General features: G+C 41.6%; 4 protein-coding genes across 8 annotated transcripts in view; 1 reads left to right on the forward strand and 3 right to left on the reverse strand.

The window, feature by feature from the left end:
- Nucleotides 1-28127: 28127 nt before the first annotated feature.
- LOC117507239 (paxillin-like) lies at nucleotides 28128-195327 on the reverse strand. 2 transcript variants are annotated; one of them, XM_034167063.1, is made up of 13 exons: nucleotides 195085-195327; nucleotides 60779-60960; nucleotides 60623-60708; nucleotides 60351-60490; nucleotides 59962-60157; nucleotides 58973-59120; nucleotides 53438-54913; nucleotides 50251-50520; nucleotides 43948-44106; nucleotides 43281-43454; nucleotides 41335-41416; nucleotides 38991-39139; nucleotides 28128-30668 (listed from the first exon to the last, which is right to left on the reverse strand). In XM_034167063.1, exons 1-13 carry the CDS (start codon nucleotides 195095-195097, stop codon nucleotides 30402-30404), a joined length of 3342 nt encoding a protein of 1113 aa, XP_034022954.1. In that variant the 5' UTR covers nucleotides 195098-195327; the 3' UTR covers nucleotides 28128-30401. The 2 variants fall into 2 exon arrangements, with proteins under 2 accessions (XP_034022954.1, XP_034022955.1); XM_034167064.1 differs by lacking the exons at nucleotides 50251-50520; nucleotides 53438-54913; nucleotides 195085-195327 and adding an exon at nucleotides 68411-68533 and having other exon boundaries at nucleotides 28393-30668.
- A 16352-nt stretch (nucleotides 195328-211679) lies between these two features.
- On the forward strand, nucleotides 211680-214706 carry LOC117507242. Of its 3 annotated transcripts, XM_034167068.1 has the most exons (4): nucleotides 211680-211876; nucleotides 212934-213128; nucleotides 213582-213658; nucleotides 213735-214706. In XM_034167068.1, exons 1-4 carry the CDS (start codon nucleotides 211775-211777, stop codon nucleotides 214549-214551), a joined length of 1191 nt encoding a protein of 396 aa, XP_034022959.1. In that variant the 5' UTR covers nucleotides 211680-211774; the 3' UTR covers nucleotides 214552-214706. The 3 variants fall into 3 exon arrangements, with proteins under 3 accessions (XP_034022959.1, XP_034022960.1, XP_034022958.1); XM_034167069.1 differs by lacking the exon at nucleotides 212934-213128 and having other exon boundaries at nucleotides 213735-214704; XM_034167067.1 differs by having other exon boundaries at nucleotides 211680-213128; nucleotides 213735-214701.
- Nucleotides 214707-214885: 179 nt separating this feature from the next.
- LOC117507240 lies at nucleotides 214886-218212 on the reverse strand. Of its 2 annotated transcripts, XM_034167066.1 has the most exons (4): nucleotides 217505-218212; nucleotides 216855-216984; nucleotides 215675-215776; nucleotides 214886-215388 (listed from the first exon to the last, which is right to left on the reverse strand). In XM_034167066.1, exons 1-4 carry the CDS (start codon nucleotides 218104-218106, stop codon nucleotides 215362-215364), a joined length of 861 nt encoding a protein of 286 aa, XP_034022957.1. In that variant the 5' UTR covers nucleotides 218107-218212; the 3' UTR covers nucleotides 214886-215361. The 2 variants fall into 2 exon arrangements, with proteins under 2 accessions (XP_034022957.1, XP_034022956.1); XM_034167065.1 differs by having other exon boundaries at nucleotides 214886-215776.
- A 69073-nt stretch (nucleotides 218213-287285) lies between these two features.
- Nucleotides 287286-288358, reverse strand: part of LOC117507243 (zinc finger protein 3 homolog) — a 15443-nt gene continuing 14370 nt past the window's right edge. Inside the window, exon 2 of the mRNA XM_034167070.1 lies at nucleotides 287286-288358. This exon is cut by the window's right edge and continues 204 nt beyond it. Within this exon, the coding sequence (XP_034022961.1) occupies nucleotides 287751-288358 (608 nt within the window). The 3' untranslated portion in view covers nucleotides 287286-287750.

Genomic DNA, 288358 nt, shown 5'->3' on the forward strand with positions numbered 1-288358 from the left:
AATAGCTTAAGGTAATTTTTTTTTTTTTTTTTTTTTAATGACATCCTCTGGAACACTGGGATTGGCTCCAACACATCATTAACCTTGAACTGGAACATGCGGTTTAGAAAACAGATGGAAGGCATCCTCTGTCCTGCATTCTTCAAACTGATATTTAGTTAATGAAGGGTTTTTAATTGAGTGTAATTTTGTTTGCTTGTTTTGAATTCAACCAGCAAAACATTTGAATTCAAAGCTTCAAAGCACACTTCAAGATTCCAAAGAGTGCTTTGTGCTAATCTTTGCTTCGAATGATGTCATGGGATGACATCTTTCAACAAATTCCTGGGACGAAATATTCTTTTGCAGTCGCAAAAGAATATTTTGTCTTAAAGTTGCAAATGTTAAGTGTTGACTAAAAGGATGTTTCATCATAAACTAAACACACGGACACTAAAATGTATTGTATTGTGGAATTCATTGAATTTAAGATGTGTTTTCATGAAAGCCGTTTGTCTGTGTAGATCCTGGCCTGGAAGGTGGTGAGCACTCAGAAGATGAGTGAATTTGAAGAGGAGATGCTCATCCAGGAAATCAACCTCCTGGGGGAGCTCCAGCACCCGAACATTGTGAAGTACTACGATCATTTCATAGACCACCACAACAAAACAGTCTATATAGTGATGGAGTACTGTGAGGGTGGCAGTCTGGACAGTGTCATCAAAGCCTGCACTAAGTAAAAGTCAAAACATCAAACGTTCTTTTCTCTTGGCTTTGCATCATTTCAGAAAGTCTTGACTTCTGTGCTCTGTAGCAGTGTCTGCAGTATTAACTGGCTCACTCTTCATCCCAACAGGTGTTTCCTCTCCGAGGACTTCAATGTCAAGCTGGGTGACTTTGGGCTGGCACACATCCTCTCCAGCAGGAACGACTACATCAAGACACAAGATGGGACGTTGTGTACATGTGTCCAGTGAGTCATTTTTCTTGTCTGTTTGTTTTTGAACTTCCTTCTTGTCAGGAGAAATTCTCAGAGATTTCGAGGTTCGGGTCAATACAGAGCACAAAGGGATCTTCCTCAGTAACAGTGGTCCTGTCTACACTCGTGGATGAAGTAGCACAGACAACCCAGTGTCACACTTTTTTTTCGTGATATCATCATGAAATGTAGTACTTTTTCATGACATGGTCACCATTAGTTTACTCATTTTAACCCTGACCCCAACCATAACCCCAAAATTCCCCAAAACCCCAGAATCAAACGGAAAACCATCACTTCATGAACACCAGAAATATTTTTTTGCCCCCCCTTTAACATCAATGACAGCTTGGAGTCTTTTGTGGTAGTTGTATCACCAGTTCTACAGCTTCATGATGAAGTGGTATAGAGGAGGACTTTCTTAAAAAAGAAGACCTGAAAGTTTAGCTACAAATTGCCAGAAGGTACATCTGAGATGCAAGCCGAGATTTGATCTGTTTTGGTTAAATATCCTTATACAAATACATATACAACGCTGAACATTTATGTCGTCCTGATCAGGTGGAACAGCGGTTAGAGACGTTCTCCTACAGAGCCGTCGACTCGGGTTCGGTTCTCGCTGTGTCAGACACCTGATGCGGGCGATCAGCTCCATGTTGAGCCAATTGTAGCTTACAATTGGGCGGAACGAAAACAATTAGTTTTTTTTCTGCTGATTTTAAGTGTCTGCCCTTACCAAAAAGTAGTACATGCAAGTATGTTTCAAGTATACTTCCAGTTTACTTTTTATATACTTATCAGTACTATTTTTTGGTAAGGGTGGACTGGCACGGTGTGGACGGACTGTTTTAAAATAGACAAACGGTTCTGTTTGACTGCTGAAACTTGCAAACGTTTGTGATGGAAGACTGACACATTTAGCACAGTGAAGTTTGAAATAGTTTTTGTTAATGAGTTGTACAGAATGTAGACTCAACTACATAACTGTGAGACTGCTAAAATGTATTTATGTTTGTCTTTAAAGGGGTCACATTGTCGAAAATTACTTTTTGTCTGACTTTTACAGTTCCATATACTTAGGAGTTACATTTTAAACAACTTCAAACTGTCACAATTCTACGTGTACCGTGCATGTGGAAAGTATTCACAGCGCTGCACTTTTTCCACTTTTTTTTTTATGTTGCAGCCTTATTACAAAATGGTTGCAATTTTTTTCCCTCAAAATTGTACACACAATACCCCACCCATAATGACAATGTGAAAAAAGTTCCCATGATGTTTTTGCAAATTTATTAAAATAAAGAAGGAAAACTCATTCACAGCCTTTGTCTGCAGTATTAACTGTCTCTCTCTTCATCCCAAGAGGAGTTTCCTGTCTGAGGAATACAATCCTCTGGTTTTGGTGCAGCTTACGTCAGCCCTGAAGCTCTGCCACAGATGCCCTGATGGCAGCATTGTTCTTCTCCAGGACCTTAAACCAGCTAATGTTTTCTTGGACAAGGACTTCATTGTCAAGCTGGGTGACTTTGGGCTGGCACACATCCTCCCCAGCAGGAACGACTACATCAAGGCACAAGATGGGACCGTTGTGTACATGTGTCCAGTGAATCATTTTTCTTGTGTTTCTTTTTGAACTTCCTTCTTGTCTATCTTCTTAAGCGTCTTTGAGTTTGTCACATTAGTGACAAACATCAAGAACCTCCTCCCAATAAAGAAAACCTTGTCTAAGGTATATACGTAAGTTAATACCATGTGTGGACACTGCTTTACATTTACCCAGTTTCAAGGGGGGACTTCCTCCTCATCTCTGACCCTGACCACTGGACACAGATCTATAAAAACACATTTTCAATGACAAAAAATACCAACTTACAACTCATCCAATACAAAATTCTTCATAGAACACACATTACACAATGTAAGATGTATAAAATGGGCTTCTCAGAATCTGATGTTTGCTCACAGTGTGAACAAAACACCACTGGTACCTATTTTCATGCCCTTTGGCTCTGCTCACCTGTCCAGTGTTTTTGGTCCAAAGTCACTGAAAAAATGTCCTCCATCTCGGGAAACAGAATTCCCTTATCTCCTAATTTATGTTTACTTGGAGACACTACAATTATTGAACTGCCAACTAAACAATCTAAAACTATACTTGTAGCACTGACTATTGCCAAAAAAAAACAATTTTGCTGAATTGGAAAAATAAACAATCAATCAGTATAACCACTGGTCAAACTTCCTCTTCAAATATATATATCAATGGAAAGAATATCCGCTTTATTAAGAAACCAATTACCACAATTGAATAAAACATGGTCTTTATTTATCAACTCATTAAATTTGAATTGGAATTTGGAGGTCTAAATTTATTTATTCAATTATTTTTTGCCTGTTAGGGAATGCCACTCTTGCACCTCTACTATATTACTATTACATTATGACTTGTTCCTATTATTGCTGACCTACTGACTTTTCTCTCTTGTGCTGCAGATCCAGGTTGCAGCTCTTACGGGTACTCTCGCTGTCAGAGATTGATACTTTGCATTTTTTCTTTTTTCTTTCTCTCTCTTGAAAATGTTTGAATCGGTGCAGGAGAGAGCTTGTGTCTTCTCGTGTGGGCGGTTCCTCGGGTATGGCGGGGCTGTGTGGCCAGTGCTTGTGGGGATGGTTTGGTGTCCGGGTGCGGGGTCCTGGGCTTGCCTGGGGATTGGGGGTTGGGGTGGGGCATCAGGGATCTGGGGGGGGTTTGCATTCAGGTGCTGCCTGGTGGCTCTGTGGACTTCTGTGGGGATGGGTTGGGTGCTGGCCCACACTCCCTTCCCTTGCGGGACGCAGGTGCACCCCTGGCCTGAGGAGGACTGGGCGACTGGCCGGCCGGCCTGCCTGCGCGTGACCCCGGTGCCGCGCCACTGGGCTTCTAGTCCTATTGGGGGGTGGGGTGGTGGTGGATGGGGGATAACTGGGCGGCCATCATTCCTATCCACGTTGGGCCTGTCCATTGGTGGGCTGGGGTCCGGTGCCTGGGAGGGGGGTGCCTCTCCCCGTGGCCAGATCACATGTGGCCCTCCTTGCCCCTGATTCTCCCCACGGATTTGTGGGGCCCACCTGTCTCCCTCTGGCTCGTTGGCTGCCCCTGTCTCTCCTGGGTCTCATCTTGCACCTTCCCTGGCTTGGGGGCCACCGGGCAGGGTGGCTCATCCATCTCTGGCTGCCTTGCCCCCTGTCCCCCCTGTTGGTTTGTTCTTTCCCTGTGTTTCCGGTGCTCCTCCGGAGCTGCCTCCCCCCGTCTCGTGGTCTCTCTGGTGCCTCCGCGGGTCTGGAGGTGGCCCGCGGTGCCCGGTGGGGCCGGTGTGTGTGGCCCGCTCCCTGCACCGCGCCTCTCCTTCCACTGGCTGCTTGTGGTTGGGCCTCACATGTCACACCTTTTTAATTAATGCACTTCACCAGCACAGTACACGCACGCACATCATACTGGGGTTTAAGTAGCACATTATAGAGCTCACTCCCCCCTCCCTCTGTGACTGCCTTCTCAACTTCCTGACTGGTAGGCCACAGTCTGTCAGGATCAGGAGAAGGACGTCAGCTACCATCACTATCAACATGGGGACCCCACAGGTCTGTGTCCTGAGCCCCATCCTCCACACCCTGTTCACCCATGACTGTGTCACTTCCCACCCCAACAACACCATCATCAAATTTGCCGACGACACCGCCGTGATTGGACGCATCACTGGCGGAGATGAGGCAGCCTGCAGGAGGGAGGTGGACAGTCTGGTGACATGGTGTGGAGACAACAACCTCACCCTCAACACAGAGAAGACCAAGGAGATGATAATGGACATGAGGAAGGAGAGGAGGCCTCACCAGCCGCTATTCATCTGGGGTCTTGGGGTTGGAGAGGGTGAGGAACTTCAAGTACTTGATGGACCACATCAGCGATGACCTCACCTGGACATTCAACACCACACAGGTGGTGAAGAAGGCTCAGCAGCGGCTGTATTTCCTGAGGAGGCTGAGGAAATTTGGGATGGCACCCAATATCCTCAACAACTTCTACAGCTGCATCACTGAGTCAGTCCTGACCACCTGCATCACTGTGTGGTATGGCAGCTCTACTGTGTGGGACCGCAAACGCCTGCAGAGAGTGATAAGCACTGCATTTAAGATCACCAGGACCCCACAGCCCTCTCTGCAGAGCATCTACCACCCTAGAATTCACAGGAGAGCTGTGTCCATCATCAAAGACCCCACTCACCCCCAACATGGACGATTCACACTCCTCCCCTCAGGCTGCAGATTCAAGACTGTGAGATGCAGAACCACCAAGTTCAAGCACTTATTTCCCACAGCCATTACACTGTTAAACAGCTGAACACCCCCCCCCCCCCTTAAGGACAGAGCCCCCCATCAATGGTCACTTTATCTTCTATTGGACACTTTACTATATTACAGACACTTTATTCTATTGCACTACAACACCTCTTAACTTGAATCCATTGGCTCAATTGCACTAAATTGCACGAAACCATTTACTGCTGAATGTTGCACAAAACAGTGAATGTTGCACACTGATGCACTATCATGTACATATCATATAGGCCATTACACAGGCATTACATTATTACATTTTTATTACATTGCTTGTTACGAGGTCTGTTAGAAAAGTATTGGACCTTTTTATTTTTTGCAAAAACCTGATGGATTTGAATCACGTGTGCTTGCATGAGCAAACCTCGAACCTTCTTGCACATGCGTGAACTTTTTCATGGCTGTCGATTGCATCATTTGCTGGTAAGCAGCCTTTGTGTGGGACGTGTGCTGTGCGCTCGGCGGATTTTCATTGCAAGGAAAATGACGGAACGATTGGAGCAGTGCCGCATCAAATTTTGCCAGAAACTGGGCGACAGCCAGGTGGAAACCATTCGGATGATTCAGACGTGGAAGAGGTGGGCATGTCACGGCATGTCCTGTAAGACTTCAACACGGAGGCGCTTTTGCGCCGCCGTCACTTTCAGCATGAATTTCATCGCCACTCTTTTCATGGCCAAATCTTCTGTCACAGTGGAATGTACCGAAAAAGTGCTGATGCCCACCTCTTCTGCAATTTCTCAGACAGTCACATGACGGTCCCGCATCACCACAGCGTTCACTTTGGAAATGATCTAGTCATTTCAGCATGTTGATGGTGGCTCGCTCTCCACCTTTGTGCGGCCGTCTTTAAACCGGTTGTACCGCTCATTAATCTGTGTGATGCCCATAGGATCGTCACCGAAAGCCGTCTTAATAATCCGAAGGGTTTCCACCTGGCGGTCGCCCAGTTTCTGGCTTAAAATTTGATGCAGTCGCACTGCTCCAGTCGTTCCGCCATTTTCCTTGAAAAGAAAATCAGACGAGAGACTACACCCATCCTCACACAAAGGCTGCTTACCAGCAAATGACGCAATCGACAGGCGTGAAAAAATTCACGCATGCGCACGAAGGTTCAAGGTTGGCTCATGCAAGCACACGTGATTCAAATCCATCAGGTTTTTGCAAAAAATAAAAGGTCGGATACTTTTCTAACAGACCTCGTCGAGATGTAATCTGTACTTCTAGATAGAAAAGGCGTAATTATTTGCACTTCTGCAGAGTATGACTTGAATTATTTGCCTTTTTTACGATGACATCTCAAAAATGATGCAATCAATACCGCAGCCCGATTCTACGAAGCAATTGGTCTCAGACTTGCTCCAAAACTGCATCAGAAAACTGTTGTGTGGGCCGCCAGAAGAGGAGGTACTGCTGGCCCACCACCAGAGGGCGCCCTGCCTGAAGTGCGGGCTTCAGGCACGAGAGGGCGCTGCCGCCACGGACACAGCCGGGGGTGACAGCTGTCACTCATTATCTCTTGACAGATGTCACCCATCTACTCTACATCATCTCACTCCATAAAGACCAGACGTCATCTCCACCTCGGTGCCGAGATATCGTACTTCTATGGAGGTAACATTCTCTGCCTATATTGATTGATTCCAAGTGCTATTGTGTTGCAGCTGTCAACCAGAGGACCGGCGTGGGTCGCGACTGTTTCGTCCTACGTCAGATAAGTGGTTACACAGACGCTGCACGAGTGTGTGTTAGAGGTGGCATTCCCACCGTTGTTGTTACGGCACTTGACACTTGACTGTCTTTTGCTCTTCGCCAGCAGTACCAGATCCGACAGTCGGGGACGGTGATCACCTGGGAATTCGGGACTTGGCGGCTCCAGTATTCACCAGGTTCGGTGACGGCGGAAATCGTGTGGTTCCGGCTCTTCTCAGGACAGACGTCTTCTATCCTCGAGCCTGCCCACACGTCACCATTGTGGATTGACTGTTATCAGATACTGAGATTGTTTGTATATTCGTTGTGCACCTTCACAACATTAAATTGTTACTTTTTGGCTCATCTATTGACCGTTCATTTGCGCCCCCTGTTGTGGGTCCGTGTCACTACACTTTCACAACAAAAAGAGTTTCAACTTTTTAAATCTGTCAAATCAGCCCCCCTACATGTTGAAAGCAGCCCCCTACAACCCCCTAAGCTGAAAGCAGTTAGAGGCAACAGGTCAATGCATTTTTCATACCCTCAGCAGACTTTAATTAGACAACGATCGGGATCACCAGCTTAGTCATCAGTGTCCTTTGCCTCCTCCTCACCTTCCAGTTGTGGCACATTTTGACAGTCTTTACATTCACAAAGCTCAATACAGTTGAGCCCAGCAAGAAGACATGGACATTTCTGCCCAGTTGCACAGTCTTTATGCAGAATAGATGTGTTAGGTCCCTCACTTCTGCTGGTACCGATTTCTGCTTATACATGATTGGCTGTAAACATCTGTTTTCATCCTGGGACCATCCATTTCCCACTGGGTCCTTGGCAGGCTTTGCATGGTGACTCTGGCACCATACATAGTTTGGTTCCTTGCTCTCAGGACATGTTGCTGAAAGGCATCCTCAGTGGGAGGAAGCATTGAAGATGCTTTGTCTGTCATCATGGCAAATCTAATGTGGAAGCGATTTTTCCTTTCTGACCATAAAGAAGAAAATGCTCTTAACCAAGGTGGAATAGGCCATACGCTTGCCAATATTAAATAAAGCCCTTGTGCTGTCACACCTAGTCAATGCATGCATTGCTGGGAGGCACAAACAAACCCTCTGCCCTGGCTCTGTAGCCAACAGGTGTACTGGTATGTAGCACTCATTTGTAGTCCGTTTTCCTGTATGTCTTGCATGCATATACACCTCACCAAACAGTTGTCCTGCAGAATGGTAGTACAAAAGTAATACCAAAACATCGCTTTCATCACACCTAACAACAACACGTTTGTGGCCTTGGGATAGGTCGATGGCATGCAGAATCAACCTTGTGTCAGCCTCCTTTTGAGGACAAAGCAAGTCTTCCATTTGGGAAACACCTGACTCACTGACACACTTCAACACCTCTCCCTCTTTGAGTCCTCCTGCTATGATGATATAGCAGTCCTTGCATAACTGTTCCTGGGCATTTTGCAGCACATACTGTATGATGAAGTCAGCAAGAGCAGCTTTGTTGCCACCTCCTTTCAAATACTGGCGGTTAGGCACTAGGCAGTTCCCCATGATCTTGTGAATAGACGACAGTTCTCAGTTTGCTCCTCTTTGCTGTTGTTCACCCAGTTTAATGAAGTCGAAGTCATATCTGTCAAACACAAGTGCTCACCAGTCTTTTCAGGTTGATCTCTGCCAAGTCATTGTATGTTTTGAAATAAGTCTCATTTAGAGCTTGTACCATGGACATTCCATCAATGACATATGCAGTATCCCTGCAGAGCACTTTGGTAATTTTCTCACAGTACGATCGTAGTTTCTTTGCAAGGTCTGACGTAGTTGACTTTCTCATGCTTCACAGAGTTCCATCTTGCAGCTGAAAGGAAAAAGTACAGATTGCATCTCTACAAAAGCAGAAACACAACTATTCTACCCATTCTGCAACCACAGAAATGAAACAAAAATGTTTGAACATAATATAACAATTGTGCAAAATTATAGGAACAAAGGGTTAAGATTATCACAGGATCATACTTTTTCCACAGAAGTGACTGAAAATATCATGCTGATGTGTATTTTCTACAAATATCATGGATTCGATATCCATTTTGTTTATACAAGCTCAGAAAATAATAGAATAGGGCTTCTGTATTGATTTCACAATTTTCAGATGTAGCTGCAACGAAGCAGTTAATTCACCATGTTGTGCACATTTAAAAATCATACAACCATGACTTTCTATTAGTAGGTATAGAAATGCATCAAACAAAACTGGTTTCATATAGTTATAAGATGGGGAGGGGTAGACCCCTTTTTTTCACCCTCTGGCCACAGCTCTAATGATATTGGATACACTGTGGTGACCCAGGCTGCTGCCTTGTTTTCACTCAGGGTCGCCAGAGACCCTGAGTACTTTTAATCGAGAGTATTTTTAAGATTTCATTACGTATAATTTTGTAATATCTTCTTCAAGGTGACAGTTTAATGTCTGCATTGATCATCACATTTATTTGAGGCAACATGATTGAAAGCTTTTATATATCAGGAAAAAAAAAACTTTTTTGTAAATTGAAGATGAGAAACAACAAGAAATACATTGAATTTTACCAGAATCATTTTTAATTTACAGAAAACAGAAACAAGTTTGAGAAACTCGAGCAGTGAGTGAAGGTTGATGGGGTCACCTCAGACCAGAGACAGGGTCACACCAACTCAAGTCACACAACCCTGTGGAAGACAAGGACAAAATGTGACTCAGACATTCATCAAGTCCTCTGTTTGTCTGTTTTAAGTATCTGCATTGTGAATGTACTCCCAAAATACCCCCCAAATTTTAGCCATTTCCCACTCAAATAGTGTAATTTGACTTATATTATTATCCCTAATTGGTGAAACTAATTTGCTACAATTAGTTATTTTGGGGCAGCATGGTGGCTTAGTGGTTAGCACTGCTGCCTCACAGCGAGAAGGTCATGGGTTCAATTTCCACCTGTGGCCTTTCTGTGCGGAGTTTGCGTGTTCTCCCCGTGTTTGTGTGGGTTCTCTCTGGGTGCTCCGGCTTCCTCCCACATCCAAACACATGCAGATTAGGTGGATTGGAGACTTTAAATTTTCCGTAGGTGTGTGTGTGGGTGTGAATGTGTTCATTTGTCTATATGTGGCCCTGTATACAATACATTACAGTATCACATTTCTGTCAAACCTAAAACTTAGATTAGTTTATGCTAAGTATTTACACATTTAACCTAATATTTACACACGTCAAGTTACATATTTAGCTAAATGTGGCCCTGTATATAATACAATACAGTACCACATTTCTGTCAAACCTAAAACTAGTGGTGGGCACAGATAACCAAAAAATTAACTTCGATAACAGATAATCAGATAACTGAAAAGTTATCTTTGATAAAGATAAACCGATAAACCACCCAAAAATGTATCAGAAGTTACAGATAATCGATAAATTCCAGTATTGGCTCTGGTACATTTGCAATTACTAAGAAGCTGAAATTGACTTTTAACACGATCGCTTTTGAAAGCATCAAAAGACCAAAAGAACAGTGTTGTAACGTTCGCGAACGAGCCGATTCTTTTGAACGGCTCTTTAATATGAACGAAGGGAGCCGAGTCGCGGCTGCGCAGGAGCCGTTCTTTTTTTTCATGCGTGTTTGTTTCACACAGATCCCCGAACATCCAGTTGCGGTTGCGGCTGTGCCCCCCCCCACATAGAAAGAGAGCAGCTACGGGAGGAGGGGCACAGGCTGCATGTGCCTTCACATGAGTAGGGCAGTCACAAATAATTATTACAATCTTCGCCAATCGCGATTATTTTTCATATTCGCGATTACCGCGAATTACTTATTTTATTCACAAAGCATAAAACGACTCAGAATCTGACGTCATTGTGCTGCAGCCTCGCTCACTGTTTCGTTCTCGTCTTAAGGCAGGACAATAACATGTAGGCTGAGGAGCGATCCGTTTGGATAAGACGACCGATTAAAACCGTCTTCTTCAAAGCTGTTTAAAATGCGGAGTTTACAGAAGGTGCTGTCGGTGTGTGTGTGTCTGTGTGTGTGCGTGCGCGGAGTCAACAGGCTGCAGACTGCGAGGGAGGGGTGGGTGAGGGAGATTCCTGAATGGAAGCGCGACACGTTACAGTCTGAGAACCATCAGTGCACACAGCGAGCGCAGAGCAGAGAGAGGATTTTAACCCGAGTAAACATGTTAAAAAAACAAAACCGTGGAGCTGCCTTTACTTCTCTCTGAACTTTCTCTCCCGGTGTGATTCTGCCGTTACCGCCCTGTTCACACCATGTGCACGTTGTATACTGAATTTATGAGATCATGGGATGAAATAAACGGTCAAATATCTTTAAAAACATATTTAAAAAAAGAGAATATATGAATGAACTGAGCAAAAAAAACAAACAAACAAAAAAAAAACCTGAAGCTGCAGTGATGTTCAGAAGCACAGATCACAAAAAGCAGATGAGAACTCTGAACTTTAACAGCTGTTATTTGCCAAAGGTATTTATTTGTTCAGTCTAGAGCTTAATGTAGAGTTTAAGCACAAAACGTGACTGATGAGGAGAAACAATTTTAGATTTGTGGTGAAATTTCAATTTCACCACAAATCAGAAGATGATAAAAATAAATGTTGCACTATTTCCAGTTTCTCCACTCACAGAAGCCAAACGTTCTTACAGAGTTGTGTTGCCTTGTACTACGATAGTAGAATATAAAGAAGGGAAAAAAGGAAAAAAAAAATAGACAATATATTCGTCAATTGCAATTATTTGTCTGACAATTAATCATCTCCAGAAATTCCTAATTGTGACAGCCCTACACATGAGTACTCCTGCAGGGGGGAGGGGGGTTCTTGTGGCGCGAAAATAAGCGGCGCCATGCCAACACGCGCACACGGTGAGGAAAAAAAGTCACCCAGTCTCAGAAAATTATTTTCAACATATTATAATGGGGTTATAATCAGTATTTCCAAATAATTCAAACTCAGATAAAGAGTGATAATGGCTGTGATATCAGATTTAAAGTGAATAGAAAAAAGAACATGTGCAATACAAAAACTTTCAAAATCAAAAAATATCAAATCAAATATCAAATATCAAAAAATATTTTTAGGCTTAATTATCAGTTTATGTCACAAATGGCGCTAGGAATTTCTAACCAGAATGCATTGTAATGACGAATGCACACATGGCGGAAATTGATAATTAAGCCTAAAATACCTTTTAAAAAAAAGAGCCACATGAGCCAGTCTTCTGAACAGCTCTTTGAAAGGAACGAGCCATAAAGATCCGGATCCCCCCAAAGGCCCATAAAATCCATCTCTAGTCCCAAGAGACCACTTGTTTCCATCTCACCCTGTCCTCTGTATCTTCCTCTGTCACACCAACCACCTGCATGTCCTCCCTCAGCACATCCATAAACCTCCTCATTGGCCTCCCTCTTTTCCTCCTGCCTGGTGGCTCCATCCTCAGCATCCTTCTCCCTATATAGCTGGGTCCCTCCTCTGCACATGTCCAAACCATCTCAATCTCACTTCTAACTTTGTCTTCAAACCATCACACCTGAGATGTCCCTCTGATATGTTTATTCCTAATCTTGTCCATTCTCATCACAACCAAAGAGAATCGCAACATCTTCAGCTCTGCAACCTGCAGCTCTGCCTCCTGTCTTTGTGTTAGTGCCATCTTCTCTAAGCTGTACAACATAGCTTGTCTCACTACTGTCTTGTAAACTTTCCCCTTCACTCTTGCAGATATCCTTTGGTCACAAATCACTCCTGCCACCTTTCTCCACCCACTCCACCCTGCCTGCACTCTCTTCTTCACTGCTCTATCACACTCTCCATTACTTTGAACAGCTGACCCCAAGTATTTAAACTCATCTATTTTCACCACTCCTACTTCTTGTAACCGCACTATTCCACTGGGCTCCCTCTCATTCACACACACGTATTCAGTTTTGCTCTTACTGACTTTCATTCCCCTTCTCTCCAGAGCACATCTCCACCTTTCCAGGCTAGACTCAACCTGCATTCTACTCTCACTACAGATCACAATGTCATCTGCAAACATCATAGTCCATGGAGACTCCTGTTTGATCTTGTCCATCAATCTGTCCATCACCACTGCAAAACAAGAAAGGACAGAGCTGATCCGTGGTGTAATCCCACCTCCACCTTGAATGAGTCTATAATTCCTACTGTGCATCTCACCGTATGCCACCAACAGAAGATGGTGGCATATGAAGATAGATTTTGTCCAGCTTGTAAAGCCTTGGTTAAACAGCTGCCTCCATCCTCCCTATCTCTCCTTTCCTCACACTCTCAAACACAGACTATCACACAAACACTTTCTAATGTTCTCACACTCACTTTATACTTATCCACTAACTAACCTATTAATCTTTCTCTGTATGTGTTCTTAATATGTGTAAGTAAGTAAGTGTGTAAATCAGTATGTATTTGCCCTATTGAGGTTTCAAATCCTGCAAAATCTTGAAAAACTTCAGAGTTCGCCACTCTTCGAGATGTCATTAACACTGAAGAAATGCATTGAGAGGACAACAGCATTAACATTGCAAAGTAAAACTCTTTGTATATTGTGCCTAAAACTCTCATGAATGTATTATCTATATTTTTAGGTGTTATTGTGTTTGTTTTATGTAAACATGACAGAAGCTCAGGTTGCTTCTCCGTTATTTTCAATGGGGATCGCTTCCTGTTCATGTCATTCTGGGGGAAAGTGAAGTTTGATCTTTATCGCCCTGCTCATTTTCCTTTACAACACTGTTTGTCCTGTTTCTTCCAGAATAATATGTATAAGATGTCTGAAATCCAGTTTGCGTTTATTAAATTCCATGCAGGTTGAAGGTTGCAGACACGGAATATTTGGAATATTCCTTTTAGCAAGTTTTCAGGGGTCTCATGCATGCAGCCTGTTATAAATGTTATGAAAGGGATAAAAAAAAATCTATTTGGTAGTATAATGTTCATTTGAAATTGTGGTCATGTGGTTCCTCCATGTTGTTTAGACTGCAGCGACTCTGGTGCACAAGGTATTATAGGATATCTCAATATGGCAAATAGTGTCTGAATGTTTATGTGCCAATGTGAGCGTATAAATGTATGATGGTCTGTCTGATCTAATGCTAATCTGACCTCAGCCTCTCTCTCTGGTTCTCAATTGATGAAGCTATACTAATAACACACGCCAAAACTCTCCTCAAAAACCCATGAAGCACAGAGGGATTGTGCCCATTTATAAGCACTATGAGAGTTTGATAACTCCCTCCCTGAATTTAAATCGGTGTGACACATCGTCGATATGTGTGTGACGTAATGAAGCTTCATTTGGGGTGTCACGTCATTTTTCGCTGGGTAAAGCAAGGCATTGATATATATTGCAGCGACACTTCTGCTTTGAAAGATCAACACTGTGTCGAGCTGTCTGCTTCGAGCATAACATCACTAGTTTGACCACAGATTGTGGGTCTTAAAACAGTCCTATACTCTCACGTGCGCCACTAGCTCAGGCAGTGGATGCTCCAGTTTTGGCCGAACAACGATATACAGTTTTTATATATTCTGTGTTACTACGTGCCCGCGGCCGACGTGTTTGATGAATTCCTGAGCAAAAACTAGTTCCCAGACCTGCGATGACAGTGTGTTTTCATGGGTAACGCACAAGAAAGTCAATACTCATACTCATATTCTCATGTTGGCAAATTCAGCATTGGGTCAGGCGAAGGTAGTCCAGCGAGCTATCCCACAATGCCAAAATAGCAGAGGTGTTGCTCCAACGAGAGTGCCACGCTGAGCAAGGTGCCACTGGAGAATCTGTTGGTATGGGGCGTTCTACTGAGTGTAGCCTCTTGGTACTACATTCTCTTTGCATTCAGTTAGCAGCCTATAAGCCTTTTCACACTCTCGCGCTCTTCCAGGTCTGATGCATGAGGTCAAAGAGCAAGAGGTGTAAACTGCCGTCTCGAGGCATCATGACTGACTGTGTGGGCAGCAAGAATGACAGAGACTTTGACTATTTTTTCACCTTGATTCACCTTGATCCACCTGAGTCATGTCTGTCCCCCAGTGGCTCTGGTTACTGGGGCAGTGAGCCCTCACTGACTTGTATACAGCCCCCCACAGTTCCTAAGGATAGTTTCAATGTGGCCTTTGAATTCAGTTACTGTAGCACTGCTTACAGCCTCTTCAGACAAGTTATTCCATTCATTGATGACTCTTCTTGAAAATGAGTATTTCCTAATGTTTAGTCTTACAGGGCTCTTCTTAAGTGTTTTCGAATGTCCTCTAAGGTTCCTGTCTGATTCCCTGAATTCGAAGAATTTCCCTGGTTCGATGTTGTCTACACTATTAATAATTCTGTATATAGTACAAGGTCTGTTAGAAAAGTATCTGACCTTTTTATTTTTTTCAAAAACCATATTGCATCAGCCAAGCTTGAACCTTTGTGCGCATGCGTGAGTTTTTTCACGCCTGTCGGTTGCGTCATTCACCTGTGAGCAGGCTTTGTGTGAGCAGTGGTCCACCCCTCTCGTCGGATTTTTATTGCGAAAAAATGTCTGAACGATTTGGAGCTTTGCTGCATCAATTTTTTTGGTTTCTGGTTTTTCAGTCGTGTGACTATCCGAGAAATTGTGGATGAGCCTGGACATGCCAGAACATGTCCTGTGAGGCTTCATCACGGTGTTGCTTTGCGCCATGCGGCACTGCCGCGACGCGCGGAAATCCCCATAAAATCGTCCCTGAAAGCCATCTGAATTTTCTGAATGGTGTCCACCTGGAGGTCTCTCACAGTTTCTGGAAAAAATCGATGCAGCAAAGCTCCAAATCGTTCAGACATTTATTCGCAATAAAAATCCGACGAGAGGGGTGGACCACTGCTCACACAAAGCCTGCTCACAGGCGAATGACGCAACCGACAGGCGTGAAAAAACTCACGCATGCACACGAAGGTTCAAGCTTGGCTGATGCAATCACGTGATTCAAATCCATATGGTTTTTGAAAAAAATAAAAAGGTCGGATACTTTTCTAACAGACCTCGTAATTAAATCAGCTCTAAGTCTCCTCATTTCTAGTGTTGTCAGTCTAGTCATTTTCAATATTTGTTCGTAAGGTAAATGTTCGTATCCACTTATCATCCGCAGAGCTCTTTTTTGTACATTCTCTAAATTATTTACATCTTGTTGCAGATATGGCCTCCAGACTTGCATGCAGTATTCAAGATGTGGTCTCACTAGTGATTTGTATAGCTGAATTATGTTGTACCTTGTTTTGTTGCTAATTGTTCTCCGTATGGTACCTCATATTCTGTTTGCTGTGCTGACCGCTTTACCCACTTGTTTGCTGACACTAAGAGAGTTCTGTATTATTACACCTAAGTCCTTTTCCTTTGTTGTTGCCTCAATTTCTACATTGTTCATAGTGTAGTTTTGTCTTCTATTGGATACTCCAAAATGCATCGCTTGCATTTTGACACATTGTACAACATTTACCAATCGTTCGACCAAGTGGCCAGGTTCTTTAAGTCATCTTGCAATCTATGTCCTCCTGGGAGGCTGCCTTACTGATTATTTTAGTGTCATCAGTGAATTTCAAAACTGAGGAACATAGATCACAGTCAATGTCATTAATATACACCAAGAACAAGATTGGGCCCAACACGGGCTGCTGAGGTACTCCGCTAGTAACTGGTAACCATTCATATGATTTACCACCACATTTTTGCCGCTGGAGTGTTGATTCCTTGAAAGATGTTTTGTGAAAACATGGTATTGGTGTCCAAGGAAGAAAAACTGAAACTTATGCTGCACAAGAACTGAAAAGTCAGGTTTTGTCTGACTCAACCCACTGCCAACCCAGGCAGTGTCTATTCGTAAACATAGAATCAGCTGATCACTATTTCGCTTTGCAGACCTCTATAAATCTTGTGCACTACGTTTGTATTTCTGAGTGTGTGAAATAAATTATTTGTGAAGAATAAAATAAAATTAATCATGGATCTGGTTGGTGAATGGCAGCTGAATGGTGTAGTAAATAATCATGAAGTAACTGCTTGGTCCGTATCTCTGCATGTTTTGTGTCATTTATTAGTCTTATAGGCACATGTGTCTGTGATTTGGATCAATGAATAATGAACACAGGTGGGATAAAACATACTGATTTGTATCACAACAGAGCATGGTGACAGATTACGCTGCCCTTTTAAAAGATGACGATGGCAAATCATTCCCCAACCCGATATCCGAACTCGAGTCCGGCTGACTGGATAAGTGCGGCATGACTCGATGGCACTTGGGCGCATTTAACTTGCGCACTGCCGCACAATTCACCGGGCCAATGTGACCCGCTGTGTGCCGCTGAACGCTGCGTTATATAAACTAATCATTTCATAGTGGAGTAATCATTTGCTCTCAGAGACTGGCTGATAAAACCATCTCTAATCTCTCCTGAAGCACAGAGGAATTTTCTCCAGCAGCTTGTCTTGTGCTCTTCATGGGGTGGAGAAAGAGTTTGGGAGGTTCTCAACAAGAGTGAAATTGGTTACCAGTTACTAGTTACTTATTCAGAATTCAGCAATTTTTTTCATTGTTTTTTATTATATCTGTCTGAATATCTGTCCAGACACTCATTCAGTTACTAGTTACATATTCAGACACTTATTGACATTTTTTTAAATTATTTTTGGTATGACTGACATCCACAGTTGCATAACATAGGAAATCGGCATTAAATTGCGAATATCTATCTGAATATCTGTCCAGTCCAGTCCAGACACTTACTCGGCTGAAAAAATTTTTGTTTATTTTTTGGTCAGAATGGCATTCATTAGGTCCAAGGAGATAATTAATATAGATTTTCAATGAAAAAAATTGGGTTACAACTGCAAATTGGGCTGAAATTGCGAATATCTGTCTGAATATCTGCCCAGACACTTATTCAGTTACCAGTTAGTTATCCAGACACTTATTCTACAATTTTTTATTTTTGGTATGAATGACATCCAGTAGATCCAGAGAGATGCATAATACAGGAAATCGGCCTCAAATTGCGAATAACTGTCTAAATATCTGTGCATTCCAGTCCAGACACTTATTTGGATGAGAAAAAAATTATTATTTTTTTTGGTCAGAATGGCATTCTTTTGGTCCAAGGAGATGATTAATATAGGTTTTGATTGAAAAATTGGGTTACAACTGCAAATTGGGCTGAGCTATATAATATTTGTCTGAATATCTGTCCAGACACTAATTCAGTTACCAGTTACTTATTCAACAATTTTTTTTTATTTATTTTTTTGGTATGAATGACATCCAGTGGATCCACAAAGATGCACAATATAGTTAATTGGCCTGAAATTGTGAATATTTGTCTAGTCAAGTTCAGACACTTATTTGGCCAAACAAAAATTTCCCTTTATTTTTTGGTCAGAATGGCATTAATTTGGTCCAAGGAGATAATTAATATAGGTTTTGACTGAAAAAATTGGGTTACAACTGTAAATCGGGCTGAAATTGCGAATATCTGTCCAGACACATTCAGTTACTAGTTACTTATTCAGACACTTATTCAACTTTTTTTTTTTTTTTTTTTTTGTTATGAATGACATCTAATGGATCCTCAGCATCTCTGTGGATCTACTGGATGTCATTCGTACCAATGATAATAATTCGTACCTGAATAAGTGTCTGGACAGATAGTCAGACACATATTCGCAATTTTAGGCCAATCTGCTATATTATGCATCTCTATGGATCTACTGGATGTCATTCATGCCAAAAAATAAATAAATAAAATTGCTGAATAATTGTCTGAATAAGTAATTGGTAACCAAATTCACTCTGGTATAATCTCAAAGGTAATTATTTATAATTTATAATATAACAGTTGCATTTTCTGAGTCTGCATAGTTGGGTTGGCTTGTTTTACGCCGGATGCCCTTCCTGACGCAACCCTCCTCATTTATCCGGGCTTGGGACTGGCACTCAGAATGTACTGGCTGCACACCCCATGTGGCTGGGCGAAGACGACGAAGAAGAGGAGGAAAACGTTGCCACGAACAGCGGGAGAAGAAGAAAACTAGAAGGGTGGAAATGAGAGTGGGGACTTTGAATGTTGGTAGTATGACTGGTAAAGGGAGAGAGCTGGCTGATATGATGGAGAGGAGAAAGGCAGACATATTGTGTGTGCAAGAGACCAAGTGGAAGGGAAGTAAGAGCAGGAGCATCGGCGGTGGGTACAAGTTGTTGTACCATGGTGAGGACAGGAAGAGAAATGGTGTTGGGGTCATTTTAAAGGAAGAGTATGTTAAAAGTGTGTTGGAGGTTAAGCGAGTGTCTGACAGGGTGATGAGTGTGAAGTTGGAAATTGAAGGGGTGATGATGAATATCATCAGTGCATATGCCCCACAGGTAGGTTGTGAGATGAAGGAGAAAGAAGATTTCTGGAGTGTGTTAGATGAGGTGGTGGAGAGTGTGCCCAAGCATGAAAGAGTGGTGATAGGAGCAGACTTCAATGGGCATGTTGGTGAAGGGAACAGAGGTGATGAGGAAGTAATGGGTAGATATGGTATCAAGGATAGGAATGGGGAAGGACAGATGGTAGTTGATTTTGCAAAAAGGATGGAAATGGCTGTGGTGAATACCTACTTTAAGAAAAGGGAGGAGCACAGGGTAACATATAAGAGTGGAGGAAGGTGCACACAGGTGGACTACATTCTTTATAGGAGATGCAAGCTAAAAGAAATCACAGACTGTAAGGTGGTAGCAGGAGAGAGTGTCACTAGACAGCATAGCATGGTTGTTTGTAGGATGACTTTAGAGGTAAAGAAGAAGAAGAGAGTGAGAGCTCAACAAAGGATCAGATGGTGGAAGCTGAAGGAGGAAGACTGTTGTGTGAAATTTAGCGAGCAGGTGAGAGAAGCACTAGTTGGAGGGGAAGCAATTTTGGACAACTGGAAAAGTACTGCAGATGTGGTGAGGGAGACAGCTAGGGCAGTACTGGGTATGACATCTGGACAGTGGAAGGAAGACAAGGAGACTTGGTGGTGGAATGAAGAGGTCCAGGAAAGCATAAGGAGAAAGAGGTTGGCGAAAAAGTTTTGGGATAGTCGGAGAGATGAAAAAAATAGACAGGAGTACAAGGAGATGCGGTGTAAGGCGAGAAGAGAAGTGGCAAAAGCAAAGGAAAAGGCATATTGCGAGCTGTACAAGAAGTTGAATAGTAAGGAAGGAGAAAAGGACTTGTACCGATTGGCCAGACAAAGGGACAGAGCTGGAAAGGATGTGCAGCAGGTTAGGGTGGTAAAAGATGCACATGGTAATGTGCTGACAAGTGAGGAGTGTGTGCTGAGAAGGTGGACGGAATATTTTGAAGAATAAAGAAAATGAGCGAGAGAAAAGGCTGGATGATGTGGTGAGAGTAAATCAGGAAGTAAAAGAGATTAGCAAGGAAGAAGTGAGGGCTGCTATGAAGAGGATGAAGAGTAGAAAGGCAGTTGGTCCAGATGACATTCCAGTGGAGGCCTGGAAATGTCTAGGAGAGATGGCAGTAGAGTTTCTAACCAGATTGTTTAATAAAATCTTGGAAAGTGAGAGGATGCCTGAGGAGTGGAGACGAAGTGTGCTGGTTCCTATTTTCAAGAACAAGGGTGATGTGCAGAGCTGCAGTAACTACAGAGGCATAAAGCTGATCAGCCACAGCATGAAGTTATGGGAAAGAGTAGTAGAAGCTAAGCTTAGAAAACAGGTGAAGATCTGTGAGCAGCAATATGGTTTCATGCCAAGAAAGAGCACTACAGATGCAACGTTTGCTCTGAGAATACTGATGGAAAAGTACAGAGAAGGACAGAAAGAGTTACATTGTGTGTTTGTGGACTTAGAAAAAAGCTTATGATAGGGTGCCAAGAGAAGAGTTGTGGCATTGTATGAGGAAGTCTGGAGTGGCAGAGAAGTATGTTAGGGTAGTGCAGGACATGTACAAGAATAGTGTGACAGCGGTGAGATGCGCAGTCGGAATGACAGACTCATTCAAGGTGGAGGTGGGATTACACCAAGGATCAGCTCTGAGTCCTTTCTTGTTTGCAGTGGTGATGGACAGGTTGACAGATGAGATCAGACAGGAGTTCCCATGGACTATGATGTTTGCAGATGACATTGTGATCTGTAGTGAGAGTAGAGAGCAAGTTGACTCTAGTCTGGAGAAGTGAGATATGCTTGGAGAGAAGGGGAATGAAAGTCAGTAGAAGCAAGACTGGGTACATGTGTGTGAACGGGAGGGAGCCCAGTGGAATAGTGCAGTTACAAGGAGTAGAAGTGGTGAAAGTAGATGAGTTTAAATATTTGGGGTCAAACTGTTCAAAGTAATGGAGAGTGTGGTAGAGAGGTGAAGAAGAGAGTGCAGGCAGGGTGGAGTGGGTGGAGAAAGGTGGCAGGAGTGATTTGTGACCGAAGAATATCAGCAAGAGTGAAGGGGAAAGTTTACAAAACAGTAGTGAGACCAGCTATGTTGTATGGTTTAGAGTGGCACTAACAAAGAGACAGGAGGCAGAGCTGGAGGTGGCAGAGCTGAAGATGTTGAGATTCTCTTTGGGAGTGACAAGAATGGACAAGATTAGGAATGAACATATCAGAGGGACAGCTCAGGTGGGACGATTTGGAGACAAAGTCAGAGAGGCAAGATTGAGATGGTTTGGACATGTGCAGAGGAGGGACCCAGGGTATATAGGGAGAAGGATGCTGAGGATGGAGCCACCAGGCAGGAGGAGAAGAGGGAGGCCAAAGAGGAGGTTCATGGATGTGCTGAGGGAGGACATGCAGGTGGTTGGTGTGACAGAGGAAGATACAGAGGACAGGGTGAGATGGAAACGATTGATCTGCTGTGGCGACCCCTAACAGGAACAGCCGAAAGACAAAGAAGAAGAAGAACAGTTGCATTTTCACTCCTTCTTATAAGCATCTGTAAAATTATGTTTACTATGATTTAGACAGTTGTTTCACTGACCGACTGAGCGTCTGTTTACGTTTTTACACCTCTGGACCCTTGAACCATCCTTGTCACGCATGCGCATTCCCAGACTGTGAAAAGGACTTTTATTTGTCATGTGCGCAGTGACACACAGTGAAACAGGCAGTGACATAAAGTAGGTGGTCTCTTCCGATTTTGTGCATATGAAGGGAAAAATGTAGAAATTTAAAAATCGACATTGGATCCTGTGTAGCTCAAAGCGTTTTACATCAGAAAAAACTAAACGGGTAAAATAAGAAGCACATAGGATTATACAACCCCTGGCAATAATTATGGAATCACCGGCCTCGGAGGATGTTCATTCAGTTGTTTAATTTTGTAGAAAAAAAGCAGATCACAGACATGACACAAAACTAAAGTTATTTCAAATGGCAACTTTCTGGCTTTAAGAAACACTATAAGAAATCAGGAAAAAAAATTATGGCAGTCAGTAACGGTTACTTTTTTAGACCAAGCAGAGGGAAAAAAATATGGACTCACTCAATTCTGAGGAATAAATTATGGAATCACCCTGTAAATTTTCATCCCCAAAACTAACACCTGCATCAAATCAGATCTGCTCGTTAGTCTGCATCTAAAAAGGAGTGATCACACCTTGGAGAGCTGTTGCACCAAGTGGACTGACATGAATCATGGCTCCACACGAGAGATGTCAATTGAAACAAAGGAGAGGATTATCAAACTCTTAAAAGAGGGTAAATCATCACACAATATTGCAAAAGATGTTGGTTGTTCACAGTCAGCTGTGTCTAAACTCTGGAACAAATACAACAACATGGGAAGGTTGTTAAAGGCAAACATACTGGTAGACCAAGGAAGACATCAAAGCATCAAGACAGAAAACTTAAAGCAATATGTCTCAAAAATCGAAAATGCACACAAAACAAATGAGGAACGAATGGGAGGAAACTGGAGTCAACGTCTGTGACCGAACTGTAAGAAACCGCCTAAGGAAATGGATTTACATACAGAAAAGCTAAATGAAAGCCATCATTAACACCTAAACAGAAAAAACAAGGTTACAATGGGCTAAGGAAAAGCAATCGTGGACTGTGGATGACTGGATGAAAGTCATATTCAGTGATGAATCTCGAATCTGCATTGGGCAAGGTGATGATGCTGGAACTTTTGTTTGGTGCCGTTCCAATGAGATTTATAAAGATGACTGCCTGAAGAGAACATGTAAATTTCCACAGTCATTGATGATATGGGGCTGCATGTCAGGTAAAGGCACTGGGGAGATGGCTGTCATTACATCATCAATAAATGCACAAGTTTACATTGATATTTTGGATACTTTTATTATCCCATCAATTGAAAGGATGTTTGGGGATGATGAAATCATTTTTCAAGATGATAATGCATCTTGCCATAGAGCAAAAACTGTGAAAACATTCTTTGCAAAAAGACACATAGGGTCAATGTCATGGCCTGCAAATAGTCTGGATCTTAATCCAATTGAAAATCTTTGGTGGAAGTTGAAGAAAATGGTCCATGACAAAGCTCCAACCTGCAAAGCTGATCTGGCAACAGCAATCAGAGAAAGTTGGAGCCAGATTGATGAAGAGTACTGTTTGTCACTCATTAAGTCCATGCCTCAGAGACTGCAAGCTGTTATAAAAGCCAGAGGTGGTGCAACAAAATACTAGTGATGTGTTGGAGCGTTCTTTTGTTTTTCATGATTCCATAATTTTTTCCTCAGAATTGAGTGAGTCCATATTTTTTTTCCCTCTGCTTGATCTAAAAAAGTAACCGTTACTGACTGCCACAATTTTTTTTTTTTCCTGATTTCTTATAGTGTTTCTTAAAGCCAGAAAGTTGCCATTTGAAATGACTTTAGTTTTGGGTTTTTTTTATTTTTTGATCCAAGCAGTTAGACCCCCCTATCAGTAGGTGGCGATAATACACAATTTCGATTTCTGGTACAGAAGCGCCATAGCGACTGCGTCACTTAGAACTTAAGTTGGTTCGAACTTGCATTTGTTTTCACTGGCTTGTAAGCTTGTTTGGCAGCATTTTAAGTGTTGACTCGGCCGGCAGATTGTGAAGGATGTCACGGCCGCCTGCAGCGCTCCCGACAGAGGTGTGGATCCACGTGTTTGGGTATCTGTCAGCCGCAGACAGGTTCAGCGTCCGCGGCTGCTGCAAGTATTTCAAAAAACTTGTCGACCACAGTTCTCTGTGGGCAGACTGGCCGGTGTACCTGTCATTCCGGGGCGGTCCTTACAGCAGCGGGTTGTGGCTCAGTCTGCGCCGCAAGAGGGTCAGTCAGGCGGTGGTCAGCAGCTCCAGACAGAAGGAACTGGAAGCAGCTGGCTACGTCACTTCCGCTCTCGGCACGCTGGTGTTGGAGCGCGCCTCTGAGGAAAGCCTCCTTCACTTGCACAGCTTCACGCGTCTGAAACGGCTGGCCGTTAGAGGCCGTGGATCTCTCACCGTGGACGGTTTGAGGTTGTCTCAACCCGAGCAGCTGACTCACCTCAGCTTGTGTGACGTGAAATTCTCCACTCCCCCTCTAGATGGCGTCATCTCTGCCGTGTCAGCCTGACAGGAATCTTACATCTTGGTCTGCCCTCTGAAGGGAGGCTATGCAGAGCCTGTGCAGATGTTTGACCTCCATTATTGCACATCTGCCTAAGCTGACGCACCTGTCGTGGTCTTTTAATGCCGGTCCTGGTTTTCACTGTCTTCAGCTCCTCCGGAAGGATGTGTGGAAGAAATGGTCCTTCAGCCCTGTCTAGTTTGGAACTGGTTGACTATGTGGATCCATCATTACCAATAGATGCAATGAGGCTGATGCCCGGCCTCAGGAGTCTTGCTGTTTTCTACAAACATCAGATACGTAGAACAGTGATGCATGATGGGTGCCACCTGAAATGTGGCTGAATGACCTCCGTCACCTGTCGACCCTGGTCATCGTCAAGGGTCCAGCCGTTCGTGACTATGTAAACTCCATTCCAGTCACAGTCACGAAGCTCACACTGTGCGTGGAACGAATAACATCAGACGAGATGGCAGCAGTGGCCGTGCAGGTTCCACACCTCCTCCACCTCCATGTAGACCCATGGCCCTCGTATATCGGATTTAACACGAGTCAAATCCCGCAAGTCTTCCCAAGGCTGAAAAGTCTCAAACTTCGCCATGAACATGCAGTGGAGGAGGATTTATTGCAGCTTCACCGGTTGAAGGATTTAAGACTGTTAGAGTTTCTGGATGGACGACTGTTCTTCCCTGAGATTATTAACAAGCTGCAAGCTCTCACCAACTACAGGGTCCAGGTCACGACCTCTCACCCCCACAGAGACATCCTAGCTTGTCCCTGTGTCTGTCCTTTCAGCTAAATTACTGTAATTCACTCAAGCATAAATAAATAAGAAAAAAAGGCATGTTGATGAATGGATCAGCATCAAATCAAAGGTGAAAAATTTTTAATGTGAAAGTTTTTGTACCTAAACTGGCATTATGTTGAACTTTTGTGCCATACTCAACCAATCTGTTTCCTATAGACTGTATATATGATAAAGGTTTCTTTCTTTTTTTTAATTAGAAATGGTAAAGCAGCGATCTTTACCCCCCCGGTGTGCAGAGAATGTGCTGTGACTTCATTCAAAAATGTCAGTTTTACAGCTGTGTTCAAAACCCTCGGATTCTGACCTCTAGTTTGTGGGAAAATGCCTTCAATGCTCCATTGGAAACTCTGGAGGAAATTGATTGACCCAAGTTATCAGAGCTGACGTGGCAGCTGTGTTTGCGACTAGTGAGACAACAATGTTAGTCATGTTGAAAATGCATCTTTAAAAATTAATGTTTAACAGTATTGTACTGCTATATGTAATATTATATTCACATTCTGTATACAATTAAAGTTTCCAGGACCAACACATCAACAGAAGCATCTTTTATTTCATTTTGCCCAAAAGATACGTAGCTGAGCTGATTCATGTTTGTCTCTGAACTGTCTCATGAACGCACTTTTTCCAGAAGTAAGGTTTTTTTTTTTTTTGGTCTGGCCTTCCCAACCTTCTTAGGGACTGAATGCAGCATACAAGTCTTTAAAATCTCCCCCAACCCCCTGTTTTAAATTTTTTTATAATATAATGAGAAATATTAAAAAGCCATTGGACAGAAATTGCTATTCAGTTATATATATATAAAATATCTCAGGCAATTGTTTGGTAGCTTGTGAGAATATGCATTATTTTTTGTGTGGACCTGCTGAATGTTGCGCTACATAAGTTCAAACAATATGTGCCAAAGATTTCGATGGATGGAAAATGAGTTAAAGTACGACAAGAGCATTTTAAAAAAATCACTTAAATCGATGAAACATTGTTAGAAATAAAAGTTATTTTATTCACAGCAGTATATTTAAAATCAGTCAGTAATTAGGACCCACATTGCGGCTAAAAGCCCACCCATACAAAACACCAGAGTGGATTCATGGTTTAGGTTAAAGTTCACAAGCGTGTCTCCACTTACAAACCAAAGGTAACTTAATCTCATTAACAATAAAAGACTCTGATTTCTTTCACGATTGACACAAGCCGGAAACAGGAGGCAAAACACAGAACATGAAGCACATGAGCAAATACAAAAAACAATACTATTTAATATTAACAGCCATCTTTGCACATGAACTCTACAGGCCCACTGGCTAACATACTGACTACTAACTGGATAACTAATGGGCTGCAGTACACTACTACAGATTTGTTTTTGGTGGTGGCTGGGGGAGGTGGGGTGATGAGGGAAAAAAACTGCATCAGGTGAGCTCAGCCTAACACGTCACAGACTGAGAACATTACAGTGTATATGACCTTACTGTAAGAACACATCTGGCACCAGAAGGAGAGGGCACTGTGGGTACATACCTTTACCAAGCCTCAACAAACTGTCAGCACAAAATATCTGTGATGTCACAAATTGTATGGAGATGGTCATTTTCTCAGACAAGAGCCAAGGACCAGCTCCAGATGATGATTTGCTCTTAATCCACTCTTTTAAAACATCTTGTCCACAAACGGGGGGGTATAGCCTCTCTACCCTCCAGTGTCATTTGGTGGAAGTGAATGTTCTTTACAAGTAATATGAACATTAAGCTAACTTTTTACACATAAAGTGATTCAAATTAGGAGGCACAGAAGCTACTGAAAATACAGTAAAAAAAAAAAAAAAAAAAATCATTCAAGAAACCACTATGAAAATAAAGAATACCACAAGTCTTAACGCAAAGCCTCAACACCAACTCAGTGTCATATTCTGATTCCTGACCAGCTAATACCAGCACCCAGCTGTCATGTGTGAGAATTGCACAGATATGATCAGACAGCAGGACAAAATGCTGGCAGTTGTCACTGGAATCCAAATGTGTGTGAGAAAGAGAGCAGGTTCAACTACTGTGTGTACCTGCCCGTAGAGCCAGCTCTTTGCACTTCAAAAATATATAATTTCATCAAAGCAGTGACAAAACACAGTTCTGTCATCAAGCTGAGCATATTACAGATATATAAATTTAGATTCTGATTGTAACAGCAATTACTGACGAGTGCTAATGTAATTTCACAATAAAGAAAAGTACACTGTAAAACCTGAGAAGTTGAACTCAATTTTATTTTCTCTGAAGGCTCTCAGTTGTCCAGGTGGTTTCCATAGTAGAGAAGCTTGAATCTTAGACTGGACTGGGTTGCTTGACGCGAGGACGTTTCAGGACGACTTGTCAGGAGAGCCGTCAGGAGAACAGTCAGTCCCATTGTTAGGAGGGACAGCTACCCTGTCATTAGGAGGGTGCTAACTAGAGCACAATAGGTGCTAATTAAAACAATTGTTTAGTCACTAGCCAGTAGCAGTCTGCCTCTCACTAGGAGGGGTCTGGTAAGGTTTAAAACTCAGCTTTTGTGGCTTCTGTTTGTTCTTCTCTACAAGGGTCAAGACAGAAGTCAGACTACCAGAGCAAGAATTTTAGCTGAGGAAGCTTCTGCGATTTCAAGCGAAATGTCCTCGCATCAAGCAACCCAGTCCAGTTGAAGATTCAAGCTTCCCTACTATCAATTTTTTTTTTTTTTTTTTTTTTTTTTAAAGAAACTAACAACCTCAACTTTGGCCTCTCCCTTGTTATTCACGCCACAGCAGATCTGAGGTGAATCTGCATGATGATTTGGCACAAGTTTTATACCAGACTGTCTCCCTGACACAACTCCATATTACATGGATAATGGGCAGGGGTGGCCTTGAACTGGGAACCTTCCGTAGTGTAAATGGCAAATAAATAGACTGTATTCATATAGCGCTTTTCCATCTGCATCAGACGCTTCACTTGGCCACCTCCCTTGCCCCCACAACCTTAAATCACTTAACTTTTTTTTTTTTTTACCCACGTTAAATAAGAACTTCTTCTTCAACCTGTCACTAAGCCACAGTTAGCAGTGCTCATCTCTAAAAAAGATTTCTTCCATTGCCTTTTCTCCTATAATACAACTCACCTGATAAAGAACTCTTACTGTGTGAATATACCTCCCAAGTTAGGAGGTATACTCACACAGTAAGAAGGTTGTGGGTTTGTGTCCCACCTGGGGCTTTTCTGTGTGGCGTTTGCATGTTCTCCCTGTGTTTACGTGGGTTCCCTAAGGTTTTCTGGCTTCCTCCCACTTCCAAAGAGAAAGGAGTATCACATGAGGAAATATCACTCAACAATCTGTCCACGTGGGGCATTTCTTTGGGTCTGAGCCATTGTGCAGGTGCCTCAGTGTTGACAGCCCCAGTAATTGAAAGATCCCAAAGGGACGCCCACATTTCACCTGGCTGCTGCAGATACATGCTTAGTTTGGAGATGAGCAGATGGACCAGTGATTTCCTTGGGTGGTTGCCAATCGGTATTTCTATAGTATAGTTGATGTGGCAATGTGAGGCACAAACATTAAGCACATTCCATACTAATCACTAAGTATATTTCACTTAAAATGATTATTGATGCCTCAGATTACTCAAACTTTTCGAGTTTGACTTCTTAGGTTTCACAGTGTAGTATGTGTCTACTTTACATGTTGGCATATAACATATGACGTTAAAGGGCTTTTATTTCATTTATAGCTAAAATAAAATCCTGATTCAGCTGACATGAGGGAAAATGATCCTACTCTATTTATACAGTGATACTTTTGCAACAGTAGTAAAATATGGAAAAATGTAAAATGCACCACAACTCATTCTCAACAGAATTTCTCTGAGTTAGTTCTGTGTTGTGAATGTGCGTGGATACAGCAGTATAAAATCTCTTTCAAACGGGGCTGAAGAGAATTGTTTTGGCATGTTTTGAAAAACAAACAAACCACCTGAAATAATTCTTATGTTAGTGCATATATTATTCTCAGTGGCCTACTTTCTGTTATCAGTTGCAGTTTTTTGTTTAATTGAATATTTATGCAAATGACACTACGTAGTAGGAATAAAGGAAACGAGGTGCTGCACGGGTAAGTGAGATCTGTGTGTATTGTTTCTTCCCTGTTTGAAAGCAGGATCTGTGGTATAAAAGTGATGACCAGCTGTGAAAGTACTGCTGGAGAAATCAGAGTAATGTTTCAATATCAATACAGTAACTGATGGAGCGCATTCACCTCTGGACATATTCACATAAGAAAATAGTAGAAAAATAGGAACTAAAAATATCTTGACCACACTAGCCTGTAAAATGCACCTTAGATGGTCTCACTGAGAAATGTGTGCAAACTGTTTGACATAGCACTGTAAAGAAGTGACAAATTCACTGTGTCTGAATGCATGATTTGTTTTGTTTTTTTTTTGTTGGTGGTGTTCTTTTCGATGGCACCTCAGTAATATCCAAATCTACAAAAATACATCTATTTTTATTGATTATCAGACAAGCACTAAATATCTAACACTCAACATTTTTCAAAACAGCTTAAACGGAGCTTCCACAGTCCATGCAATTAAAGCAGCAATCACTCAAGAATCTTATTTAAACCTCGGCTGGTCACAGGGTGCAAGTTCTTAACCTGCAGTTTGGTTGGGAGTTAACACTGCCCACACACAAAGGATCAAAGCAACTTTACTTTGCTACACATGAGAAGAAAAAAAAATCTCTTTGGGCTTTGTTAATATCATCTTAAGCGAAAGTGTAAAAGACAAGCCTGAGAGGTTGTCCAGCCAGAAAAGTCCCTTCAGTGTCAAAAGTCGAAAGGCAGAGAAACCATCACCAATAGGGACTCTCAGTCTCACGTCATAAAACACATGCATACCGGACAGGTGAGAAAACACGTGTCCGCATGCACATTGTGACTCATGAACCCATGCGTACGCTCGCGGCATCTAACTGAAGAGTTTCACGAAGCAGCCGTGGCAGTAGGGCTTGTCGTTCTGCTCCTTGAAGGTTCCCTTGTTCAGCTGTTTGAGGCAGAAGGCACACACAAAGTGCTCTGGGTGGAACTTCTTGCCCATGGCTGTGATGCAGCGGCCTGTGATTGGCTTCTGGCAGCCGGAGCACAGGGAGCCGCGGCGCTCGTGGTAGTGTGATTCGCAGTATGGCTGGCCGTCATGCTCAAAGAAGCTGCCGTTTATGAAAGGTGTGAAGCACTCCTGGAAATTACACATGCTTGTAAAATTGTACTTCAAGAAACACTACAGACCAAAAAAAGGAGTTGGGGTGGGCGGCATGACCTAAAATTAATACCACGGTGTTTTACACTTTTTGGATGGTGAAGGCATTATATCACTGGTTTAGTATATATGACCCCTTTAATAAACAGTCTTATTTTTGTAAGAGGTTAACATGGACTATTTTAATTTTCAAATCTGCTCTTTCAAAGTTAGAATCTGGATGAAAAATCTGCTGAATGAATCAAAGATTTTTACAGATTTACATTGAACATATCCATGGATGTTTAATTAATGTTCGTTAAGGACATAAATGCGGGTGCACAAGGTGCAAAGGTCAGCTGGGTCACACAACTGGAGCCTTACAATATGGATTTTTTTTCAAGGAAGATACAATACTGGCTGTATTTCTGTGTAGGCTCTCAGTTGTCCAGGTGGTTTCCATAGTAGAGAAGCTTGAATCTTCGACCTTCAACCTTCAATCTTCAACCCAGTCCAGTCGAAGATTCAAGCTTCTCTACCAATACTGGCTGTAAACAATGTTGTCAGAGCCCCCTCTGCTGGACAAACTATGTAATGAGAACAGAGTGTTTTTCTGCTTTATTTGGTAAAATAAAAATTTACCCATTGGCAAAAGTAATGTAGATAGGTATGCTTGTGAAAGGCCTATACTGCACCACAACTGGCTTCTTGCTTGCCTCTACTGGTGGTTGGCTCTCACTGCGGTACTGTATCACTTCCTGTTCCGGAGCACAGCGGTGTTTTGCGGTATCTGTTAGCTGTTTAATCTGCGCAGTTAGATTGATCTAGATAACGATTTGTTTCACAGTGTAATCTTCACGTGCCTTAACTAAAGCACTCCCTCTGCTGAATCACCTCTAAATTATTTACACATTATTCACTTTGTGTGTTTTTAGGAATCCGCTAGCTTAGCGCAGCTACTAGCTCTTAGCCGGTTTAGCATGGCGGCTTCTCTCCTGTCTCTCCCCGCACTTTTCTGCTCTGGGTGTGAAATGTTTAGTTATTCCTTGGCCTCCTTTAGCAGTAATGGTACTTGTAATAAGTGTAGCTTATTCGTAGCTTTGGAGGCCAGGCTGGGCGAATTGGAGACTCGGCTCCGCACCGTGGAAAATTCTACAGCTAGCCAGGCCCCTGTAGTCGGTGCGGACCAAGGTAGCTTAGCCGCTGTTAGTTCCCTTCCAGCAGATCCCGAGCAGCCGGGAAAGCAGGCTGACTGGGTGACTGTGAGGATGAAGCGTAGCCCTAAACAGAAGCCCCGTGTACACCGCCAACCCGTTCACATTTCTAACGTTTTTCCCCACTCGCGACACACCCGCCGAGGATCAAACTCTAGTTATTGGCGACTCTGTTTTGAGAAATGTGAAGTTAGCGACACCAGCAACCATAGTCAATTGTCTTCCGGGGGCCAGAGCAGGCCACATTGAAGGAAATTTGAAACTGCTGGCTAAGGCTAAGCGTAAATTTGGTAAGATTGTAATTCACGTCGGCAGTAATGACACCCGGTTACGCCAATCGGAGGTCACTAAAATTAACATTGAATCGGTGTGTAACTTTGCAAAAGCAATGTCAGACTCTGTAGTTTTCTCTGGGCCCCTCCCCAATTGGACCAGGAGTGACATGTTTAGCCGCATGTTCTCCCTGAATTGCTGGCTGTCTGAGTGGTGTCCAAAAAATGAGGTGGGCTTCATAGATAATTGGCAAAGCTTCTGGGGAAAACCTGGTCTTGTTAGGAGAGACGGCATCCATCTTAAATCCTCCAAACCGTGACTATCCAGGGTTGGGACCAGGAAGCAGAGTTGTAGTCTTACACACCTCTCTGCAGCTTCTCTCCCCCTGCCATCCCCTCATTACCCCATCCCCGTAGAGACGGTGCCTGCTCCCAGACCACCAATAACCAGCAAAAATCTATTTAAGCATAAAAATTCAAAAAGAAAAAATAATATAGCACCTTCAACTGCACCACAGACTAAAACAGTTAAATGTGGTCTATTAAACATTAGGTCTCTCTCTTCTAAGTCCCTGTTAGTAAATGATATAATAATTGATCAACATATTGATTTATTCTGCCTTACAGAAACCTGGTTACAGCAGGATGAATATGTTAGTTTAAATGAGTCAACACCCCCGAGTCACACTAACTACCAGAACGCTCGTAGCACGGGTCGAGGCGGAGGATTAGCAACAATCTTCCATTCCAGCTTATTAATTAATCCAAACCCAGACAGAGCTTTAATTCATTTGAAAGCTTGACTCTTAGTCTTGTCCATCCAAATTGGAAGTCCCAAAAAACAGTTTTATTTGTTATTATCTATAGTCCTCCTGGTCGTTACTGTGAGTTTCTCTGTGAATTTTCAGACCTTTTGTCTGACTTAGTGCTTAGCGCAGATAAGATAATTACAGTGGGCAATTTTAACATCCACACAGATGCTGAGAATGACAGCCTCAACACTGCATTTAATCTATTATTAGACTCAACTGACTTTGCTCAAAATGTAAATGAGTCCCCCCACCACTTTAATCATATCTTAGATCTTGTTCTGACTTATGGTATGGAAATTGAAGACTTAACAGTATTCCCTGAAAACTCCCTTCTGTCTGATCATTTCTTAATAACATTTACATTTACTCTGATGGACTACCCAGCAGTGGGGAATAAGTTTCATTACACTAGAAGTCTTTCAGAAAGCACTGTAACTAGGTTTAAGGATATGATTCCTTCTTTATGTTCTCTAATGCCATATACCAACACAGTGCAGAGTAGCTACCTAAACTCTGTGAGTGCGATAGAGTATCTCGTCAATAGTTTTACATCCTCATTGACGACATCTTTGGATGCTGTAGCTCCTCTGAAAAAGAGAGCCTTAAATCAGAAGTGCCTGACTCCGTGGTATAACTCACAAAACTGCGCAGCTTAAGCAGATAATCCGTAAGTTGGAGAGGAAATGGCGTCTCACGAATTTAGAAGATCTTCACTTAGCCTGGAAAAAGAATCTGTTGCTCGTATAAAAAAAGCCCTCCGTAAAGCTAGACATCTTACTACTCATCACATAATTGAAGAAAATAGAACATCCCCAGGTTCTTTTTCAGCACTGTAGCCAGGCTGACAAAGAGTCAGAGCTCTATTGAGCCGAGTATTCCTTTAACTTTAACTAGTAATGACTTTCATGACTTTCTTTGCTAATAAAAATTCTAACTATTAGAGAAAAAAATTACTCATAACCATCCCAAAGACATAATCGTTATCTTTGGCTGCTTTCAGTGATGCCGGTATTGGTTAGACCTCTTTCTCTCCGATTGTTCTGTCTGAGTTATTTTCATTAGTTACTTCCTCCAAACCATCAACATGTCTATTAGACCCCATTCCTACCAGGCTGCTCAAGGAAGCCCTACCATTAATTAATGCTTCGATCTTAAATATGATCAATCTATCTTTATTAGTTGGCTATGTACCACAGGCTTTTAAGGTGGCAGTAATTAAACCATTACTTAAAAAGCCATCACTTGACCCAGCTATCTTAGCTAATTATAGGCCAATCTCCAACCTTCCTTTCTCTCAAAAATTCTTGAAAGGGTAGTTGTAAAACAGCTAACTGATCATCTGCAGAGGAACGGTCTATTTGAAGAGTTTCAGTCAGGTTTTAGAATTCATCATAGTACAGAAACAGCATTAGTGAAGGTTACAAATGATCTTCTTATGGCCTCAGACAGTGGACTCATCTCTGTGCTTGTTCTGTTAGACCTCAGTGCTGCTTTTGATACTGTTGACCATAAAATTTTATTACAGAGATTAGAGCATGCCATAGGTATTAAAGGCACTGCGCTGCAGTGGTTTGAATCATATTTATCTAATAGATTACAATTTGTTCATGTAAATGGGGAATCTTCTTCACAGACTAAGGTTAATTACGGCGTTCCACAAGGTTCTGTGCTAGGACCAATTTTATTCACTTTATACATGTTTCCCTTAGGCAGTATTATTAGACAGCATTGCTTAAATATTCATTGTTACGCAGATGATACCCAGCTTTATCTATCCATGAAGCCAGAGGACACACACCAATTAGCTAAACTGCAGGATTGTCTTACAGACATAAAGACATGGGTGACCTCTAATTTCCTGCTTTTAAACTCAGATAAAACTGAAGTTATTGTACTTGGCCCCACAAATCTTAGAAACATGGTGTCTAACCAGATCCTTACTCTGGATGGCACTACCCTGACCTCTAGTAATACTGTGAGAAATCTTGGAGTCATTTTTGATCAGGATATGTCATTCAATGCGCATATTAAACAAATATGTAGGACTGCTTTTTGCATTTGCGCAATATCTCTAAAATTAGAAAGGTCTTGTCTCAGAGTGATGCTGAAAAACTAATTCAAGCATTTATTTCTTCTAGGCTGGACTATTGTAATTCATTATTATCAGGTTGTCCTAAAAGTTCCCTGAAAAGCCTTCAGTTAATTCAAAATGCTGCAGCTAGAGTACTGACGGGGACTAGAAGGAGAGAGCATATCTCACCCATATTGGCCTCTCTTCATTGGCTTCCTGTTAATTCTAGAATAGAATTTAAAATTCTTCTTCTTACTTATAAGGTTTTGAATAATCAGGTCCCATCTTATCTTAGGGACCTCATAGTACCATATCACCCCAATAGAGCGCTTCGCTCTCAGACTGCAGGCTTACTTGTAGTTCCTAGAGTTTGTAAGAGTAGAATGGGAGGCAGAGCCTTCAGCTTTCAGGCTCCTCTCCTGTGGAACCAGTTCCCAATTCAGATCAGGGAGACAGACACCCTCTCTACTTTTAAGATTAGGCTTAAAACTTTCCTTTTTGCTAAAGCTTATAGTTAGGACTGGATCAGGTGACCCTGAACCATCCCTTAGTTATGCTGCTATAAACTTAGACTGCTGGGGGGGTTCCCATGATGCACTGAGTGTTTCTTTCTCTTTTTGGCTCTGTATGCACCATTCTGCAGTTAATCATTAGTGATCAGAGGTGTCAAGTAACGAGTACAAATACTTTGTTACTGGACTTAAGTACACTTTTTAGGTATCTATACTTTACCTCCTTTACCGTATTTTTCTGCCTACTCTGACTTCTACTTATTACATTTTCACACAAGTATCTGTACTTTCTATCCTTACATTTTTAAAACAAAGCCTCGTTACTCTTGGCTTCAGTTTAATGTTTATATATATATATATATATATATATATATTTCACGTCATGTGCGCCTGTATTCAACTTTCTGCAGCACGGCTTGCTTTGAACCTTGAACCAATCCAAGCAGTGGTTCGCAGATTGAAGCAATGCTTCGACCTATTGCTTCGTTTACTCCTTCTTTCTTTCGCTTAATTTTCCCCCGCTAAAACCCTAAAGAGCATACGTCTGTGAGTATTATTTACCTTATCTATGTTAAACCGACCTGTTATGGTCCTTCTGAAACAGTTGATAGATGTATTTTATAACTTCAAACGGGAGCGACGCTAACGCGTTAGCATGTCTATGGCATTTTCATGTTAAAAGTTAGCATTAAGCAATTGCAGCTGTCATCACGTTCGGGTGCATTTGTTTTCAATTGTAATATTTCTTAAATTTATTTTTGTTTATATATTAATAATCTAATGATTATTATATACAATTTTAGAGAAAGAGGCAAAAGAACCTGAATAGAAACACAACAGAAAATATAAAAGCAACTAATGATCATACATAAAGCGCCTTGGGGCAACTGTTTGTTGTGATTTGGCGCTATATAAAAAAATTGATTGATTGATTGATAAATAAATACATACATACATACAGAAAATAAATAAGTGTTTCTTGTGAACACCTAGTGACTTTTACACCTCCACTTCCATCCCTGTCTTATTTAATGACAATTTGTTTCGGTCAAACCATATTTTCATTGGGTTCATTTCTTCAGTGATTTCCTCCAGAACTATCTGCCAAACTAGAAAACTGCTGCGTCCTGTAAGAGCAGAATACACTGGAATGAATTTGAATAAGGAAGTTGTTTTTTTTTTTCTCACTAATGGATGCTGCACTCACTGCAGTTTATCTTCTGGAATAGTCCCAGATTGCATTTCAGAGCTTCTAGAATTGAAACGTTTTCGTGCAGGTGGTGTTTGGGGGGTAATTTTGGGTTTTGGGTCTTGGGCCACATGTAGAACAATCAGTTTTTTAATTAAGCTTTCAATTCATATAGTGCATCTACCTTTTTTTTTTTTTTTTAAAGGTTACTTTATACTTTTATACTTAAGTAGGTTTTGGAGCACATACGTTTTCACTTTTACTTGAGTAAAGAGGTCAAGTTGATACTTCAACTTTACCAGAGTGTTTTTAAAACTGCAGTATACTGTACTTCTACTTAAGTAACAAATGTGTGTACTTTTGACACCTCTGTTAGTGATTCATCTCTGCTCTCTTCCACTGCATGGTCTTTTTCCTGTTCTCTCCCTCAGCCCCAACCAGTCCCAGCAGAAGACTGCCCCTCCCTGAGCCTGGTTTCTGCTGGAGGTTTCTTCCTGTTAAAAGGGAGTTTTCCTTCCCACTGTCGCCAAGTGCTTGCTCACAGGGGGTCGTTTGACCGTTGGGGTTTTTCTCCGTAATTATTGTATGGCCTTGCCTTACAATATAAAGCGCCTTGGGGCAGCTGTTTGTTGTGATTTGGCGCTATATAAATAAAGTTGATTTGATTTGATATTACTGACCAACCAATGTATCAGTCAGGCTTTATACACAATAGTTACATTTTAACCATTTCCATGACTGCTGTTGTGAAAGTGACGTTCTAGTGAGTTACATCTATAGTAAATGTATGTAACAGGGGTTTTGACTAGGCTTGGGGCAACTAATGAAAATCATTAGTCGACTAGTTGGGTACCATTAGTCACTGACTAGATGGCAGCTAAATTTGATATTGAATGAATTAAGCCAATTTACAGCAGAATCTTCATGGTGAAACTCAAATGTAACATTTATTTGATCAAAATATAAGCATATATCACAAAAACAAAATCAGCATTAGCATGAGACAAAACCTGCATTCATTTACTAGGCACAGACTAGCAAATGAATGTAGACGAGCCGTTTGAGCTGACTAATTCACCTGCCAAGGTTCAAACACTTTCTTCACTGAGTGATAGGAGTGGTGGCAGCTCCAGCAGGTCTATTCTTTTAAGGGTTAAATGAACTTAATAAATGGCTTTTGACTAGCTGACTAATAAAAAATAGGCGACTATCACAGCCTTACAACTGCAGTGCTAATCAGAGCTGTGCTGAAATAATGATCACTTTAAAATAAATGTTTGGCATTATTTTTCATTATTTTGTCTTTGTTATTACCTCCGCCAAGGAGGTTATGTTTTCGGTCGCATTTATTTGTTTTGTCTGTCTGTTTGTAAGCAGGATAACTCAAAAAGGTTTGAACGGATTTTGATGAAATTTTGTGGAGTGGTTGGAAATGACAAGAGGAACAAGTGATTACATTTTAGAGGTGATCCGGATCACGATCTGGATCCCGATGCTAATGCGTTAGCATGTCTATGGCATTTTCAATGTTAAAAGTTAGCATTAAGCAGTTGGCAGCTGTCATCACGTTCGGGGTGCATTTGTTTTCAAATTGTAATATTTCTTAAATTTATTTTTGTTTAATAATCTAATGATTATTATATACAATTTTAGAGAAAGAGACAAAAAGAAATAGATCACTGTGCCAAGGAGGGAATCTCTTTAGGGTCAGTGACCCTATGGCCTTTAGAGAAGTGTTTCATAAATGTTAAAAAATTCATATATTTGCAATTTAGTTGAATAATAAATTGAATTTTGTCTCTTATTTGTTTTTGTCTATAAGCACATGCAATATCAATATCAGTGCTCAGATGACAGTAGCTTCTGGGAAAGGTGCAAGTTGCAATAAACTGTGATGCCAAGCGCTAAGGATACATGCTATCCAGTCACAGTAGATGAAACTTTTTTTACTACTGAGCAAACATCATTGTTAGACTTTTTTAGGTTCAATAATTCCACGGCGTGTAGATGTTATGGTCTCAGTGACCCCATGGTCTTGGTGGAGGTTTGCACTCTCTGAGTGCTTCTAGTTTTTCATAGGCAGCTTTAAAAATATTTCTGGCCTATACTATTATAGGGGGAAAACTGATTTCTCGAGGTGTTGACAGTATTGTGCAATCCATATCGTGGCAAACTGTCACACCAATGTTGACTTTGACATCAATGTACCACCCACCCCTCAATGTACCGTCCAAAAGATGTGTGTGTGTTACCCTGCAGACGAAGCATTCTGGGTGCCAAAGAGAGTTGAGAGCCGAGATGTAGTTCTCCAGGATGGCGCGAGCACAGCCGCCACATTTAGGGGCAAACATGTCAAAGTAGTCCTTTCTGCAGTATGCTTTACCATCTTTTTCATGGAAACCTAGAGGGCAGAAAAGACACAGTAACTCTCCAAATGAGTTCTAGTAGGAGTCAGAGTAGAAAAATAAATCTGTGGTCTCAAATGACTTAATTTGTGTGCTTAATTGCACAGACAGCCTGGTCTGCACAATTTACCAGGTTGAAAATATGATCTTCCATCTATTCGCCCACTTTACCACCTATGTTTCAGTAACTCTGTCACTCTGTCTTCCACACACACACACACACACACACACACACACACACACACACACACACACACACACACACACACACACACACACACACACACACACACACACACACACACACACACACACACACACACACACACACACACGGACAGTTACAGCAATTACTTTTGTGTACTGGGAATATTTCACATAATTTTTTACATAAAAACTTTACACCCTCCCAAAAAAAAGGACTGCTTTAACTTTAAGAAGTCAGTGTTTCCGTTTGAGTCATGTTGTGTTTTAATCCTAACTTCTAAACGGGGTTGACTAGTATGAATGGGTTAGCAGGACTAAGCTCTCCCTAGAAATAAAAAATAATAATCAAATTTTATGTTTTTCTATATTTTTAATATTGTTAAACATCTTAGACCACAGTGTTTTAAACTTTGGTGTGACCAAGAACAGCAACAGCACCAAACAGAAGAAAAACACAAGTTTTTGCAAAATAGTCTTATTTTTGACAGCTTGGGCTGTCAGAAGCATCAGTTTCCATTCATCTTCATCCTGTAGTGAGTTAACACGTCTCATGGCACTCTCCCTTGGTCTGCTGCTTATCTGGGCTAAACTCATCCAACCCAGAGGCCTGAATTTCAGCAAACAACGGCTGAGATTCAGAGTTTTGTAAGTGTGTAACGATGGCAGCAGCGGACATTAGTGTGGGGTTGTTAATTTATTCCAGCCACTCAATAAATGACAGTGGACATGAACAAGGGTGATTAATCAGTTTGCATCCCAGACTGCGATGTGAGCTTCTCTTCAAATAAAGTAAGACTGACATCTCCCTCCCTCCCCTCTGTGTCTAAAAGTGTGTGAAGCTTTCCTGCTGTCTGTCTGATGCGGGTTTCAGGGTTTTTTGCTTTTTTAAACCAGCACCCACCAGTCTGTTGAGAGTCAATCTACACTGTAAAATTATGCTGTGATTAACAACATAAACCAGACCCTTTTTTGGGGGGGAGGGGGGGTCTATGTTGTGATGGATCCATACCATTGAAGCGGAATAATTTTGTGATGATTTCTGTTAAATGGAACCCAAAATCTACATAATCAACCATACAGGAAGTGACGAAATAATAATGGGAGAATAATGTGAAAAAAACATTGTAGACAGGAAGGAATTAACCAAACAACTAAGTCAGAACTGTTAGAACAGTTTAGACAACCTGTAATCTGTAAATTATTAAATACTTAGTGGGAACTCTGTCACGTTTTGACCCACCCCATCTTCACCTGCAATATTTTCTGAACAAGCGTATCTGTAACCGCCTGACGTGTGGGTGCCCACAGGTTACGGGCTGATTCACCTATCAGAGTGTCTCACTTCTGTAATGACCATTATTTTTGCTGTAGACACCAAACTGTTTCATTCAGGACATGATGTCTGACTCAATATGTTGTAAAATGGTTGCGTATCTATTATCTATTGCAGTATCTATTAACAATTGTTACAGTTGGAACCTCTTTTGTTTTGCATCCCTAGCTGCAGCCAGACAACTTGAATAGATTTTTTCTGGCGTAACATTCTGATTCAGATCATTTAGTCTATCATTCCATCATTCTCACACATTTTTTGTATTTGTTAAAAAAATCCATGTGCTAAAATGTAAAGAAAGAAGTAGTCAAATGGTGAGTGACAGTCTTTTTTTTTAGCAACAGATCATTCTGGGTACTTCTCCATATTGTTGAGTACTTGCTATGAGAAAGTGTTGTTGCTATAACTTGGTATCTCGGATGTGATGATGCTGCAGCATTGATCGCTGTAATTGTTTACGTTCCGTTTTTCCAGTGTGCATTGCCAGGTTGGCAAAACATCTCTGGTAGCAGCATGCAGGAACAGATATTCATTTTGTCAGTTGTTAGTGTAATTCAGCATGTTTTGCAGTGTGGTGAGTAAGGATTAAATAACGAGAAGCCATGCATTATACGGTTTGAATGCACGACGCGGAGTCTAAAACGCTGGTACCTTCTGGTCCAAAGAAGGCTCCACACTGGGCACAGAAGAAGTGCTCTGGATGCCAAGTCTTGTCTAAAGCAGTCACAACTTTCTGTGAGACAAAGAAGCATCAGTCATTAGTGATTCCTAAAGGTGCCACCTGCCAATATCTGGAAAAAAATCACTTTACTACATTCTGAAACACTATGACAGCCCTGGAAAAGTATGCTCACTGTTGTCTATATGTCGTGTTGATTGTTGTTCTGTTACTGATATTATTTGCATTTTATGTCCTAGTGATGTCTCATGTCCAGTCTATATTTAGTTGCACAGTGGTCCCTCGTTTATCGTGGCAGTTACATTCCAAAAATAGCCCGCAATACGCGAAATCCGCGAAGTAGACAGCGTTATTTTTTACAATTATTATAGACATTTTAAGGCTGTAAAACCCCTCACTACACATTTTATACACTTTTCTCAAACAGGCATTAACATTTTCTCACTTTTCTCTCATGTGTAAACATTCTCAAAGTTCAAACCTTAGCAGAAAAATAAGACCAACCTGTTTTCAGGCCCAAACATTTGTTTGAGAAATAAAAATAGAACGTTTTCCTATAAATAATTGTGATGTCTTTTAGAACTAATGAATTTAATTTTAACAATCAACCTACGAGGTTGGACACGTAAGAAATTATTAATAGTGACTGACCAGTATTTCACAGTTCCTCTGATCACACCTCTTCGTCGTGGCGCTGCTGCGCTGTCACGCCTTTTTCCACTGAGTCAAACCTTGCTGCAGGTGTCTTTTTCCGAGTGAAAAACACAGTTATGGGTAGCTGTTGGCGCTCTTTTTTCTTCTGGGCAAGAAGATTCTTATAAACAGACACGCAGAACACAATGCGCATGCTCTCCCTTTGCTGTGCCGCGACCGGCCTGCTTGATGAGGACACAGAACACAATGCACTGTAAAAAAAAACAAAAAAAAAAACATGCAAAATTGGACTAAAAAAATCCGCAAAACTGCGAGGCCGTGAAAGGTGAACTGCGTTATAGCGAGGGACCACTGTATGTCTAATTTAGCCTGTGTTACTGCACATTTGGAGTCTGGGGAAATGCAATTTCAGTCTTCCGTGTAATGTACTGTTGCATGGCTTGATTGACAATCAAGTTCACTTTGACTTTGACTTTACGTTTTGCTTGTCACTGCTAACTGTAGCTCGTAGTTATATGGCCACTTTTCATGAGCTCCGGATCTCTTTGTTATTGTTTCAGTGTAAAAGGTCTTACCAGATTTTTTTTTTTATTAGATACCTACAGTTACAAAACTATACAAACATTTCACTACAAAAAAGCAACATTTAGAATCAAAATTGGAAAACTAATTACGGCTAGAATTAGTTTTATGGCATTTCCTACCCTTGCAATTATCTTGCAGTACCTGACCCCAGCAGGCTGTGGAACAAAGAAAGATTGCTACAAGAAAACTGATACAATCTAAGTTTGAGCCCCCCACGTGTCTTCTGACAAAACTGATGAAATTTCTTTCTTTCTTTTTTAATGAAATCCTTCACTTCTTCCTTCACTAATAATAATCTCAATGTGTAAAAGCCCAAGGGTGGAACTATGTTTTCATGCCACGGTATGGTGTCTTACTTAATTGTCAACATCTGTTTATACTAAAGATGCTTGACAGAGTTTGATGGCAGCTAGCAGTGAAATTTCAGATTGCAACCAATGGAACCCAATGGCCGGAAAATTACAAAAATAAAAAAGAGAAATAAAAAATTAAAAAAAAGGGTCCTCTGTGTTAAATTTCACTAGGAATTTCCTTATAGTTGCATTAAGTGAGTAGCAGCAAATTTCTGAAATATAAAGATGGTTCTGGGAAGGCACAAATCAATGAAGTTATGAATATATAAATACCGCTGTGGTGTGCATTTTTTTTGCATGTGTGTGTTTATTTATGCATTACTAACATCCAGTATGGGTCCATTACAGTAGTGGCATCGTGGGGAAAACAGGCTGTGGTAGTCTTTCTCACAGTAAGGCAGTCCCTCACGCTCAAAGAAATTCCTGGAGCCGATCTCCTCCTGGCAATGAGTGCACACAAAGTGCTCAGGGTGCCACGTCCTTCCCATGGCTGTTACCACCTAGTTTCAATGAGACAAGTTTGATATGAGATGCACAAATACAGCCTTGGGTCTGCAGTGAAAAGTGATGCAGCTCTGCTAACAACGATGTAAAGACACGTATATTATGGCCAACACAAGCACATGAATAAGACAGTTTGAGGTGGGAAAAAAATATTTATGAAACAGTTAAAACTGCATATTAACAGTCAAACCAAACTGTATTTCAGTGGAAATTTCAATCTGAAAAAAAGGGCTTCACACTTTCTCACTACTGATTAAGTCCAACTGATGGGATATATTTAACAAATATATGAAAATATCCATGTAAGACATACACATGGGTAAAATCCTGACTTTTTCATTTTCAAAACAAAAAGCTTCAAATCATTTGCTCCATTTCCTGGTTAATACTGCCCAAGAACATGAGCCTCCACTGTACATTACAACCACTGTGGTACTGGTTTATTAGAACCTGTCAGGCTTATGTCAGTATGATTCAGTATTTGGTCACCTGTCCGACGATGGGTTTCTTACAGGCACCACAGACTCCCTTCGCCAGAGTCTGGACTCCGAGCCTGTTGAGGTCTGACTGCAGGCTTCCCAGCATGTTGTCCAGTTTGTTGGCTGGTTTTGGGGGGCTGATGGGAGAAGTCTTTCCCTGGGACTGGATCTGACAGAGGTGGAATTACAAAATCATTGATGATCTGGTTGGACGGAGAATGATTTTGTCGAAAGCTAGATAATACACAGTATTCCCCTGAAGTGCTCAGTATGAACAAACACCTTATACTAATAAACAGATCTGCAATATATAATCATTTAGAGAAGCTAGTAATATGAAGTGTATTAGGGTTGAGCTGGATACTCGTTTCAGACGAGTATCCGGTATGGATAAAGCATTTTTGACAAGCACAAGCATGATACAAGTAAAACTCGTCAATATCTGTGCTCGTGCTGAAGGAAAATCCTGGTTGGGTAACTGACTGTCTTCACGCTCTGTGATTGGCCAGTCACACACAGCGCCTGCCCCTCCCTACACACACACGTCTCTGGACCCAGACCTCACTCTCGCTCGCACACACACACACACACACACACACACACACACACACACACACACACACACACACACACACACACACACACACACCACACACACACACACCACACACACACACACACACACAGGAACAGATCTCTCTCTCTCTCTCTGTGTTTGGCTTGACTCTACATCACGTTGCTCTCTCAGTACTCAAGTTTTCTTCAATTTGCCCCTTTTTTTGTTTGTACGGTATTTAAAGTTACTTGGTGAACTTGTTTCGTAATGTACATGGTGCATTTGACAAGAGAGAGCTGAAAATGGCTCGTGTTTTGTCGGTCACCGCCTCCACTACGGTCGGGTTTTTTTTTAACTGTTTGTTTGCTCTTAGTTTGGCTGGTGATTTAAAGTCAGTTGGAAAACTTTGGACTTACTGAATGCGGTGCTTTTGAGAAGAATACAGTGAACAAGGCTAACATATTATTTCAATTCTAAGGCTGTTCTGTAAATATTCATTTATACACTTAAGAATATTCATGTTCTGAGTTCATAAAAAAACTTGTTCTGTAAATAATTCTCTTACTTTTGTGATCAAAATCATCTATTTGAATCTCAATTTTGAGGCTGTTCTGTAAATAGTTAAAAAAACCAATAAATATAGCAACTTCTGATCAATCCATATCAATTTCAGGCTTAAAATAAAGTACAGATTTAAGCCCCACCCATTTCTGGTTAAACCACACCCACATCTGGTTTAGACCCTGCCCACCCCGAGTACAGATACAGATAATTTAGATGGTTGGAGAGATACAGATAGTGGTGTACTCTCTCATCCCTAAAGTGTATTACCTAACGCTGTCGGGATGCTTGTTCTGCTCTGACATCTTAGTTTAATGTGTTATTTAGGAATCCTACTATCAGATACTTTTTAGTCTTTCCTAGAGGGACGATGAGCTTATGGACTAATGATGTCAGTGGACAGAGGTGCTGGGTGATGACAATATCACTTCAGAAGAATAAAGATCCAAGTCTTTACCGTCCTGGTGCTTCCTGTATGTTTGTAATACTTTGACACTAACCAGTAACCAAAGGGAACGACTAGATGTCTTTGGTAGTAGGTCTTGGGTGCTTCCTGGGTGCCACTGGAATGACTGTGTCAAAGGAACAATTACTTATGGCGATGAGGCTGATGGGGAGGCAAATATCAACTATGAAATTCTGGTAATTTAACATGCTACCCTGAGAATACTCCAATGCACAAGTGTGTCAGTGCTGATGACTGCAGTAACTGGAAAAGGCAGAGGGGACACCAACAGACCAGCTGGCTGTGACAGAGTTGGCTGCTTTCAGGCAGGTGGGGATGGACTAGTTGTCTGCCTGGGTAGTTGTCATTCATGAACCAGCGCAGTTTGGTAATGTGGATGTGGTCATGTGGATCATCAGCACATGCTCCCAGACCTGATCTCAACTGCAAAAAGTCTAATAAAACTCTCTACCTGTGTTGAGTGTCCTCTTGACACAAATATCCTTATGTCCCATATTACACAATTTTGTAAACACAAAATGCCTGGTTTTGTAAACTTTTCTACATTAGTCTCCATCTGAATTGCTGGTAAGAATTCCAAGTGCAGCATTTTCCCCACAATGGTAACAGCACCAGGCTTGTAACAACTAAAATGTAGATGAGGGGGAAGGTGACTGAGTTAGTTGATCTCAGCCAGTTTATGTAGGCAATAACTCAAAGACAATGTTATCTTCATGTAACTCTCCAAATTCTAAAAAGAGAATATCACTAGGATGGAGGGCAGTATGGTGGATTAGTGGTTAGCACTGTTGCCTCACAGTGAGAAAGTCATGGGACTGCTTCCCACCTGGGACCTTTCTATGCAGAGATTGCATTCGGGTGCTTTGGCTTCGTCCCACATACCAAGGACATGTGGTGTAGCTGAATTGGAAACTTTAAATTGACTGTGTGTGAGTGTTTTTATCAGTCTATATATGGCCCTGCGATAGACATGCATCCTGTCCAGGGTGTACCCCACCTCACACCCTATGACTGCTGGGCTAGGCTCCAGCCCAGTGACCCTTAAAGGACACATTGCATGTTATTTAACGTCCCAACACAACATCAAAGTATTCATGAATGTAAAGCTATCCACGCACATGTAGTAATAATTAGTGGTTGTTGATGTATTTTGTTGATAATTATTCCTCTCGCTCAGAGAGTTAGCAGGTGTATTTCCGGAAAACATCTTACTTGGCATTTCTCTGCATTTGACATATATTTTAGGAAAACCAGAATCATCCCGATGGCCGACAGACAGAGTGAAACTTGCGCTGCTATATCCGATAACAAAGCTTCTGAGCCTTCATTCGAAAGTGATGGCTCGGATTTATATGAACACACAGGAGACGACACACTTCATCCCGAAACTCTTAACCTTTTCAGAGTCTGTCAGATTTTGGAACCTAATGTGTGCCAACTCTGCTGTCTGTGTTGCAGGATGCTGTTTTACTGCCACCATGAACATGGATATGGAATGTCTCCATGGCAGTGTTTTTACAGGCTGTCTGAACACGCAGATGTATTTCTTACATTGGAAAAAGTCAGAATAAAATATTTTCAGGAGATAATGGACTCTCTATCTAATGTGCCAGAATTGTGAGAGAACTTGAGGAGCTGACAGCAGAGCTGTAGTTGGAAATTATTCTCTGGCCGGCAATTGCGTGCATGATCCGTGCATGAAGACTTATAGTGGACCTGGAGATTGTTCTCCAGTTGGCGATCGCGCGTGATCTGTGAGTCTCCAGCTGGTGCTTGCACGCGCATGTGTGAGGACTTCTTTGGTGGAGTGGACTTGACATATTTAATCTTGGAAATCATTCTACAAGTGGGTGAGTGCCCTATTCAGTTTTTTCCCCCTTTTGTATTTTGTTCTCCTCAGTGGAGTTGATAGGCTTTAATTTTATTTTACTTTGAGAGAGTCTGTCGGATTTTGGATCTCGATGTGTGTGGAGCAACACACTGTTTTAACGTGCACGTGTGGAGCAGCACACTGTTTTAACATGCACGTGGACCTCTCAGCTGTCTGATCACACAGATGCAATAGATTTTTCAATTACATAGATGCCAACACTTATAAGCATGCACAAAGCTGAGCATCTGTTTTTAACAGGCTGCGTTAATGACTAATAGCATGCAAGGGTGGTCCCAAAAAACAAACAACTTTTTCAAGGTGCATCTTCATTTTTTGTTCCTTTGGGGGTAAAAATAAATTGGTTAAAATTTAATGAGATTTGAAAAATATTAACCACTGCTGCCGGGCCCCTGTTTTTTTGTGACATGTGACTGACATTTTGAGTCATAGACTGGATACATTAATTCATTATTGGCATTAGTCACAGATTTTGTTACATCTGCCTCAGGTCGCGTTTTTGAGGCATTCAATGTCAATACGGACTTCCTCATCAAGGACAACTCAGAGTGGGAGGATGACCCATCATTCCAGTTGTCACAGCAGGTCCTGGATAACTTTGATGCTGTCAATGATTTTGCTATGCGAGGAGTTGCACTTATCCAGGATTACAATCAGATCCTAACGACGGACGAACAGTAGCACCAATACCTGCTGTAAGTTGCTGAGTGGCATTGACGTCTGTTCCCGGAGGTGAAGAAAATCGGAACCAAACACCACTCCCCATGGCAGTTTGTTTTCACCAAATGAGTGAACAGTGACATGTAATACTTTTTTATTTCTCCTGTTTGGTCAGTTAAAGCAGAAAGGACTGTTGTTTCAATTTGTATTTCATTTGTGAACAGGTACCTTACTATTGCTGGTTTGCGCTAATATGCTCCACCATTGCAATTTCCACCCCACGTGTGGCAGTGGTTAAAATAGTCATATCAAAATAAAATTTTGCACAAAACATGTTCTCATCAAGATGAACAATTTTGTCAGGAAGTACTTTAAGAAAGTCACATTTTTATTTTTTGGCATAGGACCACCCTAGTGTACGCGCACCAAGTCTCACAGTGGAGAGCGGCTACTCCTTTATCTGTAACTGCATCAAAATTAACAGTTATCACTTAAAAGCGAGTCATCATAACATGATACACTTATGTAAACTTTTGAATTAATCTGTGGCTCCGTTCTTAACTTTAGCAGCTACATTACATTTAAGCATGCACTAGGATGTTTCCTTCAAAGCTACGTAAATGCTGTGGGAAACACTTGGATAAATGAGTACTCACGAGTACTTTGTTTTCAGCAGTCTCCGTAGCTGTTTGTTGTCGTGAAAGCAGTATACTTTGAGACCGGTCATGGAAGTGCACAAAATAATCATTGGGTGGTCACTAACAGTCTAAATCTAAATTGTTATGATTTTGGTGTGACACGTCCTTTAATTCTAGTAAGTGGAGATAGAAAATTAATGAGGATAAAGTCATTAGACTATGGTTAATTTTTATACACCATATAAATTGTAAAGCAACTTTTTTTGCCTGTGTAATATTGTCAGAATTGAAAAGAAATGAAATATGTTGGGTGCAGCTGCTTCCCTGTTGAACTGTCAGGATTAGGGGTTGTCTGATTTTGACAATCCGAATAGTGTCTGATGAAGTATGTTTCCAGGTTTTTACATTCCACAGAGAAAACAGCATAAGCCCCTCCCAGTGACCTGGATGCATATAAATTTCTATTCATTTAATTCATCTCTATTAGAACAAGCTGACAGACGTCCTGTGGGAGGTACTATACTTGTTGTGAAAACGGTGCTGTTGTGTTACAGATTAGGTTTCAGTTCAGAGGGTTTCAGTTGCACTGCAAACATAACATTCCTACGCACGGCTGCGCAGTTAACACGCCCCTCGCCTCAAAGATCTGAAAGTCTCCCCTCCACAATGAACACACAATGCTGAGTGTGATTAGCTGTCAGGGTTGAACAAAAGGGATTTGTTGTGTCGCCTGAATGTCATCCCTCATAACTGACTGAACAGCCAACAAAGTCTTGGATTTGGAATTTATCATCAGCAAACAGGCACAAAGAAGACATCAATTCAAAAAAGTCACTGCAAAGCCATAAAAGAGATGCAAATGGATAAACTGAGCAGAGAGAATTTAAAAAGTACAAGGTCTATGTGAAAAAGAAGGACAGATGAAAAAGACCCATGCCTGCATTGGTGGGAAAATGGGATTGTACTCAGTCTGACAACTCACTGACACAAAGACCTTAGGAGGTGGAGGTTGTGTGATGGGTTTGGGAGGGGGCTGCACTGGTGGAAATGTGGTCTTCCTAGGGGGAGAAGTAGGCTCCTTTGGGGGTGGTGGCATAGTTGGTTGTGGAGGAGGAGGGGTTGGAAGGGGAGGAGGTACTGGCAGAGGAGTCTGCTTGATTGGGGGTAGCTTTTTGGGTACTGAGGGAGACTGTGGAGGAGGGAGAGCTTTTTTCTGAGGGGCAGGTGATTCAGGTGGAATGATGATCTGGGGGGATAGAAAGAAAGCAGCAAAGAGAGGAGAACAAGATAATAAAACATACAGATAGAATAAAAAAGGAAGTAATAATGGAAATAAAAATGTCACCACAAACAGAACTACTGCAACTATCAAAACAAACAGAATTTTTAGGAGACTGCAATAAAACATAATATATGTTAAATATTTTAGCACTTAATTTGTAGCCTGAGTAAACAGAAGCTAACAAAGGGACAATTTGTATTAGTTTAAAATGATCCCAGAACAGTGCTGCCAATTCCCTCAGGGCTTCTCTAATCTCTACCTTATCCACAGATGGTGGTGCACCTTCTTCACGTGACCGCTGTGGATTGGACATGACGATAACTCCTTCTGTTAGCCAGTCACCTGGCTGCTGTTTACGCCGGCGCTCAACTTGCCCAATTCCCAGTTTCCCCTGCAATTCCTCGATGAGTCGATCTTGTGAGTTGCTCTTATTGACAATGATCGGCCCCATTTTACGACGCAACAGGCCCTCTCTGTACATTGGGTGCACATTGGAGGTTTCTTTGGTGCGCCGAATAACCGACTTGAGCTGGACAGCACATAATAAAGAGGGTTGGTGTTGTGTCATCAAACAGTCTGTGATGGGTTGCAAACACATGCAGAGCACATCAGAACACTGCCTTCAAGCTCAGAGCCCACAATATGCCTTTGCAAGTTTTGTCAAACATTTGTTGACTTACATGTGATTGTAAAAGCACAGCACAGCCTTCCATTCCATTCCAATAAATCCTCTTCCAACACATTTACATTGAACTATTCAGGTTTTGTCACAAAGACATGCTGGATAGGTGAGAAAACAAGTCAGGTCTGTGACATAAAAAAAAAAAAAATATATATATATATATATATATATATATATATATATATATATATATATATATATATATATACGAGGGCTGTCCATAAAGTATAGGTCCTTTTTATTTTTTCAAAAACTATATGGCTTTCATTCATATGTTTTTACGTCAGTCATGCTTGAACCCTCGTGCGCATGCGTGAGTTTTTCCATGCCTGTCGGTGACGTCATTCGCCTGTGAGCACTCCTTGTGGGAGGAGTCGTCCAGCCCCTCGTCGGAATTCCTTTGTCTGAGAAGTTGCTGAGAGACTGGCGCTTTGTTTGATCAAATTTTTTTCTAAACCTGTGAGACACATCGAAGTGGACACGGTTCGAAAAATTAAGCTGGTTTTCAGTGAAAATTTTAACGGCTGATGAGAGATTTTGAGGTGATACTGTCGCTTTAAGGACTTCCCACGGTGCGAGACGTCGCTCAGCGCTCTCAGGCGGCGTCATCAGCCTGTTTCAAGCTGAAAACCTCCACATTTCAGGCTCTATTGATCCAGGACGTGGTGAGAGAACAGAGAAGTTTCAGAAGAAGTTGGTTTCAGCATTTTATCCGGATATTCCACTGTTAAAGGAGATTTTTTTTAATGAAAGACGTGCGGACGGGTCCGCGCGTCGGGACGCAGCTGGCGCGGTGCGGCGGCACAGGAAAAACACCTCCGTGTTGATAACCATTTGTAAAATCCAGGCGGCTTCTGATGGCTTTCAGTGGAGTGAGTATATGAGAAATTGTTTAACAGCTGGACATGTTCCAACTTGTCCTTAAGGCTTCCAACAGAGGTGTTTTTCCTGTGGCGGAGCGTCGCGTCGGCTCGCAGCCGCCGCGCGGACCCGTCCGCACGTCTTTCATTAAAAAATCTCCTTTAACAGTGGAATATCCGGATAAAATGCTGAAACCGACTTCTTCTGAAACTTCTCTGTTCTCCCACGATGTCCTGGATCAATAGAGCCTGAAATGTGGAGGTTTTCAACTTGAAACAGGCTGATGACGCCGCCTGAGAGCGCTGCGCGACGTCTCGCACCGTGGGAAGTCCTTAAAGCGACAGTATCACCTCAAAATCTCTCATCAGCCGTTAAAATTTTGACTGAAAACCAGCTTAATTTTTCGAACCATGTCCACTTCGATGTGTCTCACAGGTTTAGAAAAAATTTTGATCAAACAAAGCGCCAGTCTCTCAGCAACTTCTCAGACAAAGGAATTCCGACGAGGGGCTGGACGACTCCTCCCACAAGGAGTGCTCACAGGCGAATGACGTCACCGACAGGCGTGGAAAAACTCACGCATGCGCACGAGGGTTCAAGCATGTCTGACGTAAAAACATATGAATGAAATCCATATAGTTTTTGAAAAAAATAAAAAGGACCTATACTTTATGGACAGACCTCGTATATATATATATATATATATATATATATATATATATATATATATATATATATAGTATACACGGTCTGTCTGTCCTAAAGCGAGGCAGCAGAAAATCCAAGTATAATTGTGATGCTGGTCAAAACCTGCTTAATATAAGCACTGTAATTACTCTGTTTGCCAGCAGAGCAGCAAGTGATGGTAACTCGTGTCTGTCTGTTACAATGTAACTTGCAAGAGTGTGAACAGGTTTTCACTAAAATGGGTAGGAATATATTTTGGCTGAGTTTCCGGAGCCAATTAACCTTTTGGAACAGAATTGAACATCAAGGTCATAAAAATACAGTCCAACCACCCCCCACATTTTTCAGGATATCTCCAGAATCAACAGAGCTACATCTAGAGAGGTGATCCAGAGATTATATCAATCAGTTAATCTTTGACATTACATAGTGTGAGTGAGTCGTGACATCACTAAAATGTCAAATTTAATTGCTACAATATGTAAAACACATTTCTTGGATGTGTGCAACCAATAGGCTGCTAGATCAACAATGTCGGTGTATTGGCTTCATTATTGCCGCTCCTCCTCCAGCTTCAAATGGCTACATACTCATACAGCACACTATTAGATTATGTGCACATGCACAGGGTATGCAACGCAGCATTTCTAAATGCACATCCGGCAGCATGCTGTGAAGTTAAATTTTTTTGCATTGATGCAAGTGATTCAAAGAGCACTGTGTGCATCATCCTTTGGTTGCGTAAACCCGACAGACCAGGCCCTGTGAATAACAACACAGCAACATCAAGTGGTACAAGTAGTGGCATGCACAGCATAGCTTTCGACATCAGCCAGAAGGAGTCAAAACTGTCTACAGGGAGACTTCTCCCTCAAGCCACAATTTTTCAGTGTCTATGTAATGACACCACATGCAAAACACCACAAGGATGGAAGAATGTCTCTTCACAACACACTGTTTTTGTACTTTTGCACAGCACCTTGAGTAAACTCTCCCAAAATAAGTACGTTTCAAAAACTGGCAAAGCTATACTGACATTAATATGAATAACTTATATCATGTGAAAGTGACATTACTGATGCCCCTGTTGGATGGTACATTACATATAAGGCCAAAGGGCCAATTAACTGACAAACTTAAGCCACAGATAAACACTGGAGCCTATCCAGCTTTCTGCCAGCATCTTATGTTGGGAGAGTCAAGTTGGGCTTCCTACTTGGCCACAGGCAGATAGCCGCTCGACAGCAGAGGGCTGCTGAATGGGTAGATCCAGCGTTGCATCTGGGGTCCCAGGGCAGGTGGAAGGAGTGAGACACTCGTCCATCCAGCTGGACTCAGTCATCGGTGTCAAGCTTCTCTCTTGGCTTAGCTCGGGGTAAATTCCATCCTCCTCCTGCCAAGATCTCTCCTCATATCCAGACATAATGGAAGCAGGTAGCTGCTGTTCTCCAGCGTGCTGCCCTACATGCAATGGTTGAGTATAGTATAAAAGTTTGCTTAAGGCTTCATCCAATAAAGGCTCCCGGCATGGCCAGGTTAAATCCAGAACTTCCCCTCCCTGCTTTTCCTGAGGAGGAGTGGGTCTATGTGTTGATGCAAGAGCAAGATTAACTGGTGAAGCTGTGGGACTAGTTGAGTTTGTTTTTCTCATGACTGCAGCAGGACTCTGAAGAACTGATGTTTCACCATTTAAAATCATTGCTGGTATTGCAAGTATTACTGGGCAAGCATCCTTTTGGGCCATTTCTGGACTAGAATTCTTACAGACAGTTGAAGAACTAGACGTATTTGGCATTGTGACAGGGCTCTGGATCATTGGCACTGTACTTGAAAGTCTTGTAACTGTCACAGGACTAGCACACTTTGGAACAATTTGAGTAGAAGCACTTTCAGGGATGGAAATAGCTTGGATTGTCACAGGCCTTGAACTCTTTGAAACCGGGCTTGAAAGCATACAACTTGTTCGTGCAGTCCCAGGTGCTGGTGCCTTTTCTCTAGTTGTTTGAATGGCACTATTAGTATTTGTAGTTGCTTCTGGAGCATGACCAATCGCTACTGGATTGTAGCTTTTTGGGACTGGGCTTGCATTCGTATGAGTCTGGCTTAGACTTGAGCATTTAATGTAAGATGGAGTAGAATATTTAGCTGTCAGAACTGGACTGGTGGTTTTGCATAGAGAATCAGGACTAGGGCTCTTGGAAACCACCCCTTGACTTGGGCTTCTGGTTACAGATACTGGGCTGGAACCTCTGTCATTTGTAATTGTACCTAAGCTACTTATAAATGGACTTGATACTTTTGTGACTGTCATATGTGTGGGAATATTGACTTTTGTTTGATTAAGGGGCTTCAAGGTGGCAGACACACTGATGCTCTCAACATGATAGATCTCAAAAGCAACACTGCCACCATCAATCTTTGGTTGGTTCTCAGAGTACTGAGGACTTTTCGATGATGTGATCACTACAGCTGAAGATGTAGGAATGGTGTTAAGACCAGAATAATCATTTTCATCTATGTGGAGTTCAAGTGGAAGAGAAGTGCAGGGTGGTGTAGAACAATGAGAGGGCAGAAGAACATCAACTGGACTAACAAGATTTGTGGAAGTGGCAGTTTCTTGTTGGATGAATGAAGAGCCATCTATTAATGAAGGGTCTCTTGCCTCCTGATTTATAGACAACTGAGACCCAGGCTGAATTAGTTTCCACAATGTTGTGATTAGAACGCAGACAACACATACACAGTGGTACAGACAAAGAGAAAAAGAGGGTGGAAAATACATTGAGGGTAAATTAAATTAACAAACACAACTTATCAAGCACAAAGGGAGAAATGACTCATGCCCCTTATCTTGAAAGTTAGCACTTGTGAAATACTATGCAAATAAATTTTAAATTAAATACAAGTTCTAATAACATAATTACATTGATCAATTTGTTTACTTTTAACCAAATACAGGAAGTATTGGTCATTGCTCTAAGATATACAGGGGTAAACACAATTACCTTACATCTCAAAAATCACTAGGGAGTAAAATTAATATTTCTCTCACAGCGTCAACAGTTACAGAACATTTTATTCTTCATAAGAACAGCATTTGTTCGGTCATGTCAAATTTCTGTGTCATTCATCAATGTCAAATGATGGACGCGATGTGATACAGCAGAACAGTGCAACTGATCTGGAAATCTCTAACTATTTCTAAGAGGGAGGGGGAACTGTTTCAGATATTGCAGCCATGCTTCACAACAGAGTTTGTCATAATCCCTGCCATTTTGTTTTAACCATGCTGAATATTTACTGTCCAAAGTAAAGGTCAAACAATGTCAACATCCACTGGATGTGGCATATGACATGTTACCCTATAACATAACTAAGCACGGCAAACTATTATTTTTAAAAACCGTATTAACTCAACCAATTTACATCACTTTTTACCAAAATTGGAGCAACATTAACTTTTAACCCCTGAACAAACTGAAACTGACCTTTGTCATCATTTTTGCTGTTTTTACCCCATAACTCCATAACATACAGTCATAGAAACTTTCAACTATAGCGTTTTTTTGTTTTTGTTTTTGGAATCCTTAGGATCAGACAAATAATGCCACAATAACAATACAATAATCTAATCCTTAATGCAACCAAAACCAAATAACTCATAGTTGACTATAGGAAAAAGGCAGGCCAGCACATTCCCATCTCCATTAACGGCCAAGAAGTGGAATGGGTCCCTTCCTTCCGCTTCTTAGGCACCACCATCCATCAGTCTCTATCATGGAATTTGAAGACCAGTCTCATTATTTCCAAAGCCCATCAGAGACTAGACTTCCTCCGTCAGCTGAGGAAATTTGGGGTCAGTCACACAGGCATGACCCACTTCTACCATGCTACCATCGAAAACGTGCTCACCTTCTCTATCCTGGTCTGGTATGGTAGTGCTACCAGCCAGGACACACAACAGCTTGAGAGGGTAGTACGCAGGGCCTCTAAAATCATTGGCTGTAGTCTATCTTCCACAGCCTCATACTATAACATCAGGATTTCTAGGAAAGCTAATAACATCACCTCTGACCCCTCCCATCCAACACACTATCTATTCACCCTCTTACCATCAGGGAAGAGGTACAGAAGCATCGCATGTAAAACATCACGCTTTAGGGATAGTGCCTATCCACAAGCTATTCGCCACCTAAACATGTACTAAGCACTTTATTGTTTTACCTCATAACAATGGTCCATTTCTCTTTGCACTTTTTGCACCAGTGAACCTTACTGCTGCTATTTTCTGTAACCATGCACTTGCCTATGTGTATTAGTGTTAATGGTATAGTGGTAATACTTTCCAATATGATTGGAACATCTTTCAATTTTGACCCCTACCTGGACGCATATTGGATTTTAAAGTGGCTAGCACTTTTTTCACTGGTTTATGAAGAACATTCATGCCAAATCTGATGCTTAAATCACCAAGTGAATGATTCTAGCCAAAAATCATACACATCTGCTCCACTATACAGTTTTTGGTGCATGTAAGTAAAATAATAAAATGCTGCTAAATATCTAATATTTATTAAAAATATAAATATTTAAAATGTGTCCACTTTTCATCTTTAAAAAAGTTTTTTGGTGATAAAACTAGATTATTTCTTTCAAGTACTCATACAAACACAATGGATTAATAAACATTTTGTGACATATTAGCTGTGTTCACTTGTTGTTCTGTGTTTTATCTTGACAAACAAATTTGTCCTTAGACCCGTGTGAGTCTTTCCTCTACTCTGTTGACCACACCACATGCGGGATTGCTCAGATGCTTTGTATTTTTGTGGTAAACATCATCCAAGTCTCACAATTCTATGAAGAAACTACCCCACTCTTAACAATGTTTAAGACTGTAATAACTTGTTCTAGATTATGATGTTTGCAAGGGGTGCAGCAAACAGCATCCCTTTTCCATTAAAATTTTAAAGCAACAGGTGTATATATATATATATATATATATATATATATATATATATATATATATATATATATGGATGGTATGTAAAATACACAAGCACACCCACACACACACAGGCAAGGAATGATTGATAAATTTACTTTAATTTTATTTCATTGTATATGCTATGAAACAAAGATATTTCATGTTTTTTTCTGCTCAACTTCATTTCATTTGTTAATAAACATACATTCCTGAATTTAAGGCCTCCAACACATTCCGAAAAAAGTTGAAACAAAAGCATTTATCACTTTGAAATCTTAAAAAAAAAAAAATTTGGCAATGAGGACACCAAGCAGTGAAACAATACAGGTGTTATTTAGTTATTTTGTTGCATTTTTCATTTCAAAATTCTCCACACATTTACTATTGTGCAGACAGGTCAGGAAAGCAGGCAGGCCAGTCCAGTGCCCGTATCCTCTCCTTCTGCAGCCATGACTTTGTAATGTGTGCAGAATGTGGTTTTGCATTGCCTTCTTGAAAAATGGGTAAGATGGAAAAGATTTCATCTTGAAAGCACCATATGTTGCGCTAAAATGTCAGTGTACTTTTTCTGCATTAATGCTGCCATCACAGAAGTGTAAACTGCCTTTGCCAAAGGCACTGACACAACCCCATACATCTGGCTTTTGGACCTGTTGCTGATAACAGTCTGGACGGTCCTTTTCCTCTTTGTCCCAGAGCACACAGCATCCTGATTCCTCTGACCACATACACATTTCCAAAGTGTGATGGTCCAACCCAGATACCTCAGAGCACAGAGACGTCAATGCTGCTTCTAGACAAGGTTAATACAAGGCTTCTTTGGTGCACATTATAGTTTTGAGTGGCATTTGTGAATGGAGCGCAGTACTGTCACGCTTGACAAAGGATTCCCAAAGTAACCTCTCGCCCATATGATTAAATCAGCTACTGGTGAATGACAGTTACTGAAGCAGTGCTGTCTGAGAGATCAGAGATCTTGAGTGCTCAGCTTCAATTTGTGTCTTGCTCTTGACCGACTGAAATTCTTCCAGATTCCTTGCATCTTTAATAATATTATGTACTGCTGAAGAAGAAATATGCAAATCCTTTCCATTATTTCTTTGAGGAACATTATTTTTAAACATCTCAATAATTTTTCCCTGCATTTGTTGACAAACTGGAGATCCTCTGCCCATCTTTGCTCCTCAAAGCCTTTCATTCATAAATACTGCTTTTGCACCACATCGTGATTACAATCAGCTGTTGACATCACCTGTTTAAAATTATTTTTAATTGCTTCATTGTTTGCACTAAACTGCCTAAACTCTGTGCCAGCTATTTATTTTGTTTTAAATGTGTTGCGGCCTGAAATGCAGGAATGGATGCATATTAACAAATGAAAAAAGCAGACCACACAGAAAATGAAATATCTTATGTTCACACTGTCTGCAATAAAAGGTGAAGTCAAAGTAAATGAAACAATCACTGCAGGATTTCCGCATTTTCCATACTGTCTCAAATTTTTCTGATTTGGGGTTGTATAATATGATATCTTTAAATAAAGCACTATGAAACAATGTCTGTCGTATCATTTCATAAACAGTCATACAGTATAGCGAGAAATATGGAAAAGCAGAAAATACCAAATACAAATTGTTCCACTGCCTTTTTTTACAAGGATTAAACAAGTTTGAAATCCTCTGATGATAAATGGTGGTGCAGACGCCAAAGATGAGCGTCATGTGTAAATTTAAAAAGTTTAACCCCCATAAGAACTTTACTCACATTGCTTTGGACTTTGAAGTCAGACAGGGAGGCCATGAGCTCATCTAGCTCCCGTGTAGCCGAGGAAGCAGACATTCTGGCATGCTGTGGTGCTAGGGCTTCCACTTGTCCTTCAGTTTGATCATCTGTCACCAATAAAGGTGTCGGTCTACAGAAAAGAACATCATAATAATGTTCATGACCAATCACAGTGATTGCCTTTTTTTATTTCTTAAACTACTTTTCTGTTAAAACCGATGTTACATTATTTACACAATTTACATACAGTAATTTCCCGACTATAGAGCGTACCTGAATATTAACCACACCCACCAATTTTAAAAAGAAAAAAGAAATTGTACATAAATAATCTGCACTTGTCTATAAGCTGCGGGTCTCCACATTGCAATATGAGATATTTACACAGCAAGATGTTAGACAAAAAAGGTTTTTTAACTTTTAAATAAATACGTACCGTAAATGCTTTTTTCCCTAAAGTGTTACACGTAAATATTGACACGCACGTCATCCAGTCTCTGCTCCACATGGAGAACTGTATAATTTTAACTTTTTCTTTTTCTAACTTTCATCTCGTGCAGCCACGATTGGATGGAGTCTGTTGTAAATGTGACGTTAATGAGGCGCTGTGACTATTTCAACTTGTTGCGCCAAGACAGAGAACCGGTGTGGAGAGAAGGCTCCACTCTGCTTACTGATCTCACAGCGCAACTCGGGCGCAAAGTGCCGAAGAGTTCACTAAAACGAACAGGTAAGACCTTATATTTACACTGTGTGTGAATTTACACTGCATGAGTAGCGCAGCTTTCAGGAAATCGACAGCATCAATTGACCTATTTCAACTTATAAAAAAGCCTGTAAAAATCCACAAATTAGCTGCATCATTCTAAAAGCCGCAGTGTTGAAAGCATGTGAAAAAAGTAGCGTCTTACAGTCCGGAAATTATGGTAATCTACAAACACCCCAATTTCTCTGTTATGATAACATCTTACATGGGTGTTGGCACAGAACTTTCCAGCTCATCCAGCAGGCTCTCCACACTCGGTCGTACATCTTCTATTCCTCGAGGTGTTGCACTGCGTTTTGGCTTCTCCAACACAGGTGGAGCCACTTTGTTTGTAGTAGAGAATCCATTCTCCTGGACACCATGGATGATGCTGCTGGCAGGCAGGGGTGGAGGCGCCTCTTCTATTAAAGGGACCCAAAAAAAAAAAAAAACACCCCAAAGAACAGGAAACCAAAGTGTCCCACATTTAATACACTTAGTTTATCTCAATGTAAACTGGTACATAACAAATGTCATAGCTTCAAGTTAAGTTGTGCTGCTGATGATCCATCACACAGGATTTTTTAAAAAAGGGAATGTAATCTCTGTGAATACCCTCTGTGAAGAAAGTAGGAGTGCTTTGCTGAACAGCATTGAGCTCCAACAGAAGACGGTCCAGCTCTGACAGGTTGCTGCCCAAGGATGAATTCATCGCACCATCAGCTGACTCGCTGCCCTTCTGCTTATTGGGGAAACTACAAAGAAAAAGAGAGGCGCAAATCTCATCAAAATACATGGAATAACCTTGGAGCGAAAACAATGCCAGGACAGTGTACTGTACCCACAAAAACACTCATTTTGGGAGTACAGAACATTTTGAGTTCGACCTGTAAACGTGGTCCTCTTCCCCTTGAGGCTGTTGTGCACTGCTGCTATCTGCAGACCAAGGGCTTCTCTGAGCACAGTCTGTGGACTGAGTGGAGAAGGTGAACATTTAATGAAGGAAAACATTTGAATGAATTTAAACTGAGAACTGCATTTACTTCTGTTTCTTCTAGACCATTCTGGGTTTGCTCAGTGGCAGTGGGGAGGACAGGAGGTGGAGAGCAGATGTCTGGCTGGATCTGACTGTCTACAGGGAGGGAGTAAGCTGTGTCTTCAGACAGGAACAGTGGAAGCTTGGAAATGTGGGACGTTGTGGACTCAAGGTCCGCCAACAGCGCATCTACACAAACACAAAACAGGGATTGCATCATCATAAGTGTGACACTTATTTCACTCACAAGCAGAGTTTTGACTACATCAGAGTGAGGGAATAACCAGTGTCACATATTCAAATCGGACTCTGCCTCGTGTAACTGTACTGGAGATACAGTCATGAATCTCTGTGTGGATGGGTTTTAAATATATTAAACAAATGATGACAATAAAGGAAAGCAGGTTAGAAGGTTTGCTTTGCAAAATTGTTAAGAGGTGCAGTAAAAAGTAGGACAAACTCAAGCTTTCTTTGGCTCTTTTGAGGAGTTAACCTAAAACTGTGATTCCTGCTGTCAGTGTGGGGCTGTTGGAAGTTTCTGATCAAGATAAAGGCACTTTTCTGATGTGGGAGAAAAAAATACCCTCTCTCTGTGTGTGTGTGTGTGTGTGTGTGTGTGAGTGAGTGAGTGAGTGAGATGGAAACTACGAGGTCTGTCCATAAAGTAACGGTCCTTTTTATTTTTATCAAAAACTATATGGCTTTCATTCATGTTTTTACGTCAGACATGCTTGAACCCTCGTGCGCATGCGTGAGTTTTTCCACGCCTGTCGGTGACGTCATTCGCCTGTGAGCACGCCTTGTGGAAGGAGTGGTCCCGCCCCCTCGTCAGATTTTCATTGTCTGGAAATGGCGGAATGAAAAGGACTTTTTTTCCATCAGAATTTTTTCAGAAGCTGTTAGAGACTGGCACCTGGAAACCATTCGAAAAATTTATCTGGCTTTCGGTGAAAATTTTACGGGCTTCACAGAGAATAAGGACTATTTCTACAGGTTTAAGGACCCCTTTAAGGACGCTCGGCGCGCCGCGCTCCGAGCTGCGACGACGCGGCACAAGCCACTGGATCATTTCTAAACGGATGGCTCTGTGGATACGAGACCGTCGTGTGCTCTTTCTCTGGTTATCACAAGAGCTGGACATCAGCCATTTTCCGGCAGATTTCACTTTTAACAAGAGATTTTGTCATGGAAAGCCCCGCAGAGGCTTCGCGCGTCACGACCAATTCGCTGATGAAGCGAGACAAAGGAACACCTCCGTTTCGGAGTGTTAGAGGACAAGTTGGGACATGTCCAGCTCTCCACAATTTCTCTTATACTCACTCGACTGGTAAGCACTGAAAGCCGAGATAGGCATGTCCCAACTTGTCCTCTAACACTCCGAAACGGAGGTGTTCCTTTGTCTCGCTTCCAAAGCGAATCGGTCGTGACGTGCGAAGCCTCCGCGCAGCTTTCCATGACAAAATCTCTTGTTAAAAGTGAAATCTGCCGGAAAATGGCTGATGTCCAGCTCTTGTGATAACCAGAGAAAGAGCACACGATGGTCTCGTATCCACAGAGCCATCTGTTTAGAAATGATCCAGTGGTTTGTGCCTCGTCATCGCAGCTTGGAGCGTGGCGCACCAACCGTCCTTAAAGGGGTCCTTAAAGCTGTAGTTAAAGTCCTTATTCTCTGTGAAGCCCGTAAAATTTTCACCGAAAGCCAGATAAATTTTTCGATTGGTTTCCAGGTGCCAGTCTCAGCTTCTGAAAAAATTCTGATGGAAAAAAAAGTCCTTTTCATTCCGCCATTTCCAGACAATGAAAATCCGACGAGGGGGCGGGACCACTCCTTCCCAAGGCGTGGTCACAGGCAAATGACGTCACCGACAGGCGTGGAAAAACTCATGCATGCGCATGAGGGTTCAAGCATGTCTGACGTAAAAACATATGAATGAAATCCATATAGTTTTTGAAAAAAATAAAAAGGGCCGTTACTTTATGGACAGACCTCGTAAACTTTATATTCTTCAGCAAATATCTGAATAAAATTCAAATTCAGGGCATGTTATGTTAACAGGGCAGCGCAGTCTCGTTTGAACCCTGCATGTTATCGCGGGATGTGACCACCTATTGGGACAGCCGCTGCCGTTGTGCAATATATACACAGCATAACTTCACATGGAAAAATGGTGTACTGTTTTTGTTTTGTTGCAATCACTGAAGCAGTCGCGAAAAGTGTTTTTTTTTTCGGTTCCCAGTGGAGAAGGGAAGACAAAGCGAGTGGGAGACGTCGTGTCACTCAGTGCTAACCTACACAGCTAACCAGAGTAGCTGCGTTCTCTCGCGTGCAAAACCGCCTCGACATGTTTGTGCTCCGGGTCATAAAGAAACCGTAAGACATGTCCACTTTCCACCGCACTGTCACTTTTTGTTTGCATTTTCACTTTGTCTGCGTGTAATTCGCCCAAAAACTCAGGGAAAATGCTGTGTTTTTATACCCGGATGTAGAGAAATTAAACTCAAATGAGACTGCGCTGCCCAATTGTAATTTCTGGAGATAAACTAGATTCCTCAAAGTGCTCTGGTAAACAAAATGTGAAATGAGCTGACTATTCAAAATAAATAAAGAATCATGAAAATTTTGATATATTGTGCTTTATTTTTGGTGCCATGTGCCCTGAGAAATTAAGTCATCAGCATGGAGAATTCTTTAGCCTGATTTCCTCTGCCGCTAATAAACGCTCAGAAATGTGAAGCTGTGACTCCCCCTTAGTCATATTATTTAAACAAAGGAGAAAAACAGAAATTTTTTTGCAGCTCAAAATCTGTGTTTCTTGTAGACTTTGACAGTGAAAACATCAAAATGGTAAGCAGGTGTGTTTTTTGAGGAGCCATCATAAACAGTAATGGTGTTTATTAGTTGGGCAATTTTCCCACTGATAATTTTTGGAGGGAGAAATGGAAATATTTTGTACACACCTCCCATAAAGAGTGGACACATGCACTTCAAAAACTACTTGGAGCTGGAGTCGCAGAGAAAGAAGGATTTTATCTGTGTTTAAAAGACTTTGGCTCTTGTCATTTTAATATGTGTGCTGTGGACACCGGACCCGCCCCCAGCCATTTAACAGCATTATCTGCTTACTGGATCAGTGATTGTGAACGGACAAATGCAGATGAAAGCAACACAAATGCGATAATCGGCGACTGGATTTTTCTTGACCCTCATGTGTTCCTATAATTTTAGATTTTTTTGCAAGGAGATAACGGCCTTGGAACCAGAACAGTAGCAATATTCTGCATAGCTCCTGTATGCGAACACACAGGTGAACTCAGCAGGATGCATCTCTCAAGGTATGTATTTATTAACACCGTGTGCTTTTCAATCTTATTTAGGCGTATTGGATGGGGTGAGGGGTCCTGAATACAAAAAGCAACCTGGGATTGACGTGCTGTCATAAGACTGGGCATGTAAATGAGTGGCCGCAGACGGAGCGGAGTGACCATCAGCTAGCTAAAAGTCAGCCCCCACGGTTATGTAATGATTATGGATAAAAAAAAATGGTTATTAATCTGTCGAGAATTTTTCTGACACACTCTGGTTGTTTACTTTTGTCAGCTTTATCAGTCCCCACACAAGTTAAAGACTTGGACTTTAGAATCTGGTACATAATTTCAAACCAAGGCCAAAATATGGCCATCGGGTATTGTGAAGACTTTGCGTCCCTTCATCCGTGCTCCAGCGTAAGTCCAGTCCTATTACTGCCAGGGTCTTCAAATTCACAGGGAACATTCTTGTTCAAAGATGGTTAAAGTAGACCTGCATTGAAATAAATGTGGTCAGATCTCAGAAAGAAATAGCTGATATGTATTTGTAAGACCCTTTATGAATGCAGTAAAGTAAATCTGCAAGCCCAAATTTGTAATTCAGCGGAGAAATCTTCATTTAAAAATGACAAATTTGCAGCTAAAATTTGGCCCTCAGCGAAAACTGTTTGTACATCCGGGACATTGCAGTGACGTCCGGCAGAAGACGGAGCGCTCCCGCCTTTAGTCCGATCCCGCATTGAAATTGATTTTATCTGTTAGTAATGTTACTGTTATACACGTCCTGGTTTCAGCATCCAAAAGTAAGCTGCAATGAATGTGAGATACAGCTCTGCATGCAGATCAGCGGCGACATCGACAGCGGGCGACGTTCTTCCCCGACGCCTCTCTCTCTGCCTCCACTGCGCTTACCAGTCGTGCTCGGTAACCGCCGAAGCGGGCCACTCACATCGCCCCCGTGTCTGCTGTGCAGCCGGCATCACGTTCCTGTCTACTGAATGGAGGTGCAGCCAACTTGGCAAAAGTCCAGAGACTACGCTCGCTGTTTTGATGCGGAGCGGCCGGTGACACCTGCTGCTGCAAGGACAGACTTTCCGCAGCGCCGCACGTCTCGGTAATCGGAGCCGCAGAGCTCCATGGCTGCTGAGAGAGGTTTATATCTTTTTAATGACTTGGATTCTTTGCAGGTCCCGCCTCCGTACCCCGCGACGGTAACATCGGAGGCGAAAGACAGTAGATTTTCAATGTGACACCACTCAATCAAATGGGTGTATGAAAAAGTCCCCCAAAATAATTTTTAAGCACAAATAAAAGAAATGTGTACTCACCAAATGTGCCGCAAGACAATATGAAGTTTTAAAAAAAGTAGATCCTTCCGTATAAGACAAGAAAAAGGTGCAGATGCAAACTGACGTAAATCCACAAATTACAGTTGGCGCGCACAATGCATGCTGGGATAGTCTTTTCCCTGACGTCTCGGCAGCGTCCCGGATGCGATGACAGTTTTGCAGAGGGCTAAATTTTAGCTGTAAATTTGTCATTTTTAAATGAAGATTTCTCCGTTGAATGACAGATCTGGGCTTGCAGATTTACTTTACTACATTCAGAAGGATCTTATGTGTAAATATAAGTCATTTTTTGGTCCAAAGACCTGACTGCATTTATTTCAATGCAGGTCTACTTTAACCTTATTTTAAGAGGTAAAAAAGTCACATTCTGTTTCCTATTTTTATGCTCATATGGCCGAGGGTATTTTAGCATTGCGTTATTTTTTTAAGATAGCATTGACTGAAGTGTGATAGGCACTTTAATATTGCTACTCACTGAATGAAATCAGCGTGTTTACTAACAGCAGCGGCTGGTGGAGTTGCCATACATGACATGTAAAGCCACCAGATATTATATAAAAAAACAAACAAACAAACAAAGCAAACTTGTGCTAATTTTGTCTTGTGTGTGTGTGTTTGTACAGCAGCCTCTCTCTCGCTCTCTCTCTCTCTCCATCTCTGTGACTGCACACTCTGATGGCCGATGTTGCCCCCTTTTGGCCATAATGCCCTGAATGAAATTTTGTACACCTGTGTTCCAGTTAGGTTTGTCTTATTTTGTCTCTGTGCACTTTTGCAAATATCACATAATACGAAGTAAAAGATTGTGAAGTGCTTTAATCCTCAAAGCTTTGAATCAATGCTTTACAGACAAACTAAGCGATGACAGCTAGTTATCAATTGTTAACACTAGATATGAAGGTAACGTGAGGTAATTCACTGTGTTAGCAGACACACTAAATTTTGCAGAGTCTTATATACAACCCCTGGCAAAAATTATGGAATCACCGGCCTCGGAGGATGCTGTAGGGGATGGGCCGTACGGATCACTGATCACCTATAATCCATTACACTGCTATGGTAAAAGGACGACTGGCTTCTATTTTCCATCAGATCATCAATCTGCCAAAAAAAAACTCCAGTCATCGTCTATCACAGCAACAGATATATGAAGCTTTGTACAACAATCATTTCCACATAAATTCAGCATTATTTCATCATAAAAGACGGAGGAAGCCTTCAGAGCGACACGGCTACACGGGCTGCGAGCTGCTGCATTCACTGGGCATCTGTCATTTCAAAGTGCCACAGATTATCTGCTTGTTTCTGCTTAAAACTGACTTGAGAATGAGTTAAGAGGTTTTACCTTGTCATCTGATGGTTAATAATCCCATTAATCCATTTGATCGCTTTGGAAGAAACTCTGTCTCAAACGAGCTGCTGAGCTCTGAAATGACGCATGCGCAGTGAAGGCAGGGCGGACCGATTTTTAGGGATGGACCATTTGGTCTGTGACACTGGGAATAACTGGAAAACTTTCACCTCTGAAAACTTTAACACAGAAAAAAGGTATATTCTGGTGCAACTTATACTCAAAAAACAAAAACAAATAAACAAAAAAACCCTAGTAATTACAAAGTGTTTCTCAACAGAACAAAACCCTTGTGGCACTGACATCAAGTGATGTAGAGTTATAAAGCCACTCCTGTGGTTACTCATTGATCCCTGGCTGACTGCTGTGCTTATATTTGTTGAAGTTGAGAGCCAAAGTCAAGTTTATGACTAGGTGTACTTGCTCACATTTGCCATTCACACCCAAAATAGCTGTCGTCTTTGTACAAAGAGATTAGTTTGTGTTTTGAGTAAAACCCAGGCAAAGACAACAACTACTAATTCAGCAGTGCTAACCAGTAAGTGGAACAACACATAACATTATAGGGGATTTAATGATGTGCTCAGACTGCACTACTGAATGCTTGGGCTCATTTTAGCACACTTACTCACCATAGCAGTGTTTAGTTTCCCCAGCAAAGGGAACTAAACACTGATGTGGCCCTCAAAAATGTAAAATAAATAAATAAAAATAGAATTAAATAAAAATAAATAAATCATTTCTAAGTCCAATGTTAAATTAGCTCAAATACAAAGTGTTTTAAGAATAACATGATTTGTACAAAATTGCTGTTTGTTCATAATGTACTAAACAAAATTAATATGGTTAGCAAACTAATGCAAAAGGTAAAGACCAAATAAACCAGAGTGAAACACCACATGTGCTTGAGGTGAAATTAATATTTGATTAGTCAGTTCAAAATTCATCAGATGGTGTGACAAACTGGTGTTTGTCCAAATTTTCGTATCATAAATGGAATATCTTTGGGTTGTGAACTGGTGGCAAAATACAACATTAGAAAATTACTCTAGCCATGAAGCAATTAACCGACTAATCATGAAACATTTCAACAGAAAACAATAAAAATACTCAGCTGCTGTCGTAACATGTACAGTACATAATCATTTAACTATGCTTGCTGGTGAAATTGTAATTTAAAGTCTATTAAAGCTACACTTCATAAGAATTATAAGTGACACAGAGAGGTTTCAGAACTTCTACTCTTGGGATATCAATAATTTTGCTACAGAATGTCAAACAACCACTACTACACCAAATAAAGCAGTGGAGAAGGAAGGAAACCAATTACTAAAGTGATACATACCTTAAAAAAAGAAAAAAGTACAAGGAATAATCCACATCCAGGGACGTGAAGACAGCAGAGAGGAGACGAGATAACCCAAGCTGTGTTCACCGGGCAGGAACTGCTTTTCTTAACTATACCATCAGCATAACGAGATACTGAGAGGAGGGAGACGTTGTAGTATAAATACAAGACCAGCACAGCGAGGGGACAGTGGTGGTCAAGATAAATGCAGTGTTAGGTTTACCCTCCCTGCCAAGTTACACTCAATCTAGCAGTCGGAGAGCTCAAATAATTGATACTACTCACGCAAAGAATGAAGACCAAGTGAAAAGAGCCAGGCTGAAGTTGCCCAATCTTGGCAGGAAATTATCCGACCCACAGCTGTTGAGAAATAATGAAACCTGAGAGCAAGGAGAGCTCTTATCATCTGTGACAAGCCTGACATGGGGAGTGGTATGGACTAAGGTGTGATCAGCCCCTCCTACATACTGTCAACACAAACTCAGCTAAGCTAAGACACAGACTCACATCTTTTCAATGAATTAATTCAACATTCCATTATTCAGACTTTCACTTATACTACAGAAACCGTTCCTGTAGAGTCTAGGGCTCTATGTCATTTCTCAAAACTCAATACAACACATATCATTGGACCTTCAATAATCAACACATATCATATCAATACATAAATGTGCTTCATACTGTTTAGATAGTTTTTATTTAAATGCATCCATATACTGTACTATGTGGTGTTGGTGTGTAACACAGCATTTTAATACTTCTGTTATACTGCTTGTGTGTTGTATTTTCTTTTGAACATTTTCACCTTTTCTTTGCTTGTACCCTAACCCAAACTGACATCACAACCTACATGCTTATTTGATAACATCAGTAATCCCAAATCCCTTAATCATTTTCATAGTTATGGCTTCCCAAACCCTAACTGATCTGATTTTAATGCTGGAACCCCAAACAGACCCAATTATGCCGTACCATAGGGCCCCTTCACACATAACACAATTGAAGCCGACTGGCGCACGAAGGAGGACTCGCATGCTACTCATGAAAAAGCTGCCTCAAGTGCCTCGTACAGGTGTCGCCACAACCATTCACGCACACCAGTGGGCGAAAGACAGCGAGTGCCCTGCAAGTGCCAATTCTACCTCCTCTCGGCAGGTGTCGGGCAAATTCCAGGTGCTACACACGAACATCTAACACCACTGTACCAGTGTAGTGCAGATGACCACATTCGAGCTGTCTGTGAAAATTGTCTAAGTGCGTCACGAGTCTGCCGTTACCAAGCAACACACATAGGTGTGACTGTGCCGAACACTCCACACACACAAATGGCATGTCAGAGTGCGGTGTTCCTCCCCACACACACCCACACACCATCATCATCCAACATTGTCAGGTGGGGCTGAGGGTCCCGGAGTGTGTCCAGCACAGTGAGCAGTTGGAACAGCTACCACTGTGTACTTACAACTCAGCTGGAGGACATGTCTTGCCATCAACAACATGAACAACACTCCAGCAATGCACGTGTGAGCGGGCTCTCATGCTCTCGTCAGTTCCAGCTGACAGTGCAGCTCAGTGTACATTAGGGGGTGCCGGAAAAATTCTATTCATGTCTGAACTGCAATTCTTATTTATTACAATTCTGAATCGATCCAAAATGTCCAAGAATCAATTTTTAAAAAGCATTTTTTAAGCATTTTCTTGCTTACTCGCTGTGTGTACTGTTTGTCAGGCAACGGCTTCCGTACTACAGCGTCCCCGTGAGGGGTGGGTCCGGCGTGCTTCAAACTTTCTTGAGCTGCAGCTTAGCATGGCGGATGAAGAGCTAATTCAGCCAGCACCGTCTTTGCTGAAGGAAAATGTTTGGGTGCATTTTGGATTTTATTATTTGCTGCGTAAGAAGGAGCTTGACATGACTTCTGCAGTGTGCAAAATCTGCAAAATGAAAGTCACGTACTTCAGAAACACTTCAAAGCCGCAAGCCCACATACTACGCCATCACCCGGAGCTAAAAGACGTGGTTCAGAGTTGGCTGGCAGCGCATCGCTAAACTGCCAGCCAACTCTGAACGAGCAAAGCAGATAAGTAAATTTACATCTAGAATCACTTGATTAACCTTGTAAAGCAGCATTTTCTTAAACATAAACATTTTTTAAGTAATATAACTATTTCTCAGAGCTCTTTCAATCAAAAAATTGATTCTGAATTGAATCGTCACCCCAAGAATCGGAATCGAATTGAATCGTGAGTTGTTGTACGATTCACATCCCTAGTGTACATGACATGTTAAATTAAAAACACAGAGAACAGGACAATTAAATAAATACATACAACAAATAACTACATACATAATTACATAAATACATAACATAAATAATCACATTACAAAGGAACAGAGAGTAAGACCTTTGTCTTTGAGCTGAGTTCATTCGGTAAGGTGGGCGTGTCTGCGCGAGCTGCTGCTGTTGAGATCTGTGGACCTGCAAGTTACAGCTGGAGAACACGTACTGTGTTATGATGGACATGACCTTACAACTCTCCGTTGTAAGGTGCGTGTGCATGCTGTCCTCATGTAGAAATACATAAAAACATATCGCCTTTGCAGCAGGCTGGAGCAACTGTACGCCAAGCACATCAGGGGCTGTGCCAGGTGAAAAAGGACCGTCTGATCACGCGTACACTCAGCTGAACTCTGAATGTCACGTCACCAATGTGAGCTATGGTCTACATGACACGGTGTTCTTCAGCGCACCACTCGCTGGACAAGTGGGCCCAGTTGGACATACAAGCGGGGCCCGCAGATGTTGACATGATAAGCGCGCACTGCTTCATTCATGTCATTTCATGACTTGACGCCTATGACCATGGGTCATATACAGAGGAACAGAAGCATCATACTTGTATTGTCCGCTCATTAACAGGGATTAAATATTACAAATTGCGGTGGGGGCTTTTGGTGTGCCCCCCCACAGCAGTAGTGCGATGTGGTGCCATACATTCCAGGTGCTCGCACTGTGTTCGTGCACGCTCATTGCCGCATTATCATGCACGCCTGTCTGACCGTGTGTCCCTCCCAACAGCAGGTGGAATGTTTCACGTTTCCCCATTTCATTTTTTGTTCTTGGTTTTTCAGATGGTTTCTGCTTCTTTCAGTCAGTTTTGTGTTATATGTGAAAGGGCCTTAGATATTGCTTTAAAACAAACAAAAAACTATTTATTCACATGTCACTTTAGGTATCCAGAAAAGTTAATTAAAGTTGTACGGCCTTTGGGTTTTTAAAGATTTATCATAAAATGAATTCTCATTGGCACTACCATAATTTTATTCCTTAGTATGTAAATAAGGGATTCAATTCCTCACTCGGGGGAGGAGGAGTAACAGGAAGACAACAGACGATAAGGAGAGGATCACCAGTAGCCAGTAAATCAGTAGCGAGCAGTATTTCTGGTATTTACGAGGTCTGTCCATAAAGTATAGGTCCTTTTAATTTTTTTCAAAAACTATATGGATTTCATTCATATGTTTTTACGTCAGACATGCCTGAACCCTCGTGCGCATGCGTGAGTTTTTCCACGCCTGTCGGTGACGTCATTCGCCTGTGAGCACTCCTTGTGGGAGGAGTCGTCCAGCCCCTCGTCGGAATTCCTTTGTCTGAGAAGTTGCTGAGAGACTGGCGCTTTGTTTGATCAAAATTTTTTCTAAACCTGTGAGACACATCGAAGTGGACACGGTTCGAAAAATTAAGCTGGTTTTCAGTAAAAATTTTAACGTCTGATGAGAGATTTTGAGGTGATACTGTCGCTTTAAGGACTTCCCACGGTGCGAGACGTCGTGCAGCGCTCTCAGGCTGTTTCAAGCTGAAAACCTCCACATTTCAGGCTCTATTGATCCAGGACATCGTGAGAGAACAGAGAAGTTTCAGAAGAAGTCGGTTTCAGCATTTTATCCGGATATTCCACTGTTAAAGGAGATTTTTTTAATGAAAGACGTGCGGGCGGATTGCAGAGTCTTTCATTAAAAAAATCTCCTTTAACAGTGGAATATCCAGATAAAATGCTGAAACCGACTTCGTCTGAAACGTCTCTGTTCTCTCATGACGTCCTGGATCAATAGAACCTGAAATGTGGAGGTTTTCAGCTTGAAACAGGCTGATGATGACGCCTGAGAGCGCTGCGCGACGTCTCGCACCGTGGGAAGTCCTTAAAGCGACAGTATCACCTCAAAATCTCTCATCAGCCGTTAAAATTTTCACTGAAAACCAGCTTAATTTTTCGAACCGTGTCCACTTCTATGTGTCTCACAGGTTTAGAAAAAATTTTGATCAAACAAAGCGCCAGTCTCTCAGCAACTTCTCAGACAAAGGAATTCCGACGAGGGGCTGGACGACTCCTCCCACAAGGAGTGCTCACAGGTGAATGACGTCACCGACAGGCGTGGAAAAACTCAGGCATGCGCACGAGGGTTCAAGCATGTCTGACGTAAAAACATATGAATGAAATCCATATAGTTTTTGAAAAAAATAAAAAGGACCTATACTTTATGGACAGACCTCGTATATATGTGTATTTATATTTATACTTATATCTGCAAATTGTTTTTTACTTTCACTTTTGATACTCTGTGTGCTTCGAACCCTGTGTGTGTTGCTATACAATGCTGCTGCAACCTCAATTTCCCTGAGGAAGTCTTCCCAAGGGATTAATAAAATTCTAATTTAAAAAATCTAATTTAGTTACCAATATGAACAAGAAAGAATTTAGAATTTCAACCCACGCGGTTCGGAATTGTAGCGATCAGATGCCATGACATACGTTTGGTAGCAATTTCATAGATCATGTGGGGGCTTCGCCCAAGCTGCGTGAGGTGACGAAGGAAGGGACACTATTCTCCGTGGAATTCCCCTCAGATAAATATGTTCTCTTCATTAAAATGAGCCATAATTTTTCAACGTTACAGCTTTAATTTTTAATTATTTTCATTTATATAGCGCCAAATCACAACAAAGTTGCCTCAAGGCGCTTCACACAAGTAAGGTCTAACCTTACCAACCCCAAGAGCAAGCACACAGGTGATAGTGGCAAGGAAAAACTCCTTCTGATGATTTGAGGAAGAAACCTCAAGCAGACCAGACTCAAGCAGACCCTCTGCTTGGGCATCCTTAAAGTAAACATATTTTTTATGCCTCACCAATTCCACTTCTCGTCCAAATAAAGCAAAACATCTGACATCACAGTGTAGTTTATCGCCAGACAGGAGCAAATAAACCAATAAAGAAACAAAAAATAGTCACATTGAAGAAAGTGAAATCAGAATATGGGCAGTTTCAAAAATGACTCAAGATGACTAACACATTAATCAATTAATCATTGCGGCTTTTGCAACATTGATCCTTTAATTCTGGTTTTTACTTGTGTGTCTGAGCTTACCTGTTTGTAAATTTTCATAATCTAGCCAACATCCACTAACCAACCAGCAGGTGGGGCTATTACAGGGGCTATTACATAAGCAAAGTTGTCCTTTTATTCATGCTATAAAACACAATTCAACACTGTCTAGTCACTTCATCCTTATTATGTGCTCTTTTAGTTTTGTGAGTTCAAATATGATAAAAAATTACTTTTTTTGAGTTACTGTCTACACAAAGCTAACTGCTGGAATGGACTGACACACTCATCCTTCCACTCATCACAACTTTGCTGTCCAAGTACTACGCTATTACCAGAGCAGGGAAAATGAAGTCCACAAAACAGATCATTTTACTCAAAGCTGTAGATTCTAAATATGACTTTTGTTCTGGTAAATGAGGAAGTCACCTACCACAACTACCACAAGTGTGGACTCTTTTAAAGACAGTTTCCTGTGTAACAGGTTTAGGGCATCTTCAGTGTAATACAAGTATTTCCCAAGATGTAGCACATTTTTCAGCAGAACTTTACACAAGATATCACATATTTTGCTACACACTTTAATAAATAAATAAATAAAACAGTCTGCGCATTCCACCCAATTCCTTGGATGCTGTCTGTTTTAAAATGCACATATAAAGTCCAAGTAAATCAGAGCACGTCAGAATAGTTACCTCTGATGAAGTGAAACAGAGTGCATCCTGCAAGAACAGACCCAAACACTGTAGATTTAATCTGATATTTGTCTGAAATAATCAAATTGTCAGCATGTCTGGAGGCCTCACTAGATATCTGATGTCAGAATAAAGTAGGTCTGCAGATGGTGGAAAGTTCAGTCAACAAATGTTAGTTCAGACTTATTACACAAGAGATGTTAACCAAGTTAGCTGTCAACGTCCATGCCAATAAACCTAAATATTCTGCCATGTCCTTTTGCTAGATGCGAAATGACCTGATCATAATATCACTGTTCTGAATGTGAAATACTTGTTTGACAAAGCTGAAGTCAACAGCTCTGGGGCCTCATTTATCATTTAATATGTATATGTCGTAGACATGAACGAGTGAAGCTCTTCAGCATCTCACCATGTCATTTAGGTCCATCAGACTTTTTTTTTTTTTTTTTTTAGTAAATGCATTAGCATGGCTAACACCTTTCAGCTCTTGTGGGGGGGGGGGGGGGGGGGGGGTTCCCCTCATCGTTTTAAGCATTTTTTCTTCATTTGCCTCTCACATGCCTGGAAGCTCCTGACCATCTAACCATCTCATTTAGGTCCTTCAGACTTTTTTCAGTAAAATGGTTCTTGGGAGCATGAGCATGACTAAACCTTTCAGCTTTCAAAAGCTGAGCTCCGCCCCTCCAACCCCCCCCCCCCCCCCCCCCCCACCTTTTTAAACATTTTTCTTTTTTTTTGCCTTTCAGCATCTGGGGGAGGGGAGAGCTCCGCCCCCACCTTTTTGATTACAGCCCTCTTAACCCCCTGCCACTTTAAGTATTTTTTAATGTAGATGTAAATTAATATTCAAAGTTTTCAGCTAGTTGACAGTAGTAAATTATCGTGTCTCAATATTGTCATATCAAAATGATATGACTATGATTTGACACAAAGTGCAGCAACAGTGAAAATGAAACATTCTTAAGCCAAACAGTAATAATACCACACTCATTTTGCACTCATCATAAGGTTAGGATACTGTGCCCTCCAAAAGTATTGGAACACGTTTTAATTTGTTTATGCCATTTCAAATACAAGAAATACAAAAAAATATAGAATAAAAAAATTCTAAAATTATCTTCCTCAAACTCAAACTGAAAGCAAATTTCTAAAACTTGATAGAACCTGTAAATAATAATCAGTTTTATTGCCAGTTTTCTTTAGACAAGTCAGTGGATGGAAACATGAACATTTCCAAGTCACTGAATATGTCTTGGACTTTATTTACATCAATTATGAATAAATACAAAAGTTTCTTTCACCAAAACATCAAATCTTTGCTTGCATCTCAGATGTACTTTCTGGCAAATTGTAGCTGAACGTACAGGTCTTCTTTTTAAGAAAATCCTCCACTTCATCATACACCACTTCATCAGGAAGCTGTATTTTATATTTTTAATTAATTTATATCAAGTTGTAGACATTTGCTTTCAGTTTGAGTTTAAGGAAGATAACTTTAGATTTTATTTATTTGTATTTGAAATGGCATAAACAAATTAAAATGTGTGAAACACCAAGTGTTCCAATATTTTTGAGTACAGTTGAGAAACACTCTGTGGCATGTGTATTTTTAAGTGAAATGCATCATCGTGGTGTCACTGAGAGAGCAAACTTAAATCATAAATAAACTCATATAGTGCTTTTCCATCTGAATCAGACGCTCAAAGCGCTTTACAAATAATGCCTCACATTCACCCTGATGTGAGGGTGCTGCCATACAAGGCGCTCACTACACACTGGGAGCAACTACAGGATTAAGGACCTTGCCCAAGGGACCGCAGTGATTTTCCGGTCAGGCTGGGATTTGAACCGAGGATCCTCTGGTCTCAAGCCCAACGCTTTAACCACTAGACCATCACCTCCCCCACTTAAGAGGTTATTTAATCAACAGCTGCCTGCTCATTTAAAATTCACTGGAGACACACACATATTTAAGACAACCTGAATTACAGGAGAAATGCCGCTTTTAACAACCTGGACCACATTTCTGGCATAAAATACGGTCATTTACTCACCAATATATCTTTGGTATCATTATTAGTCCATGGTTCAAACAACGTGTTCAGTTCAAATCTGAGGCAAACATTTTTCTTCATCTACTAAGGTGGATTGTAACGTTTTGTGGTACACAGCACCAACTGCTGGACAGTAGGAACCTAGCAGTCAATGTGACTTACTGATTTCAAAATTTCAAAGCTTAAAAAAAATTGCTTTTTTAAAATTTGTGATCGTGTTCCAGCCGGCTCAGACATTATATCAAGCTACATGTTTAATATTTTCCCAGTGCACCGCAGATGTTGAAATACAAATATATTAGTAGATGACATGAATGGATTATCACCAACTTAAATTAGCAGAAGGTGTGAAGTCCTGTTTGCTGCTAATGGCATGAAGAAAATCATTTCCCTCCCGCCACTTTCTTTTAAAAATGGGCCCACGTTATTTTGGATGCTCATATTTCAATGTCCATGAGTAATTATGATGTAAAAATGAAGATGTAAAACACTGTACCATGGTTATAGCACATTGTTCAATGGGTGAAAACTACTTGTGGGCTCACTGTTTAGCCACTTGCTGCATTTACTGTTAATCATCCCACTACTGTGACCACACAAAAGCACCTCGATTTCCCACCCAGTGTGTGATTTATAAAGAGGATTTTGTTTGCAGGTGTGCATACAAATGGTTTTATAAGTCAGGTTTTTTTTTCTTCTTTTTTTCTGTTCATACACCATTTTTGGCTTTTTTCATATGTAAACTTTTATTATGAATCCTACACAATGTTTCATAAATGAGACACCTGGTCTGTCAGCACTGTGGTAAAGACAATTTCCAGAAAATCCAACTGTTTTTGGTTTGTCTTGCTGAGTAACTGCTGCATGCTCGGCATGCTCTGGCCCATCCAAAAGCAGCACAAAGGTGTGTCTACCTCCTTGCCAAGAGAACATACCACACCACGCAGTTTGTATTACTGCAAATCATACAAAAGCTCCCTGCTGACCAACAATGGAACTACACCAAAATGAGGAACCTGTGCAACACATCCCATTACACTATCCAGAAAATCACCTGTGTGACTAAACCTTTTCAAACGAAAAACAGACACAGACACAGTTTGATATAATGTTATGTGTTAGATTACAACATAGTAAGTCACTTTGGCTGCTCCCCTGTTTGCACTCAGGTCGCCACAGCAAATCCAAGGTGGATCTGCATGCTGAATTGGCACAGGTTTTACGCCGGATGCCCTTCCTGACGCAACTCCACATTACATGGAGAAATGTGGCAGGGGTGGGATTTGAACCCCCCAGAACCTTCTGCACTGAAACCAAGTGCATTAACCACTTGGCCACCACCCCTCCTTGTTAGCAGGGGTGATGGCCCTGTTTGTTACCACTAAAATATGTTGAAATATGTTGTAATCTAACAGAGTAAGAACCTGTAAGAGGGAGCTACCTTAAATCTAGATCAAGTGTCCAAAAAGCACGATACCACATACACAACTCAAAGGCATATAAAGAAAATGTTACACGGCATTTTCAACAGTTAACTTCAACAGCAATAAATCATCTTACTGTAATTTGAGTAGGGGTCGACCGATGTGGATTTTTATGCGCTGATACCGATTACTGACAAGAAACCGATACCGATATTTTCAGGCGTGTCAAAAAAGGTGTCAAAATTTAGTATAACACACTCTTAACACAAAACTTTCTTTAAATGTTTTGCAGCATATGTTTAATTCATAGACTTTCTCAACATGACCTTCACACAAAAAGTGCAAGGAGCTACAAATAACATTACTATAAAGTTGAACAAATGAACAAATAAATACAGCCAACACAGCTCCAGTCTGCACACTGCGATCTTCTGTGCCTGTCTGTGGGGACACCAGGCTTCAGCACTGACAGGCTGAACTTGTGATGTTAAACAAATCAAGAAGTGCTGTACATGGGACTTTGCTACAGACCAGAAAGCAGCAATTCATATTTTAAAAGAGTGGTATGGGCTAACAGCCAATCAGTGCCTGAAGTCAGGGGACATTGGTTCGATATGATGTGCCCTTCACACAAACCAGTGGACAGAATAAATTAAAGGAATTCAACAATTGTCATGTTTTGTAATGTTTTGTCTACTGTAATGTTTTGTCTACTGTAAAAGACACAATGTGAGGCAATTTAACTTAAAGGCATATCACACTCCAGTCAAGACGATCTTTTAAAAAAACTATATAACAGATTATGCATCATTACTTCCAACTCTTTAACCTGTGTGAGTCCTGATGCAGCTGATAAAAATAAAATTAGACATACAGTCTCTGAAACATGCACACAGATTCAGAGCTATTTTAGCCATAAAAGTGACGTAACCTTATGTGGTGAGCATTAGCTGCCTTAAGGTCACTCCACCTGTGTCCACTTCATGACTTAGACCAGTACACACAGTCAATTTGGGGTTTTTTTTTGTCTCCAAATGAAATATTGCTTTAATATGGTATTAATTTGGATTTCAAATCAAATTTTTGTATTTCGCGATCAACATATGTCCGTCTCCGACCTCTTTGTAAACCGCAGTGTATTCAGAAAAAACATAACAAAAAATAACATTGCATACGTCTCAATAAGACTGAATAAAAATAATGATTACACACGTGAAAGTGGTGTCTCTGATTTCACTCTTGCTGTGCTCACACACACACATACACAGAGCCATGTAGAATTATTGTTCCATTGTGTGGCGCTGTCTTTTGTCCACAGGAAAACAGTGTTGCTCCACCAGAAGCAGGCTCCCGGTGGCTTAGCTTCAGTTTAGCTCACTAATCTATATATAACACTCTATATATAACACTGGATATGTCATTGGCCCATATACGCTATACAAACCGCTGAATTGGTGGCCAGCTTACCACTCGCAAGCTATGTGGGCCGCACATAGACGGCTTATTAAAACATCAACAATTTTGAGTGAATACCGAGCTGATTCTCTCATTTCCTTCTTTTTGATCTTCAGTTAATGTAACCTTCATCCCTCCTAATCTATGTCTGCCATGATTAGCTATTTATTTCCATTCTTTCTTTTAGTATTTTGACACTTTCTTCCTCTTCTATTCAGCAGAGAACAAACTTCCAGTTTTTTTGCACATGCACAGATAGCAAATATACAAATCTGGTATGAGGCTCACCTTAGTATGTGACGCCGTCTTTGCTGTTTTCTTCTCCTTTGAGCAAACATGGAGCTTTTTGGAAACCCTAAGCCTTTAAACTCAAATAAACCTTTAATTTCTAGATCTAACAGCAGCTATGGACACAGGAAGATCTTTGAACTATTTAATGAAGGATTTCAATGGAGTTTTCTTTTGTTTCAGTCAGACGGAGAGAGGCGCTGCTTTCAGCTGTGTAGCTGCTGAACACAGTGCTGCAGCCTCATGGAACACTAAAGTAGCTGACTGGCGATGTCTTTTTAAGAAATAAACGCCAGGGTTCTCACCAGCGCAGGTGAGCATAGGGTGCCCCTATGCTGTGATTTGGATCCCCTATGCTGTGATTTGGGCCCCTGTGCTGTGATTTAACCAGCATAAGGGGGCTTTTCTGTTTTTTTTTGTTTTGTTTTGTTTTTTTAAAGGATATGTAGCACGTTATTTAACGTCTCAGTTAGCAACACAAAGTGGCCCTCTAAATGCAAGAAACAGTGTTTCAAAGCGTTATAAATTTCAAAGATTCTCAGGGGGATGCTCCCGGACCCTCCTACAATACTCGTGCCTGCAATGCTCATCACACGGCTATGCCTCGCTGAATTCCCACCTATGCTGTGAAAAAATCCTGGTGAGAACCCTGAACGCGTAAAGGCGGAACTTGGCGACCAGTGAGTTCCTACAGCCAGCGCTGCAAAAATAAACTATTATATCAGCCGTAATAAATGGCTGATATGACATCCACAAAAATGCTGAATATCGACGCAGATAATCAGCCGATAATAGGCCGACCCCTAAATTTGAGAAACATTTTTTGTGTTCTTGTTCCACTATTCTCACCTCCTTGAGCCAATTTCCACCAAATTTAATATGTAGATGACAGTGAACTCCAGAATTAAAAAAATTATGACATTCTTTCTGATGCCAACTTCAATTTCATTTCATTTATACAGCTCCAAATCACAACAAAGCTGCCTCAAGGTGCTTCACACAAGTAAAGTCAAACCTTACCAACCGTTAGAGCAAGGACACAGGTGACAATGACTACATTTACATGCTGTTAATATTCGGGTTAAGGTCAATATTCCGGTTTCTGAATCATTAGGAATAACCCGTTTACATGCTTAAGCAGACAGAGTTACTCCTGTATACATGGTCATTGGTATCATTTGGAATATCCCCATCTAAACAGCGACGCACGTCTTCCATCGGTGCTTGATTTAGTCTGGCGTTCGTGCAAATCCTGCTTCGTGTAGCTTCGTGTAAGTTTTCGGCCACCTTCTTGTAAATGTCGCTATCTCGGTACTTTCTACCGTCAATAAAAGACATTATATTCATGTCTTTCACGATACTAATAAAGTACAGTGGTCTCTCGTTTATCGCGGGAGTTACGTTCTAAAAATAACCCGCAATAGGCGAAATCCGCAAAGTAGTCAGCGTTAGTTTTTTCAATTATTATAGATGTTTTAACGCTGTAAAACCCCTCACTACAGACTTTATACACTTTTCTCAAACAGTCATTAACATTTTCTCACTTTTCTCTCCTGTGTAAACACTCTCTTTTTTCTTCTGGGCGAGAAGATTATAAACAGACACACGCAGAACACAATGTGCATGCTCTCCCTTCACTCACTGCCTCCGGGGGTACGGATGCGGGACCCACAAAGCGCATCTGAGGCAGTGAGAGCAATCGCAGTGATGCCGACCGGTGCGGCGACCGGCCCGCCTGATAAGGACACAGAACATAATGCGCTGTTTACCTCTGCTTCTGTGGTGTCCGGTGGGTTGTGCGCGCCGCATACAAGTAGTTGCCGTACTCAAAAGACCAAGATTCCTTGTGGATAGGACATGCGCAGAACACAAAATAATGTTCCTTTCTATGGGGATATCCCGATGCGCGTTTATATGACCCGATATTCGGGTTAGAAAAGGAGTAACCCAGGGGTCTTATTCGGGTTTTTAAAAACCGGAATATGAGCATATTCGGGTTTTTGCAGGTGTTTACATCCCTGTGCGCAACCAGGTTATTGCTAATATTCTGGTTGTGAAAGGGTTATGAAAGGGTTATTGGCTGCATGTAAACGTAGTCAGTGGTAGCTCCATCTGATGATATTGAGAAAGAATCCTCAAGCAGCCCAGACTCAAAGGAGTGACCCTCTGCTTGGGCCTTGGTACTGACACACTTGACAATACAAATATACAGGAAATTTTGGGAGTCCATGCTGGTGTCCAGGATGGGAGGCTGGCTGGGTGGGTGGGGGGTTGGGTCCACAGATCCTGTCTATTTCATGACCATTGCAGAAGAAGCCACCCACTCCCATTTCTGGATCTTGGACAGAGAGAGAGAGAGAGAGAGAGAGAGAGAGAGAGAAAAAAAACAAAAACAGAATCAGGCAGTAGAAAGAGGACAAATAAGGTATAATTTGTCAGCATTAAGCAACGAGAAAAACAGAAGAAATACTAAGGTGATCACTGGCTATTAGCCTTAAGCTTCACAAACAGACCCAGACTTGAGATAAAGTTGAGGCTGCAACCTGCGCTGTTTACTAATAAAATGAATTTAAAAGGGTAGGAAGCATACTAACATACTATGCCAGTATGCTAGCCATACGAAAGGGAAAATAAGTGCGTCTTAAGTCTGGACACAAACGTTTCTACAGAATCAGACTGTTTTATTGACGCAGGGAGATCATTCCACAAAACAGGTGCACGACAAGAGAAAGCTCTCTCACTCGAAAACTTTTTATTCACCCTAGGGACAGAAAGTGATGTCCACCAAATTTGTCACACATATGGAGGGGGGTTCTGGATTTGCCCAGGTGACATCAAGTTTACCAAAAGTCACACACTGGAGCCCACGGTGAAAATTTTTGTTTTTGTCACAGTACATGCATTTGTATTTAACCATAGTACGCCTGCGACAGTTCTCGACTTTGTGTCCCTAAGGTAAAATAGAAAAAAAAAAAAAAAAAATCGGCAGGCCACAGAGCCTTCGCTTGTCATGTGCCTGTAATGTGGAATGACCTCTCTGCAGAGATAAAACAGTCAGATTCCATAAAGACATTTAAGTCCAGACTAAAGACGCATCTATTCTCCCTCTCATGTGGTTAGTATACCAGTGTAGCATGTAAGTATTCTTCCTGTCCTTATAATTCATATTATTAACAACAGAACAAGTCTCAGCCTCCCTACATCTTAATTCTGTGTCTGTTATTAAACCACAGGACTAGCTGTCAGCAACCACCTTAACAATGTTTCTGCTTCCCTGTTGATTTAGTGCTGGTGAACTAATGCCTTAGGTGCAGTTATTTTTGGCCGACTAGTTTTGCTCTTTTTCTTTCTGCCCGAGGCACTGATGACACCAACAATGGATGCTGGCTCTGCACCCCAGGGTGCCAGACTGACCTCAGGATACCCTGACTGTTGCACCAATGACTAGAAATCATACTTCGTTGGCACCTAACTGGAACTGGACAAGGACATCAATAAAGACCCAAGATGGACTGCTTTTTAGTTCAATTCAGGACTTTTGTTGCACTTCTGTGTCTGTTTTTCAGTTTCTTTCTGTTTGTTCAGAAATATCTGTACACTCAGTAAAAATCCTTGTAACTGTTAGAATGGTCTAAGCAGTGGGCCACCCCTCTGAGTCTGATCCGCTTGAGGTTTCTTCCTCATTATCACCAGAGGGAGTTTTTCCTTACCACTGTCACCTGTGTGTTTGGACAGGTGGGTTGGTAAGGTTAGACCTTACTCATGTGAAGTGCCTTGAGGCAGCATTGTTGTGATTTGATGCCATACCAATAATAAAAAAAATGGAAATTGAATTGAATTGATGGTTCAGTTCACAGAACAGCACACCGAATACACGGTACGACTCTGCACAGTATGATTATAGAGACACGTTTCCGTAACTGACATTTCATCTCATGTCCACAGAGTGTATGTCACTCTGATTCCATGCTCAGTGCAGGAGACATGGCCCCTCCCTCAGTCTGCTGTCTGTGTGTCTGAGGTGAAGACAAAACAGTGAGCCGGGAGGTTAAAGCGAGTGACCTGATTATTTCAATCAGAAACTTTTGGACCATGAATGGAATTGTTTAATTTACCCCTTTCTTTGGAAACATGAACCTAAAAGTGAAAGTGTACTGATACAAGTTTGTTTTGAATGGCAGTCCCCGGATGAGATCAGTGCGCATTCGCGTTTACACAGAAAATGCCACCAACTTATAAATTGATGTTTTATATCAGTGGTGTCCAAACTATTCCAGAAAGGGCTGAGAGGGTGCAGGGTTTCTTTGCAGCCACTGACTCCAGCAGGTGATTTCACTGATGAACTCATCACACCTGCTCAAAGTGATGTTAATCAGTGAAATCACCTGCTGGAGTCAGTGGCTGCAAAGAAAACCTGCACCCTCTCGGCCCTTTCTGGAATAGTTTCGACACCACTGTTTTATATGAATTAGTGCAAAATTTCACGGATGAGATGGGCGCTGAACATCAACACTGCGTACAATGATTTCAAATCTGTACAGAGTTGGGTTTTATGAGATGGCGTCATTTGCGCAAAAGTAAGACAAACTTAAAATGGGGAAAATATTGAAGGGAGTCTGGCTCCACATTAGAGGCTGACATTTTTCAGGAATCCCATGGGTCATGGGATTCCCGAAAAACTAAAAAAAGGAAAATAAATGGGAGCGGTACAGGAGCGAAAGTCATTCTGAATGGGAGCGGGAGTCATTTTACCAGGATTGGGATGGGACAGGATTTGTTCTTTTTTTACTCTGGCCCGGGATTGGGATGGGACAGGAGTGAAAATCTACTCCTGTGTAACCCTCTACTCCACATGTTGCATGACATAATCAAAAACAACAACAAAAAAAAAAACATTTAACGCCCTGCACAGAAATTCATCCCAACACGAATGACAAGAGATGTAATCAATTCATAAATGTTTAATGAAAAAACAAAGTTTGCATTTATATTTTGTCTCACAGTGTTAAAGTGGCTGACGGCAGCTCTGTGCCGGGCAGATTAAAGCTCCTGTACCAAACTTGTACTGAGCCGTGACATCTAAACACAAATACAAACCGAACCATGACTTTTACGTACTGTAAAACCCCCACCTAATGTTTTCAGACAAAGAAGAATTACACTTGTTGCAACTTTTGTTTGTGCAGTGAGGACTTGGGAACAGACAGAATGACAAGCAAATTCTGATCTGTGTGTTCATACGACAGTCACATTAGCAGATATCTGATACAATCGCCCCTGCAGACCATGTGGGTATATCACACAGAATCAATCAATCAATTTTTTTTTTATATAGCGCCAAATCACAACAAACAGTTGCCCCAAGGCACTTTATATTGTAAGGCAAGGCCATACAATAATTATGTAAAACCCCAACGGTCAAAACGACCCCCTGTGAGCAAGCACTTGGTTACAGTGGGAAGGAAAAACTCCCCTTTAACAGGAAGAAACCTCCAGCAGAACCAGGCTCAGGGAGGGGCAGTCCTCTGCTGGGACTGGTTGGGGCTGAGGGAGAGAACCAGGAAAAAGACATGCTGTGGAGGGGAGCAGAGATCGATCACTAATGATTAAATGCAGAGTGGTGCATACAGAGCAAAAAGAGAAAGAAACAGTGCATCATGGGAACCCCCCAGCAGTCTACGTCTATAGCAGCATAACTAAGGGATGGTTCAGGGTCACCTGATCCAGCCCTAACTATAAGCTTTAGCAAAAAGGAAAGTTTTAAGCCTAATCTTAAAAGTAGAGAGGGTGTCTGTCTCCCTGATCTGAATTGGGAGCTGGTTCCACAGGAGAGGAGCCTGAAAGCTGAAGGCTCTGCCTCCCACTCTATTGGGGTGATATGGTACTACGAGGTCCCTAAAATAAGATGGGACCTGATTATTCAAAACCTTATAAGTAAGAAGAAGAATTTTAAATTATATTCTAGAATTAACAGGAAGCCAATGAAGAGAGGCCAATATGGGTGAGATATGCTCTCTCCTTCTAGTCCCCGTCAGTACTCTAGCTGCAGCATTTTGAATTAACTGAAGGCTTTTTAGGGAACTTTTAGGACAACCTGATAATAATGAATTACAATAGTCCAGCCTAGAGGAAATAAATGCATGAATTAGTTTTTCAGCATCACTCTGAGACAAGATCTTTCTGATTTTAGAGATATTGCGTAAATGCAAAAAAGCAGTCCTACATATTTGTTTAATATGTGCTTTGAATGACATATCCTGATCAAAAATGACTCCAAGATTTCTCACAGTATTACTAGAGGTCAGGGTAATGCCATCCAGAGTAAGGATCTGGTTAGACACCATGTTTCTAAGATTTGTGGGGCCAAGTACAATAACTTCAGTTTTATCTGAGTTTAAAAGCAGGAAATTAGAGGTCATCCATGTCTTTATGTCTGTAAGACAATCCTGCAGTTTAGCTAATTGGTGTGTGTCCTCTGGCTTCATGGATAGATAAAGCTGGGTATCATCTGCGTAACAATGAAAATTTAAGCAATACCGTCTAATAATACTACCTAAGGGAAGCATGTATAAAGTGAATAAAATTGGTCCTAGCACAGAACCTTGTGGAACTCCATAATTAACTTTAGTCTGTGAAGAAGATTCCCCATTTACATGAACAAATTGTAATCTATTAGACAAATATGATTCAAACCACCGCAGTGCAGTGCCTTTAATACCTATGGCATGCTCTAATCTCTGTAATAAAATTTTATGGTCAACAGTATCAAAAGCAGCACTGAGGTCTAACAGAACAAGCACAGAGATGAGTCCACTGTCCGAGGCCATAAGAAGATCATTTGTAACCTTCACTAATGCTGTTTCTGTACTATGATGAATTCTAAAACCTGACTGAAACTCTTCAAATAGACCATTCCTCTGCAGATGATCAGTTAGCTGTTTTACAACTACCCTTTCAAGAATTTTTGAGAGAAAAGGAAGGTTGGAGATTGGCCTATAATTAGCTAAGATAGCTGGGTCAAGTGATGGCTTTTTAAGTAATGGTTTAATTACTGCCACCTTAAAAGCCTGTGGTAAATAGCCAACTAACAAAGATAGATTGATCATATTTAAGATCGAAGCATTAAATAATGGTAGGGCTTCCTTGAGCAGCCTGGTAGGAATGGGGTCTAATAAACATGTTGATGGTTTGGATGAAGTAACTAATGAAAATAACTCAGACAGAACAATCGGAGAGAAAGAGTCTAACCAAATACCGGCATCACTGAAAGCAGCCAAAGATAACGATACGTCTTTGGGATGGTTATGAGTAATTTTTTCTCTAATAGTTAAAATTTTGTTAGCAAAGAAAGTCATGAAGTCATTACTAGTTAAAGTTAATGGAATACTCAGCTCAATAGAGCTCTGACTCTTTGTCAGCCTGGCTACAGTGCTGAAAAGAAACCTGGGGTTGTTCTTATTTTCTTCAATTAGTGATGAGTAGAAAGATGTCCTAGCTTTACGGAGGGCTTTTTTATAGAGCAACAGACTCTTTTTCCAGGCTAAGTGAAGATCTTCTAAATTAGTGAGACGCCATTTCCTCTCCAACTTACGGGTTATCTGCTTTAAGCTACGAGTTTGTGAGTTATACCACGGAGTCAGGCACTTCTGATTTAAAGCTCTCTTTTTCAGAGGAGCTACAGCATCCAAAGTTGTCTTCAATGAGGATGTAAAACTATTGACGAGATACTCTATCTCATTTACAGAGTTTAGGTAGCTACTCTGCACTGTGTTGGCATATGGCATTAGAGAACATAAAGAAGGAATCATATCCTTAAACCTAGTTACAGCGCTTTCTGAAAGACTTCTAGTGTAATGAAACTTATTCCCCACTGCTGGGTAGTCCATCAGAGTAAATGTAAATGTTATTAAGAAATGATCAGACAGAAGGGAGTTTTCAGGGAATACTGTTAAGTCTTCTATTTCCATACCATAAGTCAGAACAAGATCTAAGATATGATTAAAGTGGTGGGTGGACTCATTTACTTTTTGAGCAAAGCCAATAGAGTCTAATAATAGATTAAATGCAGTGTTGAGGCTGTCATTCTCAGCAACCCTTATGGATGTTAAAATCGCCCACTATAATTATCTTATCTGAGCTAAGCACTAAGTCAGACAAAAGGTCTGAAAATTCACAGAGAAACTCACAGTAACGACCAGGTGGACGATAGATAATAACAAATAAAACTGGTTTTTGGGACTTCCAATTTGGATGGACAAGACTAAGAGTCAAGCTTTCAAATGAATTAAAGCTCTGTCTGGGTTTTTGATTAATTAATAAGCTAGAATGGAAGATTGCTGCTAATCCTCCGCCTCGGCCTGTGCTATGAGCATTCTGACAGTTAGTGTGACTCGGGGGTGTTGACTCATTTAAACTAACATATTCATCCTGCTGTAACCAGGTTTCTGTAAGGCAGAATAAATCAATATGTTGATCAATTATTATATCATTTACCAACAGGGACTTAGAAGAGAGAGACCTAATGTTTAATAGACCACATTTAACTGTTTTAGTCTGTGGTGCAGTTGAAGGTGCTATATTATTTTTTCTTTTTGAATTTTTATGCTTAAATAGATTTTTGCTGGTTATTGGTGGTCTAGGAGCAGGCACCGTCTCTACGGGTGCAGCAAGAATGAAGTGCAGCATGTGTTACATATGTCACTAAAGTGTAAAACAAGCTGTGTCAAGCCCAGGTGTTGCATACGGCAGGATAATGTCCACATGAACAGTCATGGAAAAGCGTGACTTTGGGGATGTGTAACATGAAGCCCGAACCACAAATAACAGGTTGAGTTTTGTACACACACACACACACACACACACACACACACACACACACACACACACACACACACACACACACACACACACACACACACACACACACACACACACAGTATGATGCCTTTAAACATAAGGTTGTTCTCAGACTTGTCTATGTGTTGCTCTGACACTTTATAAAGCCTGAAAAACAATAACATTTTCACACTAGTAAACAATAAAAGGCACTGGGCAGCTCATCTGAAATAAATGACAAAAGGCAGAGAAACCATTAGTGAGTGAAATAAAGTGTGTGGTCGAGTCCTTGGAGTCTGAAAATATGGGCTGACTCAGATTAAAGAGCCTCCCTTCCTCCCAGATGAATGGTGTGCATTTTAATTACAAGAATGCTGTGCCACATGGGGCTTATTACAAGACAGAGAGGGAATGAAAGATGGAGGAAGAGGAAGAGAATGATAAAAGGGGACTTTTATCATTCTCATAAACTGACAAAGTTGCAATGGCAGGAATTTAAAAAATGAGAGGAAATCAAAAAAAGTGAAGGGAGGTGCACAAAAATGATATTTTAATACTCAGACATTGGAAGAACATAATCACTGTAAACTTTCATGGTCAAATTCAAAAAGGTCTTTAAGGGGAGCTAATTAAATTAAATATAAGGTCACTCAGAGACCACATAACAGCATCTACAGTCCCATACAGAACCTACAGCCATTCTAGTGGACCATTCATGTCTGAAAATATAGTTTTGCCCAATAGATTCAAATTATTATCTGGATCTGGATCAAAGTACGCCTATGGATAGACAATCATAGGATTCGAGCATTCACCTTCGATCCTTATACTGAGCATGATCCTAATCACTCACAATCCCTTCTGACTGTGTTCCTGATCACAGGGCTCTCCCTAACAATGGAATAATGGCACTGCACCATCATGCAGATTTTCATATTTAGGGTGTTCCCTCTCTGTTTTCCAGGGTAATTTGTTCTTTTTTCTACATCGTTAGGACGTTCAGAGCTTTTTCGAACTATAAGCTCAGTCAGTCAGTTGCGCGTGCATATGACCGCAGCCTGTGAAAAATTAGGCTGTGGAGTGCAGCTTTTCCAGAAAAGACACACTGACAAATACACGGCTCACCCTGTGGACAAAGATGAAAACTCAGAATAAAGAACAAATCCGAATAAAGCCATTTTTGGAATAGTTTAATTGATTCAGCTGGCATCCTTTTGCTTCAGCTGTGAGTTGCAGATCAGGCAGTGGATTAACACACAGCGATATATATACGAGGTCTGTGAGAAAACTATCCAACCTTTTTATTTTTTTCAAAAACTATATGGATTTGAATCATGTGCGCTTGCATCAGACAAGCTTGAACCTTCGTGCGCATGCGTGAGTTTTTTCACGCCTGTCGGTTGCGTCATTCGCCTGTGGGCAGGCTTTGAGTGAGCACTGGTCCACCCCCCTCATCGGATTTTTATTGTTTAGGAATGGCGGAGCGACTACCGCTTTGTTCCATGAAAATTTTTTCAGAAACTCTGCCAGACAGCCAGATGGAAACCATTTGGAAGATTCAGATGGCTTTCGGTGAAGATTCTATCGGTATCACACGGATTAAGGACCATTAAAACTGGATTAAAAATGGCCCACAGCGGCGGAGGGCGCACTGCGCCCCGAGCGGCCATCGACAGGCTGGAACGAGCAGATCACTTCCAAATTTAAGGCTCTGTTGATGCAGGACGTCATGTGACTAGCAGAGAAGTTTCAGAAGAGGTCGGGATCAGCACTTTATCGGCACATTCCAGTGTTAAAGGAGATTTTGTAATGAAAGACGTGCGGATGGATTCACGCGTCAGGACGCAGCCGCTCATGCCGCTGGACAAACAACACCTCCGTGTTGTAAACCATTCGTAACATTCAGATGGCTTTCGGTGGCTTTTCAGTCGAGTGAGTATCCGAGAAATTGTTTAACAGCTGGGCATGTTCCAACTTGTCCTGTGAGACTTCCAACATTCTTAAGTCTGTTTTATTTGTTTTTTATTAGTTTTATTGTTGTTATATATTGTTATTTTATTTTTTCTTAAATGGACTGCTCAAATGAAATTTCCCCTTGTGGGATTAATAAAGTTGTTGAGATATATATATGTACACACACACGAGGTCTGTTAGAAAAGTATTGGACCTTTTGATTTTTTTCAAAAAGCTGATGGATTTGAATCACATGTGCTTGCATGAGCAAACCTTGAACCTTTGTGCGCATGCGTGAACTTTTTCACGCCTGTCGATTGCATCATTTGCTGGTAAGCAGCCTTTGTGTGTGGTGGATGTGTGTCGTGCGCTTGGCATTTTTTCATTCCAAGGAAAAAGACGGAACGACTGGAGCAGCGCCGCATCAAATTTTGCCAGAAACTGGGAGACAGCCAGGTGGAAACCATTCGGATTATTCAGACGGCTTTCGGTGACTCTTCAGTCGTGTGACTATCCGAGAAATTGTGGAAGAGGTGGGCATGTCACAGTATGTCCTGTGAGACTTCAACACAAAGGCACTTTTGCTCCGCCGTCAGCTTTCACCGCCGCTCTTTTCATGGACAAATCTTCTATCACAGTGGAATGTTCCGAAAAAGTGCTGATGTCCACCTCTTCCGCAATTTCTCGGATAGTCACAGTCCCGCATCACCACAGCGTTCACTTTGGAAATGATCTGGTCATTTCAGCGTGTTGATGGCCGACCGGAGCGTGGCTCTCTCCACCGTTGTGCGGCTGTCTTTAAACCGGTTGTACCGCTCCTTAATTTGTGTGATGCACATAGGATCGTCACCGAAAGCTGTCTGACTCATCCGAATGGTTTCCACCTGGCTGTCGCCCAGTTTCTGGCAAAATTTGATGCGGCACTGCTCCAGTCGTTCCGTCTTTTTCCTTGGAATGAAAAAAACGCCACATAAGGGCTGCTTACCAGAAAATGATGCAATCAACAGGCGTGAAAAAGTTCATGCATGCGCACGAAGGTTCAAGGTTTGCTCATGCAAGCACACGTGATTCAAATCCATCAGGTTTTTGAAAAAATAAAAAGGTCTGATACTTTTCTAACAGACCTCGTGTGTGTGTGTGTGTGTGTGTGTGTGTGTGTGTGTGTGTGTGTGTGTGTGTGTGTGTATATATATATATATATATATATATATCAATCAATCAATCAATCAATCAACAACTTTATTAATCCCACAAGGGGAAATTTCATTTGAGCAGTCCATTTAAGAAAAAATAAAATAAAATAACAATATATAACAACAATAAAACTAATAAAAAAACAAATAAAACAGACTTAAGAAGTTAAAATGAATAGCAAGAATAAATAAATAAATAAAAACATGGCAGACCTATGAAGCATTTTAAAGTCGAATTGCCGAAGGTATAAACGACTTTAAAAACCGGTTGGTTCTACACACCGGGGACACATAACGGCGTCCTAAAGGAAGCAGAGAAAACTCTCCTAAAAGAACATGACCTGACATGGACAAGATGATTTCAGCCTTCCGGAGGATCTGTTGATTACAAAAGGAGTGTAAGTCTCTTTGTTTCACTCCGATAATCTTTGAACAAATTTTAACAATGTTGTTCAGGCTGTTTCTGTCTTTCACTGTGAGGCTGTGAAACCAGCAGATAAATGAATTATATATATATATATATATATATATATATATATTGTTTTATATATATATATCGCGTCAGTCACAGTCAGTCAGAGCTGTGTGTCGTCAGAGCGAGCTGCAAAAAGTTTGTACCTGAGTTTTCAGAGGTGGTGTTTGTGGTTGCCATCTGCCACGCCGGTGTTTGCCAACCCGGACAGTGGGAATACCACCTCAACCGGCAACTTAGCCCCGCGACTGGACAGCAACAACGTCCGAGGCCCGCCCAACGTGGTGAATTCACTGAGGCCGCGCGCTGCGTCATTAGAGCCGCGCGTCACGAGTGCCGCTTCCCCGAGGCCTCGTGCAGCCACCGCGGATCCATCAGCGCGGAAACACCGAGGCCGCGCGGCACCAGCGCAGTGCAGATCCATCCCGGTGACAAACAACGAAGGCTGTTAACATCGGCGATCGACAAGCTGCTCATAAGCCGACCATGGGGCCTAAGAAGGTTCTGACAGCGGAGGAAGGTGACGATATTAAAAAATCTCTGGACTTTCTATCAGAGGAGATTTCTGTTGTGAAGCAGCAACAGAAATCAATCATGGATCTGGTGGAGGAGGTGAAGGCATTACGGCTCCAGAACGCCGAGAAAGACCGGCATCTGGTGCAGCTGGAAAATAGAGTGGCTGAATTGGAGCAGTACACCAGAATTAACGACGTCATCATCACAGGTCTTCACATCAAACCACGGTCCTACGCACGGGTGGTAACAGATAAGAGCGGAGGGGAGCCCAGTGAACAGGAGGTCAGCTCTGTGGAAAAACAGGTTGCTGATTTCCTCCTATCTAAAGGTATAGAAATGGATTTAAATAACATTGAAGCGTGCCACCCTCTGCCCCGGAGAAATGACGGTGATAAACGAACCGTCATCATGAGATTCATCAACAGAAAACACAAAACAGCACTGTTAAAACAAGGAAGAAAACTGAAAGGGACAAACGTATTCATCAATGAACATCTCACCAAATGGAATGCCGACATCGCCAGGAAAGCACGCTTCTTAAAGAAACAGGGAAAAATCCAGCACACATGGACTTCAAACTGTAAAATATTCATCAAACTGAACGGATCACCAGAACAAGCAAAAGTCATGGCAATAAGGAACATCGAGGAGCTGGACAAATATGAACAATAGGTATGAGGACTCAAACACATCACAGCACCATGATGCAGACTCGAGCAACCCACTCATCCACATCATCTACACCCGGAGACAAGAGAGACATAATGACTAAGGATAATGATCCGTTTATTTCTGCCCAGGAGCTCTGTCTAGATACATTTAATTATAATAACTCTGCTAACCACCCCTTCGAATCTGAAAATGATCCTGATACCTTTTTCAGTGAGAATATTGTGAGACAGTGCAAATATTTTACAGAAGAACAATTCAAAAATTATAAAATCAATGATGAAAATTTTTCAATTACGCATTTCAACAGCAGAAGTCTTTCTCGTAATCTGTCCACTATTAATGATTGTTTGAAAACATCCAAAAAACGTTTTTCAGTTATTGCAATTTCAGAAACATGGTTAAATGAGGATAATAAAGATCTGGTATATCTTGATGGTTATGAATTGTTCCTGGTTAATAGGCAGACGAGAAGGGGCGGAGGCGTTGCATTGTTTGTAAGGTCAGATTATAAGTGTAAACTCATTAACAACATGTCATTTACAGTGGACAACATCATGGAATGTGTTACCATAGAAATGACATCTATAAACTCCAAAAACATAGTTGTTAGTTGCATTTACAGAGCTCCTGGGACAAATATTGACACCTTTGAAGACATTATCTTAGGAATGTACAACAAAATCAACAGAAATAAGCATTTATTTGTCTGTGGAGATTTCAATATAGATTTTTTAAACCCTCACAATCATCCACAAATTACCTCATTTATAAACACCTTGTACTGTTTAGGGCTGTTTCCAACCATCATTCATCCTAGCAGAATAACTATGGACTCAACAACTCTCATTGACAATATTTTAACTAACGTTATATCCGGTAATCTTAGTGGGGGACTACTGGTCAGTGATATCAGTGATCACTTGCCAGTTTTCTCAGTCTTTGCATTGGAGGGTTGTTGTATGTATCGAAGCAATATCAAATTCATGAGTAGAAAAGTAACACCTGAAACAATTGATAATTTAAGGGAGGATTTATCAAGTCAGAATTGGTCAGATGTTTTTGTTGATGATGTTGACAGGTCATATGATGCTTTCATTTCCATTTTTTCCAGTTTGTATAATAAACACTGTCCATTTGTTGACAAAATATATAGAAATCAATATAGCAACAAACCATGGATAACTAAGGGACTTCAGAGGGCATGTAAAAAGAAAAACGTACTATATAAACAATTCATAAAACTACGAACTAAGGAAGCTGAAAGTAAGTATAAAACATATAAGAATAAGTTAATCAATATCATGAGACTCAGTAAAAAAACATATTATAATGAGTTACTTGTCAAAAATAGAAATAACATCAAAAACACATGGAACATATTAAATGAAATAGTAAAAAAGAATAGAGTAACTAGAGATTATCCTTCATTTTTTCAGAGTAACAACTACATCACGATTGATAACGACGAGTCTATTGCTGAACACTTTAATGAATACTTCGTTAATGTGGGTAAAAATATTGCCAGTAAGATTGACTCATCAACTAATAACTTCTGGGTAAATAATTCAACGTTTAACAAATCTGTTTCAATGTTCATTGGGAAATACTTGATCTGGTTCATGGTTCAAAAAGTAAGAAATCGACTGATTTTAATAATTTGGATATGGCTTTATTAAAAAAGTTATTGATTGTATAGTAAAACCGTTCAATTATATTTGCAATATGTCACTAAGTACTGGTAAATTTCCTTCTCAAATGAAAATAGCCAAAGTAATTCCTCTGTTTAAAACTGGTGACAAACACACATTTTCTAATTATAGACCTATATCACTCCTGCCACAATTTTCCAAAATTTTGGAAAAAATATTTGCTAAAAGATTAAATGATTATTTACTGAAGCATAACATCATTTGTGAAGAACAATATGGATTCAGAAGGTCTCGAACTACATCACATGCTTTGATGGACTTTGTGGAAAGTATTGCAACTGCAATTGATAATAAACAATACACAACAGGTGTTTTTTTTATTTACAGAAAGCGTTTGACACAATTAACCATGGAATACTATTAAGTAAACTGCAGAAATATGGAATCAGAGGTCTGGCATATGAATGGATAGCTAGTTATTTACAAGGCAGATTTCAGTATGTTCAATTCAATAATACAAATTCTGAACTCAGGGATGTCACATGTGGGGTGCCGCAGGGCTCAGTGCTGGGTCCTTTGTTGTTTATAATCTATATAAATGATATAAGTTGGGTGTCGAGTTCACTGAGATGTGTCCTTTTTGCGGATGATACAACTGTGTTCTGTAGCGGTGAAAATCTTGAACAGCTTCTGGACATAGTGGAGAAAGAACTGGAAAAATTTAAGGTTTGGTTTGACGCTAATAAGTTGTCACTCAACCTTGGGAAAACTAAATGTATTATATTTGGAAATAAACAGGCACCCAAATGTAAAAATTTAACTATAAACAATAAGGAAATTGAGTTAGTAACAGAGAATAAATAATAATAAACTTGTCAAAAACTATAGCCATTTTGTATAAAGCCAAAGACCTACTGCCGCAAGAAGGGTTACTTACTTTATATCATTCTCTGATGGTACCATATATGACATATTGTGTTGAGTCATGGGGAAACACTTACAAATCAAATACCAATCCAATATTCCTTTTGCAAAAACGAGCCATACGAATCATCTGCAATAAACAATATCGTGAACCAACTCATTCTCTATTTGTGTCTTTAAATTTATTAAAATTCATTGATTTGGTCGATTACATTACAATTCAAACTTTATTTCGAGCGAAAAACCAAGCCTTACCGAGACATGTCCAGAGTCTGTTCCGATTGAGGGAATCCAGATATAGTTTAAGAGGTTGTGCAATTTTTATGAAACCACCAGTAAGAACAAATGTAAAGGGTTTTTGTGTGTCTGTGGTTGGGGTGAGGAAATGGAACAAATGTTCAACAGAGGTTAGAATGAGTAGTACCTTAGTGAGATTTAAGAAACTACTCAAAAGAACATTATGTCTAAGTATCATAAAGAAGCAAATATAATTTGATTTATATGGAATGTTCAATTTATAAGTGGGACTTATTGTATATTTGAATGTGTGGGTATGTATATGCGTATGTAGATATATAGATATGGGTAGGTGTATATGTATATAAGTGACTGTGTATATGTATGTATATATTTATGTTTGTAAAGTATATACGTATGTATATAGGTATATGTGGCACAGCCCAAGCAGAGGGTCACCCCCAAGAGCCTGGTCTGCTTGAGGTTTCTTCCTTATAGGGAGTTTTTCCTCACCACAGTTGCCTAGTGCTTGCTCTGGGGGTTGGTAAGGTTAGTCCTTACTGGTGTAAAGTGCCTTGATTTGACTTTCTTATGATCTGGTACTATATAAATATAATTATAAGTGAATAGTATATTGATGTGTATGTCTGTGTGTCGACATGTAGTAGTGAATTTATATTTATGTAAATATGACTGATTAGAATTGTTGGACTTGTACTAGCAGGGGTGGGCGCTAATAAGCTTTGCTTCAGCCCACACCCTTTCGGACTCACTAGTTTTGTCTGTGTTTGTTTGTGGAATTGTTCATTTTTTTCTATTTGAATATTTTGTGTGCCGAATTAAAAAAAAAAAACTTTGTCAAAAAAAAACAAAAACTTTGTCATATATATGAATGAACACATTGCTTCACTTTAAATAAGGCAATAAGTCTACTTCAGATGATCAGCGTGGACATTCTTTCTCTTAAAAGGGGTTATTTTACTCAGTGTGCTGCCTTGGAAAGTTGTAGCTTCTGCTGCTACATTGATTAGCTTCTTACACTGGTTATATCCATGCTCTATTGTCTTCTTCTCTGTTTTCTTGGGGGGGGGGGCGTTACAGCGCCACATACAGGTCTGTCGTGTATACTACAACATGTTTACAGAACACTTTTTGAAAATGACAAAGAAAAACGATTGCTGACCTCTTACTCTAACGTTTGACGCTGATCACAGAACTCTCATTGTCATCAGGACCCACCCACACCAACATTTAATGGGCTCTTCCCTGACCCAGGGACGACCTCTCCACCAAAATTCATTGAAATATATTCATGCCCACTTGAAATATACAGTTGACAAACAAACACAGAAAGCAGACAACATTCCCTTCTTGACAGACATAAATTATACAGCAGCACTCTTAAGTTTTGATCAATATGCATCCTGGACTTAAAACCTCCAATTATCCTTGACAGGACATCCTGTTCACTTCAGCTGCTTTCACTGCTGACAGCTGCACAGAAAGAAATTACACAGTTGACAAAGCAAACATTTACTGCTTACATTTTAGCTTGAGAGAAAATCATTGTCAAGTAAGAAAATGAAACAAACAGCCATTTCTAACCTGGAGGGGGTGCTGTGGAGTTATGTGTGAGGTCTCAGCACGTTTTTTTTTCTTTTTTCTGAACTCCTCCAGGCTGAAATATGCAGTAGGCTTTCCTTGTAACAGCAAGGTTCACAAATGCCAAAGCATTTAGAGAGACACGAGCTCAGACACACCTGAATGCAACAGGACTTTCTAAATCTGCAAGGGTCTGTCTGTGCATCATGTCGACCTGTGTTCTTGGCTCTTGCTTCCACATCGCTTCTGCCTTTTCATTTCTTGTTTTTGTGCATCTGACGGGCAGCGCGTTGCAAATAGCTGATTAAATTCCAAACATGCCACAGCTCATCTTCCATGTTTGAGAGAAACAGAGACAAAAAAAATCTGATAAGGCAGTGAAGGACGTACCAAAAGCAAAATAGGATGAATCATGTGAGCCATCAAATAAAGGCATTTTGTACCAAATAGTTTTGAGTAAAAGGGAACGGTTAAATGTAACATTAGAAGCATGTGAGAGAGACATTTTAAAATACTTTTCTCAGACGAGAAGAGGAACCTTCATTTAGTCGTCTCTGATGAGCAGCCGCGAGCGTACATCAACATGAAGTGACAGCCCTTCACATTGTATTGCAGAAGAAATGGCTTTGCAATGTGACAAGCTGACAGACCATCACAGAGATAATAAATCCCTCGCTTTGTTTGCACCAAAGGGGGGGAGAAAACAGGAAATCAGGACAAAAGTAGGTGTAAAGCCACTTAATGACAACTCCCCTTTGGATTTGTTAGCCTGGGCTTGTGTTCATTTAGGGCACTGCAAAAACAAACAAAAAACACACACACACACACACAAGAAACACACAAAATGCATGCAGGTGCATCAGCAAAACAACATGGCACACAGGTGCTTCTTAACCAGGGTGCCGACACAGCCTCAGGCAACTAGGTCCACACTATAAATACCCCCTGACTGTCCCTGACTGTCAAAACACAAATATTTAGTAGGTGATGTACAACTGTGCCAATTAAAGTAACAGCATGGACATTACAGACCACCCATCCAGCCCCCAGAGTTCACTCACAGAGAGTCACTCCATCCAACTCACTCTCCATATTGGCAGAAGAGAAAGCTGACTCCCCCTCCTCATATACACATGGGTGGGGAGGGAGAGAAATCGATGTTCAACATATCGTGATATTCAGCTTTACAATATGAAATCAATTTAAAAAGTTCAAAAATCCATCTATTTTCTATACCCACTTACACCAATTAAGGGTACTTGGGGGGGGGGGGGGGGGGGGGGTGCTGAAGCCTATTCCAGGCATCATAGGGCAAGAGCTGGGGTGCACCCTGGACAGGATAGCAGTCTATCACAGCGCCACACACAGACAGACAAAAATAACCACACCCTCCCTCAGACCTAGGACCAATTTTAAAGTTTCCAATTCATCTCATCTGCATGTCTTTGGAAGTGGAAGGAAGCCAGAGCACCTGAAGGGAACCCAGGTCCCAGGAGAATATGCAAACTTCACACAGAAAGGCCCAGGTGGGAAGCAATCGCAGGACCTTCTTGCTGTGAGGCAACAGTGCTAACCACCATGCCGCCCAGTCCAAAAATGAATGCAATCAATTGCCACACACACACACACACACCAGTTAAGGTAGAGCAAATTGATTAGTTACGTATTTAAATACTGGCAAAATTGCATGAAGCATCAGTCTTCCACAGGTGTGTGGCTCTGATATACAGACGATGTCACATTTCCACTGGCAACACAGACAGCTGCATTCACCAGAATGATTTTCCCAGTTTCAAGACACATATGTGTGCCGGAGGAGCTGGATGTGAGTGGGATTCGCCGATCTCTTAATGCAAATGTGGATCGAATCCAGCACCCATGGCGACTCCACTTCCTGAGGGTGCTCAGGAGGAACAATCTGGAGGAGAAGCTGCTGGTGTTGTTCTACAGAGCCAAAACGGCCCAGGGGATCACTGGTTGCTCTCTGCCCAGCCTGGAAGACATTGCCAGCTCTCGCTACCTCAGCAGAGCTGCCAGTATCATCAAAGACACATCCCACCCCAGCAACCACCCGTTTGACCTACTACCCTCGGGCCGACGGTATCAAAAATCAAAACTAGGACAAACAGAGTCAGGGACAGCTTTCTCCCCACAGTGATCACTGCACTGAACAATAACAAACCAGTTTAATCTGCACTTTTCATGTTTCTTGTGCAATATCTGTAACCATGTGCAATATTTCTAGTGCAATATTATTCCACAGTTGTAAATAATTCTCATTTTACATTTTACTTGGTCCACATTTTATTTAGTTGTACATATATTTAAATAATTTACTGTTAAAATTCATTATCTTTTATTTGGCTAACAATTACTCACACCTCGGAAAAGCACCTTTTGGAGTTGCACTCAAATCTCGTTGCAATGCAAATTACAATGACAATAAAAGCGATTCTGATTCTCTGACCATGACATCATACTTCTTCACTGTGTTCTCACTATGACGTTGTTCAGTGTGGCTACATTGGTGAGGACATCAAACAATGGCCCTTCTCTGTGCGGCCTTCTTGCCAAGAAAATCTGACAGGTGTTCTGACAACCAGATAAAAAAAAAAAAAAAAAAATCACACAGCTGAGATGTCTTTTTCTTCAGTTGCGTCTCACCTTGGCTAAATGAACAGCAGTGCTGCTTGTTGCTGTGTTGGGAACTGTTCTTTCTCCTATCTTGCAGAATTCACACCCCACATCGGCACTTTGGCCAACGTAGAAGCCCAGTCAGTAGCATTTGACAGCCACCATGATATAAATGCATGAGTATCACACAAGTAAAAAAGTACAGGACAAAACTGTAAACAAACATGCAACTACCGGGAAAGCTCTCCGCCTGATGTCGGCTGAATGTTCTGAGCATGCACAAAACTTTCTGACGGACTCGGAGGACACCAGCTAACAAGGAATGCAATTGGCGAATGGGAAAGGGACATTTGTAGGATAGATATTTTGTAGGACAGATATCTGAAATGTGTATCAGTTCCTTATGTATCCTTGAGGCATCGTAGTGTGACAGGCACTTTAGAGTGAGAGGAGGGGCTGGCTGTGCTCAGGCTGTGCTATGAGAACACAGCCTGTAGCGGTGTTGTTAAGACTGAAGGAAGCAAACAACATGGCACTGTTGGAATCAATTCCATATATACCTTATTCACGTGTCTGAGCACCCTGGGCACTCTGCTCGAAATTCTGCTTGAAGCGGAGGTGGGTGTTTACACAAACTCAACCAAATATTATGTTTGTCAGACTGCCCATTCCAATAAAATGTCTGATTTCCTTACAAATAAATAATATATCACCTGTATGTCTGTTTTATTTTCTATGTTTTTATCATTTATTAAATGTTCCTTGTCAGCTGACGTCTAGCACAGCAAAACAAAACAAAAAAGGTGATGTGCAGTCAGTTTTCAATAATTTACTTCACTGAAACATTCTGCACAGCATTTATATTCAAACAGAAAATGCTGGCTCTCATGGAAAGTTAAAATAGTTCCTAGTGTTTAAATCAAGGCAACTCTGCAGTTAATCTGTTTGTTGCTGGCCATACAAAGCTAGCCATACTGTCACAGAACACTTCCTGTTTCTTGCACAAGTCTTTCACAATAAGAGCATGGGACAAACGAAGATGAGGAAAAATATTGTGAAAACTCATTGTTTTTTGCTTTTTACAATATACTGGGGGTCACGGAATTAATTTATTTTAGGTGGGCGTTTAATAAACTTTAACTTAAAAAATAATTTAATTTTGGGTGGGCATTTAACCAACTTTAAGTCTGGCACTTTTTATCTCTGCAGCAAAAAAAAAGAAAAAAAAAAAAAGAAAAAGTGACATGATGTGCACGACCCGTTTTCAATGTTAACCACACAGATAATAGTTTGCGTCACTGAAACATTTTGCATAGCGTTTCTATTAAAACAGAAAACTCTGGACTTCGTGGAAGATTAAAACGAAACTCCTACCTGTTTAAATCCAGGCAGCTCTGCAGTTAAACAATCTGTTTATGATTCCTGCTCCTTATGATAAAAATCCATAATTTTCCCATCTGCCTCTCATTGAAAACAGTGGAACATCTAGTCTGACACTGCTGCGTGTTGCTCACCGTGTCCCACTTTCTCACTTTCAAAACAGCAAACAAATGTCCAGGAAGCAGGAAAGATCTGCCTGAACTCCCCTGAACATGCAAAGTTCTGAACATGCACAAAGCTTAATGATGAACTTTGCGGGCATCAGCTGACAAGAAACTTATTTTCGTGGATGGAAAAAGGACTTTTGTCAGAAAATGAACAGAGTAGCTCCTTCACCGTGTAACTGTGACAAAACTAGTGACACTGCCATACAACACTTCCTGTTTCTTGCACAAGTCTTTCACAATAAAAGCACTGGACAAACAGGTGACATCATCACCCTATTTGCACATTTGAGCACACTGAGCGTTCTGCTCAAAATTCTACTCGGCCAAATATTCAAACCCGGCCAAATATTACATTTGTCAGACTGCCCACTTCAATAAAATGTTTCCTTTATTCTGTCCTTTTCCTTCCTTTATTTGTGATTTCCTCACAAAGAAATATATATATATATATATATATATATATATATATATATATATATATATATATATATATACATATATATATATATGTGTGTGTGTGTGTGTGTGTGTGTGTGTGTTGACTGGTGTATTGCAGCAGAGATGGTTGTCCTTCTAGAAGGTTTTCCTCTCTCCATAGAGGAATGCTACAGCTCTGACAGAGTGACCATCAGGTTCTTGGTCACCTCCCTCACTAAGGCTGTTGTACGCCGATCGCTCAGTTTAGATGGGCGGCCAGTTCCAGGAAGAGTCCTGGCTGATCCGAACTTCTTCCATTTACAGATGATGGAGACCACAGTGCTCACTGGGCCCTTGAAAGCAGTAGAAATGTTTCTGTACCCTTTCCCAGATTCATGCCTCGAGACAATCCTGTCTCGGAGGACGACAAACAATTCTTTTGACTTCATAGTTGGTTTGTGCTCTGACATGCACTGTCAACTGACAGACCTTATGTGTAGACAGGTGTGTGCCTTTCCAAATCATGTCCAATCAACTGAATTTACCCCAGGTGGACTCCAATTAAGTTGTACAAACATCTCAAGGATGATCAGTGGAAACAGGATGCACAAGAGTTCAATATTGAGCTTCATGGCAAAGGCTGTGAATAATTACATGCGATTTCTTAGATTTTTATTTTTTAATAAATTTGCAAAACTGTCATAAAAACGTTTTCACATAGTCACTATGGGATATTGTGTGTAGAATTTTGAGGGGAAAAAAAAATGAATTTCATCCATTTTGGTATGAGGCTGAAACATAAAAAAATGTGGAAAAAGTGCAACACTGTGAATACTTTCTGGATGCATTGTATAAGGAATGTGTACTCATGCAATGCGCCGTCACATTCATCGAATCAACATAGGTCCCGGGTGGCAATCACACAGGCAAAAAGCTGGTCCATCCCAACCTCCTGAAATTCATCCACAAAGTATCCATCTGCTTCAGCCAGGTCGAACTATTGTAATTGACGTTTGGTCACAATACAAGTGATACTCATCATCTCACTCTTCCTAAGAAACTTTTTCTTGACACAAAGGTATTCCAACAGTCGCTGGAATACCTACTGTACTTCAAGCAACCATACATGCATATGTATATCCTACAGTCATATATGTGATTGATTATAATGTTTATATGATGAGGTTGCAAATCTGCATCACATACAACAGCAGTTTTATACAGTTCTGCAAGTTACACAAATATATTTGTGTGGACTTGCTGCTACATGGATTACTTAAGAGTGCTCATAAAGGGGAAAACCAATGTTACTGCTGTTAAGTGGGGGAGGAGAGATCCTGTTTTTGGTCTTTTCCATTTTATACAAAGTGAGTAAAATATCAAACTGAAACTTAATTTTCTACTTTTGGCCATTCCCAGTAAGGTCAACAATGAAAGAACAGAAACATTAACCAAACAAAAAAGTTTTGAAGAGGTGTTTTATGTAGCAAAAATTTGTTAGTATAATGATAGAGTTTTCTATATATTGTCAATATTATTATCAAATATTAATGTCTTTGTCTTTACTTTGACGATTGTTAATGCCTTTACTTTGATGAACTGCCTTTCATCTTGTTTTTGATTCTGTTCTCTATTTTCCATATACACATATATGCATGTGTAAGAGTTCATGCACCATTATTCTTCTAAATAATCACTCATTGTCAAAGCAGTAATATACAGTGAACTGTTGAAGTAATCATTACAACTGCTCCCGTGAGAAAAGTAACATTTGTTCTTTTGCTTAATGAATGTGCAGACTGTTTTGCTAGAGCTATGTTTTTGCTGAACACAGATTACAACTGCACCCATGAGAAAAGTAACATTTGTTGGTGAATGAATGCGCAGACTGTTTTGCTAGAGCTATGTTTTTGTAGAGCACAGATTAATATTTCGGCCTTGAGCAGAGAATAACACAGCCTGTACACTAGTTGGCTGGCGCTGTAATGTTTCAATTTGAAGAACAATTACTATCTGTCTGAGCAAGACCACAAGGTTCCTTCCAGGTGCAAAGTGATACAAATATGAATTGACTGAAGAAATGTAGCTGTGCCTTGTATATTGTTTTGTAATATGTCTGTGTGCAATAAATTCAGGAGCAGAGTGGGCGGGCCCTTCAGAGCGGACAAGGACGAGGTTTGACAAAGGGTCGTTCGTTCTCTCCTGATCAGGAAATGAAATTCAGTCTCTAGCGTGATCATTCTTTGTGTTTAGTTAACTGAGTTGCTTTTTTTTTACAGATCACAACTCTGACATATTGGTCCTTCGATCCGGATGACAATAGACCGGGTGGTCGGCCTGTGACGGAGGACCCCATTGGAAGACCGTGGCCACAGCTGGGACTAGTTCCCGCAGACCCTTTTCCGGGGGGAATGGGTCTCCTCTCTAACCGGTCGACGCTTACTGGGGTGAAGGCATACGGACTTCAGTGACAGAGTGTGATCGCAGGTGAGACTGCTTTTCTTTACGTGAACGTGTGTGCGTGTGGCTGTGAGTCACCGCGAGGAAAAAAACCCGTAATGCCTTTTTGATTTGTCTCTTGGCTTAAACACCGTAAGGTGTGAGGCAAACGCCTGGCTGTAAAGCGTAAAATTTTACTCTCTGGGAGAGAAAGAGAAAAGTCAGGTGGCACAGCGGTTAAAGACCATCTGTTACGGAGCCGCGTGCTTGCGCTGCATTTCCCGCTGTGTCAGACACCTGATTTGGCTGTTGGCTCCAGACTGAGCCGGCATCGGTTACAATTGGCAATTAAAAGAAGCAAGAGACAATTAAAAGACCACTTTCGGGTCCGGAACAACGCGTAAAAAACTGTACAGTGTAGGTCGGTTAAACCTTCGGGGGCGAGCTGTGAAATTCTGATATAAAAACCGGTTTGAGCAGAAGCGTGATAACAGTGGAGCTAAAATGTGATAACAGCTGAAGCACAGCGGTTTGAATGTGTTTGTGTGAATGTGTGTGTTTTTATGACTGAGGATGTGTGCAACTGAATCGCAGGGGGCCTGTCACCAGTTTTAACCCACTGGCAGAAACGAAGCCCTGTCTGTGAAGTAGGTTGTAAGCGTTCTATACGCACCACACCTGTTTGTGAACCTACAAGTCTGGAAAGAAGCCATAAGCAAGGTCACAAACCTCTTAGAGGTCGAAGTGGTGACACTTTTCAGACTGATCGGTGACCAAACAGTGAAAAAAGAACAACAGCCTATTCGTTTAGATCTCCCTATGAGATAACCCCTCGAACAGCTAAAATGGGTAACTGCTGTTGTTCTCACAGTAAACATGACACACAACCACAGTCTAATGATTTCAGGTATATGGAGGTTAAATATCCCGGGTCATCTAAACATTTAAGCATGTGGCAAAAACAGTTCAATTTCTCAGGGAAATTATTGCAGGGTCTGCAATCAACATAGAGAAATTATCATTTTCCCGACAAACACCCTCAAAAGCAGTGATTACTCTGAAGGACTGATAAGGGAATCATTAAGCAGAAAGGCTACTGATGTCGGTAGATCGAATAATTTCTTAACGATTCTCAAAAAGAACTGGTTATCTATACCCATCCCTACTTACAATCCAGCCTCAGTGTACCGTGGCCTACCAAAAAATGTATGATAGCCATCCCAGGGTGGTGGCTATAGCCAAGTAGGGGTCAATGAAGGATTACACTAAGGTCAAAATTTAAACATGCTCCAATTATGTTGAAAAATATACATTATTAGTCTGATCATAATGATTCCAAAAAGGTATATTTTGGACTATCTATGACTGAATGTTAAGGCGTTATGGGGTAAAAACAGCAAAAATTGTGACACAGGTCAGTTTCAGTTTGTACAGGGGTTAAAAGTTAAAGTTGCTCCAATTTCAGTAAAAAATGATGCAAAGCTAAGCATGCAGAAAAGGCTTCTTGTGCATTACAGCATCATACAGCACCTCTTTGTGCAAAGTGCGCTGTATAGTTGAATGATGCACAGAGACACTATCTGCAGCAAGATCATGATGTAGGTCTGTGAAGCAGGTCTGTGGGTTGACTATGACTGTTCTCACCATTCTTCGCTTCAGCTTATCTGAGATTTTTCTTAGCCTGCCACTTCGGGCCTTAACTAGTACTGTGCCTGCGGTCTTCCATTTCCTCACTATGTTCCTCACAGTGGAAACTGACATCTGAAATCTCTGAGATAGCTTTTTGTATCCTTCCCCTAAGCCATGATGTTGAACAATCTTTGTTTTCAGGTCATTTGAGAGTTGTTTAGAGGATCCCATATTGCCACTCATTAGAAGAGATGCAAAGAGGGGAAACATTTGCAAATGGCCACCTTAAATACCCTTTCTCATGATTGGATTCACCTGTGTAAGGAGGTCAAGCGTCAATGAGCTTACCAAACCAATTTTGTGCTCCAATAATTAGTGGTAAATGTATTCAAATTAATAAACTGACAAGGGTGCCCAAATTTATGCACCTGCCTAATTTTGTTTAAACAATTATTGCACACTTTCTGTAAATACTAGAAATTTCATTTCACTTCTCAAATATGTGTGTTTGTCTGCTATATGATATATTTAACTGAAATTTCTGATCCAGACAACCAATGATTTAGAAAGGAAAATCATGAAAATGATCAGAGGTGCCCAAACTTTTGCATACAACTGTATGTTCAGTTGCATTCCATTATGGAATATACAGGCAGCCATTAATCCTTTCATAACCAGAATACTAGCAATAACCCGGTTGCGCCTTGGGGCAACTGTTTGTTGTGATTTGGCGCTATATAAAAAAATTGATTGATTGATTGATTGCGCACAGCCATGTAAACACCCGCAAAAACCCGAATAAGACCCCTGGGTTACTCCTTTTCTAACCCGAATATCAGGTCATATAAATCAAATCAAATCAAATCAATTTTATTTATATAGCGCCAAATCACAACAAACAGTCGCCCCAAGGCTCTTTATATTGTAAGGCAAAAGCCATACAATAATTACAGAAAAACCCCAATGGTCAAAACGACCCCCTATGAGCAAGCACTTGGCGACAGTGGGAAGGAAAACTCCCTTTTAACAGGAAGAAACCTCCAGCAGAACCAGGCTCAGGGAGGGGCAGTCTTCTGCTGGGACTGGTTGGGGCTGAGGGGAGAGAATCAGGAAAAAGACATGCTGTGGAAGAGAGCAGAGATCAATCACCAATGATTAAAAGCAGAGTGGTGCATACAGAGCAAAAAGAGGTGAATAAAAAGAAACACTGGTTGCATCATGGGAAACCCCCCAGCAGTCTAAGTCTATAGCAGCATAACTAAGGGATGGTTCAGGGTCACCTGATCCAGCCCTAACTATAAGCTTTTTCAAAAAGGAAAGTTTTAAGCTTAATCTTAAAAGTAGAGAGGGTGTCTGTCTGTCTCCCTAATCCGAATTGGGAGCTGGTTCCACAGGAGAGGAGCCTGAAAGCTGAAGGCTCTGCCTCCCATTCTACTCTTATAAACCCTAGGAACTAGTAAGTAAGCCTGCAGTCTGACAGCGAAGCGCTCTATTGGGGTGATATGGTACTATGAGGTCCCTAAGATAAGATGGGACCTGATTATTCAAAACCTTATAAGTAAGAAGAAGAATTTTAAATTCTATTCTGGAATTAACAGTGGAGCCAATGAAGAGAAGCCAATATGGGTGAAATATGCTCTCTCCTTCTAGTCCCTGTCAGTACTCTAGCTGCAGCATTTTGAATTAACTGAAGGCTTTTCAGGGAACTTTTAGGACAACCTGATAATAATGAATTACAATAGTCCGGCCTAGAATAAATAAATGCATGAATTAGCTTTTCAGCATCACTCTGAGACAAGACCTTTCTAATTTTAGAGATATTGCACAAATGCAAAAAAGCAGTCCTACATATTTGCTTAATATGCGCATTGAAGGACATTTCCTGATCAAAAATGACTCCAAGATTTCTCACAGTATTACTGGAGGTCAGGGTAATGCCATCCAGAGTAAGTATCTGGTTAGACACCATGCTTCTAAGATTTGTGGGGCCAAGTACAATAACTTCAGTTTTATCTGAATTTAAAAGCAGGAAATTAGAGGTCATCCATGTCTTTATGTCTGTTTTCAAATTGTAATATTTACCTCCGCCAAGGAGGTTATGTTTTCGGTCACGTTTGTTTGTTTGTTTGTCTGTCTGTCAGCAGGATAACTCATTAACTAATTTTGATGAAATTTTGTGGAGTGGTTGGAAATGACAAGTGATTAAATTTTAGTGGACATCGGGATCCGGATCGTGATCCGGATCCCGATGTCTATGGCATGTCTATGGCATTTTCAATGTTAAAAGTTAGCATTAAGCAGTTGCAGCTGTCATCACGTTCAGGTGCATTTGTTTTCAAATTGTAATATTTCTTAAATTTATTTTTGTTTATAGAAATTTTGTGGAGTGGTTGGAAATGACAAGAGGAACAAGTGATTAAATTTTAGTGGTGATCCGGATCACGATCCGGATCCCGATGCTAACGCGTTAGCATGTCTATGGCATTTTCAATGTTAAAAGTTAGCATTAAGCAGTTGAGCTGTCATCACGTTCGGGTGCATTTGTTTTCCAATTGTAATATTTCTTAAATTTATCTTTGTTTATATATTAATAATCTAATGATTATTATATACAATTTTAGAGAAAGAGACAAAAAGAAATAGATCACTGTGCCAAGGAGGGAATCTCTTTAGGGTCAGTGACCCTATGGCCTTGTTTAGAGAAGTGTTTCATAAAAGTTAAATAATTCATATATTTGCAGTTTAGTTCAATAATAAATTGAATTTTGTCTCTTATTTGTTTTTGTCTATAAGCACATGCAATATCAATATCAGTGCTCAGATGACAGTAGCTTCTGGGAAAGGTGCAAGTTGCAATAAACTGTGATGCCAAGCGCTAAGGATACATGCTATCCAGTCACAGCAGATGAAACTTTTTTACTACTGAGCAAACATCATTGTTAGACTTTTTTAGGTTCAATGATTCCACGGCGTGTAGATGTTATGGCGTCAGTGACCCCATGGCCTTGGCGGAGGTTTGCACTCTCTGAGTGGTTCTAGTTCCTAATGATTCAGAAACTGGAATATTGACCTTATCCCGAATATTAACGGAATATAAACGTAGCCTATGACTATCATTTACTGTCATTTTTTTCATTATTTTATTAACTTAAAGTTTCAATATGATTTTTTTCACGCAGAAACATACTCAATATACAAAAATGTATATGTTATTTTTTAATACTAAAATTAACCGAGGTTATGTCCTCATTATGAGACTGTTACGGACTCTACATACGAGTAAATCACCAAACACAACACCACGTTTTGTTTGATGGCTCGTATACAGCACAAATCCTCAGACAGGTCAGATTACCACGCTGTATCATAAGTTTCAAAGGAAATCAAAGTATTTATATCATCAAGTCATATCATTATTGAAAATGCTAACCCCCCCACCCACACACACACATACATACACGCACCATTTTTACTTCAATTTACATACTTTTTAAAACAAAAAAATTATTCTTTCAAGATAATAATTCTGTGCATGGACCAAGTAGGCAGTTGTTCGTGTTGTGATCAAGAAAAACAGGTACTAAAAAACTCATCACAACAGAAATGTAACAACGTCTTATACATGAATGCCATTTGATTGTGGCTGACCTGAAAACAGCCTTGACGTTAACACTGCATCACTTCATTTCTTCATTTCTTGAGGTTAACTGTTGGGAAAGTGTAGTGACACGGACCCACAACAGGGGGCGTAAATGAACGGACAATGGAAGGAGTCAAATTATAACACTTTACTGTTGTGAGTGACACAACCAAACACAGCAGATTACAGAATGTGCAAAAGGCAATCAATAAAGGTGTCGTGTGGGCAGGCTCGACGATAGGAGACGCCCGTCTGGAAACGAACCGGAACCACACGATTTCCACTGCCACCGAACCCGAGGAATACTGGAGCCGCCAAGTCCCGAAGTCCCCAGGTGGCCACCTTCACAGCGTGTCGGATCTGGTACTGCTTGCAGAAAGCAAAGACAGTCAAGGGTGGGTGTGTGAACACCCAGTAACAATCCTGGTGGGAATTCCACCTCCACCTCTCACTCAATACGTTGCAGCGATCCCTCAGAGGAAAAAGAGTGCCGTCTTGCACAGCCTCCACAAAAAGGACCGGTACTCCTGCAAACACTCACAATAAACTGATTTACAAAATACCACAAAAAGGCTGAGGATATTACCTCTGGTAGAAGATGATATCTCGGCAGTGTGGTGGAGGTGTCTTCCTGCTTTTATTCCAGATGTGGATTGGATGATTGTGACAGCTGTCACGGATGATGGGTGACAGCTGTCACCACCGGTTGTTCCTGAGGCGGCAACGCCCTCTCGTGCCTGAAGCCCGCACTTCAGGCAGGGCGCCCTCTGGTGGTGGGCCAGCAGTACCTCCTCTTCTGGCGGCCCACACAACAGGACCCCCCCCTCAACGGGCGCCTCCTGGCGCCCGACCAGGCTTGTTCGGGTGGCGACGATAGAAATCGGCCAGGAGGGCCGGGTCCAGGATGAAGCTCCTCTTCACCCAGGAGCATTCTTCGGGTCCATACCCCTCCCAGTCCACCAAATACTGAAAGCCCCGGCCCATTCGACGGACGTCCAAGAGCCGGCGAACTGTCCAAGCCGGCTCCCCGTCGATAATACGGGCAGAAGGCGGCGCCGGACCGGGTGCACAGAGGGGTGAGGTGTGACGCGGCTTGATTCTGGAGACATGGAAAACCGGATGGATCCGCAGTGAGGCCGGGAGTTGGAGCCTCACTGCGGTAGGACTGAGAACCTTGAGGATGGTAAAGGGTCCAATGAAGCGGTCTTTTAGTTTAGGAGACTCAACCTGTAGTGGAATGTCCTTGGTGGAAAGCCATACCTCCTGCCCGGGCTGGTATGCGGGGGCTGGGGACCGTCGACGGTCTGCATGGGCTTTAGCCCTCGTCCGGGCCCTCAACAAGGCCGAACGGGCGGTGCGCCACACCCGACGGCATCTGCGCAGGTGGGCCTGGACCGAGGGCACACCGACCTCTCCCTCCACCAAAGGAAACAAAGGGGGTTGGTACCCCAGACACACCTCGAACGGGGAGAGGCCGGTGGCAGAGGACACTTGGCTGTTATGAGCGTACTCGATCCAGGCCAGATGTTCACTCCAAGCCGTCGGGTGTGCGGAGGTCGTGCACCTAAGGGCCTGCTCCAATTCCTGGTTGGCCCGTTCGACCTGTCCGTTAGTCTGTGGGTGATACCCAGATGAGAGGCTTACGGTGGCCCCCAGTTCCCGGCAGAAACTTCTCCACACCTGCGAGGAGAACTGGGGACCGCGATCCGACACGATGTCTGTTGGTATCCCATGCAGCTGGACGACATGGTGGACCAGGAGATCCGCCGTGTCCTGGGCCGACGGGAGCTTCGGGAGGGCCACGAAGTGGGCCGCCTTGGAGAATCGGTCCACTATCGTGAGAATGGTGGTGTGTCCCCGGGACGGCGGGAGGCCCGTGACAAAATCCAGACCGATGTGGGACCAGGGGCGGTGAGGCACAGGAAGTGGCTGTAGGAGTCCCTGTGCCTTCTGGTGGTCCGCCTTGCCCCTGGCGCAGGTGGTGCAGGCCTGGATGTAAGCCTGGACATCAGTCTCCAGGGACGCCCACCAGAAGCGCTGCCGGACCACTGCCACGGTCCTACGCACCCCTGGGTGGCAGGAGAGCTTGGACCCGTGACAGAAGTCCAGAACGGCAGCTCTGGCCTCTGGTGGGACATACAATCTGTCTTTCGGTCCTGTTCCGGGATCCAGGCTCCGTGCCAGGGCCTCCCGGACGGTCTTCTCCACGTCCCAGGTTAGGGTAGCCACGATAGTGGACTCCGGTAGAATGGGTTCCGGTGGATCCAACAGCTCGGTCTTGACTTCCCGTTCATGCACCCGGGACAGGGCATCCGATCTTTGGTTCTTGGTCCCGGGGCGGTAGGTGATCCGGAAGTCAAAACGGCCGAAGAACAGTGACCAGCGGGCTTGCCTGGGGTTCAGTCGCTTGGCGGTCTTGATATACTCCAGGTTCCGGTGGTCCGTGAAAACCGTGAAAGGCACTGACGCTCCCTCCAGCAGGTGTCTCCACTCCTCAAGAGCCTCTTTCACCGCAAGGAGCTCTCGATTGCCCACGTCATAGTTCCGCTCTGCTGGGGTCAACCTGCGGGAAAAATAGGCACACGGGTGAAGAACCTTATCGGTTTCTCCGCTCTGGGATAGCACAGCTCCTATCCCTGAGTCAGAGGCGTCCACTTCAACCACAAACTGGCGACTAGGATCGGGCTGCACCAAGACCGGTGCAGTCGAGAACCGGCGTTTCAACTCCCTAAACGCGGCTTCGCACCGATCCGACCAGGTGAAGGGAACTTTTGGTGAGGTCAGGGCCGTCAGGGGCTAACTACCTGACTATACCCCTTAATGAACCTCCTGTAAAAATTTGCGAAGCCGAGGAACTGTTGCAGCTTCCTACAGCTCGTAGGTTGGGGCCAGTCTCTCACCGCTGCGACCTTGGCCGGATCCGGGGCGACGGAGTTGGAGGAGATGATAAACCCCAGGAAGGACAAAGAAGTGCGGTGAAACTCACACTTCTCGCCCTTCACAAACAGCCGGTTCTCCAACAACCGCTGCAGGACCTGACATACATGCCGTACATGGGTCTCAGGGTCCGGAGAAAAGATGAGTATATCATCCAGGTATACGAAGACGAATCGGTGCAGGAAGTCCCGCAAGACGTCATTAAGCAAAGCTTGGAACGTCGCGGGGGCGTTAGTGAGACCGAACGGCATGACCAGGTACTCAAAATGACCTAACGGGGTGTTGAATGCCGTCTTCCATTCGTCTCCCTTCCGGATCCGAACTAGGTGGTATGCGTTCCTAAGATCCAACTTTGTGAAGATTTTGGCTTCATGCAGGGGGGTGAACACCGAATCCAACAAAGGCAACGGGTATCGGTTGCGAACCGTGATCTCGTTCAGCCCCCGGTAATCAATGCATGGACGAAGACCGCCATCTTTTTTACCCACAAAAAAGAAACCTGCTCCCATCGGAGAGGTGGAGTTATGGATCAGCCCGGCAGCTAAGGAGTCCCGGATGTAGGTCTCCATTGATTTGCGCTCAGGTCGGGAGAGGTTGTACAGCCTGCTGGACGGGAACTCCACACCTGGCAACAAATCGATGGCACAATCGTATGGACGATGCGGGGGGAGAGTGAGTGCCCGATCCTTGCTAAAAACGTCAGCAAGATCGTTGTACTCAACCGGCACCGCCGACAGATTGGGGGGAACTTTGACCTGCTCCTTAGCCTGGGAACCGGGAGGAACCGAGGATCCCAAACACATCCGATGGCAGGTCTCGCTCCACTGTACCACCACCCCGGACGGCCAATCAATCCGGGGATTGTGTTTCAACATCCAGGGGAACCCCAGAATCACACGGGAGGTAGAAGGAGTCACAAAAAACTCAATCTCCTCCCTATGATTCCCTGACACTACCAGAGTTACTGGTGGTGTCCTGTGTGTGATTAAAGGGAGTAGGGTGCCATCTAGTGCTCGCACCTGCAATGGTGTAGGTAGCGCCACCAGAGGAAGCCCTACCTCCCTGGCCCATCTGCTGTCTAGCAGATTCCCTTCTGACCCTGTGTCTACCAGTGCTGGGGCCTGAAGGGTTAAATCCCCACTAAGGATTGTAACTGGGAGCCGTGCGGCAATATGTGTGTGTCCCACGTGAATTTCTTGGCCCACCCTAAGCCCAGTTTCTAGGGGCGGGCATTGGTGTTTAACCGTTCGGGGCAATTGCTCAATTGATGCTCCATTGAGCCACAAACAAAACACGCCCCGCGTGGAAACCTCCTCTGTCTATTAGGTGGTCTAAATGTGGCCCTGCTCGTGTCCATAGCTTCATCAGCAGGGGGAGCTGTCACCCCACAGGACGTAGAGGCCAGGGAGCGTGGGAAGGGCGGACCTTTCTCGGACCCGGAAGGAAGAGGGACGGCGCGCGCCCGGCCACGTCCTTCGTCTCGTTCCCGACGGCGTTCCTCCAACCGATTGTCTAACCGTATAACGAGATCAATAAGCCCATCTAATTCCCGCGGTTTATCCTTGGCCACTAGGTGCTCCTTTAGGACTGACGACAGTCCGTTTACAAAGGCGGCGCGGAGCGCAGCGTTATTCCAGCCGGACCTCGCAGCCGCGATGCGGAAGTCGACTGCATAAGCAGCTGCGCTTCGGCGTCCCTGTCTCATCGACAGCAGCACAATTGAAGCGGTCTCTCCCGTTAGGGTGATCAAACACAGTTCTGAATTCCCTCACAAACCCAGTGTACGTGTGAAGGAGCCGTGAATTTTGCTCCCAAAGCGCCGTAGCCCAAGCGCGTGCCTCTCCCCGAAGCAGAGTGATCACATAAGCTATTTTGCTTGCATCTGACGTGTACATGACGGGACGTTGTGCGAAGACGAGCGAACACTGCATAAGAAAGTCCGCGCATGTCTCCACACAACCTCCGTATGGCTCAGGAGGGCTTATGTATGCTTCAGGGGATGGTGGGAGGGGTTGTTGAACCACCACTGGAACATTTATATCCAGCACAGGGTCGGCAGGAGGAGGAGCTGCAGCAGCGCCCTGAGCGCTCGCCGCCACTTGTGAGGAGAGAGCCTCCACCCTGCGGTTCAGGAGGATGTTTTGCTCGGCTATTTGATCCATCCGAGCCGTAAAGGCGGTGAGAATATGCTGTAGCTCACCAATCATGCCTCCTGCAGACGCCTGCGCTCCCTGCTCTCCCATTGGTTGTTCAACAGCCTGGTGACGCCCCTCGGAGTCCATGACGCTGGCCGAGATATCCTGTTGGGAAAGTGTAGTGACACGGACCCACAACAGGGGGCGTAAATGAACGGACAATGGAAGGAGTCAAATTATAACACTTTACTGTTGTGAATGACACAACCAAACACAGCAGATTACAGAATGTGCAAAAGTCAATCAATAAAGGTGTCGTGTGGGCAGGCTCGACGATAGGAGACGCCCGTCTGGAAACGAACCGGAAACACACGATTTCCACTGCCACCGAACCCGAGGAATACTGGAGCCGCCAAGTCCCGAAGTCCCCAGGTGGCCACCTTCACGGCGTGTCGGATCTGGTACTGCTGGCAGAAAGCAAAGACAGTCAAGGGTGGGTGTGTGAACACCCAGTAACAATCCTGGTGGGAATTCCACCTCCACCTCTCACTCAATACGTTGCAGCGATCCCTCAGAGGAAAAAGAGTGCCGTCTTGCACAGCCTCCACAAAAAGGACCGGTACTCCTGCAAACACTCACAATAAACTGATTTACAAAATACCACAAAAAGGCTGAGGATATTACCTCTGGTAGAACATGATATCTCGGCAGTGTGTGGTGGAGGTGTCTTCCTGCTTTTATTCCAGATGTGGATTGGATGATTAGTGACAGCTGTCACGGATGATGGGTGACAGCTGTCACCACGGCTTGTTCCTGAGGCGGCAGCGCCCTCTCGTGCCTGAAGCCCGCACTTCAGGCAGGGCGCCCTCTGGTGGTGGGCCAGCAGTACCTCCTCTTCTGGCGGCCCACACAACAGTTAACAGTTCATTTCTTCTCAAGGAAGTAACACCATTATCAGTCTGATGATGATGACGCTGCTTTCCGAGAATATACTGTGGGCTTAAGTCTAATATGCGTCACTGAAAAGCCTTATTTTAATGTTTGTAGGAAGAATCAACAATATCCAATGAGTTTGTACATCAATAAGTGTGTGAGTAAATCAGAACTAAGGCAGAAAATATGTAAACATATTTGCCTTCCCTGTCCTTCCATCTACACTAAAATGGCACTTTAATGCTAAAAACAGAGCTTTTGCAGAATGGCTTGATGTGAATGGTTTAGCATGCACCAGGAAAAGGTCTTTTAGAAAACGAGGACAGTCTACCTGAAACAGCTGGGACTGCATAGCAGCAAAGGTAATAAAAAAATCCTACTACCTTTCTGTGATCGCCTAATTTACATTTTTGTACAGCTGATCACAGAGTAATATAGTAATCAGTAAGTACATGAAATACTGAATGCAGAGGTGGGTGGTATAAATGGGATATAAAGTACATCAATATGAATTTTGCCAACAGTATGGATTCTACTCGTTCGAGTAGGCTTTGGGTTGAGCTTCTCACTAATGCATGTCACGGTATTCAAGTATGTTGAGTCAGATCAACTGGACTTAAATTCCTTGAAGACGTTTTGCTCTTCATCCAGAAAAGCTTCATCAGTTCTAGTTGAAGAAGTTACTCAAATATTTATCGTATGTGGGGTCACTAAGTCATTAGTCACATTTGACTTCAGTTTGAACTGTACTCTGTCTGTACAAGTATGTATAAATATACACTAAACACTAAATAATTCACAGTAAGAATGTGTGAATAAAATGTACAAATAAAATGTGCAATACAAAATGTGGGCAAAGGAGAAAGACATACAGATTGAAGTTGTACATGAGGTATGTGAATTAGTGAGGTTTTTTTTTTTTGCAGGTTAAGTTGTTCATCAGTGTGATGGCCTGTGGAAAGAAACTGCTCCTGTGTCTGGTTGTTTTGATGTACAGAGCTCTGTAACGTCAACCAGAGGGGAGGAGTTTAAACAGTGTGTGTCCAGGGTGTGAGGGGTTTGCAGAGATGTTACCAGCTCGCTTCCTGGTCCTGGACCGGTATAAGTCCTGGATGGAGGGCGGGCTGGCTCTGATGATTTTTTCTACAGACCTGAGAGTTCATTGAAGTCTGTGCCTGTCATGTTTGGAGGCAGAAGGAAACCAAACACAGATGGAGATGCACAGGAGAGACTGGATGATAAACGTGTAGCAGATAATGAGCAGTTCCTGGGACAGGTTGAACTTCCTGAGCTGTCTGAGGAAGTACATCCTCTGCTGTGCCTTTTTTCTGATGCTTAGTAGCTTTTTTCAGCTACTAAGAAGCTGATTTTGAGTTTAAACACTGCCAAAGCTTTTGATAGAACCAATGGCGATCACAAACTCAACCATTGAGCCAGCGCTTCTGTCTTTGTGCACTCTGCCCCCTGCTGTAGGAAAGCGTCATTTACCCTGACAGGATACAGAGGTCCAGTGATGAGGCAGAGGTCTTGAAATGGAAAGCAGGTTTGAATTATGGTTTTGCTTTATAAATAAAATTATTCTTATTAATGTGCTCATTATTCTGGAGTTAATGTAAACTCTTAAAATGTACAAAGTGATATATAACACATATCTGTTAATTTTAAAATAATGCACTAATTCTGAAGATTTGAACATTAACACACAGAAGCCCAAAGGGATTACGGGTATACTAAGCCTCCGCTCATACTGACTGGTTGATTCATTCATTCTATGTAAAAACCAACACAAGTGAATCAATGTACCGTATTTTCCGCACCATAAGGCGCACCTAAAAGCCTTAAATTTTCACAAAAATCGGCCGTGCACCCTATAATCCAGTGCGCCTTATGTGCGCACTGAATTCCAAAATCTGTAAAAACGACCAACGTTGTCTTTGATTGTCGGAATATCGGACCATTTCCCGCTGACACAGGAACATAATACGTAAAGTACGTACGCTGGCAGCGCAGAGTACGTACCCTGGCAGCGATAAACCAATCGGAGAACATTACGTAATACGTAAAGTACGTATGCTGGTAGCGTAGAGTACGTACGCTGCCAGCAATAAACCAATCAGAGAAGAGTCCGTGAGTCCGTGGTACGTACACTTACCTCCGCCACTCCTCCGGTAGTTACCGTATACTACAGGTATCCTGCAAAACATCATTTGTTTGTCTAAGGACCCTGGAAAATGGCGCCAGCGAAGAGACATGCTTATGAGGCACAATTCAAAGTGCAGGCTATCAGTTACACGGTTGTTCATGGGAATAGAGCAGCTGCGAGAGGAAACAAGAAAATGAACTGCGCCAAGTTAAAAAGACCAAACGGAGTTTCCGCGGAAACAAAGCGAGGTGGCCACAGCTAGAAGACCAACTCGAGCAATGGGTCATTGAACAAAGAACAGCCGGGAGAAGCGTCTCTACAGTCACCATTCGGCTGAAGGCAAAAATGATAGCGATGATTAGCGGGAACCTGGCGTGTTTGATGGCGAAATTGCCCAGCTGTTCAATTCAGACACAGAAGATGAGGACTTCGATGGATTTGTGACAGAATCATAATAAAAAACAATGTGAGTACCATATTGTTAAATACCGGTAGTTCAAAGTTGTTAAAAAGTTCAAATAAACTCACCGTTTTGCTTCCGTGACCCTTTTTTTTTTTTGTAGACTATATGTTTTAGCGTGCGCCTTTTGTAAGGGTTAAGTACCCGCTAACTGAGGACGCGCCTTATAATCCGGTGCGCCTTTTGTAAGGGTTAAGTACCCGCTAATTGAGGGCGCGCCTTATAATCCGGTGCGCTTTATGGTGCAGAAAATAGGGTAACGTGTTGGTGTTTACAAATAAATGTGCTTTTGTAAAATATGTCATTTTTTTCATTTGTATATGGCTCACAATATGCTGAACCGTTATATTACACCTGAGGTACTTCATGAATGTGTTTATTAAATATGGATTGCTGAATAGAAATGTTTGTTATTGTTAACACTAATGTAACTAATGTATATATAGTATGCATAATTTGAGTGTATTTCGTTGCTCATAAAATAAAGAAAAATTGAAAAGAAGTTTGGAAAATCCACTTTTTTTCATCACATATTATAACACGATTGGACCTCACTTTTTCAACCAGGTCATATTTTTTTCAAACCAACTTCAAGGCAACTGCATTGTGCGTTAGTCAATAGAAAACCCATGAAATGAAAAATTAAAAGTAAATAAAACACCCTTGAGTCAATTTTAAGTACAAAAAAATTAAATTAAAAATGACCCTTGCAGATGTTACGCTGTCTGTCAAAACCAAGTGGGAGATATAGATGGTTAAAAGTTGCATAAACTATAGCTAACATTTACACTTAGATGGGCATTCTACTTTGAAATATGTATTCTTCGATATACATCGTCAATTTGTATAAAAGATATGCGTATTAAGAAATTATAACAAGTTGAAAACAACCTGAGAATTGTCCGTCAAAAATAACATCCGCAAGGGTCCATACTCTTATTAATTTCATTTTTCCATAATGGAAAGGTGAAATTTTTAAAGTTAATAGTTAATGAGTTATCTTGAGCTTTGTGGTTTATGAAAGAAATATATGTGTACTACAATTTCAAACTAGTTTGCAATAAAACATGTAACTTGAAAAATTGACCTTTGTGTTACACTTTCATAACAGTTTAGCATATTGTGAGCCATATAAAAAAGAAAGAAATTTTCAACATCCCGCTAGACAGCGGCTAAACGCACGCGTGATGACATCACAACTCTATCCGGTTAGGGAGACAAGGTTTCTTTCAATAACAAGAACTGCCAAAAACGTTCTCCGGTGTGGTTGGAATTGTGTGGCGACAGGAATCACCTTTTGAATGCTTGAATAGCAATGTCAGTCGCACAAAGAAATCATATAATAGTGAAAACGTGTTCGGTGCGGTGTCATAACGCATCAATCAGTCGCTCCGTGAGGCGTCATGACATCAAGCCTGGTTCACATGGCAAGATAATTAGGCCAATATCGGACCTGATCTTCCCCTTCCGAAAATCTTAAGGATGCCCCGACAATCGTGATGATGCTAAATATATATATTTAGCATCATCACATCTCAAAAGTCTCACGTCTCACGTCTGATATATATATATATATATATATCAGATATTCCTGCCTTGTGTGGTGTGTTAAGAAGGATGTGAGGAGCTAAATGTGACATGGAGCCAATCAGAAAGCGAGGTGTTTGACCTGGGAATGTTCATGTGTGAAATCTGTTTGTGTGTGTTGTTTTTACCGTGTGGCTGACACCACACACTGTACAACTAAACCCGTCAGATCTATGATTTTTTTTTTTTTATCTCCACGTGTGTGGTCTCTCAGGTTTTGGAAACCTACAGATAATTTTAAAATCCTGCGGTCGACAACACTGTGATATAACCGGATGCCAGTAGATGGCAGTGTTCTATGCATTTTGATGCCGGTTATGTCACACGGCCTGAATCACAATTTAACAGACCTTTCGGCTTTGAGAAGCAACCTGGGCTTCTTCTGGCAGTTTTACATAAAACAAACACAATAGCAACATCTATAAACCCAGAGAATATATTCACAAGAATTTTAGGCACAATATACAAAGAGGTTAATGCTGTTGTCCATGTGGAGCCTGATCAGGGCATCTCAAATGCATTTCTCCTGTCGTGAATGTACTGAGATACCCATAATGCATATGGACACGGCATGTCCACACTAAAACCTTCAAAATTAGTGCATTACTTTAAAACTAAAACATATATCTGATATTTTCACTTTATAACTGTTGTGAACGTGTCGTGACACGGACCCACAACAGGGGGCGGTAATGAACGGACAATGGATAAGCCAAAAGTAACAATTTAATGTTGTGAATCACACAACGACGTACAGACAATAACAATATGGTGGAATGTCAATTATACACCAGGTGACGTGTGGGCAGGCTCGACGATAGAAGACGCCTGGCGAGAGAAGAGCCGGATCCCACACAGCTTCCACCACCAACGGAGCAGAAGAACACCGGAGCCGCCAAGCCCTGCGCCCCAGGTGGCCGCTGTCTTCAGCAGTCAGACCCGGTACTGCTGGCAGAGAACAGAGACAGTCCTGATGAGTGTGAGTTCGCACACTCAGTAATCCCACAGTCTGTATACAGTTAGGAGGGAAAACCTCCACCTCCAATCACACACTCGTGCAGCTCCTGTTTAACCACTTATCTGGTTTGGGGTGTGAGGCGAAGCCGTCGCAGTCCACACCAAACACCAATACCGCAGATAAGGATACCATCACAGGAAAACGGCTGCAATTGAGATCAGACTATTAGTCACAGTTAAGCTTAGCAGACAAATTACCTGAATGGTAGCTGATTTCTCGGCGGGGAGGTGGGGTTGCAGTCCGGCCTTTATGGTGGTGGTGATGAGTAGTGGATGAGTGACAGCTGGTACGGATGATGCGTGACAGCTGTCACTCCTGGTCGCTCCGACGCTATCTCGTGCTTGAAGCCCGCACTTCAAGCAGGGCGCCATCTTGTGGTGGTGGACCAGCAGTACCTCCTCTTCAGCGGCCCACACAACATAACACTTCAGATGTGACGTTAATTTAAATAACTTGTCCAATTTTAGTTAAAATTTTAACCATAAGTTAAAACTCTATGCCTCTGGATGACTTGGGTGATATTGCCAGTGTGTTAGTATGGGGTCAAAAGAAATGAGCTTTTTCTTTTCTTTTCTCCTTTGCCTGCAGAGGATAGAGTGGTTTCTTGTAGAACCAGCTCTCCTCTGTTTGTAGAGGATAGAACTGTACATCTACTACAAAAAGCTACATCTGTAAAAAATGTTAGCAGTCTAAAAATTATGGGACCAAAACGTATCGGAATATAATTGGTCCGATGATGGTTTTCAAAGTTACCTGAGAAGTTAATGTGATAATGAAAACATTATCTTCGATAATTAGTAGTTAGCAGATTATCGGAACTGTGCCCACCACTGGTGAGGGGTGTATGAGGGCCTCCTTCAAATATTGCATAGAACACATTCAACTCCTCAGCCAGTTGGGGGGTTCTCCACAGGTAGGGGGGATGGTCTCCTGTAGTTGGTGGCATGCTGCTTTTAGTGATTTTTTTTTTTTTTTACAAACTTTGTAAGAATTTTGGAACATGTTAGAGCTCTTGTCAGTCCTTTTTCATCTTCAAGTGCTTTTCATCTGGATTTTCTCATATTGTTTCAAACTGACAGAGATGGAAAAAGCCGGATTTAATTAGTATAAGTCTTACCACATATTTGTTCCAGCCACCCACTAAACCAGCTGATTCTAATAAGTTAAAGTCTTCAGGTAGGTAGATGAGCTAATCAGTGAAATCAGCTGTTTTAGGTTCACAGATAGAAGCAATACAACCCCTGGCAAAAATTATGGAATCACCGGCCTCGGAGGATGTTCATTCAGTTGTTTAATTTTGTAGAAAAAAAGCAGATCACAGACATGACACAAAACTAAAGTCATTTCAAATGGCAACTTTCTGGCTTTAAGAAACACTATAAGAAATCAAGAAAAAATATTATGGCAGTCAGTAATGGTTACTTTTTTAGACCAAGCAGAGGAAAAAAATATGGAATCACTCAATTCTGAGGAAAAAATTATGAAATCACCCTGTAAATTTTCATCCTCAAAACTAACACCTGCATCAAATCACATCTGCTCGTTGACACTGACCCTGTGCCATGACATTGACCCTATGTGTCTTCTTGCAAGGAATGTTTTCGCAGTTTTTGCTCTATGGCAAGATGCATTATCATCTTGAAAAATGATTTCATCATCCCCAAACATCCTTTCAATTGTCCAAAATATCAACGTAAACTTGTGCATTTATTGATGATGCCTTTGCCTTTACCTGACATGCAGCCCCATATCATCAATGACTGTGGAAATTTACATGTTCTCTTCAGGCAGTCATCTTTATAAATCTCATTGGAAAGGCACCAAACAAAAGTTCCAGCATCATCACCTTGCCCAATGCAGATTCGAGATTCATCACTGAATATGACTTTCATCCAGTCATCCACAGTCCACAATTGCTTTTCCTTAGCCCATTGTAACCTTGTTTTTTTTCCTGTTTAGGTGTTAATGATGGCTTTTGTTTAGCTTTTCTGTATGTAAATCCCATTTCCATTAGGCGGTTTCTTACAGTTCGGTCACAGACGTTGACTCCAGTTTCCTCCCATTCGTTCCTCATTTGGTTTGTGTGCATTTTTTCGATTTTTGAGGACATATTGCTTTAAGTTTTCTGTCTTGACGCTCAGATGTCTTCCTTGGTCTACCAGTATGTTTGCCTTTAACAACCTTCTCATGTTGTTTGTATTTGGTCCAGAGTTTAGACACAGCTGACTGTGAACAACCAACATCTTTTGCAGCATTGCATGATGATTTATTCTCTTTTAAGAGTTTGATAATCCTCTCCTTTGTTTCAATTGACATATCTCGTGTTGGAGCCATGATTCATGTCAGTCCAATTGGTGCAACAGCTCTCCAAGGTGTGTTCACTCCTTTTTAGATGCAGACTAACGAGCAGATCTGATATGATGCAGGTGTTAGTTTTGGGATGAAAATTTACAGGGTGATTCCATAATTTTTCCTCAGAATTGAGTGATTCCATATTTTTTTCCTCTGCTTGGTCTAAAAAAGTAACCATTACTGACTGCCACAATCTTTTTTCTTGATTTCTTATAGTGTTTCTTAAAGCCAGAAAGTTGCCATTTGAAATGACTTTACTTTTGTGTCATGTCTGTGATCTGCTTTTTTTCTACAAAATTAAACAACTGAATGAACATCCTCCGAGGCCGGTGATTCCATAATTTTTGCCAGGGGTTGTACATGGTACAACTTTTAGTCATTAAAGTTGGGGTTACCCACCTCTGCAAATTGAATTAGTGTTGCCCTTCCAGTATTTTACGTCACTTCATGTGGGTGAATAGCTCCATCACCTTCACTAATTGTAACACACAAGCTGAATTCTTATTTTAAAAAGTTAAAACAATTAGCGCAATACTGTATCAGCTCAAATTCTTGTTCTGATTTTGTGTTTTATCCCTTTCTTGCTGATTCAGATTTATTTCAAGTGTAAGAAGTAAATCTGTAAAGTAGAGCTGCTCGATGTGGGCAAAAATCATGATAACAATCGTTTTGGACAAACTAAGCGCACAATTATTGAACATGATGACTCATTGACTTTTGAAATATCTTGGGCTTATTTTGTACCAAGGTTCAGCAGCCAGACTGCTCTGTGTATGCCTGATCCTGTCAGGTCTCAAAAGCTAAGCAGAGTGGGTGAAGCGCCTTGAGGGAGCTTTGTTATGATTTGAAGATGTATAAATGAAATAAATTGAAATTGGGTCCTGGTTAGTATTTGGATAGGAGACCTCTTAGGAAGACCAAGGCCTGTGTTTGTTCCTCCAGGTATAGCTGGAGTTGTGTCAGGAAGGGCATCCAGTGTAAAACTTGTACACAGTGCAGATCGGTGCTGGATCCGCCAAGGCGAGCCTGAACAAACGGAAGCAACCAAAAGTTAAACAATGTCATTTTGTACCTACATTTTGACAAACTAGCAAAAAGCTACAATTTGAATGGTTACAACAGGGGGATCCCGTGTCGCTTCAGGCATCTATTCAAGGCCACACCTTCACCTTGTTAGGGTACAGCTGGAGCAAAAAGCATATGTACCCTTTAGGTCCATTCTTGTATCAGATAAGTCTCAGAAAGTCAATGGTTGACACCCCCAACCTTCTAATCAGTTCTGTTTTGTTCTATGTTGTGCTGGGTAGAAAGTAGAAGTAGGTCAGAGGAAGAGGAACAAGCACCTCTTTGTTCCCCTCTGGCAGGACAATGACACAGGAAAAAGGATGGAGTAGAGGGTTTGTGAAGTCTACGAAGCAGACAGAATCATCTCAGTGAAAAGAATCTGCACTGTGTCAAAGTGCCAGAACGTGTGTGTGTGTGTATTAAGTCTTGTTAAAACACCCTGTGGAGTGATAATCGAACCAGCCTCACTGATGTTGCAGTTAACTCAACAGCGGTCTAGATCAGGCTTCCTGAATAATCCTGCTAAACAAGCAAGATTGTAAATTTAACTGAAGCACGAGCAATGAGAAACATACACATGCTCATTTTTTTCCTGTGCACACAGTCCCCCCCTCCCAAACTTTCCACTTCATCAAAGTCCTCCATTGTGGTGGCATTTATATTATCAACAGTCCAGTACCAGGTGGGTATTGGTGATTAAACTTGAACCAAGGCGAAAGGAAACCTGCTGGGCACAAAGTCGTTTTATGATAAAACAGCAATGTGTTATCTCAGCCCAGAGCCACGTCAAACATCCAGTCTAGCCATTTACAAGCCAATTAGAGAAAAGAAACGAAAGCCTTTAAAAAAATGTAGGTGGATTTATAAGGTCATCTGTCATGTAAACATTTCCTATGATGAACTAGCGGGCACTTTCAGAGACCTAAGTATTTGGCCTCTGTTGAAATATACTCAACAAAATATAAACGCAACACTTTTGGTTTTGCTCCCATTTTGTATGAGATGAACTCAAAGATCTAAAACTTTTTCCACATACACAATATCACCATTTCTCTCAAATATTGTTCACAAACCAGTCTAAATCTGTGATAGTGAGCACTTCTCTTTGCTAAAAGATTAAAGATTATTTACTGAAGCTAACATCATTTGTGAAGAACAATATGGATTCAGAAGGTCTCGAACTACATCACATGCTTTGATGGACTTTGTGGGTATTGCAACTGCAATTGATAATAAACAATACACAACAGGTGTTTTTTTTATTTACAGAAAGCGTTTGACACAATTAACCATGGAATACTATTAAGTAAACTGCAGAAATATGGAATCAGAGGTCTGGCATATGAATGGATAGCTAGTTATTTACAAGGCAGATTTCAGTATGTTCAATTCAATAACAAATTCTGAACTCAGGGATGTCACATGTGGGGTGCCGCAGGGCTCAGTGCTGGGTCCTTTGTTGTTTATAATCTATATAAATGATATAAGTTGGGTGTCGAGTTCACTGAGATGTGTCCTTTTTGCGGATGATACAACTGTGTTCTGTAGCGGTGAAAATCTTGAACAGCTTCTGGACATAGTGGAGAAAGAACTGGAAAAATTTAAGGTTTGGTTTGACGCTAATAAGTTGTCACTCAACCTTGGGAAAACTAAATGTATTATATTTGGAAATAAACAGGCACCCAAATGTAAAAATTTAACTATAAACAATAAGGAAATTGAGTTAGTAACAGAGAATAAAATAATAAACTTGTCAAAAACTATAGCCATTTTGTATAAAGCCAAAGACCTACTGCCGCAAGAAGGGTTACTTACTTATATCATTCTCTGATGGTACCATATATGACATATTGTGTTGAGTCATGGGGAAACACTTACAAATCAAATACCAATCCAATATTCCTTTTGCAAAAACGAGCCATACGAATCATCTGCAATAAACAATATCGTGAACCAACTCATTCTCTATTTGTGTCTTTAAATTTATTAAAATTCATTGATTTGGTCGATTACATTACAATTCAAACTTTATTTCGAGCGAAAAACCAAGCCTTACCGAGACATGTCCAGAGTCTGTTCCGATTGAGGGAATCCAGATATAGTTTAAGAGGTTGTGCAATTTTTATGAAACCACCAGTAAGAACAATGTAAAGGGTTTTTGTGTGTCTGTGGTTGGGGTGAGGAAATGGAACAAATGTTCAACAGAGGTTAGAATGAGTAGTACCTTAGTGAGATTTAAGAAACTACTCAAAAGAACATTATGTCTAAGTATCATAAAGAAGCAAATATATTTGATTTATATGGAATGTTCAATTTATAAGTGGGACTTATTGTATATTTGAATGTGTGGGTATGTATATGCGTATGTAGATATATGATATGGGTAGGTGTATATGTATATAAGTGACTGTGTATATGTATGTATATATTTATGTTTGTAAAGTATACGTATGTATATAGGTATATGTGGCACAGCCCAAGCAGAGGGTCACCCCCAAGAGCCTGGTCTGCTTGAGGTTTCTTCCTTATAGGGAGTTTTTCCTCACCACAGTTGCCTAGTGCTTGCTCTGGGGGTTGGTAAGGTTAGTCCTTACTGGTGTAAAGTGCCTTGATTTGACTTTCTTATGATCTGGTACTATATAAATATAATTATAAGTGAATAGTATATTGATGTGTATGTCTGTGTGTCGACATGTAGTAGTGAATTTATATTTATGTAAATATGACTGATTAGAATTGTTGGACTTGTACTAGCAGGGTGGGCGCTAATAAGCTTTGCTTCAGCCCACACCCTTTCGGACTCACTAGTTTTGTCTGTGTTTGTTTGTGGAATTGTTCATTTTTTTCTATTTGAATATTTTGTGTGCCGAATTAAAAAAAAAAAACTTTGTCAAAAAAAACAAAAACTTTGTCATATATGATATGAACACATTGCTTCACTTTAAATAAGGCAATAAGTCTACTTCAGATGATCAGCGTGGACATTCTTTCTCTTAAAAGGGGTTATTTTACTCAGTGTGCTGCCTTGGAAAGTTGTAGCTTCTGCTGCTACATTGATTAGCTTCTTACACTGGTTATATCCATGCTCTATTGTCTTCTTCTCTGTTTTCTTGGGGGGGGGCGTTACAGCGCCACATACAGGTCTGTCGTGTATACTACAACATGTTTACAGAACACTTTTTGAAAATGACAAAGAAAAACGATTGCTGACCTCTTACTCTAACGTTTGACGCTGATCACAGAACTCTCATTGTCATCAGGACCCACCCACCCAACATTTAATGGGCTCTTCCCTGACCCAGGGACGACCTCTCCACCAAAATTCATTGAAATATTTCATGCCCACTTGAAATATACAGTTGACAAACAAACACAGAAAGCAGACAACATTCCCTTCTTGACAGACATAAATTATACAGCAGCACTCTTAAGTTTTGATCAATATGCATCCTGGACTTAAAACCTCCAATTATCCTTGACAGGACATCCTGTTCACTTCAGCTGCTTTCACTGCTGACAGCTGCACAGAAAGAAATTACACAGTTGACAAAGCAAACATTTACTGCTTACATTTTAGCTTGAGAGAAAATCATTGTCAAGTAAGAAAATGAAACAAACAGCCATTTCTAACCTGGAGGGGGTGCTGTGGAGTTATGTGTGAGGTCTCAGCACGTTTTTTTTTCTTTTTTCTGAACTCCTCCAGGCTGAAATATGCAGTAGGCTTTCCTTGTAACAGCAAGGTTCACAAATGCCAAAGCATTTAGAGAGACACGAGCTCAGACACACCTGAATGCAACAGGACTTTCTAAATCTGCAAGGGTCTGTCTGTGCATCATGTCGACCTGTGTTCTTGGCTCTTGCTTCCACATCGCTTCTGCCTTTTCATTTCTTGTTTTTGTGCATCTGACGGGCAGCGCGTTGCAAATAGCTGATTAAATTCCAAACATGCCACAGCTCATCTTCCATGTTTGAGAGAAACAGAGACAAAAAAAATCTGATAAGGCAGTGAAGGACGTACCAAAAGCAAAATAGGATGAATCATGTGAGCCATCAAATAAAGGCATTTTGTACCAAATAGTTTTGAGTAAAAGGGAACGTTAAATGTAACATTAGAAGCATGTGAGAGAGACATTTTAAAATACTTTTCTCAGACGAGAAGAGGAACCTTCATTTAGTCGTCTCTGATGAGCAGCCGCGAGCGTACATCAACATGAAGTGACAGCCCTTCACATTGTATTGCAGAAGAAATGGCTTTGCAATGTGACAAGCTGACAGACCATCACAGAGATAATAAATCCCTCGCTTTGTTTGCACCAAAGGGGGGGAGAAAACAGGAAATCAGGACAAAAGTAGGTGTAAAGCCACTTAATGACAACTCCCCTTTGGATTTGTTAGCCTGGGCTTGTGTTCATTTAGGGCACTGCAAAAACAAACAAAAACACACACACACACACACAAGAACACACAAAATGCATGCAGGTGCATCAGCAAAACAACATGGCACACAGGTGCTTCTTAACCAGGGTGCCGACACAGCCTCAGGCAACTAGGTCCACACTATAAATACCCCCTGACTGTCCCTGACTGTCAAAACACAAATATTTAGTAGGTGACGTACAACTGTGCCAATTAAAGTAACAGCATGGACATTACAGACCACCCATCCAGCCCCCAGAGTTCACTCACAGAGAGTCACTCCATCCAACTCACTCTCCATATTGGCAGAAGAGAAAGCTGACTCCCCCTCCTCATATACACATGGGTGGGGAGGGAGAGAAATCGATGTTCAACATATCGTGATATTCAGCTTTACAATATGAAATCAATTTAAAAAGTTCAAAAATCCATCTATTTCTATACCCACTTACACCAATTAAGGGTACTTGGGGGGGGGGGGGGGGGGTGCTGAAGCCTATTCCAGGCATCACAGGGCAAGAGCTGGGGTGCACCCTGGACAGGATAGCAGTCTATCACAGCGCCACACACAGACAGACAAAAACCACACCCTCCCTCAGACCTAGGACCAATTTTAAAGTTTCCAATTCATCTCATCTGCATGTCTTTGGAAGTGGAAGGAAGCCAGAGCACCTGAAGGGAACCCAGGTCCCAGGAGAATATGCAAACTTCACACAGAAAGGCCCAGGTGGGAAGCAATCGCAGGACCTTCTTGCTGTGAGGCAACAGTGCTAACCACCATGCCGCCCAGTCCAAAAATGAATGCAATCAATTGCCACACACACACACACACCAGTTAAGGTAGAGCAAATTGATTAGTTACGTATTTAAATACTGGCAAAATTGCATGAAGCATCAGTCTTCCACAGGTGTGTGGCTCTGATATACAGACGATGTCACATTTCCACTGGCAACACAGACAGCTGCATTCACCAGAATGATTTTCCCAGTTTCAAGACACATATGTGTGCCGGAGGAGCTGGATGTGAGTGGGATTCGCCGATCTCTTAATGCAAATGTGGATCGAATCCAGCACCCATGGCGACTCCACTTCCTGAGGGTGCTCAGGAGGAACAATCTGGAGGAGAAGCTGCTGGTGTTGTTCTACAGAGCCAAAACGGCCCAGGGGATCACTGGTTGCTCTCTGCCCAGCCTGGAAGACATTGCCAGCTCTCGCTACCTCAGCAGAGCTGCCAGTATCATCAAAGACACATCCCACCCCAGCAACCACCCGTTTGACCTACTACCCTCGGGCCGACGGTATCAAAAATCAAAACTAGGACAAACAGAGTCAGGGACAGCTTTCTCCCCACAGTGATCACTGCACTGAACAATAACAAACCAGTTTAATCTGCACTTTTCATGTTTCTTGTGCAATATCTGTAACCATGTGCAATATTTCTAGTGCAATATTATTCCACAGTTGTAAATAATTCTCATTTTACATTTTACTTGGTCCACATTTTATTTAGTGTACATATTTTAAATAATTTACTGTTAAAATTCATTATCTTTTATTTGGCTAACAATTACTCACACCTCGGAAAAGCACCTTTTGGAGTTGCACTCAAATCTCGTTGCAATGCAAATTACAATGACAATAAAAGCGATTCTGATTCTCTGACCATGACATCATACTTCTTCACTGTGTTCTCACTATGACGTTGTTCAGTGTGGCTACATTGGTGAGGACATCAAACAATGGCCCTTCTCTGTGCGGCCTTCTTGCCAAGAAAATCTGACAGGTGTTCTGACAACCAGATAAAAAAAAAAAAAAAAAAATCACACAGCTGAGATGTCTTTTTCTTCAGTTGCGTCTCACCTTGGCTAAATGAACAGCAGTGCTGCTTGTTGCTGTGTTGGGAACTGTTCTTTCTCCTATCTTGCAGAATTCACACCCCACATCGGCACTTTGGCCAACGTAGAAGCCAGTCAGTAGCATTTGACAGCCACCATGATATAAATGCATGAGTATCACACAAGTAAAAAAGTACAGGACAAAACTGTAAACAAACATGCAACTACCGGGAAAGCTCTCCGCCTGATGTCGGCTGAATGTTCTGAGCATGCACAAAACTTTCTGACGGACTCGGAGGACACCAGCTAACAAGGAATGCAATTGGCGAATGGGAAAGGGACATTTGTAGGATAGATATTTTGTAGGACAGATATCTGAAATGTGTATCAGTTCCTTATGTATCCTTGAGGCATCGTAGTGTGACAGGCACTTTAGAGTGAGAGGAGGGGCTGGCTGTGCTCAGGCTGTGCTATGAGAACACAGCCTGTAGCGGTGTTGTTAAGACTGAAGGAAGCAAACAACATGGCACTGTTGGAATCAATTCCATATATACCTTATTCACGTGTCTGAGCACCCTGGGCACTCTGCTCGAAATTCTGCTTGAAGCGGAGGTGGGTGTTTACACAAACTCAACCAAATATTATGTTTGTCAGACTGCCCATTCCAATAAAATGTCTGATTTCCTTACAAATAAATAATATATCACCTGTATGTCTGTTTTATTTTCTATGTTTTTATCATTTATTAAATGTTCCTTGTCAGCTGACGTCTAGCACAGCAAAACAAAACAAAAAAGGTGATGTGCAGTCAGTTTTCAATAATTTACTTCACTGAAACATTCTGCCAGCATTTAATTCAAACAGAAAATGCTGGCTCTCATGGAAAGTTAAAATAGTTCCTAGTGTTTAAATCAAGGCAACTCTGCAGTTAATCTGTTTGTTGCTGGCCATACAAAGCTAGCCATACTGTCACAGAACACTTCCTGTTTCTTGCACAAGTCTTTCACAATAAGAGCATGGGACAAACGAAGATGAGGAAAAATATTGTGAAAACTCATTGTTTTTTGCTTTTTACAATATACTGGGGGTCACGGAATTAATTTATTTTAGGTGGGCGTTTAATAAACTTTAACTTAAAAAATAATTTAATTTTGGGTGGGCATTTAACCAACTTTAAGTCTGGCACTTTTTATCTCTGCAGCAAAAAAAAAGAAAAAAAAAAAAGAAAAAAGTGACATGATGTGCACGACCCGTTTTCAATGTTAACCACACAGATAATAGTTTGCGTCACTGAAACATTTTGCATAGCGTTTCTATTAAAACAGAAAACTCTGGACTTCGTGGAAGATTAAAACGAAACTCCTACCTGTTTAAATCCAGGCAGCTCTGCAGTTAAACAATCTGTTTATGATTCCTGCTCCTTATGATAAAAATCCATAATTTTCCCATCTGCCTCTCATTGAAAACAGTGGAACATCTAGTCTGACACTGCTGCGTGTTGCTCACCGTGTCCCACTTTCTCACTTTCAAAACAGCAAACAAATGTCCAGGAAGCAGGAAAGATCTGCCTGAACTCCCCTGAACATGCAAAGTTCTGAACATGCACAAAGCTTAATGATGAACTTTGCGGGCATCAGCTGACAAGAAACTTATTTTCGTGGATGGAAAAAGGACTTTTGTCAGAAAATGAACAGAGTAGCTCCTTCACCGTGTAACTGTGACAAAACTAGTGACACTGCCATACAACACTTCCTGTTTCTTGCACAAGTCTTTCACAATAAAAGCACTGGACAAACAGGTGACATCATCACCCTATTTGCACATTTGAGCACACTGAGCGTTCTGCTCAAAATTCTACTCGGCCAAATATTCAAACCCGGCCAAATATTACATTTGTCAGACTGCCCACTTCAATAAAATGTTTCCTTTATTCTGTCCTTTTCCTTCCTTTATTTGTGATTTCCTCACAAAGAAATATATATATATATATATATATATATATATATATATATATATATATATATATATATATATATATATATGTGTGTGTGTGTGTGTGTGTGTGTGTGTGTTGACTGGTGTATTGCAGCAGAGATGGTTGTCCTTCTAGAAGGTTTTCCTCTCTCCATAGAGGAATGCTACAGCTCTGACAGAGTGACCATCAGGTTCTTGGTCACCTCCCTCACTAAGGCTGTTGTACGCCGATCGCTCAGTTTAGATGGGCGGCCAGTTCCAGGAAGAGTCCTGGCTGATCCGAACTTCTTCCATTTACAGATGATGGAGACCACAGTGCTCACTGGGCCCTTGAAAGCAGTAGAAATGTTTCTGTACCCTTTCCCAGATTCATGCCTCGAGACAATCCTGTCTCGGAGGACGACAAACAATTCTTTTGACTTCATAGTTGGTTTGTGCTCTGACATGCACTGTCAACTGACAGACCTTATGTGTAGACAGGTGTGTGCCTTTCCAAATCATGTCCAATCAACTGAATTTACCCCAGGTGGACTCCAATTAGTTGTACAAACATCTCAAGGATGATCAGTGGAAACAGGATGCACAAGAGTTCAATATTGAGCTTCATGGCAAAGGCTGTGAATAATTACATGCGATTTCTTAGATTTTTATTTTTTTAAATTTGCAAAACTGTCATAAAAACGTTTTCACATAGTCACTATGGGATATTGTGTGTAGAATTTTGAGGGGAAAAAAAAATGAATTTCATCCATTTTGGTATGAGGCTGAAACATAAAAAAATGTGGAAAAAGTGCAACACTGTGAATACTTTCTGGATGCATTGTATAAGGAATGTGTACTCATGCAATGCGCCGTCACATTCATCGAATCAACATAGGTCCCGGGTGGCAATCACACAGGCAAAAAGCTGGTCCATCCCAACCTCCTGAAATTCATCCACAAAGTATCCATCTGCTTCAGCCAGGTCGAACTATTGTAATTGACGTTTGGTCACAATACAAGTGATACTCATCATCTCACTCTTCCTAAGAAACTTTTTCTTGACACAAAGGTATTCCAACAGTCGCTGGAATACCTACTGTACTTCAAGCAACCATACATGCATATGTATATCCTACAGTCATATATGTGATTGATTATAATGTTTATATGATGAGGTTGCAAATCTGCATCACATACAACAGCAGTTTTATACAGTTCTGCAAGTTACACAAATATATTTGTGTGGACTTGCTGCTACATGGATTACTTAAGAGTGCTCATAAAGGGGAAAACCAATGTTACTGCTGTTAAGTGGGGGAGGAGAGATCCTGTTTTTGGTCTTTTCCATTTTATACAAAGTGAGTAAAATATCAAACTGAAACTTAATTTTCTACTTTTGGCCATTCCCAGTAAGGTCAACAATGAAAGAACAGAAACATTAACCAAACAAAAAAGTTTTGAAGAGGTGTTTTATGTAGCAAAAATTTGTTAGTATAATGATAGAGTTTTCTATATATTGTCAATATTATTATCAAATATTAATGTCTTTGTCTTTACTTTGACGATTGTTAATGCCTTTACTTTGATGAACTGCCTTTCATCTTGTTTTTGATTCTGTTCTCTATTTTCCATATACACATATATGCATGTGTAAGTTCATGCACCATTATTCTTCTAAATAATCACTCATTGTCAAAGCAGTAATACAGTGAACTGTTGAAGTAATCATTACAACTGCTCCCGTGAGAAAAGTAACATTTGTTCTTTTGCTTAATGAATGTGCAGACTGTTTTGCTAGAGCTATGTTTTTGCTGAACACAGATTACAACTGCACCCATGAGAAAAGTAACATTTGTTGGTGAATGAATGCGCAGACTGTTTTGCTAGAGCTATGTTTTTGTAAGCACAGATTATATTTCGGCCTTGAGCAGAGAATAACACAGCCTACACTAGTTGGCTGGCGCTGTAATGTTTCATTTGAAGAACAATTACTATCTGTCTGAGCAAGACCAAGTTCCTTCCAGGTGCAAAGTGATACAATATGAATTGACTGAAGAAATGTAGCTGTGCCTTGTATATTGTTTTGTAATATGTCTGTGTGCAATAAATTCAGGAGCAGAGTGGGCGGGCCCTTCAGAGCGGACAAGGACGAGGTTTGACAAAGGGTCGTTCGTTCTCTCCTGATCAGGAAATGAAATTCAGTCTCTAGCGTGATCATTCTTTGTGTTTAGTTAACTGAGTTGCTTTTTTTTTACAGATCACAACTCTGACATATTGGTCCTTCGATCCGGATGACAATAGACCGGTGGTCGGCCTGTGACGGAGGACCCCATTGGAAGACCGTGGCCACAGCTGGGACTAGTTCCCGCAGACCCTTTTCCGGGGGGAATGGGTCTCCTCTCTAACCGGTCGACGCTTACTGGGGTGAAGGCATACGGACTTCAGTGACAGAGTGTGATCGCAGGTGAGACTGCTTTTCTTTACGTGAACGTGTGTGCGTGTGGCTGTGAGTCACCGCGAGGAAAAAAACCCGTAATGTCTTTTTGATTTGTCTCTTGGCTTAAACACCGTAAGGTGTGAGGCAAACGCCTGGCTGTAAAGCGTAAAATTTTACTCTCTGGGAGAGAAAGAGAAAAGTCAGGTGGCACAGCGGTTAAAGACCATCTGTTACGGAGCCGCGTGCTTGCGCTGCATTTCCCGCTGTGTCAGACACCTGATTTGGCTGTTGGCTCCAGACTGAGCCGGCATCGGTTACAATTGGCAATTAAAAGAAGCAAGAGACAATTAAAAGACCACTTTCGGGTCCGGAACAACGCGTAAAAACTGTACAGTGTAGGTCGGTGAAACCTTCGGGGGCGAGCTGTGAAATTCTGATATAAAAACCGGTTTGAGCAGAAGCGTGATAACAGTGGAGCTAAAATGTGATAACAGCTGAAGCACAGCGGTTTGAATGTGTTTGTGTGAATGTGTGTGTTTTTATGACTGAGGATGTGTGCAACTGAATCGCAGGGGGCCTGTCACCAGTTTTAACCCACTGGCAGAAACGAAGCCCTGTCTGTGAAGTAGGTTGTAAGCGTTCTATATGCACCACACCTGTTTGTGAACCTACAAGTCTGGAAAGAAGCCATAAGCAAGGTCACAAACCTCTTAGAGGTCGAAGTGGTGACACTTTTCAGACTGATCGGTGACCAAACAGTGAAAAAAGAACAACAGCCTATTCGTTTAGATCTCCCTATGAGATAACCCCTCGAACAGCTAAAATGGGTAACTGCTGTTGTTCTCACAGTAAACATGACACACAACCACAGTCTAATGATTTCAGGTATATGGAGGTTAAATATCCCGGGTCATCTAAACATTTAAGCATGTGGCAAAAACAGTTCAATTTCTCAGGGAAATTATTGCAGGGTCTGCAATCAACATAGAGAAATTATCATTTTCCCGACAAACACCCTCAAAAGCAGTGATTACTCTGAAGGACTGATAAGGGAATCATTAAGCAGAAAGGCTACTGATGTCGGTAGATCGAATAATTTCTTAACGATTCTCAAAAAGAACTGGTTATCTATACCCATCCCTACTTACAATCCAGCCTCAGTGTACCGTGGCCTACCAAAAAATGTATGATAGCCATCCCAGGGTGGTGGCTATAGCCAAGTAGGGGTCAATGAAGGATTACACTAAGGTCAAAATTTAAACATGCTCCAATTATGTTGAAAAATATACATTATTAGTCTGATCATAATGATTCCAAAAAGGTATATTTTGGACTATCTATGACTGAATGTTAAGGCGTTATGGGGTAAAAACAGCAAAAATTGTGACACAGGTCAGTTTCAGTTTGTACAGGGGTTAAAAGTTAAAGTTGCTCCAATTTCAGTAAAAAATGATGCAAAGCTAAGCATGCAGAAAAGGCTTCTTGTGCATTACAGCATCATACAGCACCTCTTTGTGCAAAGTGCGCTGTATAGTTGAATGATGCACAGAGACACTATCTGCAGCAAGATCATGATGTAGGTCTGTGAAGCAGGTCTGTGGGTTGACTATGACTGTTCTCACCATTCTTCGCTTCAGCTTATCTGAGATTTTTCTTAGCCTGCCACTTCGGGCCTTAACTAGTACTGTGCCTGCGGTCTTCCATTTCCTCACTATGTTCCTCACAGTGGAAACTGACATCTGAAATCTCTGAGATAGCTTTTTGTATCCTTCCCCTAAGCCATGATGTTGAACAATCTTTGTTTTCAGGTCATTTGAGAGTTGTTTAGAGGATCCCATATTGCCACTCATTAGAAGAGATGCAAAGAGGGGAAACATTTGCAAATGGCCACCTTAAATACCCTTTCTCATGATTGGATTCACCTGTGTAAGGAGGTCAAGCGTCAATGAGCTTACCAAACCAATTTTGTGCTCCAATAATTAGTGGTAAATGTATTCAAATTAATAAACTGACAAGGGTGCCCAAATTTATGCACCTGCCTAATTTTGTTTAAACAATTATTGCACACTTTCTGTAAATACTAGAAATTTCATTTCACTTCTCAAATATGTGTGTTTGTCTGCTATATGATATATTTAACTGAAATTTCTGATCCAGACAACCAATGATTTAGAAAGGAAAATCATGAAAATGATCAGAGGTGCCCAAACTTTTGCATACAACTGTATGTTCAGTTGCATTCCATTATGGAATATACAGGCAGCCATTAATCCTTTCATAACCAGAATACTAGCAATAACCCGGTTGCGCCTTGGGGCAACTGTTTGTTGTGATTTGGCGCTATATAAAAAATTGATTGATTGATTGATTGCGCACAGCCATGTAAACACCCGCAAAAACCCGAATAAGACCCCTGGGTTACTCCTTTTCTAACCCGAATATCAGGTCATATAAATCAAATCAAATCAAATCAATTTTATTATATAGCGCCAAATCACAACAAACAGTCGCCCCAAGGCTCTTTATTGTAAGGCAAAAGCCATACAATAATTACAGAAAAATCCCAATGGTCAAAACGACCCCCTATGAGCAAGCACTTGGCGACAGTGGGAAGGAAAACTCCCTTTTAACAGGAAGAAACCTCCAGCAGAACCAGGCTCAGGGAGGGGCAGTCTTCTGCTGGGACTGGTTGGGGCTGAGGGAGAGAATCAGGAAAAGACATGCTGTGGAAGAGAGCAGAGATCAATCACCAATGATTAAAAGCAGAGTGGTGCATACAGAGCAAAAAGAGGTGAATAAAAAGAAACACTGGTTGCATCATGGGAAACCCCCCAGCAGTCTAAGTCTATAGCAGCATAACTAAGGGATGGTTCAGGGTCACCTGATCCAGCCCTAACTATAAGCTTTTTCAAAAGGAAAGTTTTAAGCTTAATCTTAAAAGTAGAGAGGGTGTCTGTCTGTCTCCCTAATCCGAATTGGGAGCTGGTTCCACAGGAGAGGAGCCTGAAAGCTGAAGGCTCTGCCTCCCATTCTACTCTTATAAACCCTAGGAACTAGTAAGTAAGCCTGCAGTCTGACAGCGAAGCGCTCTATTGGGGTGATATGGTACTATGAGGTCCCTAAGATAAGATGGGACCTGATTATTCAAAACCTTATAAGTAAGAAGAAGAATTTTAAATTCTATTCTGGAATTAACAGTGGAGCCAATGAAGAGAAGCCAATATGGGTGAAATATGCTCTCTCCTTCTAGTCCCTGTCAGTACTCTAGCTGCAGCATTTTGAATTAACTGAAGGCTTTTCAGGGAACTTTTAGGACAACCTGATAATAATGAATTACAATAGTCCGGCCTAGATAAATAAATGCATGAATTAGCTTTTCAGCATCACTCTGAGACAAGACCTTTCTAATTTTAGAGATATTGCACAATGCAAAAAAGCAGTCCTACATATTTGCTTAATATGCGCATTGAAGGACATTTCCTGATCAAAAATGACTCCAAGATTTCTCACAGTATTACTGGAGGTCAGGGTAATGCCATCCAGAGTAAGTATCTGGTTAGACACCATGCTTCTAAGATTTGTGGGGCCAAGTACAATAACTTCAGTTTTATCTGAATTTAAAAGCAGGAAATTAGAGGTCATCCATGTCTTTATGTCTGTTTTCAAATTGTAATATTTACCTCCGCCAAGGAGGTTATGTTTTCGGTCACGTTTGTTTGTTTGTTTGTCTGTCTGTCAGCAGGATAACTCATTAACTAATTTTGATGAAATTTTGTGGAGTGGTTGGAAATGACAAGAGGAACAAGTGATTAAATTTTAGTGGACATCGGGATCCGGATCGTGATCCGGATCCCGATGTCTATGGCATGTCTATGGCATTTTCAATGTTAAAAGTTAGCATTAAGCAGTTGCAGCTGTCATCACGTTCAGGTGCATTTGTTTTCAAATTGTAATATTTCTTAAATTTATTTTTGTTTATAGAAATTTTGTGGAGTGGTTGGAAATGACAAGAGGAACAAGTGATTAAATTTTAGTGGTGATCCGGATCACGATCCGGATCCCGATGCTAACGCGTTAGCATGTCTATGGCATTTTCAATGTTAAAAGTTAGCATTAAGCAGTTGCAGCTGTCATCACGTTCGGGTGCATTTGTTTTCCAATTGTAATATTTCTTAAATTTATCTTTGTTTATATATTAATAATCTAATGATTATTATATACAATTTTAGAGAAAGAGACAAAAAGAAATAGATCACTGTGCCAAGGAGGGAATCTCTTTAGGGTCAGTGACCCTATGGCCTTGTTTAGAGAAGTGTTTCATAAAAGTTAAATAATTCATATATTTGCAGTTTAGTTCAATAATAAATTGAATTTTGTCTCTTATTTGTTTTTGTCTATAAGCACATGCAATATCAATATCAGTGCTCAGATGACAGTAGCTTCTGGGAAAGGTGCAAGTTGCAATAAACTGTGATGCCAAGCGCTAAGGATACATGCTATCCAGTCACAGCATGAAACTTTTTACTACTGAGCAAACATCATTGTTAGACTTTTTTAGGTTCAATGATTCCACGGCGTGTAGATGTTATGGCGTCAGTGACCCCATGGCCTTGGCGGAGGTTTGCACTCTCTGAGTGGTTCTAGTTCCTAATGATTCAGAAACTGGAATATTGACCTTATCCCGAATATTAACGGAATAAACGTAGCCTATGACTATCATTTACTGTCATTTTTTTCATTATTTTATTAACTTAAAGTTTCAATATGATTTTTTTCACGCAGAAACATACTCAATATACAAAAATGTATATGTTTTTTTTAATACTAAAATTAACCGAGGTTATGTCCTCATTATGAGACTGTTACGGACTCTACATACGAGTAAATCACCAAACACAACACCACGTTTTGTTTGATGGCTCGTATACAGCACAAATCCTCAGACAGGTCAGATTACCACGCTGTATCATAAGTTTCAAAGGAAATCAAAGTATTTATATCATCAAGTCATATCATTATTGAAATGCTAACCCCCCCCCCACACACACACATACATACACGCACCATTTTTACTTCAATTTACATACTTTTTAAAACAAAAAAATTATTCTTTCAAGATAATAATTCTGTGCATGGACCAAGTAGGCAGTTGTTCGTGTTGTGATCAAGAAAAACAGGTACTAAAAAACTCATCACAACAGAAATGTAACAACGTCTATACATGAATGCCATTTGATTGTGGCTGACCTGAAAACAGCCTTGACGTTAACACTGCATCACTTCATTTCTTCATTTCTTGAGGTTAACTGTTGGGAAAGTGTAGTGACACTGACCCACAACAGGGGCTAATATGAACGGACAATGGAAGGAGTCCAAATTATAACACTTTACTGTTGTGAGTGACACAACCAAACACAGCAGATTACAGATGTGCAAAAGGCAATCAATAAAGGTGTCGTGTGGGCAGGCTCGACGATAGGAGACGCCCGTCTGGAAACGAACCGGAACCACACGATTTCCACTGCCACCGAACCCGAGGAATACTGGAGCCGCCAAGTCCTGAAGTCCCCAGGTGGCCACCTTCACAGCGTGTCGGATCTGGTACTGCTTGCAGAAAGCAAAGACAGTCAAGGGTGGTTGTGTGAACACCCAGTAACAATCCTGGTGGGAATTCCACTCCACCTCTCACTCAATACGTTGCAGCGATCCCTCAGGAGGAAAAAGAGTGCCGTCTTGCACAGCCTCCACAAAAAGGACCTGTACTCCCTGCAAACACTCACAATAAACTGATTTACAAAATACACAAAAAGGCTGAGGATATTACCTCTGGTAGAAGATGATATCTCGGCAGTGTGGTGGGAGGTGTCTTCCTGCTTTTATTCCAGATGTGGATTGATGATTGTGACAGCTGTCACGGATGATGGGTGGACAGCTGTCACCACCGGTTGTTCCTGAGGCGGCAACGCCCTCTCGTGCCTGAAGCCCGCACTTCAGGCAGGTGCGCCCTCTGGTGGTGGCCAGCAGTACCTCCTCTTCTGGCGCCCACACAACAGGACCCCCCCCCTCAACGGGCGCCTCCTGGCGCCCGACCAGGCTTGTTCGGGTGGCGACGATAGAATCGGGCCAGGAGGGCCGGGTCCAGGATGAAGCTCCTCTTCACCCAGGAGCATTCTTTCGGGTCCATACCCCTCCCAGTCCACCAAATACTGAAAGCCCCGGCCCATTCGACGGACGTCCAAGAGCCGGCGAACTGTCCAAGCCGGCCCCCGTCGATAATACGGGCAGAAGGCGGCGCCGGACCGGGTGCACAGAGGGGTGAGGTGGTGATGCGGCTTGATTCTGGAGACATGGAAAACCGATGGATCCGCAGTGAGGCCGGGAGTTGGAGCCTCACTGCGGTAGGACTGAGAACCTTGAGGATGGTAAAGGGTCCAATGAAGCGGTCTTTTAGTTTAGGAGACTCAACCTGTAGTGGAATGTCCTTGGTGGAAAGCCATACCTCCTGCCCGGGCTGGTATGCGGGGGCTGGGGACCGTCGACGGTCTGCATGGGCTTTAGCCCTCGTCCGGGCCCTCAACAAGGCCGAACGGGCGGTGCGCCACACCCGACGGCATCTGTGCAGGTGGGCCTGGACCGAGGGCACACCGACCTCTCCCTCCACCAAAGGAAACAAAGGGGGTTGGTATCCCAGACACACCTCGAACGGGGAGAGGCCGGTGGCAGAGGACACTTGGCTGTTATGAGCGTACTCGATCCAGGCCAGATGTTCACTCCAAGCCGTCGGGTGTGCGGAGGTCGTGCACCTAAGGGCCTGCTCCAATTCCTGGTTGGCCCGTTCGACCTGTCCGTTAGTCTGTGGGTGATACCCAGATGAGAGGCTTACGGTGGCCCCCAGTTCCCGGCAGAAACTTCTCCACACCTGCGAGGAGAACTGGGGACCGCGATCCGACACGATGTCTGTTGGTATCCCATGCAGCTGGACGACATGGTGGACCAGGAGATCCGCCGTGTCGTGGGCCGACGGGAGCTTCGGGAGGGCCACGAAGTGGGCCGCCTTGGAGAATCGGTCCACTATCGTGAGAATGGTGGTGTGTCCCCGGACGGCGGGAGGCCGTGACAAAATCCAGACCGATGTGGGACCAGGGGCGGTGAGGCACAGGAAGTGGCTGTAGGAGTCCCTGTGCCTTCTGGTGGTCCGCCTTGCCCCTGGCGCAGGTGGTGCAGGCCTGGATGTAAGCCTGGACATCAGTCTCCAGGGACGCCCACCAGAAGCGCTGCCGGACCACTGCCACGGTCCTACGCACCCCTGGGTGGCAGGAGAGCTTGGACCCGTGACAGAAGTCCAGAACGGCAGCTCTGGCCTCTGGTGGGACATACAATCTGTCTTTCGGTCCTGTTCCGGGATCCGGGCTCCGTGCCAGGGCCTCCCGGACGGTCTTCTCCACGTCCCAGGTTAGGGTTAGCCACGATAGTGGACTCCGGTAGAATGGGTTCCGGTGGATCCGACAGCTCTGTCTTGACTTCCCGTTCATGCACCCGGGACAGGCATCCGATCTTTGGTTCTTGGTCCCGGGCGGTAGGTGATCCGTAAGTCAAAAACGGCCGCAGAACAGTGAACCAGCGGGCTTGCCTGGGGTTCAGTCGCTTGGCGGTCTTGATATACTCCAGGTTCCGGTGGTCCGTGAAAAAAACCGTGAAAGGCACTGACGCTCCCGTCCAGCAGGTGTCTCCACTCTCAAGAGCCTCTTTCACCGCAAGGAGCTCTCGATTGCCCACGTCATAGTTCCGCTCTGCTGGGTCAACTGCGGGAAAAAATAGGCACACGGGTGAAGAACCTTATCGGTTTCTCCGCTCTGGGATAGCACAGCTCCTATCCCTGAGTCAGAGGCGTCCACTTCAACCACAAACTGGCCGACCTAGGATCCGGGGCTGCACCAAGACCGGTGCAGTCGAGAACCGGCGTTTCAACTCCCTAAACGCGGCTTCGCACCGATCCGACCAGGTGCAGGGAACTTTTGGTGAGGTCAGGGCCGTCAGGGGCTAACTACCTGACTATACCCCTTAATGAACCTCCTGTAAAATTTGCGAAGCCGAGGAACTGTTGCAGCTTCCTACAGCTCGTAGGTGGGGCCAGTCTCTCATCCCGCTGCGACCTTGGCCGGATCCGGGGCGACGGAGTTGGAGGAGATGATAAACCCAGGAAGGACAAAGAAGTGCGGTGAAACTCACACTTCTCGCCCTTCACAAACAGCCGGTTCTCCACAACCGCTGCAGGACCTGACGTACATGCCGTACATGGGTCTCAGGGTCCGGAGAAAAGATGAGTATATCATCCAGGTATACGAAGACGAATCGGTGCAGGAAGTCCCGCAAGACGTCATTAACCAAAGCTTGGAACGTCGCGGGGGCGTTAGTGAGACCGAACGGCATGACCAGGTACTCAAAATGACCTAACGGGGTGTTGAATGCCGTCTTCCATTCGTCTCCCTTCCGGATCCGAACCTAGGTGGTATGCGTTCCTAAGATCCAACTTTGTGAAGATTTTGGCTTCATGCAGGGGGGTGAACACCGAATCCAACAAAGGCAACGGGTATCGGTTGCGAACCGTGATCTCGTTCAGCCCCCGGTAATCAATGCATGGGACGAAGACCGCCATCTTTTTTACCCACAAAAAAGAAACCGCTCCCATCGGATGAGGTGGAGTTATGGATCAGCCCGGCAGCTAAGGAGTCCCGGATGTAGGTCTCCATTGATTTGCGCTCAGGTCGGGAGAGGTTGTACAGCCTGCTGGACGGGAACTCCACACCTGGCAACAAATCGATGGCACAATCGTATGGACGATGCGGGGGAGAGTGAGTGCCCGATCCTTGCTAAAAACGTCAGCAAGATCGTTGGGGGGAACTTTGACCTGCTCCTTAGCCTGGGAACCGGGAGGAACCGAGGATCCCAACACATCCGATGGCAGGTCTCGCTCCACTGTACCACCACCCCGGACGCCAATCAATCCGGGGATTGTGTTTCAACATCCAGGGAACCCCAGAATCACACGGGAGGTAGAAGGAGTCACAAAAAACTCAATCTCCTCCCTATGATTCCCTGACACTACCAGAGTACTGGTGGTGTCCTGTGTGTGATTAAAGGGAGTAGGGTGCCATCTAGTGCTCGCACCTGCAATGGTGTAGGTAGCGCCACCAGAGGAAGCCCTACCTCCTGGCCCATCTGCTGTCTAGCAGATTCCCTTCTGACCCTGTGTCTACCAGTGCTGGGCCTGAAGGGTTAAATCCCCACTAAGGATTGTAACTGGGAGCCGTGCGGCAATATGTGTGTGTCCCACGTGAATTTCTTGGGCCCACCCTAAGCCCAGTTTCTAGGGGCGGGCATTGGTGTTTAACCGTTCGGGGCAATTGCTCAATTGATGCTCCATTGAGCCACAAACAAAACACGCCCCGCGTGGAAACCTCCTCTGTCTATTAGGTGGTCTAAATGTGGCCCTGCTCGTGTCCATAGCTTCATCAGCAGGGGGAGCTGTCACCCCACAGGACGTAGAGGCCAGGGAGCGTGGGAAGGGCGGACCTTTCTCGGACCCGGAAGGAAGAGGGACGGCGCGCGCCCGGCCACGTCCTTCGTCTCGTTCCCGACGGCGTTCCTCCAACCGATTGTCTAACCGTATAACGAGATCAATAAGCCCATCTAATTCCCGCGGTTTATCCTTGGCCACTAGGTGCTCCTTTAGGACTGACGACAGTCCGTTTACAAAGGCGGCGCGGAGCGCAGCGTTATTCCAGCCGGACCTCGCAGCCGCGATGCGGAAGTCGACTGCATAAGCAGCTGCGCTTCGGCGTCCCTGTCTCATCGACAGCAGCACAATTGAAGCGGTCTCTCCCCTGTTAGGGTGATCAAACACAGTTCTGAATTCCCTCACAAACCCAGTGTACGTGTGAAGGAGCCGTGAATTTTGCTCCCAAAGCGCCGTAGCCCAAGCGCGTGCCTCTCCCCGAAGCAGAGTGATCACATAAGCTATTTTGCTTGCGTCTGACGCGTACATGACGGGACGTTGTGCGAAGACGAGCGAACACTGCATAAGAAAGTCCGCGCATGTCTCCACACAACCTCCGTATGGCTCAGGAGGGCTTATGAATGCTTCAGGGGATGGTGGGAGGGGTTGTTGAACCACCACTGGAACATTTATATCCAGCACAGGGTCGGCAGGAGGAGGAGCTGCAGCAGCGCCCTGAGCGCTCGCCGCCACTTGTGAGGAGAGAGCCTCCACCCTGCGGTTCAGGAGGATGTTTTGCTCGGCTATTTGATCCATCCGAGCCGTAAAGGCGGTGAGAATATGCTGTAGCTCACCAATCATGCCTCCTGCAGACGCCTGCGCTCCCTGCTCTCCCATTGGTTGTTCAACAGCCTGGTGACGCCCCTCGGAGTCCATGACGCTGGCCGAGATATCCTGTTGGGAAAGTGTAGTGACACGGACCCACAACAGGGGGCGTAAATGAACGGACAATGGAAGGAGTCAAATTATAACACTTTACTGTTGTGAATGACACAACCAAACACAGCAGATTACAGAATGTGCAAAAGTCAATCAATAAAGGTGTCGTGTGGGCAGGCTCGACGATAGGAGACGCCCGTCTGGAAACGAACCGGAAACACACGATTTCCACTGCCACCGAACCCGAGGAATACTGGAGCCGCCAAGTCCCGAAGTCCCAGGTGGCCACCTTCACGGCGTGTCGGATCTGGTACTGCTGGCAGAAAGCAAAGACAGTCAAGGGTGGGTGTGTGAACACCCAGTAACAATCCTGGTGGGAATTCCACCTCCACCTCTCACTCAATACGTTGCAGCGATCCCTCAGAGGAAAAAGAGTGCCGTCTTGCACAGCCTCCACAAAAGGACCGGTACTCCTGCAAACACTCACAATAAACTGATTTACAAAATACCACAAAAAGGCTGAGGATATTACCTCTGGTAGAACATGATATCTCGGCAGTGTGTGGTGGAGGTGTCTTCCTGCTTTTATTCCAGATGTGGATTGGATGATTAGTGACAGCTGTCACGGATGATGGGTGACAGCTGTCACCACGGCTTGTTCCTGAGGCGGCAGCGCCCTCTCGTGCCTGAAGCCCGCACTTCAGGCAGGGCGCCCTCTGGTGGTGGGCCAGCAGTACCTCCTCTTCTGGCGGCCCACACAACAGTTAACAGTTCATTTCTTCTCAAGGAAGTAACACCATTATCAGTCTGATGATGATGACGCTGCTTTCCGAGAATATACTGTGGGCTTAAGTCTAATATGCGTCACTGAAAAGCCTTATTTAATGTTTGTAGGAAGAATCAACAATACCAATGAGTTTGTACATCAATAAGTGTGTGAGTAAATCAGAACTAAGGCAGAAAATATGTAAACATATTTGCCTTCCCTGTCCTTCCATCTACACTAAAATGGCACTTTAATGCTAAAAACAGAGCTTTTGCAGAATGGCTTGATGTGAATGGTTTAGCATGCACCAGGAAAAGGTCTTTTAGAAAACGAGGACAGTCTACCTGAAACAGCTGGGACTGCATAGCAGCAAAGGTAATAAAAAAATCCTACTACCTTTCTGTGATCGCCTAATTTACATTTTTGTACAGCTGATCACAGAGTAATATAGTAATCAGTAAGTACATGGAATACTGAATGCAGAGGTGGGTGGTATAAATGGGATATAAAGTACATCAATATGAATTTTGCCAACAGTATGGATTCTACTCGTTCGAGTAGGCTTTGGGTTGAGCTTCTCACTAATGCATGTCACGGTATTCAAGTATGTTGAGTCAGATCAACTGGACTTAAATTCCTTGAAGACGTTTTGCTCTTCATCCAGAAAAGCTTCATCAGTTCTAGTTGAAGAAGTTACTCAAATATTTATCGTATGTGGGGTCACTAAGTCATTAGTCACATTTGACTTCAGTTTGAACTGTACTCTGTCTGTACAAGTATGTATAAATATACACTAAACACTAAATAATTCACAGTAAGAATGTGTGAATAAAATGTACAAATAAAATGTGCAATACAAAATGTGGGCAAAGGAGAAAGACATACAGATTGAAGTTGTACATGAGGTATGTGAATTAGTGAGGTTTTTTTTTTTTGCAGGTTAAGTTGTTCATCAGTGTGATGGCCTGTGGAAAGAAACTGCTCCTGTGTCTGGTTGTTTTGATGTACAGAGCTCTGTAACGTCAACCAGAGGGGAGGAGTTTAAACAGTGTGTGTCCAGGGTGTGAGGGGTTTGCAGAGATGTTACCAGCTCGCTTCCTGGTCCTGGACCGGTATAAGTCCTGGATGGAGGGCGGGCTGGCTCTGATGATTTTTTCTACAGACCTGAGAGTTCATTGAAGTCTGTGCCTGTCATGTTTGGAGGCAGAAGGAAACCAAACACAGATGGAGATGCACAGGAGAGACTGGATGATAAACGTGTAGCAGATAATGAGCAGTTCCTGGGACAGGTTGAACTTCCTGAGCTGTCTGAGGAAGTACATCCTCTGCTGTGCCTTTTTTCTGATGCTTAGTAGCTTTTTTCAGCTACTAAGAAGCTGATTTTGAGTTTAAACACTGCCAAAGCTTTTGATAGAACCAATGGCGATCACAAACTCAACCATTGAGCCAGCGCTTCTGTCTTTGTGCACTCTGCCCCCTGCTGTAGGAAAGCGTCATTTACCCTGACAGGATACAGAGGTCCAGTGATGAGGCAGAGGTCTTGAAATGGAAAGCAGGTTTGAATTATGGTTTTGCTTTATAAATAAAATTATTCTTATTAATGTGCATTATTCTGGAGTTAATGTAAACTCTTAAAATGTACAAAGTGATATATAACACATATCTGTTAATTTTAAAATAATGCACTAATTCTGAAGATTTGAACATTAACACACAGAAGCCCAAAGGGATTACGGGTATACTAAGCCTCCGCTCATACTGACTGGTTGATTCATTCATTCTATGTAAAAACCAACACAAGTGAATCAATGTACCGTATTTTCCGCACCATAAGGCGCACCTAAAAGCCTTAAATTTTCACAAAAATCGGCCGTGCACCCTATAATCCAGTGCGCCTTATGTGCGCACTGAATTCCAAAATCTGTAAAAACGACCGACGTTGTCTTTGACTGTCGGAATATCGGACCATTTCCCGCTGACACAGGAACATAATACGTAAAGTACGTACGCTGGCAGCGCAGAGTACGTACCCTGGCAGCGATAAACCAATCGGAGAACATTACGTAATACGTAAAGTACGTATGCTGGTAGCGTAGAGTACGTACGCTGCCAGCAATAAACCAATCAGAGAAGAGTCCGTGAGTCCGTGGTACGTACACTTACCTCCGCCACTCCTCCGGTAGTTACCGTATACTACAGGTATCCTGCAAAACATCATTTGTTTGTCTAAGGACCCTGGAAAATGGCGCCAGCGAAGAGACATGCTTATGAGGCACAATTCAAAGTGCAGGCTATCAGTTACGCGGTTGTTCATGGGAATAGAGCAGCTGCGAGAGGAAACAAGAAAATGAACTGCGCCAAGTTAAAAAGACCAAACGGAGTTTCCGCGGAAACAAAGCGAGGTGGCCACAGCTAGAAGACCAACTCGAGCAATGGGTCATTGAACAAAGAACAGCCGGGAGAAGCGTCTCTACAGTCACCATTCGGCTGAAGGCAAAAATGATAGCGATGATTAGCGGGAACCGGGCGTGTTTGATGGCGAAATTGCCCAGCTGTTCAATTCAGACACAGAAGATGAGGACTTCGATGGATTTGTGACAGAATCATAATAAAAAACAATGTGAGTACCATATTGTTAAATACCGGTAGTTCAAAGTTGTTAAAAAGTTCAAATAAACTCGTTTTGCTTCCGTGACCCTTTTTTTTTTTTTGTAGACTATATGTTTTAGCGTGCGCCTTTTGTAAGGGTTAAGTACCCGCTAACTGAGGACGCGCCTTATAATCCGGTGCGCCTTTTGTAAGGGTTAAGTACCCGCTAATTGAGGGCGCGCCTTATAATCCGGTGCGCTTTATGGTGCAGAAAATAGGGTAACGTGTTGGTGTTTACAAATAAATGTGCTTTTGTAAAATATGTCATTTTTTTCATTTGTATATGGCTCACAATATGCTGAACCGTTATATTACACCTGAGGTACTTCATGAATGTGTTTATTAAATATGGATTGCTGAATAGAAATGTTTGTTATTGTTAACACTAATGTAACTAATGTATATATAGTATGCATAATTTGAGTGTATTTCGTTGCTCATAAAATAAAGAAAAATTGAAAAGAAGTTTGGAAAATCCACTTTTTTTCATCACATATTATAACACGATTGGACCTCACTTTTCAACCAGGTCATATTTTTTTCAAACCAACTTCAAGGCAACTGCATTGTGCGTTAGTCAATAGAAAACCCATGAAATGAAAAATTAAAAGTAAATAAACGCCCTTGAGTCAATTTTAAGTACAAAAAAATTAAATTAAAAATGACCCTTGCAGATGTTACGCTGTCTGTCAAAACCAAGTGGGAGATATAGATGGTTAAAAGTTGCATAAACTATAGCTAACATTTACACTTAGATGGGCATTCTACTTTGAAATATGTATTCTTCGATATACATCGTCAATTTGTATAAAAGATATGCGTATTAAGAAATTATAACAAGTTGAAAACAACCTGAGAATTGTCCGTCAAAAATAACATCCGCAAGGGTCAATACTCTTATTAATTTCATTTTTCCATAATGGAAAGGTGAAATTTTTAAAGTTAATAGTTAATGAGTTATCTTGAGCTTTGTGGTTTATGAAAGAAATATATGTGTACTACAATTTCAAACTAGTTTGCAATAAAAACATGTAACTTGAAAAATTGACCTTTGTGTTACACTTTCATAACAGTTTAGCATATTGTGAGCCATATAAAAAAAGAAAGAAATTTTCAACATCCCGCTAGACAGCGGCTAAACGCACGCGTGATGACATCACAACTCTATCCGGTTAGGGAGACAAGGTTTCTTTCAATAACAAGAACTGCCAAAAACGTTCTCCGGTGTGGTTGGAATTGTGTGGCGACAGGAATCACCTTTTGAATGCTTGAATAGCATTGTCAGTCGCACAAAGAAATCATATAATAGTGAAAACGTGTTCGGTGCGGTGTCATAACGCATCAATCAGTCGCTCCGTGAGGCGTCATGACATCAAGCCTGGTTCACATGGCAAGATAATTAGGCCAATATCGGACCTGATCTTCCCCTTCCGAAAATCTTAAGGATGCCCCGACAATCGTGATGATGCTAAATATATATATTTAGCATCATCACATCTCAAAAGTCTCACGTCTCACGTCTGATATATATATATATATATATCACATATTCCTGCCTTGTGTGGTGTGTTAAGAAGGATGTGAGGAGCTAAATGTGACATGGAGCCAATCAGAAAGCGAGGTGTTTGACCTGGGAATGTTCATGTGTGAAATCTGTTTGTGTGTGTTGTTTTTACCGTGTGGCTGACACCACACACTGTACAACTAACCCGTCAGATCTATGATTTTTTTTTTTTATCTCCACGTGTGTGGTCTCTCAGGTTTTGGAAACCTACAGATAATTTTAAAATCCTGCGGTCGACAACACTGTGATATAACCGGATGCCAGTAGATGGCAGTGTTCTATGCATTTTGATGCCGGTTATGTCACACGGCCTGAATCACAATTTAACAGACCTTTCGGCTTTGAGAAGCAACCTGGGCTTCTTCTGGCAGTTTTACATAAAACAAACACAATAGCAACATCTATAAACCCAGAGAATATATTCACAAGAATTTTAGGCACAATATACAAAGAGGTTAATGCTGTTGTCCGTGTGGAGCCTGATCAGGGCATCTCAAATGCATTTCTCCTGTCGTGAATGTACTGAGATACCCATAATGCATATGGACACGGCATGTCCACACTAAACCTTCAAAATTAGTGCATTACTTTAAAACTAAAACATATATCTGATATTTTCACTTTATAACTGTTGTGAACGTGTCGTGACACGGACCCACAACAGGGGGCGGTAATGAACGGACAATGGATAAGCCAAAAGTAACAATTTAATGTTGTGAATCACACAACGACGTACAGACAATAACAATATGGTGGAATGTCAATTATACACCAGGTGACGTGTGGGCAGGCTCGACGATAGAAGACGCCTGGCGAGAGAAGAGCCGGATCCCACACAGCTTCCACCACCAACGGAGCAGAAGAACACCGGAGCCGCCAAGCCCTGCGCCCCAGGTGGCCGCTGTCTTCAGCAGTCAGACCCGGTACTGCTGGCAGAGAACAGAGACAGTCCTGATGAGTGTGAGTTCGCACACTCAGTAATCCCACAGTCTGTATACAGTTAGGAGGGAAAACCTCCACCTCCAATCACACACTCGTGCAGCTCCTGTTTAACCACTTATCTGGTTTGGGGTGTGAGGCGAAGCCATCGCAGTCCACACCAAACACCAATACCGCAGATAAGGATACCATCACAGGAAAACGGCTGCAATTGAGATCAGACTATTAGTCACAGTTAAGCTTAGCAGACAAATTACCTGAATGGTAGCTGATTTCTCGGCGGGGAGGTGGGGTTGCAGTCCGGCCTTTATGGTGGTGGTGATGAGTAGTGGATGAGTGACAGCTGGTACGGATGATGCGTGACAGCTGTCACTCCTGGTCGCTCCGACGCTATCTCGTGCTTGAAGCCCGCACTTCAAGCAGGGCGCCATCTTGTGGTGGTGGACCAGCAGTACCTCCTCTTCAGCGGCCCACACAACAATAACACTTCAGATGTGACGTTAATTTAAATAACTTGTCCAATTTTAGTTAAAATTTTAACCATAAGTTAAAACTCTATGCCTCTGGATGACTTGGGTGATATTGCCAGTGTGTTAGTATGGGGTCAAAAGAAATGAGCTTTTTTCTTTTCTTTTCTCCTTTGCCTGCAGAGGATAGAGTGGTTTCTTGTAGAACCAGCTCTCCTCTGTTTGTAGAGGATAGAACTGTACATCTACTACAAAAAGCTACATCTGTAAAAAATGTTAGCAGTCTAAAAATTATGGGACCAAAATGTATCGGAATATAATTGGTCCGATGATGGTTTTCAAAGTTACCTGAGAAGTTAATGTGATAATGAAAACATTATCTTCGATAATTAGTAGTTAGCAGATTATCGGAACTGTGCCCACCACTGGTGAGGGGTGTATGAGGGCCTCCTTCAAATATTGCATAGAACACATTCAACTCCTCAGCCAGTTGGGGGTTCTCCACAGGTAGGGGGGATGGTCTCCTGTAGTTGGTGGCATGCTGCTTTTAGTGATTTTTTTTTTTTTTTTACAAACTTTGTAAGAATTTTGGAACATGTTAGAGCTCTTGTCAGTCCTTTTTCATCTTCAAGTGCTTTTCATCTGGATTTTCTCATATTGTTTCAAACTGACAGAGATGGAAAAAGCCGGATTTAATTAGTATAAGTCTTACCACATATTTGTTCCAGCCACCCACTAAACCAGCTGATTCTAATAAGTTAAAGTCTTCAGGTAGGTAGATGAGCTAATCAGTGAAATCAGCTGTTTTAGGTTCACAGATAGAAGCAATACAACCCCTGGCAAAAATTATGGAATCACCGGCCTCGGAGGATGTTCATTCAGTTGTTTAATTTTGTAGAAAAAAAGCAGATCACAGACATGACACAAAACTAAAGTCATTTCAAATGGCAACTTTCTGGCTTTAAGAAACACTATAAGAAATCAAGAAAAAAATATTATGGCAGTCAGTAATGGTTACTTTTTTAGACCAAGCAGAGGAAAAAAATATGGAATCACTCAATTCTGAGGAAAAAATTATGAAATCACCCTGTAAATTTTCATCCTCAAAACTAACACCTGCATCAAATCACATCTGCTCGTTGACACTGACCCTGTGCCATGACATTGACCCTATGTGTCTTCTTGCAAGGAATGTTTTCGCAGTTTTTGCTCTATGGCAAGATGCATTATCATCTTGAAAAATGATTTCATCATCCCCAAACATCCTTTCAATTGTCCAAAATATCAACGTAAACTTGTGCATTTATTGATGATGTAATGACAGCCATCTCCCCAGTGCCTTTACCTGACATGCAGCCCCATATCATCAATGACTGTGGAAATTTACATGTTCTCTTCAGGCAGTCATCTTTATAAATCTCATTGGAAAGGCACCAAACAAAAGTTCCAGCATCATCACCTTGCCCAATGCAGATTCGAGATTCATCACTGAATATGACTTTCATCCAGTCATCCACAGTCCACAATTGCTTTTCCTTAGCCCATTGTAACCTTGTTTTTTTTCTGTTTAGGTGTTAATGATGGCTTTTGTTTAGCTTTTCTGTATGTAAATCCCATTTCCATTAGGCGGTTTCTTACAGTTCGGTCACAGACGTTGACTCCAGTTTCCTCCCATTCGTTCCTCATTTGGTTTGTTGTGCATTTTTCGATTTTTGAGACATATTGCTTTAAGTTTTCTGTCTTGACGCTCAGATGTCTTCCTTGGTCTACCAGTATGTTTGCCTTTAACAACCTTCTCATGTTGTTTGTATTTGGTCCAGAGTTTAGACACAGCTGACTGTGAACAACCAACATCTTTTGCAGCATTGCATGATGATTTATTCTCTTTTAAGAGTTTGATAATCCTCTCCTTTGTTTCAATTGACATATCTCGTGTTGGAGCCATGATTCATGTCAGTCCAATTGGTGCAACAGCTCTCCAAGGTGTGTTCACTCCTTTTTAGATGCAGACTAACGAGCAGATCTGATATGATGCAGGTGTTAGTTTTGGGGATGAAAATTTACAGGGTGATTCCATAATTTTTTCCTCAGAATTGAGTGATTCCATATTTTTTTCCTCTGCTTGGTCTAAAAAAGTAACCATTACTGACTGCCACGATCTTTTTTCTTGATTTCTTATAGTGTTTCTTAAAGCCAGAAAGTTGCCATTTGAAATGACTTTACTTTTGTGTCATGTCTGTGATCTGCTTTTTTTCTACAAAATTAAACAACTGAATGAACATCCTCCGACGCCGGTGATTCCATAATTTTTGCCAGGGGTTGTACATGGTACAACTTTTAGTCATTAAAGTTGGGGTTACCCACCTCTGCAAATTGAATTAGTGTTGCCCTTCCAGTATTTTACGTCACTTCATGTGGGTGAATAGCTCCATCACCTTCACTAATTGTAACACACAGCTGAATTCTTATTTTAAAAAGTTAAAACAATTAGCGCAATACTGTATCAGCTCAAATTCTTGTTCTGATTTTGTGTTTTTATCCCTTTTCTTGCTGATTCAGATTTATTTCAAGTGTAAGAAGTAAATCTGTAAAGTAGAGCTGCTCGATGTGGGCAAAAATCATGATAACAATCGTTTTGGACAAAACTAAGCGCACAATTATTGAACATGATGACTCATTGACTTTTGAAATATCTTGGGCTTATTTTGTACCAAGGTTCAGCAGCCAGACTGCTCTGTGTATGCCTGATCCTGTCAGGTCTCAAAAGCTAAGCAGAGTGGGTGAAGCGCCTTGAGGGAGCTTTGTTATGATTTGAAGATGTATAAATGAAATAAATTGAAATTGGGTCCTGGTTAGTATTTGGATAGGAGACCTCTTAGGAAGACCAAGGCCTGTGTTTGTTCCTCCAGGTATAGCTGGAGTTGTGTCAGGAAGGGCATCCAGTGTAAAACTTGTACACAGTGCAGATCGGTGCTGGATCCGCCAAGGCGAGCCTGAACAAACGGAAGCAACCAAAAGTTAACAATGTCATTTTGTACCTACATTTTGACAAACTAGCAAAAAGCTACAATTTGAATGGTTACAACAGGGGGATCCCGTGTCGCTTCAGGCATCTATTCAAGGCCACACCTTCACCTTGTTAGGGTACAGCTGGAGCAAAAAGCATATGTACCCTTTAGGTCCATTCTTGTATCAGATAAGTCTCAGAAAGTCAATGGTTGACACCCCCAACCTTCTAATCAGTTCTGTTTTGTTCTATGTTGTGCTGGGTAGAAAGTAGAAGTAGGTCAGAGGAAGAGGAACAAGCACCTCTTTGTTCCCCTCTGGCAGGACAATGACACAGGAAAAAGGATGGAGTAGAGGGTTTGTGAAGTCTACGAAGCAGACAGAATCATCTCAGTGAAAAAGAATCTGCACTGTGTCAAAGTGCCAGAACGTGTGTGTGTGTGTGTATTAAGTCTTGTTAAAACTACACCCTGTGGAGTGATAATCGAACCAGCCTCACTGATGTTGCAGTTAACTCAACAGCGGTCTAGATCAGGCTTCCTGAATAATCCTGCTAAACAAGCAAGATTGTAAATTTAACTGAAGCACGAGCAATGAGAAACATACACATGCTCATTTTTTTCCTGTGCACACAGTCCCCCCCTCCCAAACTTTCCACTTCATCAAAGTCCTCCATTGTGGTGGCATTTATATTATCAACAGTCCAGTACCAGGTGGGTATTGGTGATTAAACTTGAACCAAGGCGAAAGGAAACCTGCTGGGCACAAAGTCGTTTTATGATAAAACAGCAATGTGTTATCTCAGCCCAGAGCCACGTCAAACATCCAGTCTAGCCATTTACAAGCCAATTAGAGAAAAGAAACGAAAGCCTTTAAAAAAATGTAGGTGGATTTATAAGGTCATCTGTCATGTAAACATTTCCTATGATGAACTAGCGGGCACTTTCAGAGACCTAAGTATTTGGCCTCTGTTGAAATATACTCAACAAAAATATAAACGCAACACTTTTGGTTTTGCTCCCATTTTGTATGAGATGAACTCAAAGATCTAAAACTTTTTCCACATACACAATATCACCATTTCTCTCAAATATTGTTCACAAACCAGTCTAAATCTGTGATAGTGAGCACTTCTCCTTTGCTGAGATAATCCATCCCACCTCACAGGTGTGCCATACCAAGATGCTGATTAGACACCATGATTAGTGCACAGGTGTGCCTTAGACTGTCCACAATAAAAGGCCACTCTGAAAGGTGCAGTTTTATCACGCAGCACAATGCCACAGATGTCGCAAGATTTGAGGGAGCGTGCAATTGGCATGCTGACAGCAGGGATGTCAACCAGAGCTGTTGCTTGTGTATTGAATGTTCATTTCTCTACCATAAGCCGTCTCCAAAGGTGTTTCAGAGAATTTGGCAGTACATCCAACCAGCCTCACAACCGCAGACCACGTGTAACCACACCAGCCCAGGACCTCCACATCCAGCATGTTCACCTCCAAGATCGTCTGAGACCAGCCACTCGGACAGCTGCTGGAACAATCAGTTTGCATAACCAAAGAATTTCTGCACAAACTGTCAGAAACTGTCTCAGGGAAGCTCATCTGCATGCTCGTCGTCCACATCGGGGTCTCGACCTGACTCCAATTCGTCGTCGTAACCGATTTGAGTGGGCAAATGCTCACATTCACTGCCGTTTGGCACGTTGGAGAGGTGTTCTCTTCACGGATGATGCGAAGGAGATGTGTTGCACTGCATGAGGCAAATGGTGGTCACACCAGATACTGACTGGTATCCCCCCCCAATAAAACAAAACTGCACCTTTCAGAGTGGCCTTTTATTGTGGACAGTCTAAGGCACACCTGTGCACTAATCATGGTGTCTAATCAGCATCTTGATATGGCACACCTGTGAGGTGGGATGGATTATCTCAGCAAAGGAGAAGTGCTCACTATCACAGATTTAGACTGGTTTGTGAACAATATTTGAGGGAAATGGTGATATTGTGTATGTGGAAAAAGTTTTAGATCTTTGAGTTCATCTCATACAAAATGGGAGCAAAACCAAAAGTGTTGCATTTATATTTTTGTTGAGTATATTTGCCTCTGTACACATTGCCCACATTTAACATTGAATACCCTTGCTGACACAGCTCTAAATGTACTTGGAGATTTTTTTTTCTTTAATATTTAGTTCATTCATTTAAAAGAAAAACAGAAAAGCAAAAAACAAAGCACCACAATACCAGAATTGGGCATGCCTGCTTGTGCCACCATGCTGTTTGTGCTGCCATGCTACCCAGCCACTTTTATACATAGTCCCTCTGGTTTCAGAGGACGCACATAATTAAATAATTGACTGGAAAGCAGTTTCATAGTGATATGTGGCTTGTTCTGACATTGTCATCTCAGATTTATGAGATAAAAGGTCAGGAGCTGATTGCATTTGGTAAATGTTCTATGGAATTAACAATGTGAGGTCGAAAGAGGCATCAATGCAAGTTAAGAAGGCCATAATTAGGCTGAAATATAATAATAAAAATAAATCTATAATTCTATTATTCTTCTATTCTTCTATCATTCTATTATTATTATTATAAAAATAAATTCTATCAATCTGTTATTCTCCGCTCTGAAGCAATGAACCAATGAAACAGTGCTCCAGTCTGCTGCTTTGCTGGTTCATTGCTTCGCTGCTTTTCAGAAGTGGCAAATCCACTTCTTAACCCCTCTCAAAGCCATTAAAATATGTCACTTTTGTGTGGATTAAAGTCACTAACTGAGACTCCTGTCTTGTTGTGAGAAAGTAACGAGAATCGTCCTCCGTTCTGTTCGCACAGCTCCAAACACTGCGCGGCTCTCTGCCGATTAAAGGTAGAAAGATAGAGTCTGGAATTAATAACTTCAAAGCGAATCGCCGTTTAAATCAAATGACACCTCTTTCCAAATGTTGTAATACAAACAATAAACTGCAATCGATCAAAACATTTTTTTCCTCCCAAAATGAGACGTGCAGCAGCCGGCTGAGTTCAACTCAGATGTATGGAAAGACATTCATGCCAAAATGTCTGAAAGGAAATGCTTTTGACAAAAGCTAGAGATTTTATTTCTATTTATGTCCAGAGACCAAGGATCCACCATGTAGATTTTATTTAAGTCCAGAGATCAAGGATCCAGTAACCAATTTCATATTTATTGACTTTAAGAGTCAATAAAATGTTGTTGACATAGAAAACCTGTAAATCCTACTTTTAGCACACAGAAAATTCACAAGAGGTATTGATAAGGGAATCGATGAGGAATCGGACAGATAAGTGGAATCGATAATGGCATCAATATTGATAAAATCTTATCAATACCCATCCTTACTAGAGATTGACAGTAACAGATAAAGCTTAGCATGTTAAGATGTGCTCATCAATTGGGTCAGCTGGTTAAACAGCTCGCCTAATGTTCTTATTGTTGTTGTTATTTTTATCTTCTCCTCACAGTAGCCTCTGACCCTGATGTGAGGGGGACAAGGCCAGCCAGTGTGAACCCATTCACACTTTTTATTGTTGAAAGCTGAAAAATAAAACTCAAGATTTGCACTATGTGTAATGTCATTTTCTTTTTGTTAGAACTGATCTTATAAAACTGGTCTCAAAAAGTATCGCTCAGGAACCGGTATCGAAGTGAAGGTATTGGTATCGAAAATTTTTGCTTTATACCCAGCCCTGGCTGCAGGGTCTGCAATCAATGTAGAGAAATGATAATTTTCCTGGAAACACCCTCTAAAACAACGGCCGCTCTGAAGGACTGATAACGGAATCCTTAAGCAAAAAGGCTCTTGATGTTGGTGGATCGAATCATTTCTTAACAATTCTCAAAAAGAACCGGTTCCCAATACCCAACCCTAACAACGACAATAAAACCTCTTCTTCTTCTATAACCATCCCAAAAGCATGATCAATATGACACTTAGAGAAATCCATAATTTAACCAGCCAGATCAGTCAGCCTTGATAATTTTACTGTGAATGGTGGCTCATAATTAGATATTACCTCTGTTTTACTTCAGGATCAGTCTGCTAAAATCTAACAAACAGAGGAAGCCAAAGACATAAATTCCTTAGTTAAGGTCATAAGTCATAGAAATTTCTTTTGAGGTATCAAAATGCAATGGAATGTTGAATATTTAAAACAAAATGGTGCATGAAGAAAGAAGCTTTCAACAAATCAGAAAGCAAAACGGACAATTCTGCACATACAGAAGGAAGTTCACAAAAATAGGACACGATGAGGCATGTCCTCAAGTCACTATGACTACCACATTGTCTGTAATCTGCAGTAGTTTATGTGCCCATAACCGCAGGCAGCATAGAGGTCAAGAAGGGCACTAGCTGTCATGAAGCATGTCTGCAGCTTGTTAAGAAAGGCTTCCAATAAAAAGGTCTCACTCAGCTCTGCTGACAGCAACTGCAATGTAACACACACTTTGACTATACCCAGCTCTACGCAGATTCTTATAAAGTCCACAGCCAAAATTCTTATGCACCTATGTTCAATGTTTGGCTTGAGCGGTCACATGTTCAACAGTTTAACTTGAATCCAGTGTCCAAAAGCCTACAACAGCTTTTAGGATACAACCAATGAGGGCTGCGGTGATGGCGTGATGGTTCAGACCCAAACAGGTGACATGATGGTTGGCTGAGAGTACAACTGTAGTTGCTCACTCAGCTTCCCTTTCCAAGTTTAACTGCCCACACCACCAATCTGTGGGAGCGTGTATAAGTATTTTCTGTGACAATGTATGTCACTGAGTCTATATTGGAGACCATATATTTGGAAACCTAGCAGCATTTTCATTTTTAAGCCAAACAGATGGATAAACCCTGAAGAACATGTCAGGCAATAACAGGACTTTTCCACTGCATGGTACTTGTTATACACAGCTCTCCCCACCTTTTTCATTTTCTGCTGGTCAAATCTGACGCCTGGTTCTGTTTTTGATAGGGATGGGTATCAAGAACCGGTTCCTTTTGGGTATCTTTAAGAAACGATTCAATCCACCAACATCAATAACTTTTTTGCTTAATGATTCCCTTATCGGTCCTTCAGAGTGGCTGTTCTTTTTGGGGGTGTTTGTCAGGAAAATGATCATTTCTCTACATTGATTACAGACCCTGAAGCGGGTCTTTAATCAACTTTTCTGCAGCGCGGCTTTGCTTTGAACCTTGAACCAATCAAAGCAGTGATTCGCAGATCGAAGCAGTGTTTCGATCTACTGCTTCGTTGATTCATTACTTTATTTCACTTTATCTTAATTTTCCCCTGCTAAAACCCTAAAGAGCATATGTCTGTGAGTAATATTTACCTTTTTTATGTTAAACCTACCTGTTATGGTCTTCTGAAACAGTTGATAGATGTATTTTATAACTTAAAAATGGGACCCATGCTAACGCGTTAGCATGTCTATGGCATTTTCAATGTTAAAGTTAGCATTAAGCTGATGCAGCTGTCAGCACGTTTGTGTGCATTTGTGTTCTGTATAATAATAATAGCAACAACAACAATAATAGTAATAATAACTAATAATGTTACAATATAATTTTAGAGAAAGAGACAAAACGAACCTGATTAAAAACACAACAGAAAATATAAAGCCAACTAACAATGAACATAAATAAATAAATAACTGTTTCCTGTGAACACCTAGTGACTCCTACACCTCCACTTCATCCCTGTTTTATTTAAGTTTAATGACAATTTGTTTCGGTCAAACCATATTTTCAATGTGTTAATTTCTTCAGTGATTTCCTCCAGAACTATCTGCCAAGCTAGAAAAATGCTGCATCCTAATAAGAGCAGAATACTACTGGAATGAATTTGAATAAGGAACGTTGGGTTTTTTCTCACCAAACGGGTGCTGCATTCACTGCAGTTTATTGTCTGGAATAGTCCCAGATTGCATTTCAGAGCTTCCAGAATTGAAACATTTTCGTGTGGGTGGTGTTGGGGGGTAATTTTGGGTAACAGCTTTTTTTTGTTTTTCACGACTTTCAGCCCTGAATATGTCAATTGTGAGTCACTTTTGTGCAGATTAAAGTCACTAACTGGGACACGTGTCTTGTTGCGAGAAAGAAATGAGAATCGTCCTCCGTTCTGTTCACACAGCTCCAAACGCTGCGCGGCTCTCTGCCACGTCAAATTAGAACGATAGAGTTCAGTCAGACTTAATAACTTCAAAGCGAAATACCGTTTAAATCAATTGACACCTCTTTCCAAATGTTGTAATACAAACAAACTTCAATCGATTAAAACATTTTTTTCCTCCCAAAATGAGACATCCTGCGCTGACGTGCAGCAGCCGGCTGAGTTCAGCTCAGAGGTATGAAGAGACATTCATGCCAAAATGTCTGAAAGGAAATGCTTTTCACAAAAACTACAGATTTTGTTTATTTTTATTTATGTCCAAAGATCAAAGATACAGTGACCAATTTCATATTTATTTACTTTAAGACTCAATAAAATACATAGAAAACCTGTAAAGCCTACTTTTAGTACACAGAAAATTCACGAGAGGTATCGATAAGGAATCGATATCAATAAAATCTTATCAATACCATCCCTAGTTTTTGGTATCACCACCATCACCACCACCATCAATATTATTTGTACACTGGCCAAACAAGGCGCATACCCGCTGACAGACGTACACACTGTCCAGATGTCATCTTGTTATACAAGAAAAAAATTCTCCAATTACCATGAAGGACCTTATCTTGATAATCTATAGTGAAGTCTAAAGCCCATAGTGCAAATGGATTTGGGGTGTGTCCAACTTCACACTGCTATTTATGCAGTGTAAAATCAGAGTAAACTTGGGGGCAGTGTACAAAGGCTTTGCACTTTGTCACCTCAGTTATTACCATATTTTTGGTCACCTGGCATTACCAATAAGTGCAAAAGCATATGGCACATTGCAGGGTTTTTTCTAAAGTGGGTAACAGGGGCACTGCACCTCCTTACTCTTGTGCGCCATCTTACAGAAATGCCGATTAAGCCACAAGTGCCATGCACTTATGCTACTAGGGGTGTTGAAAAAAATTCTTATCCTTATTAAAAATAAACTCATCTCTGTTTTGTTTGCTTCTCTTCACTGACAGACAGCGAGTTGCTTCTGTCCCTGTTTCCTGATGCCTGCAGGAGGGGGAGGAGTCTAGTGAGCTGTGTGTGTGTGTGTGTGTGTGTGTGTGTGTGTGTGTGTGTGTGTGTGTGTGTGTGTGTGTGTGTGTGTGTGTGTGTGTGTGTGTGTGTGTGTGTGTGTGTGTGTGTGTGTGTGTGTGCACAGACTGAAGGAGAACTTTTGAATGGTGGCCTGCATCACTCCACCTGGAACGTTTGGAAAAAAATAATTTGAACATAAAAGCCAAAGTACGCATGAAAAATGAATGAATAAAAAAATAAAACCCCAAACACTGTCATCATCTTTCAAAAGCAGTAAAACACAGTATTAGAAGTTACAGTTTATCTCGGTATTAGATACACTGTCATTTACGAGCTAAAAGCTGCCACTTTTTCACAAGCTTTAAACACTGCGGCTTAAACAACCGAAATACATCCATGCATTTTGGCAGAGAAAATACACGTAGTAAATATAAATTCTTACCTGTTAGTTTCAGTGGGATTCATCTGAATAAATAAGATGAAGTAGATGAAGTAATCCAGTGTCCTTTAGAAATTTAAATAATTCTTTTTGCATGATGTGTGATGGGTTTTGCAGCAGATTTCCATGGGACAAGGGCCGGAAACACTGTAACGTCCAAAGTGAACCTGAACTACACTACCCGCAATGCTCCCTGCGTCGGCCAATCATGTTTTGCGCTTCATGATGACATCATCAGCAAGCGACAGTCAGTCTTCCATAAATAAACACACAACAGACGGACTAAAATGTTTGATTTTAGGGTTTACAAGCGTTTTTGATTGTTAAACTTTGTTCACTTTACCAGCAAAAAAAATGTTATCAGACTGAACATCATTGGAAATATGTTTATCGGAAGATAATTGGTCTGATGATGGTTTTAAAATTTATCTAAAAAGCTAATCCGCTAGCAAAAACATTAGCTTCGATAATTATCTGCTATCGGATTAGGTGAACTGTGCCCATCACTACATATTTGCGATACATTACTGTCTGCGTACTAGATCAGACCGCGCTGCATGCGTGTTTGGACAGATAATGTGACAAATTTATTATGAATTGGTGTAAGATTTCATGGAAGGGATGTTTGTCCAATAGAGATGCCGTCTACGATGATTTTAATCTGTACAGAATGGCGCTTCGGGACATGCTGTAATTTTCACAAAAGAAAAAAAAATTGACAAAATGTTGAAGGTGATCTGGTGTGACACGTCACAACTCGTCAGAAGAGGGGAAAAATATGCTGCAGAGCAAATGCATCCAAAACTAACGAAAAGAGCTGTAATTAGATTTAAAAATGTTCAATGAAAAAGGAAGTTTAGATCTACTCTCTGTCTCACGGTGCTAAAGACACTTTGCTCTCTGCTGCTCACAGATTAAAGCAACTGTATGTAGGGGAAGCTGGGGCACAGTTGATCAGAAATGTTGTTTTGTGGCAGCATAAACACATTATGCATAGGTTTAGGTCATTCGATTGTGGATTTAATACAGCAAGTTATTGTTTAGAAGGCTGTGTTAGTTATTTCTTCCCAACTTTAATTTACAGGTGCTTAAAATCGATTTTAAAATTTTTGATTCACTGTGCCCCAGACACTAATCCATGGGGCAAAGTGAATCAGTGTCCGGGGAACAGTGAATCAACTTAGAATATAATGAAAAAAAACACATGATTTTAAAAATTTCTTCAAAATTATTAAATATATGCTGATGCATATACAAACTATAATCCAGCAAACCAGCTATGTAATGTGTGAGTGTCTTATATAGTGTGATGTAAGTCCTTTAGAAACTATTATAAATATAACGGTCATTATTCTGTTCAAATGTGAAAACAGTTGTTTATATACACAAATTATAGAAATAATTCCTAAAAAAATAAATCTATAAGCATCAACAAGTAATATTTGTCATCCACTTGATACCGGGGCTTAGTAAATCACTTTCTAGACTGATTCACTGTGCTTCGATTCACTGTGCATGTGACAAACATGAGTCATGTTATCAAATAGCTGATCGTCTGGAGAAGACATAACACATGCTCATCAGTTGGGCAGGGTAGTCTTCTAACTAATAACAATTTTTTGGACCACCTTTCCTCTGTTGTGAGAAATAAATACAAAGTTTAAAATTTACTTTTGATAGAAATAAATGACGTCACTTGCCACTTAGTTTTACCCTTAATGTATCCTAAAAGAAAACACAAATTTATAAGAGGGATAACTGATGCAAATATATATGTAATTTTGCAGATATAGCTACTGATTCACTGTGCCCCGTGACTCACCGTGCCCCGGTTTCCCCTACTGATAGCGATGACACAAATGGTAAATGGACTGCGTTTATATAGTGATTTTCCATCTGCATCAAAAGCTTAAAGCACTTTACAATTATGCCTCACATTCACCCATTCACACTATACATTGATGTCAGGGGGCTGCCATGGAAGGCGCTCACTACACACCGGGAGCAACTTGGGGATTAAGGACCTTGCCCAAGGTCCCTTCCTGATTTTCTGGTCTGGCTGGATTTTGAACCGAGGATCCTCTGGTCTGAAGGCCAACACTTAACAACTAGACCATCACTATCTGTCGAGATGAGCTCCACTGCGCAGCTGCACATGTGCACGCATGTGCATCTCCCTCTAACCCGGTGTCGCAGACCGAACGATTCGCCCCAAAAATTGATCCGCCCTGCATGGGCGCAATTTGGTGGGGGATAGGGGGGACATGCCCCCCCCCCCCCAACCTTTTCAACCAGGGGTGACAGAATATGGTATGCCCCCCCACACACACACCTTCTGACATATATGTGTGTACTTGAAACATGCTATGCCAGTCTTATGTGCAAAACCATGTCAGAATAGTATCTTTGTTTCTGCAAGTTTGTATTTTTAGCAGCATTGACTTGTTTACAACACCTGTTTCTTGTTTGTCACATTCTGAATTTTCTGGGACTGCATTTGCCCAGATATGAAACCAAAAACAGTTGTCTCTAGGGACTAGTGTCTACACATAAATATCAATGGACCATATGCTAATTTACTAAATTCTGAAAGTTAGAAAAAGAAATCAGAAAAGCTATCTGGGACCTGAGAAAGCCCATCTGTAATTATTGCTTGATCTCCAAAATCAGTCTATGCAAGCAAAATTATGTTCAGTATGAGTGTTGTCATTAGTGTCACTTTGAAAATTAAATTCATGATAAGTAATTTATCCTAAACTTATGATCTGTTGTTTTTTCAAACTTATTTAAAAACAAATCTTGAGAAAAAAAAAATACAGTATGCGATAGTTAATAATTATTAAGAGCCTGTTCTTTCATATTTATGAATACATTTGACCACATTGCAGTTGTTGTTTTTTTATGAAAACTCAACCTATCATTCTTTTTGAGTTCTACACATGTGGTGATACCTTATTTACACCAGGATATTAATAAAATCAATGCTGGCTATTCTCAGAATAAAGTACTTATATCCACAGTTTCAAATTGCATAAGTCAAATGGTGTCCACTTTATGGTCTTCTCAAAACATTAAAATTACTGTTCTGGATGCTCAGAATGCATCTGAGCTTATCTAGAAACCGTTGGCTTCTGGGGTCTAAAGCGGCCCCCAGACCCCCGGCTTTCGGCCCTGCGGGCCTTGCACTTTAACCCCCCAATTTCTAGTTCTAAATTGCGCCCTTGCCGCCCTGCTTCCATTGCTCATGCATCATTTCGGGGCTCTGAGACGGAGTCTCTTCACCCAAAGTGATCAAATGGATTAATGGGATTATTAACCATCAGATGACAAGGTAAAACCTCTTAAATCATTCTAAAGTCAGTTTTAAGCAGAAATGAGGCCGTTTTAAGCAGGAACAAGGCAATACTTTGTGATGTTTGAAGTGACCGACACGCAGTGAACACATCAGCTAGCAGCTCATGTAGCCGTGGCACTCTGATCGCTTCCTCCATCTTTTATGATGAAGCGCTGAATATATTGGAAATGATTGTTGTACAAAAGCTTCAGATATCCGTTGCTGAGATAGATGATGACTGGAGTGCAGTTTTAAGCAGAAATAAGGTGATAATCAGTGAATTGCGGGTAATGACGCATATGTGACGCAGTGAAGGCAAGGGCAGACCGATTTTTTTTTTGGGGGGGCGCGTTCAGTCTGCGACACCGGACTTTAACACAGTCGAGTTGAGCTACCCCACCACAGAAAACCCATGTATGTTTTGTCTTTACATAAAAATACATTATCTAAAGATTTGCATGTACACACTGTCTTTAAAGCAGATTATTGCTGTTAGATGATGGGGCAACCTGGTCTCACGGCAAGTTGTGATTCAGCAACGCAAAATATACATTAATCTATTGGTTCATGATATTGTGACGAAAAGCGCCTCATTTTCGTCATGACAGCACAACTTCATTCTAATTCATTCCGTGATGGCTGCATGAAATGAAGTGTGGTGAAGGGGGTGTTTATGGTTAGGGTTGGGGGAAGGAGTAGGGTTAGGTTATGGTTAAGGTTAGGGTTGGGGGTAGGAGTGGGGTTAGTAATAATGAGTTAAAAAAAAACCTGTCACAAAAATTTGACTCATTTTGTGACGGGAGCACACACACACACACACACACACACACACACACACACACACACACACACAAAAAAAAACAAAAAAAAAAACATGAGACTGGGCTGGATGGGGAGCTCATCTCAACAGAACACTGGCTGGCCATGATATTGTTTGAGAGAAAAAAAAGTGTGAAAAAATAAACAATGATGTTGATTATTAAATTAGTTGCTGACAATTTTGATAGTTGACGTAATCGTGACTACAGTGGTCCCTCGCTATAACGTGGTTCACCTTTCGCGGCCTCGCAGTTTCGCAGAATTTTTTTTAGTGCAATTTTGCATGCTTCTTTTTTTTCTTAACAGCGCATTGTGTTCTGCGTCTTTATCAGGCGGGCCGGTCACGGCACCAGTCGACATCACCGAGATTGCTCTCCCCCTGCCTCCGATGCGCTTACTGAGTCTGCGGGCTTGGTAAACACCGCATCGGGCCACTCACACCGCCCCCCCGTCTGCTGTGTGGAGCTGCGGACAACTCTGGCAACAGGTCCAGAGACTACACTTGCTAGCGCTCCGGCAGCCCGCAAGGATAGACTTCTTGCGGAAAAATCCGCAGCGCCACTGCATGGTCTTGGTAACTGCAGCCGCAGAGCTCCGTGGCCATGACTTGGATTCTTTGCGGGTCCCGCATCCATCCCCCCAGAGGCAGTGAGCGAAGAGAGAGCATGCACATTGTGTTCTCAGGGCTGTGAAATGAAAATTGTGAAATCAGAGGAAAATTTGCAGGGGGTCGGGGGGAAGGGGGGGTTCAGCACCCCAGGAGCCGGGGTCTAGGGCCCTGTGGGGCCCCAGAATTAAATGATACTTTTTCAGCATCTCCTGGAAGAACAAACCCAAAATTAGTGGATATTTAAATAATCCTATATTCAACCTTTTATTTGACCTGTCAATGATGATGTTGAAATAACAGAATATGATGTGGAAGTAGGACCTGGAATGATTTTCCTTTTAACTGTAAACCAAATTATGCATTAGAACAATTAAACTACATGAAATTTATGAAGACTTCAAAAACCACAGCTAAAGCTTGTAGAATATTTGGAAAATCATGGTAAAATATTAATAACATACCTTATAGTAAAAAGTCACTTATATTCTTGTGTAACTTCATGCAGCCTAAATCCATTCAAAGCCAAAATGTCTTTTTTACAACGAAAGAAAGTATAGATTAGTGAAAAAAGTCACATAATCTTGTCTAAAATCCTGTTTGAACAGCAGAATGTTTATTTTCCAGGGAGATGAAAATTCTTACCGTGTTTCCTGAGAGGGCACAGTTCACTTTTCCCGTTTCTTTTATCTTTCAGGTGTGTTGATGAAGCCAGCGACAATTCCACGGATTCTTGTCCTTATAAGACTTTTTCAAACCGTCTTTCTCGGCATCTTCTCTCTGTGCGACGTCGGTCCGTGACACAGACGTGCTGCACAAATCTTTTAAAAACTTTTAAAGCTCTAAAAGTTTGGGATGTCCACATGCTGTTTAGCTTAAGCGTCGTTCAGGAGACACACAACGTCGCTGCAGCAACCAACCAGTCCTGCTTTATGACAACTGTCGTAACAGCTACGCTTTGAGTGGCATTTTTCCTCCGCGAAACTCCGCGGATCCGAGGAAACTGATTTGTATCTGTGACACACAGATCAGTGTCCACGGACTTATAAAACTTACACGATGTCGTAAAAAAAGAGAACGCGTTGCGATAAGCATTTTAAAAACCCAGTGATGTTCACAATTATTGTTGAGTTTGTGTGCCAAATAAATTCATTCATTCATTAAAGAGTACATCACTAACACTCCGCCCTGCCTCCCCATGATGAAATCTGCAGAATCCCGCGGATCCGCGGAGTTTTCACAGCCCTGGTTCTGCATGTGTCTGTTTATAATCTTCTCGCCCAGAAGAAAAAGAGACTGTTTACACAGGAGAGAAAAGTGAAAAAATGTTAATGCCTGTTTGAGAAAAGTGTATAAAGTGTGTATTGAGGGGTTTTACAACCTTAAAACATCTATAATAATTGTAAAAACTAACGCTGACTACTTCGTGGATTTCGCCTATTGCGGGTTATTTTTAGAATGTAACTCCCACGATAAACGAGGGACCACTGTATTTGACTAATTGTGGCAGCCAAAATTACAACTATTTTGCTATTTTCACTTGTTCCTGTAATTTCACTGCAAAAACTAAAAAAAACCCACACTCAAAACTATTAAAACTTGTATTCCAACTTTTTAGAAAAACTGACATCATAAACTACCAAGACATTGTAGCAGCTTGTTATAAAAATCAGAAGTGCAAAAAATAATAATAATAATAATAATAATAATATGCTGTGCATACCATGCAAGAGCAGCAAATGGGTTGTACTCAACTGTACATTGCATGTGACCATAAAAATTGTATGAATGAACTCCATCAAATGACAAGGGGACTCCAAATTTTTGATGGACGTCCATGGAGTCTCAGTGGCCTCAAATTTTTAAACCATAAATCGAACACTGCTTACAGTTAAACAGTGGTGGGCACACTTCCAATAATCCGATAACAGATAATTATCGAGGATAATGTTTTCATTATCGGATTATCTTTTTAGATAACTTTAAAAACCATTATCGGACTAATTATCTTCCGATGAATTGTCATCCGATAACTTTTAGACCAATAACGTAGTAAACCAAGCTAAACAGCAGCAAACATTTTTTAAATTTAAAATCAGTTGAGACCTACCTGTTGAAAGTTTCCTAAGAGATGTATAGTTCTACTTTCTGCAAACAGAAGCGAGCTAGTTTCAGAAGAAACCGCTCTATCCTCCGCAGGCAAAGGAAAACTGGTCACAAAAAAAAATCATTTCCTTTAACACCATACTGATACGCTGGCAATATCACCCAAGTCATCCAGAGGCATACATTTTTAATTTATGGTTCAAATTTTAACCAAACTAATTTTGGACAAGTTATTTAAAATTACTGTCATGCCTGAAGTTTTATAAAGTGAAAACATCAGATATATGTTTTACTTTTAAAGTAATGTGATAATTTTTAAGGTTTTGTGAGCATATGCTGTGCCCAGAAGTGCATTATGGGTAATCTCAGTACGTTCACGACAGGACAAATGCATTTCAGACACTCTGTTCAGGCTCCACGGACAGCAGCATTAAACTCTACTGCCTAAAACTCTCATGAATATATTCTCTGGGTTTATAGACGTTATTGTATTTGCGTTTATTAAATTCCACGCATCTTAAATCAATGTAGCAGACACGGACTATCTGGAATTTTGTTTTGGCAAGTTGTCAAGGCCTCTACTGCCATCTACTGGCCAGTAGTGTTCATGGCAGTATTCGCCCTATGTACTAAGCATCTGGGCACCAGTAGATGGCAGTGTTCTATTTATTTGGACCCCGGTTATATCAGATGGTTGTCAAATCAACATTTTGGCTTTGCAAATGGCTTTTTTTTTTTTTTTTTTACAAATTAAGTTTAAAAACAAAACAACAACAACAAAAAACATTACAAGACAGCTCTGCGGTGTTTGCACATGCACAGTGTGAGCGGTTGGATGCTTGTAGCTCTTCAGGAGCAGGACTCCCTCACAACGGCCGACCAGAATAATATCAAACAGGTTTGATTTTCATTCGACCATACGATCGGCAATCAGGAGGTGGTCGTGAGATGTTGAACACAGCTTGTTACTCCATGTACACTACACGATGCAGGACGCGCGATTCATCTGAAACTCGGTCCAAAAAATTCTCACACGAATGAAAAATCATCTGAAAAAGGGCCAAAATTCGCATATTGTAAAGCCAACATTTATGTGTCAAGGCAATATTGACAAGACAATACATCATAAAACGTGCGCACGGCACTAATAAAATGAGTGCACATTCTTTCCACATGCAAAACATTTTGCGATGACACTTCCAGGTCTCCGTAAAAATGCCTGTTTTTACAAATAAAAAATGGAATATTTTACAAAAGCACATTTATCTGTAAACACCAACACATGTCACATTAATGTGTTGGTTTACATAATGAATGACTGAACCAATCAGTGTTTAGCAGAGGCACTTTTACCCAGAATCCTTTGTGATCTGTCTGTTTTTGTTACAAAAGCTCAGAATTAGTGCATTATTCAACATTAAAAGATATATGATATATTTTAACTTTGTACAAATGACAGAATTGACATTAATGGAGTTATCTATCTATCAGTATTCACACAAAACCATAAGTTAGGATGCCTTTATTTTTCAAGACCTCCGCCTGACTGGAGCATTGTGATTGGTAAAGAGCTGCCTTTGTGGCTGTTCTCAGAGTGCTTCAGTGCTGTAGCTGTATAGCTTCCAGAAGGGGACAGCATGTTCAAACATCGAAGTGCTGACTCATTGTTTGGGTCTTTTCTCGCTTTTTATGCTTCCAAAAGCAATCGTGGTGTTAAAACTCAAATTCAGCTTGTTAGCAGTTGCAAATGTACCAGAGACAATACTGGAATTTATCGGTTATCTGTAACTTCCGATACATTTTTGTGTGTTTCATCGGTTTATCTTTATCATGATAACTTTTCAGTTATCTGATTATCTGTTATCGAAGTAAATTTTTTGGTTATCTGTGCCCACCACTGCAGTTAAATAAGGTCTGAGTTTCATGATAAACATTCTCAAAGTCACACCAACCTTTATCTTTGCATGCACAAATTCTCCTGCTATGAACAAAATTCAAGGCCTGAATCTACCTTTTCCTAATTCAAAACAAGAAATACAAATTAATTCATTGCTGAACACAAGACGGACATGACAAAAGGAAAGGGGCCAAAGAAGCAGCTTTCTGACAAGATTTGATTAATTAAAAAAATTAAACCTCTAAATTTAGAATCACTTGATCATCTTAGGCTGCCTCAGATTGAGAGTCAGCATAGAAGATGTTCACCCACACCCATTCCATGAGTGACATTTCCAGATCTGTTACACTGATGCTGCTCTGTGGAAGTACTTCAGTGCAAATGACACCACAAAAACGTTAAGAGAGAAGAAGAGCAGTTATTGTACATGGAAGAGAAAACATGAAAACTACTGCAAGCTACAGCGTGGAAACAAAGTCGACTTTAGAGGCTGCTTGACATTCATTTCTTGTTGGTGCAGGCCCAGAGCAGTGAAGCAAGGAACATCGCTTGGCAGCACCGACAGCTGAGGAGGAGGAGGGAGTTCAATCAAAGTTTGCATCACAACATGCCACAGCATCTAATTTATGGGCTGCAGAGTGCATAAATAAACGGAGACATATTAAAAATAAAATCCCAACCAATCATCAAGCGCATTTAAACTAGGGCAGTGGTTCTGAAGCTGATCCTAAAGTACCACTTGACTTACACATTTTCTATCTCTGTCTGCTCTACCACAAGCTGATCAGCTCATTCAGGTTTGTTCGTACTTTATTGGCTGCATATCTGAATGAGCTAATCAAATGGATGGAAAATGAGCAGGTTAGGTGGTCCCTGAGGACCAGGTTGATAACCACTGAATTAGGACTGCACAATTAATGGCACAGCAATTGTAATCACAATATAGGGCAGTGCAGTCTCATTGGAACCCCTGCGTGATATAACAGGATTTGACCACCTTCGGGGACAGCCTGCCGTTGCTCAATACAAACACAGAATCACTTCACACGGGAAAAGTGTACAGTTTTGTTTTCAGCTGCAATCACCGAAGTAGCCGCAAAAAATGCAGTTTTTTCAGTTCCCAGTGGAGAAGGAAAGACAAGCAAATGGAAGAGGTCGTGTTGGTAAAGCCCCCGTCACACATAACAAGAATGTGCAGGAACCAGGCCGAAACGGCACGTATTACCATCATCGGACACAGTCGGGAGGAACGAGGCGTGGTCAGCAGTGTCAGAAGGCATCCAGATTACCTCGTCCACACCTGCCCGATAGCATCCAAAGCTCATGTAGACAACAGTTCAGATGACACAGACTGCTGTCATGCGGCCATAAAAGGCGCTGAAGGCTGCACGATGTCCAAGCGTCTGGATGACAAACACGGGACCAGAGTGGGAAGGAGTGCTGTGTTCCTCACACGCGCTGCGCATATGCGTGGGGCTGAAATTATCACTCAGCTGTGTGTCTGTGTGTGTTGAGCCACTAACCGCGCATGGGGTGCACGTGCAACTGGACACCTTTGCTGAAAGTTTGCTGGCAGTGGGCCAAGCAGTCACACCATACGTCAGATGAAGCCTTTCCAGAGAAGTTTAATTTCTTTTTTCTTTTTTGCTCACTTCAGGAGCACAACACAACTCTGTACACCGTGATGTCAGTTGGATTATCACATGGGATTTAATTTTTGCAGGCAGGGTGAGGCTTTTCACCACAGGCTGTGGTTTTGTTCCTGTGCGCTCTGCGCTCTGGTTTCATGGTTCCATGCTGGAGGTGAGTTTCATGTTTAATAATGTTGTAACGGCCTGGGATACAGTTCCATGTCACACCTCCTTCAGAATTTAGATGGTGAGCAGGTAATAATATGCATATTACAGTGGTGAGATCCATTCAGCTCTGTGCCTGATGTGCGCTATGACGCATTACTGCGCATGAGACCATGGAGAGGAGCAGCAGCACACGATACTTTCGGTTTGATTGTGCACTGTTCACACTCCCTGTATATGATGAATGTGTGCCACATAGATGTTATTACATATCAACATTTCCTTTGCCCTCCCTGGCTGGGGTCCAGTGGAGGTGGACATCCCACAACATACCGGCAGGCTCTGCTGTGACCGATCGATCTCAGAGCTCAATCAACTGTGATCAGATCGTTTCAGATGTTGTTTTGATGCCGTCAGAATATGTAGACTGCAATCAGATGATGCAAAAACAATATATTTATTGGCGTCAGATGTGTGTTCCATCTCGATGGTGCCAAGAGTATTTTGAACATGTGCAACACACTCGGGACAGCCGAGCGAATGGGACCAAATATGTAGATGCTGACATACTGCCGTCCGTTGCACTTCGGACCGCAAGTCAATATTTGCAGATTGTGGCCGGATGTGTCATGACACAATTCGGCCTCAATTGGCGTATATGTGATGCAGGTATAAGTTTTAGCCTACATGCCTAGCCAGAGTAGCTGCGTTCTCTCGCCTGCACAACCGCCTCAACATATTAGAGCTCTGGGTCACAAACAAATGACAACGCATGTGCACTTTCCACCGCATCGACACTTTCTTTGCATTTTCACTTTGTTTGCCGTGTAATTTGCCCAAAACTCAGAAAGTGCCATGTTTGTGGCTGTCCTCGGATGTAGGATTATTGTGTCATATGTGTCATATTCTAACCCTTTAGCGCTCACCCTCAAACAAGACTGTGCTACCCAATTGGCCTGTACAATTATATAGTCCTTAAAAAGTACAACTGCGACCCACAAAAACATCGAGCCGACGTCAGGAGGGACACGTGGTCGGGCAGGCATGAACGATCCAAACACAGTGCGAGCAACTGGAGTGTGTGGAACGACATCGCACAGCTGCTGTGGCAAAAAATAAAAAAATACATGCCACCCACGGGATTTGAATCTGCAATTTACAAAAGCTCTGACTGACAGACAGAAACTTTACCACTGCGCTACCATCACTGTCCTATAAAAGGTGCAGAAAATGGCTGAAATCAACAAGGAGATAAATGTATTTAAAAAAAAAACACACACATGCACCATAAAAAACCACCACATTTTATTGAATCACTCTTATCAAGCGGACAATACAAGTATGAACCGTCTCTTCCTCTGCAGATGACCCATGGTCACAGACGTACAGTCATGAAATGACATGAATGGAGCAGTGCGCTCTTATCATGTCCACATCTGCTGGCCTGGCGTGTCCATATGGCAAGGTGGCCCGTGCGCCTGTACGGCCCGACATGCATGTCCTGTGGATGGCGCACCGCAGGAACCACGAAAACATTGAGCCGACGTCAGGAGGGACACGTGGTCGGGCAGGCATGAACGATCCAAACAGTGCGAGCAGCTGGAGTGTGTGGAACGACCTCGCACAGCTGCTGTGGCAAAAAATAAAAAAAATACATGCCACCCACAGGATTTAAATCTGCAATTTACAAAAGCTCTGACTGACAGACAGAAACTTTACCACTGTGCTACCATCACTGTCCTATAAAAGGTGCAGAAAATGGCTGAAATCAACAAGGAGATAAACGTATTTAAAAAAAACATGCACCATAAAAAACCACCACTTTTTATTGAATCACTCTTATCAAGCGGACAATACAAGTATGAACCGTCTCTTCCTTTTCAGATGACCCATGGTCACAGACGTACAGTCATGAAATTACATGAATGGAGCAGTGCGCTCTTATCATGTCCACATCTGCTGGCCTGGCGTGTCCATATGGCAAGGTGGCCCGTGCGCCTGTACGGCCCGACATGCATGTCCTGTGGATGGCGCACCGCAGGACAGACACCCCGTCAGGTAGAACTGAGCTCACATGGGTGATGTGACATTCAGATCGCCCGCTGCGTGTTATGATCTGATGGTCCGTTTCACCTGGGGCAGCCTGTCAATGTGCACGCTGTGTGCTTATTCGCTGCATCCGTCGCAACAGCAATATATGTTTTTATGTATGACCACATGAGGACAGCAAGCAGACACACACGCGTCACAGTGGACAGTTGTTAGGTCATGTCCTTCAAAACACAGTACGTGTTTCCCAGCTGGGACATCCAGAATCAGAGCTCTCATTAGCTGCTGCTGTCGGCGGCCACACCCTCTGTCAGTCCAGCGCACACACCAACATGTCACTCTGTGTCTGTGTTATGTGATCACTTCTTTTTAGTTATTTGTTATGTAATTGTGTATGTAGGTAGTGTAGTACTTATTAATATACCAGTCCTGGCTGTGGTCTCTGTGTTTCTAATGTGACACGTCATGTGCACTGAGCCGTCATCCATTTGTAGCTGTCAGTGAGTCTCTGGTCAGCAGCTGGGAGGTAGCTCACTGTGCACTGTGACGTATTTTTGTGCATTGGAATAATCTCATTTCACCATTCCTGCTTCTGTCCAGCGCCCTTACCTGCACAAGATTTCTTTATTCTGACTGTGTGACAACTTGTTTCTTCTCAAATGAAAGCATTTGTAATGATCCATAATAAATTTGTTCTAAATTCTAAAACCCAGAAGGCTGTTGCCCCTCCCATGTTGTGTGGGCCGCTGAAGAGGAGGTACTGCTGGCCCACCACCAGATGGCGCCCAGCCACATTGGCACTTTTTGGCCCTTAGAGGACGCACGGGCTGGTTGGCCTCTCTGACGTCACCAGGTGTGCTCGTTGGCTGTCAGCTGATTGTCATCACTCATCACTACCATTCATAAAAGCCTGGGAAGGACACCATAACTCTGCCGAGTTTTCAGCTTACCACGCATGTAAACCAACTCAGCCGTTTTGTGCCGTACGCACATTCATTGTTACTGAAGTCTTTGCAGTTGTGACGTAGCCGAGTTTGTGGAAGTTGGAGGAGTTGGCGTCTCCACTCCTCACTTCTGACTTACTAAGTATAACAATTGACACTGCACGTCCTCCAGTTTTTCCTCTGCACTCTGGGAGTATCTGGATTTATTCCTACAAGAGGATTACTGTGAGTTGCTGACTGTTTGCTGGGTGTTCACACACCCACCCTTATCCTGTTTTTGTTCCTGCCAGCAGTACCGGGTCTGACAGCCACAAGCGGTGGCCACCTGGGGGAATCAGGACTTGGCGGCTCTGGTGTGTTGTAGGTCTCCATTGGCGGTGGAACTTCGTGGGTTCCGGCTCTCCTCGATAGGCATCTCCTACCCTCGGGCCTGCCCACGCGTCACCTTTTTGATTACTGATTGACTGAAGCATATTTGGTTTTGTTTGCACATTTGCATAATAAACTGTCTTTTATTTGACTTCCTATTGGCCGTTCATTTACGCCCCCTGGCGTGGGTCCGTGTACTTCACTTTCCCAACATCCCACCTGCTAAAACCACCTGTCTGAGTTCATGTAAACTCATGAGCAGTCCATCAAAAAAGGTCAGACTCACATCTGCACCTTCTTCCAGTCTTTACATGCACCTCATTGTGATGCATGTGCACACTGGCTGTACTACACCAGGGATTAAAGCAAACAAAAAAAAAATCTTCTGACTGAAATAGGGCTGAAACGATTAGTCGAGTAACTCGAATAATTCGATTACAAAAAATGTCTGAGGCAAATTCTGTGCCTCGAAGCTTCATTTAACGTTGCAGTACATATGCCAGGCCTGTGTGTGGTGCTGTAACATCACCAGAAAAAAACAGAAGAAGACTCGTGCATGACCATAAGCCGTGTAAACGCTAATCAAATTAGCGCCTAAAGCTACCGCTTTCCAACGTGACACACAGAGTAACATTAAGCCTTTTAAGAGAAAGAGGGTCCACGCTGATCATCTGAGATTGACTGCGCATTTAAAGCAAAGCTGTGTGTTTGTCTATTTTTAAAAAACACATGGTCTACTCGACATGGGGAGTGACTATTGACTGGGGGGCCTGCTGTAACCTTAAAAAAGGTTACATTTTACAAGTAGGGGAAAAAAACTAAACAGAAACCACATCCCGTCGCCATTTCAGCAAAATGTCAAGATTTTGGCACAGCTATTTTGCTAATTTGTGTCCAAATAAAGCTTTTTGCATGGGAGCGCTCAGGTTGTGCAGATTTTTGCTTTGATATTGGTCTCTTTTTTGATCCAGCACACCTTTTTTACATGTCTTGGATGTGTGTGCCTCTTTTTGGAGCAGAGACATTGTGCCATTGCTTAGGGAAAGCCCTGGACTATTTGTTGTGTGGGCCGCTGAAGAGGAGGTACTGCTGGCCCACCACCACAAGATGGCGCCCCGCTTGAAGTGCGGGCTTCAAGCACGAGAGGGCGTCGGAGCGACCAGGAGTGACAGCTGTCACTCATCATCCGTACCAGCTGTCACTCATCCACTACTCATCACCACCACCATAAAGGCCGGACTGCAACTCCACCTCCCCGCCGAGAAATCAGCTACCATTCAGGTAACCTTCTCTGCTGTAATTATTGTTGTCCAAAACATTGTTCTGTGTGCAGCCGTGTTCCTGCGGGCTCTGACGGAGGCTGGATTGGCGGACAGTGAGAGGACGACGTTCTTCGCCTCTCACTCCATCCAGGAAAGAGACCAACAGGAGCTGCACGGGTGAAATTGTTGCTGGAGGTGGAGGTTCTCCCTCCTAATTGTGTACAGACTGTGGGATTACTGAGTGTGTGACCTCACACTCATCAGGACTGTCTCTGTTCTCTGCCAGCAGTACCGGGTCTGACTGCTGAAGACAGCGGCCACCTGGGGCGCAGGGCTTGGAGGCTCCGGTGTTCTTCAGCTCCGTTGGTGGTGGAAGCTGTGTGGGGATCCGGCTCTTCTCTCGCCAGGCGTCTTCTATCGTCGTTGATTTGGGCACACTATTAAAACTGTAGAAATCATAACACGCGGCATCTGTTCTCATCTTGTGCAGGTGCATTTTTCTTTTAGTTACACATTAGGTTCAACGTGCACATGCGCTCCACCGCCATGCACTACCCAGCGCATATTAAAATGAAAATAGTGGCGGATTCGATTTTAGGTGATCATGTGTGGTACTCGGTAAATCATGCACTTGGATTCTTTCTTAGTCCTTTGTGAAACAACAGAATGAGTTTTTTTTTTTCAGCTAATTTGTCAGCTGAGTCTCCAACATACTGACGAAGGGTCAAGATAAAAGAGCAGATTTTCTTTACTGAGGCAAACAAACATTTGGTCATGTAACAATTTTGTTTTTTGTTTAAGTTGAAAACTATTCAGATGTAACCAGAACTTGTCACTTGACGCTTTCACGTCACTCACATGTAGCCTAGTCCAAAACCAGGTGTTTTTTTCCTCTATTTTCTTCACTCACACAGCACCGAACCTGCAGCTGCACTGCACACTTTATCCCTCAGTTTATACCAAGAGAGAGGCTGTAATGAAGCCAAGTGGCAAAAACCACTATCAGTTCAAAAAATGATGAGTAAATGTAGAAACACAGGTTTACATAAGGAACGTGAGAAGTGCTCATTAACGATGGCCAGCAGCCAATCCATCTGTGGAATGGTGATGCCTGTGTGCTTCATTATCTGTCGTCAGCAAGATGTAAACACTCTTGTGTCTCACACCATGCAATATTTCTGTCATACTGATAGCAATTTTTTAGATTAAATGGAAGAAGGAGATTCACTCAACTCAGGGCATCACTAATTCAAAACTAACTTTATTTGCATTTTCTTACTAAAAGACTGCACCGAATGTAATTATATACACAGTAAACCCTGTATATGCTATGAAGAGCAGAAAAATGAACTCCTTGACTTAAATTTCTGGCTATGAAAGCTAGGAGTTTAAGTTTGACTGCTTCTCTCTAGTAATGTCACTATCGTTGACCTCTGGCTCATGGAATGGCAAAATTGATGCAGGCACAGAATACAGGAATGAGATCTAACTTAGATTTTTTTGTTTTCACTTCTACCTTTCTTTGAAGGTAATGAACACTGGAGAAGGGGTAGGATTAAATAAGTTATACTTCTTCCTACTCCTTTTCAGACATGTTGAAATGGGTGTACTTGGATTCATACGTGTGTGTAGGTATATTATATGTGCACAGTATGGGTATATAGACAGGGTATAAACATTAGGTAAATATTGATTTAATTTACTACTGATTACCTTTATTTATTTTATTTGTAAATATTCACAAAAAGGAAACATGAAAATAGAAATGGGAAAAAAAAATTTATGAGTGTGTATATGTAAATATGTAAGTATGCATGTATGTATGTGTACGAGGTCTGCCCAAAAAGTATCCGACCTTTTTTATTTTTTTCAAAAACCATATGGATTTGAATCACGTGTGATTGCATCAGCCAAGCTTGAACCTTCGTGCGCATGCGTGAGTTTTTTCACGCCTGTCGGTTGCGTCATTCGCCTGTGAGCAGGCTTTGTGTGAGCAGTGGTCCACCCCTCTCGTCGTTTTTTTTATTGCGAATAAATGTCTGAACGATTTGGAGCTTTGCTGCATCAATTTTTTTCCAGAAACTGTGAGAGACCTCCAGGTGGACACCGTTCGGAAAATTAATATGGCTTTCAGGGACGATTTTATGGGGATTACACAGATTAAGGAGTGATCCAGACGGTTTAAAGACCGCCCACAACTGCTGAGAGCGCGCCGCGTTCCGAGCGCCGATCGACAGGCGCCAACCCCCGCTGGAACAACCAGATCATTTCCAACGTGAAGGCTTTGTTGATCCGGGATGTCGTCTGACTTTCACAAAAAGGCAGAAGGCGTGGACATCAGCACTTTTTCGGCACATTCCACTGTTACAGGAGTTTTTTTTCATGGAAAGAAAAGCGGAGGGACGCGCCACGGAGCCGTTCATTACGCGGCACAAAACCACCTCCGCGTTGGTCTCACAGGACGGCTTTCAGGTCGATTTCAGACGGCTGTCGGTTGCTTTTCAGTCGTGTGATTATCCGAGAAATTGAGCATGAGCTGGATATGCCCCAACATGTCCTGTGAGGCTTCATCACGGCGTTGCTTTGCGCCATGCGGCTCCACCGCGACGCGCGGAACTCCTCCGCACGTCTGTCTCAATGTGCCGAAAAAGTGCTGATGTCCACGTCTTTTCACAATTCCTGTGCTAGTCAGACGACATAACGGATCAAGACAGCGTCCAGTTTAGAAATAAATGGCACATTCCACTGTTACAGGAGTTGGTTGTCTGCAACTGGTGCAGACAGCCACAGAAAGAAAGAAAATCTTTTACTGCTGTGTTTATTTGCCTTTTACAGCTTAACCGCTGTGAAACGATCACAAAATAATAATAAAATAATTTTGTTTGTCTGATTAATAGTTTTGTTTAAGTGGAGACCATCATATTGTCTGACTGCTGCATTCTGTGTCTCATCACTTTTCTCGTGCTGACTGAAACATTCTCAGGCTGCAGCCACGAAAACATGCAGCCAAAGTCCTGTAATTAAGGTAAGCTCCGTGAGGTGCTTTGGCAGCGGTGACCGACAGACTTTACATGCCATTCATTCCATTCTGAACAGTGTGCACACATTTTATGCTTAATCGGTCTTGTGAGCATTTTAATCGGCCGATACAGATTATGGAAAAATGGTTATTAATCTGCCCAATTAATGGGATGGCTACTATCCCAAAGGCTTTCCTCAGACTATCAAAAGCCAATACATGCACGCACATACACACCACGATAGCCCAGTACAACCCTGTTACCCTGTTCCAAAATCCAGGGGAGGAGAACACTGATATGCAAAGTGAAAATTGCTATATATCACACATTTTGGACTTTGAGTTGTGGGGGGGAAAAAGTTAAAATGCACTTTGTAGTACTTTTCCTCATTAAGCTTTGATAATAACTGAAACACAGTCAGGTTTGTACATACTTGGACAGTACACAGTAAAATCACCAGTGTTAAATTAACACTGTCAGTGAATATATGGTCCCACTCTAACTAAAGTGGGACCATATGTACAGTCTTAGTTTTACATTCAGGAATTTACTGTGTGCCATCATTTTTGTACAGTTCAATTTCAATTATTTTCATTTATATAGCACCAAATCACAACAAAGTTGCCTCAAGGCACTTCACAACAAGTAAGGTCTAACCTTACCGACCCCGAGAGCAAGCACACAGGCAACAGTAATAAGGAAAAACTCCCTCTGATGATTTGAGGAAGAAACCTCAAGCAGACCAGACTCAAAGGGGTGACCCTCTATTTGGGCCATGTCATCGACACAACAGACAATACAAGAAATTATACAGGAGATTTTGGGAGTCCATGCTGGTGCACAAGACGGGAGGCCTGCAGAAGAAATATTTGTCTCCGTACAACAACACAATGCAGTTGTTGAAATGAAACCGGATGTCAAAAGTACTTATAGTCAGTGCTTAATTTGTAAAGTGGGAGGTCCCGGAGCGCAGAGGATGGGTGGCTCCGGTGAAGAAAAAAAGAAGGGGGGGGGGGGGGGCTTGCGAACAACTGAAAATAAACTGGGCATGTATTGTAGGCCTAATAACACTAGTCACACCAAATCCGGAGAGAGTACAAATTCCTGTTTAATGATGTACAGTAGTCCCTCGTTTATCGCGGGAGATACGTTCTAAAAATAACCCGCGATAAACGAAATCCGCGTAGTCAGCGCTATTTTTTACACTTATTATAGATGTTTTAAGGCTGTAAAACCCCTCACTACACACTTTTCTCAAACAGGCATTAACATTTTCTCACTTTTCTCTCTTGTGTAAACACTCTCTTTTTTCTTCTGTGCGAGAAGATTATAAACAGACACACGCAGAACACAATGCGCGGCTCTCCCTTCACTCACTGCCTCCGGGGGTACGGATGCGGGACCCGCAAAGAATCCAAGTCTTCTCTCGGTGGCCACGGAGCTCTGCGGCCACATCCGGATCAAAACATCCGGATCAAAACAGTGAGCGTAGCCTCTGGACCTGTTGCCAGATTTGGCGCAATTCCGCACAGCAGACAGGAGGGCGGCGGTGTGATTGGCAGTGAGAGCAATCGCGGTGATTTTTTTCTTTTTTATATTTTGTTAGTCAAGAGAGGTGGCGGATCACGGATCCAGTATAAATAGCTGGCGGAGCCAACGTCAGAGGTTCCGGAGTGCGCGTCTGAGGTTCAGGAGCGCACTCCGGCTTGCTCCCCCTCAAATTAAGCCCTGCTTATAGTGTAGGACTGCTTTCATTCAAAAGTTTAAACCAAAACTTTGCATTAACCATTTAGGAATTACAGCCATTTACAGCACTGTGGAAAGTTTCTCCAGTCACAGCGGAAGCCAACAGCTCCTTCAGAGGTGTCTCCTTCTTGCATAGTCATTCAGTCTTTGAAACGTGCCTACTCCAGACAGATTAACCATACAATTAGTATTTCTTGTATGGGCAAAAGTCATTAATTTTCTACACCCGCTTACTCCAATAAAGGCTCACAGAGGGGCTGAAGCCTATCCCATTAGTCACAGAGCAAGGGGCAGTGTAAACCCTGGACAGGATGCCAGTCTATCACAGGGCCATCATTTTATTTTATTTTTTCATGCACATGTACAACCCCAATTCCAATGAAGTTGGGTATGGAGTTAAAATTGTCTCATTAATATTTGTAAATGCACACAGGGTGATCTACAAATAATCATTGATTTGCAAATGTGTTCAGATATCCACAAATGCAAATTTCATATTTGTAACTTGTAAATTGGTCTTTGCAAATAATGCTGTATTTGCAAATATAAAAAAATTACATTTGTAAAACTAGAAATTGTATTTGTGAATTGAGTTTCAGCATTTGTGGATCACCAATTACACGCATTCATCGCTTTCCTCTGCGACGTCATTTTGAGACATTCTTTTTGCGAACACAGATCCACAAACAAATACCGACTGATTCACAAATACACACGCACACTGGATATCCACTAGATGGCAGTGTGATTCCATTCATTGATGTGGCAAGCTGAAACTATATGCTGCCGGATGACTCTTTAATCGTGATCGTTACTGAGTATTTAAAATACTTATCGCAAAGCGTTCTTTTTTTTACGACATAATGCAAGTTTTATAAGTCCACGGACACTGATCTGTGTGTTACAGATACAAATCAGTTTCCTCGGATCCGCGGAGCCTGGCTGTTGCGACAGTTGTCGTAAAGCGGGACTGGTTGGTTGCTGCGGTGACGCTGTGTGGCTCCTGTGTGAAGCTTAGCTAAATGTAGCAACTTTTAGAACTTTCAAGTTTTTACAAGAAGAATTTTGCAGCATGTCTGTGTCAGGGAGCACGCACAGGCACAATGCTGTTTAATACGCTTATTTGAACCACTGCGTTAAAGAGTACAACACTAACACCCCCGCCCCCTTTCCCATGATGAAATCCGCGGACACATAATTTTAAAAAATAATTCAGCTTGCCACATCAATGAATGGAACCACACTGCCATCTAGTGGATATCCAGTGTGCGTGTGTATTTGTGAATCAGTCAGCATTTGTTTGTGGATCTGTGTTCGCGAAAAGAATGTCTCAAAATGACGTCGCAGAGGAAAGCGATGAATGCGTGTAATTGGTGATCCACAAATGCTGAAAGTCAATTCACAAATACAATTTCCAGTTTTACAAATGTAATGTTTTTTTACAAATTAAGTTTTATATTTGCAAATACAACATTATTTGCAAAGACCAATTTACAAGTTACAAATATGAAATTTGCATTTGTGGATATCTGAACACATTTGCAAATCAATGATTATTTGTAGATAACCCTGTGTGCATTTACAAATATTAATGAGACAATTTTAACTCCATAGTTGGGACGTTGTGTAAAATGGCAGCATATGCTGATGTCATGCATGCAGTTGCAAAAGCCCCCTTCAGTGAAACACCCATACAGGGTCCACTCAAGTATAGCATCTTGAGCTTCACTCTGCAGGCTTTTTGTTCTTGCTAATTTGTGTTTTATTGCTGTTGTACAGGCAGATCCTAATTCCACTTACACTTTGTGATTTTATATATATATATATATATATATATATATATATATATATATATATATATATATATATATATATATATATATATATATATATAAAATTCATATTTTGCATGCTCGGTCAAAACATAAATAAACATATCAAGCTTGCATGTGGACCTGTTTAAAGAAAATTCATCCTAAAGATAGATTTTGATAAATTTGTGCAAAATAACTTGAATCATGTCAACTTGCAATGAATTAATGGAGAATATTGCTGCCTGTGCCATCAACAAGAAGACATAATAACGTGAAAGACTTAATGGGGGGGGTAGTTTTTTGTACATATGTTGATGAAAAAAACAGCTGTTTTGCTAACCAAGCCCACCTGAATTTACTTGTAATGGAACTGTTACACTTTAATTCATCTCCCAGCTGCAAAACAGTTCCCTCAATGATTTGCTTTGTAGTTTCAACATGATACGGTTGTTTTCAGAACACCACAGACTACGCAGTAACATCTATAACAGCGTCTCTGATTGGACGCTGTGTATATGATCAGTGGCTCTCAATAAGTGGGATTGTGTGTTACCTACATTTTCAGTCTCGGATAATGGGAAAGAAGATGTGAAAACGCGAGAATTCATATCCACTCAGTGACGTCTCATCAGAGATGTTTCCAATCGATTTTACAACAAACACATTGTTCCCTGCCTGAAATCCGACCTGGACTGCTTCAGAAAACAAGGAAAAAACAAACAAAAGGAAAATGTTACCAAGGATAGAAAAAACAGACTTCTGGGAATTCTCATCACACGCCTACGGTCAATTTAAAGTTTCCAATTCACCTGACCAGCAAGTCTTTGAAAGTGGAAGGAAGCCAGAGCACCCAGAGGGAACCCACACAAATACCACACAGAAAGGGCCAAGCGGGCAGCGATCAAAGGACCTTGTTGTGAAGCAACAGTGCTAACCACTAAGCCACCATGCTGACCTGTATTTCTTAATGATTGATGGAAACAAAGTCCAAAACATATTGACTTGGAAATGGTCATGTATCAAGTGAAGAATTTTATTAACAATAATCAGTTATTATTACTTATGGGCTCTGAACATGGAGGAACTTTGCATAAAAGTGGTTGTAATTCCTAAATAATTGTGATATTTAATTTTAACCTCTTGCATTTCAGATGAAAGTCGACACTACAAGAACATCTGGAGTGTTTCATTTCAACTCCCTTGTGGTAGCTTCTTCAACTCGTGCAGCCCTGATTTAAACACAAGGATTTGTCTTTTATCACAACTTCAGGTTTTCCGATACTGGCCAGAGTGAAAACCTGTTTTTTTTTATGTGGTCAGTCATGACAATCTGCCTTGATCCAGATCTTCCTAACAGCTAATCTGTTTGCTTGTAAACTGAGCCAGCTTTAAACTGTCAATAGATTGCAGCCTGCAGCTTCCTATGTGGCTCACCACAGGAATGGTGGGAGTCGGAAAATGGAGGGTGGGGCAGTGCGGTGTTTAAGGAGAACAGATTCTGGCTCAAAGCCCAATCCCTGCATGTGGGCCTGATCCATCTCAGCGCCCCACTGACAAACAACACTTTACTCCCAGGAGGAAGCATGACAATATAACAAATGGATATGCACATCTCATCCCAGACTGAACAATATCTTCTAAAGAGAAAGCAAACCTGAAAGAGTCTCCGAATTCCTTTAAAGGCTGGTGAGGTGGCATGGAACGAGCAGAACTGTTGAAAAATAAACAAACAGCGGAAGAATGGGAAAGAGAAAAGAATGGAAGCAGATGGGTGTTGGTTTATGAGACGCTTTTGGGTGCTGCTATGTCAGCATTTAGTATGAAACCTCCTCTGCAAAAAATACATGTAGGTTTCACTCGCCCCTGTTGGGCCTGAGGTAGAGGAATCCCTGCAATGATCTGCTTCATCCCTTCTGGCAGTGCATTCCCGACTGCAATTAAACCAATTTAAATCTTACTCTTTAAATTTTCATTGTCACTTTGAGGAAAATACTAAATCTGCAGAACCCATATAAGAATACTAGCAGATATGATTCATACACTGGACAAGCCCTCCATGATATCAGCCATAGGTTTTGTGAAGAACGACTCTGAAGCTCAAGAGTTGTGACTCCAAGTGTCACCACCTTGATAGTGATTGACTTTGCCAAACACTTGGCCAACACATGAATGGATAAAGAGGTGGAGTGTGGGACAGACTGACATGATCTGGACGAAAGACATGAAGCCCAAAAACCCATTACCCTCAATAAGAATCAAAGGTAAGCCATCAGGCTAACTTTGCTTAGGGTGTTTGATTAGCAGATCATTTTGTGGACTGAACAGTGGTTTTCATAATGGGTGGCTTGTGCATGGGTAATAAAACATATGACCGACATATTTTCATAGTAACCATTGCGCCATCAGTAGACCAAATGTCACCAAGCTGCTTGCTAGTGCTGACCTGGTGCTAAAGGTTTTAACAAATAAATTAAATAATACTAAAATTTAACTCAATTTAAATACTGGGATACCTATTTCTTTTATGGTTAGTTAGTACAATTACCTGTACAGCAAGCCATATTATCTTAGATATTTAAAATAAACTGCTCAGGAAGGACAAAAAGTCAACTGGACCAGGTCAAGCTGGTGTAAATTTTGGAATTTTAACATGGGGATCTATGGGGAGTGACTCTGCCTTTGCAGCCCAGCCTCAAATGGCCATTCAAGGAACTCCAAGATTTGGCACGTCTGTGCTGGCTATATTTTTCCGACACTGGAGGTTTGCGCTTGGACATCACACAAAAGCACAAACATGAAATACTGCACTATCAAGCACTAAGGGTACTTATTTTGTATAATTTTGTGCCAGGATTTATAACCCCATGACATGGTAATTACTCTGGCCGGTGTAACATTTTTAAGCAGTTACCTTAAGGGACCACCAGTGAAAGCAGAGATGGTGTCCATATATACTGACTGGGTACAGGACAACAAATATTATTGGAACAGTCTCAATTTCTAATATATACAAATATTCACATTGTTGAAGTGCATCTCAAAGTCCACCTGCAGCTCACAATACCTTGTTGGATGACTTTTTTCAAGGCATTTATCATCTCTGCAAATGCATTCTCATGTGTTTTTAGCATCAGATGAACTTGACTCCTTCAACGTGTTTCATAAATGTGCCGCTAAACTTAACCTCACAGTTGCCAGGGCAAACTTCTGTGCCTCACAACGACACGGAGTTAGTGCTCATCAGTTAAAACACCCTGATCCTGACAGCACTGTGCAAACGGCAACTTCTCACATTTCTCCCTGCATTGCTGGGAAGGATCTACAAAACAGTTTCTTGAAATTATTCAACACTATACATTTCAAAAATGTGTGAAGAGTCCCACTGCTGCCACTACATGCAGTTCCAAAACAAAGCCAAATTTATATTTTTTGTTTGACTTATAGTAAGGAAATTTAATGTGAAATAATCATTTAAAAAAGCACAGTGGGGAGCTGCAGTACCAAGAAACAGTGTGCATACCAAGCGCAAAGTGCAAAGCTGCAGACACGCTACCTGTCAGTACAACTTACCCTAAGGCATCACATTTTCTACTGTCACTATGTGTGCTAGAATTCAGAGACTTAACCTTTTTACCGCAGGCAGGAGAGCAAGGAAAAGTTCTCCTGCTTTCAACTGGTATACAGAGAAGACAAAAACGAAATGACAAACAAGGCAACGTAGTAGCTATATCATCATCACAGACTCAGTTGCTTAAAAATTAATATTCATTGAGGATAAAGCACTGAGCAGGTCAGTTAATCAGTATCTGATTGATTCTGTGTCACAGTGCTGAAAGCTTCAAATATTTAGCACCTTACAGTATTACGCTTATTGGATTCACACAAATTAAACAATCATTTTATTTAACAATATTTAATTAAGTGAATTATTTAAATGTTTACAAGTAATCGGTTGCCTCTAAATGTCTGAGTTGGAATAATGTGTCAGTATTTATAGCTAAACTTGAGATTAACTGGTTTCAATTGGCTGTCAACAGACTTTAATGTTGCACTTGGCACCCAAATTAAATTATTTCAAGACACGTGGATTTTCAGAATTTGAGATGGGTATTCATGACAGCTTTCTGATCTTATCATGAAACAATTAAGAATAATGACAACATTATTCATATTTTGCTATCAATGGATTTATAATTTTATCAGAGGTTTTCCTGAAGAGTACTATCCCTCTTCCATACTGGCTGTCTTGACAAAACAATGACAGTACACGTTCACCCATGGGCATGAACATCACCTTGCAATATTGTGCTTTTAATCATGAATTTGAACTGTTCTTTATCTGGGTCAAAATGATTGTACAATAGGGATGGACGACATGGCCTAAAATCCACATTGCAGCTTCTTGCAATACCGATATACACTCAACAAAAATATAAACGCAACACTTTTGGTTTTGCTCCCATTTTGTGTGAGATGAACTCAAAGATCTAAATCTTTTACCACATACACAATATCACCATTTCTCTCAAATATTGTTCACAAACCAGTCTAAATCTCTGATAGTGAGCACTTCTCCTTTGCTGAGATAATCCATCCCACCTCACAGGTGTTCCATACCAAGATGCTGATTAGACACCATGATTAGTGCACAGGTGTGCCTTAGACTGCCCACAATAAAAGGCCACTCTGAAAGGTGCAGTTTTATCACACAGCACAATGCCACAGATGTCACAAGATTTGAGGGAGCATGCAGTTGGCATGCTGACAGCAGGAATGTCAACCAGAGCTCTTGCTCGTGTATTGAATGTTCATGTCTCTACCATAAGCCGTCTCCAAAGTCGTTTCAGAGAATTTGGCAGTACATCCAACCAGCCTCACAACCGCAGACCACGTGTAACCACACCAGCCCAGGACCTCCACATCCAGCATGTTCACCTCCAAGATCGTCTGAGACCAGCCACTCGGACAGCTGCTGAAACAATCAGTTTGCATAACCAAAGAATTTCTGCACAAACTGTCAGAAACCATCTCAGGGAAGCTCATCTGCATGCTCGTCGTCCTCATCGGGGTCTCGACCTGACTCCAGTTCGTCGTCGTAACCGACTTGAGTGGGCAAATGCTCACATTCACTGGCGTTTGGCACGTTGGAGAGGTGTTCTCTTCACGGATGATACGAAGGAGATGTGTTGCACTGCATGAGGCAAATGGTGGTCACACCAGATACTGACTGGTATCCCCCCCCAATAAAACAAAACTGCACCTTTCAGAGTGGCCTTTTATTGTGGGCAGTCTAAGGCACACCTGTGCACTAATCATGGTGTCTAATCAGCATCTTGGTATGGCACACCTGTGAGGTGGGATGGATTATCTCAGCAAAGGAGAAGTGCTCACTATCACAGATTTCGACTGGTTTGTGAACAATATTTGAGGGAAATGGTGATATTGTGTATGTGGAAAAAGTTTTAGATCTTTGAGTTCATCTCATACAAAATGGGAGCAAAACCAAAAGTGTTGCGTTTATATTTTTGTTGAGTATATATATCATTATATATAAATTGTAATAAATAGAACTATTTCATGTGGCCCTGCCACAGACTGGCGTCCTGTCCAGGGTGTACCCTGCATGGTGCTCTATGACTGCTGGGATAGGCTCCAGCCCTCGCAACCCTTAACTGGACAAAGCTGTTGAAGATGAGTGTGTGTGTGTGTGTGTGTGTGTGTGTGTGTGTGTGTGTGTGTGTGTGTGTGTGTGTGTGTGTGTGTGTGTGTGTGTGTGTGTGTGTGTGTGTGTGTGTGTGTGTGTGTGTGTGTGTGTGTGTGTGTGTGTGTGTGAACTATTTCATAACAGGTTACACAGACCCTAAGGACAGCCAAACTGCTAAACTGCTGTTTATCCAACTCTTTACAAGCTGGACAAAATCTTCATATGCTGCCAACTTCTGTGCCGTGTGAGAGGATCTTCTCCAAAACTGGAGAGGTAGTAACAAAGATGAACAGACTCAAGCCTAACACCACTGAAATGATAGTTTAAATAAAAACCTTTGAAGAGCCCAAATCCCCATCATTTTGTAAAACTATTTTCATAACAGTGCCTAGCTGCACAAGCATTTCTCAATTTATAGCTGTATTTATTACATACAGTATTTTATGATGCCACAACCACATTATAACACAAGTATATCACTAATGTCTTTAAATGAAAATATAGTCAAACATTTCAAGATGCACACAGAACCTTTATTATTAAGCATACAGACAGTGCCTTACTGTTTATGACACCTTGTCCTTTATTGTTCGGGTGTTTATTAAACCCTATTTTTTGGGACTGTGCAGTGGTTCTCCTAACAGTTTACTTTGTTGTGGACATTAAAAGTTATAAACCATGTATTTTTTCCAGTAATCATACATTAAGTGGAGCTAATGGGTGAAGCTACAACAGCTGCTAACAGTGCTAACACCGTTAGCATACAACATTAAATCAGACAAGTTTCACTCAGAGTGTCTACTGTAACAGAGGTGTCTGATCCGTTAGGGCGTTTGCAATATACGAGTGCGGTGTTCTAGTTTGGCAATAATTTTATGGCAAACACCTGGAATAATCTGGCTTGTTGTGCGGTGAAACGTACAAGAGGTAGTGTTATCAACAGTCTTCTTCTTCTTCTTCGTTGGCGTTTAATGGCAGCCGGCATCCTTATTGCCGCATTGCTGTCACCTTCAGTCCGTTAACCTGCATTACCGCTATAGTGCAATAGAATGAAAATCTCTACCAAATTTCTGTAATTTATACTATGCACCCCTATTGGACAACATATGACAAGAAAAAAAAAAAGATAATTTGGTGCACAACTTTTCAATGTATCTATTTATTTATTTTGGGCTTTCTAAAATCAACACAGTGTCAAACATCCATACCAAGTCAAAAATATACATATGGCACAACTTGCATTCAATTTAATGTTCTTTTGCAAGTTTCACCACAACCACATGCTTGTGGACGTTATTAACAGCTTTTTTTGGCAGAACTGTGTTTGACTGTTTTATTATTTGAACACTCTTCTTGACAGAAATGGTACCGTTCAATTAAATTTGTTGGGTTCCTGGAACTGATCTGACTTTTCAAACACTGACAAGATATTTTCAAGAGGACTGAAGGCAGGACTTTGGAAAGTTTATTGTTAAACAGACTGTATTTCTGTAGCGCTTTTCCATTTGATGCAGATGCGCAAAGCGCTTTCAAGTGATGTCTCACCTTCAGGGTACTGCCATGCAAGGCACATTAACTGCACACCTGAAGAAAATTGAGAATTAAGGACCTTGTTGAAGGACACTTAAGTGATTTTTTTTTCCTGTCTGACTGGGGAACTGAACCGGTGGTCCTATGGTCACTAGCCTACTTGTGTGACCTATAACATTACCATGTTTTACATACTCCACAAACATGTTTGATGTATGTGGAGCATTCTCCTGCTGGAACATGCACATGTCCAAGTTTATACAGTACTGTATAAGTGATGGACAAGATGTTTTGCAAAACAATTCTTATGTACTACTCCTTCTTTCTTTCATCCACAGTGTGCAATGCACCAGTTCCACAAGCAGGAACACAGTCCCAGTTCATGATGCAACCCTGCCATGCTTAACAGCTGGTACAGTGTTGTTGGGGTTGAATCCCTCACCTTTACTCCTCCAAACATTCCCCTGAATCATTACAGCCAAACAACCCATCTTTGACTAATCAGACTATAACTTTGTTCCATAAGTGTTTTGTTTTGTCCATGTGGTCTGTTGTAAACTTTAATCAAGCTTAAAGAAGATTATTTAATGGAGGTCAGTCTCAGTCTGGAGCAACATAAAACATGCTTAGACTGTAGACAGCATCACTACTGTTCTATCAATTAAAGGTGTCAATTTTGGCATAGAGGCTTCATTCTAGGGCTGCAACCTCTCAGTAATGCATATCTCGCGTAAGTGTAGACAGTAACGTTGGTGTTCCAGCAGCTTCCAGTTCATGGCAGGCACTTTGGTGGTTCTGGGATTATTCCTGACCATCGACACAAATTTCCTCTCAGCTGAGGATAACATTTTGAGTCGTCTTCCAGATCCCTCCCAGTAACTTGCACTTAGGTAGGCTACAACTGTTTGAACTGATGATCGTAGAGTCTGCACTTTTTATAAATGGCATCTAGGAACATTCTTAACTTGTGTATATCTACGATCCTCTTTCTCAGAACGGCACAGAATTACTTGGATCAATTATACTGTGTGTTAACTGTTAACAAATCCTTTTTATGCTGGCAAAGTTATGCTGCCAGCTGTAGTCAATCATGAACACTAAAATGAAATGACACCATGGTCAAGTTAAAAGGTATTTTGGAACTTGGTACACATGTAGGCTATATTTCAGAAAATCTCATAATTTAAAATGTGTAGCACATTCTTGGATTTTTTTTTTTTCTATTGTACAATCATTCTGCCCCAGAAAAATAACAGCAGGACTCGACACTGCCATTTGCCCACTGGCAATCTGGCTCACTGTTGGGCCACTACAATTTATACTGTAAAATGATGGTCCGCTCAGGCCACTACAAATATTCGCAAAATTCTATTTATATTACCATTTTGTTTCCAAAGTTGAAGTTCTTCATATCTCTGTATCATCAAACTTCAGTGAGTCCGCCAAGTTTGTTTCTGACTCAGCCCATGCTCCCACAGAATCTTGCGCACACTCCAATGAGGAAATGAGATTTCAGGTCAAAGAAATGTATTGAACGGGTTATTTTTTCTTTTTTCTCCCCGTCCTCATCTACACAATTCCCTATATAGATAGACAGATAGATATAGATATAGATAGATAGATATAAATACATCAGAATCCATTAATCCCGCGACCTAGTCCCAGATAAGTGGTTGGAGTGAGTGAGTGAGTGAGTGAGTGAGTGAGTGAGTGAGTGAGTGAGTGAGTGAGTGAGTGAGTGAGTGAGTGAGTGAGTGAGTGAGTGAGTGAGTGAGTGAGTGAGTGAGTGAGTGAGTGAGTGAGAATCCATTAATGCTCCACACCCAACAGTTGGTGGTAGTAAAGCACAGTGTTGGTTTGCAAACCGCCAATAAATTCTAAAGAAGCAGAATAAGCGGAGTGTGCATTTGGCCTTGTCCATTACCAATCTTTTGGCAAGCTTCGTGAGCATCTTTAAATTCTTGCCATAGGAAGCAAACGAAGAAGACACAAACAGAACAGAACGCTTTGAATGAATGAAACTCTAATATGTAACTTAAGCTAAAAAGTGGTCAATGTCTAGCCCTGAACTATCAAGTTTGACAAAGACGTCTGGACACAATTCAAGGACAACGACGTCTGGACACAATTGCTGGACTCAACACAATAGCTCTGGTTTGTAAAAATGTTTACTGACATATTCAGTGGGGTCAGTACACAGCAAGGCAGTCCAAAATATGCAAATACATCCAAAACATCAGGCGCATGGCATGCTCTGTATAAACAGGCAGGTGGTCAAAACACAACGTGGTAGCAGGACTTGGAAAACACAGAAATCAGAGCTGGAAACGAAAGCACAAGGCACAACAATCTGGCGGAGAACTAATGCACCCAGTGAACCTTATATAACCCTGGTGATGAGCATCAAATCAGGAACAGGTGTGTGTATAAAGCACCACACCAGAACAAGGGTGTGGACAGAGAGAGAGAGACGCCCACCACCAAGAATCCAGGGACAGACAAGAGAGACAGAGACAGACAAACCCAGCCAGAGAAATCACACACTAAAGAAACACTAAAACCTAACTAAGCATAGCAAAACAGAAACACATGGCAAAAAGTCCAGATCATGACATGAACAGTTTAAAGAAACTATTGATAGCCAAACATTAACTCAACTTTCATGTCCATGACAAGTATATGTCAACTTTTGACAACAGTAACTCAAAGAGTAATTCAATTCAGTTACCTAAATTCTTATACATTACTAATGACGGAATTGTTTTACTGCATTTCAGCATGTCTAAACATGTTTGAAACTGGTTTTAACTGGTTTAAACCAGTCAACTCACTTTATATTTTGAGATATACAGCAAATGCCATTAGTCAAATTAATATGGTTATATTAATGATAATCTGGTTTGAAACGGTTCAACCCAACAATATGCTGTTTTAAACTAATGCTAACAAATTTCAACTGTCTCGAAACCTTATATTTACCCTTTTTTAAGTGGTTTACAAACTAATGGCAAATTGGTTTAGAGTGGCTAAATGTGCTGATTTCAAATAGTTGTGGAAAAACAGGCTTTAATTGTTCTGGTCAAAATAAAACTTTTAACGACATTCTCTGCGCCTTTTCAATTTTTTAATCATGTTTATGACTTTTTTAACAACACATTTGACTTTTTTTCCTTAAGTCAGTGTACTTGCCTGTAAACTTTCCACCTATTATCCTGACCATAAAAACTCGTAGTCCCAATTTAAAACAATAGCGTTAAACTTAACCCTCTAATAAAACGTCTAAAATAGATTCATGAGAGTTTGGGGTGTGAAAAAGTTGAGGAAGCCCTACAGAGTGGTCCGCAGTCCCAAACACACTCCTGCACCACTGCAACGTGGGGAGCGTTTTAAATCTCTGCCAAATCAACACATACATCGGTTTAATTAGCACGTAATGGATGTTTCCTTACACGTATAGCAGCATGAAAGGCCTTTGTGCGACCTCCCGCACGGCTCAGTTTGCTTTGACACAAATACGTCTCATTTTTACGTTGCAGCTGCGGCCAGCGAACTTACCTAAATCATCCATGTTGGCCGTAAACCGTTTCAGTGCCGAGAACCGGACCCGGTCCTCCTCTGTCCGTCACAGCGGGACTGATACCGATCCGCTCGCAAAATCTCTGGTCACAAACGTTACCGGCGAAGTTTTTTTTTTTTAAGTTCCTTGCTGCTCGTCGAGCCTGAAATCCAGACGCAGTGAGACGAGGAGCCGTCCTCCGGTGGAGAGCACACATCCTGACCTGCCCCCTGCCTGCCCACCCACCCAAACATATAGGAAACAGCGACATCTAGCGGCAACTCCACTCACAACATCACACCGAAGTCAAGTTTGTGGAGTAGAGTGAGTGCAGCAGATAACAGAATATTTAGAGGTATATTTCAAATAGTGATGTAAGCACCAAACTCTGCACAGATACTCCTTAGACATTACTCTTTAGAAAAAGCAGACGGGCCAGTTGAATTTTCAATATGGCGCCCAGGTAGGGGTCAATAAAAAAATCAAAATTTGAAAAGGCTCCAATCATACTGGAAAGTATACCACATTATTTGTTATCACAGTGATTCCAAAAATGTATAGAATCCAAAGGACGTCAACCTTATTTGACCTTTAATTTGGAGACCAAGCATTCAACACATATGGAGGAAAAAGAGTGTCAAAATTAAATAAATATGTCATTAAATAATTACTTGAATGTGCCATTAATTAATTAAATGTCATTAATTAAATAAATGCATCATTAAATAATTACTTAAATGTGTCATTAATTAATTTAAATTGGAGAATAATTACTTAAATGTGTCATTAATTAATTAAATGTGTTATTAATTAATTTAAATTGGAGGACTAAAAGTGCCTAAATTAAATAAATAAGTACATCACTAAGTAACCATTTAAATGTGTCAGAAATTAATTAAAATTTAAATTAAATACATAAATAATTATTTCACTATTTAATTATTTCGTGGTCAAAAACATATATAATTATTTCACTATTTAATTAATTATTTCATGGTCCTTGTGTTGCAATGCATGTGCATCATGAATTAATTTTATCTGTCGAACTCTGCCATCAAAGTCAGTGGGCGGGGCTAACTCTAATGTACTTATTAATTTATTTATTTATGTTGCTTAATTTATTTCAGGACCCCGCTCTGACACGTTATTGTCTCTTGGTGAAGGAGTGAACAGCCTCAGTCTGTAACCACTGATCTCCTCGGTGCTGCGTGGCCTGTCTGAGCTCGATGGTGGACTGTAGGTTCAGACCTGTGCCATGAGGTTCACCCCTGTCATACCAGTGTCAGTGCAGAAAGCTACACAATAACTACAAACCAGAAAACATTGGTCTCCAATTCTCAGGTGTACTTTTGGAGCTTACCAATAGTAAATAATAATAATTATCCTTACCCCTGTTGCTCCGGGGGTTGGTAAGGTTAGACCTTGAGGCAACTCTGTTGTGATTTGGCGCTATATAAATGAAAATAAATTGAAATTAATAATAATAATAATAATAATAAACTGACATGTGCTATCAAGTTATTAAATGTTTACTAAATGTTAGTGTCGTTCACAAATATTAAATAAAAAATTTTAGATCTCAAATGAGTGATTCTTCTCATACTCAATACACACATATAACTAACTATATACAGTACAACAGAACTAGGCCAATATACTAACTATTTACACTACAGCTGTGTGATCAATGTGCAGAGTTGTTGTGCAAAAGTACGGAAGTTTGATTCCGGGGGTGAATTCACACTGTAATATTTGAAAGAAGACAAAAAAAAAAAGTATGCTTTATTCAGCAGGAATATAGTCTTTCAAATCAAGTCATCCCTGGAAGTCAGTCATCACACAGCAGTTGGTCCACAGCTGGTTGACTGTTCCAGCGCTGCTCATACTCATACGTTGCTTACAGACAGAGAGTAGACTTTGATAAATCTGCGTGCGCAGCAGTCAGTGCGTGCAGGAGAGAAAAAAGCTTGAGTATGGATCTTTTTACACGAGGATCGTTCAGTATCAGTACTAGCATTGGTATCGATATTATCGATATTAGGATTGATCCGCCCACCTCTATTACACATTGCTCTTGGTGAATGTATTTCTCATTTGATTGCTGTGGTCATGAAAAATATGAACGTTTGTTTTCCCTACACAATGGCTCATGCTGAGAAAGCAGGTCACTGTCATGTGACCACACTGGAGGAAGTAACCCTGTCATATCACCCTTAACCTTATTCATATTGCATGCTGATGCTTTCTTTGGTATTTCTAGTTTTTAAAGCAAGTTTACAATCTTCTTATAGGATTTGCTTTTGAAATAGTCTTTTCCCCATTTATAATGTAGAAAAATTTCGTATTCAAACTTCAGTGCCTCTTCAACAAAGCAAGTTATCCAGACAATTGTAGAACCAAGCCTCTGCCAGTTTTATTTATTTATTTGTTTTTTAAGCATTAGGTCACAGGTGTGACATATTTGTTCACTCTAGAGGTCTGTGCACAATGATGATTCAATATTTAAAGTTCTTAAGATTAGTGGTGGCAGGAAGAAGTGGTTTTTCTGAGCCCACGGGGCAGCAGTGTCTCTTCAAAAAGCGGTGCAAGGACACTGAAGTAGATTGTCATTTGAACTTTTTCTGAATAGATACTGGCATCGAGTGGACTCAGAACACTAACTGCTTTATGGGACCATGTTTAGTCATCACAACCTGGATATGGTCATCAATGCATTTTAAGACCTATGTTTCACAAGGGCAACTCACAAGTTTGATAGAAATTGCTCTGTGACAGTAGCTTCGCTCAGCTGTAAACATAAATTCCAAGTCCTAAGTCAGAGTATTTTGGACTTAATTTGCAGTAGTCATTATGAAATACAAATGTTGTTGCACTATCTGGTAAATCTATCTACAGTACTTGCTGTACAACTGATTTCCTGTGTTAACTGTAATCTGTTTGTCCATATGCAGTGCATCCAGAAAGTATTCACAGCACTGCAGTTTTTTATTTTTATAAATTTGCAAAAACAATTTTTTTTTCTCCTGTCATCATTATGGGGTGTTGTGGGTAGAATTTTGAGGAAAAATGAATTTCATCCTTTCTGGCATAAGGCTGTAACATAACAAAATGTGGAAAAAGAGAAGTGCTGTGAATACTTTCTGGATACACTGTATATAGTTTGACTACGTATAAAAATAGCTACATTTTAAATGGTTACTGCAATATTAAGGAAAAGATGCAATCAACAGGCATAACTACAGCAAGTCACTGTCCAACACCTTAATGGACCTGACTGTATCCTGATTTTAGTGTCTTGTATGGAATTAACTACGACCATGGCTCAAATTTGCATTCTTTGAAGGCTGCATTTATCGACTGCATGTGTCAAAGTCTCATTTTGAAGGCTCCTTGGAATTCAGTCTATCAAGGTGGCCCTCTTTCCCACTAAAAACAGCTGTATATTTTGCTTTCTCAAACAATTCCTTGAGTCACTGTGCAAGGCCAACATCCCCACCAAGACAAAATGGTTCTTAAATTAAAAAAAAAAAAAAAAAGATGGACAGTTCCAGGCTCCATATGAACAATTATTTATACTTATAAAAAATTATCTGTAAGTACTGAGAAATGATTAATAAACTACAGGTTATGCCCACTACACTAAGTTGTACTGTTAAGTTTAGTTGATTTTAATAATTTGCTAACTGCATCAGTTCATCCAGCGTGATTACACACTCATGTACCAAGTGAAGAAAACTTTAATGCAAACTCATAACTTCATCTAAACCATTTAACCGTCAGCACAAGTTGCAGCATGTCTGCTCAGACTGAGCAGCAAAAATACAAACTTTACAAGTGCAAACACTTCCTAAAAGGTATCCACAAACCAGGGGGCCGTGGGATGAGGAAACACTTTGGACGTTAATGCACCCGATCAATACGCTGGTATACAAATATTTAGAAGTTGCCTGCTTCAGAAAAAAATGTGGTGTTTATTATGGATTTTGGCATGTTGAATTCAAATATGACAATAACAATGGTTAATTGGCTACTGTTTCCAAGATATATAAGGTTTTACATTTTGCATCTACATTATTATATTGTGTTAGCAGTAGTTTTCATGAAAAATCATAAACATAGGTCTTTTTTATGTTTCTCTGACTGTTTATATAATTTTTCACCTGTTCTCTTTTTGTAACACTTCAAAAATCAGCAAAAGGGTTATATATTAACCAGTGGTAGCATTTCTTAAAAGTACAGCCAATCAACACTTTCAAACATTTTCATTCACCATGGCCCAAAATTAGTAAAGTTTGAGTATCTTTATTTCAGAAGCATTTTGGCTGTAGACCAGTGAACAGTAGCAAGTTGAAGGGAACAGTAAAGACAGTGCATTTCCCAAACAAATATCAACGATCAGGCTGGTGTGTCCAGTGTGTGGTCAATTAAATATGACTTCATCTCTTTTCATTCCTCCTAATCCCTTCTGTGTCTGAATTCAGTTTGCTCATATTGTGGAGAAAAAAAAATACATCCATTGTGTTGCAGTTCAGACTGATCCACACATTAAAATCCACTGACGTAAAGAATCAGTTCAACAGTAATTAACAGTTTATTAGATGTTCCCACCGGGTGGTCCGGCCCCTTCCAACAGCATGCAGCTCAGGAGAACTGGTGACTGTAAATTGACCGTAGGTATGCTTGCGAACGTGGATTTGTCTGTCTGTATGTGGCCCTGCGATAGAGTGGCGTCCCATCCAGGGTGTGCCCACCTGTTGTCCAATGACTGCTGGGACAGCCCCCCCCATCACTCTTGTTTGGATTAAGCAGGTGTAGAAAATGAATTCCTCAATAAAAATTGGATCAGAAGTATTTTAAAATATTAGTTGGATAATATAGATTTTTCAATATTTGCACATTGTTTTTACTCTTTAACAATTTTTTTAAGTAAATCTTTAATTTCTGGCAGCATGGTGGCTTAGTGGTTAGCACTGTTGCCTCACAGTAAGAAGGTCATGGGTTCGATTCCCACCTGTATTCTTTCTGTGTGGAGTTTGCATGTTTTTCGTGTGTTTGTGTGGGTTCTCTCCGGGTGCTCCGGCTTCCTCCCACATCCAAAGACATGCAGGTTCGGTGGATTGGAAACTTTAAATTGTCCATAGGTGTGCGTGCGGTTGTGAATGTGTTTGTTTGTCTATATGTGGCCCTGTGAAAGACTGGTGTCCTGTCCAGGGTGTACCCCACCTCATGCTCTATGACCTCTGTGATAGGCTCCAGCCACCTGTGACCCTTAATTGGACTAAGCGGTTGAAGATTAGTGTGTGTGTGTGTTACTGGTTTATTTCAGGCCACAGCTCATTTTAAGGAGACACGTCTGTCTCATGCAGACACAATGTTAACGCTTGAAGATATGATGCTTCTTATAATGCTGTTGGACACAACATCTGTGATGTTACCTGGGGGGCCCCCTGGCTGTATGGGTGTCGTACACACTCGTGAAGATTGTGTTGATTTGGAGGATTTTCTTCTGCCGTGCTGACTTTCATCAGTTTTCCACCTGTGGAAGGTTTCCAACATTGGGATGTTTTTGTTTTTTCTGCAAATGGGCTCGGCTGTTGCCCTCAACCAGGCCTGTTGCACAAAGGAAAGCAAACCAAGAAACTGTCTGGGGCCCTGACCTTGCCTGGGGTCCACCACAACTGGTTATGAATTTTATGCAACAACAACATTCTGCGCCCATCCAGACACGAAGAAGCTGTAGGCCTCCAAATGTTTGTATGCCTTCAGGGCTTCTCCTGTGTAGGGTGTTGGGAGTGTTGATAAAGTAGTTGAAAATGTTTGGATATCATACTGCCCGGCGCCCGTCTGCTTTATGCTCAAAATTGATAAAACTGGTGAACTTCTGAGGGAAATATTGTACGGATCCACACTGATTCTCTGTATTTTCCCTAAATACCTCTTCTGATCAGGATCGACCGCTTTAGCTATATCAGACAAATGATGTCCGTCCACAGACGATCCTGCACTGGCCATACTGTGGTGTGGAACTTGCAGTCCAGTATGGCTGCATACACAAAACTGCGTGTTGTGTGTGACGTCAGTGTACATTGTCTACAGGGCACTAAAAGGGCTCGAGCCGGCTCTGTTTAACAATCGGAATTTGTTCCATGTCTGCAGTGCACGTACAGTTGTGCTCAAACGTTTATATACCCTAACAGAATTTTTGCTTTTTTGGCCATTTTTAAGAGAATATGAATGACAAAACAAAAACCTTTTTTTACTCATGGTGGTTGGGTGAAGCCATTTATTGTCAAACAACTGTTTCGTCTTTTTAAATCAAAATGACAAAAGAACTACACAAATGAACCTGATCCAAAGTTTACATACCCCTGTTCTTAATACTGTGTGTTGCCCCCTTTAACATCAATGACAGCTTGGAGTCTTTTGTGGTGGTTGTGGACGAGGCTCTCTGATGGTAAAGCTGCCACTGAATATGTCTTGGACTTTAGTTACATTCATTACAAAGACATACAAACAGTACGGCACTCTATGGTAACTCTGCATGGAGTAGACAGTTCTCAAAAACTGAGTGACTGTGCAAGAAGGAGAAGAGTGAGGAAAGCCACCAAAATACCCAGACAACCCAGGAGAAGTTATGGGCTTATTGTGGCTGTGATTGGAGAAATTGTGCACAGTGCAAGCTTTGCATTTTGCATCACTACTCTTATCTTCATAGTGGAGTAGAGCAGAGAAGGATTTTCTTTCACCAAAACAGATCAAATCCAGGCTTGTATCTCAGATGTACTTTCTGGCAATTTGTAGCTAAACTTTCAGGTCTTCTTTTTAAGAAAATGCTCCTCTATACCACTTCATCATGAAGATGGATAACTGGTGATACAATGTCATTCATATTATCTTGAAAATGGCCAAAAAAGCAAAAATTCTGCCAGGGTATATAAACTTTTGAGTACAACTGTAGCTTTAAGGTTTGGCTAGAGGCTGTTTCTGAGTAATGCAAAAGTAACAAGTAATGAGTTACTTTCCACTGAAAGTAAAATAAAATCATTTTTGAAGTAGCGAGTGACATTACATGTGACATTACTTTTTTGAGTGATGACCTCAACAATGTTCAGCATTGTTCCACGAAATGCTTTCAAGCTGTTGGAAAAATACTGAAGCTTCATTTCCAAAATTAATGTTGATAAAAAAAGTCAAAATTTCCAGATAAGTAAAATCAATTCTTCAAAGACAAAAAATAAATAAATAAATAAATATTCTCGTAGAACCGCCATCAAATCATCCAGTCATGACACACACAGGTTAGTCCAGATATTTTATGAGATGCCAAAATTTCTGTCTACAAAACAGGTAGCACAGAAGAAGAGTAAAGGTCTTCAGTGTCAGTACATGGATCCATATAATGAAATATGTCCTCTGCATTTAACCATCTTAATTACAGTTAGACACAATCCAACCAAGAGGAGCTGTGTGCAGCCACAGTCCAGAGCACAGGGACCAACTCCAGATGTGGAGATGTTGGAGTGCCCAGAGGAAACACCAGGAGAACAGTTGGAATTCTGGAGTCTGTAGGGGCCCTTAACAAAAGTTCACAGGGGGGCCCTCCAACAAGGGTTCATCACCATGATATTGTAGGTGTGGCCTTGAACTTATCACCGTCACTGTGAGGCCTTTACCCGAGTTCTGTACTACTTTACCTGTTATGTGTCGGACGCAGCTCGGAGAACCGACCAGCGTTTGAAGGACCCAGTATGAAATAAGCAGAGCACGGTACAAAGGCTAACTGAATTTAATACATAACCGTGAAAATGTAATAACAGAAAGGTGCGGCCTGGCGTGGTGCGCTCCCAGCAGCGCTAACGGTCCGGAGCCAGAAGCTGTTTCGGACCCAAGGACCCCGCCGACACCCCCCAGGTGGCCGCAACAACCGAGTCTGTGAAAGAAGGAACCATTATGTGAGTCCACACTCTACACACAGAACACTTAAAGGTGTACAAACAGCAAACACTTCCTGGCTTGATTACTGATCAGCTTCCCAACCTGCAGACATGGAACATCCCGTTCACAAAACTCCACCGCAGTGGAAGCTGATACATGACTAACATACAGCTCCATACAATAAGGTGTGAGGGACACCACATTTACTGACTGTATAACTGTTAGTCACAAAATCCAACGTACCTCAGGAAGTGTGCTGACGAGCGTGAGACCTCACCCCCTCCTCTTTCACAGACCGTGCATCAAACCTGGACATTCTCAGCGTCCGCTGCTGATGAGATGGCTCCCAAGACGACGATCTCACCCGTCTGGTCACAAGGTCGAATCTCTGGCAAATACACACTGTGCACTCCAGTCTTAAATGCCAACATGCTCCAATCCATCCAGATGCACCTCAGCTGTGAGTCCTGACGAGTCGCAGATGATCAGGGTGAGGTCCTGACAGCCTCAGCAACACAGCCACTCAGTCCCAAATGCACGCCACCTGGGAGGAAAACAAAAAGACAAACAAACCGGCAGCCAGGCCCCCCCAGCCATATAACATTACCAGCTGAATCATTTTAATAATCTTCTCCTATTTAAAGTGACTGGAGACTAAAAACATTCCAAATGATCTTTTTATTTCAAGTAAGAAATATTCACAATATAGTGATCAATGAAAATAATTCAACATGTGTTTGAAGATAAGTCGATGTTACATTAATGCTGCCGTGAGAATATGAAAAAATATATTACAGTAGTGCATCTCTAAGAAAATGAGTAAGTAAGTGAGTAAAAAAGTAGAGTAAAAAAGAGTAAAAAAGTGATGATCCTGAAGAAAGAATAAAGTGACATAGCAGGGTTTTTCTTGGCTTTTTTATTAGCAGCTGGGGCAGGACAGGAAATGCCCTCCAATCTACCCTACACATTATTATTATTAATATTATTATTATTATTATGTAAAAAATATGTCTTCAAACGTGGGTTTTAAGGAGTCCCTCCTGTCATCGCTGTCCTTGGGGGGGGGGATCCTGCTGTATAGGATGACCTTCTTGAGGTCATCAGGCAGTGGACAGATGATGTCACAGATGTCTTTCAGGAGTTCCAGGTTCTCCAACATGCATTCAGGCAGCTTGGTCTGGAAAAGATACAAATAGATCAGAGTTAAAAGTCCATCAGGTAACTTTTCAGAAGAGTTCTCACAGACACTCATTAAGTCTGTTTTTAATGACGTGGTGTTTTGTAAAGTCATTTCTTGATCACAGCTGCTCTGACTGATGAAGAAGGTAAAAGCAGGTGGAGTGTTTCAGAATGTCACTTACTTTGTATTTGTCCTGGAAAATCTTCGGCAGCGCCTTGGCCCACAGTCCAAGAGGGAACGTCTTCAGCAGCTCCTTCAGCTTCAGCTTCAGTTCTGGGCTGAGAGCTGCAGGGGGGAAGGAGGGCTGGAGGAGGAGGATTGGAAAGAATTCATCAGATGGTTCTCTCTGTGATACTTTACCATCACTTCACTGTGTGTGACATGAGGTTCATCTCAGCTTTAATTCAACATTTCAACTATTTCACTCCCTCACTGTTCCCTCTTCTTGTTCCCCACAGACGCTGATTTACCCTCAAACATCAGACCATCATCTGAATGTTTGTCCAAACTTGATATGTGGACAGTCAGCTCCGGGAGTTGCCCCTAAAGGGTTTGTTTTGGCAAAGGTCAAGGTCAGTGAAGTGACAGGTCAACATTTTGTGCACCAAACACAGCACACATTTGGAGGTGGATTCTGGAATTGTCCAGGTCAAAAAAATCAGTGAAGGTGAAGGTCATTGTTGTCAAAAGTAAAAAATTTTAAGTTTCTCAGTCTGATTTACATGAAACTTGGGACACATTTGGAGGTGGTTTTTGGAATTGACCATCAAGTTTACATTTTCCTGACCTCCGTCATTGGGGCCAAGCTCATGTCTTCCCGTCATTGTTGGCTGACTCATCCCAGGTCCTTTTGCTGATTTCTACCAAACTTGGCATGGCAATGAAAGCTGACCCTGAAACTGCCCTGAAATAATTAATTTAAAAAAGGTCAAGGTAAAGGAATTTATTTTCAAATCACAATTGGGTCTCCATGCAACCAAAGTAGGGGTTGTGTCCAAATTCTTGCCACTTCATTGGACCTGTTTCTTGTGGCTGTTTGGGCTGTCCCAGGGCTGTCCCCTGTCAACAATCCTGTTTGTGATTTTTGTTTTTTCTTATGGACAGGATTTCAAAGCTCGGTCAGTGATTGGAGGGTGTCCAGTTTGATGACCTCAGAATCACATCTCTGCTTTTGGCAGATGATGTGTTTCTGTTGGTGTCAGACTGAGACCTCTGATGTGCACTGGCCATGTCTGAGGCCCAACGTGAAGTGACTAGGATGACAATCAGCACCTCCAAATGGTCATGAGCTTTGGGTAGAGACCGAAAGAACAAGATCATGAATAAAAGGGAAATGAGATCCCTTTGTACGGTATTCCAGTCTTACACTCAGGGACAGGGTGAGACGTTTTAACAGTGAGAGAGACTTGGACTTGGAGCCATTGATCTTTCAGACTGAAAACATCTATTAAGGATGCCCCCTGGTCATCTCCCCCATGAAGTCTTCCAGGCATGTGGGACAAGGCCACAGGGAAGACCCAGGACACACTGGAGGGATTTTATCTCCCAAGTGGCTTGGGAACACAGAGGGATTCTCCTAAAGGGGGTTAAAGGTCAGAACAGGGACGTTTGGGTTGAGCTGCTTAGTCTGCTGACACATGACCCAGATAACTGGCAAAAATGAATGAATGAATTTGTAGCAAACGTGAGTTAGACTCTGGAATCGCCTCTTGCTGACGTAGGAGCAAGAGGTCAATGATTTGGGTGAAGTCACAATCAATACGGTCAAACTGTCTTCATGCCCACAATAAGTCCTCTTACTGAGTCATCAAAAAAAGACACAAGGAACCAATGCAAGTGTGTAAGCCCAACTCTAAATCACATCATTCACTCACTGTGCTGAAGGCGGGCGTGAGGACCTGCGTTCTGACGGGACCATCCTGATGTCCCTCGTCATGATGACACTGACATTCTGTCTACTGGGGTTGGACAGCCTGCGAGGAGTCTGAGGTTTGTCTGCAGAGAGAAAGAGAGAGAAACAGTCTTCAGCTAAAGTCCAGACCTGCCGAGACAGAGACGTGTGTCTGTCTCACTGCTACTGACTGTAGAGATCTGCAGACATCTGCGCCATCAAACACAATAATAATTCAATTAAAAGTGACAACATAATCACACAAAATAAATGTCCACGTCTCTCCTGGACTCACAGTTGCACACAAATATTTCCTCAGGTTTAAAGTTGTATCAGGTAAATATGGCTCAGGGTTGTTTTAAGCAAAGCACCAAAACAAAAGATTTACAGACTTTTCCAAACTGTCTGAAAACCTTTGTCATGACTTTAATGTAATTTTGTATTTATTCTAAGACAATGTTGCACATGCAACATTCATACTGTATAACATTAAGAACATGGATATGAAGAATGTTTTGTTTTTCCTGAAAAGGGGTTCGATCCTCAGAGTGACTGACTCAGAAACATCTTGATTGTCTGTTCAGTTCTAATCCAGAAACATCACTTATGGTTCAAATGGAAAGAAAAATGTACAATAAACAACAAGCAGCAGAAACAGCTGGAAAGGAGTTTGTTTTCAGATACGTTAATCTGTTTGTTTGTGAGATTATACACAACTTTTCAAGAAGTTTCCAGAATCATTCAGAAGAACGAGCCCCTCAGCGACAATCAACTTGTAATTTCTTCATGCGCAGCAGCGACAGCAAAGCAAAAGGAGGGTGAATTAACGCATAATCATTTTACAAGTTCTTCACATTTCTCCCTTTGTCCACGGGTCGTCACAGCAGATCCACAATGGAAATGCATGTTGATTAAGTGTTTAAGGCCACATGACATTGAGGCTTTTCAGGTTTCAAATCCCACAAAATCTCGGAGAGGTCACCGCGCTGCGAGATCTCAGTAACATTAAGAACCGCATTGAGACGCTCTGATCACGCTTCACTTTAACCGCTGCACACGGACAACACAATTAACATCGCAACATAAAACTATTTTTATATTGTGCCTAAAACTCTCATGAATATATTCTCTGGGTTTATAGACGTTGTTATTGCATTTATTTTATGTAAACATGCGAGAATCACAGGCTGTCTCTCCGTTATTTTCAATGGGAGCTGCTGTGCCGACCAGATGTGTCTGATTAGACTTTTGCTGATTCTGTTCTGACATTAAGGGGTTAACTTTGAGCTGCCCCGTACCGTTAGATTGTTCCAACTCCACAATGGAACAGTTAAAATTGTTTTTGTCCCAAGTGAAATGTTGAATCTAAAAATGTATAAAAAGTAATGCTCAGGTTGAAAAATCCCACAGTTACCCTTTAAAAGATTATATTCCAAAATCAAAATTTACCATTGAATACTCGTGGTGCAGCTGGTCTGACCGTCACATCGCTGTGGACCTGGTGTTGTTGGTTCATCTCCTTGGAGACCTGCTGAGGGCTTCTCATGTTGGCTGTCTCGGTGGAAGAATAGCACATCATCTGCAAAAGAGTCAAAAACAAACATTGATGTGTATAATCCGCGACCAGCAGTAAAATATCAGTATTTGGTGTAATTATATGGTTATTGGATGGTGTCATAATGGCACATATTGTTTTATCAGGGTAAGTTAAAAATCACAAACATTTTTTTCACATGTTGGCTGTAATCTTGATGTGAGACACCATCTGCTGTGTTCAGCATATCAAGTTCATTTGTCAAAGTATTTCAGTTATTCTTCATAATTTTATGGTGCCAGCTGTTTATTTTATGCACCTTGTCTTATAGATATGTTGTGAAACAGAAGCTACAGTCCCAATTTCATCACTTTCCTCTGTGTGAGGTTGGAACCTTTAGCATCTGATGGTTAGTAAACAAACTGGAAATTTAATTCTGATGTGAAAACTATTCAACAGGCAGTAAGTATATAATATAGAAATATGTCCACCATTGGACAGATGAAGGTTCTTCAGTCAGTCTGTTTTGTCCTTTCTTTGGTTTTCCTTTAGGATCTCACAAGATCACTTGCTTAATGTGACTGAAGTCTGATTTCTTCCATTTACGGCGAATCATCCCAACTTCCATCATCTAATAAAGACTTCAGCATTCAGAGGTTTGGTTCAGTTCTTTCAAGAAGAAACTTTAAAAGTGAATTTACAGGGTTTGATATAAGTTTCACTTCAAGACCATGTAGTTTTTGGATCAGATTTGATGCAATCAACCTGAAGTTGCTTACGTTTGACAAGAGAAGTGTCAGAAATGATTTTATTCCTCAAATAAAAGGAATGTAATATGCTACTAAAATTAAGAACAGATATTATTTATATTGGAGTTTCTGTTTTAGATTTCTGAGTCTCACAATTAATGTTGATAAAACAAAAGGCAAGAAAAATCTTCACATTTAATAGTAAACACTGGTATACAAATATTTAGAAGTTGTCTGCTTCAGAAATAAAATGTGCTATTTATTATGGATTTGGCATGTTGAATTAAAATATGACAGTAACAATGGCTAATTGGCTACTGTTTCCAAGATATACAAGGTTTTACATTTTGCATCTACATAATTATATTATATTAACAGTAGAGTTTTCATGAAAAATCATAAACATAGATCTTTTTTTAATGTTTCTCTGACTGTTTGTATAATATTTCACCTGTTCTATTTTTGTAACACTTTAAAAATCAGCAAAAGGGTTATATATTAATCCTTAGTAGCACAGTAGTAGCATTTCTTAAAACTACAGTCAATCAACAATTTCAAACATTGTCATTCTCTGTGGCCAATCTTTATTTCACAAGCATTTTGTCTGTAGACCAGTGTAAATTGATCGTTGGGGCTGATACGAATTCAGTTGTGAATTCTAAAAGTTATTTTGTGTATGTGTGTGTGTGTGTTTGGCAAAAATTTGCCTGTTTAAAAAGTTCTTTCTTTCTGAAATGTGGCTGACAGACACTGATCAAGTCGACCATTTGATCCAAATAAACCACGAACCTCTCCAAATCGATTCTGCTCCATGTGGATGATGGAGGGCATGCTGAGGAGCAGTGACATCAGCGATCTGTGTCCCATCCGTCTGAAGGCGATGTGTTCTCCAGTCAGCAGCTTGTACTCTGACTTAAGGCAGGTCAGTGACAGTCGCCCCTTGTTCATCTGGAGGATGGCTCGCAGAGTGTTCTGAAAAAGTTCAACATCTTCCATCTGTGGAAAAACAAATTCAGAAATAAACAAACAAACAAGCTGAAACTTTTTATTCATTATTTCCTTTCCTTACCACTGTCACCTGTGTGCTTGCTCTTGGGGTTGTGTGAAGCGCCTTGAGGCAACTTTGTTGTGATTTGCCGCTATATAAATGAAGAAGAAAAAAAAAAGAAATTGAAATTGGAAACTGACAAAGTGAAAGTTGGAGATGGAGAAAATTAAAATTATCATCTGTGTGTGTCACATCACAAATAGAATGTGGCCTTTATGCTCCACTGATGGATGAAGTCAAACTTGAGTAAATCTGCAGTTACTTGGTGGAATATCATTTTAATTTCTCCAAATTATTTTACCATGACAGAATATTTTTAAATGTCTCTATGTGACTTTAAATCTAAAACAGATATTTGACAAATCCTTTCCATTCTGTTATTTTAAAAATCTAATGTCTAAAATACTGCTCAATTCAACACATTTTAACCAGCAAACAGTTACAGTATCTGAATAACTGTCCCCTGTCTGTCTGTCTTTATTTACTTGAACAACAGACCCACAGACAGCATCAAGTTACCCAAAACTCAGAGAAAGAGATTTTGAATGTTCACAATAATCGGAAATATTTATTGAAGGCGTCTGCTGTACTTCATTTATTATTATTTATTAGTTATTTTGAAAGGTTTTATCGGAATTCGCCAATCACAAATATGTTTTTTTCTGGAACTGTAAAAGCAAATAAACAGAAAACAAGTTGGATGGTGCGAATATTTTAAAATGTTTTACTTTGCTGTAGACAGGTGAAGATGTCCAGTTGTTATTGTTGTTCCATGCATCAACCTGCTAGTAGTACTGGTACGACAGTCTCTTATACAAAGAGACTGGTAGCGTGTTTTTAAAAACATGGCTGTGATTGGTCCATCTGATACGTCGGCCGCTATTGGCTATCACGCCACGCTCTGTGATTAGCTGTGGCGTAACCGCTGAAAATGTAAGTTGGTTCTACTCCACCAGAGACTGTGGCATGGTGGTACCAATGCTACGTTGTAAACAAAGGCTGCAGCCAATCAGAGAGCGGCGTGTCTCAGCCAATCAGCAAAATGTCAGAATCCTGACCAAAAGTCACGTGACCAAATAACCCGATACCGACTCCTTGCATTGGCTGGAGGAGTGGAACCAACTTAACCTGCTAGTTGTGTGAACTAACTATTAACCACTGGTGAGTGAAAAATGAGGTTGGAGCGATTTGACCTCAGGTGTCACCCATGGCAACAAAACAAAACAAAACAAAAAAAAAACCTACAATAAATAAATAAATAATGGCTATATTAAAATAATTTCTTTTGAAACATTTACTCAGGAAAGATTTGTCTAGTTTAACTGTAAACAAATGTTTACAAAGTGATTCAAGTATCAGAAACTTTCTTGATTTACTTTTACTCCAGATAACTTGTGATCAGACAAACATCCCTGTTCAAGTGAAACACAAACTGCAACTGATAATTAAAACCGTTAAAAACGCTCCTGATTTTATCATTTTTATTTATTTTTAAAGGTATGACTGGATGTTGCCAGTGACTAGTCATTACATACCCGTAAACAAGTCAGCTGGTCTGAAGATTGTAAAAGTCCAACTGTAGAAAGTCGTACTTTGCTGTAAAGAGGTGAAGATGTCCACTTATTAGTGTTGTTCCAAGCACATCCAACTGCTATCTAGTTGTGTGAAAAATGACGCCGGAGCGATTTTACGTCAGGTGTCGTGGCGCCATGGCAACCATAACAAACAAAGGTATGGAGGAATAAGAGTGGCAAAATTAAATAAACAAATACGTCATTAAATAATAAATGTGTCATGAATTAATTAAATGTGTCATTAATTAAATAAATACATCAATAAATACTTAAATGTATCATTATTAATTGAAATTGAGAATGACTTAAATGTGTCATTAATTAATTTAGATTGGAGAATAATGACTTAAATGTGTAATTAATTAATTAAATGCATCATTAATTAATTTAGATTGGAGAATAATTACTTAAATGTGTCATTAATTAATTTAATTTTGAGTTAAATACATACATAATTATTTCAGTATTTAATTATTGCATGGTCAAAAACATATAGAATTATTTCACTATTTAATTAATTGTTTCATGGTCCTTGTTTTGCGGTGCATCATGAATTAATTTTATCTGTCAAACTCGGCCATCAAAGTCAGTGGGCGGGTTTCTAACACCTGATTGGTTACCCTGCACATCAAGTCACGGCAAACGCGCTCGGTGCATGCATCACTTCCTCGTTTGTTGCTAGGATGGTACTCTGTTTCCGGTTTCGGAAGTGTCGGTTTTATGGTTGAGCCCGTGAAGTTCACCCGGTGTCTCTTGGAATTACCGAAGTTCACTGTTAATGATGTGCGTCGTATCGTCAGAGCATCAAGTACAACGCCGCAGAATAAACTTGAAAAAGGTTTCAAGTTTTACGTTTCGTCCTACCTCTGCAATTTTGAAGGTAAGTCGCTGACGCTAATTGAAGTTAGCCTGAGGTGGGAGCTAGCACTTGACTGTTGTTTTTTGGTGACGAACCAAATAACCATCCTGTTTCAGGTTAACCATGTTTGTAGAAATGCCCATTTTTGTATATTTGATTGAAGTATCAGGCAAAAACAAGCCCAACGAGGTAACAGTGAGGGCCCACTGCTACAGGTCTATGAGGAAAACAGATGCGCCACATCAGCTGAGAGTAGGACTGGTTAAAATGGCACAAGTTCTGTTCAGTGTCAACGTTCCAAGTTCTGTTGAACATGTTCAAAAGTTCGTTCAACACAAGTTCTACCTTTTTTACCCTTGCTCTTACTTCACATTAACAACTTTGTTAATCATAGGCAAAGATGTTGGTAGCCAGATGCAGGTGAGTAGCTGAGATGGAATCAATAAGCAGGTGAGGCCATTTGGTCCATTTGGCAAAGCAATAGAGAAATAATAAACAAATGGGAGGGATTTTTTACATTTCGAGCTATTAACATTTACCTCTATGCCTCAAAAGCAGAAAATAGTCCACCTCAGCTATTACCTATTGTTAAAAGCAGAAAATAGTCCACCTCAGCTATTCTTCAAACTGCATGTTCTAACTTCCTGTCATCTTAACTTGTAAACATATTTCCTACTGTATCAATGAATGTCGTATCTTTTCATGGCTCCAACTCTTATACTTAACACATTATGATGACACTCTTCATGAAGCAAAATCTGCGCTGTTCTGTTTTGGTGGCACAAAAAAAATAAAATAAAATGAAGGCTTATTTCACCTCTGTGTGTAAGTATTTCAACTGGACTGAAAATTAAGTTCAGATTGAAAAATATGTTTCAGTCATAGACCTGGATATCTAACATGAGCTTGCTCAGTGAACTAGTAATGTGAAGAGTAATGAAGAACAGTACAAATGTTACATGAGACAACAGATGAGTGTCCTACACCACTAACAACAGGACAGGGCAGGTTTTGCTCTGATTGCCATTGCTGGAGACAGTCTTTTCAAGATGATCAATTTTGCCTCTGTGTTTTTCAGATGACATTGCGTGATTCAAATCCAGTTGTGCTGATCAACAGCAACTGCTCCTGTGTGGCTGGTTGTGGGATCTGCAACCACTTAGTTGCATTGCTTTTCCAGACAGCCCATTATTCTGAATGTGGCATGTCCGTCGTCCCTCCTGTCCTGTCGTGCACAGAGACAGAGCAGAAATGGCACAAACCCAGAACAATGGTTTCTCACTTGAATTTTAATTTATCTTTATTTGTCAGAGGTGTGACACATAGCACACACATCAGTAGACACCATCAAAGACAACAGTTACATTAGCATGCAGTCTTGCCAAGTCCCACATACACAAAAAATCCACAGCAACAAACACACTCTTCACAGAAGTGCATCCTATAAATAAAATACATGTTTACACCACAATTATTGCACCATTGCCCTGATATTGCACAGCCCTCTATCAAAGTTTGGATAAGTCATTCAATGCCTTTGTCATTCATCATTATCAGGTTATGTTGCATTGTTGCCTTATTGCTTCATTGCCCTGTTAAAATATTGCACATCCCTCTAAGAATAAATGAATGAATAAATAAATACAATTTTATTAATTACTCAGCATCTAACACTTGTATCACTTTTTATAATCACTTTGACCAACACCATCTTTTAAATAAATAGGGGGTGAAGCCTGGACCTGTGGATGCAATGGTTGTCCTAAAGCCCAAACCAGGTGCTACTACAGCCAGTGGAATAAGGTATGTAGCACCACATTTAATAGACAGACTACAGTGTGTTAAAATAAATGTTAATGACTGTGTACTGTCATTTCAGATCAACACTTTACAAGGCCTACAGTGGTGTGCTTCCACACCCAGCTACCCTCAATCCTGGACCTGCTTATGCTGGAATGGAAGCAGAATCTCTCCCACTCATTTGCACAATGAACATCTCAGCTGACAAGCCACTTGTGGACTCCATCTTTGGGAAGGTGCAAGCTGGCAGCATACTGTCCTATCAACAACCACCACCTCCATCCGACAGTGTTGTCATACATGGGGATGCACCCCCATTCCCGAGTGTGCCACTAGAGGGCTACCATCTAAGCCCAACTGATTGTTCATTTGTGCCAACACACCAAGAACAGCTACATCTGAACTCGCTGTCTGTGACTTTGTCACAGTCACACCTCATTGAGGAGGCAACAAGATGCCAAAGTGCTTCACCTGAGTGGCATTCACTTAGGAGAGAGAGAGTGACTGCCTCACATTTCAGGGAGGTGCGCTACGTTAGAGGTCCAGGAACTGCAGAAAGCCTGGCAGAAAGAATCATACGAGGAACACGACAAACTGCACAAATGAAGAGGGGATTGGAAATGGAAACGGGGGCTTTGAAGGATTATGCCATTCTGAAAAACTTGAACTTAAAGTGTGGGCTGGTGGTCCACCCAGAGGCCCCATGGCTGGGTGCATCGCCAGATGGGCTTGTATATGACCCTTTGGAACGCCCATCATTTGGGCTTGTGGAAATTAAATGTCCCAATGTCCAAAGTCATATTGACTGCAAATTTCTGAAGGTGACACAAGGCTTTCACAAATTAAAGGGGCAAATTAAAGGGGCAATTACTGTTAACTGGAATGCAGTGGTGTGATTTTGTGATCTGTGCATGTGATGACATATTTGTGCAGCGCATTTACAGAGATACCGATGTATTAGAAGACCTGAAAAAGAAGTGTGACATGTTTTTCTTTTACACTTACATGCCAAAGTACCTGTCCCTGCACAAGTAATTAAAAACGCAATGAAGACATGAACAATTAAAAAAAAAAAAAAAAAATGTATTCAGTCTATTGTATTGATTTGTATTCGTTTAATTTTCACATTTTAACAGTAAAGGTAAAACAATATACAGTATGTACATATGTATTGTGTTAGGTCAGTTTTAACATAAAAGTGAAAAGGTTACATACAATAAATCATTCACCTTATCACAGCCTATACTTACAGTTTGGTGCACGCCCTAAAAAGATTATTTTAATGTTAGAGAAAACGTTACAAGTGACTACAAAGATATGAACTATACATACAAGATACATTATCATCTGTCCAGTTCTGAATTGAGATCAGCAATTGCTTGCCCAGGCTTTCACCAAGGGACCATTTTGATAATTAACCAAAACGCAGGCAACAGCAAAAAGTTGGTTTATGCTGCCTGTGATTGAAAGGGGGATCACTGTGCTGAATATTTTATGTTCTTTGACCCTGCGAATTGCACGCTCAACATGGACTCTCAGTCTTGCAATGGACTGCGTCTTTCTGATCTCTGGCCCAGACAGTTGAGCTCTCTTTGACAGAAATGAAGGTATGTGGACTTTGCATGGAACACAGTCTTCCACAAGGAAACCCTTGTCCACCATGATGGCCATAGATGGCTTAAGAAGGGCCACGATGCCAGACTGCTTTAAGATCTCTTTATCACTGATAGCACCTTGATAAAGAGAAGACACAAAGGTCACTGCACCATGAGGGGCTATCCCAATCAACCCTTTGAATGTACAGTGTGATTTATAAGTGGAAAACACTTCACTCTGGAGGAGAAGGGAATTTGGGGTTTGGCATCGCAGTTCTGTGCAATCTAAAATTATTTGAGTGTCAGTGTAGTCCTGAAACACATCTGGGAGGTGAGCTTTCACAGTGTCCTCATCTAGCCAAATATCCACAGCTCCCAATACATTATAAAGGAAGTTGGCCCAGGTGTTAATAATGCGACTTACAGTTGATCGATGAATTCTAAATCTGTGGGCTAAATCCTTTTGCATCAGTCCCAGTGACAGGTAGTTCATGAACAGGAAGAACTCATCAATTGGTTGAAGAACCTGGAATTATATATGTATTTTATTAGCCTGCTGCAAAAAATACAATATAACTATCAAAGCTTTGTTGAAAACGATGACATGCTTTGTAAGGAATTCAAGGAACTTTTTGTCACATTCATATAATTGCTGGTGTAAGACATGCGGTGAAATTATTTGTGCGTTAATGGTGGGGGCAGAAGAGGTGTATATACAGTTGGGGCCAAAAGTTTATATACCGTGGCAGAAGTTTAGTTTTTTGGCCATTTTTCAGAGAATATGAATGATAACACAAGAAATTTTTTTCGCTCATGGTTAGTGGTTGGGTGAAGCCATTTATTGGCAAATAAACTGTTTACTCTTTTCAAATCATAATGACAACAGAAACTACCCAAATGAACCTGATCAAAAGTTTACATACCCCTGTTCTTAATAGTGTGTATTGCCCCCTTTAACATCAATGACAGCTTGGAGTCTTTTGTGGTGGTTGTGGACGAGGCTCTCTGATGGTAAAGCTGCCACTGAATATGATTTGGACTTTATTTACATCAATTATGTGGAAATACAAACAATATGGCACTCTATGGTAAATCTGTGTGGAGTAGACAGTTCTCAAAAAGTGAGTTACTGTGCAAAAAGGAGAAGAGTGAGGAAAGCCACCCAGACAACCCAGGAGAAGTTATGGGCTTACGTGGCTGTGATTGGAGAAATTGTGCACAGTGCAAGCTTTGCATTTTGTATCACTACTTTAGCTTCATAGTGGAGTAGAGCAGAGTAGGATTTTCTTTCACCAGAACAGATCAAATCCAGGCTTGCATCTCAGATGTACCTTCTGGGAAATTAAAGCTAAACTTTCAGGTCTTCATTTAAAGAAAATCCTCTTGGGGGCTGTGTCTAGGTTAGAGGGCTGTGTAATAAGTCACTGTGCTGTACATGTGTGTGGGTGTGTGTGTGTGTGTGTGTGTGGGGGGGGGGGGGGGGGGTGTGTGCTGTGTGTGTACTGTAAGTATGTTGAGGAGACTTACTATTGACAAGCAGTGTACTGTGTGCATGTGGGAGAGGTGCTGATCGATTAGGATAAGGGCAACAGGAAAACATTTACCGTTACACTGCCACAGTGAGGGACCAGATCAGTCTTTGCTGCACTCCGTGCTCTTGTAACCCGTACAATGTTGGCTGTGGCTGGCTCAATTTGCTTCCAAAAGCCCATGAGATGGGCATGACTTGCAAACCTGTTGAATATATTTAATGTATTGGTTATGTCCAAGGACACATGAGGATGTATCTGTGGAAAAAATTATTATTATTATTTTTATTGCAGAATGGGCATTTGTATTGCTGTAAATGTGTTTGCTGCCATATTCAAGGTTAGGCTATAGGCCTATGACACATACAGAATACAATAGCATAGGAAAGCTATGGTTAGACCTCAATATTGGCATCTCTGATAATGACAAAACAACCGTAACAAATTATACAACTCTTGAATTTCCTATGGGCTAAAAAAAGTACTATCTTATCTTAGGGACATTTAAGAAATGGGCTATGGTCAGTACCTGGACCACACACACACACACACACACACACACACACACACACACACACACACACACACACACACACACACACACACACACACACACACACACACACACACACACACACACACACACACACACACACACACACACACACACACACAAATATTGTTTTAAGCCCTAGCGTATAAGTCACGGTGGATATTTTATTTACCTGGTATAGAATCGTATATCCTCATCAGAGATAGAAAACCGCTCCAAACCGAACTTGCTGCTAATGGTTATCTCCTCGATTTCTTTCCGGAGCCTTGATATCTCCTTGCGTAGCTCATCACTCTCATTGAGGGAGAGATCAAGCGCAGCAGGCTCTGAAGTGGCGCAGTAGTCATGTCCATGGGGCCATGGGTCATCATCATCAGGTTCAGTCTGCATCTCTGTTGGGTCGGTGTTGAGTGGACGCTCTGTTCTTTCCCATACTCCAGGTCGTGGCATTGGGATAGTATAGTTATTCCAATGGAAAAGCAGAGGAACAGCTCCAGGTCGTAGTCGTCGTCGTCCAGCAGAAGTGGGAGGCTCGATCAAATCAGCAGTGACAAAGTGTCGCGAACACACTCGGGAAGTACTTGTGATTATAAAATGGTCTCTCCTGATCTTAACAACCCACTGTTTCTGCAGTTCCAAGTCCTTTGGAAAATTGTGGAAACTCAGTAGAGAATTGCACCTACTTGATGCTGTGCAGAATGGCACACAGCGGTGGTGATTAGCCCGACTATCTGTGCGTTGCTGAAACGATAACTTTGTCCGTTTACATGTCATGTTTGCCTAGAACATGTAAACGGAAAACATGACATGTAAATGTAGGTAGAAGCAGAAGTACAAGTACGCGGCTAACGAACACCAAAGTGCCGGCTTTCTTGCTAAGGCTACCGGCACCGGATGTTTACAACCATCCTGACATCTCAGCGGAAGTTACGTCACGTTCCGATGTGCACACAGCCCATTGATTGCAGATAATGGATTGATGCAGAGCGAGTGAACACATTCCTACACACAGGGTGGCGCTATTCACCCCTACAGTGGTTTAGATACTCCAAAATTAACTTTATTTGCAGCCACTAAAAGGCGAGGTCCTGCTGGCTCCGTGTTGCTCTGCAATTCCAGCAAACAAACAAACCGCACCTTTCAGTCATTCCTGAGTGACAAAAGTCTCCAAAAGAAATAGGTGCATTAGTCCAGCAGCTTAACTCCAATATGTATAAAAATCGTTCAGTTTGTGATAAAAGCATGAAATTTGGTACACATATAGCCAAAGGCATATCGAAAAGATTTGGAAATGGAGGCATCATGAATTTTCAACATGGTGCCCATGGCAGCTATTTTTCAAAATGGCTGCCAGAAACAACAGTTTTCTTATGAGTGATGGATATAATGTGACATTGTACACAGAATTCGATTAATTAATTACCATAAGTGCTTGCTAATGTGTTTTTTGGATTAGACATTTTCATTAAAAATTCAAAATGGTCACCATTGTTTCCAGACTGGTTAGATATGGATAAACTCTGTGTCGAATTATACATTTTTCGTGATGCATAATTTGAATTAGCAAATGTAGAATTTCTGAGAAGCTTTGTTCTATCTCACAAGACATATATTAAGTGAGGCCAAATCTAGGGTCTATCACAAGGAAGACTATTCACAATCGCCTTCACAGAAGCAGAGGCAGTGCATTGTAACTGAGCTTTTTTGCACTTGCAATGCCCAACACAACCCTTCTTACATTTGCAAGAGACAAGTTCATAACTGGACTGGCCTGCATCTGGTAGGCATGTCCAGAAGGGTTCATAGTCTCCCTCAGATGTCTTTGACCAACCCCATTTGCACGGTGAAGGTAGTTCTGGTGTTGACACCAGCACTTGACCCCACACGTGACCTCCTTGGTATACTGCTCTCTTGACATGCTCTTCCAGGGCAGCCCTGGTCGGAGGGATTGATTCTGCATTGTGCGTCTTGGCGAATAACTTCCTTCTTGCAGTATCTATTTCTGTGCATGTGTTGGTTTGGTCATAGAGTAGGATAACAAACCTCTCAATTGTGGCCATTACCTCTTGTGGTATCTCAGTTGGGGCTGAAGACAGTTTCAACAGGGCATGCATAAGCTCAGGAAACACAGTCCATACAGCCCACGCAGTCTTTATCCCATGGCCAACAAAGCTTGACACAGTGTCGCAACCCGTCACTGCAAGGAACAGTGGTAGCGCATGTACTTTCTCAGGTCCTAGCCCTGCTGCAATTTCATGGGCTGCTAAGTATCGGAAACTCTTTCCAGTTCCGAAAGCCAACCAAAGCTCGTCTTCTGGTTGTAGAGTCTGAGCCACTGCCACAGCTAGCACCACAATATCAGTATCTACTGTTTTAATCATGAGCTTATGATGGCCATTTCTGGCTGCATGGGCTACATGTAATAACATGCGACTATCGGCTTCCTCTTGCGAACAAGGAGCAATCGAAGACCTATCTGGGAGTGGTGGCTTGCTAAGGACTTCTATGTCACTAGTGATAACAAGCTGTTTGCCCTCCTGCAGTAACGATGTGAGAAGAGCTTTTGAGAGAAAGGCAAACAATTCTGTCTTATTGCTGTCAACTCTGAGAAAGTTTGGCCAGTTCCTGGGAATGGCTGCATCACCTACCACACGTCTCTGAATCCCAGTTCCATGCTTTGCTCTTGTAGCAGCTTTCAGAGAATCAGACAAGTAGCAGTCCCACACCAGATCAAGCCTGGACACACTTTCAAGTTTTCTGGTCAGATATGGAATGAAGATCACATGGGCATAGTCACTGAAGGTTTTTACTGAACTTGGTTTCAGCATCTGGATGATGGCTGCCCCATCTACAATGGTACAGGTAACCTTTGGACTTTCTGAGTGAACTTTTTCCAGGCATGGAAGCACATCACTCTTCTGTCCCAGGTGGAGACCTCCCCCATCAGACAGCGCTGGTGGACACGGTTGTCGTGGTTCGACACGGTTGTCGTGTCGAAAGAATTCATCTAAGTTTCCATCCCTGGTCTGGCAAGCAATAAATAGTCTTGAAAAGAGCGCCATATCCTGTTTGAGAGAAACCAATTTCTGTTTTGGTTTTGATACTGTTCTCCTGGTTGAAGTACCGAACACCTGCAGCATATTTATTATTAGCATTTAGGAAACTAAACTACACTACCACTAAACTATCACCACAACCAGCACATTACAGAAAATATGGCATTATTAAGACTAGAGGAGTGTATTTAGCTGGCACTGAACCCCATGCTGAGTTTCACAGCAGTGGTGTCGCCAGTGTGCCCTGGCTGTGCTTTGACATCCACTCTATTACATTTCCATTCATTGAATGGTTCAGTTCTTGCAGATATGGGGATTTTTACTTTATTGTTCAACATTTTAATTCCAGTAAAATGTATAATAGCTCTATTTGCATGCAATTATACATTTTATTGTGGGCCATATGGCTGCCATTTTGAGAGAAACAGTGGTCATGTTCAGTTGTGAGGTAGAAGGATGCTTCTGGCCAATTTTAAGTTCAGAATTGGAATTCTGCATCATAAACGATGACTGATTTGACACCGAGATCATACATATCAGACCGTCATACAAGTGACGGCTGCCATCTTGGGAAATGGCGGCCATCTTGAATATGAAATGACAACTTTTCAATGATCCTATATACATTTACCAAGTACAATATATGGTAAATATGTCTAAAATATCATATTATGTCCGTCACTCATAAGAAAACAGGCGTTGCTGGTGGCCATTTTGTAAAATGGCTGCCATGGGCGCCATGTTGAAAATTCATAATGCCTCCATATCCTAATCTTTTCAGTATGCCTTTGGCTATATGTGTACCAAATTTCATGCTTTTATCACAAACTAAATGATTGTTCTACATCAGCTGCTGTGTGAGGACGAAGTGAACAAGACCATTCGGCTCTTCAGCCAGGTATGTTTTATTTATCTGTCTTTGATTGATCCCAATAATGCCTCAAGATTACCTTCTTTTATCGTAAAATTATTTTATTCTTTTCTTTTCTTATATATAATTAATTTACAATACCCCCCCTTCTGTTCTCTTATTTTTTATGTGTAAAGATGTTTCAGGATTTTGTATATTGTCCATTTTGTGATGCAGTTGCATCGGTCAGATTTTTGTACGCATCGTTTGTCATCGGGGTAAAAAAAATCTCGAATAATCCCAAGTAGTGCCGAACGTGTCCTCGCGGTGAACACAGCTTTTGATTTGATCCCACAATGCACCACGCAGCTGTACGCAGGAAAATTCAAACCGAATCAAACAAACATAGAGTCAGTCCAGTCAAGTCGATGACCATGGCATCCAGGAAAAAAAGTTGTGCAAGGAAAATTGGGCGCTTATTTCAGCAAGAAACAGTGAGTGGTCCTCCTTTGGGTTCACCACCTACAGAGGGGGCCATGGGGGTCGGGTGCAGAGAGGACTGGGTGGGGAGCTGTTGACCCTGACTGGGGATGTTGTTGGGCGGTGGAAGGAATACTTCGAGGATCTCCTCAATCCCATTGTCACGTCTTCCGAAGAGGAAGCAGAGACTGGGGACTCAGAGGCAGACTTGTCCATCACCCAGGCCAAAGTCGCTGAGGTGGTCAGAAAGCTCCTTGGTGGCAAGGCTCCTGGGGTGGACGAAATCCGTCCTGAGTACCTTAATTCTCTGGATGTTGTGGGACTGTCCTGGTTGACACGTCTCTGCAACATCGCGTGGTGGTCGGGGACAGTACCCCTGGATTGGCAGACCGGGGTGATGGTCCCTCTGTTTAAGAAGGAGGACCAGAGGGTGTGTTCCAACTACAGGGGGATCACACTCCTCAGCCTCCCCGGTAAGGTCTATTCCAGGGTGCTGGAGAGGAGAATTCGACCGATAGTTGAACCTCGGATTCAGGAGGAGCAGTGTGGTTTTCGTCCTGGTTGCAGCACACTGGACCAGCTCTACACACTCCATCGGGTGCTCGAGGGTTCATGGGAGTTCGCCCAACCAGTCCACATGTGCTTTATGGATCTGGAGAAGGCATTTGACCGTGTCCCTCGAGGCACCCTGTGGGGGGTGCTCCGGGAGTACGGGGTCCTTTGCTAAGGGCTATCCAGTCCCTGTACGACTGCAGCAGAAGCTTGGTTCGCATTGCCGGTAGTAAGCCAAACCTGTTTCCAGTGCACATTGGCCTCTGCCAGGGCTGCCCTTTGTCACCGGTTCTGTTCATTATCCTTATGGACAGAATTTCTCGGCGCAGCCAGGGTGTAGAGGGGGTCTGGTTTGGGAATCTCATCTCTGCTGTTTGCGGATGATGTGGTCCTGTTGGCTTCGTCAAACCAGGAGCTTCAGCGTGCACTGGAGCGGTTTGCAGCCGAGTGTGAAGCATCCGAGATGAAGATCAGCACCTCCAAATCCAAGGCCATGGTTCTCGACCATTAAAAGGTGCCTTGCCCTCTTCAGGTCGGTGGGGTGTCCTTGCCTCAGGTGGAGGAGTTTAAGTATCTTGGGGTCTTGTTCACGAGTGAGGGACGGATGGAGCGTGAGATGGATAGACGGCTCGATGCAGCGTCTGCAGTGATGCGGTCACTGTATCAGACCGCCGTGGTGAAGAGAGAGCTGAGCAGGGGGGCAAAGCTCTTGATTTACCGATCGATCTAACCGACCGACCCTCACCTATGATCATGAGATTTGGCTCATGACCGAAAGAACAAGATCGCGAGTACAAGCGGCCGAGATAAGTTTCCTCCGCAGGGTGGCTGGGCGCTCCCTTAGAGATAGGGTGAGGAGCTCTCTCACTCGGGAGGAGCTCGGAGTCGAGCCACTGCTCCTCCACGTCGAAAGGAGCCAGCTGAGGTGGAGGGACTATGTCTCTCAGCTGGCTTGGGAACGCCTCGGGGTTCTCCCGGAGGACCTGGGGGAGGTGTGTGTGGATCGGGAGGTCTGGGCGGCTTTGCTTGAGCTGCTGCCCCCGTGACCCGACCTAGGATAAGTGGAAGAAAGTGGGTGGATGGATAGATGGTGAGTGGTTTGTAAATAGTTTTCAGTAGTGTGTTTGAAAGGCATTCTATGATGACTGAAATTACATTTTCGGTGGTTTTCCAACCATACATGTCAACCTATATGGATTGCCTGTAAATTATACGGATTTTTCCAAGTTTCAGAGTCATACGGATGTACAAATAAAGTCGGATATTCAGGGTTTGGTCTGCAGTGGCTCTGTAATCAACCGTTTCTGCGGCGCAGCTCCACTTTGAAGCATGAACCATTGAAGCAATGCTTCAATCCACTAGCTCGTTGGTTCTTTGATTTGCTGCTCTTCACAAAACTGCAAGTCCGCTTCTTAACCCCTCTCAAAGCCATTAAAATACCGTGAGTCACTTTTGTGTGTATTAAAGTCACTAACTGGGACTCGTCTTGTTGCAGTGAAGAAATGCGAATCGTCCTCTGTTCCGTTGCTCCAAACGCTGCGCGGCTCTCTGCCGAGACAGAGTCCGCTCGGAATTAATAACTTCAAAATGAATTGCCGCTTTAAATAAGATGACACCGCTTACAAACGTTGTAATACAGACAAGAAACTACAATCGACTAAAATTTTTTTCCTCCCAAAATGAGATGTGCTGTATTTCTTGACAAATTCCTGACATGCAGTACAGTCAGCTGTAAGAGCTCAGCTCAGATATATGGAAAGACATTCATGCCAATAATTCCTGAAAGGAAAAGCTTTTGACAAAAACTACAGATTTGTTTATTCCTATTTATGTCCAGAGATCAAGGACCCACCATGTAGAGTTTATTATGTCCAAAGTTTAAGAATCCAGTGACCAATTTATTTACTTTAAGACTCAATAAAATGTTGTTCAATTTCAGTTTAATCGGCTTATAAAGCACCAAATCACAACAAAATCTGTCTCAAGGCGTCTCACATAGAACAGTTCAACATAAAAAATTAAAATAAATAAATAAAAATTAAAAAATTCAAATACATAATTAAAAACAGAAGTAAAAGAATAAAACAGATAAAAAATAAAAACTATTCATAAGGAAGAGAATAAAAATAGGCTTTAAGTCTTGAGTTAAAAATGTCCATGGACTCCGACTGTCTCACGGTCGCAGGAAGCCTTTCCACAGAGTGGGTGCACGATAAGAAAAGCCGAATAAAAGAATGAAGATTATTGAATAACAAGACACGTACGATTTTTATTTTATCATTGGGCAAAAATGCATCTGTCAGATTTTCACTCTGGATCCAGCCCTGTTGAGATTAAAAATCTATTTTTCCAAGAGTGACTTGGCCAAGAAGGCCACACAGCAACATAGATAACATACACAACAAATATATATATATATATATATATATATATATATATATATATATATATATATATATATATATATCAAATCAAATCAATTTTATTTATATAGCGCCAAATCACAACAAAAACCCCAATGGTCAAAACGACCCCCTGTGAGCAAGCACTTGGCGACAGTGGGAAGGAAAAACTCCCTTTTAACAGGAAGAAACCTCCAGCAGAACCAGGCTCAGGGAGGGGCAGTCTTCTGCTGTGACTGGATGGGGCTGAGGGAGAGAACCAGGAAAAAGACATGCTGTGGAGGGGAGCAGAGATCAATCACTAATGATTAAATGCAGAGTGGTGCATACAGAGCAAAAAGACAAAGAAACACTCAGTGCATCATGGGAACCCCCCAGCAGTCTAAGTCTATAGCAGCATAACTAAGGGATGGTTCAGGGTCACCTGATCCAGCCCTAACTATAAGCTTTAGCAAAAAGGAAAGTTTTAAACCTAATCTTAAAAGTAGATCTGAATTGGGAGCTGGTTCCAGAGGAGAGGAGCCTGAAAGCTGAAGGCTCTGCCTTCCATTTTACTCTTACAAACCCTAGGAACTACAAGTAAGCCTGCAGTCTGAGAGCGAAGCGCTCTATTGGTGTGATATGGTACTAAGAGGTCCCTAAGATAAGATGGGACCTGATTATTCAAAACCTTATAAGTAAGAAGAAGAATTTTAAATTCTATTCTAGAATTAACAGGAAGCCAATGAAGAGAAGCCAATATGGGTGAAATATGCTCTCTCCTTCTAGTCCCTGTCAATACTCTAGCTGCAGCATTTTGAATTAACTGAAGGCTTTTCAGGGAACTTTTAGGACAACCTCATAATAATGAATTACAATAGTCCTGCCTAGAGGAAATAAATGCATGAATTAGTTTTTCAGCATCACTCTGAGACAAGACCTTTCTAATTTTAGAGATATTGCACAAATGCAAAAAAGCAGTCCTACATATTTGTTTAATATGCGCATTGAATGACATATCCTGATCAAAAATGACTCCAAGATTTCTCACAGTATTACTAGAGGTCAGGGTAATGCCATCCAGAGTAAGGATCTGGTTAGACACCATGTTTCTAAGATTTGTGGGGCCAAGTACAATAACTTCAGTTTTATCTGAGTTTAAAAGCAGGAAATTAGAGGTCATCCATGTCTTTATGTCTGTAAGACAATCCTGCAGTTTAGCTAATTGGTGTGTGTCCTCTGGCTTCATGGATAGATAAAGCTGGGTATCATCTGCGTAACAATGAAAATTTAAGCAATGTTGTCTAATAATACTGCCTAAGGGAAGCATGTATAAAGTGAATAAAATTGGTCCTAGCACAGAACCTTGTGGAACTCCATAATTAACCTTAGTCTGTGACGAAGATTCCCCATTTACATGAACAAATTGTAATCTATTAGATAAATATGATTCAAACCACCGCAGCGCAGTGCCTTTAATACCTATGGCATGCTCTAATCTCTGTAATAAAATTTTATGGTCAACAGTATCAAAAGCAGCACTGAGGTCTAACAGAACAAGCACAGAGATGAGTCCACTGTCTGAGGCCATAAGAAGATCATTTGTAACCTTCACTAATGCTGTTTCTGTACTATGATGAATTCTAAACCCTGACTGAAACTCTTCAAATAGATCATTCCTCTGCAGATGATCAGTTAGCTGTTTTACAACTACCCTTTCAAGAATTTTTGAGAGAAAAGGAAGGTTGGAGATTGGCCTATAATTAGCTAAGATAACTGGGTCAAGTGATGGCTTTTTAAGTAATGGTTTAATTACTGCCACCTTAAAAGCCTGTGGTATATAGCCAACTAATAAAGATAGATTGATCATATTTAAGATCGAAGCATTAATTAATGATAGGGCTTCCTTGAGCAGCCTGGTAGGAATCGGGTCTAATAGACATGTTGATGGTTTGGAGGAAGTAACTAATGAAAATAACTCAGACAGAACAATCGGAGAGAAAGAGTCTAACCAAATACCGGCATCACAGAAAGCAGCCAAAGAGAACGATATGTCTTTGGGATGGTTATGAGTAATTTTTTCTCTAATAGTTAAAATTTTATTAGCAAAGAAAGTCATGAAGTCGTTACTAGTTAAAGTTAAAGGAATACTCGGCTCAATAGAACTCTGACTCTTTGTCAGCCTGGCTACAGTGCTGAAAAGAAACCTGGGGTTGTTCTTATTTTCTTCAATTAGTGATGAGTAGTAAGATGTCCTAGCTTTACGGAGGGCTTTTTTTTATAGAGCAACAGACTCTTTTTCCAGGCTAAGTGAAGATCTTCTAAATTAGTGAGACGCCATTTCCTCTCCAACTTAGGGGTTATCTGCTTTAAGCTGCGAGTTTGTGAGTTATACCACGGAGTCAGTCGCTTCTGATTTAAGGCTCTCTTTTTCAGAGGCGCTACAGCATCCAAAGTTGTCCTCAATGAGGATATAAAACTATTGACGAGATAATCTATCTCACTCACAGAGTTTAGGTAGCTACTCTGCCCTGTGTTGGTATATGGCATTGGAGAACATAAAGAAGGAATCATATCCTTAAACCTAGTTACAGTGCTTTCTGAAAGACTTCTACTGTAATGAAACTTACTCCCCACTGCTGGGTAGTCCATCAGAGTAAATGTAAATGTTATTAAGAAATGATCAGACAGAAGGGGGTTTTCAGGGAATACTGTTAAGTCTTCAATTTCCATACCATAAGTCAGAACAAGATCTAAGGTATGATTAAAGTGGTGGGTGGACTCATTTACATTTTGAGCAAAGCCAATCGAGTCTAACAATAGATTAAATGCAGTGTTGAGGCTATCATTCTCAGCATCTGTGTGGATGTTAAACTCGCCCACTATAATTATCTTATCTGAGCTAAGCACTAAGTCAGACAAAAGGCCCGAAAATTCACAGAGAAACTCACAGTAACGACCAGGAGGACGATAGATAACAATAAATAAAACTGGTTTTTGGGACTTCCAATTTAGATGGACAAGACTAAGAGTCAAGCTTTCAAATGAATTAAAGCTCTGTCTGGGTTTTTGATTAATTAATAAGCTGGAGTGGAAGATTGCTGCTAATCCTCCGCCTCGGCCCGTGCTACGAGCGTTCTGGCAGTTAGTCTGACTCGGGGGTGTTGACTCATTTAAACTAACATATTCATCCTGCTGTAACCAGGTTTCTGTAAGGCAGAATAAATCAATATGTTGATCAATTATTATATCATTTACTAACAGGGACTTAGAAGAGAGAGCTCTAATATTTAATAGACCACATTTAACTGTTTTAGTCTGTAGTGCAGTTGAAGGTGCTATATTAGTTTTTCTTTTTGAATTTTTATGCTTAAATAGATTTTTGCTGGTTATTGGTGGTCTGGGAGCAGGCACCGTCTCTACGGGGATGGGGTAATGAGGGGATGGCAGGGGGAGAGAAGCTGCAGAGAGGTGTGTAAGACTACAACTCTGCTTCCTGGTCCCAACCCTGGATAGTCACGGTTTGGAGGATTTAAGAAAATTGGCCAGATTTCTAGAAATGAGAGCTGCTCCATCCAAAGTGGGATGGATGCCGTCTCTCCTAACAAGACCAGGTTTTCCCCAGAAGCTTTGCCAATTATCTATGAAGCCCACCTCATTTTTTGGACACCACTCAGACAGCCAGCAATTCAAGGAGAACATGCGGCTAAACATGTCACTCCCGGTCCGACTGGGGAGGGGCCCAGAGAAAACTACAGAGTCCGACATTGTTTTTGCAAAGTTACACACCGATTCAATGTTAATTTTAGTGACCTCCGATTGGCGTAACCGGGTGTCATTACTGCCGACGTGAATTACAATCTTACCAAATTTACGCTTAGCCTTAGCCAGCAGTTTCAAATTTCCTTCAATGTCGCCTGCTCTGGCCCCCGGAAGACAACTGACTATGGTTGCTGGTGTCGCTAACTTCACATTTCTCAAAACAGAGTCGCCAATAACCAGAGTTTGTTCCTCGGCGGGTGTGTCGCCGAGTGGGGAAAAATGGTTAGAAATGTGAACGGGTTGGCGGTGTACATGGGGCTTCTGTTTAGGACTAGGACTATCAATAACCAGCAAAAATCTATTTAAGCATAAAAATTCAAAAAGAAAAAATAATATAGCACCTTCAACTGCACCACAGACTAAAACAGTTAAATGTGGTCTATTAAACATTAGGTCTCTCTCTTCTAAGTCCCTGTTGGTAAATGATATAATAATTGATCAACATATTGATTTATTCTGCCTAACAGAAACCTGGTTACAGCAGGATGAATATGTTAGTTTAAATGAGTCAACACCCCCAGTCACACTAACTGTCAGAATGCTCGTAGCACGGGCCGGGGCGGAGGATTAGCAGCAATCTTCCATCCCAGCTTATTAATTAATCAAAAACCCAGACAGAGCTTTAATTCATTTGAAAGCTTGTCTCTTAGTCTTGTCCATCCAAATTGGAAGTCCCAAAAACCAGTTTTATTTGTTATTATCTATCGTCCACCTGGTCGTTACTGTGAGTTTCTCTGTGAATTTTCAGACCTTTTGTCTGACTTAGTGTTTAGCTCAGATAATTATAGTGGGCGATTTTAACATCCACACAGATGCTGAGAATGACAGCCTCAACACTGCATTTAATCTATTATTAGACTCTATTGGCTTTGCTCAAAAAGTAAATGAGTCCACCCACCACTTTAATCATATCTTAGATCTTGTTCTGACTTATGGTATGGAAATAGAAGACTTAACAGTATTCCCTGAAAACTCCCTTCTGTCTGATCATTTCTTAATAACATTTACATTTACTGTGATGGACTACCCAGCAGTGGGGAATAAGTTTCATTACACTAGAAGTCTTTCAGAAAGCGCTGTAACTAGGTTTAAGGATATGATTCCTTCTTTATGTTCTCTAATGCCATATACCAACACAGTGCAGAGTAGCTACCTAAACTCTGTAAGGGAGATAGAGTATCTCGTCAATAGTTTTACATCCTCATTGAAGACAACTTTGGATGCTGTAGCTCCTCTGAAAAAGAGAGCTTTAAATCAGAAGTGTCTGACTCCGTGGTATAACTCACAAACTCGTAGCTTAAAGCAGATAACCCGTAAGTTGGAGAGGAAATGGCGTCTCACTAATTTAGAAGATCTTCACTTAGCCTGGAAAAAGAGTCTGTTGCTCTATAAAAAAGCCCTCCATAAAGCTAGGACATCTTTCTACTCATCACTAATTGAAGAAAATAAGAACAACCCCAGGTTTCTTTTCAGCACTGTAGCCAGGCTGACAAAGAGTCAGAGCTCTATTGAGCTGAGTATTCCATTAACTTTAACTAGTAATGACTTCATGACTTTCTTTGCTAACACAATTTTAACTATTAGAGAAAAAATTACTCATAACCATCCCAAAGACGTATCGTTATCTTTGGCTGCTTTCAGTGATGCCGGTATTTGGTTAGACTCTTTCTCTCCGATTGTTCTGTCTGAGTTATTTTCATTAGTTACTTCATCCAAACCATCAACATGTTTATTAGACCCCATTCCTACCAGGCTGCTCAAGGAAGCCCTACCATTATTTAATGCTTCGATCTTAAATATGATCAATCTATCTTTGTTAGTTGGCTATGTACCACAGGCTTTTAAGGTGGCAGTAATTAAACCATTACTTAAAAAGCCATCACTTGACCCAGCTATCTTAGCTAATTATAGGCCAATCTCCAACCTTCCTTTTCTCTCAAAAATTCTTGAAAGGGTAGTTGTAAAACAGCTAACTGATCATCTGCAGAGGAATGGTCTATTTGAAGAGTTTCAGTCAGGTTTTAGAATTCATTATAGTACAGAAACAGCATTAGTGAAGGTTACAAATGATCTTCTTATGGCCTCGGACAGTGGACTCATCTCTGTGCTTGTTCTGTTAGACCTCAGTGCTGCTTTGATACTGTTGACCATAAAATTTTATTACAGAGATTAGAGCATGCCATAGGTATTAAAGGCACTGCGCTGCGGTGGTTTGAATCATATTTGTCTAATAGATTACAATTTGTTCATGTAAATGGGTAATCTTCTTCACAGACTAAAGTTAATTATGGAGTTCCACAAGGTTCTGTGCTAGGACCAATTTTATTCACTTTATACATGCTTCCCTTAGGCAGTATTATTAGACGGTATTGCTTAAATTTTCATTGTTACGCAGATGATACCCAGCTTTATCTATCCATGAAGCCAGAGGACACACACCAATTAGCTAAACTGCAGGATTGTCTTACAGACATAAGGACATGGATGACCTCTAATTTCCTGCTTTTAAACTCAGATAAAACTGAAGTTATTGTACTTGGCCCCACAAATCTTAGAAACATGGTGTCTAACCAGATCCTTACTCTGGATGGCATTACCCTGACCTCTAGTAATACTGTGAGAAATCTTGGAGTCATTTTTGATTAGGATATGTCATTCAAAGCGCATATTAAACAAATATGTAGGACTGCTTTTTTGCATTTACGCAATATCTCTAAAATCAGAACGGTCTTGTCTCAGAGTGATGCTGAAAAACTAATTCATGCATTTATTTCCTCTAGGCTGGACTATTGTAATTCATTATTATCAGGTTGTCCTAAAAGTTCCCTAAAAAGCCTTCAGTTAATTCAAAATGCTGCAGCTAGAGTACTGACGGGGACTAGAAGGAGAGAGCATATCTCACCCATATTGGCCTCTCTTCATTGGCTCCCTGTTAATTCTAGAATAGAATTTAAAATTCTTCTTCTTACTTATAAGGTTTTGAATAATCAGGTCCCATCTTATCTTAGGGACCTCGTAGTACCATATCACCCCAATAGAGCGCTTCGCTCTCAGACTGCAGGCTTACTTGTAGTTCCTAGGGTTTGTAAGAGTAGAATGGGAGGCAGAGCCTTCAGCTTTCAGGCTCCTCTCCTGTGGAACCAGCTCCCAATTCAGATCAGGGAGACAGACACCCTCTCTACTTTTAAGATTAGGCTTAAAACTTTCCTTTTTGCTAAAGCTTATAGTTAGGGCTGGATCAGGTGACCCTGAACCATCCCTTAGTTATGCTGCTATAGACGTAGACTGCTGGGGGGTTCCCATGATGCACTGTTTCTTTCTCTTTTTGCTCTGTATGCACCACTCTGCATTTAATCATTAGTGATCGATCTCTGCTCCCCTCCACAGCATGTCTTTTTCCTGGTTCTCTCCCTCAGCCCCAACCAGTCCCAGCAGAGGACTGCCCCTCCCTGAGCCTGCTTCTGCTGGAGGTTTCTTCCTGTTAAAAGGGAGTTTTTCCTTCCCACTGTAGCCAAGTGCTTGCTCACAGGGGGTCGTTTTGACCGTTGGGGCTTTACATAATTATTGTATGGCCTTGCCTTACAATATAAAGCGCCTTGGGGCAACTGTTTGTTGTGATTTGGCGCTATATAAAAAAACTGATTGATTGATTGATTGACTACACTTCCTCCTCAGTCACCCAGTCGGCCTGCTTTCCCGGCTGCTTGGGATCCGCTGGAGGGGAACTAACGGCGGCTAAGCTACCTTGGTCCGCACCGACTACAGGGGCCTGGCTAGCTGTAGGATTTTCCAAGGTGCGGAGCCGAGTCTCCAATTCGCCCAGCCTGGCCTCCAAAGCTACGAATAAGCTACACTTATTACAAGTACCATTACTGCTAAAGGAGGCTGAGGAATAACTAAACATTTCACACCCAGCGCAGAAACAGGAGAAGCCGCCATGCTAAACCAGCTAAGAGCTAGTAGCTGCGCTAAGCTAGCGGATTCCTAAAAACACAAAGTGAATAATGTGTAAATAATTTAGAGGTGATTCAGCAGAGGGAGTGCTTTAGTTAAGGCACGTGAAGATTACACTGTGAAACAAATCGTTATCTAGTTAACTAGATCAATCTAACTGCGCAGATTCAACAGCTAACAGATACAGCAAAACACCGCTGTGCTCCGGAACAGGAAGTGATACAATACCGCAGTGAGAGCCAACCACCAGTAGTATATATATATATATGTGTGTGTCTGTGCGTTTGTGTGTGTGTACACACACACAGTTCAATAAATAAAATAAAAATCATAACATCCAGCCAGCATACTATACAGGTACAGTTACTAAAATGCCATGTATTAATAATTAATAGTAAAATAAAAGTAAAGTAGTCAAGTAAAAGTAATATTAACAGTCATAGTACACTAATGGTAACACTAGTAAGTAAATGTAAATACTGACTTGTAGAACACTTTCTCATTTTCATTATTTTCTTTCATCTCATACAGGTGCATTGGATGCTGCATACAGCAGCTGGAGGCTGACGTAAAGGAGCTGGATAAAAATTTTACCACCCTTCAAGATGACAGGTGGGCAGGACACAAAATCAACATTTCAAATGAAAATTGTGACCGTTAGTATCAAGGTTTTTAAAATCTGCAGATAATTGTTACTGAAATAATATAAATTAATTAATTTCACTCCTAACCACAGTACAGCTCACCAAAGAAGATGCTCTGAAAACCTGAGCAGCCGCCCGACTTCGAATCCTTATGGAAGGAGCCATTCACAGACTGATGGAGTATCACATCTGGAAACACACTCTTCCTCTGACCGTGTCTGGAAACACACTCTTCCTCTGACCGTGTCTGCACACGCGCTCTTCCTCTGACCGTGTCTGGAAACACACTTTTCCTCTGACCGTGTCTGGAAACACACTCTTCCTCTGACCGTGTCTGGAAACGCGCTCTTCCTCTGACCGTGTCTGGGACAGTCAACCAGCTTTGGACCAACTGCTGTGTGATGTCTGACTTCCAGGGATGACTTGATTTGAAAGACTATATTCCTGCTAAATAAAGCATAATTTTTGTCTTTTTTCAAATATTACAGTGTGAATTCACCCCCAGAATCAAACCTCCGTACTTTTGCACAACTCTGCACATTGATCACACAGCTGTAGTGTAAATACTTAGTATATTGGCCTAGTTCTCTTGTACTGTATATAGTTAGTTATATGTGTATATTGAGTATGAGAAGAATCACTCATTTGAGATCTAAATTTTTATTTAACATTTGTGAATGACACTAACATTTAATAACTTGATAGCACATGTCAGTTTTTTATTATTATTATTATTATTTACAATTGGTAAGCTGCTAAATGTACAGCTGAGAAGTGGAGACCAATGTTTTGTGGTTTGTAGTGTAGCTTTCAGCACTGATGATAGGGGTGAACCTTGTGGCACAGGTCTGAACCTACAGTCCACCATGGAGAGCTCAGACAGGCCACGCAGCACCGAGGAGATCAGTGGTTACAGACTGAGGCTGTTCACTCCTTCACCAAGAGACAATAATGTGTCAGAGCGGGGTCCTGAAATAAATTAAGCAACATAAATAAATTCGCAAGTGTTAAATTCACTGATCTTCCACGCATCTCTTGCAACTTGTTTTCATTTTCGATTCAGGTGTCAGCGGTTATTCGCGAAAACCGCTGACTTCAATGTTTTATTTACTACATCGATATGAACAATAAGTGGCAACATACAGCAAGATACATTGGGGGAGGTGATGGTCTAGTGGTTAAGTGTTGGGCTTGAGACCAGAAGATCCTCTGTTCAAATCCCTGCCTGACTGGAAAATCACTAAGGGCCCTTGGGCAAGGCCTTTAATCCCCTATTGCGCACAGTGTGAAGTGAGTGGCTTGTATGGCAGCACCCTGACATCAGGGTGAATGTGAGGCATAATTGTAAAGCGCTTTGAGCATCTGATGCAGATGGAAAAAGCGCTATATAAATGCAGTCCATTTACTGTTTATATGCAAACCAACAGTTTAATAGTGTCATCACCTGTATGTTGATTTTGACTTTTAAAAATGCATTTATTTCTGCCAGTTACTAGTTATAAAACAGTGACATAAAATCAAGAACCACAACAACACTTACAACTACAGATCCTATTCGTCCATGAGCAGCTGCCCCATCTCAGTTCACAGAGTGCTCCCCACACCCCAATGTCCACACGGCCTCAAACTCCTCCAGCTCCCCTACCAATGAGCTGTATGCAAACTCCAGCCTGAGGTGCACCCTTATCAGTCACTTCAGCAGGAGTTCAGGGTCTGTGCAGCCTGTGCCCACTCTCCAGTTCCTCCTTGTTATCCAGATACTCATCTTGGCCTGTCCCAAGATGAAATTGGTCACTACTATATTCCTGCGCTGCGCTCCTGAGAATTTTGGTCCCAGCACAAAAAGTTCTTTGGTAAAGTCTCGCCCAAGTCTCTAAGCATTGTCTCAGGACAATAAAAACAGATGTCAGACGAGGGCAGGTCAGCCACAGGTGCTCCAGGGTCTACTCTGCAGAGCAGAAGTAGCACTGACTGCTTGAGCCTGGGTCAAAGTGGGCCGCATGTCTGTTCGGAGCCACAGCCCTGTGCACCACCCTCCACTGGAGATCAGCACAGCATTTCTCGATAGGAGGGCAGTACAGGGACCTCCAACGGCCTTTGGGAGATGCCCCCAGGGCCAACACACCCGACCTCCTGATCCCAGTCTCCTGACTCAGCTGGACTGGACTGCACTTTTCCAACCGTCCTCTACCCTCAGGTCAACCAGCCTGGTCAGCCCTGCCGCTACAAAGCTTTGTTTCAGCTGGGGGGATTCGAACAGGCCACTGCTAATTATAGGATTATGAAAAGTGGCTCTTCTCCTGCTCATTCATATGGCTCCTCTCATGAGAACGACAACACCAAGCTCCAGGCTTTCAGTACAGAACAGTAAAAACCTGTTGTTCCCATGAGCTCCACACCAGTCAGGTCCATCAGAAACAAATGTCTGTAATAGCCAAGTCCTCCAACTCTGCAAAGCAGGACAGCTGCCATCTCTGTCCACAACTGCTGTGGGCCATACAGCAGCCGCTGCACAGTTTGTAAACGAAGGGCCACCACTCGACTGGTGATGTCTATCGGTGCCCGCCCACCTTCATCCTCCGGCAGGTGCAGAACAGCTGCCTTTAGCCAGTGGAACCCACCCCAGAAAAAAATCGACCAACTTCCTTTGTATATTAACCACCACAGAGTCCGGAGGCTGCAGGATGGTGAAACGATGCCACAAACAGGATGCAGCCAGGGTGTTAACCACCAGAGTCCTCCCCCTGTAAAACAGCTGGGGCTGGACCCAGGTCTAACGAGACAATTGGGCACTCACCTTTTCCACAAGGCCCTCCCAGTTTTTTGTTTGGAATTGGTCACTCCCCAGGAACACGCCCAGGTACTTGAGCTCTCCTGTGCTCCACTGCAGTCCTGCTTGAAGGGTCGGTCTTGCCTGATGGTCCCACTGATCAAGGAGGAAACTCGCACACTTGACCCAGTTCACCCGTGCAGACGAGGTCCTTTTGCATATGCTGATATGTGAATGGGCTCCGAGATCTGCTCCACCACCAGGCCCCTCAACCCCCTCCTGAGCTGGTGTAGGAGTGGCTCGATGGCCAGCACATAGAGCATCCCAGACAGACGACCCCTGCCTGATGCTGCTCTGCACCTCCACAGGTCAGCTCAGCCCTCCCTCCCACTCTGAGGAGCACCGTAGCCCCAGCATAGAGAGCACCAATCCATAATGTAAAAACTCTAGGAAATCCTAATGCCCTCATGGTGTTAAAAAGGTACCGATGGTCCACTCTGTCAAAGCTTTCTCTATCGACTGATAAGAGTCCAATATCCAATTTATTGAATTTTGAATTTTGCTACTCCAACAATATTACGAACTAGGAAAATGCTGTCCATGATTGTACGACCAGGGATAGAGTAAGTCTGTGTGTGGTGGATTACTAAGTCCAAACAGTTCTTAAACCTGTTGGAAAGCACTTTTGCAAGGATTTTGTAATCTGCACATAACAGAGAGACTGGCCTCCAGTTCTTTAAATCTGTTAAGTCCCCTTTCTTTGGCAGAAGGGCCAAAACTGCTCTGGAGCAGCAGCCAGGGAGCTGGCCCAGCTGCAATACTGTAGTGAAGACCCTGTACATGTCATGCCCTAACAAAGTCCAAAACGTCTTATAAAAATCCAGTGGAAGCCCATCGATCTCCAGGGCCCACCCAGCGCTGAGCTGCTGTACGGCAGTGGTCATCTCCTCCAGAGTAATGGGAGAGTCCAGGGCGGCTGCTTCAGACTCCTCCAGCTCTGGAAGGCTGTCCAGAATCTGTTGCTGACTGTCTGCATCACAATCTCTGGCCCCAAACAGTTCAGTGTAGCAGTTAAAGGTCTCCTATCTCAGAAGTGAAGGGTCGGCTGTGGCCCCCCCCCCCCCCTTGGCAAGTCTCAGGTGCATAAGGTCAGTGTGTGTCTTAGTTCCCTTCTCTAAATGAAAGAAGTACCTTGTTGGTGCATCAATGTTTGTAATGTTTGATAGATGACAGATAGAGTGTTGATTTGCAGACACATGGCTTTGGTCTCCTGACAGCCACATACTGAACTGGCTCTCTATGAGTCCCCTGGGAACAAGGGCGTAGGTTTGGTCTCAGCTTTGGTAGGGACAATACCCACCTCGGCCCCCCTGCCCACCACCACCACCCCCTAACCCACTCATACCATTAGACGCACAAGTACAGCATAATACATAACATATGACGACATAATGCTGAATAATTTAACACTTTATTTACATTATTAAGTGTGTAGGCAAACAAACAAATAGCTTAAATAACAAATTGCACCCAAAATCACTAATCTATTCTATAGGCCTACACCTGAGAGAACAAGACAACAAAAAAATACTTGTGGAGCTAACAAAAAAAAAAAAAAAGTTTTTGCAACCAAGATGTATAATCTATCTCTTCATCAATAATGCAGTTGTAGGTATCTGGCAACCTAATTTGCCCAAAAAAAAAAAAAAAAGATTTCCAATGATATATATGGTGTATTACGGTAAACGTAAGCCTGTGATGTCATAACGCAAAGGAAAAACACGGAAGTTTCACACTAGTGCGCCGCTGATTCTCATTACCGTAAGTTCTCATATAAGCCCTCACTCTGAAAAATTTGACAGCAAGCCAAGAACCCGTGCTTTCCAACAGTGCGTTCGGTGACTTTTGAAACAAGGGAAAGTATGAAAAAGAGCGCAAAAGTGACAGAAAAGTACAGAGACAGACAGCAACCATAAATGTATTAATTTTTGAGGAAAAGGCAGGATGTTAGTGTCATTTGTGAAGGTGTGCGTGCGTGTTTGTGTGGGTGTGCAGTTTATTTTAAGTGTGGCGCACAGCATTGTTCGCAACCCCTCCCCCCCGCCCTTCTTGTTTTTCTGCACAGGAGCAGTGTTGCCAGATATGAAATATGAAACTATCGTACCAAAACCTTAAAATGATCGTATTTTGGGAGAAATTATCGTACACAAACAAAACGCATACAACGTAGCTATTTTAGCGTTTTTTTTTTAATTTACAAAGAATTTTATGTCACATTTTTAAACAGTAATTATAGTAATGGGGAAACTATGGCACAAAAACAACGCAAATGCACTACCAGACTAGAAACATTTTTTTTCTGTGAAGGGACACAAACGTGTTAATTACCAGACTAGAAGAGTCGAATTCAACCTCGAGGTCGCTGTCGTCATCTGATGCTATGGCCACTTGTGCAGATTTTGTTGAACACAGAAAAATGTTGACACCTCCATAAGGAACTTTAACTTTTTTATTCTTCTTGTATATCTCTTTGCTCTTGTGTTTTGTTCGTTTGTTATTGCATTTGTTGAAATAAAGTTTCGAAAAAATTAAAAGATGGTTGGGGAATCTTCCTGTCACGGCAGAGATTGGATGGAACTCATTACTCTGTATGAGAGGGGGCGGGCTTTCAAATGACGGTCGCCGAAAGCCAGCAGCAGCCCTGTGTGTGGTGTGTCTTTGATGCCGACTGAGTGCAACACCTGCAAAATGATTCTTGGGTGTCAGAGAGAGATGTGTGTTTGGCCAACCAACTGAAATTATCGTACATATTGGATTTTTTCCCATTATTGATCGTACAGAGGGCAAAACTATCGTACAAATACGATAATTATCGTACATCTGGCAACACTGCAACGGAGCCACCCATCCTCTGCGCTCCGGGACCTCCCACTTTACAAATGAAGCACTGCCTGCCACGAGATGCGCTTTGTTTACGTCCATGTGAGAAGAACGTGAGCCAATGAAATTGCAACATGGGTAACCCTGTCACTCTGGCACGTTGAAAACACAAAACATGACTAAAATTATAGTATCGAGTTCGCAAAAAAATAGTGAATGATTTTGTTATATAAACAAAAAATGCTAAATATTGGTAGGGACTATTTTGCCATCCCAAAATATTGGTTGTGACTTGTCCCTATGGTCCATATGCAAACCTACGCCCCTGCCTGGGAATGATATTAACAAGCAGACATGAGTGGAATAGTGTCCTGCTTCATTGTAAAAACTCAACATCAAGTTCAGAAAAACATCTAACAGCCCAAAGTCTATTTTTATTTGCCTGTGGGCCTGCACACACATTGTTTTATAAAGTGGCTATTGATTAATTTTCTGATTTGTTTTGCCTCCATGTCAATGATGCTGGATGCTGATAAAATAAATAAATAAATAAATAAATAATGCATCAAACACAGAGATGTGCATGTACTGTAGATACACTCATACTGTACTATGGATTTCTGCAATTCATAAACTAAAGACTGTTGTGTGGGTCGCTGAAGAGGAGGTACTGCTGGCCCACCACCACCAGATGGCGCCCTGCTTGGAGTGCGGGCTTCAAGCACTAGAGGGCGCCGGAACCACTGGGAGTGACAGCTGTCACTCATTCATCTCATCACCATCACCATAAAGGCCGGACTGCAACTCCACCTCCTCGCCGAGAAATCAGCTACCTTTCAGGTAACTTTCTCTGCTGACTCAAAACATTGAGTAATAATCTGTACTTCTTTGCAGCCGTTTTCCTGTGGTGTGTCCTTATCTGTGGGATTGGCGTTTGGTGTGATCAGCGACGACTTCGCTTCACACTCCAACCAGATAAGTGGTTAGACAGGAGCTGCATCGAGTGTGTGATTGGAGGTGGAGGTTCTCCCTCCTTTACTGAACACTGACTGTGGGATTACTGAGTGTGCGAACTCACACTCATCAGGACTGTCTCTGTTTTCTGCCAGCAGTACCGGGTCTGACTGCTGCCACCTGGGGCGCAGGGCTCTGGCGGCTCCGGTGTTCTTCAGCTCCGTTGGTGGTGGAAGCTGTGTGGATCCGGCTCTTCTCTCGCAGGCGTCTTCTATCGTCGAGCCTGCCCACACGTCACCTGGTGTCTGATTGACAGTCCACATATTGTTATTGTCTGTACGTCGTTGTGCGATCACAACATTAAATTGTTACTTTTGGCTTATCCATTGTCCGTTCATTAACGCCCCCTGTTGTGGGTCCGTGTCACGGACACTTTCACAACAAAGACTCGTGAATTTAGTGTCAATACTTTAAACCGCATTGTTTCATGCGCCTCCTGATGGGTCCTCTTCCACACTCAAAACATCGCTGGCATTTAACCTCCTGGCAAGACACAAAGAATTCGATGCTCCAGGACTGCACTCGGTATCAAATGGAAAGGACCTGCTCCATGTGTTTTAGGCATGTTGCACCCTGGTACCACTTCTTCTCAGTCTGCAGTCACTCTGCGATTGGAAAGTGCAGAAAAAAGTCCAACAACTTCAGTAAATTCCTCAGTTTTATTTGCTGCATGCTCTGGGTCAGCAGGTCCTGCTTCCACATCCTCTATTAAAATACACTCAACAAAAATATAAACGCAACACTTTTGGTTTTGCTCCCATTTTGTATGAGATGAACTCAAAGATCTAAACTTTTTCCACATACACAATATCACCATTTCCCTCAAATATGTTCACAAACCAGTCTAAATCTGTGATAGTGAGCACTTCTCCTTTGCTGAGATAATCCATCCCACCTCACAGGTGTGCCATATCAAGATGCTGATTAGACACCATGATTAGTGCACAGGTGTGCCTTAGACTGCCCACAATAAAAGGCCACTCTGAAAGGTGCAGTTTGTTTTATTGGGGGGGGGATACCAGTCAGTATCTGGTGTGAGCACCATTTGCCTCATGCAGTTGCAACACATCTCCTTCACATAGAGTTGATCAGGTTGTCAGTTGTGGCCTGTGGAATGTGGTCCACTCCTCTCAATGGCTGTGCAAAGTTGCTGGATATGGCAGGAACTGGTACACGCTGTCGTACATGCCAGTCCAGAGCATCCCCAAACATGCTCAATGGGTGACATGTCCGGTGAGTATGCCGGCCATGCAAGAGCTGGACATTTTCAGCTTCCAAGAATTGTGTACAGATCCTTGCAACATGGGGCCGTGCATTATCCTGCTGCAACATGAGGTGATGTTCTTGGATGTATGGCACAACAATGGGCCTCAGGATCTCGTCACGGTATCTCTGTGCATTCAAAATGCCATCAATAAATGCACCTGTGTTCTTCGTCCATAACAGCCGCCTGCCATACCATAACCCCACCGCCACCATGGGCCACTCGATCCACAACATTGACATCAGAAAACTGCTCATCCACACGACGCCACACACGCTGTCTGCCATCTGCCCTGAACAGTGTGAACCGGGATTCATCCATGAAGGAGAACACCTCTCCAACGTGCCAAACGCCAGCGAATGTGAGCATTTGCCCACTCAAGTCAGTACGACGACGAACTGGAGTCAGGTCGAGACCCCGATGAGGACGACGAGCATGCAGATGAGCTTCCCTGAGACGGTTTCTGACAGTTTGTGCAGAAATTCTTTGGTTATGCAAACGATGTTTCAGCAGCTGTCCGAGTGGCTGGTCTCAGACGATCTTGGAGGGGAACATGCTGGATGTGGAGGTCCTGGGCTGGTGTGGTTACACGTGGTCTGTGGTTGTGAGGCTGGTTGGATGTACTGCCAAATTCTCTGAACACGCCTTTGGAGGCGGCTTATGGTAGAGAAATGAAAATTCAATACAGAGCAACAGCTCTGGTTGACATTCCTGCTGTCAGCATGCCAATTGCACGCTCCCTCACAATCTGCGACATCTGTGGCATTGTGCTGTGTGATAAAACTGCACCTTTCAGAGGTGGCCTTTTATTGTGGGCAGTCTAAGGCACACCTGTGCACTAATCATGGTGTCTACTCAGCATCTTGATATGGCACACCTGTGAGGTGGGATGGATTATCTCAGCAAAGGAGAAGTGCTCACTATAACAGATTTAGACTGGTTTTGTGAACAATATTTGAGGGAAATGGTGATATTGTGTATGTGGAAAAAGTTTTAGATCTTTGAGTTCATCTCATACAAAATGGGAGCAAAACCAAAAGTGTTGCGTTTATATTTTTGTTGAGTGTATCTCTCACCAACTCCAGACAGAGTTCACGGAGGTCCTCCATTGTCTCTCACCAGGCAGCTACTTCAGACCAAAGCAATGGATCAGACTAGATTAGCGTTAGCCCCGCCCACTGACTTGATGGCGGAGTTTGACAGATAAAAATTAATTAATGATCACTGATCTCTATATATTACTGGATCGCTCACTGGCCAATATTTTTTAAGCAAACCGGCCACCATATTACCACTCTGATGTTCCTATCCTGAACGCTCTTTTCTATTGATCTTTAATGAGGCGCACGCAACTTTATTCTTTGTAATTTTGTTGTGGATGAACATTTCACCAGTGAGTGTGATTGAAATAGGAAGTAATGAACAATAATTTGAAGAGTTCCTTCCCTTATTCCAGCATATAGGCAAGATAATAATAATAATAAGTGGCTCATTAACACAACATGTGTAGCCACATGTATTTTGTGTTGGACGAACTATTTTAAGACATTTATTTGGTCTACTTGTGCATAGTTTGGATTTTAGGCATTGTTGGTACGAGCTTTATTACTAATGTTAAGTTGAAGCTCATAGAGCTGTGTGTAATACATGCTGTCATTGCAGGGAAAACTAACTCTCCTGTAGCTAGTTAAGTGGTGTTTTATTCTTTTAGTGCAATTATTAAAAAAAAAAAAAATCCACTATTTCTGTGTTATCCATCATGACTTTTGTTATCCATCTTTTGTTCATGATAAGGTACCAATACATACACACACACACACACACACACACACACACACACACACACACACACACACACACACACACATATAAAACATTGCTGATGATTCCGCAACACTTGTGTAAACTTAAAGAATGATCATTTTTAGAATTGAGTATTTGTCTCAGTGAGATATGAGTAAGTGAGAATAGAAGGGAAGAAAGTGTCAAAGTAAGAAAAGCAAGGTTGGGTAGGATTACTTTGAAAGAATACATGTGGATTACATGTATGTATGTACATACATTTGGATTACTTGTAATCTGATTACTTTGGATTACATTTCAAAGTAATCCTACCCAACCCTGAAGAAAAGAAAGAAAGAAAAGAAATCAAATAGCTAATCATGACAGGCATGGATTAGGAGGGATCAATCTTACATTATCCAAAGAACAAAAATAAGTAAATGAGAGAATCAGCTCAGTTATTACTTGAAATTGTTGACATTTTAATAAGCTGTCTATGTGCGGTCTACATAAGTTGGGTGTGGCAAGATGGCCACCAATTTGCTTCAGCGGATTGTACGGAGTGTGTGTGTGTGTGTGGGGGGGGGGGGGATCCAGTAATATACAGAGATCAGTGTTCATGATCACAAGTACCATGAAATAATTAATTAAATAGTGAAATAATTATATATGTTTTGTCCATGAAATAATTAAATAGTAAAATAAGTATTATGTATTTAATTCCAATTTCTAATTAATTAATGGCACATTTAAATAATTATTTAACGATGTATTTATTGATCTAATTTAGGCACTTTTACTCCTCTGATTTAAATTAATTAATGACACATTCAATTAATTAATGACACATTTAAGTAATTATTCTCCAATTTGAATTATTTAACAAGAAATTTAAACAATTATTCTCAATTTAAATTAATTAATGACAATTAATTAATGGCACATTTAATTAATTAATGACACATTCAAGTAATTATTGAATGGCATATTTATTTTTCTAATTGGCACTCTTATTCCTCCATAAACAGTCAAAACTATTCCATTTGTTAATTCTGTGAGCTCAATTAATAATTTGCATCACTTTTTACCAAAATTGTAGCAGCTTTTACTTTTGATCCCTGTACAAACTGAAATTCTATAGAACAATTCTATGCATATAACATATGTTACCCTGTTACAGATAACTAAGCACACATGGTGCAAACTATTCCTTTTTAAAACACTATTGACTAAAACAATAATTTGCAACATTTTTTTATTTTTACCAGCGTTTAGAGCAACTGTAACCTTTGACCCCTGTATAAACTGAAATTGACCTTTGTCACCGTATTTGCTGTTTTTACCCCATAACTGCATATAATTCAGTCATAGATAGTCCGAACTATACCTTTTTGAAATCTGATCAGACAGCATTTTAAAATTTTCACCCTTGTGTTATTCTTCATTGGCCCTACCTGGCCACCTATTAAAAATTCAAATGGCCTATCTGCTTTTTCAAAGAGTAATGTCTAGGGAGTATTTGTGCCAGGTTTGGTGCTTGTGTCACCATTTGAAAGATTGTTTCAGTTATCTGCTGCACTAAGTAGAGTTATTTGGCTCTGTAGGAATTACTTATTTCAGTTTCAGCTGCTCCTAAGTCAGCCAGTAATCATTCCTGGCCTCTGTGCATTGTCCAGAACCATGTAATTGTACACCACTGGGTGGTCCTCCATATATGTGCCCAGCCACGCCTTGAACACATTTACACTTGGTACTGTTTCAGTCTCATCTAGTGCAGCAGATAACAGAACATTTACAGAGTAGTCTTTCAAATGGTGAAACAAGCACCAATTCCACACAAATACTCCACTTGAATTTTCAATAGGCAGCCAGGTACGGGTCAATTGAAGAATTATACAGGGGTCAAAATTAAAAGAATTTCCCGCTTCAAGAACTCTGCCATGAAAGGTGGGCACAGTTTGTAGGACTCAGACTCAAAGTGGAAATTCAAAAGCCTTTACTTGGTTGGCAGGGTTCAGTACACAGACAGCAAACAAAAACCAGTAACAGTGTCCAAAACATGACACGGCAGACATGGTCAAAAAACAGGTAGACGGTTGGTACGCACATGGCAAGACATGAATGAGAAAACATGAACACTGTGGAACAAGGCTGGCATAAAGCACAAACAATCTGACAAAGACAGGAGGGAAATGTGAGGCTTAATACAGGTGGTAATCAGAGGTAATGGGGAAAGAGGTGGAAGAGGAAAGAGCAGGTATGGGGCGAGGCAAGCAGAGGACAACAGGTAAGACACACTCAACACCAAACGCCCCAGATAAAGGACAAGAGAATGCAGGGAACATGAAGCAACCACCAAAAAACAAACAATAAAATCCAAACAAACAAACCCACCAGCCCAACCATAACAGCTCTAATCATATTGAAAAGTTTAAAACTATACCACAATTTTGTTTGATCATAAATATTCCAAAAAAGGTATAGTTTGAGCTATCTATGACTGAATGTTATGGGGTAAAAACAGCAAATATGGGTGGCGACAAAGGTCAATTTCAGTTTGTACAGGGATCAAAAGTTAAAGTTGCTTCAATTTTGGTAAAAAAGTGGTGCAAATTATTGGTTGAGCTAATTAGATTAATAAATGGAGTAGTTTCTGACAGTGTTGAGTGCTTGGTCTGCAAAGTAAAGGTCAAACAATGTCAACATCCATTAGATTCTATGACATGTGACATATGGTACCCCGTAACATGGTAATTAAGCATGACACATGTTGCAAACTATTCCTTTTTAACACCCTATTAACTCAACCAATGATCTGCATCACTTTTACCAAAATTAGAGCAGCTTTAACTTTTGACCCTGTACAAACTTAAATTGACCTTTGTCACCATTCTTGCTGTTTTACCCCATAACTCCAGAACATTCAGTCATAGATAGTCTAAACTATACCTTTTTGGAATCTTTGTGATCAGACAAATACATAATGTGGTATAGTTTTCAATAGGACCTGTGTAATTTTTCAATTGACCCCTACGTGGCTGCCTATTGAAAATTTAAGTGGTCAATCTGTTTTTTCAAATGTCTATGGAGTATGTGTGTCAATTGTGGTGCTTGTTTCCAGAAATGAACAATTGTTACAATTATCTGGTCCACTAATCTGGCAAACTGTTCCACCATGATACAATGTGATTACTAATGAAAAACAGCCTTCTGTTGCACTTAGCTGTTCTCTTTTTTTAGATGTAAGCCGTTTCCTCTTGTCTTGACATTTGTCATCCCATCAGGTGTGCAGTTCTTAGGGCCCCTCACATATAACATGAAAGATGCAGAAACTGGAAAAAAATCCATGAAACAAAATGGGGAACCACGAAACATTCCACCTGCTGTCTGGAGGGGCGCACGTTCAGACAGGCGTGCAGGAAACCTTCGCCACGGTTTTGTGCACGCTCATGTTCGCATGCACGAACACAGTGTGAGCACGTGGAAAGTTGCGCACATAGCAGCAGAGGAAAAAAATTAAAATACACCACAATTTGTAATACTTAATTCCTGTTATAAAGAGCAGCTTTAGCCTCCGCCGAGACATACATTACTGTTGTCTTTTATGTTTTAAATCAATTACCTGATGCGCTCGTCTCATGAAGAGTCGGCTCCCATGTCATGAAGAGCCGGGTTCTCGCGTCGTGAACACATCAGCAGTGATCTGCTGCAAATGTGATCTGTTTTGATTATTACAATGTGGGGTGTCCTGTGGGGTGATTTCCTGCATGGCACGATATTCAGCAGCTTTGCGGTGCGCTGACACGACGGTCAGCTGAAGCAATATTTTTTAATTTATTCCCATCTCTGTCAGCAGACCTTGGCAGACCTCACAGAACAAAAACGCTCACTCTGTTGCTTTTTTCTGTGATTTTAATTTCATGTATGTACAGCCCCATTTCCAACGAAGTTGGGATGTTGTGTAAAATGTAAATAAAAACAGAATACAATGATTTGCAAATCCTCTTCAACCTATATTCAATTGATACACCACAAAGACAAGATATTTAATGTTCAAACTGACAACTTGATTGTTTTTGTGCAAATATTTGCTCATTGTGAAATGATGCCTGCAACCATTTCAAAAAAAAGTTGGGTACGGGGCAACAGAAGAACTGGGAAAGTTGATGAATGCTCAAAGAACAACTAATTCGAAACAGGTAAGTGTCATGATTGGGCATAAAAGGAGCATCCCCAAAAGGCTCAGCTGTTCACAAGCAAAGATGGAGCGGATGATCACCACTTTGTGAACAAACTGCGTGAGAAAATAGTCCAATAGTTTAATAACAATGTTTCTCAGTGTTCAATGCAAAGAATTTAGGGATTCCATCATCTACAGTCCATAATATAATCAGAAGATTCAGAGAAATCTGGAGAACTTTCTACACATAAGAGGCAAAGCCGAAAACCAACATTGAATGCTCGTGACCTTCGATCCCTCAGGCGGCACTGCATTAAAAACTGACATCATTGTATAAAGGATATTACTGCGTGGGCTCAGGAACACTTCAGAAAACCACTGTCAGTTAACACAGTTCATTGCTACATCTACAAGTGCAAGTTAAAACTCTACCATGCAAAGCGAAAGCCATACATCAACAACATCCAGAAACGCAGCCACCTCTCTGGGCCCGAGCTCATTTGAAATGGACAGATGCAAAGTGGAAAAGTGTGCTGTGGTCTGATGAGTCCACATTTCAAATTGTTTTTGGAAATCATGGACGGCATGTCCCCTGGACAAAGGAGGAAAACGACCACCCAGATTGTTACCAGCGCACAGTTCAAAAGCCATCATGTGATGGTATGGGGGTGTGTTAGTGCCCATGGCATGGGCAACTTACACATCTGTGATGGCACCATCAATGCTGGTGCCATCAATGGTACATCCAGGTTTTGGAGCAACACATGCTGCCATCCAAGCAACGTCTTTTTCAGGGACGTCCCTGCTTATTTCAGCAAGACAATGCCAAGACACATTCCGCATGTGTTACAACAGCGTGGCTTCATAGTAAAAGACTACGGGTACTAGACTGACCTGCCTGCAGTCCAGACCTGTTGCCCATTGAAAATGTGTGGCGCATTATGAAGTGCAAATATGACAACGGAGACCCTGGATTTTGAACAACTGAAGTCGTACATCAAGCAAGAATGGGAAAGAATTCCACCTACACAGCTTCAACAATTAGTGTCCTCAGTTCACAAACGCTTATTGAGTGTTGTTAGAAGGAAAGGTGACGTAACTCAGTGGTAAACATACCACTGTCCCAGCTTTTTTGAAACGTGTTGCAGGCATCCATTTCAAAACAAGCAAATATTTGCACAAAAACAATAAAGTTCATCAGTTTGAACATTAAATATCTTGTCTTTGTGGTGTATTCAATTGAATATAGGTTGAAGTGGATTTGCAAATCATCATATTCTGTTTTTATTTACATTTTACACAACGTCCCAACTTTGTTGGAATTGGGGTTGTATTATGCGTGTGTCCTGCATCTGTCTGATGGTTGTAATGTAACACCTTGCGTGCACAGTTACGTCCAGGTGACAGTCAGTCTGCGGACAGCTGACAGGCGCTGTGTGTCCACAGCAAAGAAGCAATCACACAAGAATGAGTTCATGCCTTCATCCTCATGTTCTATTTCATTTCCACTCTTTCTTTCTGTCATGTCAGGTATAACTGACGTGGTGGAAGTGACATCAGCCGGCCGGGCAGCTTCACACCATGCCGCACGCTTAGACGCTGGCCGGTCCTCATGAGGGCGTGAGCTCCCACACACACATGTTCACTGCGTGTTCTCCAGCTGAGGTGCAGGACACAGTGGTCAACTGGTCCAGCACCGGACTCTGGGACCTTCAGCCACAGCTGACAATGATGGATTCATGGTGGTGTGTTGGGGGACAATGACACACTCCAGAAACCATTTGTGTGTGTGTGTGTGTGTGTGTGTGTGTGCTTGGGGGGGTCAGCACAGTCACACCTATGTAAGTTGCTAGGTTACACCTCTCTTGTGTCACTTATACTTTTCACAGACAGGTCGAATGTGGTCACTTACTGTCTATTATCGTACCAGGTGCGTGAATAGCCTCGCCTTTTCTAAGTGTGCAGCAACCAGTGTTAGATGTTCATGTGTGACACCTGAAATTTGGCCGACACCTGCCGAGAGAGGATTCGAATTAGCACACACAGGGCATTTAGTGCCTTTCAGTCGCTTGTGTGCATGAATGGTTGTGGCGACAGGCGTACGAGGCATTTGAGGTGGCTCAGATTTTTCATGAATGGCATGCAATTCCTCCTTCATGCGCTAGTTGGCTTCAATCGTGTTATGTGTGAAGGGGCCCTTAGTAGTATATTCTGTGAACATATTTAAAGGTATTGATCAAGTCCACAAGTATTCTTCTATACAAGTGAAGGCAGGGTGAGACCCTCAAGTCTGTCCTCCTGTGAGAGTTCCCTTAATGCTGGTACCACTAGCTGCTATATGGTTTTTAAAACTGAGCTCTCTTGTCAACCAGGATACCCAAATCTTTTTCCTGTTGTGTAGACTAGTGGTACCATTGTTGTTTTGTCCGCCATGCTATATGTAAAAATTGGGTGCTCTGACGCAACTCAAATTACTGTACATTTGTGAGGATGGAAACTTAGCTGCCCATTCTTCTAGACTGGAAAGATCTTGCTGTAGTGTCTCACACTCACTCTGATGAATAACCAGACAATACACCTTTGCCATCTTTATGATTTTTTTTTTTTTTTTTTTTGCTTTAAACATGCTCTCTGTTTGACAGTGTTCTCTATCTAACAGATTTGATCACATAGATTTGGTGCATTGCAGTTTCATCTTGTGCACAATTAATCTGTGGAAAGTGGGGGGGGGGGGGGGGGGTATACACAAATGCTGTGTTTGTGTAAATCCAGGTAATTTTTGTGCAAGACCAGGGTTTTTACATGCATTAATTTTGTAACTATTCATCTATTCCTGGTGATGGTCTCATGTCCAGTCTATATTTAGTTGTATGTCTAGTTTAGCCTCTGTTACTGCACATTTGGAGTCTGGGGAAACAATTTCAGTCTTCTGTGTAATGTACTGTTGCATGGCTTGACTTTGACTATTGTTCATTGTTCATCTACGTGTTTCATATGGAGTATCAGATATTTGCTGACTGATCAAAATCAGACAGATGTGCTGAACAGCTTGTTTCAAACAGGAAGTGATGTTTCTCTTTGTCACACTGTCACAAGTGATTTATGAAAAAATATTTCTGATTCATCTAAGATGAATTCTCCAAAAAGGTTAACTGACTTCAATGACAGTTGATCTTCTGCTAGACAACTTTGGTCTTAAAAAACTACAAAGGTTGGTATTCCCATATTCCATCTTTTACAGGACCATGTGTACAACACCAAGTCAGGGTAGAAGAATAGATACCATAGCAATTGATGATGGCTTGACTAAAGGATTAATGTGCTTCATGAATGTGACAATTTGCTATTTGAATTTTCATTATCTTGGGAAATGGCGGCCATCTTGAATATGAAATGACAACTTTTCAATGATCCTATATACATTTACCAAGTACAATATATGGTAAATATGTCTAAAATATCATATTATGTCCGTCACTCATAAGAAAACAGGCGTTGCTGGTGGCCATTTTGTAAAATGGCTGCCATGGGCGCCATGTTGAAAATTCATAATGCCTCCATATCCTAATCTTTTCAGTATGCCTTTGGCTATATGTGTACCAAATTTCATGCTTTTATCACAAACTAAATGATTGTTCTACATCAGCTGCTGTGTGAGGACGAAGTGAACAAGACCATTCGGCTCTTCAGCCAGGTATGTTTTATTTATCTGTCTTTGATTGATCCCAATAATGCCTCAAGATTACCTTCTTTTATCGTAAAATTATTTTATTCTTTTCTTTTCTTATATAATTAATTTACAATACCCCCCCTTCTGTTCTCTTATTTTTTATGTGTAAAGATGTTTCAGGATTTTGTATATTGTCCATTTTGTGATGCAGTTGCATCGGTCAGATTTTTGTACGCATCGTTTGTCATCGGGGTAAAAAAATCTCGAATAATCCCAAGTAGTGCCGAACGTGTCCTCGCGGTGAACACAGCTTTTGATTTGATCCCACAATGCACCACGCAGCTGTACGCAGGAAAATTCAAACCGAATCAAACAAACATAGAGTCAGTCCAGTCAAGTCGATGACCATGGCATCCAGGAAAAAAAGTTGTGCAAGGAAAATTGGGCGCTTATTTCAGCAAGAACAGTGAGTGGTCCTCCTTTGGGTTCACCACCTACAGAGGGGGCCATGGGGGTCGGGTGCAGAGAGGACTGGGTGGGGAGCTGTTGACCCTGACTGGGGATGTTGTTGGGCGGTGGAAGGAATACTTCGAGGATCTCCTCAATCCCATTGTCACGTCTTCCGAAGAGGAAGCAGAGACTGGGGACTCAGAGGCAGACTTGTCCATCACCCAGGCCAAAGTCGCTGAGGTGGTCAGAAAGCTCCTTGGTGGCAAGGCTCCTGGGGTGGACGAAATCCGTCCTGAGTACCTTAATTCTCTGGATGTTGTGGGACTGTCCTGGTTGACACGTCTCTGCAACATCGCGTGGTGGTCGGGGACAGTACCCCTGGATTGGCAGACCGGGGTGATGGTCCCTCTGTTTAAGAAGGAGGACCAGAGGTGTGTTCCAACTACAGGGGGATCACACTCCTCAGCCTCCCCGTAAGGTCTATTCCAGGGTGCTGGAGAGGAGAATTCGACCGATAGTTGAACCTCGGATTCAGGGGAGCAGTGTGGTTTTCGTCCTGGTTGCAGCACACTGGACCAGCTCTACACACTCCATCGGGTGCTCGAGGGTTCATGGGAGTTCGCCCAACCAGTCCACATGTGCTTTATGGATCTGGAGAAGGCATTTGACCGTGTCCCTCGAGGCACCCTGTGGGGGGTGCTCCGGGAGTACGGGGTCCTTTGCTAAGGGCTATCCAGTCCCTGTACGACTGCAGCAGAAGCTTGGTTCGCATTGCCGGTAGTAAGCCAAACCTGTTTCCAGTGCACATTGGCCTCTGCCAGGGCTGCCCTTTGTCACCGGTTCTGTTCATTATCCTTATGGACAGAATTTCTCGGCGCAGCCAGGGTGTAGAGGGGTCTGGTTTGGGAATCTCATCTCTGCTGTTTGCGGATGATGTGGTCCTGTTGGCTTCGTCAAACCAGGAGCTTCAGCGTGCACTGGAGCGGTTTGCAGCCGAGTGTGAAGCATCCGAGATGAAGATCAGCACCTCCAAATCCAAGGCCATGGTTCTCGACCATTAAAAGGTGCCTTGCCCTCTTCAGGTCGGTGGGGTGTCCTTGCCTCAGGTGGAGGAGTTTAAGTATCTTGGGTCTTGTTCACGAGTGAGGGACGGATGGAGCGTGAGATGGATAGACGGCTCGATGCAGCGTCTGCAGTGATGCGGTCACTGTATCAGACCGCCGTGGTGAAGAGAGAGCTGAGCAGGGGGCAAAGCTCTTGATTTACCGATCGATCTAACCGACCGACCCTCACCTATGATCATGAGATTTGGCTCATGACCGAAAGAACAAGATCGCGAGTACAAGCGGCCGAGATAAGTTTCCTCCGCAGGGTGGCTGGGCGCTCCCTTAGAGATAGGGTGAGGAGCTCTCTCACTCGGGAGGAGCTCGGAGTCGAGCCACTGCTCCTCCACGTCGAAAGGAGCCAGCTGAGGTGGAGGGACTATGTCTCTCAGCTGGCTTGGGAACGCCTCGGGGTTCTCCCAGGACCTGGGGGAGGTGTGTGTGGATCGGGAGGTCTGGGCGGCTTTGCTTGAGCTGCTGCCCCCGTGACCCGACCTAGGATAAGTGGAAGAAAGTGGGTGGATGGATAGATGGTGAGTGGTTTGTAAATAGTTTTCAGTAGTGTGTTTGAAAGGCATTCTATGATGACTGAAATTACATTTTCGGTGGTTTTCCAACCATACATGTCAACCTATATGGATTGCCTGTAAATTATACGGATTTTTCCAAGTTTCAGAGTCATACGGATACAAATAAAGTCGGATATTCAGGGTTTGGTCTGCAGTGGCTCTGTAATCAACCGTTTCTGCGGCGCAGCTCCACTTTGAAGCATGAACCATTGAAGCAATGCTTCAATCCACTAGCTCGTTGGTTCTTTGATTTGCTGCTCTTCACAAAACTGCAAGTCCGCTTCTTAACCCCTCTCAAAGCCATTAAAATACCGTGAGTCACTTTTGTGTGTATTAAAGTCACTAACTGGGACTCGTCTTGTTGCAGTGAAGAAATGCGAATCGTCCTCTGTTCCGTTGCTCCAAACGCTGCGCGGCTCTCTGCCGAGACAGAGTCCGCTCGGAATTAATAACTTCAAAATGAATTGCCGCTTTAAATAAGATGACACCGCTTACAAACGTTGTAATACAGACAAGAAACTACAATCGACTAAAATTTTTTTCCTCCCAAAATGAGATGTGCTGTATTTCTTGACAAATTCCTGACATGCAGTACAGTCAGCTGTAAGAGCTCAGCTCAGATATATGGAAAGACATTCATGCCAATATTCCTGAAAGGAAAAGCTTTTGACAAAAACTACAGATTTGTTTATTCCTATTTATGTCCAGAGATCAAGGACCCACCATGTAGAGTTTATTATGTCCAAAGTTTAAGAATCCAGTGACCAATTTATTTACTTTAAGACTCAATAAATGTTGTTCAATTTCAGTTTAATCGGCTTATAAAGCACCAAATCACAACAAAATCTGTCTCAAGGCGTCTCACATAGAACAGTTCAACATAAAAATTAAATAAAAATATAAAAATTAAAAATTCAAATACATAATTAAAACAGAAGTAAAAGAATAAAACAGATAAAAAATAAAAACTATTCATAAGGAAGAGAATAAAAAGGCTTTAAGTCTTGAGTTAAAAATGTCCATGGACTCCGACTGTCTCACGGTCGCAGGAAGCCTTTCCACAGAGTGGGTGCACGATAAGAAAAGCCGAATAAAAGAATGAAGATTATTGAATAACAACACGTACGATTTTTATTTTATCATTGGGCAAAAATGCATCTGTCAGATTTTCACTCTGGATCCAGCCCTGTTGAGATTAAAAATCTATTTTTCCAAGAGTGACTTGGCCAAGAAGGCCACACAGCAACATAGATAACATACAACAAATAATATATATATATATATATATATATATATATATATATATATATATATATATATCAAATCAAATCAATTTTATTTATATAGCGCCAAATCACAACAAAAACCCCAATGGTCAAAACGACCCCCTGTGAGCAAGCACTTGGCGACAGTGGGAAGGAAAAACTCCCTTTTAACAGGAAGAAACCTCCAGCAGAACCAGGCTCAGGGAGGGGCAGTCTTCTGCTGTGACTGGATGGGGCTGAGGGAGAGAACCAGGAAAAAGACATGCTGTGGAGGGGAGCAGATCAATCACTAATGATTAAATGCAGAGTGGTGCATACAGAGCAAAAAGACAAAGAAACACTCAGTGCATCATGGGAACCCCCCAGCAGTCTAAGTCTATACAGCATAACTAAGGGATGGTTCAGGGTCACCTGATCCAGCCCTAACTATAAGCTTTAGCAAAAAGGAAAGTTTTAAACCTAATCTTAAAAGTAGATCTGAATTGGGAGCTGGTTCCAGAGGAGAGGAGCCTGAAAGCTGAAGGCTCTGCCTTCCATTTTACTCTTACAAACCCTAGGAACTACAAGTAAGCCTGCAGTCTGAGAGCGAAGCGCTCTATTGGTGTGATATGGTACTAAGAGGTCCCTAAGATGATGGGACCTGATTATTCAAAACCTTATAAGTAGAAGAAGAATTTTAAATTCTATTCTAGAATTAACAGGAAGCCAATGAAGAGAAGCCAATATGGGTGAAATATGCTCTCTCCTTCTAGTCCCTGTCAATACTCTAGCTGCAGCATTTTGAATTAACTGAAGGCTTTTCAGGGAACTTTTAGGACAACCTCATAATAATGATTACAATAGTCCTGCCTAGAGGAAATAAATGCATGAATGTTTTTCAGCATCACTCTGAGACAAGACCTTTCTAATTTTAGAGATATTGCACAAATGCAAAAAAGCAGTCCTACATATTTGTTTAATATGCGCATTGAATGACATATCCTGATCAAAATGACTCCAAGATTTCTCACAGTATTACTAGAGGTCAGGGTAATGCCATCCAGAGTAAGGATCTGGTTAGACACCATGTTTCTAAGATTTGTGGGGCCAAGTACAATAACTTCAGTTTTATCTGAGTTTAAAAGCAGGAAATTAGAGGTCATCCATGTCTTTATGTCTGTAAGACAATCCTGCAGTTTAGCTAATTGGTGTGTCCTCTGGCTTCATGGATAGATAAAGCTGGGTATCATCTGCGTAACAATGAAAATTTAAGCAATGTTGTCTAATAATACTGCCTAAGGGAAGCATGTATAAAGTGAATAAAATTGGTCCTAGCACAGAACCTTGTGGAACTCCATAATTAACCTTAGTCTGTGACGAAGATTCCCCATTTACATGAACAAATTGTAATCTATTAGATAAATGATTCAAACCACCGCAGCGCAGTGCCTTTAATACCTATGGCATGCTCTAATCTCTGTAATAAAATTTTATGGTCAACAGTATCAAAAGCAGCACTGAGGTCTAACAGAACAAGCACAGAGATGAGTCCACTGTCTGAGGCCATAAGAAGATCATTTGTAACCTTCACTAATGCTGTTTCTGTACTATGATGAATTCTAAACCCTGACTGAAACTCTTCAAATAGATCATTCCTCTGCAGATGATCAGTTAGCTGTTTTACAACTACCCTTTCAAGAATTTTTGAGAGAAAAGGAAGGTTGGAGATTGGCCTATAATTAGCTAAGATAACTGGGTCAAGTGATGGCTTTTTAATAATGGTTTAATTACTGCCACCTTAAAAGCCTGTGGTATATAGCCAACTAATAAAGATATTGATCATATTTAAGATCGAAGCATTAATTAATGATAGGGCTTCCTTGAGCAGCCTGGTAGGAATCGGGTCTAATAGACATGTTGATGGTTTGGAGGAAGTAACTAATGAAAATAACTCAGACAGAACAATCGGAGAGAAAGAGTCTAACCAATACCGGCATCACAGAAGCAGCCAAAGAGAACGATATGTCTTTGGGATGGTTATGAGTAATTTTTTCTCTAATAGTTAAAATTTTATTAGCAAAGAAAGTCATGAAGTCGTTACTAGTTAAAGTTAAAGGAATACTCGGCTCAATAGAACTCTGACTCTTTGTCAGCCTGGCTACAGTGCTGAAAAGAAACCTGGGGTTGTTCTTATTTTCTTCAATTAGTGATGAGTAGTAAGATGTCCTAGCTTTACGGAGGGCTTTTTTTATAGAGCAACAGACTCTTTTTCCAGGCTAAGTGAAGATCTTCTAAATTAGTGAGACGCCATTTCCTCTCCAACTTAGGGGTTATCTGCTTTAAGCTGCGAGTTTGTGAGTTATACCACGGAGTCAGTCGCTTCTGATTTAAGGCTCTCTTTTTCAGAGGCGCTACAGCATCCAAAGTTGTCCTCAATGAGGATATAAAACTATTGACGAGATAATCTATCTCACTCACAGAGTTTAGGTAGCTACTCTGCCCTGTGTTGGTATATGGCATTGGAGAACATAAAGAAGGAATCATATCCTTAAACCTAGTTACAGTGCTTTCTGAAAGACTTCTACTGTAATGAAACTTACTCCCCACTGCTGGGTAGTCCATCAGAGTAAATGTAAATGTTATTAAGAAATGATCAGACAGAAGGGGGTTTTCAGGAATACTGTTAAGTCTTCAATTTCCATACCTAAGTCAGAACAAGATCTAAGGTATGATTAAAGTGGTGGGTGGACTCATTTACATTTTGAGCAAGCCAATCGAGTCTAACAATAGATTAAATGCAGTGTTGAGGCTATCATTCTCAGCATTCTGTGTGGATTGTGAAACGCGCCCACTATAATTATCTTATCTGAGCTAAGCACTAAGTCAGACAAAAGGCCGAAAATTCACAGAGAAACTCACAGTAACGACCAGAGGACGATATAACAATAAATAAAACTGGTTTTGTGGACTTTCCAATTAGATGACAAGACCTAGAGTCAAGCTTTCAAATGAATTAAAGCTCTGTCTGGGGTTTTTGATTAATTAATAACTGAGTGGAAGATGCTGCTAATCCTCCGCCTCGGCCCGTGCTACGAGCGTTCTGGCAGTTATCTGACTCGGGGGTGTTGACTCATTTAAACTAACATATTCATCCTGCTGTAACCAGGTTTCTGTAAGGCAGAATAAATCATATGTTGATCATTATATATCATTTACTAACAGGGACTTAGAAGAGAGAGCTCTAATATTAATAGACCACATTTAACTGTTTTAGTCTGTAGTGCAGTTGAAGGTGCTATATTAGTTTTTTTCTTTTTGAATTTTGATGCTTAAATAGATTTTTGCTGGTTATTGGTGGTCTGGGAGCAGGCACCGTCTCTACGGGATGGGGTAATGAGTGGATGGCAGGGGGAGAAGCTGCAGAGAGGTGTGTAAGACTACAACTCTGCTTCCTGGTCCCAACCCTGGATAGTCACGGTTTGGAGGATTTAAGAAAATTGGCCAGATTTCTAGAAATGAGAGCTGCTCCATCCAAAGTGGGATGGATGCCGTCTCTCCTAACAAGACCAGGTTTCCCAGAAGCTTTGCCATTATCTATGAAGCCCACCTCATTTTTGGACACCACTCAGACAGCCAGCAATTCAAGGAGAACATGCGGCTAAACATGTCACTCCCGGTCCGACTGGGGAGGGGCCCAGAGAAAACTACAGAGTCCGACATTGTTTTTGCAAAGTTACACACCGATTCAATGTTAATTTTAGTGACCTCCGATTGGCGTAACCGGGTGTCATTACTGCCGACGTGAATTACAATCTTACCAATTTACGCTTAGCCTTAGCCAGCAGTTTCAAATTTCCTTCAATGTCGCCTGCTCTGGCCCCCGGAAGACAACTGACTATGGTTGCTGGTGTCGCTAACTTCACATTTCTCAAAACAGAGTCGCCAATAACCAGAGGTTGTTCCTCGGCGGGTGTGTCGCCGAGTGGGGAAAAATGGTTAGAAATGTGAACGGGTTGGCGGTGTACATGGGGCTTCTGTTTAGGACTAGGACTATCAATAACCAGCAAAAATCTATTTAAGCATAAAAATTCAAAAAGAAAAAATAATATAGCACCTTCAACTGCACCACAGACTAAACAGTTAAATGTGGTCTATTAAACATTAGGTCTCTCTCTTCTAAGTCCCTGTTGGTAAATGATATAATAATTGATCAACATATTGATTTATTCTGCCTAACAGAAACCTGGTTACAGCAGGATGAATATGTTAGTTTAAATGAGTCAACACCCCCAGTCACACTAACTGTCAGAATGCTCGTAGCACGGGCCGGGGCGGAGGATTAGCAGCAATCTTCCATCCCAGCTTATTAATTAATCAAAAACCCAGACAGAGCTTTAATTCATTTGAAAGCTTGTCTCTTAGTCTTGTCCATCCAAATTGGAAGTCCCAAAAACCAGTTTTATTTGTTATTATCTATCGTCCACCTGGTCGTTACTGTGAGTTTCTCTGTGAATTTTCAGACCTTTTGTCTGACTTAGTGTTTAGCTCAGATAAGATAATTATAGTGGGCGATTTTAACATCCACACAGATGCTGAGAATGACAGCCTCAACACTGCATTTAATCTATTATTAGACTCTATTGGCTTTGCTCAAAAAGTAAATGAGTCCACCCACCACTTTAATCATATCTTAGATCTTGTTCTGACTTATGGTATGGAAATAGAAGACTTAACAGTATTCCCTGAAAACTCCCTTCTGTCTGATCATTTCTTAATAACATTTACATTTACTGTGATGGACTACCCAGCAGTGGGGAATAAGTTTCATTACACTAGAAGTCTTTCAGAAAGCGCTGTAACTAGGTTTAAGGATATGATTCCTTCTTTATGTTCTCTAATGCCATATACCAACACAGTGCAGAGTAGCTACCTAAACTCTGTAAGGGAGATAGAGTATCTCGTCAATAGTTTTACATCCTCATTGAAGACAACTTTGGATGCTGTAGCTCCTCTGAAAAAGAGAGCTTTAAATCAGAAGTGTCTGACTCCGTGGTATAACTCACAAACTCGTAGCTTAAAGCAGATACCCGTAAGTTGGAGAGGAAATGGCGTCTCACTAATTTAGAAGATCTTCACTTAGCCTGGAAAAAGAGTCTGTTGCTCTATAAAAAAGCCCTCCATAAAGCTAGGACATCTTTCTACTCATCACTAATTGAAGAAAATAAGAACAACCCCAGGTTTCTTTTCAGCACTGTAGCCAGGCTGACAAAGAGTCAGAGCTCTATTGAGCTGAGTATTCCATTAACTTTAACTAGTAATGACTTCATGACTTTCTTTGCTAACACAATTTTAACTATTAGAGAAAAAATTACTCATAACCATCCCAAAGACGTATCGTTATCTTTGGCTGCTTTCAGTGATGCCGGTATTTGGTTAGACTCTTTCTCTCCGATTGTTCTGTCTGAGTTATTTTCATTAGTTACTTCATCCAAACCATCAACATGTTTATTAGACCCCATTCCTACCAGGCTGCTCAAGGAAGCCCTACCATTATTTAATGCTTCGATCTTAAATATGATCAATCTATCTTTGTTAGTTGGCTATGTACCACAGGCTTTTAAGGTGGCAGTAATTAAACCATTACTTAAAAAGCCATCACTTGACCCAGCTATCTTAGCTAATTATAGGCCAATCTCCAACCTTCCTTTTCTCTCAAAATTCTTGAAAGGGTAGTTGTAAAACAGCTAACTGATCATCTGCAGAGGAATGGTCTATTTGAAGAGTTTCAGTCAGGTTTTAGAATTCATTATAGTACAGAAACAGCATTAGTGAAGGTTACAAATGATCTTCTTATGGCCTCGGACAGTGGACTCATCTCTGTGCTTGTTCTGTTAGACCTCAGTGCTGCTTTTGATACTGTTGACCATAAAATTTTATTACAGAGATTAGAGCATGCCATAGGTATTAAAGGCACTGCGCTGCGGTGGTTTGAATCATATTTGTCTAATAGATTACAATTTGTTCATGTAAATGGGTAATCTTCTTCACAGACTAAAGTTAATTATGGAGTTCCACAAGGTTCTGTGCTAGGACCAATTTTATTCACTTTATACATGCTTCCCTTAGGCAGTATTATTAGACGGTATTGCTTAAATTTTCATTGTTACGCAGATGATACCCAGCTTTATCTATCCATGAAGCCAGAGGACACACACCAATTAGCTAAACTGCAGGATTGTCTTACAGACATAAGGACATGGATGACCTCTAATTTCCTGCTTTTAAACTCAGATAAAACTGAAGTTATTGTACTTGGCCCCACAAATCTTAGAAACATGGTGTCTAACCAGATCCTTACTCTGGATGGCATTACCCTGACCTCTAGTAATACTGTGAGAAATCTTGGAGTCATTTTTGATTAGGATATGTCATTCAAAGCGCATATTAAACAAATATGTAGGACTGCTTTTTTGCATTTACGCAATATCTCTAAAATCAGAACGGTCTTGTCTCAGAGTGATGCTGAAAAACTAATTCATGCATTATTTCCTCTAGGCTGGACTATTGTAATTCATTATTATCAGGTTGTCCTAAAAGTTCCCTAAAAAGCCTTCAGTTAATTCAAAATGCTGCAGCTAGAGTACTGACGGGGACTAGAAGGAGAGAGCATATCTCACCCATATTGGCCTCTCTTCATTGGCTCCCTGTTAATTCTAGAATAGAATTTAAAATTCTTCTTCTTACTTATAAGGTTTTGAATAATCAGGTCCCATCTTATCTTAGGGACCTCGTAGTACCATATCACCCCAATAGAGCGCTTCGCTCTCAGACTGCAGGCTTACTTGTAGTTCCTAGGGTTTGTAAGAGTAGAATGGGAGGCAGAGCCTTCAGCTTTCAGGCTCCTCTCCTGTGGAACCAGCTCCCAATTCAGATCAGGGAGACAGACACCCTCTCTACTTTTAAGATTAGGCTTAAAACTTTCCTTTTTGCTAAAGCTTATAGTTAGGGCTGGATCAGGTGACCCTGAACCATCCCTTAGTTATGCTGCTATAGACGTAGACTGCTGGGGGGTTCCCATGATGCACTGTTTCTTTCTCTTTTTGCTCTGTATGCACCACTCTGCATTTAATCATTAGTGATCGATCTCTGCTCCCCTCCACAGCATGTCTTTTTCCTGGTTCTCTCCCTCAGCCCCAACCAGTCCCAGCAGAGGACTGCCCCTCCCTGAGCCTGCTTCTGCTGGAGGTTTCTTCCTGTTAAAAGGGAGTTTTTCCTTCCCACTGTAGCCAAGTGCTTGCTCACAGGGGGTCGTTTTGACCGTTGGGGCTTTACATAATTATTGTATGGCCTTGCCTTACAATATAAAGCGCCTTGGGGCAACTGTTTGTTGTGATTTGGCGCTATATAAAAAAACTGATTGATTGATTGATTGACTACACTTCCTCCTCAGTCACCCAGTCGGCCTGCTTTCCCGGCTGCTTGGGATCCGCTGGAGGGGAACTAACGGCGGCTAAGCTACCTTGGTCCGCACCGACTACAGGGGCCTGGCTAGCTGTAGGATTTTCCAAGGTGCGGAGCCGAGTCTCCAATTCGCCCAGCCTGGCCTCCAAAGCTACGAATAAGCTACACTTATTACAAGTACCATTACTGCTAAAGGAGGCTGAGGAATAACTAAACATTTCACACCCAGCGCAGAAACAGGAGAAGCCGCCATGCTAAACCAGCTAAGAGCTAGTAGCTGCGCTAAGCTAGCGGATTCCTAAAACACAAAGTGAATAATGTGTAAATAATTTAGAGGTGATTCAGCAGAGGGAGTGCTTTAGTTAAGGCACGTGAAGATTACACTGTGAAACAAATCGTTATCTAGTTAACTAGATCAATCTAACTGCGCAGATTCAACAGCTAACAGATACAGCAAAACACCGCTGTGCTCCGGAACAGGAAGTGATACAATACCGCAGTGAGAGCCAACCACCAGTAGTATATATATATATATGTGTGTGTCTGTGCGTTTGTGTGTGTGTATACACACACAGTTCAATAAATAAAATAAAAATCATAACATCCAGCCAGCATACTATACAGGTACAGTTACTAAAATGCCATGTATTAATAATTAATAGTAAAATAAAAGTAAAGTAGTCAAGTAAAAGTAATATTAACAGTCATAGTACACTAATGGTAACACTAGTAAGTAAATGTAAATACTGACTTGTAGAACACTTTCTCATTTTCATTATTTTCTTTCATCTCATACAGGTGCATTGGATGCTGCATACAGCAGCTGGAGGCTGACGTAAAGGAGCTGGATAAAAATTTTACCACCCTTCAAGATGACAGGTGGGCAGGACACAAAATCAACATTTCAAATGAAAATTGTGACCGTTAGTATCAAGGTTTTTAAAATCTGCAGATAATTGTTACTGAAATAATATAAATTAATTAATTTCACTCCTAACCACAGTACAGCTCACCAAAGAAGATGCTCTGAAAACCTGAGCAGCCGCCCGACTTCGAATCCTTATGGAAGGAGCCATTCACAGACTGATGGAGTATCACATCTGGAAACACACTCTTCCTCTGACCGTGTCTGGAAACACACTCTTCCTCTGACCGTGTCTGCACACGCGCTCTTCCTCTGACCGTGTCTGGAAACACACTTTTCCTCTGACCGTGTCTGGAAACACACTCTTCCTCTGACCGTGTCTGGAAACGCGCTCTTCCTCTGACCGTGTCTGGGACAGTCAACCAGCTTTGGACCAACTGCTGTGTGATGTCTGACTTCCAGGGATGACTTGATTTGAAAGACTATATTCCTGCTAAATAAAGCATAATTTTTGTCTTTTTTCAAATATTACAGTGTGAATTCACCCCCAGAATCAAACCTCCGTACTTTTGCACAACTCTGCACATTGATCACACAGCTGTAGTGTAAATACTTAGTATATTGGCCTAGTTCTCTTGTACTGTATATAGTTAGTTATATGTGTATATTGAGTATGAGAAGAATCACTCATTTGAGATCTAAAATTTTTATTTAACATTTGTGAATGACACTAACATTTAATAACTTGATAGCACATGTCAGTTTTTTATTATTATTATTATTATTTACAATTGGTAAGCTGCTAAATGTACAGCTGAGAAGTGGAGACCAATGTTTTGTGGTTTGTAGTGTAGCTTTCAGCACTGATGATAGGGGTGAACCTTGTGGCACAGGTCTGAACCTACAGTCCACCATGGAGAGCTCAGACAGGCCACGCAGCACCGAGGAGATCAGTGGTTACAGACTGAGGCTGTTCACTCCTTCACCAAGAGACAATAATGTGTCAGAGCGGGGTCCTGAAATAAATTAAGCAACATAAATAAATTCGCAAGTGTTAAATTCACTGATCTTCCACGCATCTCTTGCAACTTGTTTTCATTTTCGATTCAGGTGTCAGCGGTTATTCGCGAAAACCGCTGACTTCAATGTTTTATTTACTACATCGATATGAACAATAAGTGGCAACATACAGCAAGATACATTGGGGGAGGTGATGGTCTAGTGGTTAAGTGTTGGGCTTGAGACCAGAAGATCCTCTGTTCAAATCCCTGCCTGACTGGAAAATCACTAAGGGCCCTTGGGCAAGGCCTTTAATCCCCTATTGCGCACAGTGTGAAGTGAGTGGCTTGTATGGCAGCACCCTGACATCAGGGTGAATGTGAGGCATAATTGTAAAGCGCTTTGAGCATCTGATGCAGATGGAAAAGCGCTATATAAATGCAGTCCATTTACTGTTTATATGCAAACCAACAGTTTAATAGTGTCATCACCTGTATGTTGATTTTGACTTTTAAAAATGCATTTATTTCTGCCAGTTACTAGTTATAAAACAGTGACATAAAATCAAGAACCACAACAACACTTACAACTACAGATCCTATTCGTCCATGAGCAGCTGCCCCATCTCAGTTCACAGAGTGCTCCCCACACCCCAATGTCCACACGGCCTCAAACTCCTCCAGCTCCCCTACCAATGAGCTGTATGCAAACTCCAGCCTGAGGTGCACCCTTATCAGTCACTTCAGCAGGAGTTCAGGGTCTGTGCAGCCTGTGCCCACTCTCCAGTTCCTCCTTGTTATCCAGATACTCATCTTGGCCTGTCCCAAGATGAAATTGGTCACTACTATATTCCTGCGCTGCGCTCCTGAGAATTTTGGTCCCAGCACAAAAAGTTCTTTGGTAAAGTCTCGCCCAAGTCTCTAAGCATTGTCTCAGGACAATAAAAACAGATGTCAGACGAGGGCAGGTCAGCCACAGGTGCTCCAGGGTCTACTCTGCAGAGCAGAAGTAGCACTGACTGCTTGAGCCTGGGTCAAAGTGGGCCGCATGTCTGTTCGGAGCCACAGCCCTGTGCACCACCCTCCACTGGAGATCAGCACAGCATTTCTCGATAGGAGGGCAGTACAGGGACCTCCAACGGCCTTTGGGAGATGCCCCCAGGGCCAACACACCCGACCTCCTGATCCCAGTCTCCTGACTCAGCTGGACTGGACTGCACTTTTCCAACCGTCCTCTACCCTCAGGTCAACCAGCCTGGTCAGCCCTGCCGCTACAAAGCTTTGTTTCAGCTGGGGGGATTCGAACAGGCCACTGCTAATTATAGGATTATGAAAAGTGGCTCTTCTCCTGCTCATTCATATGGCTCCTCTCATGAGAACGACAACACCAAGCTCCAGGCTTTCAGTACAGAACAGTAAAAACCTGTTGTTCCCATGAGCTCCACACCAGTCAGGTCCATCAGAAACAAATGTCTGTAATAGCCAAGTCCTCCAACTCTGCAAAGCAGGACAGCTGCCATCTCTGTCCACAACTGCTGTGGGCCATACAGCAGCCGCTGCACAGTTTGTAAACGAAGGGCCACCACTCGACTGGTGACGTCTATCGGTGCCCGCCCACCTTCATCCTCCGGCAGGTGCAGAACAGCTGCCTTTAGCCAGTGGAACCCACCCCAGAAAAAAAATCGACCAACTTCCTTTGTATATTAACCACCACAGAGTCCGGAGGCTGCAGGATGGTGAAACGATGCCACAAACAGGATGCAGCCAGGGTGTTAAACCACCAGAGTCCTCCCCCTGTAAAACAGCTGGGGCTGGACCCAGGTCCTAACGAGACAATTGGGCACTCACCTTTTCCACAAGGCCCTCCCAGTTTTTTTGTTTGGAATTGGTCACTCCCCAGAACACGCCCCAGGTACTTGAGCTCTCCTGTGCTCCACTGCAGTCCTGCTTGAAGGGTCGGTCTTGCCTGATGGTCCCACTGATCAAGGAGGAAACTCGCACACTTGACCCAGTTCACCCGTGCAGACGAGGTCCTTTTGCATATGCTGATATGTGAATGGGCTCCGAGATCTGCTCCACCACCAGGCCCCTCAACCCCCTCCTGAGCTGGTGTAGGAGTGGCTCGATGGCCAGCACATAGAGCATCCCAGACAGACGACCCCCTGCCTGATGCTGCTCTGCACCTCCACAGGTCAGCTCAGCCCTCCCTCCCACTCTGAGGAGCACCGTAGCCCCAGCATAGAGAGCACCAATCCATAATGTAAAAACTCTAGGAAATCCTAATGCCCTCATGGTGTTAAAAAGGTACCGATGGTCCACTCTGTCAAAGCTTTCTCTATCGACTGATAAGAGTCCAATATCCAATTTATTGAATTTTGAATTTTGCTACTCCAACAATATTACGAACTAGGAAAATGCTGTCCATGATTGTACGACCAGGGATAGAGTAAGTCTGTGTGTGGTGGATTACTAAGTCCAAACAGTTCTTAAACCTGTTGGAAAGCACTTTTGCAAGGATTTTGTAATCTGCACATAACAGAGAGACTGGCCTCCAGTTCTTTAAATCTGTTAAGTCCCCTTTCTTTGGCAGAAGGGCCAAAACTGCTCTGGAGCAGCAGCCAGGGAGCTGGCCCAGCTGCAATACTGTAGTGAAGACCCTGTACATGTCATGCCCTAACAAAGTCCAAAACGTCTTATAAAAATCCAGTGGAAGCCCATCGATCTCCAGGGCCCACCCAGCGCTGAGCTGCTGTACGGCAGTGGTCATCTCCTCCAGAGTAATGGGAGAGTCCAGGGCGGCTGCTTCAGACTCCTCCAGCTCTGGAAGGCTGTCCAGAATCTGTTGCTGACTGTCTGCATCACAATCTCTGGCCCCAAACAGTTCAGTGTAGCAGTTAAAGGTCTCCTATCTCAGAAGTGAAGGGTCGGCTGTGCCCCCCCCCCCCCCTTGGCAAGTCTCAGGTGCATAAGGTCAGTGTGTGTCTTAGTTCCCTTCTCTAAATGAAAGAAGTACCTTGTTGGTGCATCAATGTTTGTAATGTTTGATAGATGACAGATAGAGTGTTGATTTGCAGACACATGGCTTTGGTCTCCTGACAGCCACATACTGAACTGGCTCTCTATGAGTCCCCTGGGAACAAGGGCGTAGGTTTGGTCTCAGCTTTGGTAGGGACAATACCCACCTCGGCCCCCCTGCCCACCACCACCACCCCCTAACCCACTCATACCATTAGACGCACAAGTACAGCATAATACATAACATATGACGACATAATGCTGAATAATTTAACACTTTATTTACATTATTAAGTGTGTAGGCAAACAAACAAATAGCTTAAATAACAAAATTGCACCCAAAATCACTAATCTATTCTATAGGCCTACACCTGAGAGAACAAGACAACAAAAAAATACTTGTGGAGCTAACAAAAAAAAAAAAAAAAGTTTTTGCAACCAAGATGTATAATCTATTCTCTTCATCAATAATGCAGTTGTAGGTATCTGGCAACCTAATTTGCCAAAAAAAAAAAAAAAGATTTCCAATGATATATATGGTGTATTACGGTAAACGTAAGCCTGTGATGTCATAACGCAAAGGAAAAACACGGAAGTTTCACACTAGTGCGCCGCTGATTCTCATTACCGTAAGTTCTCATATAAGCCCTCACTCTGAAAAATTTGACAGCAAGCCAAGAACCCGTGCTTTCCAACAGTGCGTTCGGTGACTTTTGAAACAAGGGAAAGTATGAAAAAGAGCGCAAAAGTGACAGAAAAGTACAGAGACAGACAGCAACCATAAATGTATTAATTTTTGAGGAAAAGGCAGGATGTTAGTGTCATTTGTGAAGGTGTGCGTGCGTGTTTGTGTGGGTGTGCAGTTTATTTTAAGTGTGGCGCACAGCATTGTTCGCAACCCCTCCCCCCCGCCCTTCTTGTTTTTCTGCACAGGAGCAGTGTTGCCAGATATGAAATATGAAACTATCGTACCAAAACCTTAAAATGATCGTATTTTGGGAGAAATTATCGTACACAAACAAAACGCATACAACGTAGCTATTTTAGCGTTTTTTTTTTAATTTACAAAGAATTTTATGTCACATTTTTAAACAGTAATTATAGTAATGGGGAAACTATGGCACAAAAACAACGCAAATGCACTACCAGACTAGAAACATTTTTTTTCTGTGAAGGGACACAAACGTGTTAATTACCAGACTAGAAAGAGTCGAATTCAACCTCGAGGTCGCTGTCGTCATCTGATGCCATGGCCACTTGTGCAGATTTTGTTGAACACAGAAAAAATGTTGACACCTCCATAAGGAACTTTAACTTTTTTATTCTTCTTGTATATCTCTTTGCTCTTGTGTTTTGTTCGTTTGTTATTGCATTTGTTGAAATAAAGTTTCGAAAAAATTAAAAGATGGTTGGGGAATCTTCCTGTCACGGCAGAGATTGGATGGAACTCATTACTCTGTATGAGAGGGGGCGGGCTTTCAAATGACGGTCGCCGAAAGCCAGCAGCAGCCCTGTGTGTGGTGTGTCTTTGATGCCGACTGAGTGCAACACCTGCAAAATGATTCTTGGGTGTCAGAGAGAGATGTGTGTTTGGCCAACCACTGAAATTATCGTACTATTGGATTTTTTCCCATTATTGATCGTACAGAGGGCAAAACTATCGTACAAATACGATAATTATCGTACATCTGGCAACACTGCAACGGAGCCACCCATCCTCTGCGCTCCGGGACCTCCCACTTTACAAATGAAGCACTGCCTGCCACGAGATGCGCTTTGTTTACGTCCATGTGAGAAGAACGTGAGCCAATGAAATTGCAACATGGGTAACCCTGTCACTCTGGCACGTTGAAAACACAAAACATGACTAAAATTATAGTATCGAGTTCGCAAAAAAATAGTGAATGATTTTGTTATATAAACAAAAAATGCTAAATATTGGTAGGGACTATTTTGCCATCCCAAAATATTGGTTGTGACTTGTCCCTATGGTCCATATGCAAACCTACGCCCCTGCCTGGGAATGATATTAACAAGCAGACATGAGTGGAATAGTGTCCTGCTTCATTGTAAAAACTCAACATCAAGTTCAGAAAAACATCTAACAGCCCAAAGTCTATTTTTATTTGCCTGTGGGCCTGCACACACATTGTTTTATAAAGTGGCTATTGATTAATTTTCTGATTTGTTTTGCCTCCATGTCAATGATGCTGGATGCTGATAAAATAAATAAATAAATAAATAAATAATGCATCAAACACAGAGATGTGCATGTACTGTAGATACACTCATACTGTACTATGGATTTCTGCAATTCATAAACTAAAGACTGTTGTGTGGGTCGCTGAAGAGGAGGTACTGCTGGCCCACCACCACCAGATGGCGCCCTGCTTGGAGTGCGGGCTTCAAGCACTAGAGGGCGCCGGAACCACTGGGAGTGACAGCTGTCACTCATTCATCTCATCACCATCACCATAAAGGCCGGACTGCAACTCCACCTCCTCGCCGAGAAATCAGCTACCTTTCAGGTAACTTTCTCTGCTGACTCAAAACATTGAGTAATAATCTGTACTTCTTTGCAGCCGTTTTCCTGTGGTGTGTCCTTATCTGTGGGATTGGCGTTTGGTGTGATCAGCGACGACTTCGCTTCACACTCCAACCAGATAAGTGGTTAGACAGGAGCTGCACGAGTGTGTGATTGGAGGTGGAGGTTCTCCCTCCTTTACTGAACACTGACTGTGGGATTACTGAGTGTGCGAACTCACACTCATCAGGACTGTCTCTGTTTTCTGCCAGCAGTACCGGGTCTGACTGCTGCCACCTGGGGCGCAGGGCTTGGCGGCTCCGGTGTTCTTCAGCTCCGTTGGTGGTGGAAGCTGTGTGGATCCGGCTCTTCTCTCGCCAGGCGTCTTCTATCGTCGAGCCTGCCCACACGTCACCTGGTGTATGATTGACAGTCCACCATATTGTTATTGTCTGTACGTCGTTGTGCGATTCACAACATTAAATTGTTACTTTTGGCTTATCCATTGTCCGTTCATTAACGCCCCCTGTTGTGGGTCCGTGTCACGACACTTTCACAACAAAGACTCGTGAATTTAGTGTCAATACTTTAAACCGCATTGTTTCATGCGCCTCCTGATGGTCCTCTTCCACACTCAAAACATCGCTGCAATTTAACCTCCTGGCAAGACACAAAGAATTCGATGCTCCAGGACTGCACTCGGTATCAAATGGAAAAGGACCTGCTCCATGTGTTTTAGGCATGTTGCACCCTGGTACCACTTCTTCTCAGTCTGCAGTCACTCTGCGATTGGAAAGTGCAGAAAAAAGTCCAACAACTTCAGTAAATTCCTCAGTTTTATTTGCTGCATGCTCTGGGTCAGCAGGTCCTGCTTCCACATCCTCTATTAAAATACACTCAACAAAAATATAAACGCAACACTTTTGGTTTTGCTCCCATTTTGTATGAGATGAACTCAAAGATCTAAAACTTTTTCCACATACACAATATCACCATTTCCCTCAAATATTGTTCACAAACCAGTCTAAATCTGTGATAGTGAGCACTTCTCCTTTGCTGAGATAATCCATCCCACCTCACAGGTGTGCCATATCAAGATGCTGATTAGACACCATGATTAGTGCACAGGTGTGCCTTAGACTGCCCACAATAAAAGGCCACTCTGAAAGGTGCAGTTTTGTTTTATTGGGGGGGGGATACCAGTCAGTATCTGGTGTGAGCACCATTTGCCTCATGCAGTGCAACACATCTCCTTCACATAGAGTTGATCAGGTTGTCAGTTGTGGCCTGTGGAATGTTGGTCCACTCCTCTTCAATGGCTGTGCAAAGTTGCTGGATATTGGCAGGAACTGGTACACGCTGTCGTACATGCCAGTCCAGAGCATCCCAAACATGCTCAATGGGTGACATGTCCGGTGAGTATGCCGGCCATGCAAGAGCTGGAACATTTTCAGCTTCCAAGAATTGTGTACAGATCCTTGCAACATGGGGCCGTGCATTATCCTGCTGCAACATGAGGTGATGTTCTTGGATGTATGGCACAACAATGGGCCTCAGGATCTCGTCACGGTATCTCTGTGCATTCAAAATGCCATCAATAAAATGCACCTGTGTTCTTCGTCCATAACAGACGCCTGCCCATACCATAACCCCACCGCCACCATGGGCCACTCGATCCACAACATTGACATCAGAAAACTGCTCATCCACACGACGCCACACACGCTGTCTGCCATCTGCCCTGAACAGTGTGAACCGGGATTCATCCATGAAGAGAACACCTCTCCAACGTGCCAAACGCCAGCGAATGTGAGCATTTGCCCACTCAAGTCAGTTACGACGACGAACTGGAGTCAGGTCGAGACCCCGATGAGGACGACGAGCATGCAGATGAGCTTCCCTGAGACGGTTTCTGACAGTTTGTGCAGAAATTCTTTGGTTATGCAAACCGATTGTTTCAGCAGCTGTCCGAGTGGCTGGTCTCAGACGATCTTGGAGGTGAACATGCTGGATGTGGAGGTCCTGGGCTGGTGTGGTTACACGTGGTCTGTGGTTGTGAGGCTGGTTGGATGTACTGCCAAATTCTCTGAAACACCTTTGGAGACGGCTTATGGTAGAGAAATGAACATTCAATACACGAGCAACAGCTCTGGTTGACATTCCTGCTGTCAGCATGCCAATTGCACGCTCCCTCAAATCTTGCGACATCTGTGGCATTGTGCTGTGTGATAAAACTGCACCTTTCAGAGTGGCCTTTTATTGTGGGCAGTCTAAGGCACACCTGTGCACTAATCATGGTGTCTAATCAGCATCTTGATATGGCACACCTGTGAGGTGGGATGGATTATCTCAGCAAAGGAGAAGTGCTCACTATCACAGATTTAGACTGGTTTGTGAACAATATTTGAGGGAAATGGTGATATTGTGTATGTGGAAAAAGTTTTAGATCTTTGAGTTCATCTCATACAAAATGGGAGCAAAACCAAAAGTGTTGCGTTTATATTTTTGTTGAGTGTATCTCTCACCAACTCCAGACAGAGTTCACGGAGGTCCTCCATTGTCTCTCACCAGGCAGCTACTTCAGACCAAAGCAATGGATCAGACTAGATTAGCGTTAGCCCCGCCCACTGACTTTGATGGCGGAGTTTGACAGATAAAAATTAATTAATGATCACTGATCTCTATATATTACTGGATCGCTCACTGGCCAATATTTTTTAAGCAAACCGGCCACCATATTACCACTCTGATGTTCCTATCCTGAACGCTCTTTTCTATTGATCTTTAATGAGGCGCACGCAACTTTATTCTTTGTAATTTTGTTGTGGATGAACATTTCACCAGTGAGTGTGATTGAAATAGGAAGTAATGAACAATAATTTGAAGAGTTCCTTCCCTTATTCCAGCATATAGGCAAAGATAATAATAATAATAAGTGGCTCATTAACACAACATGTGTAGCCACATGTATTTTGTGTTGGACGAACTATTTTAAGACATTTATTTGGTCTACTTGTGCATAGTTTTGGATTTTAGGCATTGTTGGTACGAGCTTTATTACTAATGTTAAGTTGAAGCTCATAGAGCTGTGTGTAATACATGCTGTCATTGCAGGGAAAACTAACTCTCCTGTAGCTAGTTAAGTGGTGTTTTATTCTTTTAGTGCAATTATTAAAAAAAAAAAAAAATCCACTATTTCTGTGTTATCCATCATGACTTTTGTTATCCATCTTTTGTTCATGATAAGGTACCAATACATACACACACACACACACACACACACACACACACACACACACACACACACACACACACACACACATATAAAACATTGCTGATGATTCCGCAACACTTGTGTAAACTTAAAGAATGATCATTTTTAGAATTGAGTATTTGTCTCAGTGAGATATGAGTAAGTGAGAATAGAAGGGAAGAAAGTGTCAAAGTAAGAAAAGCAAGGTTGGGTAGGATTACTTTGAAAGAATACATGTGGATTACATGTATGTATGTACATACATTTGGATTACTTGTAATCTGATTACTTTTGGATTACATTTCAAAGTAATCCTACCCAACCCTGAAGAAAAGAAAGAAAGAAAAGAAATCAAATAGCTAATCATGACAGGCATGGATTAGGAGGGATCAATCTTACATTATCCAAAGAACAAAAATAAGTAAATGAGAGAATCAGCTCAGTTATTACTTGAAATTGTTGACATTTTAATAAGCTGTCTATGTGCGGTCTACATAAGTTGGGTGTGGCAAGATGGCCACCAATTTGCTTCAGCGGATTGTACGGAGTGTGTGTGTGTGTGTGGGGGGGGGGGGATCCAGTAATATACAGAGATCAGTGTTCATGATCACAAGTACCATGAAATAATTAATTAAATAGTGAAATAATTATATATGTTTTTGTCCATGAAATAATTAAATAGTAAAATAAGTATTTATGTATTTAATTCCAATTCTAATTAATTAATGGCACATTTAAATAATTATTTAACGATGTATTTATTGATCTAATTTAGGCACTTTTACTCCTCTGATTTAAATTAATTAATGACACATTCAATTAATTAATGACACATTTAAGTAATTATTCTCCAATTTGAATTATTTAACAAGAAATTTAAACAATTATTCTCAATTTAAATTAATTAATGACAATTAATTAATGGCACATTTAATTAATTAATGACACATTCAAGTAATTATTGAATGGCATATTTATTTTTCTAATTTGGCACTCTTATTCCTCCATAAACAGTCAAAACTATTCCATTTGTTAATTCTGTGAGCTCAATTAATAATTTGCATCACTTTTTACCAAAATTGTAGCAGCTTTTACTTTTGATCCCTGTACAAACTGAAATTCTATAGAACAATTCTATTGCATATAACATATGTTACCCTGTTACAGATAACTAAGCACACATGGTGCAAACTATTCCTTTTTAAAACACTATTGACTAAAACAATAATTTGCAACATTTTTTTATTTTTACCAGCGTTAGAGCAACTGTAACCTTTGACCCCTGTATAAACTGAAATTGACCTTTGTCACCGTATTTGCTGTTTTTACCCCATAACTGCATATAATTCAGTCATAGATAGTCCGAACTATACCTTTTTGAAATCTGATCAGACAGCATTTTAAAATTTTCACCCTTGTGTTATTCTTCATTGGCCCCTACCTGGCCACCTATTAAAAATTCAAATGGCCTATCTGCTTTTTCAAAAGAGTAATGTCTAGGGAGTATTTGTGCCAGGTTTGGTGCTTGTGTCACCATTTGAAAGATTGTTTCAGTTATCTGCTGCACTAAGTAGAGTTATTTGGCTCTGTAGGAATTACTTATTTCAGTTTCAGCTGCTCCTAAGTCAGCCAGTAATCATTCCTGGCCTCTGTGCATTGTCCAGAACCATGTAATTGTACACCACTGGGTGGTCCTCCATATATGTGCCCAGCCACGCCTTGAACACATTTACACTTGGTACTGTTTCAGTCTCATCTAGTGCAGCAGATAACAGAACATTTACAGAGTAGTCTTTCAAATGGTGAAACAAGCACCAAATTCCACACAAATACTCCACTTGAATTTTCAATAGGCAGCCAGGTACGGGTCAATTGAAGAATTATACAGGGGTCAAAATTAAAAGAATTTCCCGCTTCAAGAACTCTGCCATGAAAAGGTGGGCACAGTTGTAGGACTCAGACTCAAAAGTGGAAATTCAAAAGCCTTTACTTGGTTGGCAGGGTTCAGTACACAGGACAGCAAACAAAAACCAGTAACAGTGTCCAAAACATGACACGGCAGACATGGTCAAAAAACAGGTAGACGGTTGGTACGCACATGGCAAGACATGAATGAGAAAACATGAACACTGTGGAACAAGGCTGGCATAAAGCACAAACAATCTGACAAAGACAGGAGGGAAATGTGAGGCTTAAATACAGGTGGTAATCAGAGGTAATGGGGAAAGAGGTGAAGAGGAAAGAGCAGGTATGGGGCGAGGCAAGCAGAGGACAACAGGTAAGACACACTCAACACCAAACGCCCCAGATAAAGGACAAGAGAATGCAGGGAACATGAAAGCAACCACCAAAAACAAACAATAAAATCCAAACAAACAAAACCCACCAGCCCAACCATAACAGCTCTAATCATATTGAAAAGTTTAAAACTATACCACAATTTTGTTTGATCATAAATATTCCAAAAAAGGTATAGTTTGAGCTATCTATGACTGAATGTTATGGGGTAAAAACAGCAAATATGGTGGCGACAAAGGTCAATTTCAGTTTGTACAGGGATCAAAAGTTAAAGTTGCTTCAATTTTGGTAAAAAAGTGGTGCAAATTATTGGTTGAGCTAATTAGATTAATAAATGGAGTAGTTCTGACAGTGTTGAGTGCTTGGTCTGCAAAGTAAAGGTCAAACAATGTCAACATCCATTAGATTCTATGACATGTGACATATGGTACCCCGTAACATGGTAATTAAGCATGACACATGTTGCAAACTATTCCTTTTTAACACCCTATTAACTCAACCAATGATCTGCATCACTTTTACCAAAATTAGAGCAGCTTTAACTTTTGACCCCTGTACAAACTTAAATTGACCTTTGTCACCATTCTTGCTGTTTTTACCCCATAACTCCAGAACATTCAGTCATAGATAGTCTAAACTATACCTTTTTGGAATCTTTGTGATCAGACAAATACATAATGTGGTATAGTTTTCAATATGACCTGTGTAATTTTTCAATTGACCCCTACGTGGCTGCCTATTGAAAATTTAAGTGGTCAATCTGTTTTTTCAAATGTCTATGGAGTATGTGTGTCAATTGTGGTGCTTGTTTCCAGAAATGAACAATTGTTACAATTATCTGGTCCACTAATCTGGCAAACTGTTCCACCATGATACAATGTGATTACTAATGAAAAACAGCCTTCTGTTGCACTTAGCTGTTCTCTTTTTTTTAGATGTAAGCCGTTTCCTCTTGTCTTGACATTTGTCATCCCATCAGGTGTGCAGTTCTTAGGGCCCCTCACATATAACATGAAAGATGCAGAAACTGGAAAAAAATCCATGAAACAAAATGGGGAACCACGAAACATTCCACCTGCTGTCTGGAGGGGCGCACGTTCAGACAGGCGTGCAGGAAACCTTCGCCACGGTTTTGTGCACGCTCATGTTCGCATGCACGAACACAGTGTGAGCACGTGGAAAGTTGCGCACATAGCAGCAGAGGAAAAAAATTAAAATACACCACAATTTGTAATACTTAATTCCTGTTATAAAGAGCAGCTTTAGCCTCCGCCGAGACATACATTACTGTTGTCTCTTTTATGTTTTAAATCAATTACCTGATGCGCTCGTCTCATGAAGAGTCGGCTCCCATGTCATGAAGAGCCGGGTTCTCGCGTCGTGAACACATCAGCAGTGATCTGCTGCAAATGTGATCTGTGTTTTGATTATTACAATGTGGGGTGTCCTGTGGGGTGATTTCCTGCATGGCACGATATTCAGCAGCTTTGCGGTGCGCTGACACGACGGTCAGCTGAAGCAATATTTTTTAATTTATTCCCATCTCTGTCAGCAGACCTTGGCAGACCTCACAGAACAAAAACGCTCACTCTGTTGCTTTTTTCTGTGATTTTAATTTCATGTATGTACAGCCCCATTTCCAACGAAGTTGGGATGTTGTGTAAAATGTAAATAAAAACAGAATACAATGATTTGCAAATCCTCTTCAACCTATATTCAATTGAATACACCACAAAGACAAGATATTTAATGTTCAAACTGACAAACTTGATTGTTTTTGTGCAAATATTTGCTCATTTTGAAATGGATGCCTGCAACACATTTCAAAAAAGTTGGGTACGGGGCAACAGAAGACTGGGAAAGTTGATGAATGCTCAAAGAACAACTAATTCGAAACAGGTAAGTGTCATGATTGGGCATAAAAGGAGCATCCCCAAAAGGCTCAGCTGTTCACAAGCAAAGATGGAGCGATGATCACCACTTTGTGAACAACTGCGTGAGAAAATAGTCCAATAGTTTAATAACAATGTTTCTCAGTGTTCAATTGCAAAGAATTTAGGGATTCCATCATCTACAGTCCATAATATAATCAGAAGATTCAGAGAATCTGGAGAACTTTCTACACATAAGAGGCAAAGCCGAAAACCAACATTGAATGCTCGTGACCTTCGATCCCTCAGGCGGCACTGCATTAAAAACTGACATCATTGTATAAAGGATATTACTGCGTGGGCTCAGGAACACTTCAGAAAACCACTGTCAGTTAACACAGTTCATTGCTACATCTACAAGTGCAAGTTAAAACTCTACCATGCAAAGCGAAAGCCATACATCAACAACATCCAGAAACGCAGCCACCTTCTCTGGGCCCGAGCTCATTTGAAATGGACAGATGCAAAGTGGAAAAGTGTGCTGTGGTCTGATGAGTCCACATTTCAAATTGTTTTTGGAAATCATGGACGGCATGTCCCCTGGACAAAGGAGGAAAACGACCACCCAGATTGTTACCAGCGCACAGTTCAAAAGCCATCATGTGATGGTATGGGGGTGTGTTAGTGCCCATGGCATGGGCAACTTACACATCTGTGATGGCACCATCAATGCTGGTGCCATCAATGGTACATCCAGGTTTTGGAGCAACACATGCTGCCATCCAAGCAACGTCTTTTTCAGGGACGTCCCTGCTTATTTCAGCAAGACAATGCCAAGACACATTCCGCATGTGTTACAACAGCGTGGCTTCATAGTAAAAGACTACGGGTACTAGACTGACCTGCCTGCAGTCCAGACCTGTTGCCCATTGAAAATGTGTGGCGCATTATGAAGTGCAAAATATGACAACGGAGACCCTGGATTTTTGAACAACTGAAGTCGTACATCAAGCAAGAATGGGAAAGAATTCCACCTACACAGCTTCAACAATTAGTGTCCTCAGTTCACAAACGCTTATTGAGTGTTGTTAGAAGGAAAGGTGACGTAACTCAGTGGTAAACATACCACTGTCCCAGCTTTTTTGAAACGTGTTGCAGGCATCCATTTCAAAACAAGCAAATATTTGCACAAAAACAATAAAGTTCATCAGTTTGAACATTAAATATCTTGTCTTTGTGGTGTATTCAATTGAATATAGGTTGAAGTGGATTTGCAAATCATCATATTCTGTTTTTATTTACATTTTACACAACGTCCCAACTTTGTTGGAATTGGGGTTGTATTATGCGTGTGTCCTGCATCTGTCTGATGTCTGTTGTAATGTAACACCTTGCGTGCACAGTTACGTCCAGGTGACAGTCAGTCTGCGGACAGCTGACAGGCGCTGTGTGTCCACAGCAAAGAAGCAATCACACAAGAATGAGTTCATGCCTTCATCCTCATGTTCTATTTCATTTCCACTCTTTCTTTCTGTCATGTCAGGTATAACTGACGTGGTGGAAGTGACATCAGCCGGCCGGGCAGCTTCACACCATGCCGCACGCTTAGACGCTGGCCGGTCCTCATGAGGGCGTGAGCTCCCACACACACACATGTTCACTGCGTGTTCTCCAGCTGAGGTGCAGGACACAGTGGTCAACTGGTCCAGCACCGGACTCTGGGACCTTCAGCCACAGCTGACAATGATGGATTCATGGTGTGTGTGTTGGGGGACAATGACACACTCCAGAAACCATTTGTGTGTGTGTGTGTGTGTGTGTGTGTGTGCTTGGGGGGGTCAGCACAGTCACACCTATGTAAGTTGCTAGGTTACACCACTCTCTTGTGTCACTTATACTTTTCACAGACAGGTCGAATGTGGTCACTTACTGTCTATTATCGTACCAGGTGCGTGAATAGCCTCGCCTTTTCTAAGTGTGCAGCAACCAGTGTTAGATGTTCATGTGTGACACCTGAAATTTGGCCGACACCTGCCGAGAGAGGATTCGAATTAGCACACACAGGGCATTTAGTGCCTTTCAGTCGCTTGTGTGCATGAATGGTTGTGGCGACAGGCGTACGAGGCATTTGAGGTGGCTCAGATTTTTCATGAATGGCATGCAATTCCTCCTTCATGCGCTAGTTGGCTTCAATCGTGTTATGTGTGAAGGGGCCCTTAGTATCGTATATTCTGTGAACATATTTAAAGGTATTGATCAAGTCCACAAGTATTCTTCTATACAAGTGAAGGCAGGGTGAGACCCTCAAGTCTGTCCTCCTGTGAGAGTTCCCTTAATGCTGGTACCACTAGCTGCTATATGGTTTTTAAAACTGAGCTCTCTTGTCAACCAGGATACCCAAATCTTTTTCCTGTTGTGTAGACTAGTGGTACCATTGTTGTTTTGTCCGCCATGCTATATGTAAAAATTGGGTGCTCTGACGCAACTCAAATTACTGTACATTTGTGAGGATGGAAACTTAGCTGCCCATTCTTCTAGACTGGAAAGATCTTGCTGTAGTGTCTCACACTCACTCTGATGAATAACCAGACAATACACCTTTGCCATCTTTATGATTTTTTTTTTTTTTTTTTTTTGCTTTAAACATGCTCTCTGTTTGACAGTGTTCTCTATCTAACAGATTTGATCACATAGATTTGGTGCATTGCAGTTTCATCTTGTGCACAATTAATCTGTGGAAAGTGGGGGGGGGGGGGGGGGTATACACAAATGCTGTGTTTGTGTAAATCCAGGTAATTTTTGTGCAAGACCAGGGTTTTTACATGCATTAATTTTGTAACTATTCATCTATTCCTGGTGATGGTCTCATGTCCAGTCTATATTTAGTTGTATGTCTAGTTTAGCCTCTGTTACTGCACATTTGGAGTCTGGGGAAACAATTTCAGTCTTCTGTGTAATGTACTGTTGCATGGCTTGACTTTGACTATTGTTCATTGTTCATCTACTGTGTTTCATATGGAGTATCAGATATTTGCTGACTGATCAAAATCAGACAGATGTGCTGAACAGCTTGTTTCAAACAGGAAGTGATGTTTCTCTTTGTCACACTGTCACAAGTGATTTATGAAAAAATATTTCTGATTCATCTAAGATGAATTCTCCAAAAAGGTTAACTGACTTCAATGACAGTTGATCTTCTGCTAGACAACTTTGGTCTTAAAAAACTACAAAGGTTGGTATTCCCATATTCCATCTTTTACAGGACCATGTGTACAACACCAAGTCAGGGTAGAAGAATAGATACCATAGCAATTGATGATGGCTTGACTAAAGGATTAATGTGCTTCATGAATGTGACAATTTGCTATTTGAATTTTCATTGTTTATATATATTAGTATTTGCTAAAATTACTCATGGAGGAACAGTGTCTTTAATGCCATCCGCCTGAATGGTTTCTTTCCATTTTTCCCTTCCACTTGAGCTTCTTTGCAACATCATTTACAACCATTCTCAATACATATCCAATGTTAACTGCATCTTCTATTTAAGATCTTGATAACTAATTAACCTAATATACCTGAACCTCAAGGAGACGTTTTCCTTTTTGAGCACATTTTCAGCATAACTGTAGCGGAATAGGTCTGTCCATGCTTCCCTAAATGACGTTTAATCCCTTTGTCCTTTTCACTGGAACAGAGTTCTAAATGTGAACAGGACTCTTTTCGTTACAGTCAATTCTCTCCATATCTACATTATAAAGCCCACAGACTCCAACAATGTTTCTAATAACATCTGCCAAAAGTTGACACTCAGAAAACCAACACAGTAAGTGATGTAAATAGTTATTAGTATTACAGAGGTGCAATTTGCTGCACAATATGATGAACATTGTGATACACCTCTCACGATTTGACATACGTATGACAATAAATAATAGCTGTTCACACAAATTATATGATGTAATCTGTGGTGAACATTTATCTTTAAAGAAATAAATTGAAATTATAATCTGTGATGTTATCAGTTTCCCATTTGTATAGCTTATAAATCATGTGATTCTTCTGCAAGATGTCATAATTTCTTCCATGCAGTAGTTGACTTTTCATGGAATCACAATACTCATTTCCAAAAACAATACAATACAGGACCCACAATATGATTATCACAATAAATGATGTATATTCCAACCTCACTGTATTATGCAAAATGAAGGTCAGCGGCTGTGACAAAAACTGGCACTGACTGAAGTCTGCAAATGAGAATGAAAAAATAAATTCTAGTCTAATCGATTAAAACAGGTTTCAGTAATAATCTGGGAACAGCAAGTTCATTTATGTATGTTTATTTTTAAAGGTAGAGGCCAAATAGAAGCTTTAATTTGATTAGGGTTAAAATAACAATTTCCCTGTTACACATGACATCAGAATGTTTAATGTGGCCTGACAGAATTTTCAAAATTTAGTTTTGAATTTTCAAACTTAAACCAAACCACTTAACCAAACTTTACCCCTCCCTTTCCAATTGACAAAGTTGAAAAGGATCTCACATAAACATGAAGCTCACGTAAACATACAAATTTTCTAGAATGATCCAACCCGTGTCCTTTTAAAGACCAGAATTATAAGCCATTGAATGGGCTGCAAATCAAAACATTACCACTCGACATAATTGAAAATTGTTATGTCGCTTTAATGTAATTTCATGGCAAATGTTCAGGCATAATACAAAAGAATCACAAAACATGTCTTCATTTATGTCTCAAGTTTCACCTCAAATCTCAGGCCAAGTCTAGCAACAAGAAGCTGATGAGGCTTTGACATACAGTAGTGTTCAGAATAATAGTAGTGCTATGTGACTGAAAAGATCAATCCAGGTTTTGAGTATATTTCTTATTGTTACATGGGAAACAAGGTACCAGTAGATTCAGTAGATTCTCACAAATCCAACAAGACCAAGCATTCATGATATGCACACTCTTAAGGCTATGAAATTGGGCTATTAGTAAAAAAAAAAAAAAAAAAAAAAAAAAGTAGAAAAGAGGGTGTTCACAATAATAGTAGTGTGCCATTCAGTGAGCTTGTCAATTTTGTGGAACAAACAGGTGTGAATCAGGTGTCCCCTATGTAAGGATGAAGCCAGCACCTGTTGAACATGCTTTTCTCTTTGAAAGCCTGAGGAAAATGGGACGTTCAAGACATTGTTCAGAAGAACAGCACACTTTGATTAAAAAGTTAAGGTGCAAAAAATTATAGGCTGTTCATCTACAATGATCTCCAATGCTTTAAAATGGACAAAAACAACAACAACAAAAAAAAAGAAGCGTGGAAGAAAACAGAAAACAACCATCAAAATGGACAGAAGAATAACCAGAATGGCAAAGGCTCACCCATTGATCAACTCCAGGATGATCAAAGACAGTCTGGAGTTACCTGTAAGTGCTGTGACAGTTAGAAGATGCCTGTGTGAAGCTAATTTATTTGCAAGAATCCCCCGCAAAGTCCCTCTGTTAAATAAAAGCCGTGCAGAAGAGGTTACAATTTGCCAAAAAACACATCAACTGGCCTAAAGAGAAATGGAGGAATATTTTGTGGACTGATGAGAGTAAAATTGTTCTTTTTGGGTCCAAGGGCCGCAGACAGTTTGTGAGATGACCCCCAAACTCTGAATTCAAGCCACAGTTCACAGTGAAGACAGTGAAGCATGGTGGTGCAAGCATCACTATATGGGCATGTTTCTCCTACTATGGTGTTGGGCATATATATCGCATACCAGGTATCATGGATCAGTTTGGATATGTTAAAATACTTGAAGAGGTCATGTTGCCTTATGCTGAAGAGGACATGCCCTTGAAATGGGTGTTTCAACAAGACAATGACCCCAAGCACACTAGTAAACAAGCAAAATCTTGGTTCCAAACCAACAAAATGAATGCCTCGCAGATGTGAAGAAATCATGAAAAACTGTGGTTATACAACTAAATATTAGTTTAGTGATTCACAGGATTGCTAAAAAAGCAGTTTGAACATAATAGTTTTGAGTTTGTAGCTTCAACAGCAGATGCTACTATTATTGTGAACACCCCCTTTTCTACTTTTTTTTTTTTTTACTAATAGCCCAATTTCATAGCCTTAAAAGTGTGCATATCATAAATGCTTGGTCTTGTTGGATTTGTGAGAATCTACTGAATTTACTGGTATCTTGTTTCCCATGTAACAATAAGAAATATACTCAAAACCTGGATTAATCTTTTTTGTCACATAGCACTACTATTATTCTGAACACTACTGTAATACAATTTCAATATTGTCCAACCTTACTGGATTCAGTGCATGTGTTAAATGGGTACGTATATTTGTTACACAATTACCTTAACCATTTTAAAAAATAATTTAAGTTTTATGCATATTTTTGGAAGGCACAGAACACAACAAATACAAGTACATGAAGAGAGACAAAAAAAAAAAAGGAAAAATCTCAGACTCAAAATGCAAATTATGTTCAATATTAACCAAACAGAAAAATCTCCTTCCATAAATCCAAAACCTATTACATAAAATTAATTATTTCTCCTTTGAGTCTTTTCAGCATATGATGCTATTATCCACAACTGCATCTATCATTCTTCTACATGTGGAACCTTGGTAGTTTTTCAGTGTTTGAGGAGGATACTTGAAGCTGTAATTATACCCATCATAATAACTGAAATTGTAGACTTTGACACTTAGAATTTCTGGCTTAACAATGAAAGAAATGGAGTCAAAGGAATTCTAGCACCATACCATCCACTCAGAATATCCAGCACTTTAATCCAGAATAGTCTAACTCCAGGGCATTCCCCAAAACAATGTAGAATAGTTCCTGTTGCTGTCCAACATTTCCAGCATGAATCATCGGTCATCAATTTCATTCTGTGTAACTTTACTGGTGTATGATAATACCTATGCAGTATTTTACACCCACCCCCCTTTTTCTGGACTGCCCTCGTCCTGGTTGCTAAACATTCATTGAAGAAAGAAAGAAAAAGAAAAAAAACTCAGTTGTTGCATATATTAAGTTCATGTAGAATATGAAGAAAATGCAGTTGTGTACCAACGTCGGTTTTGGCTTCCTCGCCTGTAATTTCATCTCTTTTTTGAAATACAGTTCACTGGTATTGCACTCTTTATTTATATCTTAACAGAGAACAAACGTTTTTCCATAGAAAGCCAAAAAATATTTTAGTATTTGCTCAGAAAGCATTTACTAGAATATTTTGATAATTAGCATGATATTCATATACGAGGTCTGTTAGAAAAGTATCCGACCTTTTTATTTTTTGCAAAAACCATATGGATTTGAATCACGTGTGATTGCATCAGCCAAGCTTGAACCTTCGTGCGCATGCGTGAGTTTTTTCATGCCTGTCGGTTGCGTCATTCGCCTGTGAGCAGGCTTTGTGTGAGCAGTGGTCCACCCCTCTCATCGGATTTTTATTGCGAATAAATGTCTGAACGATTTGGAGCTTTGCTGCATCAAATTTTTCCAGAAACTGTGACAGACATCCAGGTGGACACCATTCGGGAAATTCAGATAGCTTTCAGGGACGATTTTATGGGGATTACACAGATTAAGGAGTGCTCCAGCCGGTTTAAAGACCGCCCACAGTGGCTGAGAGCGCGGCGCACTCCGAGCGCCGATCGACAGGCTGAAACCCCGCTCAAACAATCAGATCTTTTCCATGTGAAGCTTTGTTGATCCAGGACATCGTCTGACTTCCACAAAAAAGGCAGAAGGCAATGGACATCAGCACTTTTTCGGCACATTCCACTGTTAAAGTTTTTTTCGTGGAAAGAGGGGCGGGAGGAATGCGCCACCGTGCCGCTCATGGCGCGGCACAAAACCACCTCCGTGTTGGTCTCACAGGACGGCTTTCAGATGGCTTTCGGTGGCTTTTCAGTCGTGTGACTATACAAGAAATTGTGGATGACCTGGACATGCCAGAACATGTCCTGTGAGGCTTCATCACGGCGTTGCTTTGCGCCATGCAGCTCCACTGCGACGTGCAGAATTTCTCCGCACGTCTGTCTCAATGTGCCGAAAAAGTGCAGATGTCCACGTCTTCTGCAATTCCTGTGGAAGTCAGACGACGTCCCGGATCAACACAGCGTCCAGTGTGGAAATGAACCGCACATTTCACTGTTACAGGAGTTTTTGTCATGGAAAGAGGATATATATATTGTATATATCCAATGTTAATTTACACTTACACTTCCTTTTGCTTCAGACCTTGATAATGACTTATCTCAATAAGCCTCAACCTAAGGGAGATATGGTTCTATATGGGTCATTTTGATCCTAACTGTAGCTTGTTTGTATTATCAGTCTGTGGCAGTAAATCTTTTGTGATGAAATACCTGAATTAACAAAGTGATCAACCTTACTGAAAATGATAATGAATTGAAACGAAAGTCCAGTTATCTCCCCATGTGGTGTGCTGTCATTATGTGAGGTTTTCATTGAAATCCAACTAAACAGTTTATGAAGAGTTGTGCTTAAAAGACTCATCGACACACTGTAGAGTGATTTCTATATCTCCCCCTTCCCCACCCCAATGAAATATTAAATTACATTAAGATAATAAATAAAATATGATCAATGCAAAAATTCTTATGACGCTTAGAAATAAAGTAGTATAATCTGTTTACCAACCCAATGATTCACAAGCCACTGAAATGACAAATTATGCAGAAATTAAAAAAAAGGACATAATGCCACATTATAATCATGTCACTGGTCGTACGGCCTTATTTGTTTTTTCTTCTGTAACGTATGTGCCAGCTACAAGCTTCTACAGACTCCTGTGGAACGTTTTTTTCAGAAACTGAAGCAGAACCACTGACACTACAGATCTTGATATTGATTTACCAAAAAAAAACAACTTTGAAATTGTATTTACTGCAATGAATCACACCTGAATAATTAGTTTGACATAAAGTAGAATGGAAATGATTTTGTATGTTGAGAACAATGTTAATCTTGTGGTACCAAAATTTCAGCCACAGCCAGTTTAAAAGTCTGTTTTGGAAATGGCTTGCAGTACAGTAGATCACGCACCACTGGAAAAATCTGCACAGTAAAGGTTATTTTACAATATTTTACAGCTGTCAACGTGCACTTTCATTAAAGAAAACATCTCGTCATGAGAGCTGAAACATCATCATCAAGGTTGGATCTTAGAACACATTTGACTTTTTATTTGAATCCAAATCAATCTAACTCAGCTGGTTTAAAATAACTCCATATTTAGTTTAACCAATGGCTCAGGTCTGGGTGCGTGCACTATTTTTCCATCTCAAAGGCTGAGGACCCAGAAACGTGAGGGTCACTGTCAAGACAAGTGAATCTGTAAAGTTTGACACTTTCACAGTACAGAGATAAAGTCTGATAGCTGAGTTCACAAAGTCAATGCAAGGCTCGAGCTCAGTCTTGATCCAGGGCAAACACAAATACATACCCAATTCCTCATTCAAAAGTTCTGAAGTACTGCAAACAGGGTATGAATTAGACAAAGATCACAGCACTGTCAGCAAAGTCAAAGTCCAGAAATCTTTTTTTAAAAGTGACAAAAGCAGCCAAGCCACTGGTTTCTACAACCCTACCCAACATCAGTCCATGCAATAATTCTAAGGCGCAGGAGCCAGAATACATCCCTGACAAATGCCAGTTTTCACTGGGGGGAAACCCCAAAACATCAGAGACTCAGTGCCAGTACTTCATATAAGCTGTCTATGATGTCCAGCAATTTCTCAGGTATCCAGCAAATTTTCAGGATGTCCCAGATAACAGACCGGACAACCAAATTAAAAGCTCTTTGAAAATCAACACTTGCATTCAAAGAGAACTTGCAGAGCTTGGATGTGGTCAATTGTTTACTTCTTGGTTGTGAATTCAGACTGTATAGCCCATGGGCCAAGTAGGTTTTTGGTACCACTTAAGGTGACTAAATGACACTTATGACTGAATGTTCTGAAGTTACAGGGTAAAAACAGCAAAAATGGTGACAAAGGTCAGTTTCAGTTTGTACAGGGGTCAAAAGTTAAAGTTGCTCCAATTTCAGTAAAAAAATTATGCAAATTATTGTTTGGGTTAACTGGGTTCTAATAAGGAATAGTTTGCACCATCTATGATGGTTATCACATTACAGGGTAACATATGTCACCTGTTATAGAATCCAATGGACGTCGACCTTGTTTGACCTTTACTTTGGAGACAAAACATTCAACACAGGCAAAACTATTCCATTTATCAATCGTTTTATTTCAACCAATAAATGGCATCATTTTCTACGGAAATTGGAGCAACTGTAACTTTTGACCCCTGTACAAACTGAAATTGACCTTTGTCACCATTTTTGCTGTTTTTACCCCAAACATTCAGTCATAGATAGTACAAATTATACTTTTTTGGAATTGTTACGATCAGACAAATAATGTGGTGTAGTTTTATAGTTTGAGCTCTGTGTAATTCTTCATTGACCCCTACATGGCTATAACTACCACACTGTGATGGCTATCATATATTTTTGTGTAGGCCACGATACACTGAGGCTGGATTCTAAGTGTCATTTAGTCACCTTCAGTTGTACCGATTAGGTCAAAATTGATGACTGGCTCCTGGACTAGTAGTACCAGTCACAAAAATAACTTCAACTGTTTTCAATGTTTCAAATATAATTTCCTCAAATCTACTGTCACACAGCACTGTTCACACCAACAAAAAAAAGGAAACTTTTTTAAAAGTCACCACAGTGTTGTCTATAGTATGGTCGGGTCCATTAGTATTTGGACAGTGACTTCTCTCTGGGTCTGTCTGTATACTCTACCACCACCACAAAGTTGAAATGAAACTGTTTCAAACTAAATCAGAATGCATTTACAGTGTAGACTCACAGAGTAGTCATGAGTGTTTTGGGTGGCTTTCCTCACTAGTCTCCTTCTAGATGATCACTCAGTTTTTGAGGACCCCCTCTCCCCTCCCATACTCCAGGTTGATTTACCATAGAGTACTACACTGTTTGTATTTCTTCATGACTGATGTAAATGAAGTCTACAAAATATTTAGTGCCTTGAAAATGCTCATGTATCCATCTTGGAGAAGGGATGATTTGTATGAAGAAATCATCTAAACAGATGCATTCTATTGTGTTGTGGAGAATGATGTGGTCTGTCCAAATTACTTACAGGCTTTACAAGTGGAGACACTGTGCAGGTATACAAATGGCTACATTTTTTAAATGGTTAATGTGATATTTTTGTTAAACCCAATAAACTGACGCTAAAAGTCTATACTACTAACACATCTGGTTTCATTTTAACTCCACTGTGGTTGTGCAAAAACACAAAAAGTGTGTTACCATCCAAACACTAATGGACCTGACTGTAGATGCACTGGTGTTATAAACGGTGTTGAGTTCTTCACTACAAACTCTTCATCTGTACGTTTTCTTTCTCGTGTGGATCGCCATGTGTCTTGTCAGATGTGCCTTTAATGTAAAACAGTAACCGCAAACTGAACAACAAAAAGGTTTCTCGCCTGTGTGGGTTTTCATGTGTCTCCTAAGAGTTCCACTTCGCCCAAACCGCTTCATACAAACCGAACAGCTAAAAGGCCTTTCCCCTGTATGACCTCTCATGTGGCACTTCAGGCTTCCGTTCTGAGTGAATCCTTGACCACAAATGTAGCAACTGAACGGTTTCTCTCCCATGTGACATTTCATGTGTCTCTTCAAATACTCTTTATATGCAAACCTCTTAGCACACTGAGAGCAGCTGAACGGTTTATCACCAGCTCTATAGGTCATATCAGGGATGATGACGTCATTGCTTCTCAGAGTATTTGAGCTTCTCCAGTCATTGTCATCAATGTCAGTCTGAAACTCAGCAGAGTCTGATACCACATCACCAAGTGTTTGTGAGTTTGTGGCTGGTCCTGATCCTCCATCAGTTGCTCTTTTTGTCTGTTCCACTGAGCTGCTGGTCTCTCTGCTCTGCGTCTGGTTTGGCAGAGGCTCTGAATACCCAGGGTACTCTTCACTTT

Source organism: Thalassophryne amazonica, chromosome 3 (genome assembly GCF_902500255.1).
Source record: "Thalassophryne amazonica chromosome 3, fThaAma1.1, whole genome shotgun sequence".
Lineage (NCBI taxonomy): Eukaryota > Metazoa > Chordata > Actinopteri > Batrachoidiformes > Batrachoididae > Thalassophryne > Thalassophryne amazonica.

Coding starts and splice junctions, on each gene's coding strand:
- LOC117507239 (XM_034167063.1), bottom strand. Junction 44,107..50,250: donor CACCACCATCTGTGGATAAG/GTAGAGATTAGA, acceptor CACCTCTGTCAG/ATCCAGTCCCAGGGAAAGAC. Junction 43,455..43,947: donor AGAAACCCATCGTCGGACAG/GTGACCAAATAC, acceptor CATTGAAACTAG/GTGGTAACAGCCATGGGAAG.
- LOC117507242 (XM_034167067.1), top strand. CDS start 212,808: ATGTTACATGAGACAACAGATGAGTGTCCTACACCACTAACAACAGGA. Junction 213,129..213,581: donor GGCACAAACCCAGAACAATG/GTTTCTCACTTG, acceptor TTAAATAAATAG/GGGGTGAAGCCTGGACCTGT. Junction 213,659..213,734: donor ACTACAGCCAGTGGAATAAG/GTATGTAGCACC, acceptor CTGTCATTTCAG/ATCAACACTTTACAAGGCCT.
- LOC117507240 (XM_034167065.1), bottom strand. CDS start 218,106: ATGACATGTAAACGGACAAAGTTATCGTTTCAGCAACGCACAGATAGT. Junction 216,985..217,504: donor GATATACGATTCTATACCAG/GTAAATAAAATA, acceptor TATATTCAACAG/GTTTGCAAGTCATGCCCATC. Junction 215,777..216,854: donor CTCACTGTGGCAGTGTAACG/GTAAATGTTTTC, acceptor ATATAATTCCAG/GTTCTTCAACCAATTGATGA.